Genomic DNA, 288,358 nt, shown 5'->3' on the forward strand with positions numbered 1-288,358 from the left:
TTGGTTTTCCACACCAGCATTAATTTGCTTAGGATAATGGCCTCCAGCTGCATTCATGTTTCTACAAAACACATAATTTTGTTCTTTTTTTATGGTTTGTGTGTGTGCGTGTGTGTGTGTGTGTGTGTATGTATGCATATATAGGGGGATTCACTAAAAGTGGTGGCAAAAATATTAAGAGAAAAATATTAGAGAAAGTTATAGAATGTAGTCTCAAATCCTTTTGGAGTGCCTAAGGGGTTTTCTTATAGTTCTTGCTTAAAGGTAGCTAGAGTCTTTTTGCAGGAGCTAGAGAGATTAAGGTGCAAATACAAAGGAATGTGAGTTGCTTACCTAGCTAGCTACTTTGTTTACTCATGTGGTCTTAAAACTAAACTTTGAGCTGGATGGCCCTCTTTAGGAGAGGTTGACCCACTAATGGTGTTTTCTTTGGGCATCAGAACCCTGTTTTTTAATCTTTAAGCTCTAGTGGTGTTAACTCAAGCCTTTGCCAATTAAACTTTACTAAACGAATGCAAGTCCCACTGGCTTGGGAGGGCTGGCAGCTGCTATCTCCTTATAACACTCTCCAGAGTAACTGGAAGCCACCCAAACACACTCAGTTGAACTGGCAAAGCATAATGTCTGTGTGTCAGTATACTTTATTCATCTGTCATTCAGTCAGGGTCTGCAGGACAGACCCCTGCAGGTAGTGAACCTGACATATACATATGTCACATTTTCTTTATTCAATCCATCATTGATGGGCATTTTAGGTGAATCTGTTTTTGCTATTGTTAACAATGCAATGAACATATGAGCATATGTGTCTTTTTGATAGAACAATTCATTTTTCTTTGGGTATATGCACAGCTGTAACATTGCTGGGTGAAATGGTAGTTTGTTAAGTTATTTGAGACATCTTTAGACTGCTTTCCACAATGGCTAAACTAGCCTAAATTTCCACCATCACTATATGTGTTCCTTTTCCTATGTAACCTTGCCAGCATCTGTTCTTTGTCTTTCATTTAGATCTTTAACACCTCATGAGTTAATTTTTGTATTTGGTGAAAGGAAGGGGTCCAGTTTCATTCCTCAGTATATGGCTAGCCAGTTGTCCCTTCACCATATTTTGAATAGGGAGTCTTTTCCTTATTGTTATTGTTGACTTTGTCAATGAACAGGTTATTGTAGATGTATGGCTTTATTTCTGGTTTCTCTATCCTGTTTCATTGAACTCTGTGTCTGTTTCTGTACCAGTTTTATGCTGTTTTGGTTACTGTAGCCCTGTAGTATAGTTTGAAGTCAGGCAGTGTGATACCTCTGGCTTTCTTCTTTTTGCTTAGGATTGCTTTGGTTTTTCTGGTTCTTTTTAAGTTCTATATGAATTTCAGGATACCTTTTCTCAATTCTGTGAAAAATAATGCTGATAATTTGATAGGAATAGTATTAAATCTGTAAAATTGCTTTCTGTAGTATGACCATTTTAATGATATTAATTCTTTCTATCCATGAGCATGAAATGCTCTTTTATATGTTTTTGTCATCTTTTATTTCTTCCAGTAGTTTTGTAATTCTTATTATAGAATCTTTCACCTCCTTTTTGAGCTGTATTTCAAGGTATTTTATTCTTTTTGTGGCTATTGTAAATAGGATTGCATGCTTGATTTGGCTATCAGCTGGGACCTTTTTGATATATAGAAATGCTACTGATTTTTGTACATTGATTTTGTATCCTGAAACCTTACTGAAGTTGTTTTGCAATTCTAACAGCCTTTTAATAGAGTCTACTGGGGTTTTCTAGGTATAGACTCTACAAAGAGAGAATTTGACTTTCTCTCTTCAGGGATTGTGCCTAATTTCATAACTGAAACTTCATTGCCAAACCCAAGGTCATCAAGATCTTCTCTTCTTTTTTTTGTAGAAATTTTGTAGTGTTACATTTTACATTTAGGTTTATGATCCATTTTCAGTTAAGCTTTGTGAAGAGTGTAAGGTCTGTGTCTAGATTCATTTTTTTCAATGTAAATGTCCAGTTGTTCTCCTACCATTTATTGAAGAGACAATTATTTCTCCATTGTAATTCCTTTGCTCCTTTTTAAAAGATCAGTTGATTATATTTATGTGGGTCTATATCTGAGCTCTCTATTCTATTTGTAGATTTCTTTTTTTGCCAGTACTTCAATGTTTCTCTTCTTATTGTTTTTTATTATTATAATTTAAGATATGGGTTACATGTGCAGAATGTGCAGGTTTGTTACATAGGTATATATGTACCATGATGATTTGTTGCACCCATCAATCCATCATCTACATTGGGTATTTCTCCTAATGCTATCTCTCCCCTATCCCCTATCCCAAGACAGTCCCTGGTGTGTGATATTTTCCTCCCTATATCCATGTGTTCTTATTGTTCAATGCCCATTTATGAGTGAGAACATGCGGTGTTTTGTTTTCTGTTCTTATGTTAGTTTGCTGAGAATGATGGTTTCCAGTTTTATCCATGTCCCTGCAAAGAATATGAACTCATCCTTTTGTATGGCTGCATAGTATTCCATGGTGTATATGCACCACATTTTCTTTATTCAGTCTATCACTGATGGGCATTTGGGTTGGTTCCAAGTCTTTGGTATTATGAACAGCGCCACAGTAAACAAACATGTGCATGTGCCTTTATAGTAGAATAATTTATAATCCTTTGGGTATATGCCCAGTAATGGAATTGCTGGGTCAAATGGTATTTCTGGTTCTAGATCACACTAGAATTGTCACACTGTCTTCCACATGGTTGAACTAATTTACACTCCCACCAATAGTGTAAAAACATTCCTATTTCTTCACATCCTCACCAGCATCTATTGTTTCCTGACTTTTTAATGATCACTATTTTAACTGGAGTGAGATGGTATCTCATTGTGGTTTTCATTTGCATTTCTCTAATGACTAGTGATGATGAGCTTTTCTTCGTATGTTTGTTAGCTGCATAAATGTCTTCTTTTGAGAAATGTCTCTTCATATTCTTTACCCACTGTTTGATAGGGTTGATTTTTTCTTGTAAATTTGTTTAAGCTCTTTGTAGATTCTGGATATTAGTCCTTTGTTAGATGGATAGATTGAAATTTTTTCTTCCATTTTGTAGCTTGCCTGTCCATCTTTAACTTGAATAGGGCAAGTTCTTAAATTTGTTGTTCTTCTTCAATATTGTTTTGGCTATTCTGGATCTTGTGCCTCTTTATATGAACTCTAGAATCAACTTGCTAATACCTTTAAAAAAAACTGTCTGCTGTCGGGCATTTGATTGAGGCTGCATTGAATCTGAAGATCAAACTTGTTAGAAATGGCATCTTGGCCATACTGGAATCATTGCCTTGTTCTCAGAATTAGTAGAAGAGCTGCTATTTTTCTCACAATTTAGAATGATGGTAGCTATAGTTTTTTTAAATAAATGTTTTACATCAAGTTGGTTAGGTTTCCCTGTATTCTAGTTTGTAGAGAGTGTTATCATAAATGGGTATTTAATTTTGTGAAATGCTTTTCCTGCATCTATTGATATAATCATGTGATTTTTCTTCTTCAGCCTGATTATGTCATGAATTATATAAACTGATTTTTAAATGTTGTATTAGCTGTGCATTCCTGAGAAAATTCCCTCATGGTTTTGGTGTACAATTGTTTCATACAATGTTGGATTTCATTTTCTAGTATTTTGTTGAGGATTTTTGCAACTATGCTTGTAAGAGCAATTAAGCTATTTTTAATTATTTAATATATTTGTCTGGTTTTAATATTAGCATGATGCTGCACTCATAGAATGAGTCAAGAGGTATTCTCTTTGCTTCTCTCTTCTTAAAGAGATCTTTTTTTTAATTGATAAAATTGTTTTCTTGAATGTATGGTAGAATTTGCTAGTGAAATTATCTGGGCCTGGCACTTTCTGTTTTGGAAGTTTTAGTCAGTTCAGGCTGATATAACAAAATTATATAACCTGGGTAGCTTATAAACAAACTTATTTTCCATAGGTCTGGAGAATGGAAAGTCTAAGATCCAGTTGCCAAATGTTTTGGTGTCTAATGAAAAACTACTTTTTTATAGACAGCTTCTCACTCTGTTCTCATTTTCTAAGGGAAAAGACAGCTTTCTGGTGTTTCTTTTATAAGGTCACTGATTCCATTAATGAAAGCACTACTCTCATAATCTAATCATCATTCAAAAGCCCCCACCTTTAAATACCATCACATTGATTATTAGATTTTCAACATATAAAATTTAGGGGGACACAAACATTCAGATCACATCATTCTGCGCCATCTCCACAAAATTTATGTTCTTCTTGCTTGTAAAATATATTCATTCTTCTTGCTTGTAAAAAATATTCCAATGGCCTCAGAAGTCTCAACATGTTCCAACATCAACTCAAGTCTGAGTCTGAAGTCCAAAGTTACATGAAAATATCTAAACTTGACATGGGTGACACTCTCTAGTTGTGAACTTATAAACAGGTTGTTCTTCCAAAAGACAGTGTTGGCACAGGCTTAGGATACATTCTGATTCCAAAAGGAGCAATAGGAAAGATTACACAGGTAAGAAGTCCCAAGCAAGTCTGAAACCAAACAGGGCAAACAAAATTAAAACTTAAGGCTCAAATTATTATCCTCTTTTACTCAATGTTCTGCTTTCATGAAATACAGGATAGGGATTGGGCACCAGGCTCCAGGAAGCTTTGTCCTTCAAATTCTAGATGAATTTAGCCACAACTCAACAGTTCATGCAGTCTGTGCTCTGGGGAAGAGAAGATAACATGTAGTGGACACTGCCTATGTCGAGTATTTGTGCCCTCTGGAGAGGTAGCCAACTCAGTCCACACTGCACCTGAACCCACTGGAGCCACATGTAGAGCAGCCAAGGAGCACTGTGCTGAAATTCATGGAGCAGAGCCTTGAAATTGCTTTGACCTATGGTTCCTTACACTCTAAGCCTATGATTGGAGGTGGTAACTCCAGTAATTTACAAAATGTTCTCAGGGGTATCCCTCTATTGCCTAGATGAGTAGCCCCTGGCTTCTCTTGAGATAGCAAATCCATACTTATTTTATGAAAATCGCTTGTCTCCACCTTTATTCTGTCCTGAACATATTTTATCATTCATTGCAACATGAGTAGGCTGAGAGTTTTCCAAACTTTTAAGTCATGCTTCCTTTTTGATTAAAACTTTGATCTTTAATCATTTCTCTTTTCTTATATTTTATTATAAAAACTGAAAATGACTCAGGACACACTTTAAGCACTTTGCTTAGAAATTTCCTCAGCCAAATATCCAATTCATTGCACATAACTTTTGCCTTTTACAAAGCACAATTCAAAAATCCAAGGTTTTTGCCAGTTTATAAAAAGAATTGCCTTTCTCCAGTTTCCAATAACATGTTCTTTATTTCTGTCTGTAGGGATTTGTATCCAATATTTACTGCAAGAACCCAGGTAAACTCCTGGAGGGGAAACTCTCAAAGAATGGGGACTCCCCTATGACTAGGTCCCTCTGGAGTTTTTAACTCTCATACTTGTCCACACCTAGCCTCAGCAATGTCAAATATAGTTTAGGTTTTATTACCTGGACACTTGTTCCCATGGGAGTTTTTGCTCTGTTATGTTGTGATTCCCTATATCCCCCTGTCAGTCTCTCCAGTTTTAGGGGCAGTGGTTTGCTCTGTGATCTGACTTCTCTTACGGATCTAAGACTTTTTTCCAGTTTGTTCAGCTTTTTGCTTACTATTAGGATGGAGTGGTGACTTTCAAGCTCTTTATTTAAGGATCCAAGATTTTTTAGATATAACATTGAAACTGTGACCCACAAAAGAAAAAAAATATAACTTAGAATTCATCAAAATTAATACTTTTTAATTTTCAAAAGTTTCTGCTAAAATAATTAAATGGAAAGACATTGGGTGGAAAAAATTAAGCATTTATAAATAATATATTTGATGAAGTACTTACATGAAGAGTATATACAGATATCTTCAAACCCAATATGGAAGCAAACAACCTGCAAAAAGTCTGCAATATATTGGTGCACTTTACAAAAGAAGATACACAGATATAAGCATGTGAAAAGATGTTTGGTTTAATCAGTCATGAAAATATCAATATATATCTTTTAGAATATGTATCTTATATTTTGTGTCATTTTACACTCTGATTATCAAGCACTCTAATCAGTATAAAATGATACAACCTTTCAGAAAACTATTGTATTTTCTTTTTCTTGAATTTTAAATTTTAGGTTTGGGGGTACATGTGAAGGTTTGTTACATAAACATGCCATGAAGGTTTGTTGTACATATTTTTATATCACCCATGTATTGAACTCAGAACCCAATATATCTTTTGCTGCTCTCCCTCTTTCTACCATATCCCCTAAGTAGATCCCAGTGTCTGTTGTTTCCTTCTTTGTGTAAGTTCTTATCATTTAGCTTCCACTTATATGTGAGAACATGTGATATTTGTTTTTCTGTTCCTCCATTAGTTTGCTAAAGATAATAGCCTCCAGCACCATCCATGTTCCCACAAAAGACACAATCTTTCTTTTTATATGGCTGTATAATATTACATGGTTTATATGTACCACATTTTATTTATCCAGTCTGTCATTGATAGGCATTTAGGTTGATTCTATGGCCTTCCACTGATGGGCATTTAGGTGAATTCCATATTGTGAACAGTGCTACAGTGAACATTCACATGTCTGTTTATGGTAGAATGCTTTATATTCTTCTGGGTATATACCCAGTAATGGGATTGCTGGGGCAAATGATTTAGCACTTTGAGGAATCACCATACTGTCTTCCATAATGGTTGAAATAATTTACACTCCCAGCAACAGTGTATAAGGGTTCCCTTTTCTTCTACAACCTTGCCAGCATCTGTAATTTTTTGACTTATTTACATCATAGCCATTCTGACTGGTATGAGATGGGTATCTCATTGTGGGTTTGGTTAACATTTCTCTAATGATTAGTAATATTGATGTTTTTCTTATGATTGTCAGCCACATGTATTTCTTCTTTTGAGAAGTGTCTGTTAATGTCATTTGCCCAATTTTTTATGAATTGTTTTTCTCTTGTAAATTTAAGTTCTTGATAGTTTAATTAGATCCCATTTGTCAATTTTTGCTTTTGTTGCAATTGTTTTTTGTGCCTTTGTCATAAAATCTTTGCCCATTCTTATGTCCAGGATGGTATTGCCTAGAATGTCTTCCAGAGTTTTTATAGTTTTGGGTTTTATATTTAAGTCTTTAATCCATCTTGCATTGACTTTTATATACAGCATAAGAAAGAGGTCCTGTTTCAATCTTCTGCGTATTGCTATCCAATTTTTCCAGCTCCATTTATTAAATAGGGAGCCTTTTCCCCATTGTTTATTTTGTCAGCTTTTTCAAATATCAGATAGTTGTAGATGTGCAGTCTTATTCCTGGGCTCCCTATTTTATTCCACTGGTCTATGTGTCTGTTTTGTACCAGTACCATGCTATTTTGGTCACTGTAGTCTTATAGTATGCTTTAAAGTTAGGTAGTGTGATGCCTCCGGCTTTGTTCTTTTTGCTTAGAATTGCCTTAGCCATTCAGGCTTGCTTTTGAATCCATATAAATTTTAAAGTAATTTTTTTTTTAGTTCTTTGAAGAATGTTTTGGGTAGTTTCAAAGGAATAGCATTGAATATATAATTGCTTTGGGAATTATGGCCACTTTAATGACATAGATTCTTCCTATCCATGAGCATGGAATGTCTTTCCACTTGTTTGTGTTTTCTGTTTTTCTTTGAGCTGTGTTTTGTAGTTTTCATTGTAGAGCTCTTTTACCTCCTTAGTTAGCTGTATTACTAGTGTGTGTGTGTGTGTGTGTGTGTGTGTGGTGTGAATTATGAATGGGATTGCCTTTCTGATTTAGCTCTCAGTTTGGTTGTTTTTGGTGTATAGAAATGCTAGTAATTTTGGTACATTTATTTTATATCCTATAACTTTACTAAAGTTGTTTATTAGCTAAGAGCTTTTTGGCTGAGACTACGAAGTTTTCTAGGTTTAGAATCATGTCATCTGCATCAGATACAGTTTGACTTCCTCCCATCCTATTTAGATATCCTTTATTTCTTTCTCTTGCCTGATTGCTATGTCTAGGACTTTCAATACTATGTTGAATAGAAGTCATTAGAGATGGCATCCTTGTCTTGTGCTGATTTTCAAGGGGAATACTTCCAGCTCTTACCCATTTAGTATAATGTTGGCTATGGGTTTGTCATAAGTGGCTCTTATTATTTTGACGTATGTTCCCTTAATAGCTAGCTTATCGAGAGTTTTTAACATAAAGGGATATTTAATTTTATCAGAAGCTTTTTCTGCATCTGTTGATACAATCATGTGTTTTTTGTCTTTAGTTCTGTCTATGTGATGTCACATTTATTGATTTTCATATGTTGAACCAGCCTTGCATTACAGGGCATAAAGCTTACTTTATCATGGTGTATTTAGTTTTTATGTACTGCTAAATTTGGTTTGTAAGTATTTGTTGAGGATTTTTGAATTGATGTTTCTCAAGGATACTGGCCTGAAGTTTGTTGTTGTTGTTGTATCTCTGCTGAGTTTTGGTATGAAGACGATGCTGACCTCATAGAATGAATTGAGGAGAAGTCCCTCCTCCTCAATTTTTTGAAATAGTTTTGTTGGAATGGTATGAGCTCTTCTTTGTACATATATTAGAATTTAGCTGTGAATCCATCAGGTCCTGAGCTTTTTATTTTTTGGTAGGCTATTTTTTACTGACTTAATTTCAGAGCTCATTATTGGTCTGATTGGTAAACTAATTTCTTTTTTACCTAATCTTGGGAGGGTGTATGTGTCCAGGAACTTATCTATCTCTTCTAGACTTTCTAGTTTGTGGGTGTAGAAGTGTTTGTAATTGTTTCTGAGGTTTATTTTTATTTCTGTGGGGTCAGTAGTATCATTCCCTTTGTCATTTATAACTGTGTTCATTTAGATCTTTTCTCTTTTCTTCTTAATTAGCCTAGCTAGTGTTCTATTTGATTTTTTTTTCAAAAAATCTACCTGAATTTGTTGATCTTTTGATATTTTTAGTGTGTCTTAATTTCCTGCAGTCCAGCTCTGACTTTTGTTATTTCTCATCTTCTGTCATCTTTTGGGTTGATTTGCTCTTGCTTCTCTATCAGTTGTGAAGTTTGGTTCTTCATTTGAGATCTTTCTAACTTTCTGATGTGGGCATTTAGTGCTATAAATTTTTGTCTTAACTTTGCCTTAGCTGTGTTCCAGAGATTCTGGTATATTATATCTTTGTTCTTATTAGTTTCAAATAATTTCTTGATTTCTGCCTTAATTACATTGTTTACCCAAAATTAATTTAGAAGCATGTTGTTTAATTTCCATGTAAATATATGGTTTTGAGCGATTTTCATTGTGTTGACTTCTATTTTTATTGTGCTTCAGTCCAAGAGTGTATTTGGCACACTTTCAGTTCTTTTACATTTGTTGAAGATTGTTGTAGTCCCAATTATGTAGTTGATTTTAGAGTATGTGCCATGTGGTGATAAGAAGAATGTACATTCTGTTGTTTTGAGGTGAAGACTTTTGTAAAGGTCTATCAAACCCATTTGGTCCAATGCTGAGTTTAGGTCCTGAATATCTTAATTTCCTGCCTCAATGATCTGTCTAATACTGTCAGTGGAATGTTGAAGTCTCCAATTAATTTTCTGTGGGAGTTGATGTCTCTTTGTAGGTCTCTAAGAACTTGATTTATGAATCTGGGTAGGCCTGTGTTGGGTACATATATATTTAGGATAGTCAGGTCTTGTTGAATTAAAATCTTTATGATTATGCACTGCTCTTCATTGTCTTTTTTGATCTGTGTTGGTTTGAAATCCATTTTCTGTGAAGTTAGGATTGAAACCATTGGTTCTTACTTTTTATCCAGCTTTCCACTCTGCTTTTTAAGTGGGGCATCAAATCCATTTGTATTCAAGGTTAGTATCAATATATGTGGATTTGATTCTGTCATTGTGCTGTTAGCTGGTTATTATGTGTGGTTGCTTTACAATGACATTAGTCTGTGTGTCTATGTGTGTTTTTGCATTATCTGGTTGCAGTCTTTCCTTTCTATATTTAGTACTCCTTTCAAGTCCTCTTGTAAGGAAGGTCTGGTGATAATAAAGTCTATCAACTTTTGCTTATATGAAAAGAATCTTATTTCTCCTTCACTGAGAAAGCTCAGTTCAGCTGAATATAAAATCCTTTCTTGAAGATTTTTTTTTTAATGAATGTTCAATATAGGTCCCAAATCTCTTCTGGAATGTAGAATTTCAGCTGAGAGTTCTGCTCTTACACTGATAGGGATATTTTTGTAGGGGACTTGCCCTTTAACTCTAGCTGCCTTTACCGTATTTTCTCTCATTTTGACCTTGTAAAACCTGATGATTATATGTCTTGGGGATAATTCTCTTAGGTAGAATCTTGCAGGAGTTCTATTTCTCAGATTTGACTGTTGGCCTCTTTAGCAATATTGGAGATATTTTCATGGATGACATGCTGAAATATAATTTTCACATTGTTTACTTTCTCCTCCTTCCTTTCAAGGATGCCAGTGATTCATAGATTTGGTCTCTTTACATAATCCTGTAATTCTCAGAGGTTTTGTTTATTCCTTTTATTCCTTTTTCTTTATTTTTGTCTGTCTTATTTCAGAGAACCAGTCTTCAAGTTCTGAGATTCTTTCCTCAGCTTGGTTTATTCTGCTGTTAATGTCTGTCAATGCATTGTGAAATTCTTGTATTGCATTATTTATCCCTGTGAGACCCCATTTGGTTCTGTTTTATACTGGCTATTTTACCCTTCAGCTCCTGTATTACTTTATTGTTATTCTTATTTTCCTTGGACTGGATTTTGCCATCTTCCTGGATCTTGATGATTTTTGTTTCTAATCCTCAAGACAATGTGGGAAATGTCTCCAGGGCATGTCAGAGGATTTCATGGCAGCCCCTCCTATCGCAGGCCCAGAGACCTAGAATAAAAAAGTGGTTTCATGGGCCAGGCCCATAGTCCCCATGCTATGTACAAGCTAGGGACTTGGTGCCCTGTGTACCAGCTGCTCCAGCTGTGACTGAAAGGGGCAAATGTAGAGCTTGGCCATGGCTTCAGAGGGTGCAAGCCTCAAGCCTTGGCAGCTTCCATAAGGTGTTGAGCCTGCAGGTGCACAGAAGTCAAGAATTGGGGTTTGGGAACCTCTATTAGGATTCAGATGATGTATGGAAACGCCTGGATAGATAGGCAGAAGCTTGCTGCAGGGGCAGGGCCTTTGTGGAGAACCTCTACTAGTGCAGTGCAAAGGGAAATGCAGGGTAGGACCTCCCAAACAGAGTCCCTCCTAGGGCACCACCTAGTGCAGTGATAAGAAGAGGGCCACTGTTCTTCAGACCACAGAATAGTAGATTCACTGACAGCTTCCACCATGCATCTGGAAAAGCCACAGACACTCAATGCCCACCTGTGAAAGCAGTTGGAGGGAGGCTATACCCTGCAAAGCCACAGAGGTGGAGTTGCCCAAGACCATGGGAACCTTTCTCTTGCATCAGCATGACCTGGATGTGAGACATGTGGTCAAAGGAGATTATTTTGAAACTTTATGATTTGACTGCCCTGCTGGATTTTGGACTTCCATGGGGCCCTGTGTTTGGCCAGTTTCTTTGATTTGGTATAGCTGTATTTACCCAATGCCTTTACTCCCATTGTGTCTAGGAAGTAACTAACTTGTTTCTGATTTTACTGGTTTATGGGTGGAAGTGACTTGCCTTGTCTCAGATGAGACTTTGGACTATGGACTTTTGAGTTAATGCTGAAATCAGTTAAGACGTTGTGAGACTGTTAGGAAAGCATGGTTGGTTTTGAAACGTGAGGACATGAGATTTGGGAGGGGACACAGGTGGAATGATATGATTTGGCTTTGTCTCCCCACCAAATCTCATCTTGAATTGTAACTCCCACAATTCTTACATGTCATGGGAGGAACCCAGTGGGAGATGGTTGAATTATGGGGGCAAGTCTTTCCTAAGTTGTTCTCATGATAGTGAATGAGTCTCTTGAAATCTGATAGTTTTTAAAAATAGGAGTTTCCTTGCACAAGCTCTCTTTTCTTATCTGCTGCCATGTGAGATGTGCCTTTTACCTTTTGCCATGATTGTGAGGCCTTCCCAGCCACATGGAACTATAAGTCCATTAAATCTCTTTGTTTTGTAAATTGTGTCTTGGGTATGTCTTTATTTTCAGTGTGAAAATGAACTGATACATGCACTTAGGATTATTGGTCAGCTGATAGACTCTTGCATGGATGTGTGACCCCCCTGTTTCCTCACAGTCCCAGTTTTGTTCCTCTCAGTGCTCTGAAAGTGTGGGTTCCTCTCCCCCTTGAGGGTTGGCTGTAGATTACAACTTGGCACTCCTGTGCTGCCCACTGCAGCTCTGGGGCAATCTCAGTGTTTATATTCTTTCCCCAGCTTAGAGGCAGCAGGGGAAGAAATCTTAGTAGTGGTTGTGGGCAAGGGTTATTTATTTGACTCCTTGGGGCTCCAGCCAGAGAGATGTAGGTCAGCAATCATTCAGTGCCGTCAGCCCAAGATGTGCATAATTTCATTATGTAAAATTCCAGGAAATGCAAGATAATTTACAGTGTTAAAAAGCAGACTGTTGGCTGCCCAAGTACTGGGTGAAGGAAGCAGAGATAAGTGGACAGGTGGCATTAGAAAGCTACACAGGGAAATTTTTGGTGGTGATAAATATGCTGGTTACTTTGATTGTCATTATGTTCATTAATGTGTACAGAAGTCAAAGATTATTGAATTGTATACTTAAATTATGTGTAGCTTGCTATATGTCACTTATAATTCAACAAAACTATTAAAAATATAACTTAAAATGATACAGGTAAGAGCCTTATTATCATCCAATTTTGAAATACATTCCAGTAGAATTTCTATAAAGAAAGAACAAAATCACTGAAAATTAAAAATTTACAATAGTAAAGTTTTGGCTTTGTGACTTGATTTAGCCAATAGAATATGGTTGAATCAACATTGTGCTAGTTCTAATCTAGGCTTTCAAAAAGCATTACAACATATGTGCTTATACTCTTGGACCTCTACTTCCATGAGGCAAATAAGTCCAAGATAACATGCTAGAGGATGAGAGACCAAAGCTTGTTTCATCCATATCTGTAATAAAGCACCCAGCCTAAAGACCCTCCAATTGGTTGCAGACATATGAACAAACCTAGCTAACATCAGCCAAGCCTAGCTCCTACGAGAAGGACCAACCTCCTAAACCCAGACCTAAGTGCTGATATACAGAACCAAAAACTGACTAAATTATTATTCCAAGTTCAAAGTAGTTTGACAAGTAGTAAAAGCTAACTGATACATATGTGAAGGAGTTACACAGAATATAACACAGATAGACTTGCACAGAGAGAGAATATAAGATTAACGTTGAGACTTCAAAGGTACCTTGCAAAGATCTAATGCTCACTTTCAAATTCTTGAGGAAAACAATAGAATCAGTAAGAGATATTTGAAGAGATAATAATGCTTGTGGTGGGTTAAATAGTGGCCCTAACCCTGAGGGTAATTTTATCAAGAATCTCAAAATGTGGCATCATTTGGAATAAAGATTTATTCCACTGATAAAATTAAAATAAGAATCTGAAAAAGAAATCATACTGGTTTAGGATGGACCATAAAACCAATCATGGCTTATAAGAGACATAAAATGAGAAGATACAGAGAGGAGGCTTATGTGAAGACAGAGGCAGAGATTGTAGTGATATATTAATAAGCCAAGGAGTATTAAAAATTGCTGGGTTCCACGAGCCTAGGAGAGAGACAATGAATGAATTTTCCCTCAAAGCATCCGGGAGGAGCCAACACTGATGACACCTTGATTTTGGACTTATGGCCTCCAGAACTGTGAGATGGTAAATTTCTGTTGTTTTAAATTACCCACTTTGTGGTAGTTTGTTATGGTATTCCTAGAAAAACAATACTGTGGTTAAGAAGTTTTCAAAACTAATGAAGAATATGAATTCTCAGTTTCAAAATTATAACACATATTAAAAGAGTGAAAGGAAAATACAGACAGCTATACCTACACAACTGGTTAACTCAGTATTAAAGGTAAAGGTGTATGATGAAGAGTCTCCTAGCCACCCAATTCTCTTCCTCCCTGATACAACTACTCTTATCATTTTGTTTGCATGTATGCATCCACCCACCCTAGATTTTATATTTGGTACAAAATTTAATATTTTTAAAGATACATTTCAGTATTAATTGCTCAACTCCGAAGGATGTAAATTTTCTCTAGATTGAAAAGAGTCTTAGTTCTTAGGGGTATTCATCTTCTTTTGTTTCTTAGGGTAAAGTAGGGGTATCTAGGCATTCTATATTGTGGTTAATTTTGTTAAACTTTTTTTTAACCAATGTAAATATCCATAATTGACTATTTTGGTTTAGGGTTGACAAAGTAACAATCCTCAGATAACATTTATTAAAGGTGAATTTGGTTTGGATAGCATTGTGATATTTATGTTTTTATTTTACATTAAAGTAAAATATTAATTTAAAATTCATTAGGCTAGGCTTGGGTTTTCTGATTGTTTTATAGGGCTCTATTGTCTAATTTAGACACTTGGGTTACCTGCTTGGTCTTTTCTAAGCATTCATATTTTCTGTAACTTATTATAACAATAACTTAAGAATTCATTAATAGAATAATACCACACTGTTATAAGTGATATTGGGATAAGCTTTTATAATAAAGAAGCATGGTCTTGATAAATTATTTAGTGGGAATAAAAAGCATATGCTGCTTGATGCTATAAGAATATTAACTAATAATATATAAGAAGAAAAACATCTAGGAGAAACTTTACCAAAATGTCAGCAACAGTTGTTTCTATGACAAAATTGTAAATATTGCACTTATTATTTTTTGCTTATATAAGCATTCCAATTTTTGTATAATAAAAATATATTACCAACATCATAAACTATTCTAAAAGTTAGAGGGAAAGAAGAAAACCACCTTTTTTTGCTCTACTGGACTCTGAACTTCATTCATTATTATTTAATTACAATTCATTTTCTGTTAAGAACCCTGATAATTAAAATGACCAATATTTTTGAAACCTATAAACTAAAATACAATACTACTTGTATTGTGGAATAGCTATACCCAGCCTTTTTGGTACCAGGAACTAGTTTTTTGGAAGACAATTTTTCCACAGACGAACATAGTAGGGGGGATGGCTTCAGAATGACTCAAATGCATTACATTTATTGTGCACTTTACTTTTATTATTATTATATTTTAATATACAATGAAATAATTATACAACTCACCATAATATAGAATCAGTGGGAACCCTGTGCTTGCTTTCCTGCAACTAGATGGTCCCATCTGAGAATGATGGGAGACAGTGATGGATCATCAGTCATTAGGTTCTCATGAGGAGTGCATAACCTAGATTCCTCACATGTGCAGTTCACAATAGGGTTTGCATTCCTATGAGAATCTAATGCTGCCGCTGTTCCAACAGGTGATGAAACTCAGGCAGTAATGCAAGTGAGGGGGACAGCTATAAATACAGATAAAGCTTCACTTCCTGCTGTGTGGCCTGGTTAGGGAACACTGTTGTAGAGGACTAACACATTGACCAATACAAAACTTTCAGAACCTTCTCTTTTTTTTTCCAGCTTAAGGGATTTATTGCAAATGCAAATGATCAAGAAAGATCAGAACTCTACAATGTTTTGAATTCCTACTTAATCACACACTTGAACTGGAATTTTGGTAAAATTTTTAATGTCTTCATCTTAGTTTTCTCATCAGCAAAATCTACAGTTGTTTCCAAAAGGTTAAAGAGATAGTGTCTAGAAAGTGTCAGGTATGTTGCAGATGCTCAATAAAGTATGTATAACTTTCCTATAGATTTGAGTTTTTCCTTTTCAATTGATATCAACTGAAGAAAATCTGAGTATTATAAGATACTAAAACTGTTTTTTTGGTTACTCTGGCTTTTTAAAACTGAGAAACTTCTGTGTAATAGATTAAGTCAGTTTTTCAGTAATTACAATAGCATGGATATATATTGCAATTGTTACTTCTTTTCTATATATTTTTATACTTCAAATGGTTGGAGACCACATTTCTATTTACTGCACTCCTATTGACTTTACACACATTAATATATGGGTAATTTTTGCCCATGCAATATACATTCTATTGATGTAGCATGCAGGTAGCTCTCTAGGGTGAGACTCTCTAGCTTTCTCTTCCCCTCTGTTCTTTGTATACATAGTCACACAAAAATATTCATGTGTAATAAAGCAAGAAGTTTGTAACAATGTAAAATGTTGATTTATCTTTTCCCTAGCTGTATATGCCTGTTTTTCTCCTCTTCAGTTTTAGAATCTCATACTCTTTGCAAAGTATTAATATTTTGAGTCATACTCTTAGAAGTAAGTCAAATCTCATTTTCACTGATATATACAATCTGGTTATTAGAAGTCATATATATCCAGTTTTTAATGCTTAAGTTAAATCACTTCTCACAAAAAAAAAACACCCTAATACATACTTTAAAAAACGTTCATCTATTTTTTATACTAATTTGATTCATGCCAGTTTTGATCTTCTGTGATTAGTGCATAGATTGGACATTTCATTGTTCAAAGGGCTAAACTATTAGTTCCTGTTACATGCTCAACATATTTATCACTTGATAAAGGAAAAGGTGCCTTAAACAAAACCTTTACATTAATTATATCCTATAAAGCCTTCTATTTTATATCTACCCCACTAGGTAAGTACCAGAACCAAGAAGAAAGAAACCAACAATATGCTCTCCTAAATAAAACTACATAATTGTTTTAATGGTTCCTCACAAAGAGTAATTGAGATTTAGTATCACATTATGGTTTGAACTTTTATTGACTTTCTCCCGCCATGAACTGGCAGAGATATTTCTTTATAATGTTCAAATGTGCTTCTTTTTTTTTTCTTTTCTTTTCGGTTTTACTCTGGGCACTGATTTTGTTATTACAGGCAATATGTTGGTAGCATTTATGTTATTCAAACTATTTTAGCTTTAATAAATAAAACTATAACAGAGAGCTGAGAAGCTTTCACCCTGAAAATCAGGTCAAACATTTATATTAAAAGAAGCAATAAATACTTTCTTAAATCTATAAATGAATTTAACTATATTTTCTCTTGGATTTTTATTCTCACTTCTTTATTTTATTGCAATGTATTTTTCATGCTGAAATGCTAAAATGTAAGATCATGGTCAGGACAAAACTTTCAGCACTTTCTCTTTTCTTTTTTGGCTTAAGAGGCTTATTATAAATGAAAATGGTCAAGAAATATCAGAACTCAGTAATATCATTGTGAATCCCTACTTAACCATAAACTTGCATGGTTATTTTGGTAAAACTTTTATTATCTCTGCATCTTAGCTTCCTCATCTTCAAAATAAAGTTTTGAGTCATTTCAAGATGGGCAAAAAAGATAGTGCTGGGAAAACAAGGTATTATGCTCAACAAGGTATTATGATTTTCCTCTAGACTGATTAATTTCAAGTTGATTAGGTTTTTTGAGGACATTGTAAAGATTGATTTTTACCTGAATAATACAGTTCAGTTTCCATTTATTGCAGACATTTGGGTGTCTAATCCCCTGGAACTCACCACTTATTGCTTGACTTACTTGTTTCAATCCTTTTCTTCTACTGGACTCTAAATTTTGCTCTTTAAACTATGAAGGTTGCCAAGTTAGCACTTGTTCACAACTGCTACTCTGAGGTCTATCAATAATGCCTGTAACATAGTTGATGCTCTAAATAGTCTTTATTGAGTGAGTTTACTGGGAAATTTCTTGTTTGTCTCTCTCTCTGTGTCTCTCCCTCTGTGTGTCTCTCTCTGTCTCTCTCTGTCTCTGTCTCTCTCTCTCTGTCTCTTCTCTTCTACTCTACTACTTTTCCCATTCAAGTTATGCATCCATCATAAGTACTTTGATAACAACCTCTAAGACTTCTGCGGCACATGACATATGTCTACTAGATTATAATCTGAAAGCAGCAATTGGTCTTTTGCAGTGTTTGCAGGTTGAGCCCATTTACAGTGTTAAACACGTGATAGACTTTCATAATTCAGCTATTGAGTGAATAGAAAAGTAAACAAAAGTCTTCAATTCATTACTAAAATTTTAGTATTCAAAGAAATTTAGGCACTAAAGAAAAAAATGGAACAAGTTTGACAATGACTAGTGATGGGGTGGGTAATTGTGCTATCCCTTCATCTATCCATCTATTCATCCACTCGATTAATCAACAAGCAGATATTGAGAATGTGTTTATAACATCAGCACCAGGCTTTGAGAGATACAAATAAAATACATAATACATATGGAAAGCGGTTCCTAACCTTAAATTGTTCACATTATAAACAAACACAAATAACACTACTTCAGTTATCTGGAATTTTGAGCATTCCAGACCATTATTAAGTGTGTAACAAAATGTCATAGCAGATTTGTACTTCAGTCCACAGGCTCACTGTAATGAAATACTCCTGATTGTAGTTATTTCAAATTATAACACAACTGTCTAATGTATAAGCTAAGATTAGTTTTAGCACCAATTAAAATTCATGTACTTACTATGCATAAAAAGATAACATATTTAGAAATAAAAAATATAAGAAAGTAAATAAGATTTCAAGTAAATAATGTACTAAATTTACTATATTAATAAATAATTGCTACTCATTGTTTCAGCAATGCTATCTATCCAAAATGTGCCAGGTCAGTTATGACTCCAATGCCAAATGTCATTCTTCTGTCAAAATATGGCAGTCACTGGTGTTAGATGTTTCTTCCAAGAACAAATTATTTCCGGCAATAAAAGCCCATCTGTTTATCTAATTTGTAGATGTGCTCTGCCTACATTATCATTTGTCCAACTAGCCTTGAAATGAAATATCTCATGACAAAATATTATAGGCCCTGACATGACATCATTTCTCTACATAGCTATTGGAGGACAGCAATTTCTCTAGCTTGCTGAATGAAATAGTCTCTGAAGCTAACAAACAATTCACTCTCCAATAATAGGTGCCAACTCTGCTGAAATACTGTGCCAGGTACCGCTGGGGATGTCACAGGTGAATTACACCACCTGAACTATTATGATGATTACAGTTTTCTGGGAGCCAAGATAGTCTATGGCAGTATATTTATTATTTTAATTGATTTTTGAAGAAATTTTTTTGAAATAAAACAACAAAATTAAAGGTCATTCGAATTTTTTAAAATAATACTAAATATAATGAAGATTTACATACATTATACATAACAATAAAAAACTGGAAATACAGCCATGCTTCATATAACCCTTTGGTTAACAACAATTATTATAGTATTTGTTAATGATAATAAATAGCTGTTACTAGTTTATGTATTTACTATACTATACTTTCTATTGTTACTTTAGAGTATAATCATTTTACTTATTTGAAAACAAAGTTAACTGTAACTCAGGCCTGTCCTTCAGGAGGTGTACCAGAAGAAGGCATTGTTAGCATAGGAGATAACAGCTCCACTGTGCCGCTGTCCCCAAAGATCCAGCGGAACAAGATGTTCAGGTGGAAGGCAGTCAAACTGATGATCTTGACCCTGTCAAAGCCTAGGCTAATGTGTGTATTTGTGTCTTAGTTTTTTACAAAAACACTTAAAAAGTAAAAAAAAAAAAATGTTTTAAATAGAAAAAAGCTCATAGAATATAGATATTTTTAAAGAACATATTTTTATACATCTAAACAATATGTTAGTGTTTTAAGCTAAGCATTATCACAAATAGTCAAAAAGGTTTTTTAAATAAAGTTTACAAAGCATAAAGTTATCCTATGCCAAGGTCAACTTATTACTGAAAAAGAATATTTTTTTAAATTCAATATAGCCTAAGTGTACAGTGTTTATAAAATGTGTAGCAGTGAACAATGTCCTACACCTTCACACTCACTAATCACTCACTCACAGGCTCACATAGAGCAAATTCCAGGCGTTCAAGTTTCCCTCATGGTTAGAGTCATTTACAGGTACACCATTGTTTTTACAGTACCTTTTCTATGTTTAGATACACAAATCCTTACCATTGTGTTACAATTGCCTACAGTGCTCAGTACAGTAAAAATGCTGTACACGTTTACAGCCTAGAAGCAACAGGCTATACCATGTAGACTAGGTGTGTAGTAGGCTGTACTATCTAGGTTTGTGAATGTTCTCACAATGTTTAACATGCATTTATCAGCATGTATCTCCCTTGCTTAGCAATGCATGACTGTATACTAATTAATCATAGTGATAAGTCTCACAGAATGGAGCCTTGAAGTCATGTCTATGAAGACAGTAACATAGAATATTTTACTTTTTCCTTACGTATATTCCTTCTCCCCCCCAGAAAAAAAACTCCAATGTAACAAATTGGAAAGGAGACTGAGAAAAAAATATCACATTATCTGAAGTGATAGAACTGAAAATACAGGAATTATTTTTTTATTTATTTTCTGCTGTGTTCTCTAAATTTTTAAAACCATTTCGTATCTTGAAATAATCAAAATACATCCTGAATTTAGGCTTGCCCTTCTGACCTAACTGCATTAACTTGTACTTAACCTTGGGCCAAAAGCCTCCAGATGGGCAGAATTGATTAAAAAAATAGGTTTATAGATGGAAATTTTTGTGCAGGACGCTTTAAAGAAATACAGTATTTGAGTATTTTATATTTCTCCAAATGCTTTCAGAAATAATGTCATTATTTTTTCACAAAATAACCCTGGACAGTAGGCATTATTCTTGTTTTATATCGGAAAATTCTAACTCAAGTTAAATGGCTTGTCCCAAATTGAAGATTTTGTAAACATCAGATCTGAGCCACAAAATCCCATTTCATAATTCTGGGTCTAAGGTGTTTATTCTGCACGTATTGTCTCTCACTACAAGAACAGCCTCTGACTTCACTTATATGTTGGGACAAGTTATTTCAACAAAGGAAACATTTTAAACATTGGTTTCCAAGCTTTTTTTTTTTTTTTGACCATGGTTATACACTATTTGCTTTGCCTTTATAAATAAAATGCCATTTTACATTTCATTTAAAATAATACATCCGATGTTCAACATTAAACTGAAATGTATCTGGGGTGGTTATTTCTAGATCTCAAATGCCTCTTATCATTCCTTCCAGGTCAAAATTCATAAGGCTTTTCTCTATCACCCCACAAAGAAAGAGAATGAAATTCAATGTAGCCTAAGTGTACAGAGTTTATAAAAAGTGTACAGTAGTATACAGTAAAGTAAGAAAATGTTTTTATAAGTGATATTAATGTCCAGACTAAAATAAGTCATATATGATAACTGCATTCTCCCACATCCAGTCCAAAAGAGAAATTACCCTCCAATACATTTATAGAAGGCATTTATTTTGAGACTTCTGCCTGTATCACCTCATGCCTGTTCCACAGAGGACAAAACAGCTAATTTTATATTATCTATGTAAGACAACTTTAATCAAAAGTGCTTCTCAATAACCAGTATCTCGATAATTTTCTAACTTTGATTTTTTAGAGCTGTCTTTAGACTAATGAGAAGCAAATTTTGTTTTGTTTTGTTTTGTTTTGTTTTTTTGAGATAGCATCTCACTCTGTTGCCCAGGCTGAAGTACAGTTGGGCAATCTGGGCTCACTGGAATCTCTGCCTCCCAGGTTCAAGCAATTCTCTGCCTCAGCCTCCAGAGTAGCTGAGATTACAGATTTCCATCACCATGCCCAGCTAATTGTTTGTATTTTTAGTAGAGATGGGGTTTCACCATCTTGGTCAGGCTGGTTGTGAACTCCTAACCTCGTGACCCACTCACCTCAGCCTCCCAAAGTGCTAGGATTACAGGCATGAGCCACCAAGCCGGGCCACAAACTCTTCTTAAAGCAAAAGACCTGAATGTCACGTACAGCTTTGGAAACAAGAAATCACAAGTACTAATAGGACCCTTGTTCAAGTATTAGTATAATATAGTATTAATAATACTGTATAGCAATGGAAGAAGCCATATTTTTTTTAAAAAGCTGTTTGGTGCCACTACATGTTTCTGGTCTCCGTCTAGTGTGTATCTTCTAAGCCATGACCAAGCCCTCTAATTGTTTCAGCCAACGTGTTCTCCAAGGATCTTTTATCACTGTCCTTAACCTCTATGCCCCCAGAACTCATCATGTCATCAAAAAGAAATGCAGTCAGGTATCATCTTTCTCAAATACAAAGCTTCTTTCACACAACTATGCAACCATGTATTTGTTTTGATTTCTGTCTTTGCAATATTTTTCTTCATTCTCAGATGTAGTATCCCTCCTATTCAAAGGCAATCTACTCTTTCTTCCTTGTACTTATCCACTTCCTAGGTCCTAGGTTAGACTTATTTTTCTCTCTCTATCCATCCCTGAGCCTAAATCATCCTCCAATAGTCAAATGTTTTTCTTGTATTTCTCTCTGACTTCAAAACATGGTCTATTCTCATTGTTACCACTTTCTGACCTCATGCTCATTTTTATTCTATTGAATTCCAGCCTCTGTCCCCTGACTCTACTAGCATCATCTCTCACTAGAATCAAAAAGATCCTCTAAATTTTTTAATCTGGTGGACATTCCTAAGCCTTTATTATATAAACTTTCCCATTGAATTTGTCTTAATTACTTCTTTCTGTTTAAGATGTCATACTCCTCTCTTCTTATCAATGTTCAACCAAAACAGCATGGTACTGGTACAAAAAACAGGCACATAGTCCAATGAACAGACTAGAGAACCCAGAAATAAGATCATACACCTATAAGTAGCAGATTTTTCCCAAACATGAGAAAAAGAAGAAATGGGAAAAGGATTCCCTATTCAAAAAATAGTGCTGGGATAACTGGCTAGTCACACAGTAGATTAAAACGGGACCCCTTTCTTACATCATATATGAAAGTGGACTAGAGATGAATTAAAGGTTTAAATGTAAATGTATAACGACCCCAAACTATAAAAATCCTGGAAGACAACCTAGGCAATACCCTTCAGGCACAGGCAAACATTTCATAATGAAGATGACAAAAGCAATTGCAACAAAAACAAACATTGACAAATGGGGATCTAATTAAACTAAAGAGCTTCTGCAGAGCAAAAGAAACTATTAACAGAGTGATCAGACAACCTAGAGAATGGGAGAAATTTTTTGCAAACTATGTATCTGACAGAAGTTTAGTATTTAGCATATATCAAAAATTTAAACAAATTTACAAAAAAAAAGCCATAAAAAAAGTGGGCAAAGGACATGAAAAGTCAGTTTTCAAAAGAAGAAGTTCATGTGGCCAACAATCATATGAAAAGAAGCCCAACATCACTGATCATGAGAGACATGCAAATCAAAACTACAATGAGATACCATTTCATACCAGTCAGAATGTCTATTATTAAAAAGTCAAAAAACAACAGCTGCTGTTATTTTACGCTCCAACCCTTATACACTGTTCATAGGAATGTAGATTTGTTCAACTACTGTGTAAGGCTGTGTGATGATTCCTCAAAGACCTAAAGACAGAACTATCAACAATCCCATATGTATACCAGCATATATAAGCATTCTACCATAAAGACACATGCACATGAATGTTTACTGCAGCACTATTCATAACAGCAAAGACATGGAATCCCCCTAAATGCCCATCTGTGATAGACTGAGTAAAGAAAATGTGGCACATATACACAATGGAAAATTATACAGCCATAAAAGGGAATGAGATCATGTCCTTTGAAGGGAAATGATGGAAACAAAGGTCATTATTTTTAGCAAACTAACAGAAACAGAAAACCGAATACCACATATTCTCACTTATAAGTGGGAGCTAAGTCATTATAACATTTGGATAGATAGAAGGGGGAAAACACACACTGGATCCTCACTGGAGGGTGAATGGTGGGAGGAGGAAGAAGATCAGAAAAAATAACTAATGGATACTAGACTTAATACTTGAATGATGAAATAATCTGTACAACAAACCCCCATGACACAAGTTTACCTGTGTAACAAACCTGCACATGTACCCCTGAACTTAAAATAAAAATTTAAAAAGTCATAGTCTCTTACTTCTAGGGCATCATAACTTCCTTGCTTTCTGCACACTTATCTGAGTATTAATTCCTCCTAGAGCATACTTTTATCATTATTAAAAAATAGTTTACTAGGCAAATTCATCAGTACCACCAAAAACATTCCTATTTCACCATTCTGAGTTTTCTAAAGTTTAAAATAAAATCATACTTAAAAATTTTATGGAAAACTAAACTTTTAAAACAAATTAGAATTTTGAAATTGTATTTTTAACATTAAACAAACAATATGATAGACATTATTTCCATTTTTTTGTTTATCTTTTGGCTAATTTTAAAAATTTATTGACCATATTTTAAAAATCTATCTTAAGAGTCTTGTGACATTACTTTTAAATTCAACACTGCCTCTATTCTCACGGGAATTATTTAACCTTTTCTTTTCTTTTTTTAATCATTTTATAGATTTGTGAGTAAAATAAAATGTTATCCCTGCTCATATAGATAATCAGGAATAAAATAAAGTGTTAATGAAAGTAGTTCTCATATTTATAAAAGCAGAGACTAAAAAATTATGTTAATTTCTAATTCTAATCATCTTAAGGAACCAGAGCTTGCTCTGATTACCCTGGAAACTACTTTCTTCTTTTTATTTCCAAATTGCTTACTGTCTGTGTAACTTACTTGTCATTTACTACCTTGAAATACTAGTAGGTTTTTCATCTATATAGCTCTTATTTTCCTAGATATAATGTAACCTCCTTGAGAGAAGAAATACATTGCATTCTTACTGTATTTCTCAGGTTGCTTTTTGAAAATTAGTTGCTCAAATGGTTTTCTAACTACTTTATTATATAATGGATTTATTAAAATACAGTGTTTTTTCATTCCTACTAGAGCATCGTAAATAGATTTTTTTTTCTCTTTGATATCTACTTTGAAGAATTACTGCCTGTACAGTTTCTAGGATATGGAGGTAGAGAGAAAACAACTATAAGAAGGCGTTTGCATGTAAGATGTGTCTTTACCTACTCACATATTTTTAAATACCCTGGAAAGGGTTTATAACAAATAGAAGTGTTCGGGAAATGAAAGTTCAGTGTGAATGGTTTGTAACAGTTATCTATTGCTGTATAACAAATTATCCCCATATTTAGTGGCTTAACTAAAAGCATAGTAACATTTGTTATAGCACAGTCAAGAATACATTTCAAGTCATCAGGCTCTAGGTCTCTAACAAGGTTGGATCAAGGTGATAGACAATAGGGGCTACACTCACGTTTAGGCTCAGTTGGGGATAGTCATGTCCAAGTTCAGCCAAGTGATTATTGGAGGGGTTTAGATCTTCACAGTTTGTTCAACTGAGTGCCTTAGTTTCTTTTGAGCTGCTGATCAAAATCTTCCCTCAATTCCCTGTTATGTCATACACATAACAGGGAATTGAGGGAAGCAGCTCCCAGTATTGCAGCCAGTTTCCTCAAAGTGAGCAAACCACAAGGGAAGAGAGTATAGGCTAAGAGGAAGTCAACAGTCTTTGGTAACCTGTCCTAGAAAGTGATACCCCATAACTTTTATATGTTCAGCATGTTAGAAGCCAGTCAGTAGGTCTTACCCATATTCGAGAAGACAGGATTACATTGGGCATGAGTACCAGGAGGGAAGGGTCATGGAGAGTCATGGTAGAAAGGTGCCCACGACAGGGTGATTTTACTCTTTCCTTCTAATGTATTATATGAGAGAGATACAATTTAGAGATAGTAAAGCATGGAGGGATGAATTGTAAGAAACTCTCCTGAGCTGAAAATCGAAACCAGGTTACAAAGAAGAAAAACTGTTATGTAGAATATTAATAGGAATAATACCTTTTAAAGTAACAATCATATCTAGGCTTTGCGCTAGACTTTACATACATTTTCTATAACACATTACAATCCTTTGGAAGTGTGAACTCCTAATATTAAAGACAGGGCTCAGTTAATTTAGAAAGTTTATTTTGCGAAGATTGAGGATGCACACCCATGACACTGCCTCAGGAGGTTTTGACAACATGTGTCCAAAGTGGTCAGCACAGTTTTGTTTTATACATTTTAGGGAGACATGAGACCTCAACAACATATGTAAGATTAACATTGGTCTGGTCAGCAAAAGAAAGGCGGGACAAATCTAAGCACAGGTGGGACAACTGGAAGAGGGGAAGAGACTTCCAGGAAATAGATAGATAAAAGACAAATTGTTGCATTCTTTTGTGTTTCTGCTTAGCCTTTCCAAAGGAGGCAATCAGATATGCATTTATTTCAGTGAGCAGAGGGGTGACTTTGAGTAGAACGGGAGGCAGGTTTTCCCTAAGCAGTTCCCAGCTTGACTTTTCCCTACAGACTGGTGATTTTCGGGCCCCAAGATTTATTTTCCTTTCACAAAAGAGAGTATTATTCATGGTTAACAGATGAAGTAATGGTAGTTCATGAAAGGATTATGACTTCTTAAGCCTCAATAATTATTAAGTGACAGGGCACAATCTATATTAGAACACAATTCTTCTAGTCTTCAAAACTCACAATTTAAAATAAGAAAACTAATATAGAGTTGGGGTATTTCACTTTTAACATAAAATCTCCTTTTATCATAGATTTGTATCTTATTTTCTTTCTTTATAAAAAAGTTATAATGCAGACGCTTTAAAAAATGGCTTTCTTCTGGAAAACATTGCACATCAAGTTGCAAGTTGGTATTTGCTACCTTGATGAGTTTTCAATCCTGCCTGAAAAGCCAAGTTTGTTTTGGAGAGAGATAAATGAGATGCTACTTAGAATATATCTGTGTGGGATGTGTACGTTTAAGAGGCGGGTGATGGTGGTTTCCATATCCTGGCTTCTATGATGGGGGAAAGTAATGCAGATATAGGATTTATGGTTTGGAGTCACACACATCACTAATTTTGGCACAATTGACCTCCCTGTTCAGGTAAGACACACATCTTTATTTATATCTATAGGTAGAGCTGTGTCATCTGTCTAACCCGCCTTATCTCACATTCAGCTATTGCCTAATAACCTGTTACTTCATTAATCTTCACTAGAGTTTAATTTGAGGTATGATAACGTAGCCTAATAATAAAAAAAGTAAGCAGTACAATTTTTCAAATTAATTGAATAAAGAAAATAATATAATTATTTTGACAGGTAAATAAAAAATTATTTGTTAAATTTAAAACTCAGTCATGGTAACTACTCATCGAATTGAATTAAAAAGAAAACTTTAATACGATTAATGATACCTGTGAAAAATATTCAACTTTATACTGAAGGTGAAATATTTAAAGCTTTTTCCTAAAGTGGAGAAAAAAACAAGGACACCTGTTATCAACATTTGTATTCACCTTGAATTTGAGAAACTAAAATTGTGCAATAGAAAGAGATTTAAAAAAGGGGTTGTAAAACAATAAAAAGATAATATAAAACTGTAATTATTTATAGATGACATAATGGTACAGGTAGAAAATCCAAGTGAATTAGTATGGAAATATTACAAGGTCACCAAATACCGTCAATACGTAGAATCAATTGTATTGCTATATATTAGCAACAAACAGGAAAGTTCAATTTAAATAATAATATTTACCATATTATAATAAATATGACCCATTCATTGTTTTTATAAAAGATATGAGGCTTATACACTAAAACAAACTAATAATAAAAACAGGAACAAAAGGCCTAAAATACCACTGAGATAAAGAAAACTACATAAATGGAGGCAAATGTGATGTTCACACATTATAAGATTCAATACTATAAAGATGGTAACTCTCCATCAGATTTCTGTATAAAAGCAATGCGGTCTTAGCCAAAATCTCTACATTATGTTCTTGCAAATTTACAAGCTTATTTTGAAATTTATATTGCACTCTAAAGAGCTAAGAACAGCTAAGACAATCTTGAAAACAAAGCCAGGGTATTTATGCTTTCAGAAATCAAAACTTGTCATGAAACTACAGTAATTCAGAAGATATTATGTTGGTACACAAAGAGTCCAATAGGCAGAAGAAATGGGGAAAAAAAAGAGTCCTGATTCAATACAAATTCACATGAATGTAATAATCTGCTTTATAACAAAGTCACTTGCTTTATCTTGCTTTATAACAATGCAGTGCATAAGACAAAGATGACATTTCAATAAATGGTGCTCAGGTAATAGAGCTTCCATATGGAAAAAAAATTGAATCCTCACCTCTACCTCACACCATAGATAAAAACCAGTTCTAGACGGATTACAGATCTAAACATAAATGTCAAAATAATTAGCTATTTGAATAAAACCATATAATATCACTATATTTCTGAAGAAAGCAAAGTTTTTAAAAATAAAACACAAAAAAAACTACCTATATTGGAAAATACCAGTGAAATGAAATTTACCAAAAGTGAAAACTCAGATTAAAACAAAATGAAACTAAAAATTTCAGAGAATAAAAATACAAGCCATAGAGTGATGGTGGATATTTTCAAAACACATATTGCACAATGAATTTACATCCAGAATATTTAAAGAACTTTTATAAATCTATAGGAAAAGTAAAGACTCAAAAGAAAAATTGACCAAAACTTTCACAGACATTTTTCAAAAAAAGCTTTCAAATAACTATTATGTATGTGAAAAGATGCTCACTCTTAGACACCAGAGAAATGTGAATTAAAATCAAACCTATCAGAATTGCTAATAATTACAAAGGAAGACAATATAAAGTGTTGCTGAGACTATGAAGCAACTGTACACTGATGGAAGTGATGTAACAGTACAACACCCTTGAAACTGTTTTAGTAATTGCTACTAAAGCTAATGATAGATACAAGTTATACCCTGGCCTTCCCAATCTAATTATATTCTACAGAAATACATATATATGTTTACAAAGAAACATAAAGCAAAGTTCATCGATGGCACTAACTGTAATAACTACCCAATGTTAGAATTGGCTGATAAATTGTGGCATATTTTTACAGTGCAATGACAGAAAATAAACTATAATTAGAAGTAACAATAAATACATATCACAAACATGGTTTTGAGAAAAACAAGGAAGGTATACCATGATTGCTATTATGTAAGTTTCAATAGCAAGGAAAATTAATTTATTTTAAGGTTTTAAGGTTCAGAATAATGATTATCTTTGAAGGAGAATACTGGTGAGAAGGGTCATAAGAGAGTTTTCTAGAGTATTGACAGTGTTCCATATCTCGATCTAGGTGATGGTTTGCAATCTCGATCACATTGCACTATGTGAGAATTTATCAGGCTGCACATTATTATTTGAGTGTGTTTCTTTATTACGTGAGATTTTAGTAACGGTAAATTTAGAAAAGGGAGAAGGTACACTTCTCTTTTTTTCCTTTCTCCTTTCTTCTACTTGGAATGTGAATGTGATAGTTGGAGCACAAGCAGCTGTTTTAAGCCAGCAATCGTGAGACAACATTCTGAGGATAGCAGAGCAATAAGAAAGGAGACTCCTGGGTCCCAGATAACATGAAGCTGCTATGCCAGCCCTAAACTGGCAACTACTGAGCTTTTCTTACGTGATAAATATGAAGTAAGGAAGCAGTGTTTTTTTTCTGACACACTAAACAGTTTAACAAAATTAGAGTTCATACTGCCAGTTTAGACAGTTTATTTTTTTTTTTCTTGACTAAAAGAAACAATAACGAGGAACTTAAAAGTTAACCGTTCTTTAGGCCCACTTTTGAATTTCTCCACTATTTTCATTAGACATAAAATCTCCCAAACAGGTTAATGAAGAAGATGTAGATTTAATTATTTTCCCATGGGCATTAACATAAGCAGTAACATGCACTTCATTTATTGGGGTTGCTCTACACAGTCACAATTTTTTGGGAGACTTTTCTCATCAACATGCTTTGCTTGAAAAGAATTATGACTTTTCTGCTGAAGTTAAGGTAATTCCATAGCTGAGCTTTAGTTAACACCCCTTAGCACATTAATGAATAATATTTGTACGTTAACAAACATGCTCCAGATACAAAAATCAAATCAAATCAAATGGGCTTGGATGTTCATAAATTCTGACACTTCCAAGCTCTCCTAGAGAAACTGCTTTATAATGAATTGCTCAGGTTACATGCATTTCACCAGGAGACTTAAGGCTCTGCTGTGCTTCAGTAGAGTAAAATTTAGTTAAGGATAAAAGCAACAATAATTAAGAATTTTCACAAATCCATAAGGATTTAATTAAAATTTGACTTTCTAATCATCAGCTGTGTACATGCAGTGTTGATTTAAATCACCTAACCTTTGGCGGTGTTCTTCTATGGACTGTGGTATACATATTGATCACACAGTTTTTCAAAAGTCTCCTCCCCCGTCCCAATTACATTAGTTCCTTTTAGGTGCTGGGATGATGACAGAAGAATTTCTGCAAAGGAGGCTTAGAGATTAAGTGGATTTCAAAATAAGTAGTTTGCAATGGTTATTGCTTAAGAGAGGCAGAAAAAAACATTGTTAAATAATTAAACCACTAATTGAATACAGGTCTTGATAAATCTATAGTTCTAATTTCTTTGTGTAACTCTTCCCTCCCATTAAAATTGATCTCCTTATTTCAAAGTTGTCTGTTAATTTCTGCTTTTGTTCTAAATTCTCTTCCCATCCAAACTTTTCTTTGTGTTGCTTATACTTTCCATGTACATTTTCACCTTTGCCATTCAAATTCAAATCATAATCTGGCTTAATAAGTTTTTTGAATTTCTTCTACTCCTAGTGCCTAGCATAATACCAGATGCACAGTGGTGGCTCAATCAGATTTTTGACTAAACAATAGATAAATGGATCATTTTATTTAATTTTTTGCTAAAATCTTATTATCTGAGCCCCATCTACTGGTCACTTCTTCAAGCTACAGACACATAATCCCTGGAGCTTTTAAGGAAGTGTTAGCTTTTAACGATTGTCTTCAAAGAATCAATTTGTAATGGATTTATCACAACCACGTTACCCCTAGTAGAAACTATAAGTGCAAGAATGAGTGCCACCCAATTAAATAACCCAAATATCTTTAAAAACTGAGCTTCTCCAGCAGGAGTAAGTAATTATTTAAAGCTCTTCAAAATGTGGGCCACAGACCAATTTAGTATGTCAGGATTTTACAACTTAATTGGACTCAATGCAGAGAAAGAAAGACTTAGGCCCTTTTCCAACAGCTGTTAGCTGATGGAGGAGTCATATGGTTATCATTTGCACTGTTGAAATGGTGTCTCTGTTAGCACTGGATGGTATCCAATTTTATAACTTCCAGACACTCTTTTATTGTTTTCCCAATAGGAAACATTATATATATCAAAACAAATACTCTGTCGTCCACGTCTTATGTTAACCAGGAAAACTGTAGATTTACACCAGTTGTCTAAACAATTGTTTCTTAATAAGTTACCTGCTTTCTGTGATTTAGCTTTGAGCTTACTTCTTACTTGAGAAAGAATGTTCTGTGCAGTCTTTTCTTGGTTTTCTACAAAAATTAAAAATAAATGCTGTGTAGATGATGTACTCAGCATGATTCGTTAACATAAACTGTTGATCCTTAAGTGTATAAGACACAGTATTCACTTTGGAGAATTAATCTGAATATGATCCTTTTGTCTAAATGTATCTGGAATCTACTTACTTTCCACTGTTTCTAATGTCACTTACTCTGCTGGGCCAATTTAATTCCCTGCTTGGACAACTGCTGTAGCCTACTACCTGGTTTCCTCATCAATTTCTGTTCTCTAGCAATAGATTATGCCATTATCCCAGTGTCCTTATTACTTCACTATAATAATTCTTAAGAAAAAGGGTACAAGCCTCAACCTGCACTCTCAATCCTTGCAGGATCCAGTGCCAGCTGCCTTCTCTAGCTTCACCTTGCTGCTCCTTCCTCTTCCTTTGGGAAGTTCTGCAGTATTGGCCTTTTTTCAGAGTCACATGATTCCCAAGTCCTTTCTCAGTGCAGTGATCATGCCTTTGCTCTTCTTTATACTTAGAACCTTCTCCTCACTCTACCCCTACCAGCTTGGCCAGCTCCTTATTTTTCAACTTTCAGCGTCTCACATGCTTAGAGGATCCTTTTCTTCTTGTTCTAAAATCTTAAGCCACCCTATTATTTGCTTTAGTGATGGGCCCTGCTGCAATCCAGACAACTAGAAATAAGTTAGTTGAGAAAATAGCATGGATTTACACATTAATATGAGGGTTACCCAATACAAGAAAACTTTTTTTTAATCATCAACTTCTGGAACTTAGTTGAAATAATACATAAGCAACAGCTTTAAACATCTGAAACTGATTTTCATAATTTTGGATAAAAATGTTTCCAAACTAAATTATATTTTCATGTATCTTTAAATAAATCATATTGAACAAAATAATTGCCTCAATGACATGGGGCTGCTATGATGATTTGTGTGAAAGCCGACTGAACCTGCTACTGGAAACTCATGCTTATTCACCCTTTTGAATCAAGTTTTTCTCTAGACTTTCAGTGCTTCCAGTGGAAAGGCCACTGTTTGAGGTAGAAAGAGCTGAGCTCAATCTAGTAAATTATTCTTTTTCAATTTCCTACTAGGTTACTATTGAAAGACAATTCATGTACCTGCATGGTGAGGGCCTTTCTTTGAAGAACAGTCTTACAAAAAATGTATGCCTCCAGAGAGATATGAAGACAAACCTTCCCAGAAATATCCAAGGATAATAATTCTAATCCTATCTTTTTCTCCTTCCTGGAGACATTTACTTCTATACAAGGGTAATATGTTCTCTCTCTCTCTCTCTCTCTCTCTCTCTCTCTCTCTGTGTGTGTGTGTGTGTGTGTGTGTGTGTGTGTGTGTGTGTGTGTTTCTCTGTCTCTCATGTCAAGAAAGGTAGATGTGCCAGAAAATCAGTCTCCTGTTGTCACAGTTCCTGTCCTGTGATGTAACCCTCTGCACACACAGGTAACACTTGGCCTTCATCACATTGCCCTTTGAGAACTGTGGTGCTAGGAACTGATGCAAGATGCTGTTCTGTCTAATGTTTTTGCTTTTAAAAAATAGTCTGTTTCTCTCATCCAGTGATTTTGTGTTCCTCTGTCACAGTTTCTGACTTAATAAATTATTTCAGTTCCCCAGAGGTGAGAAGAGTAAAAAGACAAGAGAAACATATAATGTACTCTGGGACAAGTCCTCTTTCTGGAAATTAAGAAATGGGGAAAATGTTTCCCCTTTTCTAACGATGATGGGGATACAGATAAGAAGAACAGCAACCTAGTGCTTACTTCTTATTAATGCTTACAACAATCTCTTTACAAAGAAACTTACTATTATCTCACTGAACCCCCAGCAATTTCATGAAAGAAATACTTTTATCACCCCCACATTTTATAATAGGAGAAATTAAGGATCAGAAAGGTTAAGAGACTTCCTCCAAGTCATGATAATATGTGTAGAACATGGAACAAAGGCCCAGGTCTGCCTGACAAAGAATCAATCTCTTTTGCTAAGTAATAATTGAAGCACCACAAGGCCTGAGGTTGTGACATATCAGTCTTGCTGACCACTAAATTTTTAGTGCCTATCATAGTCCCAGACCCTCAAAATATATTGTCTCTCCATAGGGCAGCTCTCAGTGTGGCAGCTTGCCTTCCTCAGATCCAGCACATGAGAGGGTGAGAAAGGGTGCTCAACCTGAAATCTTATAGGGATCTAATCTTGGAAGTGACATCTCATTTTCAATAAATTATAATTGTTAGAAGCAAGTCTCTAACAAAGTCTCTAGGTCCAACCCACACTCAGAGGGATGGTAATAATAACACAAGGTGTGAATACAAGGAAGCAGGGATCCTTGGCAGCGGTTTCAGGAGCTACCTGCAGCACATGATAAGATCCCTTCTTTCCATTGCTGGCAGGATACTGGCTCTAACTGCAAAACCATGAGAGCCATAGTTCCTGGTTTATCCTGCAGTGCTCTGCTAGAGAGAGGAAGTGGCTGCACCTATTACCTCTGGTTAGTTCTCTTCTCTTTTAATAGACTTAGAAGGACTTGATTTTACTGTTTTAACTCTTCTGTTTTCTGTAGCTATTCTTGGTACTCTGAAAAACAATTGCTAAGAAGAAAAAAAAAGATAAAAATGAATGTACGAAAATCTTTGTATTCATTTTAGCTGAATTATCCTCCGATATGACTAATATTTCTGAGTCACTTAAAAACTTAAATATATTCAATGATTAACTAATGGCACTTACTGCAAGCGATAATGTTTTTATTATTTGTATTTTGATGGCAATTAATCCAGGAAAGAGCTACATATATTGCTATTGAGTGTGTATACATTTGCATGTGTGCTTATGACAGTGATCTCACATGAAATTACACCACAAATGTTGCCCAGTTGACAATCCCTAAATTGGTCCTTCACCAGAAAATAGAAGTTTTTGCTTGATTTTGTTTTTTAAGTACTTCATTTTTCAGAATAAACATTTCATAATGAATGTTTGTATGTATTTGGGACTGGCGGTACATGGTTTGTTTTGATCTTTATCCTGCTTTCTTTTTAATATCCAGTTATGAAGCTGCTCTTTACCTAAGAAAAATAACCAAAGATAAAATAAAATAAAAAGGTAAAATGCACTCAGTGAGAGAACTGTATTTTAGCTCTGTTGTTCAAGTTTTCTTGTTCCTTTACCTGCTTACTTTTAAATGAGAATGCAGAACACACACCTTATGCAACCTGAAAATGGGCAATTCTGAGAACCCATTTGTTTGGTTTTCTTTTGAAAAGCCCCCCTTTTCAAAAGAAAACAAAACAGAATTTGGAGTTGTTTTTCAAGAAGTTTAATGTTTAAATGGCTGCATACCCAATGATTTTTTCTTTCTTTTCCTCCAATGATTTCTGGGCTATTTTCCAAACATGGAATACTTCTAAAGTATTTAGGATTTGAGTATCCTAAGTACCTATCTGTCCTATGAATCCCAGTGACTTTAAGAGGAAATCAGATTTATAAAAATTTCATTTTGTTTCCAGAGACTAACCTGATAATTAAGATTAAGTGCTAACAATCTCAAAATACAGAAGGATAAAAATTTTTCAATGCAATTATGCTATATTTAACCACTTATTCTATATAAATTATGCTTGGCACACAGATGAGAAAGATGAAATACCCAATTTTAAGAAGTTCATAGCCCTAATGTGACAAGAATGCTTACATACAACTCTACTGCAAGAAACTTCTAACCCTTTGGAAAAATTCACATGGAAAGTTATTACTTCTACCATAGATCTAAATTCCAAATTGAGACATATGAAACACACACTTAGTCTTAAATAATTTTTTTCATTAAACTTATGTGATTCTGAAATTTGAGACTCTTCATGTATTTTTTATAAATGTGCCTTTCCAAATTGTTTTTCTTGGAATTACTAGAGCTCAGAGGAAACTTACAGGGTATCATAAATGGAATGAGAAAGAATATGGAAAGAAGTGGTAGATGATTGACCAGGGCTCTAGCGTTAGGCTATCTAAATTACACGTTGGCCGATCATGTCATGTTGCCAAATCCTACCATGTGTTTTTGTAAATAAAGTTTTGTTGGAACACAGCCATAACTATTTACTTATGTATTGTTTGTGGACACTTTACAATTCAACAGGAGAATTTATTGCTGGAGTTGTAACAGACATGAGTTGTAACAGATTATAAAATGTGAAAAGTCTAAAATATTTACTGCCCCTGTCTAGGAAAAGTTTGTCCATACTTGATTTATATTTAATTTCAGTCAGATTTGGTGATCTTATCTGTTTTGCATATGGGATCAAAATATGTAAGTAGAAGAAAAAAATATGAGATTTTGCTTTTCTCTCATAATCAAGGGGAGTTAGTAGAGGTCAGAGACTTATTCCAGAAAATAACGCTTCCATTCAGTTTCATTTAGGTAAAATTGATAAGTAAAGTTTTACATAAAGTGTACAATGTGATGTTTTGGTATACACATATATTGCAAAAATATTGCCACAATCAAGCAAGTTAATATATCCATCAAGTCACAGCTACCTTGTGTATGGGTACAATAAGACCATTTAAGATCTATTTTCTTAATGAGTTCCAAGTACACAATGCAGCATTATTAACTATCATCCCCATGCTGTGGATTAGAACTCCAAAATTTATTCCTTTTAAACAGCTGAAACTTTTTACCCCTTAATGAACATTTTCCTGTTTCCTGACTCCTCAGCTCCTGACAACCACATTTACTCTCTACTTCAATGAAATCTGCTTTAGATCCCACATATAAGAGAGATGATGCAGTATTTGTCTTCTGTGAATAGTTCATTTTACCTCCAGGTTCATCCATGTTGTTGCAAATAGCAGAATTTCTATCTTTTTAAAGATTGAATAATAGTCTACTATATATATATATATATATACACACACATACATACATATATATACATATACATATGTACACCATATTTTCTCTATTATTTGATCCATTAATTGACACAGCTTGATTTTATATCTTGGCCATAATAAATAATACTGCAATCAACATGGAGTGCAGATATCTTTTCAACATACTGATTTTATTTCCTTTGGATATACACCCAGAAATGAGATTGTGGATCATACGGTAGTTCTGTCTTTAATCTTTGAGGAACTTCTATATGGTTTTTCATAATGACTGTACAAATTGACATCTTTACCAACAATGTAAAAAGGTTTTCTTTTTTCATTCTCACTAACACTTATGTTTCACCTTTTTGATAATAGCTATTCTAATAGATGTGGAGAAATCTTTCTCTGATGTTTTTATTTGCATTTCCTTGATAGTGATGTTGAAGAACATTCTATATTTATTTGTAGAGAATTTTTATTGTTTAAAAAACTGGATTTTTTTGATGGCTTTTTCTGCTTCAGTTGAAATGATCATACAATTTTTATTCTTGATTTTGTTAATGTGGTGTATCACATTTATTCATTTGCATATTTTGAATCATTTTTCCATCCCAGGGATAAATCTCACTTGATCATGGTACATGATTCTTCTAATACACTATTAACTCTGGTTTGCAGAAAATATCTTAATAAGGCTTTGGTGACAAAGAAAATTTCTTTGGGCCTGATCTAGATAGGAGCTTTATATCAAATACGCAAATTACAGTGTATTACAGTATAAGCAACATGCTCAGTTTCCTCCTGCTATACTTTTGAAACAGAATGCTGTCAAAATGGTAGTAGGAGTGACCTTGGTGTGCACAAGAAGCAGAAAAGAGAATTAATGGAAGGGTAGATGTTGGGAGTTTGCTCTGCAACAGGGTACAAATTAAAATCTCAGAAGATGAACAGTAAGAATATTCTTGTGGTGGAAATGGTTGGTGAAGTTTAGAATTCAGGGTATTACATTATGATTTGTTTTATTTTATTTTATTTTTATTTTTTTGCTCAAAGTATCCCAACACCACCTTCATACTCTCTAAAACTTTAGTAATAATGTGATACTAATAGCCATGTTTATGTTAGAAGGAAAGTAAAGAAAGGCTGCTCCAACATGGGTCCTTCTTCAGGAATTGAGACACTGTTTCAGAGATGCTGAAACAATGCTTATGAGCTAGATAACTGTTGAAAAGCAGGCTTCCAATCCTCAGGAGGTACATTCAGACAAGTCTGCTTTCCCCTCCAGGATAGAAAGGAGATGATTGATGAGAAATGAAGTAGGTAATAGAGTCCACTATTATATAAGGTTTAAGCCTTTTTTTTGTGGGAGTGGCAGGAATGTGGATTATAAGTGTGAGAGACTGAATATGCAAAGGGACAATGGCCAGACCACATATAAAAATAAAACTCTGACCCACAACAGGCAGCAACCTGCATAGGATCTCAACCAGAAAGCCAGCCTGCCATAAGTCACATTTGTGGGAAACCAGATTGCCATCTCGAGTAACAGTCTAGAAGCAAAAACTTCTGTAACAATCAGCTCTAATAGTCAGAACTTAATAATTTACAGCTTTTCTAACTTTGGTCCCCATGTCCAACTTGGGACCAACCAGAGAAAGACAAATATGTATCCATTAGCCATCCCACATGATGTCCCACTTCTAGTTAGCCTACAGCATTCCTCATGCCAACAGCCTTCAATCAGGGCATAACTGAAACCTTCTCTTTCTCTGCTATTTAAAACTTTCCCACTCCTGTGCCTACCTTTGAGTCTCTGCCAAAATGCAAGGGACAAGTGCTGATTTCCTTGCTATAGCAAGCTTTGAATAAATTGCTTTTGTTTTCTAGTTTGGTTGGTCTTTATTTCTGCAAAGGTAAGATTTTGCTTAAGATACAGGTTGAGATTTGTGTCCCACTTAAAAATAAAAAGTGGAAGCCATTTTATAATCCAAAATTTTTATTATATAGATGAGAAATTTGATTTTGGAGAATAACATAGACGACATTAAACCAATAATTCACAACCTCCTGCACATTAGAATCAGTTGAGGATTTTGAAAATATCTGATGCCCAGGTCCCTCTACATAGAAAAACTGAGTAAAGACAAGTATAAAGATGTATTTTAAAAGCTTGCTAGAAAATTCTTATAAGCCACAAGAATCTAGATTCTCTGTTTTACAAGATGGTAAAAGTCAGATGCATGTGCAGGAAACTGAACTCTTCACCTCACTGTTTTCCATTATCTTCTGACATCTGAAACCTTTCATCTCAATAGGGAAAAAAGATGGGTAATCCAAAGAAATATAGTAACATCCCTCCTAGGTAGAATTTAAATACCAAGCAGCTTCACCTGTCTAAAAAGTAAGACAAAGGAACACAAAAATGACCTCTAGGTAGTCAAAATCCTGTCACTTATTCACAGAGGACACCCTCAAGCCTTCACTCAGAAAATAGGTATTCTTATTTTACACATACTTCTGATATGAAATCCAGTTTTCAGATTTGCAAGATTTAGGAGAGGTGCAATGCTTCATGCCCTGCCTGTTTTTATGATTGCCCTGAAAATTTATACTCAAGAGCAATGGAGAAACTGGGAAACACAAAAGCCACAAAATTCAGGACCTGTATAACTTCTCATCCTGTACATCTCAGTAGATGCTGGGATCACAGAACAACAAAAGATCATATTTCTAGGAAAGGAATACAAACAATTAAAACATATCTGTTGTTTAGCTAAAAACATTAATTCCCAATTATTCAGACAGGTGGATATTTCAAATGGCACATTTCTCGAAATTTTCACATAGCAGAAATGTTTTGAAATTTATCAATATTGTGTTTTTAAATAAATAAGAACAACTGTATCAGCTTTTGTTTCCAAAAATGCTTATCCAGTGAGGTATATTTTGCAAACACCAAAATATCAGTCAAAGCTATGAACTTTGCTGCACTTTTAATGTATCTGCTTCAGTACTTGCTTTTTCAAAAACTTTCTCTTCAAATTTTATTTAAAATGAATTCCTGGCCAGGTGTGGTGGTTCACACCTGTAATCCCAACACTTTGGGAGGCCAAGGTGGGCAGATCACTTGAGGTCAGGAGTTCCAGACCAGGCCAACCCACATGGTGAAAAACCTGTGTCTACTAAAAATACAAAACTAGCTGGGTGTGGTGGCAGGTGCCTGAAATCCCAGCTACTCAGGAGGCTGAGGCAGGTTAATCGCTTGAATCTAGGAGGTGGAGGTTGCAGTGAGCTAAGATTGTACCACTGCACTCCAGCCTGGGCAACAGAGCAAGACTGTCTCAAAAAATAAAAATAAAATTAAAAATTAATTACTGTAATTACAGCAAGCGAAAGAGTTATTGGCTATGATATTCCTACTCCCATTGTCTGTTTAAATAAAATTCTCCTAGCTAAGCCACAAGTGACGTTAACCCTCAGAATGGAGGAAAAAGTCCTCTATTGAGCCTTGGGTTTCCGTCAGTTCTGATCTTTACTGCTTGTAGTCTAAACTAATAAATGCTTGCCCTTGAATAACTTATTTGAAGGGTAATCATCTGAATGACATGAAGGCAAATACAGACAATATTAAATATTCATTTAATATTTAATGTTACTTTCCTGCATACACTTTAAAGTGAACACTTAGCATATTGCCTATACTGGCACTTGAAATAAAGTGGCAGCTTCAGTAATAACAAATGCAACAAAAATATTCATTTTAGTGGAGATCCCAGTGAATTTGGAACATTGCAAGTAGTATTTCCAAAATGACCCAAATCCAAACACTGAAAACATCTCAATATTACTTTTCATTCAAATATTTGTCATAGCAAGACACTTCTAAATAAATGCTGCCATTTATATCTCCTCAAAGTTAAATGTCAAATGTCACCTTTCGTGATCCACAAACTACTACTAGACTAAGCCAGAAGAATAAAATCAAATGGCATTATTTACATTATATATTTTAAGTCTAAGGTAGTAGAGGTTAGGGGCCTCTGTTGCCTGAGGAGCCTGCCTCCTATTTAAAAACCTTTGTGTGACCTCTCAGGCCTGACCACAAGCAATTACAAAGGCTTTACCTAGCAGGCTTCATGAAAAAGGCTGCCCTCTGCACCTCACGTGGACAGGGTGCACAGCCAGTGCACGGAGGAGGTCTCTCCGGGGGGGTGCAGTCAAGGACTCAGGTTCCGCAGGCAGGTTATGCTCCTTGTGCATTTACCTTCCTAGCCCAGGTGTCTTCTTTCCTAGGTTTCTGAGTCCTTGGTCAGTTTCTCTTCAGGTGTCTCTACTAAGGCTTCCTTATGGTTTGCAGGTGGGGCTTAAAGACACTTTCCCCACCCTGACTCAGCACCTAGCACTTTTCCGCTACTACTGCTCTCCCAGATCCTAGAGTCCATAACATTCCAAACCTTCTGTTGGGAGCTCCCTCAACTGTGAGAGGACTCCACATCTGTATTAATTCACATGACCTCCCATAGGTGTTCTGTTCCATGGTGGAAAATGGAGCAAAGTGAGCCTGTGTTTTCTCTGGTTTTAGCCTCTTGCTTATACCATAGCCATAAGTGATTAAAATCTTAAGGCTTTCTTTTTTGACTTCTTGCTTTATTCGGCTATCCTGACGTGACGGATCAGCAATCTCATTCTCTCCCAGCTTAGCTGAATTCCTAACACTAGTTTCTACCCAGGACAAAGAAGGATCTGGATGAAATGTTTCTTCACCATTAATTAGGTATTAGTAAATTCCCACAATTTTAGGGGGGCACGTTTCGAAACCCACAATACTTGAAGAGTGTGACTACCCAGGTGAAATATCGGTCTTCTCCAACCTCCACTAGATGACCTCATTTTTCTTTTTTATTAATTCCACTACCACATTCTGAGAATCCGTGCTTTCCCTTAGCACACACAAGTCATGAAGTGTCTCACGATACATGATAATTTGCATCTCACAAGCCTAACCTCTTCTTTGTATGTTTCAAATCTAACCAGAACTTTGTTCTTCATTCTGAGTGCTTCTCCCACTACACACCTGTTGCTTTTGCAGATTGATTTTAATGAGCTACGTAGGAGAGTCTGCTGGATAGTCTTATTTCAGGAGGCTTTCTGCAATGCTTACACCGATTGCTGCAGGCAGATACTTATTCTTCATCTTCGTAAAATTGAATCTGTACCTTCCTGGGTAAGATGCCAGCATGACTTATGCATAATAACTATTCCTGATTGGCAAAAAGCTGTTGGATGTATTGCAGCTCAGAAAATGATACTCCAAAGTATGGCACTTTGGAATGTTGGACACTTTACTAAAGAAAAGTAAAAGGCCTGGAAGCAGTCTCGGAACCATAGACTTTCTGATCTGTTTCCACCCACAAGCACAGGGTGAAACTTTCTCTCTGATGTTCTCTTATCTGAAGTTTCTCCAGAAGGAATTCATATGCCTTCCATCTCCTCCCTAAAATATATTAACCAGTGAAAATTCGACTCATATTGTAGGAAGGCTGAGAAATGTCATCAAACATAGACTGACTTTGTCACAAGCCATTGTCTGTTCTTCAGTCCCATTCAATTTCCAAAGAGGAACATTTATAAACTATTATCTGTTCCCTGGGCCCATTTGATGGTCCTAAAAATTATGTGCTACCCCTCAAACTTGCCTACTTTTCCCCTTCTCCCTCTTCACTATGAAGAAGAGTATATAAGCTTCTGTACCTCACTCGGTCATTGAGTAATCACCCTCCTGTGACTTTCTTGTACTTATACTGAACATTCCTTTTTCTTCTGTTAATCTATCAGGTTTTTTGTTTTGTTTAGTTTTGTTTTTAGCGATGTCAAACATTTGAGGGTTAGGGAAAATTCCCTTTAACCTTACATATGTTAAGAAATACATTTCCAGGAGTCTCAATCCATAAATATGAAGACTATTCTACACCAATGGTTATCAGAAATTACATAAAAATCAAAAATAAAATATTGAAATACTAGTGGTGATAGTGGTATTAAAAGCTGATATTTGACTAAGATTACTGAATATCAACAGGAAATTTTCTCTAATATTTATAAAGCACAACAGATTCACAATGGATCTTTCGGTGAAAGCACTCTTCAGACTGTAGAAAAGAACATACTTGCTTAAGCAGAGCTTTCCCAGAAGAAGAGATTGCAGAGAAAGGGCCTTCAAATGTCCTGGCCTCTGGGGCATACCTGTGATTGTTTTCCTTTATCTCTGAGAATACATATGTAAGGGGCATCACCATCCAGGTTTGATCCTTTTTTCCTTGAGGTGAAGGAGCCCAGCAATAGATCTAGTATAGTGTCAGCTGTTTGAGAAAGTAACAAGGTTTCATTTCTTGTTGTTAGTATTATTACACTCCACCCAGGAGCATTTATTGCCTCAAGGAGAAGTATACATTAGCATAGAAGAAACAGGACATAATAATGTATAAAGAAATGTTTTCACATGAATAGCAGAAAAATAAAATTCAGAGCACTTATTATTAAGAGTCTGCCTTTTATCGAGTAAAGGATTTTTTAAATTACTGAAACTTGACTCTGTTTTGAGAAAATTTTAAAGAAGTTACAGTTTTGAGTGAGCAAAATTGGGGATGAATAAAGAGCAGTTTCCTTAATCTCAAGAAAGGTTGTGATAATTGAAGATCTTCTTTAGGATTCTGAATGCAGGGAGAGTTAGGATTGGGAGAGAAGAGCTGGAGAATTTAGAAAATCTTGGAGAGTTATAACACTACCCAATGTGTGTTTTTTGTAGTTGAAAGCCTGGTTGAAAGTTTAATAAAGAAAATTATTAAAAGATGATCTGACAGCAAAATTATCTGTTACCGGGTCCAACTCAGTCATAGAAACCCTACCCAGACTGTGCTGAAGGAATTAAGAAACAGAGATAGAACAGCCTTCCAAGCTGAGAGGCTCAGAGGCCTAAGAGCCTTCTGAGCTGAGGGCCTCAAGCACCTCTGACCCACGTATTTATTCTCCTTGAACAGGTGAGTATTATTAACAAGCAGGTGTTCTGTGTTTTCTCATAGAACCAAGATGAACTAGGCAGGCAGCTGGTGCCTGCTTACCACTGATAAAGTATTCTTCAGGAGGGAGCCATAGGGCAGGGTCACAAATCCTGTGTTTAAAGAATGAGTTTAACTGGTGTATGATATGCATATACTGTTTTCTACTTTAGAACACCCTAAGCAGTTTTCCACTTGAGGGGCCAGCTCGGTTTACCTTGCTGTAGTTCTCAGCAAACAACATACTCCAGCACACACGTTAGGAAACTTGTCCCAGCAATCTGTCATGAGTATAAACTGTGCCACCTCACAAAGTGAAGTCTGACTTCACTTACAGCAACACAGAGCAAGTTCCCAAAAATACACTCATGCTGTGACTGTATATTTATTTCTGTTTGAATAAATTTGTCTATAAAAATATATTTAGATATAAATATACTTATTTATATTGAATACATAATTGTATATTACATTATAATTATATACTATATTATATAAACATATAATCAGTTGTGTTTATCTAGTTATAGACATTTATATATGTTTAAACTCCTGGTTGATATTGTGCTTTCATTTTGGATAGCAGAAACAAGGGGCAACTCAGCAAAACTTGGGTCCAATGCCCAGAGGACATATTCTGTATAAGCTTTCCGAGGACAAATACACGTATTAGTCTCCTATTGCTTATGTAACAAATTACCTCAAACTTAGTGCCTTAAAACAACATAAATTTATTATTTTATATTTCTGGAGTTTAGAAGCTCTAAAGTCCAGGTGTCATCAGGGCAGCCGCATTCCTTCTGAGGGTTCTGAGGGAGAATGTTTTCCTTACTTTTTCCAGATGCTAGAGGCTATTTACATTTCTTGGTTCATGACCCTGTCCTTCATGTTCGAGGCCAGCAGCTCAGCATCTTTAAATCCTTCTTTTACTGCCTGACCTCTGCTTCCATTGTCTCATCTTATCTGAATCTGAACTTTCTGCCTCCCTCTTATAAGAACTTCTGCAACTCTATTGAGCTCACTCACAAAATCCAGGATAATCTTCCAATATTGAGATTTTAAAAATCTGCAAAATATTTTTTCCAATGTAAAGTAAAATATTCACGGGTTCTGGAATTAGATCATGGACATCTTTTGGGGACTGTTATTCTGTACACCACTTTATGATTTCAGGTGTATTGTGTAAACCTCTTTAAATCAGATTCGTGGCTAGAAATCATCATTTGACAACAAAGTTTTACTGTCAGAATGTGAGATTTTTAGAGCCCCAATTAATTTATTATCCAATTCCTATAGCAGTTTCTGGTCTCATCCTCAGCAAGACAGGAAAAGGAAATTAGTTAATTTGCTAAGGTTGGTAATTATTAGGCAACTACTTTCTTTCATTATAGACAAAAGGATTATTGTCAATAGATTTAATAAATGTGGGGAAGCCTTTCATGTACATAGCTATTTTAGGACAACATTATGCCACTGATACACTATAATCATTTGTTATTCATCTCATTTGAAAGCAAAAATGGAAAAGGAAAAGCAATTTCCAAACTTCGTTAAGTTCATAGTTTCTCTAAAATAAAATCGTAATTAATAAGTTACATGCTTTTCACATAAAAATGTTACTTTAAAATATGTGTCACAGATATTTTCATGAAAACTCATTAGATAGAAGAATGTATTTATTTATTTAGAGACAGAGTGTCACTCTGTCCCAGGCAGGAGTGCAGTGGTGCAATCTCAGTTCACTGCAGCCTCTCCCTCCCAGGTTCAAGTGATTCTCCTGCCCCAGCCTCCGGAGTAGCTGGGATTACAGGCATGCACAACCACAAAGAACTAACTTTTGAAATTTTTTCTTTTTTTTAGTAGAGACAGTTTTTCATCATGTTGGCCAGGCTGGTCTTGAACTCCTGACCTTAGGTGATCTGCTCACCTCAGCTTCCCAAAGTGCTGAGATTACTGGTGTGAGCCACTGCACCTGCCAGAAGAGTTTATTTTTATAAACTTGTGAGATCTTTTGATAACCCAACTTTTTTCAAGAAGGATTAAAGTAGACTGTATGTTTGAGTTAGCGTCATTTTTAACTTTCATAAGTGTACAGGTTTAATAAATTATGTGACCACCTTAGGATAATTCTTCCTACATTGAAACAAAAATAGAAGATAGTTTGTTGTCTGCCTTCTCCATAATCAATATATGTTGAAGATACAAGCGGAAAAAATATGCAAATACCTAGAAGTAAAAAGGGATATCTTGGAACAACAGATGTTGTTAAGGATGCTTAGAGGCTGAGGGCAAATGGGATCAGATACAGGATTAGAACAGTAGTCGGGGCCCTTGCTGAAAGCTGGGAGAGGGCCCAGAAAGAGGAGCAGCAGCCAACAGTGTCAAGCAGTTTCTCAACTGGAAACATTATTGAAGGAAACAACTACCAGACCTCCAAGAAACAGCAGAGCCCAAAGAAACTGAAACAAATGACACTATATCCAAGGAAACAGATGACAGAGCAGCCAGAACTAGTGAAACCAAATAAAACTAATAATTTCAGAAAAGTGAGAGAAGGTATTTAATCAAAGGAACATCAGTAGAAAGAGTTAGAAAAAGATGTATAAACGAACACCTAGAGATGGTGAAGGTGAACATAAAAAATACAGTCTTAAACAAAACAGTCCATTTCTGGGCTAAACAGTAAAAAGTCCAAATTTTGATTTAGGAATTTGCTTTTATTACATCAGAAAAGGATAGTGAGATAACAAGCATAATATAAAAACTTGAAAAAAAAGGATAAATAAATGGAATTTGAAGAGAGAAAAGATAGACTGTAATTGTAATTATTGTAACTGATGGAAAAACACTACTGCTTTAAAAATATTGATCTTGTATTCAGATGCCCTATTAAGCTTTTAAGAATTAATTCTTACTTAAATTTATCCATTTATTCTTTTGGTTGCCCTATATAGACAAAATGGTATCTGAAAATAAAATAAAACTTCGTCTTTAATTATTTTACCTATACTTTCACATGAATATAAAGATGTTCACAATTCATAACAGCAAAAATATTGGAAACAGCCTTAATTTCATCAGTGAAGGAAGAATTCAATTACATTATGGTGAAATGCTATATAGCAATTAGAAATAGTGATCTGACTTATAAGTATCAAAATAAATGAATTGTTTAATGTTGAGACAAAAATTGACAAAGAAAACTGTGGAGAGATACATTTCAATGTGACATCTCAGCGTGAACATTAGATATTGTTGTTCATGGTACATTGATTGACTTTACACATATAAGAAACAGCAAAAAAACAGATTAGCAACATGAACCTTAAATATATTAAAATGGATATCAGAAGAGGAAAATAGAACTGGGAATGGGGTATAAAAAGTTTAAAAATAAAAAGTAAAGAGTGGGTATCTCCTGGACCAGTGAAGAAACGATGTCACCATCCTAAAGAGTATTAATCAAAACAATGTTATTCTTTCCATCTAGTCTGGTGGATCAAGATAAAAACAAACCAAATTCAAAGCTACATTTTCTTAAATAAAATTAATACATAAATAAATGAGTGGAATTTCAAAAAAGAAAAAAGTAAAACCCATTTTTAGTCATAATTACTTTCTTTCCTGGCAGACACTGAGAAAGAAGAAAAGATACGTGATTTTTCTAACTTGTTATTCAAAAAGTAGTTGCAATGGACCCTTCTTCACCTAAGCTCTACAAAATGCATTTGCATGTGGGGGGGGTGATATTGTGGGGATAAGAGGACAATTTCTTATTAATACCTCCAAAGCGTGAAGAAATATAATTCAAAATGCTGGTTGTTATAGTGCCCTGTGATAACAATCAAAGTCTTGATTATGAAGGATAGTTAAGGATAGCCAATAAGTGAGCATGAAAAGTACCAACCTTTTTCATTGCACCTTACTGAGGACTAATCTGTATGCACCACTCAAAAAGAATAATAAAGAAATAATATTTACTCCAAGTGGTGCAGGGGAGCATAGGGCTCTGCCCCGTGATGTACAGTCCCTTTCCACAAAGTTGGAGATGAAGCTGGGCCTCGTGTCTGTGCCTGCATATACCTACAGCTTCCCAGAGTCCTGTGGACAATGACTGAGGAGACAAACCATTCAGGAGACATGTCTAGGGTACCAGATTTTAAGCTGAAGTAGGATTTCAGGCGTTTGATCATTATTTCTTTTCCTTTAGGAAAGAAGAGGATCTGCACTTGACCTTGGGCATTGACATTTAATTTTTGGGTCTTTCATATAGAAGGGAGTGTAGGTAAACTGATATTTTTTAAAAGGGAGGGTTTCACAATCTTTGGCAGACTGGGAGGAAAACATTGGGGTCCATTTCATACCTCTTGTAAAAGTTGCCCCTAAACAGAAGTTTGTTTTGTATTAAAGACTTTGAAATTTGACAAAAAAAAAAAAAAGAAATAACATTTACTAATTTAGATGAAAAATGCACCCAAATCTCATGGAATTATTGAAACTAACAGAAGTAAATGGCGTGGTAGGGTGACTTATCTCTAAATAACTAGAGTAAGATTTATTTCCCATAATTGGAAGAAATGGCCTCTAAATGTGAAAACAAACTTTATTTCAGGCCTAACATATATGACATTTACAGTAAGAATTTCTTCACATTTGTACTTTTAACCCTGTTTCTTTCTGGTTATAAGAGTGGGGGAGAAGTATTACTAGGTCTAAAAAAGGCTGGCCATACTGCTTATGTTCAGTATGTGAACTACAAATGTTCTACAGCCTGTAGAGTTGTTTGCTCCCAATTTAACTTCTGTCAGTTCAAACAGGGTTTTCATTTATTGGCTGGTATGATGATTTCTGAGGATTTGGATGCCAGCATTGATTAAATCGCTGCCAAACCTTTACTACCTCACAATCTGGACTGGGACAATTTTTTCCCTAAGGGTTGCTTTTCTGTATCAGTTACTGAATGCAGGGGAAAGAAACAAAACAAAACTGGTGTTGTTGGTCAATAGATAGAATCAAATACAACTGAATGTCAGCCTGTGGGACAAATCTAGGTTTGTTATTTTCTTAAATAGCTCTAATAAGGTTGCATTTTTTTTCTAAAATGCCAATTTGTGAAAATTTCTGATCTTGATAAAAATACTGATGCTCAGAATAGGGCAGGGAAATTGAAAGACTAGTGTTACAGGTAGTGTTTCTAAAGTTCAGTCTGTGGACCATCTGCTTCAGATTCATGGGGGTGTGCTTATTAAATATTCAGACTTCTGGTCTTTACTACCAAATGAACTCTATAAAGCAGGCACCAAAACACAAGCATTTTAAAAGTTTCTTATAATCTAGAAACTCAACCTAGAGGATTTTAATTTTAACTCAGTAGTCTAGTGATTCTTTATTATTTCTCATAAGAAGAGTTCTGCAGAATAACTCAAAGTAATTGATTATCAATTTTAATTATATATGGGTCATTATAGGGATCTTTTCTGAATCGAAATCTACACAGCCATCCTGGGTCCAATTTGCAGTGGTGTGTTTTCATGAATTAAAGAATAATGATGAATGCCATTGGATAGAGACTTTGGATTTCAAATCTCAAGTCTCTGCAAAATGACATTGCAAAATGATGTGAGAATTCAGAAACTTTTAAACAAGTCTCATAAAATAATCTTTTCATTATCCTACTATTAGATCAGAAAGAATTTTGGTTAGAATATACTATTGTGCTACCAATTTTAGTTATTTAGAAGTCGATGCTTCACCTTTGGAGGACCACTATATGGAACTAGGATGATATTCAAGGATAATTAAAGGTGAATGTGGCCCAGCCATGGCAGGCACATAGCAGAGAGCAGGTCTAGGCAGCAAAGGGGGAGAAACCTAGATTTGCTTGAATCAGAGTCTGAACAGATAATGTAAAACCAGAACATTATGTTGAGAAACTTCTAAACTGCATATGTGTTGACTTCCATGATTTTTTTTTTTTGATGTTTCAAAATGTATCCCAATAAACGCCTGCATCATAGAAAAATATCAGTAATAATTGGAGTAAGAAAAATAGCCCAACCTTCTTATTAAAAGTATGTTTTAACGTTTAGAGCTAAACTAAACATGTCTAGGAATTCCATTTGCCTCATTATTTGACAAAAATAAAGAAAGGTCGATGCTAAGCAAAACTAATAAGAAAAATAAAATAGAGAGGATAAAAATAAACTGAATTAAGATAACATTTAAAAAATATATGGTTAATTAGCTAGGATAATTACATAACGTCAAGAGATGGTTGATATAAAAAAATCTTGAAGAATCAAGTAGAAAAATCAGATTTGAAAAGATGAAAACATTTAACACAAATACATTTTAAAAGAATTTTTTAAAAGGACTAGAAATTTGAAGAATAAAATAACAAGACAAATATATAGGAATGCAAGAACCTCTTATAAGCATAGGAGCTAAAAGAAAAATCCAAGCTATATATAGAAAAATCCAAAGTTTAACAGTCTTTGAGATCTTAAAACAGTGTTCTAGGATGAAACACTTGCAAATCTCTGGAAAACCTCGTCTTTACCTCTGTCTTAGTCCATTGAGACTGCTAGAAGAAATATCATAAACTGGATAGATTATAGACAACAGACATTTATTTCTCATTATGCTGGAGTCTGAGCAAAGTCCAAGATCAAAGCACCAGCAGGTTGGTTTCTGGTGAGGGCCCACTTTTAGGCTCATAGTCAGAGGCTTCTTTCCATGTGTCCTCTTATAAATGCACTAATCCCATTTATGAGTGCACCACCTTCATGACCTAAACATCTCCTTGAGCTGTTTTATGTCCTGCAATGGTATATAATTGGTTTATTAAAACATTGCTCAAATACTACAAGTGTTTTCATAATTCTAGCTAATTTTGTCTACTGTTGATATACTTCATTTACATAGGGCAACTATGAAATCATTGCCACCTTTTCACCTTTTAATATCTACTCCACAGGAATTATTTTAGCTTGTTCTTTGGTACTCAATACATGAAGTGGGACAGATACTATTTTGCATCAAAGAAAAGAATATATATTGCATTGCCTCTTTTGCACTTGCACTTCCTGCTGTATATTTTAAAAACACTAGTAGTAACCTGTGTGGTAAGTTATTTAATCAAGCTTTGTGCAGTAAAAAAAAAAAAAAGGTCATATTGCTGGATGTTTACTAGTTGCAAAAATATGCTAATAGTACATAATTGCATATTGCCTCACTGCACACTTCAGCCTCTTAAATGAGGAAATATCTCTAACAGCATTTCATACTCTGGAGGGACCATTTCTTCCTAAAAGGAAATTTAATACACAAGTTTTTCTTCCAAAAGGATTTCACCAGAAAATATAGCATACTGAGATGGGCAAAATAGAGCTTTTTGCTCTCTCTCTATACATCATTAATGTCAGCTGTTTAAAAATGGATGTCTCTGAGCCAGTTTGCGGCATGTTTTACGGCTGCAAAAGTGTTTAGTGTGGATATAAGTCAGAATATGATTTGTTCCTGACACCAGATGCTGCCTGTGACGTTTTCTTGAGAGAGAATAATGAAGAGAAGTTGCCACATAGATTCTATTCATTAGGCTTTTCTTTTTAATCAGGTCACAGTTTGAAACCTTCTGACAGTGTCAGTTCTGCACTGATCCAAGGATTATCATGGTCGATAATGGACAGTGAGTATTCTACCTCAACTTCATTTGGACTTATGAGTGGTTACAGTTTGCTAATGCAGCATGTGTTTTTTATATTAGAATATGAGAGGGTGAAAGAGTTCACTGAATAATTTTCCTTTAAGATTTATTCAATAGGAGAACACTAAAGTTTTCAAGTATCTCATCGACTTATCTCTTAACAAAACTGCAGAATTGATACATTTGAAAGTGAGTACATTCAACTTCCGAGTTTTAAGATTTCTATAAAAACAGCTTCCAAAAGAGGAGTCCAGGAAATTTCTGATTTGAAAGGCAGTATAATATGATGAAAGAGATCAACCACAAAAGCTGGTGAGCATTAAGAATAGCAATAGTTCATAGCTAAAATTTGCAGATAGCTAAGTAGTTCTTTCTTTTTAACATATTACAGTCAAACCTGAACATTCTCCTGAACGACTTAGGGTACTGGTCTCATGAAGGGGGTCTATCATCATTGCCTGGCAGCACTGATCATTTCCCTCAGCTTTACTTTACCTGAATTGGAAAATCCAACTATTCTAATCAGCTTGGAACTAATTTTCTGAACTCAGTATAAAGTTTTTGTGTTGTCACCTTTCATTGGTTTGACCCAAATAGCTTCCCAAAATGTATTTATTATATGCTTGTGTCTGTACCATCTCTATTTTTTTCTGCCATGTTGTCATAAACATATTCTCTAGTCTTTTAGAGCTATCAGCGAAATTGATTTTAAAAGGTTACCTACAATATTGAATCAAAATTGATAATATTCTAGACATAAGACCTAAAAATACAAAACTCTTAGAAGAAAGTATAAAAGTAAATTTTCATTACTATAATGAAAGGGATACTTGCACCAACCTCATGTTTATTACAGCACTATCTAGAATAGCAAAGATACAGAATCAACCTAACAATATCCATCAACAGACGAATGAATAAAGAGAATGTGGCACATATATATACACAAAGGAATATTATTTGACCATGAAAAGAATGAACTCATGTTATTTGCAGCAATATAATGAAACGGGGAGGTCCCTATGTTAATTGAAATAATCCATGCACAGAAAGACAAATATTATGTTCTCACTCATATGTGAGAGCTAAAAAGTAGGTCTCATAAAGGCAAAGAGAAATAACAGATACTGGAGGCTGGGAAGGTGGGGTGAGTGGGAAGAGGGATGAAAAGAGGTATGTTAACAGGTACCAATATACAGCTATATAAAAAGTTTAAGTATAGTTAGTTACAATGTATTGCATATTTCAAAATAAGTAGAAGAGAGAACTTAAATCGTTCCCAACACATAACAATGATAAACACTCAAGAAATGGACACCTCAAATACCCTGACTTGATCATTACATACTCTATCCATGTAACAAAATATCACATGTAACCCATAAATATGTAAAATACTATTATCTATAAAATTTTGTTAAAGAAGAACATCAGTAAAAAGAGTGAAAATACTTATATATGCTATGACACTCTTAAGCCTTAAAATGATATAATAAGTTAAACCAGTTACAAAAGACTATACATTGTGTGATTTCATTTATATGTCATGTCTAGAAGACAAAAAAAAGATACAGAAAAAACTGAATTAGTGGGTTATTCAGGCCAGGCAGGAAAGAAGGGAATGGATGAAGAGTGACTGCTAATGGGTACAAGAATTCTTTAGTGGATAATAAAAATATTATAAAGTTGTATTTCTGTGATGATTGCTCAACTCAGAGGATATATTGAAAACCCTTGAATTAAATGAGTCAGTTTGTGATATGTGAATTCTCTCCCACTAATGCTATTTAAAAATTGGTACTAGAAACAAAAAAGAATATTGACTTTTAACTGTTTCTTAAAAATGACTACAAGTGTACAAATCAATGTATATCACTTGGTTGTAATACATTTTTGAGTCAAACACCAATTTAGTTGTTTAATTCTTTTATCATCTTTATAAAACAGGAAACAGAGTATCAAAATGGACTGTAATGGAAAGAATAGAATAGAATAATTAGTGAAGAAAAGGAAAGTAATGGAAAAAAGGAAACACTAGAACACATTAGCGATTTTATGTATGAGTTATATTTTAAGGCTGGTGAAATGCTTATATATGTATAATCCACTCCTTGTCTACCACTTCCCTTATCTGCCAGGCAAATAGATGAAACTACTGTATCTTCACATAAAATTTCAGACTGTGTTTAAGTGGCTACTTATTCTGTATCTCTGCTATTTGTCTTATGAATGGAATTTCACCTTTCTATAAACAGGACAGCATTTTCTGAGAAAGCTCTATCCATCACTGTTTCCAGAGGAAAAAAACCTGGATTTTAGCCAATGTTTATATGAATGGCAATGCTTTTTTGTTCAGCTTTGGTGTCCCTTAAAGTATTATACCTTTCAACCAAAGTGTCATAGGTTTATATTTGTCCCAGCCATCACTGCCTGCTGTACAGCCCATGTGAAATTGCCAAACAACAGTTGACTATATCTGGGACTGTTTTAACTCTAATGTGGAAGTATCTTCCATTAAAAAAAAAAAAAAAAGCAGGATAAAATGATCTTCTTTGTTCCAGTACCCCGGGGAGCACACAGCTAGCAGAAGACAGAGTCATGAAGAGGGTACTGAAATTAGAGACAGAAATACCCATAATGGCAGCCCACAAAGCTCTTCACATTAATTCATAAAGTAAGCAGGTTTTTAGAGTATATTTGAGGAAGAAGAAAAGTAGTTCCCATTAATCTGTTAATTACAAGGTCTCGTATAAGATTAGACTTTGCCTAAGGGCATGAGTAAAGCCTAAGGCCTGTTGGGGATTGATTGTAAAGCTTTTGAGAACAACCAGGGTGCTTTGTTTGGTACAGATGGTGTCAAGGAGAAGTTAGTCTGAAGATATATGTAGAGGACCTGTGAATCATGAAGATGGAATGAGAAACCAAGATGCTTATAGACTATATCTAGCTCTGTTGCTCCAAACCAATGATATTTCATTAGAAAAAAAAAAAAAGTAGACTAATACTATAATCCAATGCAAATGTATGATTTCTACTGTGTTAATTTCAGCTTGGTAACCTTATTTTTAAAATAATCACGACATTTAGAGTACCAAGTGCTCAGCTGCTCCCAAGAGTATCATTTGTTCTGCATTAGAAAGCTTTAAACTGAAGAACAAATTTCCTCTAGTAATGTTATATAGGAATTCCTATAAAACATTGGATGTAGATTTGTCAGGAATTCCTATATAACATTAGATGTAGGTCGAGATCAGAACAGAGTTTCCCTGACTACCAAAAAAACTTAGTTGTGACACAGTAAAATGAAATCTTTTCACTCAACACCTTGAAGTTTCACATTTGCCTATCTCTATTGTTTGATGCAGCATAAGAAGTGATGGATGAAGGCTTCGGAGTCAGAAAGTACCAAGTTGAAACAGTAACTCTTCTACTTACCACCCATATCACCTCAGGCATTAGTTAACTTCTCTGTTCCTTATATAATTACAACAATACCACCTGGTAGGTTTTATAAAATAATTATAGAGTGCTAAAATGTAATAGGATAAATCTCAATCTTTACAAAATTTCAATTGAGTTTATTATTTGGGGATAACAGAAAGTTTAATAGTCTTTCTATATCTTTGTATGTTACTGATTTTTTTCACTTGTTACATTTTCCCTTTCAGATCTCATTATGGCCTTTACTCATTAGTGGCAAAAATAGTATTCTTACTTCTCTCTTTGAATATGCCAGCTAATACACAGAAATTGAATTGAAACCAAATACGCAATCATCTCTTACAACTAAAATATACAGAAAGAGAAAAAGTGAGCATAATGCTGCTCCCAAACACTGGTTGTTTACGCTTAAGCTAGAATTTCTGTTTCACCACTATTGGCATTTGAGTCTGGATGATTTGTTGTTGTGGGGAACTGTCCTCTACATTATGAATTTTTTAGCAATATTTCTGGCTTCTAGCTACTAAATGAAAGTAGCACCCCTTTCCATATAGCAATCAGCTTATTATTGCTTCAGCTTTCTGCCTAGAGAAAGTCTCTAGGCTGCAGGGGAGGCAGAGCCCACTGGAATTCATGAGTTGAGGGGCTGGAGCTGAGGTTCAATGGAAACCACTGTATTTAGAGTTTGCAGTACAGTTACATGGGAAAAGATACATTACACAGCAGGAGAAGACATAGAAACCTGGGAGTTAGTTGAACCAGTGAACACAATAGATTAGAGTTCTGAGGAAAAGCCAAACAGCAAACCAAGCAGAGAGAAGAAAGTGAGCAGAGTGAGACCTTGATCACTTGAGAGCAAATGAAAGATGTAGGTCAAAAACCCATCAAAGAAAGGTCTAGAAACGTATGAAGATGGAAGGGTAGGGTGAAGCAAGAAAGCCAGCATATAGGGAAACAGCTGGAGCAGGAGACGTGAGACACAAACTGTTAAGATACTGTGATAATAAGATCACTACCTGAAAGTCAGAACAAGTCAATGATCTTTCCACTATTCTAGAAGTGAATTTGAGAGCCTGCAGTGGGAGCAAAGAAAAAAGCTGATAGGACGGTAGACATTTGAAGATTATGATAGATCCTCACACTTAGCCAACCACAGATGAGCCAGAAGTATTTACAGAATTAGCAAATAACTGAGAGATACAAGGCATCTCTATATTGCACATTATAAGTATTAAACACTAAACACATTATAAGTATTAAACACTAAACAAATTGTAAGTATTAAACACTAAGCCAGCTCTTAGATCCTTCTCTCATTCACATGCATGCTACTCAATTATTTTGTGAATCTCTAACATGTTTGCTTTCTTTCTTTGACCTGGCACCTTACTTTGCTGCCCTGTTTGGTTATGGAAGTGTTCTTGTCAATATGTCTTGCTTCCTCAACTAAATTCTGTGTCTCTTAACGTCAAGAACTTCATCTTCTTTGTATTTCCTATGCTGCTTAGAAAAATGCTAAGTATTTAAAAGATACTCTGTTAACCTGTCTAGAATGAATAATGAATATCACTCCTCCCCATGTGTGACCATCTGTTTTGGAAATGGCATGAGAGAACTGAGGGGTTTGAGAACACATTTGATGGCAATGTGGGATTGGGGGCCTCATTGTTATAGTACTAGAAATGATATCAAGTTGGTCACCTGGGTCTAATTTATTATGTAAATCTTAATGAATATAAAATGATATTAAATTAAACAATGAATTTAAATGAGGAGATTTAATGAGAAATTTCCATCTGCATATTTCATCTGGGCCACTGTTACCATTTCCCATACTCTATTTTAGGATACTCAGATGTGCGGAGAAGATCAATGAACTATAACATCTTGGACTTTTCCAGTCAACTTAGCCATTTTAATGACAGAATAGAAAAAGTGAGAGTCAGTCACAAAAAGAAACAGGGAGATGAAAGATTTGTGATGGTGAAGGCAAGGGATATGCGCTTACATATGTGCATAGAGACATGTTAAATTTGTATAATTTCACATATATTTACGACTAAATCTATTTCCCTAGTAATTCATTATGAAGTTTCTAAGAATAATACATATACATTCTCTTAGACAAACACAAAAACATCTGCTGAAGGCTACCTTATATTACTTGTGTTTGGAAAGTACACATGATGAAAATACTTGGGGGAAGAATCTGACTTTAGGCTAAGATTTCTAAGGTTTCATGGGAATAAGGAGTGAAAGTGATATGAAGGTTAAAGTCATTCTCACCAGGGTCAAGTTCCAATGTTAGTCATTGCTTTCTGGCAAACCAGTAAAATTAGTTGTAACTATAAAGCTACTACAACTTCAATTTAAGATGTTTCATTCAGTACAACTAATTCTAAGCAATAGAAAATTACACAACTTTGCTGATAACTTAGCTTTTTTTCTCTCTTTGAAAAATGTTGTCCAGGCATGGTGGCTCACGCCTATATTACCAGCACTTTGGGAGGCTGAGGCGGGTGGGTCACCTGAGGTCAGGAATTTAAGACCAGCCTGGCAAACATGGTGAAACCCCGTCTCTACTAAAAAAGTTAGCTGGGCCTGGGAGGTGGAGGTTGCAGTGAGCTGAGATCGCATCATTTCACTCTAGCCTGGGCGACAGTGCAAAGCTTCCTCTCAAAAAAAAAAAAAGAAAAAAAGAAAAATTTTGCTACTCTTATTATTTGTGTGTTAAAATACAATTTAAAATATATGAAGAATGTGTAGAATTGTATAAATTTTTATAATGTAATAATGTTAAATTGCCAAATGGTACATATGATTATGATAAAATTTTATAGGCAAATGAAAAAATACAGAAGATATAAGAACTTTAATTATGCTAGGTTGGTATAGTTGTAGGTGATTTTAAATGTGCTTAAATATCGTGATAATATTGTTTTTCTTTTTTAAAAAATTGTAACGTAACACTTTAAAAAATAAGACCACCTTTTCTAACCAGGTATCATTACAGATTTTATGGAATTCCCCAGGCTGACACATTAATCAAAGAAAATGTCCATAACACATAGCTGGTGTCATTGTTCTACCTTCTTATTTCCTCAATCAGAGGCAAAAGATCCATCTCGAATTATGCCATGCCCTTTGATAAATACATTTATATGAAAACATATAACTCATAACTCTTGACTTTTTCACCAGAGGAAGTAGCTGAAAATATAAAGTGTTCCATGTCGTAGTACAGGCTCTATCAATTTGAGCCTGTTGATGCATTTAAGTGTGATGACATTAATTACACTGGCACACACTCCAAAAGTGCACTTTCTTTTATAGCAAAATGCCTTTCAAATAAAATGTTTTCAAACCTGGCTAAGAAAGTTTGGAAGAGAGATAAGCCTCATTATTACTTATGATTATTATAAATATTAAACCCTTTTATGTCATAAATTGTAGACCCTTAAAAATAAATTATTAGCTTCAAGCTAAATACTAAAATAATTTTATTTCATAGCAATATATCTCAAAGCAATATGTGCATAATTACAACTTCTGGTATGTTATTAGAGCTAAGTTTTGATATGAGAAATTTTTAACACTTTATATTTTAAGACAGTATAAGATTTTTCCAATTTTTTAAAAAAATTATGCATTTGGTCAAAGTGGTTGTGATTTAAGTTGTAAAAATTCCCCATTTGGTAAACAAAGTCTTATTAAATGTTGAATAGAAAGCCTGCCAAAAACTTTAAAGTTGTGAAAAGGCTAACTCATATATTCAGAAAAGTTTTACTGCAGAAGATTAAAATAGGCTTAAAATGTTTATACTGTCCCACTTTCGCCTGGACCAACTCTATAATGAGGTAGGTAAATTGGGCCTTTAACCTGCTTTCAAAAATAGCACAAAACAGTTCATAAGAATTATGTTGAGTGAGAATTAGAGATTGGAACTTATCTGCAAGGATACATGGTGTCTTCCTTCTCCTGACACCATTAAAAGTGTTTCTCTTCTTTATTCCTCAGACTGGCTGAGGAATTACAATACACTCAGTACCCCAAGCTACCTCTGTGGAGGTAAGGTTTTCATGTCAGTTCTGCAATCAGATAAACTGGGGTTTTCTTGGGGCTTCGGTATCTGAAAGCAACAAGTACCAGGACAAATTACCTAAACTCTTTTAGATTCAGGATATTCTCTCTTGTTTCAGGGGATGAACACACAATTTTCCATGATGTGATTCTTATGTATTGCATGTCTGTAACAAAATATCTCATATACTTCATAAATATATATATACCTACTATGTACCCACAAAATTAAGAATTAAATCATTTTTAAAATGAGGATAATGATAACTACTTCTGAAAGTTGTTAAGTATTAAGTAATAATACTTAATAGGTAATATTTATTTGAATTTCTGCCTCCCCATTGTCTCTAATATCCAAACAGCAAATTAATCACATAAATTCTAACTTTAAAAAATGCTTCTCATATCTGAGACCTTTTCTTACCAACGGACTCTCATTACCTTCCATCTCATCCTCATTCTGTTTATCTTCTGCAACATTGTTAGTGTTCCCTTTCTCAAAATCCATCTAGTTATATCATGTTTCACCATTTACAATGACTTACTGTTAAAACCTTTTTGTTAATATTCTAAAAGTCAACAACTTGGCATGCCATTCAGAACTGGCTCAATCTGGATTCATCTTGCATCCTATGTTTTGGGGTTTACTGTAACCACATTGCAGTTAATGTTCAACAAACACTCATACATCTATGATGATGTCTACACTAATCCCTCTACCTAAAATATTATTCCTCAATGTCTCATTTTCATATCACATGTCAATGTCATCTCTGTGAAGCCTTCCTTATTAGCATTTCTATGGTACTCATTTCTAGTATAAACTTGATTATGATATATTGTGAATTTATACGGCATTTATACAGAATTGAGAGCTCTCTAAAGTCCAACACCTAGTCATTCTATAAATAGAAAATATTAGCATATAGTAGTGTTTGATTAAATAAAATATCTGTGGATAAACTTAATAAAAGTAAAAGAAATCTTTGTGGTGATTTGACTGTACTTAAATATTAACAGGTTTTAATATTTTCAAAGCATTCATTTAAGCAAAATACAACCACAGTATAAATTTCTACAAGGCCATGTATTAGCATTATTTCAGAAAATATATCTTATGAAGAGCTATATAGCCATCTGATGTCCTACATTTATTTACTCTGGAAGCAAGGTTGAATGTCTTGATATTTTCCAATTATGATTCAGGCTCAATTTTGGAAGATCTACTAGGAAGGGTATTTTCACCTTTAACAATTTGAAAATAAAAACAGAAATTACTTAAATTTCAATATTTAGTGAATCCTTAATTGAACAACTGTATAAACACAAATTTTCTTCGTTTACTTCAAAGAAAAATCAATCAAGCCCAATAATTTTTGAAATCATGAACTACAAATACCAAGAAAAATAAAAGTATATGATATGTTAAAATAAGATCAAATATACCATTTATCACAACTGTAAGGTTTATTGCCAAGTTTAAAATGAGAAAACTGAGGCCAGTATAAGAAAATGAAAATCCAATTTATTCAGCTCCTGGGCGAGGTTCCATGGTCCTAGGGAAAGGGGCCAGGAAAGTCATGCCAACTTCCTGGGGTGTGGCGTTTTTATGGCTAGAAGGAACGAGCAACAGCTGGGTGCTCTGATTAACTCCAGGGGAGCGGGATTAAGACGGGGCAGGTCGCTATTGGTTAGTGGGTTGTTGGGTGGGTTTTCCAGTGAAGAGCCGGCCAGGAGCCTTGCATCAGCTGGAGCCTTCCAGGCGAGCCATGCAGCAGAGCTAGGTGACAAGTGCAGAGCCTGGTGCCGGGTGCAGAGGTAGGTGTGTCCAACCTCCCAGCGAGGCAACCAGCCTTACAACAACAATTGTGAAAAGGTTAGTACCTCTTTTAAAAGCCAAAAGGGACAAAAAAAAGACTTTCTGTTACGTTTAAGTAACAGGATGAACAAGGATGTGTCAATGTTTCAAGCAAACATATATAAATCAAAATAGAAATTTAGGCCAAATACATTAAAAGGGCAAAAGTAAGAAATATATAATCATGAAAATGACAAGGATGAAATTTATTTATATGATATTTATTTGTATTTCACACAGGCAGTGAAATTCATAAGACAAAATTATTAGAAATACAATAAACCTTTGAGAAAGCCCCAGTTATAGTGAGGGATTTTAATTTACTTCTCTGGAATTTGAGCAATGAAGAATATAAAATATGATTAGTATAAAAATGTGAATACTATAATTACCAGAGGGTACATTTTTGTCTTATAAACATTTTTTAAGACATTTAAAAAATAATTTTATCTTTGAACATAAGGTGAATGTAAATAAATTCAAAATTGTAAAGGTGCTTTTAGCTGAATTCTCTGGCCAAAAATAATAAACAAACAAAACCGACAATGATAACACTTACAAATAGAAGTTTAACCATATTTGAAATGCCTAAAATATTTTTAAAATTAATATTAGATTTAAAATAACTAAACTGCCAGGTAATCAAGAAAGTAATGAAAGTTATTAAACTAAAAAATATAGAAACTACTATAATTAACAACTGTATATTTTAATGCAACGGCGTGTGGTTTACTTTCTAATAATTTGGTGTAGAAGTTTTCGACTGAGTCCCAGGCATCTCACTTCTGAAAAACATCCAAATTGTTCAAGAACCATACATTAAAAAAGATCAATCACTGAGAATCAATAGAAATCACTGTACTCAATAGAAAAGTAGTAGCAGGCCGGGCGCGGTGGCTCAAGCCTGTAATCCCAGCACTTTGGGAGGCCGAGACGGGTGGATCACGAGGTCGAGAGATCCAGACCATCCTGGTCAACATGGTGAAACCCCGTCTCTACTAAAAATACAAAACATTAGCTGGGCACGGTGGTGCGTGCCTGTGATCCCAGCTACTCAGGAGGCTGAGGGAGGAGAATTGCCTGAACCCAGGAGGCGGAGGTTGTGGTGAGCCGAGATCGCGCCATTGCACTCCAGCCTGGATAACAAGAGCGAAACTCCGTCTCAAAAAAAAAAAAAAAAAAGAAAGAAAAATAGTAGCATTAGAGTCTTTATTCTTTAAGTTAAAAAAAGATAAATTCAGATTACTTCATTTAATAAGACACACATAGGAAATCAAAGAAAATATATAAAATTAAAAAATTAAAATATATAAAATTAAAAAATTAAAATTAAAAATAAAAATATTTAATTTTAAATAAAATTATAAAAAATAAAATAAAAATAGTGACTCACACCTGTAATCCCAGCACACTGGGAGGCCAAGATGGGCTGATCACTTGAGTTTAGGAGATCAAGACCAGGCTGGGTAATATGGCAAAACCCAGTCTCTACAAAAAATTTAAAAAAAAATTATCTGGGCATGGTGGCACATGCCTGTAGTCCCAGATACTTGGGAGGCCGAGGTGGCAGGATCACCTAAGCTCAGGGAGATTGAGGCTGCAGTGAGCCATGATTGTGCTACTGCACTCCAGCCTGGGCAATGGAGTTTGATCCCATCTCAAAAACAATTAATAATTAAAATAAAAGCAAAGTTAAGATAACAGAAAATTATAAACACCAAAATTAATTTAAAAATCATAATGCTTCTGAAAGATTACTAAAACAGACATAGCTGACAAATTTGTCTGAAAAAAAAATCAAGAGTATACAATAACATTAAGTAAAAGATAATAAATGAGGTTAATCAGAAAAAGTATATTCAATAAAATGTAATGATAAATTTGAAAAGTTAGTTAAATTTTAAAATACATTTGATCACAATTCACTCAAGAAGCTAACTGGACAGCCATAAAATACACAGAAAATATCACCAAAGATTAAGCACTGAATTATGAGTCAGTGTTTCATAGACAAGTTCTTCTTTTGTTCCCTTATGGTACCTAATTATTCAGGAACACGAAAGACATTAAATTTTTTTTTCTGATTTATTTAATAAATACTGATGTTAGTTTAAATAATTTACTATAACTTTATTAACTTTATTATGAAATAATACATTTCTTAATATCTATAGAGTGCCTAACATACATTCTTCTATTTAAATTATTTTAATTATCATAAAGTAACTTTTAATATGAATAGCATTTTAATGCTCATATTAGAGATAGAAAGTCTGAAATTTAAGAAGGATACATGTCTTGCTCAGAATATTTGTACAAGGATAGGTAGAAGTAAATATATGCACCCTCATTGCAGAACCTGTATTTCTGATTATCTATGCTATGTGCTCTAAAATGAAAATGTCTGGCAGCACACAAGAAAAAAATTTTTAAAAAAATGGCAGCAATAGAAGATAGAAAGGGAGAAGAGGAAGAAGGAGGACAAAGAAAATGAAGAGAAAAGAGAAAAGAAAGCACAGTTTCACTTACGAGTATGCTCAACATCTCAGAGGACTGTTATTACTTCAAGTTGCCTTCTATACCTTTCTAATACTTCATAAGTTTCTTGCTATAGTTTCTTTGTGTCCATGGGGTTTGGTTCCAAATGCCCCTTCAGAAACAAAAATTTAAGATGCTCAAGTCTCTTACATAAAATGATGTAGTGGCTGGGTGCGGTGGCTCAAGCCTGTAATCCCAGCACTTTGGGAGGCCTAGGCAGGTGGATCACAAGGTCAAGAGATCGAGACCATCCTGGTCATCATGGTGAAACCCCATCTCTACTAAAAATACAAAAAATTAGCTGGGCATGGTGGTGGGTGCCTGTATTCCCAGCTACTCAGGAGGCTGAGGCAGGAGAATTGCCTGAACCCAGGAGGCGGAGGTTGCGGTGAGCCCAGATCGCACCATTGCACTCCAGCCTGGTTAACAAGAGCGAAACTCCGTTTCAAAAAAAAAAAAAAAAAAAAAAAATGTAGTATTTGCATATAATCAATGCACATCCTCCTGTATGCTTTAAATCAGCTATAGATTACTTATAATAACAAATACAATTTTTATTTGTATTTTTCATTGCATTGTTGCTGTTGTTGTTTTTTAAAATTTTTGATTCATGTTTGGTTGAGTCCACATACGTAAAAGCCACATACACAGGAGGCCAACTATATACCTTTTAAACAAGAAATAAGAGGTTAGGTTTAAGTAAAATTATATTATTATACCTATTTTAACTATATATAAGGTTTTTGGAATCTGGAGCAGTTCCAAGACTGTGAAATGAAACAGGAGGGTCAGGTATCTTGGTAATGGTTTCTTCCTAGAAGATAATGAGAAGATTTCAACACTTTAATTCCAGGGTGAAAATTTGTTTGAAGAACAGCAAAATAGTTCCCTTTGCAAAATGGCTGAACTCTGAAAATATTTCCTTCTTCTTGGGGTAAAACTTTATATGGTAAGACTGTGGATTACAGCAGACTGAATATACAAGTCTGATCATGTCTGGCATACCTCAGTGTTCAGGTTTTCAGAGCATATATGAGAAGCAAATTGATCCAAGGGGACAAACAACTGAGTCAACTCATCCTTCATGCTTCACTGGCAACAGGATGTGACTCTCAAGAGATGCTTCAGTCATATGCCCTTTGGCCCAGCATTGGCCCTGGCTGGGTCCTATGTCATGGCTCAACTTCTGAATGTGTAGAATCATGCTTCTACTCTGAGAGTACCTGGCATTCTGACATCAAGACAGGACTTGAAACATATTTTACTGTCTTCACAGTTTCCTCTATTCACAGCTTATTGTTGGAATCTCATCTCCTCATTGCCTTGGCTCACACTTAACAGAATCAGATTTCTAAAGCCAAAAGGATTTTATAAAGAAACCAGAGAATGAGGAGAAGGGGTAGAAGAAAAGGACAGGGAGTTATATCTCCTCCAAAAGAGCACTGAAGTGAATAGAGCTTTTAACAATAACATAATATAAGAGAAATATGGCTTGGAATTTGTCTTTTTTCAATAGTAGAAGCTGTGAAAATTGTCAGCATCAAAATGGAGTCATTTGCGTTAAAGCCCCTCCAAAAAAAAAAAAAAGCTGTGTTTACAGCTGGATAAGGCCATGAAGGGCGCAACCTCTCATGTATAAATGCCTGATAACAAATACTGTCACAAAACACTGCAAAAATTACAACACTGCATACAGGTCATCACAGCCTTAGACAAAAAGCCCTTCTGAAAGGTCATCTGCCCAGCAACTCCCTGTCCAAACTTAGGCAGATGTGACCCTTGTCATTGATACTTGTAGCCAAAGACAATTATCTCAAGGCAGTAATCCTCCTCATTCTTCCTTTAAAAACCTTTGTCTTCCTTTACCTCCCCGAACACACACATATGTTACTGTGACACACATATTTTCATTGCAATGCTCTATTCTTAAATATTTTCTTTTAGAGAATCTCTTCTTATTTGTTATTTAGGTTGACATAAATTGTGTCAAAAAAACAGGATCTTAAGAAAAATCACTAAAAAAACCTGTTGATCCTTAAAAACTTCTGTGAGGTACTCACTTGAAACCTTTGAGCTCCTTGTTTCCACAGCTTACCTTTTCTGCCCAGGTGGGTGAGTCTTCTCTCAGACTGAGCCTCCCTCTTTTGCTAAAAGGTCTTTCGTTTATTTGAGATTTGGTAGGTTATAAGCCTGTCTTAACAAAAATCTTTACATCCCTCTTGGGATAATAAAATACTTTTTTGTATTTCCTGGAAAGTTCTTTTAGGTATGAAGACAAGTGTCTTTCCTGTTGGAGCAAGTTTGGTTTCTACAGAATTTGTTCTGCCTGTGAGGCACGACTCTTCTGGTAAAGTTACTTTCAGTTCTCTCTGCATGCCTAATTTAATATTTTGTTTGATCTGTGCACCTGGCTTAAATTTTTTTGCAAACACTCTTTTTGTGATTTTATTCTGATTTAGTTATATGCATTCATAAATTATTTGGCTCTTTTCCTTTGCTTGTTTCTAAAATTCCTCTGAGAGCAGAAATAAACACTCTAAATGATGTACACATGGTGGCTAATGCAAAGTGACTAGTCAGTCACCACCATCTAAAATACAGGTCCAAATTTCTGACACTCTGACAGGATTCATAAAATTTTCCACTTCTTTCAAAAAATAATAAGAAATGTAATAGGATTCTCAAACATTACGGAATGCCAGAGTTTTCTGTGACTCCAGCCAGCTACACAGTGTAGTTCGTTCTTGTGTACAGTTTTAATTGATGGGCAAATATCATCAAGGAAGGTTCAGACATCAAATGGTCACTATTTAAATTATCTTACAAAACCTGCAACTTTAGATGAACATGTAGAGCTTTCTATTTTCTTTATAACTGTTTGTTGTTGTTATTGTTTGTTTTTCTGCCACTTTGAATCTCCTGACAAGTCTACTGGTGTTGAAATAAAACTCACTGCTTATAGAATCCCAGTCAATATTTTAAAAAAAAAAAATCTTAAAAGGTTTTTAATTAGTGGTTTTACAAATTACAAGAGCTCCATGTTCAGAGACAACCCAAACACATTTTGGAAATGTAAATTTAGGTTTACCTGACTAATAATTGTTAGGGTGATAGAACAGGTAATTGAAGGCTTGATAGTCAATGACAAAAGAACCAGATAAATGTTTATAAAAGTTAGGCTTTCAGATGAAATAGGTCAAAATCTTGAGGTCAGAGTAATAATGTACATTGTTTCAGTCAGGCATACAAATTACTTTTTGTGCCATGAAAGGGCAAAAAAGGAAATAAAAAAGAAAATGAACTGCTAAAATGCCTTCCTGCCCATTTTGACTAGTTAAGCAAACCAAATAACAAACAAAAGATAGATTTGTTCCTGAAAAATTAAGGTTATTTGAGGATTTTGTTTCTCTTCTACAATTCAACTAGTTTTAGCTAAAATGTAAATTTTGAAGATTTAACCTAAACTTACTGAAACTGGATAAAAAACATTTTAAAACTAAACTGCTATGAAAAGTGCTTTATCCAAAATTGTAATCCACAGTCTTCATTACATTACCTACTGGGGCAAAGAAATTTTGTTCATGTGAACTGATTCTATTTTGTCAGAAATATTTGGGTACAACTGTCTTCTGCAAAGAAGTAAATTTGTATTGTTATGTTTATTGCCTTGTGACTAAAATTCTAAATGTAAGCTATAAGATCTCGGTGTGTGTTTGTGTGCATGTGAGTGTGTGTGTAAGTGTTTTTAAACATATGCACATAAATTACGTTATATTGTGTTTAAATGGTAAAATCTGGCACTGTTAGCCAGAAATTCCTCAGGAATCCTATCCAGATTGGCTTAAATAAATGAGCACTCAGGTAAAATATGTAGTAATTAACTCAAACGCCTTATACTTCACACAATTTGAGTAAATTTTTAATAAATAATTTGGTCTTAAACTTGTTAGAAAAGTACAAATAGAAATATATTCAAAATAGCATATATTTTTCCCAGGCTTATGGGTAATAGTTTTCTATTTGTCTTTGCTAGATATTTTTAGGGGTTAGGGTTTGACAAAAAGATTTTAAGACTAGAAACCCAGCCTAAAACAGAAGCTTTGTTGATTGATAAGTAAGACTAATCTCACCTTGTAATTCCTTTATCAAAGTAATTTTGCATGTGATCAAGTTGACTATAATTAGAAGAAAATTATTTATATGCCATTCAAAAGTTTGTGTTTGATATATTGAAAATGCACTAAGACAAAACTAAAAATGTGGTCCCCTACCTTACAACAGGGTTTTCTTGAAGTATTAATCTGCTCTTAGTAAAACTGGAACAGGTATTGATTTCTATTTCTAAAATCTGTTTTTATAGTCATCTTTTCAACTGCAGGCAACTTCTATTTCTGCCATGTATCTCCTAGTTAATTTGAATTACTTTTTCTAGTTTCAGGTAAGAAATGCTATCCTTTTTTTATTCAGCATATTAATCTCATTTCTTGAAGCAGAGATTTCTTCTTGAAGCTTCTCAGATATATACCTCAAAACTTTAAATTTTTCTGTAATGAACAGTATTATTATTTATAGTTCATGCATCATTTCGTTTAGCTCTTTCTCCCAAAGAGGCCTGGGATAATCTCTCCTTTCACTTTTTTGTCAGGTCTTCCACTCTTCTTCTTCTATTCTAATTTCACTATTATGATCTAATGCTGAAATGTTTATCATAAAGGCCTAGGAAGGCAAAGTTTTCCTCCAGTGTAGCTTGGTACCATACACCTGATTTTTCTTGATGTGCCTGAATTGTTTCATTTAACCAGAATACCTCCCATGCTGTTACTAACAGTTAAGGGTTCCCCTGATCAAGGTATTAGTGTTCTTGTTTACATTCCTCTGGAATATGGTATACATGTGTAACCTTGGACACACTCTTCCTGTGTCTGATAAATTCAAGTACTCTTTTTTATCAGGTTGACTTCTAGGTTATCTAAATGAATAGACTCCCAATAAGGAGAAGTAATCACAGTGCAAAAGGTTTTCCTTTACCTTCTTGGTAAGAGGCCTAACAATAATAATAATTTTGTGTTCTATTAAGATAATGCCCTGAGTTATCTTTTCTACACTATGCATTACTTAAGAAAACTGGGCTTTGAGAGGGTTGAGAGTTTATAAATCTATGTAACTTTCTTTATTGCTTATGAAGCTTTCAATTATCAGTCCGCTTAAATTATTGTTATTTCACACTAACCTGTAATCCTGTTATGATCAAGTGTTTTAAACAGTTTTTACATCTTTGGCAGACATCCTCAAGATCAAACTCTAAATTAATAAATTCTATAGACCTACTGTATAACATATTCTCTATAGATAATAATATACACTTAAAAATTGTTGAAAGAGGTTCTCAAGTGAAGTGGACTCACCATAAAACAAAACGAAAAGAAAAACAAAGGAAGACAAGGAAACTTTGGAAAGTGTTGGATATGATATGTCTATCATTGTGAATTTGTTGATGGTATCAAGTGTTTATTTATTTCCAAATTCATCAAATTGCACATGTTAAATAAGTGTTGTTCTTTGTATATTGATTGTACCTCAGTAAAGGTATTTTTTATATCACAAAAAATTCAAAATTAAGTCAATGTGACCTAGAATTAACTTAGGTTTTCAAGTTAGGCCCCTGGAGAGTCTCAAAGAATGTATTCCTTATCTTGTAGATATAATAAATTATCAGTCTTGTTTGGTAGATTGTATGGGAAATATTGTCAAATAATAAATAACTTTAGGTATTTTTTCAGTTACATTTATGGATTAATATTAATATGATTGTTTCAAAAATTGTATAAATTCATAAAATCTAATGTTATTAATTATAACTTTATTATGTTAAATCTTCTCTAAAGTTATATGGGAATATTATTTATGTGTATAATCTAAAGATGATATGAAATTTATAAACATCTGATCTTGTTCTCAAACTATCATGATTCTGATTATTACATAAAAGGTTGTATGTAACAGCAATAACTAAATTTTATTATCAATGGTGAACATTTATTTGATTTTAAACATGGATATTATAAGTGTTTTTCATCTATGGTTATTTTTAAATTTTTCTCTAAAAGCATCTGTAATCAGCTATAACTCAAAATTGCTTTTCCATAAAATAATTGAATAATTGACGATGGTAATGTTTTTATGACTTTTACTTGACACATTGGTTGATTTTTCACCTAAGTGTTATTTTCCACATTTAAGAAAAATTTTTTTTAAACTAAGTATAGTTTACAATAGTTGGTTAAATATATTTTTGTGAAGAAAGATCAGAGCATTTGTATTTTTTTCCCTACTTGGTTTCTCCATAATACAGGAATTACTCATAAGTATTCTTATGGTGATATGATTACTTGCATATATCCAATAAAAATCTTCCCTCTCATTATGACAGGAAGTGAAAAATTGGTTATATTACCAAGGCTTTGACCAAAATATTGTATTTGGGTGCATAGAATACATGGCTTCAAGGATTTCTAGGTTTATAGTGATAACATAAAAATTGTAACTTCCTGGAAGGCCCAGAACCTGTTAAAATCTAAAATCTGCTTTGCTTTGGCTTTCTAGTCTCAACGGGTTTTAAATCTGTGATTCTTATGTGATTAATGTAGAGAGAAGAAATGTTTTTAAAGAAAAGCTGTTATATACCTCGTATTTGACTGTACCCCTATGTTTCAAGTTCTTCTTAACCTATAGAATAGACTAAATCCTAAATTCTTCTAGGTTTTTCCAAATATAATTTTCTTTTACAGAATTAATAAAAATGAAAACTGCTCTGTTCCTGAAGCCCTATAAGCTGAAACTAGATGGATTTTACAAAACAGTTCTCAAGCTTGATGTCTGTGGTTGCACAAATATTCACCAAACCACCCAATGACCTAACCAGAGACATTCAAACTACAAATCTGGAAAATAAATTGAAGTTTTAACCCATTAGACAGCTTTTCCCAAAATGTATCCCAGGACTTCATGTTATAATGGGACTCTTAACCATCTTCGTGTTCACTTTTTGACTTGGCAAAATAAGGGTCATTTAATTTATTTATTTGGCTGCCTTTAAGCCTCACTTTATGTCTCAAAACTATTATACAAACTAGAACTGTCACATTACTATTAATTTTTCTTTGTATCCATAACTTAAAATTTTTGCAGACATGCAACTCTTGAGAATAATGTTGGCTCAGCACTTTATAGAACTATGGAACAAAAATAATGGAACTTAATGATGGACTCCTGGTAGAATGAGCCTGAAAGCCATTCCTTTCAGTCCTCCCTTGTTGTTCAAATGTGGCTAAAAGCATTTTAACACTGACTCCTACCCACCATTCAATCCTTCCAATGTGAGATAAGACCAGCAACTCAGGACAGGTTCATCCTGGCACCAAGGAACATCAAAATGTAACTGTGGGATGATTGATTAGTGATGCTTTTGAAGAAAGATCTTGATCAAAAGGAGGAGATGTGAAAGTTATCAGAATCAAAGGGAAGTTACTTGTATGCCTGTGTTGGGGTGAGGGGGAGAAGTCTCTGTCAAACTGAGCCAAAAGAGATCAAGAAGAGAAGAATTCTCATACATACATAAATGACTGATGGAAAAAAAAATCACAAAAGACTGCAAAACCCACAACCTTGCACACAGGCCATACCAATCTTACACCAGAATACTGTCTCTCGTGCAAGGACATCTTCTCAGCCACCTTGGACTAGTGTGCGCTCCTTAGTGATCTTTGTAGTCAAAGATAATTAGGTAATCCTCCTCATCTGTTTTTTTAAAGACCTTTGTTTTTATTTTCCTTCCGGAATATTTGCATAGTTTACAATGATATGTGTATTTCCTTGCAGTAACCTATTCCCTAATAAACATTATTTTCTTTCAGAGAGCCTCTCTATGTTTATTATTCAAGTTGACAGTACAAAGCTAAATTTCTAGGATATTTTAAGTTAAATTTTTTTCTCTGAAATTTCACACTACACTATTTTTAAAGAGTCATGCTCTGCTAAAATTTATCTCATAACCTATTTCTTTTTATAACTGCTCTATAGACTTTCACTAGTAAAGAGAATTTGTGTGAGTCTGTGTGTGCACACATGCACACGTACATGTGTACTTATAAAATTCTGAGAATAGGCCAGGCGTGGTGGCTCATGCCTGTAATCTCAGTACTTTGGGAGGCCAAGATGGGTGAATCACCTGAGGTCAGGAGTTCCAGACCAACCTGATCAGTATGGTGAAACCGTGTTTTTACTAAAAATACAAAAATCAGTTGAGTGTGTTGGCACATGCCTTCAGGAATCCTAGCTACTCAGAAGGCTGAGGAGGGAGAACTGCTTGAACCTGGGAGGTGGAGGTTGCAGTGAGCCAAGATCCAGCCTGGGTTACAGAGCGAAACTCCTGGCCAGGTGTGGTGGCTCATACCTGTAATCCTAGCACTTTGGGAGGCCGAGGCACACAGATCACCTGAGATTAGGAATTCGAGACCAGCCTGGCGAACATGGTGAAATGTCATCTCTACTAAAAATACAAAAAATAAGTCAGTCATGGTAGTAGGGCCTGGAATCCCAGCTACTTGGGAGGCAGAGGCAGGAGAAACACTTGAACCTGGAAGGCAGAGGTTGCAGTGAGCAGAGATCGTGCCATTGGACTCCAGGCTGGGCAACAAGAGCAAAACATGGTCTAAATAAATAAATAAATTCTGAGATTTTTGCAACTATTTTATTTATATCATAAATGTATATAAATTTCAGTAATCATTTGAAAAGCTTGTTTGTTTCATGGATCTTTTGTTAAAGAAAAAATTTATTTTATGGTTTAATATAGCATCTAGATTTGTAACAGATGTATCCATAACCCATTAGAAATGCAAAAATATAACTAAGCATATTTAATTTTAGCAATTCAAGGATGGATAAGTATGAGAAAACAAACGTCTATCATCAGGTTAGCAAATAATGGAAATAAATTATGAATCTATAATAGACACAAATATTGATAATATACAGCACACATTTTTATAAAATTACAAAGATACAATTAGACTAAATGAAAAATTTCTGAATATTATGAAACATTATTATCTAAAATCAATATCAAGTATCATATTGTTACTCAAGTATAAAGACATTTCCAATAAGGCCAGAACAAGACAGTGGTATCTCTTTCAACGTTATTAAATATTCTACCTATACAGAAAATCATATAAGCAGAACCATACATGTATGATCATTTAATATATGATAATAGTGACTCAACCAACTTGGAAGAGATGAGATTTTCAATAAAGGGATTCATACAATTGCTTATTCATAAGTTTATATCAGTGTGTGTTGTGTGTCTGGATATAGTTAAACCTCTTTCTAATTTCAAATATACAGATAAATTCCAAGTAGAATTTTATATGTGAATTTAAAAGATATGACTGGACTTGGTGGCTCACGCCTGTAATCCCAGGACTTTGGGAGGCTGAGGCAGGTAGATCAGGAGGCCAGGGAACCAAGACCATTCTGGCCAACATGGTGAAACCCCAATTTTGCAAAACATACAAAAATTAGCTGGAGGTGGTACTGCATGCCTATAGTCCCAGCTACTCAGGAGGCTGAGGCAAGAGAATTGCTTGAGCCCGGGAGGCAGAGGTTGCACCACTGAGATTGTGCCACTGCACTCCAGCCTGGCAGCAGAGCAAGACTCCATCTCAAAAAACAAACAAAAAACTGAAAGAAAATAACTCAAAAATATTTGTCAGAAAAAAATGAATGACTTCAAAATATTCTCACAGTGAGGACGACATGCCAGAGCAAAACCCCAAATCAAGGAGACATTTAAACTATGACTAGATATATTTCTAATAACCTACATGACAAAATTTTATATATGCAAAGTTTACAAACTGTAGACAGGGACACAATATTTGAAATACATGTACTAGAAAAACTTCTCTATCTATATTTATAGTGTCCCTATATATCAATGAGGAAATGGCAAGCATCACTTAGAAAATATAGTAAAGGTTATGAAGAGAAATCTTATACAAAAATAATTTTAAATGGCCAATGAAAACATGAAACCCACCAGCAGATAATTAAATGCAAATTAAACATTTTTGAAAAACAATTTTATATCACCTAGTTTTGCAAATTTTAAAAAAAATGACATATTGTAATCACAGATAGGAAATAGTCATTCCTATCTGATTCCTACCTACATGATTTCAAGAAATACAAACTGATGTAAAGTATTTGGAAGTTAGCAGTCTCCTCTAAAATGTGCACACACTTTCAGCCTATAATCCACAATAAAGGAGGAATGAATGTTGAGTTCAAATAGCATTGCAGAAATAAGTAGACTTACCTGACAGAGAAATAGCAGTTTATATCAAAAACAGTACTGTAAGTATAGGCCAATTTAATGCCAGCTAAAAACAATAGTTGCTCACTTTTTATATATTTTGGTTCAAGAACATATACAATGGCTTTCACAACCTTAGTGAATAAAAAAGGATAGCATTAGCATTAAAGGGGAAGGAGTGCACAGGCACCAAGCAAGGGGACCTAAGACACCAAGTCACAGTGGTTACAATATAAAGAGGCTATAAAATATTAGTGTGGAAATGGAAGTGAGCAACAATATGAAACCACCCAAAATATAGATATTGGTTAGAAATCACAATAGAATTAGAAGAAGCAACAATAACAACAAGGTTGATAATGACAACAATAATAAAAGGAGGATTTCGTTTGATACAAAACCTAACCCTAAAGATGTTTGTGCTCAAGAACATCTGGTTTATTCCATACCCATCTGCTTTCTCTCCGCATTTCATCACTGTTCTGTGTAAAGTAATATTTGATAACAGATTCTTATTGCTTTATTTTAACCACAGATATCATTGTTTTGACTTGAGTCCTGGAAGAGGTGGAGTGTACTCTCTTGGCAATGCCTGGCAGATGAATTGAGATAACTTGACTGTCTGATTGAGGTGGGTGAGGGAAGGGGGACAAACATAGCACTAAAAACAGCAATATATTTCAAAAGTTGACAGTAATCTTCAGACTGTGAGGTATCTGGAAATGTGGATTTGTAAAGAAAAATATTTACACTTCATTGTATAAAATTTATTTAAAAGGAATGTTTTTATTAGTTTTTGCTTGCTTAGACTTTCAGATTTTGAAAGGTTAGCCAGGATATTTAGTAGATTGCAGAAAAAAAAATCTGATGTATTTTTACAGTAAAACGTAAGATACTGAATGCATTTCATGTTTTTGACCTGGTTCTTCAATCTATACCACCAGTCTAATTGAAAATGAACTGTACTCCAATGTCTTCCCGTTCCTAGGTGTATTTTTGTGAAGAGGCATTAAAACAACAACTTAGATGAGTGCTAATAATATGAGAAACATTGACATACATTACATATATTGATTATTATCTTCTTAATTACAGAATTCCAAAATGTGCAACAGAGTCTGTTTTACCCTTACAAACTGATTCTTCTTTCTTTAAACATTACATTTGACAACACTTACCATCTCCTCTTGATCAAACAAACATTAGTTAGACTACTGAACTTTGTTTTAGGCCCATCCAAGTGCCTCCTTGAAAATCTCATAATGACTTTTATCCTTTATTTGTATCAATTCTAAAGTCTCTACTCCCTCTACCCTTCGAAAGTTGCCTTTCTACTGCTGTCTTGCACAGTCCATTTGTTATATTCAGTCCCATTTCATCATGCACATTAATTAATTCTTGCTGCTGTAACTTTCTTGCTATGCTGATTTGATGCTAAACTCTTCTCTCTTCTCCCATTGACTCAGAAAGTCTGACCTATTTAATGGCCAAATTAAAGTCACTTACCTTCTTAAGGATATCAAAGTACTCATCTTATAAAATTATATGGTACTTCAAAACAATAGTATCCCCTATGTTAGCCCATTCCTGCATTGCTATGAAGAAATACCTGAAACAGAGTAATTTATGTAGGAAAGAGGTTTTTGGCTCTTAGTTCTACAGGCCTGGTGCCAGTATCTGTTCAGCTTCTGGGAAGGCCTCAGAGAGCTTTTACTCATGGTGGAAGGTGAAGCAGGAGCAGGAATGTCACATAGCTAAAACAGAAGCAAGAGAGAGAGAGAGAAAGGAGGTACCATAAAGTTTTAAACAACCAGATTTCAAGAGAACTCATTCACTCACTCTGGCAAGGATAGCACCAAAAGGATGGCTCTAAACTGAAAATGAGAAACCCGCCCCCATAATCCAATTACCTTCCATCAGGCCCCATCTCCAACACTGGGGATTATAATTTAATGTGATATTCAAAAGGGACAGCATCCAAACTGTCATCCCCTAAGTAGCATACATTTATTTTAAAAATTATTTTTATTTATAATTATTGCTTTCATTGCATTTCCTAAGATAGACACAATGGTTAAAATTTCTTTATAAGAGTTATCAGTCACTTCCTCTCCCTCAAGTACCCTTCAACATTCCTAACGTCACTCTTACTGAAACCTTTATTATTGCATAGTTAAGCTTTGAGCCAAATGTGCACCTTAAAAGCAACAATATTTACAATGGGAATTTCACTTTGTTAGAAATATTTTTATAACATTTCTCTGGATTATCAGTTTTCATAATTCATATTGGTTGATTAAAAAATGCATTGCTTGAAAAGAAAAAAAAACCCATGCAAACATCACACAACAGATGTTAACCATGTACAGGTGGCTGAATAGCTCATGGGATGTCTGATTGGATTTGAGACTTTTCACCTTGTGGTAATCAGTCAGAATTTGGCCCATGGTTGACAGGTCACTCTACAGCTGTTAAAGGGATACCAGGTGTGATAAGCTCTCATTACCAGCATGGTGGGCAGCTGTTTACATCACAGTGAGCACCCCTGTGGCCACTTCCAGGAGCAGCAGAGGCCCTGGTTCCTGGAAGGCATAGCTACCTGTCAAGAGTAATGTGGGCTGCTATGCATAATGGCTGCAATGTTCCCAAATTATACCAGAAATACCATAAAGCAAGCAGTGACACCTCACTGTGACTTAGTAAGATGTGATAAATGGCACATTTAGAAATAATCTGGTAAATTTTAAAATATCAAAATCAGTTCCGGTTTGAGCCCATCATTATCTCTAAATGAAAGAGCTTTTTTTAGAAGACTAATTCTGTATTTACATGAATTATTTTTTACTAATACTTAAAATGTGGCATTTAATTTTTCTAACTGTATCTATGATGCAAATGAGGGATTCTGTTTTATGGAGTATGCTATGATTTGAATATTTGTCCCTCCCAAAACTCATGTTAAAGTTGAATTTATAATGTGGAAGTGTTGAGAGGTGGAGGCCCTCAGAGGTGATCGGGGCATAATGGCTTTGCTTTTCAGAATGGATTAATCCATTCATAGATTAATAGATTAATGAATCAGTGGGTTATCCTGGGATTGGGACTGGTGGCTTTATAAAGAGAAGAGAGACCTGAGAAACCACACCCAGCCCCCTCGTCATGTGGTACCCTGTGCCACCTTAAGATGCTGCAGAGGCCGGGTGCTGCGGCTCACGCCTGTAATCCCAGCACTTTGGGAGGCTGAGGCGGGTGGATCACGAGGTCAAGAGATCAAGACCATCCTGGTCAACATGGTGAAACACCGTCTCTACTGAAAATACAAAAAAAAAAAAAATTAGCTGGGCATGGTGGAACATGTCTGTAATCCCAGCTACTCAGGAGGCTGAGGCAGGAGAATGGCCTAAACCCAGGTGGCCGAGGTTGCGGTGAGCCGAGATCGTGCCATTGCACTCCAGCCTGGGTAACAAGAGCAAAACATGGTATCAAAAAAAAAAAAAAAAGATGCTGCAGAAACCCCACCAGCAAGAAGGCTCTCAGGAGTTGTGCCTTCTTGGCCTTGATTTCCCAAACTTCCAGAATTACATGAAATACATTTTTCTTCTTTATATTTTGCTTAGTTTCAGGTATTCTGTCATAAGTAACAGGAAATTGACAATGACAGAATGTCATTTGGAAACATTTTTCAAACTTGAAACCATGAAGCAGACAGAACCCAGGTGGTAAACTCCTTCATTAACCCCTAAGGTTTCTAAAGAAACCCTATTAAAATTCAGTCCTTTGCTAACAGAAGCCACCTAACAACTGTTCACTAAATCAATGCATGACTATACTTGATTATTTTTTAAATAAAGGGATTGGGCATACTAACATACTTTGGTGATGTTAAGTGTTTTCTATAAATGACAAAAGAAATCATCTTCCTCTAGTATGTTACCAAGATTGTGTACAATCATCTGTGTTTATTCTAAATTGAGTTTCTCAAAGAAGGAAGACGGAAATTATTTTTGTTTTCTGCCTTCAGAACACTTTTTTGCCATAGCCTACTTTATAGTTATCTGAGTTACAAATACTTCAACCTAAGGATTTTAAATGTGGCTGCTTCCATTGTAATCCCTCCTTAACTAATAAAATTTAAATAACAAGCAGGGGCTACCCATAGAGTAAATGATGGGCTGAGTTGTGTATGTTGGTAGCAAAGAGGAGGACAATATGCATGTAACTGAATATTTCTAGTTACCTGTCAAGTAACGTATATCATATATAAGGTCAAAGAGGCATCGAGTAACCAGATTCTCTACAGAAAGCTTGATAGTACCTGCTGATAATTTCCTCAATCCTTGTTAATAAGCTGTCTATGTGCTGGTGGGTAAGAAGAAGAATCAAGAAGAACTTGTTGACTTTGTACATCTCAACCTCAGATTATGTCATCAGATAAGCAGCAAGATGAACAAGACCAGGTCTTGGTGGGGAGAGCCTTCTTGCTGGTGGGGACCTTACAGCGTCTTAAGGTGGCACTAGGCACCAGATGATGAGGGGGCTGGGTCTTTTCACTTTATGGCTGAATATTGGCCCATCTGCAGAAAGCTCCAGATTCTCCGAGGTTCTAATGCCAAAATGGTGCATAGTGAGATAACTGTTGGGTGAACTTGAAGTGGGTCTCCTAGGGTAAGTTTCATTTATACATAGGCTCTTATGTCTACTTCCTTCATAGAGTGTACTGAAGAAGCTTCTTAGAAAAGCCTACATCAATAGAACCATAAGCGACCAAAGTATCTTTGTGTTTGGGAGAAAAAAAATCAGAAATTCTCCACAGCACCCAAGACTCCAGGTGCCCGTAAAGAACAAAGAAACTCAGCAGTTCAATGACTCTACTATCAGAAAATATACTTAACAGAGACATATGAGACCAGGGAGTTCTCCACATTACCAAAATGTAGCCCAGTATAGAAGACCAATTTTCCCACCTTTCTCTCCCATTCCCAGAGGAGCTAGAACTAGAGGTTGGGACGTATAACCAAATTGCTTCTCCTACTGATGGGACTTAGGCTACAGACAAGTAAAGTTGCAGGATCTATCTTGAATCTCATTACGGATCCAGGAAAAAGAGATTCAGAAGAGTTTGTTTGAAAGCAGCAGTCACTGGAAAAATAAATTAAAAACCCACTTTATATTTGTAGCTTGCTGGATACCATTCAGTAAACCAATGCACGTGTACGGGAAGGGGAGAGTGGTGTTAGGTGAACACTGAGAGTGTCAACCTAAGTAATCAAAAGGGTTAGAATCTAATTTAAAGAGAGTTTAAAAGTGAAAACTGTGAGGATGAACCACCAAGAACACCAACTCAAAGGAATGGAGCTAAAGTAGGAAAGTTAAGGCTTCATTTATAGAGGCAAAGAAAAAAGGTTTTAGCAGGATGACAACTTTTTTTTCAAATTATACTTTAATTTCTGGAAGACATGTGCAGAACATGCTAGTTTGTTACATAGGTATACACGTGTCATGGTGGTTTGCTGCACCCATCACCCCATCATCTACATTAGGTGTTTCTCTTAACACTATACCTTCCCTAGCCTCCCAACTGCTGACATGCCCTGGTGTGTGATGTTCCCCTCCTATGTCCATGTGTTCTCATTACTCAAATTCCACTTATGAGTGAGAAATTGTGGTGTTTGGTTTTCTGTTCCTGTGTTAGTTTGCTGAGACTGATGATTTCTAGCTTTATCCATGTCCCTGCAAAGGACATTAACTCATCCTTTTTTATGGCTGCGTAGTCTTCCATGGTATATATGTGCCATATTTTCTTTATCCAGACAACATTTTTTATACAAGACTGACAAGTAGTTACAGCAATTTAATGGGTTTTAGGCAGTGTTTCTTTTTGGAAAGGGTTCACTTAACACCTTTTACAGGGGGTGTAATAGCCGTGGGTTTTCTGTCATCTGGTCTAAGCAAAACAGGACAACAAAGGGGGAAGTTAATCTATGGCAAGGATAATTAATTAAAAAGGCAGGAAGTTTTTGTCACTGATGTTATTTAATTCTATCTAGTCAGTGTACAGAACAAGAAAAATGAGAAAGCTAGTTAATCTATAATCTGAGAAACAACAATTGTAACCATATGTGACTCAGATCATAGTCACATCTCCCTCAAGACAAAGTATTTGGGGGGATTTCCAACAGCTTTTAACTTACCTTTATTTTCATATAGAAAAAAAGGGGGAAAAAGGAAACAAAAGCTCAGAATTATGGACCCATAGCATAGCCATCACTTGGGAACTTCTTAGAAATGCAAAATCTTAGGGACCTCTACACAACTACAATGGAGTTTCTCAAAACTTATCATACATAGAACTATGTAGAGAGTTTGATAAAGCAGAATCCTGGCCAACCCAGAACCTCTGAATCAGTTGTTCTAGGGTGGATCCAGAGATTCTGTATTTCCAGTATACTCCCAAGTAATGTTTCTGTACTCATCTATAGATCAAATTTTAGGTTAGTAAGACAGGAAGAAGCTAAAAATTAGTAATTATCTATTTATTTGATTTTCTAAAGAATTAAATATTATCTAAACAAGAGGAATGTAGAGAGGTATTTTTTTTTTACTTACTTCCATTCATTGTATCTACTTTGCCATACAACAAAAGGCTGATTTTCTTGCTTATTTTCTATAAATAAATGATATTTATTAATACACAATTTAATAATAATTAAGGAGTTGGAGAAAGAATATGTAGCCAAACGTGAAAACAAACAAAAGCCAAACAAACCCAAGAAGACAATAACAATGCATATTGTCTATAATTAGTTTCTTTCATTCTTTTATTCTTCCCTTAGTCTTTGTGTGTGTGTGTGTTATGCATTTACCCCAGCATTTCTTGTTGCAAGCTTCCATTATTTTACTGCCTTAATAAGTCTCTGAGTGTATTCTCTTAACACCTCACCTTTTCATTTCACGAGATCCAAAGGAAAAAAAATGCAATTGAATAACATCTAATAGAACTGAAAACTACATAAAATCAGCTGTATATTTTGCAAAAATCCCAGTCCTATTTATTTTATAAAAATGTAAAACTTGAAAACCTTTTCCATGAGGCTAGGAAATAAAAACACATGAGAAATAATCATACTCTGTATATGTTAAGAAAATCTAGCACCCACAAAGAAAGTAACTGCTGTTTTCTTTTTGTGTGAAGAAATGTTCAAAGAGACACTTTGATCAGAAATTGGGTGAGGTAGCTGAGATAAAAGATAAGACAGAAAATTTTGCTCAGTCTACCCTCACCCCAGCAGTCTTATCTGAGACTCTCTCAAGAGATCAGCTAATGTGTTCTCTTTTCTCAGCATGGAAGTGACAGGAGAAGCTGAAGGCTGGCGAGGAATCATAAAAGTAACTTTCAATAGCTTCTTTTTCCCATAGCAAACATTACCATTAACAATTGCTGAGGGTTTCACCACTCTGTAGTTTGAACTCTTTGAAATAAAGATCACAGATAAACATCCTAATAGACTACATCAACCAATAATTAGATTAGATTCCTATTTCAAACAGCACATGTGTTCTGTCTATTGGATGGAACTCAGGAGAACAAAACTGAGGAGAAAATACTAGTCCCAAACATTTATTTTCCACATGGAGCTAAATGACCACCTAGATATCTGACAAAGGAACATCTCTCATTTTCTTTAAAGGATTAAAAACTAAAACCTATTTCTATTAGAGTGAATATTTGTATTTTCCTGTGACACTGTTGTTGTGCTTAAGATAAATGTTTGCCGATTCTACTTGATATCACTCCTCCTTTGCCTCCTTCACTTACAAAATCATTTATCCCCAGATAGGAAGATGTCAGGTGGGTCTCCAATTATGGCTCTTTGTGCCTGTTTAGATACCAAACTAAACACTAAGCTAAAACCCAAGATTCAAGCCTCTCAGGGTAAAGCATCAACAAAAAGTATTAGGTTAGTGGAAAAGTAATGGCAAAAACTGAAATTACTTTTGTACCAATCTATAGTATTTTTTATACTATTGTTAAAGGTTTCAAATATTTTCTAGTATTTTCTATTGTGGTTTTTGCCATTGAAAATAATGGCAAAAACACAATTAATTTTGCACCAACCTATAGTTAAATATGTGTTCACATGGAAACCTGATAGCTATTTTTAAAGCACGAGGGGATGACTTTTTTTGTCTCACTAAATTAAGGCTGCTAGGAACAACCTTCATATGTACTTCATTATATGTGATTAGCTTTAAAATGAATGCTGTATATCTTTACTAACAGGTTTGCATTTCCTTATCCTAATTTTATTTAAACTGGAGTCCTATTCAAAAGGTCTATTAACAGTAAAGCAATTTTATTTTCTATGAGACACATATTGCTATTTTTCACTCCTGGTGCTAGTAAGAGAGGGCATACATTGACTTGACTTCATTATATTATTAAAAAAATAAAGCAAGCATCCCTTTGAAGCAGGCTAAGGGTTTGGGAAAGTAAACGACTTATTTTCACACTTTGGTTTTGGCTAAAGCTACAGTCATCTCTTGGATAGTCTAGGGTGATAGAGTCCTAAAGAAATAACCTTCTGGGGAGAGGACTCAAGATGGCGCTGTGAGAACAACCCAGGATTGAAGCTCTCGCTGGATGCACCGAGAGGGTGAGTCGGGGAAGCATTTCCAGACGGATCTTAGTTGCCCACAGAACGGGGAAATTCCCAGGTATAAAAGAGACGCGGGACGCCAGGCAGAGGTCTCCGCTGGCGTAGCCGGCAGCCGGTGCAGCTCCGGCCGGCGCCGGAGCACAGAGGCGCTCCACAGCACTCCATACAAAAGCGCACTGTTAAGGGTGCCCTGTTGAACCGGCAAACTAAGACCCGAGAGGGCTGAACTTGAGACTGAACGGGTCTTGAACTGTGACCCAGCCCAGGAAATCCCAGGGACTCAGCGTTTGGGGGAGCGCAGTGCGACAAACAAAACGGCGATTCCAAATGCCTCAGTGAATAGGTTTTTTTTTTAAAGTGCAGCTCCACGGGGAAGGGGCGTCAGCCATTACCGAGGCAATCAGCCCCTACTGAGGTACACGCCCATTGCTGACGCAGCCTGCCGATGCCGAGGGAACCCGGTACAACAGAGAGACTCCGCCGCAGGGTGTAGCCCGAGGCAACAGGGCGGAGACCACAGCAGAAGGGCGGAGCCTCGGCAGGCAAAAAGAGACTAGACTGCCTCCTAGCTGGGCAGGACAGTGAGGCGGACACTCACAAGGAAAGCCCCAACCCCCCCCCAAACAGAGCATCTGAGGAAAAAAAAGGGGTTTTCTTACGAGTTAGGTTGCAGCAGAACTAAACATAGCAGCCTAGCAGCCCTGAATGAACAACAGAGCTCACAGCTCAGCACTTGAGCTCCTACAGACTGTCTCCTCAAGCAACTTCCTGACCCCTCTATATCCATAAGACCGACATTCGGCAGACATCATCCTGGGAAAAAGATAGCAGAAAAAGAAACTGGTAGCATCCCTCACTGTTCCGCAGCTGCTACAGGTGCACCCCAGACAAGCAGGGCCTGGAGTGGACCTCAGCGGTTGTACAGCAAAGGGGCTAGACTGGTAGAAGGAAAACCAAGTAACAGAAATACTCCATCATCAACAATCTGGGTGTCCACTCAGAGATCCAATCAAAAAGTCAGTAACTACACAGACGACAGGTGGATAAATCCACAAAGATGGGAAGAAACCAGCACAAAAAGGAGGAAAACACCCAAAACCAGAACACCTCACCACCTAGAAAGGACCAAAACTCCTCACCAGCAAGGGAACAAAGCTGGACGGAGAATGACTGTGATGAAATGACGGAATTAGACTTCAGAAGGTGGATAATGAGAAACTTTTGTGAGCTAAAAGAACATGTTTTAAATCAACATAAAGAAACTAAGAACCTTGAAAAAAGATTTGAGGAAATGATAACAAGAATGGATACCTTAGAGAGGAATATGAATGAATTAAAGGAGCTGAAAAACACAATACGAGAACTTCGCGAAACATGCACAAGTTTCAATAGCCGAATTGACCAAGCTGAAGAAAGAATATCAGAAGTCGAGGATCAACTCAATGAAATAAAATGAGAAACCAAGATCAGAGAAAAAAGCGCAAAAAGGAATGAACAAAGTCTCCAAGAAATGTGGGACTATGTGAATAGACCTAACCTACGTTTGATAGGCGTACCAGAATGTGATGAAGAGAATGAATCCAAGCTGGAAAATACTCTGCAGGACATTATCCAGGAAAATTTCCCCCACATAGCAAGACAGGCCAACACTCAAATGCAGGAAATACAGAGAACACCACAGAGATATTCCGCAAGAAGAGCAACCCCAAGGCACATAATCGTCAGATTCAACAAGGTTGAAATAAGGAGAAAATACTAAGGGCAGCCAGAGAGAAAGGTCGGGTCACCCACAAAGGGAAGCCCATCAGACTCACAGCAGATCTCTCGGCAGGAACTCTACAAGCCAGAAGAGAGTGGGGGCCAATATTCAACGGCCTTAAAGAAAAGAACTTTCAACCCAGAATTTCATATCCAGCCAAACGGAGCTTCAGAAGTGAAGGAAAAATAAAATCCTTTGCGAATAAGCAAGCACTCAGAGATTTTGTCACCACCAGCCCTGCTTTACAAGAGCTCCTGAAAGAGGCACTACACATAGAAAGGAACAACCAGTACCAGCCATTCCAAAATCACACTAAATGCTAAAGAGCATCAACATAATGAAGAATCTACAACAACTAACGGGCAAAACAGCCAGCTAGCATCAAAATGGCAGTGTCAAACTCACACATAACAATATTAACCCTAAATGTAAATGGACTAAATGCACCAATCAAAAGACACAGACTGGCAAATTGGATAAAAAGCCAAAACCCAGCAGTGTGCTGTATCCAGGAAACCCATCTCACATGCAAGGATACACAAAGGCTCAAAATAAAGGGATGGAGGAAGATTTACCAAGCAAATGGAGAGGAAAAGAAAGCAGGAGTTGCAATCCTCATCTCTGATAAAATAGACTTTAAAGCAACAAAGATCAAAAGAGACAAAGAAGGCCATTACATAATGGTAAAAGGATCGATACAACAAGAAGAGCTAACGATCCTAAACATATATGGACCCAATACAGGAGCACCCAGATACATAAGGCAAGTTCTTAATGACTTACAAAGAGACTTAGACTCCCACACAATAATAGTGGGAGACTTTAACACTCCACTGGCAATATTAGACAGATCAACCAGACAGAAAATCAACAAGGATATCCAGGGCTTGAACTCAGACCTGGAGCAAGCAAACCTGATAGACATTTACAGAACCCTCCACCCCAAATCCACAGAATATACATTCTTCTCAGCACCACATCATACCTACTCTAAAATTGACCACATAATTGGAAGTAAAGCACTGCTCAGCAAATGCAAAACAACTGAAATCATAACAAACAGCCTTTCAGACCATAGTGCAATCAAGTTAGAACTCAGAATTCAGAAACCAACCCAGAACCGCACAGCTTCATGGAAACTGAACAACTGGCTCCTGAATGTTGACTGGATAAACAACGAAATGAAGGCAGAAATAAAGCAGTTCTTCGAAACCAATGAGAACGAAGACACAACATGCCAGAATCTCTGGGACACATTTAAAGCAGTCTCTAGAGGAAAGTATATAGCAATAAGTGCCCATATGAGAAGAATGGAGAGATCCAAAATTGACACCCTATCGTCAAAATTGAAAGAGCTAGAGGAGCAAGATCAAAAAAACTCAAAACCCAGCAGAAGGCAAGAAATAACTAAGATCAGAGCTGAACTGAAGGAGATTGAGACACGAAAAACCCTTAAAAAAATCAATAAATTCAAGAGCTGGTTTTTTGAAAAGATCAACAAAATAGACAGACCACTAGCCAGATTGATTAAAAATAAAAGAGAGAACAACCAAATAAATGCAATAAAAAATGATAAAGGGGAAATCACCACAGATTCCACAGAAATTCAAACCATCATCACAGAATATTACAAACAACTCTATGCACATAAACTAGTAAACCTGGAAGAAATGGATAAATTCCTGGACTCCTGTGTCCTCCCAAGCCTAAACCAGGAGGAAGCTGAAACTATGAATAGACCAATAACAAGGGCAGAAGTCGAGGCAGCAGTTAAGAGCCTACCACACACAAAAAGCCAAGGTCCAGACGGGTTCACAGCCGAATACTACCAGACACACAAAGAGGAGCTGGTACCATTTCTTCTGAAACTATTCCAAATAATCCAAAAAGAAGGAATCCTACCCAAATCATTCTACGAGACCAATATCATCCTGATACCAAAACCCGGCAGAGACCCAACAAGAAAAGAAAACTTCAGGCCAATATCCATGATGAACATAGATGCAAAACTCTTCAATAAAATATTGGCAAGCCGATTGCAACAGCAAATCAAAAAACTTATTCATCATGATCAAGTAGGATTCATCCCGGGGATGCAAGGCTGGTTCAACATACGCAAGTCTATCAACGTAATTCACCACATAAGCAGAACCAAAAACAAAAACCACATGATTATCTCAATTGATGCAGAGAAGGCATTTGACAAAATTCAACAGCCCTTTATGCTAAAAACCCTCAATAAACTCGGTATTGATGGAACGTATCTCAAAGTAATAAAAGCTATTTATGACAAACCAACAGCCAATATCATACTGAATGGGCAAAAACTGGAAGCATTCACTTTGAAATCCGGCACTAGACAAGGATGCCCTCTGTCACCACTCCTATTCAATATAGTACTAGAAGTTCTAGCCACAGCAATCAGACAAGAAAAAGAAATAAAGGGTATTCAAATAGGAAAGGTGGAAGCCAAATTGTCTCTATTTGCAGACAACATGATAATATACCTAGAAGACCCCATCACCTCAGCCCAAAAACTCCTGAAACTGATAAGCAACTTCAGCAAAGTCTCAGGATATAAAATCAATGTGCAAAAATCACAAGCCTTCCTCTACACCAATAACAGACTTAAAGAGAGCCAAATCAAGAATGAACTGTCATTCACAATTGCTACAAAAAGAATAAAATACCTTGGAATACAACTCACAAGGAACGTAAGGGACCTCTTCAGGGAAAACTACAAACCACTGCTCAATGAAATCAGAGAGGACACAAACAGATGGAGAAACATTCCATGTTCATGGTTAGGAAGAATTAATATCGTGAAAATGGCTATACTGCCCAAAGTAATTTACAGAATCAACGCTATCCCCATCAAGCTACCATTGACTTTCTTCACAGAACTGGAAAAAACCACCTTGAACTTCATATGGAACCAAAAGAGAGCCCGCATAGCCAAGTCAATTCTAAGCAAAAAGAACACAGCGGGGGGCATCACACTACCGGATTTCAAACTATACTATAAGGCTACAGTAATCAAAACAGCATGGTACTGGTACCAAAACAGAGATATAGATCAATGGAACAGAACAGAGGCATCAGAGGCAACACAACATAGCTACAACTATACAATCTTTGATAAACCTGACAAAAACAAGCAATGGGGAAAGGACTCCCTATTCAACAAATGTTGTTGGGAAAATTGGCTAGCCATGTGTAGAAAGCAGAAACTGGACCCCTTCCTGACACCTTACACCAAAATTAACTCCAGATGGATTAAACACTTAAACATAAGACCCGGCACCATAAAAACCCTAGAAGGAAATCTAGGCAAAACCATCCAGGACATAGGAGTAGGCAAGGACTTCATGAACAAAGCACCGAAAGCATTGGCAACAAAAGCCAAAATAGACAAATGGGACCTAATGAAACTCCACAGCTTCTGCACAGCAAAAGAAACAGTCTCTAGTGTGAATCGGCAACCAACAGAATGGGAAAAAATTTTTGCAGTTTACCCATCTGACAAAGGGCTGATATCCAGAATTTACAAAGAAGTCAAACAGATTTACAGGAAAAAAACAAGCCCATTCAAAAGTGGTCAAAGGATATGAACAGACACTTTACGAAAGAAGACATATATGAGGCCAAAAATCATATGAAAAAATGCTCATCGTCACTGGTCATCAGAGAGATGCAAATCAAAACCACATTGAGATACCATCTCACGCCAGTTAGAATGGCGATCATTAAAAAATCTGGAGACAACAGATGCTGGAGAGGATGTGGAGAAAAAGGAACACTTTTACACTGTTGGTGGGAGTGTAAATTAGTCCAACCATTGTGGAAGACAGTGTGGCGATTCCTCAAGGCCTTAGAAATAGAAATCCCATTTGACCCAGCAATCCCATTACTGGGTATATATCCAAAGGACTATAAATCGTTCTACTACAAGGACACATGCACACGAATGTTCATTGCAGCACTGTTTACAATAGCAAAGACCTGGAATCAACCCAAATGCCCATCGCTGATAGACTGGATTGGGAAAATGTGGAACATATACACCATGGAATATTATGCAGCAATCAGAAATGATGAGTTCGTGTCGTTTATAGGGACATGGATGAATCTGGAGAACATCATTCTCAGCAAAATGACACAAGAACAGAAAATGAAACACCGCATATTCTCACTCATAGTCGGGTGATGAAAAATGAGAACACATGGACACAGAGAGGGGAGTACTAAACATTGGGGTCTATAGGGGGAAAAGGGGAGGGCCAGTAGGAGGGGGAGGTGGGGAGGGATTGCCAGGGGAGAAATACCAAATGTGGGTGAAGGGGAGAAAGCAAACAAAACACATTGCCCTGTGTGTACCTATGCAACTGTATTGCATGCTCTGCACATGTACCCCAAAACCTAAAATGCAAAAAAAAAAAAAGAATCAAGAAACAGCTATAAAAAAAAAAAAAAAAAAAAGAAATAACCTTCTTATTCCACGTTGCTCATATTCAGGCTAATCAATAATAGTCAGAATAATCTGCTAAAAACACAAATAAGATCCTATCACTCTCATGATTTTAAAACTCTCTGGCTTCTTTTAGTCTTATGATGATCTAAGTTTCTTACCATGGCCAATGTCATCTAGCCTTTCCTACTTCTATGGTCTCTACCACTATCCTCTCCATTAATTCTGCTTTAATCCCACTGGCCTTTATTTTATTTTTTTATTTATTTAGCATGTTGATTACAATGTATCTTCAAGGCCTTTTTTTCATTATTTCTAGTACCTACAATGCTCTTCTCAGCTATACATGGCTCATTCCACATGCCCCCACCCCCTCCACTAGTCAGATCTCTGTTTAAATACTGTCTTGCCAGAAAGATCTCATAGACTACTCCAATTAAAATAGAACCTGTCACTTTAGACCCTCACATTGCTCTACGTTTTCATGGTGAATATCTAATTATAAATATATCAGTTATATAATTAATATATAGGCATAATTTCCTTTTTGTATCTCTCTCTCTCTCACTGTACTATACACTCCAGTGTATATTCTTGGTTTCCTCAGTTAATCCACAGCATCTGGAACAATAAATGGATACATGGTAGGCACACAGTCAGTGTTGAGTAAATAAATGGGAAGAAGCAGGAAAGCATATATATGTTCAATAAAGCCTGAGAAGTATTCTCAGAGCTCAGGAACTGAATAAAGGGAGAGGTGGAACCAAGATGGCTGAACAGGAACAGCTCTGGATTGCAGTTCCCATTGAAAATGCAGAGAGTGAGTGATTATCGCATTTCCAAATGAATTTTTACTGCCCACAGACCAGGAGATTCCTGGGAAAAAAAGCACCACGAGTCTCCAACACAGCTGTTCCAGCCAGAGCAGTAGCTCTCTGTGCAAAAACTCACAGAAATCTGGGCGCCATTTCAACTGGTGACTAGAATGCCTGAGAGACAGAGTTGCCTGTTTAACTGAAAAAAAGGGGGCTGAAACAGGGAGCCAGGTGATTTGGATTGGCAAGTCCCACCCCACAAAACAAGCAATCTGAAATGCTCTGGACTGAGAGTTTCACAGCAAGCACAATTTGACCCAAGACAGTCCAGCTCTGTGGGGTAAAGGGTGTCCGCCATTACCCAGGCAGTCCACCGCTACTGAGGCAGTCCACCATTACCATGATAGTCCACCATTACAGGAAGAGTCCACCATTACTGAGGCAGACTGCCATTACTAAGGCAGTTCTAACTATACACCTATAAACAAAACTGCAAGGAAGTTCACACAGTAACTGGGTAGAACCAACGGCAGCTCAGCAACACCTCTGCTGGCAGACTGTGACTAGGCTAACTCCTCGCTGGGCAGGGCATCTCTGAAAATAGGAAGCAGCATGACAGGAACTTATAAATAAAGCCCCACCTTCCCAGGACAGAGCACCTGGGAAAAAAAGGCAGTTATGAGTTACGCTGTAACAGACTTAAACATACTTGCCCAGCAGCTCTGAATGGAACAACGGAACTCACAGCTCAGCACTTGAGCTCCTATAAGGGTCAGACTGTCTCCTCAAGAAGCTCCTTAACACCCATTATCCAAAGAGACACCTCATAAAGGAGAGCTCAGGGTGACATCTGTTGGGTATTCTTCTGGGACAAAGATAACAGAAGAAGAAACTGGCAGCAACTCTTACTGTTCTGCAGCCACTGCAGGTGATCCTCAGGCAAGCAGCAGTCCTACAGCAGAGGGGCTTGACTGTTAGAAGGTAAACTAGGAAACAGAAAGAGATAACTTCATCATCAACAAAAAGTATGTCCATTCAGAGACCCCATCTGAAAGTCACCAACTACAAAGACCACAGTAGATAAATCCACAAAGATAGGAAGAAACCAGAACAAAAAGGATGAAAACACATAAAACTAGAACACCTCTAGTCCTCCAAGAGATCACAACTCCTTACCAGCAAGGGAACAAGGCTGGATCAAGAATGAGTCTAGTAAATTGACAGAAACAGGCTTCAGAAAGTGGGTAATAAACTTCTCTGAGCTAAAAGAACATGTTCTAACCCAATGCAAAGAAACTATAACCTTGAAAAAAGGTTTGATGAAATGCTATTGAGAATAAGCAGCTTAGAAAGGAATATAAATGAATTGATGGAGCTTAAAAACACAACATGAGAACTTTGGGAAGCATACACAAGTTTCAATAGCCAAATCAACCAAGCAGAAGAAATGATATCAGAGATTGAAGATCAACTCAATGAAATAAAACAAGAAGGCAAGATGAGAGAAAAAAGAGTAAAAAGAAATGAACAAAGCCTTCAAGAAATATGGGATTATGTGAACAGACCTAATCTACATTTGATAGGTATACCTGAATATGATGGAGAGAATGAATCCAAGCTGGAAAACACTCTTCAGGATATTATCCAGGAGAACTTCCTCAGCCTACGAAGGCAGGACAATATTCAAGTCCAGGAAATAAGGAAAATGCCACGAAGATATTCCTCAAGAAGAGCAACACCAAGGCACATAATTGCCAGATTCACCATGGTTGAAATGAAGGAAAAATGCTAAGAGCAGCCAGAGAGGAAGGTCAGGTTACCCACAAAGGGATGCTCATCAGACTCACAGTGGATCTCTCATCAGAAACCCTACAAGCCAGAAGACAATGGGGGCCAATATTCAATATCCATAAAGAAAAAACTTTCAACCTAGAATTTCATATACAGCCAAACTAAGCTTCAGAAGTGAAGGAAAAATAAAATCCTTTACAAACAAGCAATTGCTCAAGTGATTTTGTCACCACCAGGCCTGCTTTACAAGAGCTCCAGAAAGAGGCGCTAAACATAGAAAGGAACAAGCAGTACCAGCCTCTCCAAAAACATACCAAATGGTAAAGAGCATCAACCCAATAAAGAAACTGCATTAACTAATGGGCAAAACAGCCAGCTAGCATCAAAATGGCAGGATCAAATTCACAGATAACAATGTTAACCTTAAATGTCAATGGGCTAACTGCCCCAATCAAAAGACACACACTGGAAAATTGGATAAAAAGTCAAAACCCATTGGTGTGCTGTATCCAGGAAACCCATCTCACATGCAAGGATACATATAGGCTCAAAATAAAGGGATGGAGGAAGACTTACCAACCAAATGGAGAGTTAAAAAAGAGCAGGAGTTGCAATCCTAGTATCTGATAAAATAGACTTTAAACCAACAAAGATCAAAAGAGACAAAGAAGGGAATTACATAATGGTAAAAGCATCAATGCAACAAGAAGAGCTAACAATCCTAAATCTATACATACCTAATACAGGAGCACCCAGGTACATAAAGCAAGTTCTTAATGACCTACAAAGAGACTTAGACTACCACACAATAATACTGAAAAACTTTAACACTCTACTGTCAATATCAGATCAATGGAGAAAATTAACAAGGATATCCAGGACTTGAACTCAGACCTGGAACAAGCAAACCTGATAGACATTTACAGAACTCTCCGCCCCAAATCCATAGAATATACATTCTTCTCAGCACCACATCACACCTACTCTAAAATTGACCACATAATTGGAAGTAAATCACTCCTCAGCAAATGCAAAAGAACAGAAATCATAACAAATAGTCTCTCAGACCACAGTGCAATCAAATTAGAACTCAGAATTCAGAAACTAACTCAGAACCACAGAACTTCATGGAAACTGAACAACTGGCTCTTGAATGTTGATTGGATAAACAATGAAATGAAGGCAAAAATAAAGATGTTCTTCAAAACCAATGAAAGCCAAGACATAACATACCAGAATCTTTGGGAAACATTTAAAGCAGTGTCTAGAAGAATGTTTATAGCAATAAATGCCCACATGAGAAGCAAAGAAAGATCTAAAATCAACACCCTGTTGTTAAAATCGAAAGAGCTAGAGGAGCAAGATCAAAAAAAATTCAAAAGCTAGCCAAAGACAAGAAATAACTAAGATCAGAGAAGCACTGAAGGAGATAGAGACACAAGAAACCCTTCAAAAATCAATAAACCCAGGAGCTAGTTTTTTGAAAAAATCAAGAAAATAGACCACTAGCCAGACTAATAAAACAGAAAAAAGAAAATAATCAAATACATGCAATAAAAAACGATAAAAGGGATATCACCACTGATTCCACAGAAATACAAACCACAATCAGAGATTACTACAAACAACTCTATGCACATAAACCAGTAAACCTGGAAGAAATGGATAAATTTCTGGACATTGTACCCTCCCAAGACTAAACCAGGAAGAAGTCAAAACCCTGAATAGACCAGTAAAAAGGGCTGAAGTTGAGGCAGCAATTAATATCTTACCAACCAAAAAAAGCCCAGGTCCAGATGGGTTCACAGCCAAATTCTACCAGATATATAAAGATGAGCTGGTATCACTCCTTCTGAAACCATTCCAAACCATCTAAAAAGAGGGAATTCTTCCCATATCATTTTATGAGACCAACATCATGCTGATACCAAGATCCAACAGAGACTCAACAAGATAATTTCAGGCCAATATCCATATTGAATATAGATGCAAAAATCTTCAATAAAATACTGGCAAACTGATTGAAATGGCACATCAAAAAGCTTATCCATCACGATCAAGCAGACTTCATCCTGGGGATGCAAGCCTGGTTCAACAGAAACAGAACAAAGACAAAAACCACATGTTTATATAAATAGATGCAGAGAAGGCCTTCAACAAAATTTAACAACCCTTTATGCCAAAAGTTCTCAATAAACTAGATATCTAGTTTATTTGAGACAGAACGTATCTCAAAATAATAAAAGCTATTTATGACAAACCCACAGCTAATATCATACTGAATGGGCAAAAACTGGAAGCATTCCCTTTGAAATCTGGAACTAGGTAAGGATGCCCTCTCTCATCACTCCTATTCAATATAGTATCAGAAGTTCTAGCCAGAGCAATCAGGCAAGAAAAAGAAATAAAGTGTATTCAATTAGGAAAGGAGGAAGTCAAATTGTCTCTATTTGCAGATGACATGATTGTATATTTACAAGACCCATTGTCTCAGCCCAAAACCTCCTGAAACTGATAAGCAACTTCAGCAAAGTCTCAGGATACAAAATCAGTGTGCAAAAATCACAAACCTTCCTATACACCAATAGAAGACTTAAAGAAAGCTAAATCAAGAGTGAACTGCCATTCACAATTGCTACAAAGAGAATAAAATACCTAGGAATACAACTAACAAAGGATGTAAAGGTCCTTGTCAAGGAGAACAACAAACCACTGCTCAACAAAACAAGAGAGGACACAAACAGATGAAGAAACATTCCATGCTCATGGTTAGGAAGAATCAATATTGTGATATTGGGCCATACTGTGCAAAGTAATTTATAGATTCAATTGTATCCCCATCAAGCTACCAATGACCTTCTTCACAGAACTGGAAAAAAAACACCTTAAACTTAATATGGAACCAAAAGAGAGCCCACATAGCCAAGTCAATTCTAAGCAAAAGAACAAAGCTGGAGGCATCATGCTACCTGACTTCAAAAAATACTACAAGGCTACGTTAGTCAAAACAGCATGGTACTTGTACCAAAACAGAGATATAGATGAATGGAACAGAACAGAGGCCTCAGAGGCAACACCACACATCTACAACCATCTAATCTTTGACAAACCTCATAAAAACAAGCAATGGGGAGAGGACTCCCTGTTTAATAAATGGTGTTGGGAAAACCGGCTAGCCATGTGCAGAAAGCAGAAACTGGACCCCTTCCTGAGATGTTACACTAAAATTAACTCCAGATGGATTAAAGACTTAAACATGAGACCTAACACCATGAAAACCCTAGAAGAAAACCTAGGCAAAACCATTCAGAACATAGGCACAGACAAGGACTTCATGACTAAAACACCAAAAGCATTGGCAACAAAAGCCAAAGTAGACAAATGGGATCTAATTAAACTCTAGAGCTCCTGCACAGCAAAAGAAAAAAATCATTAGAGTAACTGGCAACCAACAGAATGGGTACAAAATTTTGCAATTTACTCATCTGACAAAGGAGTTATATCCAGAATCTACAAAGAACTAAAACAAATTTACAAGAAAAAAAAAAAAAACCCATTCAAAAGTGGGTGAAGGATATAAACACATACTTTTCAAAAGAAGACATATATGAAGCCAACAAACGTGAAAAAATGCTCATTGTCACTGGTCATTAGGGAAATGCAAATCAAAACTACACTGAGATACCATCTCAAACCAGTTAGAATGGTGATCATTAAAAATCTGGAAACAACAGTTGCTGGAGAGGATGTGGAGAAATAGGAACACTTTTACACTGTTGGTAAGAGTGTAAATTAGTTCAATCATTGTGGAAGACAGTGTGGCACTTCCTCAAGGATCTATAAATAGAAATTCCATTTGACCTAGCAATCCCATTACTAGGTATATATCCAAAGGATATATATATAATATACCATTACTAGGTATATATCCAAAGGATCACAAATCGTTCTATTATAAAGACACCTGCACACGTTATGTTCATTGCAGCACTGTTTACAATAGCAAAGACTTGACACCAACCCAAATGCCCATCAATGATAGACTGGACAGGGAAAATGTGGCACATTTACACCATGGAATACTATGCAGCCATAAAAAACGATGAGTTTGTGACCTTTGTGGGGATATTGATGAAACTGGAAACCATCATTCTTAGCAAACTGACACAAGAACAGAAAATCAAACACCACTCATAGGTGAGTTTTGAACAATGAGAAGACATGGACACAGGGAGGGGAGTATCACACACTGAGGTCTGTAGCGGGGGACTAGGGGAGGGACAGTAGGGGGTAGGGTACTGGGGAGGGATAACATGGGGAGTAAGGCCAGTTATAGGTGTTGGGGATGGAGGCAGCAAACCACATTGCCATGTAAGTACCTATGCAACAATCCTGCATGTTCTCCATGTACCCCAGAACCTAAAGAACAATAAAATATATTACGTATTTTATTATATATATATTATATATATGAATAATATATATATGAACCTAGTAAAGATAGTGCATTCATTACTGGTATGGTCCACTCGTAGACATCCTTATTTTTACTTGTGACTGGCTCATCACACTCCAATAAACTGACTGCCCAAACTCATCTTGAGAAATGGTACTGAATCACTGCCATTTGTTATTTCCTAAAGAACACTCACAGCCCAGTTGCCTAAATGGTTATTTGAGAGAAGTCCCACATTGTCAGACTCAATATCAGAAATGTGAATGTTTAAGAAAGCAAATAGGGAATAACCTATGTGCACACATCTGATGAACTTTAATATAAAAAAGCCTATTTTTCTTTTAGCCCTTCCTGTAATGGTATATTGTATAAATTATATCATACAAAATTTCCTACTGTTAATAAAAACAATTACAAACTCAGGACAATATATATTAAAGAACAGTTAAAAGGAACTGAGGAACAAAAAAAAAAAGGCAAAATTAGAGCAACTCTGACCATAGAATAAGAATTTCATACTCAGATTGTCTAAGGAAAATTAGAGTCACGGCCATGAATAAGATAGATATCAAGAAGAATGCTGCAGTCCTATTGGACTAGGCAGTCAGATGTTGAAGTTTAAGACCAAGAAAGAAACTGAATTTAAGAAAAGAAATTCTGGACAAAGAAGAGACCCTAAAGTGTGAGTGTAAACTGTCACATGAGCTTGTACGTAAATTTGTAGCTGACATCTGAATTGTTCATACACAGGATGAGACTCCATACAGTCCATGAGAAACAACAGTTTTTAAGCAAGAAAGATCTCAGCAAAGATTTCAACTGGGGCTGGGTGCTGGAGAGAAAGAGTTTGATGTTTATTTTAGGCCAAATTACAGGGCCCTAGTAGCCATCTCAGGCTTTCCACTGAATTCCCGCAAGGGTTATTTCTCATAATTAAAACTTATATCTCAGAACTAAGTATATCTCTCCAGGATTAACAGACGAAAGAGAAATTGACCTATATAAAATGAAAGTTAAAGCCAACCCTTAGTAAAACCAAGATAACATACTAATAACAGGCTGCTCAAAAAAAAAAAAAAAAATCTTTACAACCCAGAGGGAGATAACAAAATTCAGTCTCTTCAACTTTAAAAAGCAAACATAAACAACTACTAGAGACAAAAATACAAAGGAAAATGGAATAACTAATTGTATAGAGAAAAGCATTCAATAAAAGCAGGTAAATGACAGAGATTTAGGAATTAGAAGAAAATAACTTTTACGTAACTCTATTACTTCTGCTTCTGACTATGAAGTAACTAGGAGTTTTCTTGTCCTATTGATGTAACCATCGAAAAAACTAGGCAAATTATTTAGACAACATTTTTTTTTTCAGATTGAGCAACAATCATTGTGGAACTGTGATCACTGAGAAGAAGAGGAAAAGGAGAAGACATCTATCTAAAATTATCCTGGTTTCCTGCCTAACAATAACATTATAGAGCTCAGTGCACAGTAAGATAAGCAAAGCATGAAAATATCATTAAGTTTAGGAGTGAGATGTCACAGTTGAGGGAGGATAAGATAGTTGGACATTCAGAGTAATGAAGATGAGGTAACTAAACAGAGAAAGAGGTTCAGAGAGCTGGTCAAGATTCCATTTTAAATTATATGCCATGCATCTGCAGAATGAAACTCGATGTGGCCAAGAAAATAAATGACTAGGAAGTAGTAAGCGAAACAACTTTCAAAGCTTGTATAAGGCTGTGAGAAATGAGTTTCAGTCCATCAAAATGGACAGTCTTTGTTTAACTCAAAGGACCCTACATAGAATCCTCAGAAAAAGCATGACTTGGTAATAATGCTAATCTAGCTCTGCATTAAAAGCTTTTATAGCCCCACCATAACTAAATGAAAAGAAAACATGGAAAGATCAAGCTGATTGCCAAGTAATTTAACTATCTGTCAGAAGGAGGTCTAGTATTTTCTAAAAGATAATAAAATCAATCATTCAACAGTGCAATATTCACAATATTCAAAGTTAAGTCAAACATTTCTAGTAATATAAAACGGAAAATGTGACCCAAAACAAAAGCAAGTCAGTTCATGGAAATACAGACATGACAGATACAGAATTAACAAACAAAACCTTTTTTTTAAAAGCTACTAAAAATATGTTTAAGCACTAAAGAATGAGGAGAGAAATGAAACTTAAAAAAAAATACAAAAACATACAATATATAATACATTTACTGGGAGCAACAGAAACTTTCAGATAAAATATCAATAAACTTAAAGGTATATTAATAGAAATTTTAAAAACTGAAACATATAGAAAAAAAAGACTAACAAATAGTTACCAGAGCCTCAATACTTGCAGAGTAATATCAAAAATTCCAACACATATGTAATCAGAATCCCAGAAAGAGAGGAGAAAGGATGAAAACAATATTAGAAGAAATAATACAAACAAAAGTTCAGAGTTGATGAAAAGTATAAACCCACTGATACGGTCTGGATATTTGTCCCCTCTAAATTGCATGTTCAAATGCAATCTCCCGTGTTGGGAATTCTCTCATCCCCCTCACAGGGCATGCGATCGGGCAGTGGCTTGCTTCTTCCGTGCCCCACTGCTCAAACCTCTAGGGGGAGCATGCAGGCAGACAGGTTGAGGGCCTCTGATCCTATGGCAGTATCTAGGGATGAATGTTTGAAGCTGAAACCCCAGTGGCCATGTGTTATACGTGCTCTTTCACTTTAGCCATCTGTACCTAGGTGGCTTGTGTTAGTCAGCTCAATTAGACCTCCTGCCTCATCTCAAGGACAGAGGGCTCTCTATATCCCGGGCTTTCTTGCCTTGGCCAAAAGAATCAGATCACACATGGGGTTGGAAAATGAGTGTAAGGTTTTATTGAGTGGAAGTAGCTCTCAGCAGATGGGGGAGCCAGAAGGGAGATGCAGTGGGAAGGTGGCTTTCCCTGGAGTCGGCCACTGAGCAGCCCAGGCTCTCCTCCAACCACCCCAGACAAACTCCGTGTCATTCTGCCAGTCAGTGGCCGGCTGGCCTATCAGAATCTGCGGGTGTGTTCTGTTGGCATGCTCCCATAGATGCCCACTAGACATCCAGCCACTTGTGTGTTCTTCCAAAGATATGTTCCTCTCAATGTCCAGCTGCTTGTGTGTGTGCCTGCTAGGGTTTTTAAAGGCACGGGATTGGGGTGTGACGGGCTGGGGTGGTTTTGAAAATGCAACATTTGGGCAGGAAAACAGAAATGCCTGTCCTCACCTAGGTCCTTGGGCACAGATCCCAGGGTGGAGCTCTAGCCAGGGACCACACCCTTCCCTTCCCAGTACTTCCCTTCCCCTCTCCCATATCAGGATGGCCTTGTAGGGGGCATTTGGATCATGGGGACAGATCTCTCATGAAGGGTTTGGTTCACTCCCTGCAGTAATGAGTTCACACGAGATGCTGTAGTTTAAAAAATCTGGGACCTCTCTCTCCTCTCTCTTGCTCAATCTCTCTCCTTAGCTTCCTCTCCCACCATGTGACACATCTGCTTCTACTCCACCTTCTGTCATGATTGTAAGCTTCCTGAGGCCCTCACCAGAAGCAGACGCCAGTACCATGCTTCTTGTACAGTCTGCAGAACCATGAGCCAAATAAATCTCTGTTCTTTATAAATTACCACAGCCTCAAGTATTCCTTCTTGGTCATGCAAAATGAACTAATACACCCACTAATTCAAAACTCTCAATGGACCACAAGTAGAACACCTGCAAAGAAACCACATAAAAGTGGGTTGTAATTACATTTCTAAATGTATATATGTGTGTGTGTGTGTGTGTATATATATGGAAAATTTTAAAACACCTTGACAAACAAGACATTATATAGAAAACTTTCTACTGATAAATGGAAAAACAACCTTCGAAAATGAAGAGAAAATAAGACGCAGATAAACAACAGCTAAGAGAATTTATGCCAAGCCAACCTACACTACATCAAATGATTAACAACAACAACAAACATTTCTAAGACTTAAGGAAAACTATGCCAGGTGAAATTTTGGGTTTATACAAAGGAAAAAAGAGCACTTGACAAGAAAAATATATGTGAAATATAAAATATTTTTTCATTTAAAAATATGGCTTAAAAGATAATTGAAGTCTCCTGGTTGTCCTTGTAACAAGTAAATGCCTTGCAAGTTGTCACACCTAACCTTACAACACAAAGAAGCTGAACAAATTGAAAACCAAAATATTTTCATGGACTTGTCAGAGGCCTGAAGTCACATGGAAAATATCACTGTTAAATCTAAAGATATTCACAGAAATATGGCAATCAAGATCTGCTTACCTGGAGCAGAAGCTACTGAAGCATCAAGTGGGAAGCAATTTAAATAGTAATTTTGACAAATTGCTGGAAGCTGAGTACAGATTAGTCTGAGTGAGAAACCCCTGTTGGTTGCAGTCATATGAAGGGCCCACATTTTTGCAGGCTTTCTCTCCAGCAACCGTTCCAGGTTCTCAGAGTGAGGATCTGGAAGGACCCCTACATGGCTCTCATAAGGGAGAGAAAACGGTAATCATTATGGAGCCTGGCAGCAGTAACACAAGGAAAAGGAAGGTGGAATTGTGAATATCTCAAGCCTTCAGCACCTCTCTGTCAATAACCAATAAATATAACCAGTATCTATGTCCATCATCAAGGATATAGATAACCTAAACAACACTGTCAATTAACTTGATCTAATTGACATTTATGAAGTATTCCAGCCAGCAATATTGATAAAGAAAAATATACTTACACATAAATTGCCAGAAATGAAAGAGGTATATTTAAGAACATTAAAGATAATACAAACATTAAAGAGAAAAATAAGAAATCATTATTTAAAAACTGAATGCCAATAAATCCAACAATTTAGAAAGAATAGGAAATATCTTTGAACAATACAATTCATGAAATGAATAAAAGAAAAACAAAATGATTAATTCTATATCTACTTTGAAATACTGGATTTACACTTAGAACTTTTAAAAAATAAAATCCTAATGCCAACCCAGATGTTTTATTGGTACATTCCATTCCATGTTTAAGAAAAAAAAAAATAACCAACTTATATAAACTATAAAAACAGAGGAGGAGAGGACTAGTTCCAACATGTTTTATCAAGCCACATAGCATTAATACCAAAATCTTGCAATCAATTTATTTGATTTTTGAAATCACAGAAAGAAAATCATAGATCAATATTCCTCATAAATATAACAAAAATGTCCTCAACAAAATGATAAAGTATTAAATGTAGCAATATATAAGGAGAATATTATACCAAGGACTAGTTACCACAGAATATAAAGTTAATCCAACATTCAGAAACCACATTATGTAATATTATGTAATTAATAGAATAAAAAAGAACATAATTAGTAGAATAATCATAAAATCTTTGCCTAAGCCAATGTCTACAAGGGTTTTTCTGATGTTATCTTCTAAAATGTTTATAATTTTGTGTCTTAGATTTAAGTCCTTGATCCATCTCAAGTTGATTTTTGTATAAGTCAAGAAATGAGGATCCAATTTCTTTATCCTACATGTGGCTAGCCCATTATCCCAGAGCCATTTCTTAAATAGGTGTGCTTTCCCCACTCTGTGTTTTTGTCTGCTTTGTCAAAGATCAATTGGCTGTAAGTATTTTGCTTTATTTCTGGGTAAATTTTTCTGCTCAACAAAATATGTTATTAAGAAAATAAAAATAAGAGTTACAAGTTAGATAAAATAATTGCATACATATATCACTATGAAGTTTCTATCATAAATAGGATCTTCATCAATAATAAAAAGGCAAACAGCATAATAAAAATAATAATTAAATTTGACATTTTACCAAATAAAATTTATGAATTTTTGGACAGTACTAAGAATACAGTCAAAACTAATAGTCATTAGATCAATACAAATTGGATATTAAAACCACAGTGAGATATGAGTATAGACCCATTAGAATGACCAACATTAAACAGACTGATGATTTAAAATTTTCGTGAGATGCAATTTAATTGTAACTATCACACATTAATAGTAGCAGTGTGTATTTTTTTTTTCTTGCTGCTCTAAAATAAAAATACTTCTTAGTGGCTTATAACATTACAAATTTACTCTCATACAATTTTTGAGGTTAGAGGTCTGAAGTCAAAAATCAAGGTATTGGCAGTACTATTTTTCTTCTAGAGGCTTCAGGAGAGAATCCATTTCTTTGACTTCCCTGGGTTATAAAAGCTGCCTGCGTTCTTTGGCTCATGGCTCCTTCTTCCATTTTTAAACCGTATTATTCCAACCTTTTCTCCCATCATATCTCTGATTTTCTTTCTTGGCTCCTAATTATAAGGAATTATTTGTAATTAAATTAGGCCCATGAGGATAACGCAGGATAAACCCCCATCCCAAGATTCTTAGTTTAATCACATCTGCAAAATCCCTTTTGTCATGTAAGTTAACATTTTCAAATTCTTGGGATTAGGATATCTTTAGAAGACCATTATTCCCTTTACCATAGATTGTAAAATGTTACCTTAGACTGTCTCATTAAGTTAAGCAAATACTTCCCTTATAATTCAGGAATTCCACTCTTATTTGCTCAAGAAAAATAAAAGCATATGTGTATAAAAGCTTTGTCAAAAAATGTTCATAAAATCTTTATTCATAAGCCCAAACTACAAATAACATAAATGTCTATCAAGAGACGAGTGTAAAAATAGATGGTAATAAATTCATAACAAAACACACTACAGGTTGAGCATCTCTAATCTGAAAATCTGTTCTAAAATCCAAAACTGTTTGTGTGCTGACATGATGCCACAAGTGGGAAATTTCACACCTGACCTCATGTGATGGGTCTCAATCAAATCTTTGCTTAATACAAAAAATTATTTTAAAATATTGCGTAAAGTTACATTCAAACTATGCATATAAGATTTATATGAAACAAACAAACTTTGTGTTTAGAGTTGGGTCCCATCCCAAAGGTTTCTCATTATATACTTGCAAATATTTTTTTTAAATCCCAAATTTAAAACACTTTGAGTCCCAAGCATTTAGGATAAGGAATACTCAACCTGTCTTCAGAAATAAAATAGAATGAACTACTGATACACAAACAACATGAATGAATCTTCAAAAACGGAAACAAAAATATTAGGCAGAGTAAAAGAAGCTTACCTGAAACATTACATTCTGGATGATTTCATTTACATAAATTTCTAGAAGTAGCAATTTAACACATTACAACAGGAATTAGAGTTGTGGTGGCCTCAGATGTGGGGTAGTGGGAGAAAGGCACGGAGACGAGGTGATTGAAAGGAGGTACAAGAGAAATTCCTCAGGTTAGGAAGATTTCCTGTGTCTTGTCTAGCATCGTGGGTATTTGGGTATTTACGTTTGTCAAAACTCATCAAGCTGTGCACTTGTAACTGCTACATTTTATTACATGTAAATTAAAATGAAGTAAACTGTCCATTTCCTACCCAGATGTTTAGAGTTTTTAAGAGAAATATATTTCAAAAGTGTGTGAAGAAAGAGGATAAAAACATCTATTTTTAAAATTTCCAAAGCTTTCTACGCTTACTGTTTCATTGCCAAAGCAGATCACAAAGGAGTGTGATTATGACACAAAAGGACCAAATAAAGGGACTGGGGATATTGCAGAGGTACTCAAAAATTTTATTTTATATCTACTTTTATGTACCTGACTATTAAATTTAACATTTCTTGAGGTTTTTGGGCATTGTGAAGGAAGGATTCTATACCCCTCAGCCAGCTGCCATTTGAGAGAGAGCAGAGCCTTTCTAGCTCTGAGGCTGCAGACAACCTACTCAGCACAGGGCCTCTGCACTCCCAGCCTGTTCTCAGCACTGTTGAAATGTCCTCCAAAGTCTACATAGGTGCTTACAGATGGTCAAGAAATTGAATTTCCTCTTTGACCATGTACCCTTTTTACCTCTTCCACACAGATTTATTGTTTTTTACACTAAACCAAATTTTGTCTCACTATGGCTTCTTATCTTTATAATCTTGCTCTATTTACTTGGGTTATCTGTTTTTCTACCTTGTCTGAACTTCATATTAAGATAATTTAATGATACAGTCGATGACATCTTAGAAATTAGTTTGTCAATATTCTACGCAAAGACAATAATACTGTGTACATTCAGAGTAGCCCCCATAATATACATTTTTCTGTCCCTAAGCTCATAACCTTAACTGATCTTTTTCTGATTTAGACCTCTGCATATCACTCTTTTCTACCTTTTAGTTACACCCTCCCCGCTAAAAAGGTGAAATATTTTTATTCTTTTTTGTAACTTTCTATTTGTAGATATTCCTTCAAGAATTCATTTACTGTTTTGACCTCAATATCTATACCTTCAAGCACTCACTTATTGCTTTAACCTCTTAATACCAATAGATAAAGCAATAACCCAATATTCTTATTAACTTTACTTTCCAATTCATTTATATCAAGATAATTTGACGTGAGTTTCTTCTTCTCCTTTCTTTTTCCATTCAGAAAAGAAAAAAAAAAAAAAAAAAAGAAAATACATTAGGGAACTCATTTTAAATCACACCTTTTCTTGTTCCTCATTTTAAAAGAAGAACAATGACTCCTCATTGCCAAAATAATATATTAATATAATATGACTCAGTCAAACCTTTCTTAACTGGTCCAAATACAACTTTCTAATTATTTATCCTGCTGTTTTCCATTATGTGACTAATCCACAGTGGGCTAATTGCAGGTCCCCAAAATTACAGAATTTTTCTACTTTGAGGATACCTCTCAGTTGTTACCTGGTAAGTGACTATTGTTATGAATATCTCAGAAAGCAATTTGACAAGTTTCAAGAGACTGCAAATTTTTTTTTCTTTTTACACCAGAATTCTTTTTTGAAATCTAACAAGAAAAAATAATTCTAAATATATTAGGAAGAGAGAAGAATGTTTAAGCAAAACAAACAATTAAAAGATTTGTATATTAATTAATATTTATTTATATTAATTAATATTTTATTGGAAACTTTTACAATACAATAATTCACAAAACTGGGCAAATCAATGTAAAACTTAAATGTCTATTGCTATGTGATTTAAAAATACTTTAATTCTGGGGCTAAGTGTGGTTTATGCCTGTAATCCTAGCACTTTGGGAAGTTGAGGCAGGTAGACTGCTTGAGTTTAAGAGTTTGAGATCAGCCTGGGCAATATAGTGAAACCCTGCATCTCTAGCAAAGACACAAAAAATTAGCTGGGCATGAGAGCGCAAATCTGTTATCCTGGCTACTCAGGAGACCGAGGTGGGAGGATCACTTGAGCCTGGGAAGTAGAGGTTGCAGTGAGCTGAGATCCTGTCATTGCACTCCAGCCTGGGTAACAGTTTAATTTTTTTTTCTTTTTTCTTTTTCTTTTTCTTTTCTTTTTTTTTTTTTTTTTTAACAGAGTCTCTCTTTGCCACACAGGCTGGAGTAGAGTGGTGCAATATTGGCTCACTGCAACCTTCGCCTCCTGGGTTCAAGTGATTCTCCTGTGTCACCCTCCCAAGTAACTGGGATTGTGGGCTTCCACCACCATGTATGGCTACCTTTTAAAAATTTTTACTAGAGACCATGTTTCACAATATTGGCCAGGCTAGTTTTGAACTCCTGACCTCAAGTGATTCGCTTACCCCAGACTCCCAAAGGGTTAGGATTACAGGCGTGAGCCACTATGCCCAGACAGAATTTTTGCAGGCAACAATTGTCCTTCCTTTTACTCCTACTTCATCCACTCTCCAGATGCAATCACATTCAATTCTTTTAGTATTTTTTTAGATATTTACATGCATATCTCTAAATAATAAGAGCATATTGCTATGAGACTGCCAAAACAGAATCATGATATATTTGTTTGAGAAATGCTAACACAGAAGACTGTGAATTTTCTAGCAGGAATTTATAAAGACGGTCTCACAAATTAGGAGATCAAAGCAGACTTTTCCCAGATGGAGGTACGACTTTGCAGTCTCTAAGACATAGCCCATGACACTACCCTTGGTAAGAGAAGACATCATCAAGAGGCACAAGGACACTTTTATCTCTTTCTGGAAGTGGGTTGTCCATTAATATGCAATAAAGAGTCATGAAAAAAGAAAAATATAAGCTGGAATTGAAATCTTGGTGTGACTAGGTAGTTCTTATGAACAGGAAGGTTTCAATGCAGAGCTATTAGATGGTCAGTCACATTTTGCTTTTCAATCAGTAAAGGTCCTTCCTTCCTTTTTCTTTATGTTGATTAACCTGGCAGTTAGTTTTCTGCAGTTGCATAGGGAAAAAGTGCTAAAAGGCCTCAGTATCAGAGGCAGAGTTTTATTTAGGGATTCAATTTCCAATAGGAGCTCTCAATTTGTCCTCCTCTAATGACTGATATCCCATGCCAGAAGTCTCACTGACTCTGTTCTTTAAAGAAAAATAAAATCATGTCTAAAAAGATGGGAAACAAAGACTTGGAGCCTGAGCACTCCCTTCTACAACAATCAAACTATGGCTTAGTTTTCACTCCGTCTCATTCCTACTTTCTGCATTACCAGCAATTCCCAAAACTTTATCAACTGACTTTAAAATGGATTCCAGTGGAGAAATCATGATCTTATTGGTACTTCCCCTGTACACACTTGGGTTGGATTCTCTGCTAAGTCATTTACTTATGTATCATTTGCTATCTACATATGGTGCAAGTTACAGATGACTCCTTGTTTTCATCAGTGGTGAAGCTTCTGTTTCTTGTTTGTGTGTAATATATAGAGGAGTGGTTTTGGGGAAGAGGGGTGTGGCATGTCCTTTACACTACTATCTTGAATCCAGAAGTTGGTATAATCATATTTAGATATGTGGTTGCTGACTCCAAGGTGCTCACATGGACACAGTAGGCATAATGCATCAGTGGTTTGTTTTGGATCTTTGTCCTCTCCATATCTTATACTGAAATGTGATATCAGGCAGATCCAGTGGTTCACACCTGTAATTCCAGCACTCTGGGAGACTGAGGCAGGTAGATCACCTGAGGCCAGGAGTTCAAGACCAGCCTGGCCAACATGGTGAAACCCCATGTCTACAAAAATACAAAAGTTAGCCGGGCATGGTGGTGGGTACCTGTAATCTCAGCTACTCAGGAGGCTGAGGCGGGAGAATCTCTTGAACCCAGGAGGAGGAGATTTCAGTCTGCTGCGATCTCACCACTGCACTCCAGCCTGGGCAACAGAGGGAGGCTCCATCAAAGACAGAAAAAAAGAACGAAAAGAAAAGAAAGAAACAAAGGAAGGAAGGGAGGGAGGGAAGGAGGAGGGAAAGGAAAGCAAGAAGGAAGGAAGGAAAAAAGGAAGGAAGGAAGGAAGGAAGGAAGGAAGGAAGGAAGGAAGGAAGGAAGGAAGGAAGGAAGGAAGGAAGGAGAAAGAGAGAAAGAAAGGATTTCAATTTTGGAGATGAGGCATACATAGTGCGAGGTGATTAGATCATGAGGTTGGACCCCTCATGTATGGTTTGGCACCCTTCTCTTGGTGATGAGTGAGTTCTCAGTTAGTTTATATCTCTAGTTGCTTAAATGCCAGAAGCCTCCCCACTTCTCTCTTGCTTTTATTCCCTCTCTCTACCGTATGACAAATCTGCTACTGCTGCCATGATTTGAAGCTTCCTGAGGTCCTCACCAGAGGTAGATGCTGGCAGATGCTTCTTGTACAGCCTGAAGAACCATGAGGCAATTAAACCTCTTTGCTTTTTAAGTTACCCAGCCTCAGGTATTTCTTTATAATGATGCAAAATGACCTATTGCAGTATGCTGCTTACCTAGTTATCAGAAGCCCTGAAATGTATCCAATATTTTCATAGCCCACAAACTACTATAAAAAAGCCAAATGAGAAACCCAAAGAAAATTTAGAGCTTCTTTTCTTCTGACTCTCCTTTAATTACCCTGTTAAACAATGTGGGGTGTGGATTTTTATAATGGGGTTAAGTCATATTGATAAAGAAAGAAAGAAAGTTGATTGACACTCAAATGAGGTATTATTAGGAAAAAATGTTTTACTCCATTTGATATATTATTAGGAAAATGTTTTACTCCATTTAGCTGGGTTTTGGAAATCACATCCCTGACTGTCTGTTTCTATCATGCCGCTAGGCATTATGAATTCAATAAAGTTTCCTTAGGTTCTATAAGGCTAACTGGTCTCTCTCTTCTCTTTATCACTCTGGATCCCCCAGGGCTCAACCACTAATGGAGGAGAGACTCCAGGGAGTATTCACAATGCGTTTGTAAGAAATCACATTCATTAAGGCTAGGGGAAAATGTGAGAAAATTCTTATAGAATGAGGACAAAAAGAAAAATCAGAAAAAAATGCATTAAATAAATATATATTTTTCTCTCATTTATATGTAAAAAGACTTGAAGAAAATATGCCACCTTGCTAAACAGTAATTACATTTTGGTGATTCCAAATAATTTTTTCTTCTTATTTTTCTGTATATTTGAAATAATATTCAATGAATACTGCGACTTTTAATGAATGCATTATTTGATTGATTCAAACACCCCTTCCTCTCTCCTTTTTTTCCTAATTTCCTCAGTTGAAATGATGTTTTCCTCCTTTAAAATCTTCAAAATTTGTTTTAGTATAGCTTTTATGATGTTTATAACATACATCCTTCTAATTTAATTAACTGTCTTGGTTTTTATATTTTTTATTTGTTTTTTTACTTGAGATGAAACATTTAGTAGCATGCATCTTAGCATTCCATACAGTACCAAGCATAGTATTTGACATATAAGGTTTGCTCCTACGTGTGTAGAAATGAGTAAATGAGCTGACTGTTCTGTCAGCTCCACAGTTATTCTGTAAGTTGCTGGACAGTCCACGGGCAGTTTGCTTAGTACGGATTTTTCTTCCAAAACATCATGCTGTGAAAGTTTCCCATTACAAAGCTCACCATATTTATTATACCCCAGAGGAAGGGATTTTTTCCTGTTTGCTTTTATCAAATGTTCATCCTTTTTTATCCATATCGGTTGCCATAGAAGCAGCTCTAAGACAGAGCTGAACACATCATAAGAATTCGTACACACACAGACTGGTAACTACAGTGGTGGAAGCTTGCTTATGGCACTGAATGAGTGTTTTCACATGTCCTTTCCTGAACTGCCTCCATTTTTCAAGACCAGGTGCCTCACTGCATTAATGAAGGTGCTTGTCTATCAAAGTGGTATTGTAAAGTTAGAAAGATGTGTGTAGCATATACTAAATTTCTGACTGAATTTGTTGTGATATTTTTAAGCAACACAGTAACTATAGTCTTTTAATTTTTCATTAACTGTACCAGTTATTTTCTTTTGTTGAGACTCTGCTGCTTCTAAATTTCCTAAAAGACAATGGACATGTGTAATAACGGGACACTCAGAGTCTTCTGATCTGACCTCTCTTACCTCAAAAAAAAATGATTATAATCTTTATAACCAGATATATAGCCATCACTCCCTTCAATTTTTCTGAAAAGCAGGGCTGCAGTCTTCCTAATATGTTATCTCTGTGATATTTTTGTTTTGTCTTTCCCTTTGTATTTTTCTTCTCTTGTTCAACCTATTGAAAAATGGGAAATTTTAGGAGTTCAGAGTCAAGGATCATAGAATGTTGTGTGATGGGAAGGACTAGAGAGACTATCTATTGCAGCATTTTCATTATATTTGTGTGTAAATTGTGGCTGAGAGAGGGAAAGTTAACTTTCAAAGGCCCTACTGTGAGTTAAATATATATTTTTTATAATTAGCATGTTCTGATTTTTAATCCGAGGTTTCGTCACTACTTATTGCTTGACATCAGCATGAGTTTTAAGCAAAAAAAAAAAAAAAAAAAAGTTCTACTTTAAATCAAAAACCAACACACCAACAATTGTTTCTGTATTAAAAAGAACTGGAAGTTTGTCAAGAGAAATATAGAAGGGTTTATAGAAGGGTTTGAAGCTTGGAATGATATCAAATTTGTCACAGTTATATAAAGTGCTATATACCATATTTTTATGTCTTTTTGCCATTTCTTGTTACACCCTTCTTCTTTTTTATGTCTCGTAGCCATCCCTTGTTATTTAAGTATGAACTCAAAAGTCCAACATCCCTTCTTCAGGAGCTTTTGAAGCAGCTAGGTTCCTCTTTTCTGTAAACTTCTCTACCATAGCACTTGCACCATCACACAATTTTATGCATTAATACTTTCATATATCCATCTTGTTAAATACTAATTAAGAACCTACTGTGTGCTCCCAAGAGTTATAAGTACTACGATACCACGAAGAGTAAAGAAGAAAAAGAAGATTATTGAACTCAAAAAAACATCTGTTTACTTGGAAAGTTCATAGAACGTTTTTATCAGTTGAGACATTAGGCTGTTAGATTGTAAAGGGCAGGGATTGAGCTTCACTCATTATTATGTTCCCAGACTATAGTGTAACTCTGCAAATGTAAGACATACTTATTGAAAGAACCAATGGATGAATAAATCATATATAAAGTATAAATACCATAAAATGCAAAGAAAAAGAAATGTTGATGAAGGCTAAAGTATTTTTAGTTTACTTCATCAGTCATTTGAGGCTGTCCTTTGGAATTGAAAGCAGAGTCTTAGAAAGGAAATAAAGGAGAAGAGGAAGAATTCAGGGCAGGGAAAAAAAGCATGAACAAAGACAGAAAATGGAGATTTAGAACTCAAGTAATATTCATGGATACAGATGACAACAATTACAACCATTAGAGACATAACAATACAAAGATAAGGACAGTTTGTAAAGAAGTTTATTTATTCTATTATTACCTTTACATAACATCTTATTTTCAAAAACGTCTGGCTTATTCTGGGACTACTGGGAAAAATATATTTAAATAAATATACATATGTAGATATATACACATATGTGTATATATATACCTATATATAGATATATGCACACACATATTTTTAAACAGTATTTTAAGATATGCCTGTGAAGAGATAATATAGTAATATATTTGGCCTTTTAAAATAAAAAGACCACATTCTAACTAGGGGAATAGTGAATTCCTGTTAGTCTATAAAGATTGACCTACTGACAGACTATACATTGAATGGGCAGGTATGATATATAAATTGCTTTTCTAGGATTTTGGATATTTTGGGGCTGATCATCAATAGATGTGTGTGACTAATTCATTTATACCAGTAGTTCAAATCTGAAAAGGAGTTAGCAAACATAAAGCATTACCAATAAAAAATAAAATAAAATAAAATGAAGTGGCCACCTATCGATTGAAACTAGATTAGACATTTGCTGGCTGAATATATAAAAAAATACATTAAAAAATGAAGAAAAAAAACTACAGTCTTAGGCAGGGGAATATCTATTTTTATTTTTCTCAACTTTTATCTTCTTCCTTCCTAATTTAAAGAATGTATACAGAAGAGAAATCTTACTAGGACGCAGAATTCCACAGATCTTCATGTAGCCAAGGACCACAACTATAGCCAAGATCTCGTTATAACATTTTCCTCATTATAAATTCACTTATTCTTTTCCTTGGTCAATGCCTAGAACTGTATGTAAGTGATTGGATGTATAAAACAAAACATGATTATGTATTCCATGGCATAGTCAAAGAATTCTTGTAAGTAAATCATTACCAGTATTTGTCTGAAAAGTATACACACATGTATACACACTCATTTACATCAAAATTAGCCATCATTAGCAATCCAAATGCAGAAAGCAAGACTATAATTTTATACTTCATCATGAAACATTTAAAAGCAATTAAATTATAATCATTTTATAAATGGTTCCAGGGAGAAGTATCTTTGAGACAGCACACTGGAGTAAGACATGATGTACAAATAATTGAACTAAACCCAAAACACTCATTTTTGAGAGAAAAAATACTTCAAATGCCATAGATAAAAGAAAAATTTACTGTGAATCTTTATTTAAAATCTTTAAGCTTCAATGTAAATATCTGAGAGCAAAAAAAGTAGAATATTTTTTCCTCTGAAAAAGACAAATTGAAACAAAAATTATTCACATAAGAATAGTAAATTTAGGGAGAAATGCCAAACTTAATGTGGCCTCAACTAAGGGAAAGACTAAAAATAATTTTTCCTTAGGATTTTCTTCTTTAAATTTTCTGATGCTTTATCAATATCTTTCAAGAACAATAAGGATCAAAGGAGATCATTAGCCTTAATCAGGATTATATTCTAATAAAATAATTAATTTAAAATATTTTCTTTATTCAGTAATCCTTTTTTATTATTATTTTAAATGAATGCTACATATACATGGAAACAAATAATTGAAACAGAATTGGAGTCAAGTCTTGTTTCTTCATACTCTTTCAGCTCTATGTTTTATTTGTGGAAAATTTTTAACACCATAATAGTTTTTCCTAGTGCCCCACATTTTTTAAGCTGTTTTCTCTTTATTCTTTTGTTGCTGATGGCATGGAAAATGAAAACTAATTTTAGGCCATCAACAGTGATTCACAGCTGTAATTCCAGAACTTTGGGAGGCTGAGGCAGGAGGAGCACTTAAAGCTAGGAGTTTGAGACAGTCTAGACCAGAATAGGAGGTAAGAGAGAACATCCTTGTCTTGTTCTGGTTTTCAAGGGGAATGCTTCCAGCTTTTGCCTTTGCCTATTCAGTATGATATCGTCTGTAGGTTTATCATAATGGCTCTTATTATTTTGAGGTATGTTCTATCAATACCTCATTTATTAAGAGGTTTTTTTTTAACACGAAGTAATGTTAAATTTTATCAAAGGCCTTTTCTGCATCTATTGAAATAATTATGTAGTTTTTGTTTTTAGTTCTTTTTATGTGATGGATTACATTTATGTTTTGTATATGTTGAATCAGCCCTGTATCCCAGAGTTACAGCCAACTTGATTATGATGGATAAGCTTTTAGATGTGCTGCTGAATTTGATTTGCCAATATTGTACTGAGGACTTTTGCATTGAAGTTCATCAGGGATATTGGTCTGAAGTTTTCATTTTTGTTGTATCTCTGCCAAGTTTTGGTATCAGAATGATTCTAGCCTCATAATGAGTCAGGAAGAAGTCCGTTATTTTCAGTTGTTTGGAATAGTTTCAGAAGAAATGGTACTGGCTCCTCTTTGTACCTCTGGTAGAATTCAGCTGTAAATTTTTCTGGTCTTGGGCTTTTTTTTTTTTTTTTAAATCTGGTATTTATCACTGCCACAGTTTTAGAACTTGCTATTGGTCTATTCAGGGATTCAAATTATTCCTGGTTCAGTCTTAGGTGGGTTCTTGTTTCCAAGAATTTATCCATTACTTCTAGATTTTCTAATTTTTTTGCCTAGAGTTGTTTAAAATATTCTCTGATGGTTGTTTATATTTCTGTGGGGTCAGAGGTGATATCTCCTTTATCATTTTTATTGTGCCTACTTAATTATTCTCTTTCTCCTTAATTGGTATAGTTAGTGATCTATTTTATTAATATAAAAAAATCAATTCCTGAATTCATTTATTTCTAATACCTACCTTCCGAAGTCTATGTCTGTCAATTCATCCATCTCAGCCTCTGCCAAATTCTGTATTCATGCTGGAGAGTTTTTTCAGTCACTTAGAAGAGAATAGGTACTCTGGCTTTTTGAGTTTTCTGTGTTTTTTTTATTGATTTTCTCATCTTTGTTAGTTTATTTAGCTTCAATCTTAGAGATTGCTGGTATTTGGTTGGGGTTTTGCTTCCCTGGGGGGAATCCCGCTTATCTGGACTGCCTGGATTCCTCATAGCCAGTAGGGAGAAAGACTAAGTCTGCTGATCCATGGAGACCATGGCCTCTCCTACCCCCAGGTTCTCAGTCCCAAGGAGATCAGAATTCTGTCCCTAAACCTTTGGCCGCAGTTGTTGAAATTCCTGCAGAAAGGGCCCACCCTGTGAGAAGGGATGGGTCAGGGTTTGGCCTAAAGAGGCAATCTGGCCACTACTGCTGTGATGTGCTGTGCTGTGCTGAGGAGTATTCCTCCGGTGTCCAAACGGTCTATCTCTACTGCACCAGCTGGGGGAAAAATGCAGACTGAAGCTACAATGATGGGTATTGCTCCTCCCTCTAGGAGCTCAGACATCTTGGGCAGCAGGCAGCCACAGTGATGACTGCTGCCTCTCCTCCTGGGAATTCACTGGTCTTAGGCAGTCCCCAGTCAAGTGGCTGCTGAGAATCTGAACAGCTCTGTGCTTAGGACCCAATCTGTTGGCACGGGCTCATGAGAGGGATCTCCTGAACCGTGGGTTGCACAGATCCATGGAAAAAGCATGATTCCCAGGTGAGGTAGCGTGATCACTCACTGCCTCCCTTGGCTGGGAGTGGGAGCTCCCCTTCCCTGTATGACTCCCAGGAGGGCCATTGCACCACCCTCCTTTTCCTTTCTCTCCATGGGTCACATCAACAACATAATGCGTCCCAGTGAGAGAACCTGGATGCCTCAGTTGTTGGTGCAGGATTCGCACTGTTTTCATTCTTGGTGGGAGCCTCCAGCCACAGCTGTTTCTAGTTGGACAGCTTCAATATTCATATTTTCATATTCATAGAAAAATCTTGTACTTGATTTTAGACTGCTTTCCATATTCTGCCAGCAGTATTATGAAAAACACAGTTGATGCGAATATTACCATCTGAAATCCAGGAGATTCTAATAAGAAATACAGACTTTTATGAGATAGTTATAACAATTGTAGAACAAGCATGCAGCCAACTAAGACATCATTGTCTTCCTTTCTGAGTTTCTGTCTCACAGGTCCTATGGATGCAGCCATCTGATTGGAGTAATAAGAACAGGTCAGGACAGAGAGTCTAACTGAACAGTTTTTTTCACTACCAGTTAGTTAGGCCAGAAAACACAGAGCCTACAACAAGGGCAGAGGAAAAGAGGCCCTTGGCATGGGAGGAAAATAGAACAGTACATATTTTATTCAACACTTTGGTAGCTTAATTCATTATTTAAAATATTTAGACATGACGAATGTGGACTCTGTACTCTTGTCCTAGATTCTGAAATTATTAAAGGTGAGTCTGAGCAATTACTTGCTGCCATGTATCAGTCCCATAGTATGTGACTGCTAATAAAAGGAATGGGAGTGTGGAATTGATGCAGTAAGGTTTGCTGGTGTTTGCTTCCCTTCCCTGCCTATCCCTGATGCTTATCAACCTTGAATTAGAAGTTTTTAACCTATTTAGAGAACATACAACAAATACTGTTTTTTGTATAGAAATGATTTTCATGCAGAATATACTAAATAAATATAAACCTTCTTCTTCCTTTGGAAGAGATGCTTGGAGCTGATATAGAAATTTTTACTCTAAATGCATTAGTATGAGAATGGAACTTCACATTCCAAGAATGGCAGAATATGAAAAAAAAAAAAAAGCCTAGATTTTTAATAAAGTCAATGCACCCTCACACTGTCTACCAGTTAGTGTCATTTAAACCAGTGTTACAGTGTTATTCACAACTGAAATTGTCCTAACTGATTCAAAAAGGAATACTACTTTTTGACAACATAAAGAGCAACCCAAAGTAGGAAGTTTTCCCTGTGATAATGTTCGAGGAAGGGCTAGTGGGACATATTTCTAGGATATCTCAGAAAGGGTTCTTAGATTTATAAGGACATTTACAAGAACAACTCTAAAATTCATGGACTCATATATTCAAAGAGAAATAGGTTTTGTTGTTGTTATTATTTTAATTAGTTTGTTTTATTTTTGTTAAGTCTATCAATATACCCTGGGCAACATGATGAGACCAGATATCCACAAAAAATACACAATAGCTGGGCATGGTGATGCATGCTAGTAGTCCCAGCTACTTGGGAGACTGAGGTGGGAGGATCACTTGAACCCAGGAAGTAGAGGTTACAGTGAGCAGGGACTGGGCTACTGCACTCCAGCCTGGATGACAGATCAAGATCCCGTCTCAAAAAATGAAAAAATATTAAAAAAACACTATCAGTATAGATATAATCTACATTTGGGCAAGTAACTTATACTTAATTCTTCAATGTAACACTTTGAAAATTATCACTGATAGAGTAGAAAAATTGTCTCAATTTTTACATGAGATTTGTGCTTTTCAATAAAACTGAAATGACCACTTCTTTAAAGTAATTGGCCAACATAGTCTTCTCTAACCAAGCGAAAAAGGTGAAAGTGCTCTAATTCATCAATTTTAAAACATCAGCACCTATCTCAGGTTCAGGAGCACAGTAGACAGTCAGTAAGTGTTTACTGAAGTGATTTTCATTTTGATTGTAATCCTCCCTCTGCCACTCTGACAAATAATCAATTATTTTTGATTCTTACTTTCTAATTATTATATTATATATAATATTAACATAACACACTATAAATATAATCAAATTTTAATTACTGCTTCTAGCTTTTCTCAAAGGTCGTATGAAGAACTGCCATAGAAATTGATCATTACATTTGTAGTAAAGATTTTGTTAAAGATACTGCTGACTCTGTTTCTTTCATATCCTTTTTATAATAACTCCCATGGTGAATTATTTTAAAAATTCAATGTTAGAAAAAAAGTCTTTCTTCAGCAGAATGCTTTCTGCTTTTCAATAATGCACATAGTAGGTATTATACAAAAATATTTTAAACGAGGGAATAAAAAGACTGTATTATTGATTACAGCACTTTGAAAAGATCTCACTTGGAGTTCAGACAAAAATGAGAACTGTATTCTTCTTTAGTACTATTATATTTTTGTTTCCCTCAATCTTAAAATTTTACTTATATACGTATTTTGGTAAATATTAATATGTGTTATGTTTGAATTTACCTGATATATTTTATACAAAACAAGGAGGGCAGAAACTTGAAATAAATAATCATGAAGCAATTTTTTTCATTCCAAAAGTTGTGATAGTGGAAGTGTAGGTAATCTTAAACACAAAATTATGCAAAAATAGTTAGTTCAGTGTGTGACTTTTCTTTATTAAATATTTGTTATTGCATTGCACCTTCTGGCTAATTAAATTAACTTGTAATTCTCAGAGTCCAGTAAAGATTGTGAGAAAAATGGCCCCAAGACAAGAAAAGGAAATATATTTTCTGTGATTAATACTTAAATAACAATAACTAATAATTTTTGATTGCTTGTTATACCCCGTTCATCACTCTTGATCTTTTTTGTATATTATTTCATTTATGAGATAAAAAGCTGTTGTTCTTTTTTTTTTTTCAGACAAAAAAATTAGGCCCAAACTGGTTAAGTAGATCTATTGAGATTATAAAACTAGAAAGTGTTGAAGTTAGAATTCAAAATCAGGCAGTATAACACCAGAGTCTACAATCATATTTATGCAGCCTGACACTGCCTCACATGGGATATTTTTATTTATTTAAAAATTGTGTATAGATGGTCTGCTATCTGTCAGGTATAAAACAAGCACTGACAATATAACAATAATCCACAAATAAAAAATTAAGACATTATTATACTTTATAAATTCATTATCACACTCAGTCTATTTCTGTCTGCCCAAGTGCAAACTAAAAATGACAAACAAGAAAATAATGTCCATTTGATGTTTAATTAAGATTTTTACATTTTAGCTATGTGTTCGATCACAAAGGAAAACCAGAGCACCTGTTAGTGTCAGTTTGTTTCACAAATAAAAATGTTTATTTTTGGTATATTGAACAAACAGATATAATTTTCTTTCTGTCAGTCTGAATTGTTGGTCTTATATAAATGCATTTGCTTTGCTTGTTTGCTTTTCCCTATATATAAGATATTTTCTGCAATACTGTTTCCAATTTTACATAATAAGCTGCCAGACCGTAGGGACCCTTAGTTTCAAGCAAGCTCAGTTCATGGCCCAAGTGGATGCCTGGTTAATAACTTTGAGCATGACGCTAGTTAACTGGCAAAGTTTGAAAATGAAAACTATTTTCAAACAGATGGAGACTGAGTGGTAAGGCAGATTTAACAGTTAATATGAAAGAACCAATTTTCCTGACAAAGAAACAGTGGGTGAATTGGAGCCACAGGGACAGCTTTAAAACACCACCTACCTAAAAGAAACCCTCAAAGGAAACAGTTGTTTATTTTAAAACAATTCAAACGGAGGCTGTACTTGTTTCTCTTCCTGTCAGACACTCACATTATTTGAAAACTATTAATAAATGACAGGAGAGCTAACGGGAATGTTCAAAATACTTAGTGAAAGTAGCCAAGCATCTGTTTTTGCCATTGAAACATTAGATAAGGATTTTCGTTTCCCATCAAGATATTTGTACAGAAATTTAACTTGAAAATTTTTATATTTTTAGCTGCTGATAATGTATTGGAATCTGATGCCAAGAAGACAGGGATGAGGCTGAGACTAGGTCCTTCCACATCAATTTGAATAAGTTCAATTTGTATGGCTACCTTGCTATATCAATCATCAATTATACTAATGACCTCTACAGGCTAGAGGATTGCATTCCCACCTCATTGGGTGTTGCATTTAGTGACGACATCTTTGACTAAGCTGATTAATATAGAAAAATGCATCATAAATCAAATATGGGTTTTATAATTTTCCTGCATAAAATAAGCTGTTAATTATCCATTTTAGGATTCTAAAGAAATAATACGAGGGTCTAGCCAATCATGAATGCATGATTTCTACTATTTGCTATGACAGTTTCTTCCACAGCGTTAAAGATTCTATCAGAAGTTTTGTCCTCAGAAGCTGCCAACTTCCTCTTAAAAAAATAAAAATAAAAAAACAAAAACAAAAATCCTCTGGAATTCTCATCCATTTTGGAAAAATTCATAATTCGAAGTCTGTTGAAGAAATGTTCAATTTCTTCTTCCTGGTGTTCTTTCATACTAATTGCATTCTCTGTCTGAATAGCAAATAGAGACTTCCTCCTCATGAGAGCAATTACAGAACTTGTTAAAAACACGCAAGTGGCTTGTAAAAGCAATGTACACATTAAAGATAACTTAACTTCCTAAAAGGACATTTGTAAAGGTCTTCTGAAAACATCAAGAGATGAGAAAGTAATGAAAATTCAGGGGATCTTTGATGATAATGTTGCTTGCTAGAGAATGGTATGAAATAGAAGTCAGGACAATGTCAGAGAGAACATTATTTACTGAAGTCTGAAAACAATTTCATTGCGACACTGAGAAAGTTCCACTTCTAGGTCCCACAACGGTGTGATCAGAGGATATTTGGGTATTGAAAAAAACAGAAATGAAGCAGAGTAATTAGAGTCTGCTTACCTGATGTATAATTTTACACCACTGCTACAAAAATGAAGTTCATATCTACATATCCAAAGTATGTTTTACCAAGGGACAGAATCAAATATTTCATTCAATCCTTTATTCAACAAATATTGCCTACCCTGTGATCATTTTATTTTATTGATTGGGACTAATATTAATCACTTAAAATATATGTACTTTGAATTCACATAGACCTGGACTTCTGTTCTAGCTCTACCTCTTACCAATAATAGCTGGATCTTGGGTACATGTGGAGGGTAAAATTATTTGCACCAATATTTTACCTATCTGTATTTACGCTCTGTGCCAAGTTGCCTTTTCTCCCAGTAGAGATGAAATATATTACTCTTTTCCACTGATGTTGGGCTATAGCATGTGTCTATCTTTGGTGGATGGATATTAACATTTGTGATATAAGCAGAAGTTCAACATGTACTTACATAGTTGAGGTGGTTGGGCTTGCCTTTTCATGCTTCTGTCACCACCATGAGAAGAATATTCCTCTTATAGCCACTGTTCAAAGACAGATGCTATGGAATAGAGCTAGAATCAGTCTGCAGCTTAACCACGCCCAGCCTAGACCAGTTGACTCTCAGGTTATCTCCAGCTAACTGAAAATGCAGTTAACTGACAAATACATCTGAGTAAAATAGTTTCTAAAATGAGAACAAAAGAAATATGTAATACAGTGGCTCAAGCCTGTAATCCCAGCACTTTGGGAGGCCAAGGTGGGTGGATCACAAGGTCAAGAGATCGAGACCATCCTGGTCAACATGGTGAAACCCCATCTCTACTAAAAATACAAAAAATTAGCTGGGCATGGTGGTGCGCACCTGTAATCCCAGCTACTCAGGAGGCTGAGGCAGGAGAATTGCCTGAACCCAGGAGGCAGAGGTTGCGGTGAGCCAAAATTGCACCATTGCACTCCAGCCTGGGTAACAAGAGCGAAACATCGTCTCAAAAAAAAAAAAAAGAAGAAATATATACTACATAGGATTACTATAACAATTGATGCTTTGAATACGTGTAAACTAAAAAAATTAGTTGCATTTCTATACACTAACAATGAATACACAGACATTAAAATTAAAAATACAATAATATTTATATACTCAAAAAAGAAAAGTGTTAATTTACCAAAAATGTAGAGGACTTGTTTGCTGAAATCTGCACAATGCTTATGACAGAAATCAACTAATATCCAAAAGAATGGAGACACATGATACTCATGATTTGGAAGACCAAAAATTAATAAAAACATGAATTCTCCCCAAATTGATATACAGTTTTAATGTAACTCCTATCAAACCCCTTTGTATATGGATAAGATTGGTTTAAAATATATATGGAAATATATAAAACAGAAAAGCCAACAAACTTGAAAAAGAAGAATAACATAGGAAAACTCTGTCTACCTAATTTGCAGAGGTATAATAGAGCTACTGCAGTCAAGACTGTAGAATATCCGTGCAGAGACAAACACACAGATAAACCGAACAGCACAAAAGAACCAGAAATAGACCAATACAAACATGCCCAAAACAAATCTGACAAAAGTACAACTCAATTAAGGAAAGAGAGATTTCAACAAATAATGCTAGAGCAAGTGGATATCCATAGACAAAAGAGAAAAAAAAGAAGCTTGATCTAACACATTTCAAACAAAAGTTAACTGAAAATGGACAAAGGACTTATATTCAAGATGTAAAACTGTAAACCAAAACAAAAGAGGAGAAAAATTTCAGAATCTAAGGCTAGAAAAAAGGCACACCAAAAGCGCAATCCATATAAGTGAAACTAAATCAACTGTACTTTTTCAAAATTAAAATATTTTGCTCTGTCTGTAAAAAAATAAATACATAAATACCCCATTAAGAGAATGAAATGATAAGCCATAGAATAGGAAAAAAATATTTTTAACCACATGTATGACAAAAGACTAATATCTAGAATATGTACATACGATCAAAACTAAATAGTTAAAAAAATTCAATAATAAAATAGGAAAAGATATGAAGAGATATTTCACGGAAAGCATATACAAATGGCAAAAAAGTACATAAAAAGATATTCAATATCATTAATCATTATGAAAATGCAAATTAAAAACCACAAAGATATATTTGTACACACATATTAAATAACATATATATATATACTAGTGGCAATTTCAAATTATATATATATACACACACACACACACTAGTGGCAATTTCAAATGTTGGCAAAGATGCAGAAGAACTGGATCACTTGGATCACTCACACATTGCTGTTGGGAATATAAAATGGTACAGTTACTTTGGGAAACAGTTTGGAGCCTTCTTTAAAAAACTAAACACTACAATACACTACTCAGCAACTGTATTGTTGCACAGTTATCCCAGAGAAGTAAATGTTCACACAAAAATCTGTACAAAATTATTTATAGTAGCTTTATTTATAATAGACAAAAACTGAAAATAACACCAGATGGTCTTCAACAGGTAAACAAGTAAACTGTGGTACATTCACACTGCCAAATTCTACTCAGCAATCAAAGGAAAAGAACTGTTGATACCTGTAACAACCTGGACCAATCTCTAGAGAATTATGTTGAGTGAAAAAAAGCCGGTCGCAAAAGGTCACATGCTGTATGATTTCATTTACTTAACATATTTAAAATGACGAAATTATAGGAATGGAGAACAGATAAGGGATTGCCAGGGACTGGGGTTGACAGAGAGTGAAGCATGAGTGACTGCAGAGAACAGCATGAGGGAATATCGTGGCAATGGCAACGTTCTGTATCTTAATAAAACTTAGCAAAATGTACCTATAATCTCTCTGTATCATTTTATAACTGCATGTGAGACAGCAATGATCTAAAAATGAACCACTTAATTAAATATATTTATTTTAAATGTTTAAGACAAAATAGTATCTTTCAAAGTTTTCCAAAAACCATTGTAAATGTAAATGATAAATGTGACACAACTATTTTTCAACCAAAATGCTTTTTTATCTTTCAATTTTAGATCATTTGTTCAAGTACTTAAGAAGTCTGATGGTTTTTTTTCCATTTTTGGCTAGAGAGAGATGCCTCAGCTCATTAGGCAGTTATTAGACTAGTGGACTCACTGTGCAGACATCAATACAGGCAGTCAACTGCAATCCCGTGTCCCAAGGCTCCAAAGTGAGACCAGCATTTCCTGGGCTGGTTCACTGTACATGCAGTGCTTCTTTAGGCTCCCTTCCAACCCAGAGGGTCACAGGTCTACAGCAGTTCCAGAGTTGCATCAAGGACTCCAATCCATTTAGAATTTGCTGAAGAAAAAGCTCTCATTAAAACAAATTAGTGATTTTTTGCCACCTTTGAAGTAATTGAAATGGAAGGTGTGACATTTCACCATTTTGGTGAAGGTATCTTAAAAGGGTGAAAACATTTCCTTAGTCTATATTAAACACTCAACAGTTGCTAGGTTTCTTTCCCATTAATGAATGAAATATCTTCAGAAAGTCCTCAATAAAGAACACATTCTCCTACCTGCCTGTGATGATAAATTATATCAGATTCATTGCCTTAATGAACTGATAATGTTTCACTTAGAAATTTCAGATTAAGGTAAAACAAACTACTTGATTTTAGACTCACACCTTCTCATTGCCCTTCAAAGAATCTTGAGCCAGTAATCAACATAATGGATCACATTGTAACAAATCAGTCCATAGCCTTTTTCCCCTTTCCATTTTTACTATCGTTCTTCTTTGGGATATGGATTCTAGCAGTTTTCTTTTACCACCATCTAATCCGGCTAGTCTTTGACAGACTATTAAAAACCACAAATACAAATATAGACACAAGTCTATTTAAAAAAAAAAAAAACAAGATATATTTGTACACACAAGTGCAGACTATTAAAAAACACAAGTTCTCTAAAGTCCTAACATGAGAGGGAAAAGCCCAAAACTTAGTTTCTGTTAAGCCAGTACAATGGATCAGATTTCTCTATTTTTTCTAAATGTTAGGACTTGAACAACTAATTTTTCTTCTATGGGCCTCCGTTTCCCAAAATGTAAAGATACATTTTGGTGAATATGCCAGACGTGCTTCATTCACCGTTTACTTCACAATTAATTTTTCCACCTGTCTCTTTTTCCAGCTACCTACTTTGTATGAGCTCCACCTAATTTCAGGCAGGAATGCTAGACAGTGCCTCATGCCCATGCTGCATGCTTCTCGCTTGTGTCTTGGTGCTTCCAATAGAGCTGGCCCTGCTCAAAGACTGCACAAGTGCAGATGAAAAAGAGGCAGTTATTAACTTCTGGAAAATTTTTGAGCAATGAAAGATGGAATATGGTGGATAAATTCTTCCTTCTTTCTTTCCATGGGCAGACCTGAGATACAGTTTATATTACTGAAAAACTGTCACAATGGATTGAGGAGTCAACTGTACTTGGAAGTGTCCAGCTTGATAATGCATCTCATGTTTTCTCTTCATATGCTCCTAATTCGTTTTCTGTGATGATTAATTTTGTCTGTCAACCTGACTGGATTGAGGGATCCCAGTAAAACATTATTTCTTGGGGTATGTGACAGGGTGTTTCAGGAAGAAATTAGCAGTCAAGTTAGTAGAACTCTTAGCAAGGTGGGTGACTATTACTGAGTCCATCAAGGGCCTGTAAGGAACAAAAAGGCAGAGGAAAGGTGAATTATTTCTTTCTTCTAGAGCTGGCACATTCATCTTTTCTTGCTTTGACACTTTAGAACATCATATTTCCAGGTTGGATTCCAGGACACAGTAGTCCCTCAGATTCTCAGGCCTTCAGCCTAGGACTGAGAAGGATGCCATTGACTCCCCAGTTCTCAGGCCCCTGGACTCTGTCTTCTCCCACTGGCTCTCCTGATTTTCCAGTTTGCAGATGGCATACGGGGGCTTCTTGTGCTCTGTAATTGCAGAAGCCAATCCTCAAAATAAATCTCATATATCTATGTATGTATATCCTACTGGTTTTGTTTCTCTGGAGAACCCTAATTCTTCTCCCTTTCTCTCACTTCTCGGGATTGTAATTCCTGAGCCCTTGATACAGTCTCCTCTTTCTGGGGCACCCAGGCAAAAACAGTTAGTAAGAGGAACAGCAGTAAAAACCCTCAGGATGAGATTTTGCAGAAAAACTAGTCACCAGTATCATAGCAAAATCTCCCCATTGCTGGTGGCATTATAATGACTAAGGCTTGCACCTGAGACTAATTGCTAATAAAGAACATATCAACATGTAGCATGGGGATGGGACATATGAACTACATGACAGCAATAGGAAATTTAAGAATTGTAAAGTGTATTTCTCAACTTTTGTTTTTAACTACCTTGAAAGCACCAATTTTACAAAAATAGGCTCTGAAAGTCAGCTTCTAACTAAAGGCAAACTACAGAAGACAGAAAGCCTGTGACAGCAACTCACAAAATGCACTTGTTCTTCTCACAGTCCTCACATGCCACTCCTATTGCCTTCAGGGTGGCATTTGACATCACATCTCAGAGAAGCCCAGTGGGTAAGTACAACTCTAGTTAATGAGGGAAGTCACTCACATGCTGAAGGAATTAGACTCTGCCTGTGTGCACTGCTGGTGACTGGAAGCAAATGTAAGAGTAAATCTTGTGGGTTAAAAAATAGGGCTAGACTACATGTGGGCTATAGAATTAAGTCATTTATATGGGCCACTCACCCATGACTTGAGCTTCAATGTTCTGGCCAGGGCATATTATGTTTTTTGGTGATGACTTCTTGAAACATGGCTCTGAAGATGGCCAATAGATAAAATACCTTCTGAAATACACTGAGAAAGTAATCAGCAGGATCAGGAGAAGTGGGAGCATTAAAATGAAATCACTATATTAGACTTGAGAATCCACCACCTAGCTATGTTCCCTAGTATGTCCAGTGATACTCTTGTTATTAAGAAAATAGGTGATCTTTGTAAAGCTTGAAAGTGTCTGTCTTTTGTAGCACAGTAACGGGAGATGCTTCTTTCATACTGTCTCCCAAGTAATAAAGGAAGTAGCAGATTCTGGAATGGTGGTGATCTGGTGGCTGTGTATAACCCTCTGCGGCAAGGCAAATGCAATTTCCATAATGGGCAGCAAAGCAGAGTGGCAAAGAGAGATATTGGATTCATAGGGGTCTGTGGCAATCAATAGTAGACCACGATATTCCCAGTAGTAAGACAAATAGGCAGTCAATCGGGTGTTGCTAGAGTTGTATGATAATATTGATTTTGAAAAACCAAATGCTGATAAGCAGAATTTTGAAAAATCAAATACTGAGAACTGGAGTATTTCATCAGGTTCTAGATCTGTTCAGATTCTAGATCTAAGTTTGTCAGATGCAGATTGAAGCTGAAGCCGAAAGATTTTGAGAAAGGACTTTGTAATGCCACTACAAGGAAATATGGTAAATATTCCTTCAATCCTTCCCTAAAAAAATCTGAAGCCATTTGTTAAAATAATTGTGCATTAGGAAAGGGGGAATATTCAGATTTTTTTGAGGCTTGATAGATGCAAGATTTGCACTCATACTGGTTCCAGAAAGCTGAAAATGCCATCATGCTTCACTAGTTAGAAACTTATGGAAACCAGGTGATGAATGAATTTTTGGTTTGCATGCATCTCGACAGAACCCAAGTGGTTCCCACTGCCTATATGTGTAACCAGGATAGATATACTTATCAGCTATCGTATCTATTTTGTTGATTTTTTTAAGTCTGAGGTAAGACACAGGCCAGAAAAGGTTAAATGGAAGTTCATAGAGGCTTTCCCAGTTAAGAAAGAAAATTAAAAAAAAGAATTCATATTCTTGGAAGGACTGCAAAGGGTAGAACTTCCATCAAAATCATAAAAACGTTTCATCATGTCTCAAAAATAAAAACAAGGAAAAGATGAATTGCAAGAAATAAAGCCTGCTCTACTGGATACAGTAACTTTAAAAAAGCAGATCAAAACAGCTTCTGGCTCTTGGTTTATAGCTGGGGATCTGGCAAATATGTTCTTGATTGCATTAGTAAGTAAGGTAAGAGTGATATACCTTCACATGGCAGTAATGCAGTCCAGGTGCACTCGTTTGCTCCAAGGCGTTATTAACACCTCTTGCTTTCTGTCATTGTAGTGTCTTTATCATCTCGCAATTTCTCAATATGGTGCTGGTTCACTAAGTGATGAACCATACTGTTAGGTCTCAGTGAGTAGTAAGTAGTGATACTCTAGATGTCCCAGCAAGACACACATGTCAGAAAAGGGAAATAAACTCTATGAAGATTCAGAATCATGCATTATTGTGAGTATTTTTTAGAATGGAGCTATCAAAGTTAATCCTCTTGGTTATCCTCTGTAGAAGAAAGGATAAATTGTTGCCCCTCATACCACCTACCACTAAGAACATGGCCTCTTTGGATTTTGATAGCATAGACTCCTCTTGGTAATACAGCTCTGATACAGTTTGGGGGTGATGGGAGGTTTCCATATTTGAGGGACTCAAAGATTGTTAAAATTCTGCTGTAAATTCAGTCTGCGTTGCAAGTGTTTCTGCCACTCAGAACATTGTAGCTAAGCTAATGTTGCTAGATGTAGTTTCCGTCAAGCCATAGTATGAGAGTTAGAGTGAAGGCTCCTAAGCTTCTGAAGCAAAGCTATACATTATGTGGCAGGAGACTTCCCTATGTTTGAAAACTGGTCCTGGTATGCTACTGGGTCCTCGGTTGTGGGGGGAGAGCTGATCACCTGACTTTGGGACATCCAGTGGTACTGGAAGTGGATCTAGCCATCTTTTGCTGAGTATTATAGTTTCCATTGTGTAATAGGTAAGGCAAACATAGCCATGGTCTATAAACATAGAGAAAATGGTATATTTGGAAATGGGTCTATGCAGTTCCAAAACCAGGATTAAAGTACACAAAAAGCCAGTTCAGAATATCCTATATTACATCATTATCTCTCTTCAGTTTATTGATATAAATTTATTGGTTATTAACAATAACCAGATATTGGAGGAGAAAAAACTCAGCCTAGTTCATTGATGTTGAAGCTTGACCCAAATGAACTATTAGGACATCTTAACCACACATGGAAAAGCCAGAAAGGAGTGTGGTGAAGGGAAATCCTCCCAGTGGACAGAGCTGTGAAGAATCCTTTAGTCATCTTCTTTATATACAGAAAAAAGTGGTAGGAATTACATGTATACATGAGCTCTTGGGAAATAACATAGTTTGGTGGTTTACCAGGGACCTGGATGGAATGAGATTCAGAGAACAGAGACAAAGAAAAAGAAAAGATGTATATGAATAGACTTAGGATACAAAAAATAGACACACAAATACAAAGTGTATCTATTTTTATATCTTAAGTTAATATCCTTAAAAAATGTCTACGTGTAGAAGTCTCCTTATAAAGAGATAATAAGATAATTCATTTTGTGAAAGCCAGGAACACTTTATTCTTGCTCATCTCAGTGGTAATGCAATGAGCCCATGAAAAGAGTGAGCGTGGTGATGTGGTTTAAGGTTGTACATATGCCCAATAATGCAGTCTTCCTCTCACCAATACTAATGCAGCTACTACAATTGCTGAGTGTCCAACTTGCCAGCAGCAGAGACCAATAATAAACTTTGTAAACATCACCATGCTTCAAGGAGACCAGTCACTGTAAGCAGTAAGTTCAATGTACTGGACCCCTATAATGTACCCCACTCAACCCCCTAAAAATATGACAGTGACCTTTTATACCAAAACTGATATCTACGATAATTATGGTGTGGGTTTTTTTTCCATCCTATAATTGCCAGAACAGGAACAATCTTCAGAGGACTTACAGGATTTCCTGACTTATTGGCATGGTATCATATACAATATTGCCTTGGCCTAACAGAACCATTCTGTAGCCAGAGTTGTGACAGAAGGTCTCATAGGACCCATTGATCTTGCTATGTGGATCTTACCTCATCATGTACCCCACACACCATCATTCATAAAAGCTGCCTAATTCAAAATGTAGAATGGCATGTTAAAGGGTCAGCTATGGCACTAATTCAAATCCAAAAGCCCTCTGCATTGGGATGCTGCTCAAACAATATACTAAACATAATGCAGCACGACTGGAAAATTTTATCTTGAAAGTGTTGGTAGTCCTAGAACACATTCCAGTATTGTATAAGAGATTCAGAATCACTGACCCATTCAGCTTTTCATGGGTGCTTTTCTGTCCAATTACTGACTCTAATAAAAGAGTAAATTATTCTCTTAAAGATAGTTGAAAATAACTACTTAGGCTTTTATGTGAAAAAAACAAAGCATTTTCGTGGTCATTATTTCCTGTTAAGATTTTTTTGCTTTTCTTTCACAAGACTCTCCTTCAAGGGAATTTTATTTCTTAAATATCGGGATATAAAACAGACCACGTATTTAAAGAAATTTTTATTTCCATTCTGTATTAGTTTTCTATTGCTGCTATAAAAAATAACACAGACTTAGTGGCTTGAAACAGCTACCATTTATTATTGCCCATTTTCTGTAGGTTAGAATTCCAGAAGGCATTGTAGTCTGTGCTTAAGTTTCACAAGGCTGCAATCAAGGAGTCAGCTGGAGCTAGGAGAGAATCTTCGTTCCTTTCTGGAGTTGGGGAGAATCTATCTCTTTGTTCATTCAGGTGGTTGACAGAATTTATTTCCATGTCCACGCAATTTAAGGAATGAAGTCTATTTCTTTGTTGGCTGTCATCTGGGAGTCATTCTCAGCTTCTAGGAGCCACCTATGTTCACTGGCTTGTGGCCCCCTGTATCTTAAAGCCAGTAATGGCAGATGGAGTCCCTCTCACTCTGAAAATATCTCCTACCTGTTCTTCATCCACTGCATTTCTCTGACAGACTCTTCTGCATTTTTCTTTTATTTTTAAGGGCTCTTGTGATTACATTGAGCTCATCCAGATAATCCAGGATAATCTTTATATTTTAAGACCCTTAATCATAATCCCTTTTACAAAGTCCCTTTTGTTATATAATACAACACACATGGGAGTAACAGTAAGGGCAAAGATCATGAGGGCTAAAGCTCTTTTGACTACATACAACTAGGTCATTCTGCCAGCCAAATTCTAGGACCTTGTTTTATACTTAAAATAAATTTATATTCTAGAACAGGAAAATGGAAGTCTCATGAGTTTAAGAGACTCCAGTTCATCATGAAAGGAGAAATTCCCTCTGTTTAGTACCATGGAAATTTTATGCGTGAAATCAATGTACCATAGTAACATTAAGAATCTTTCTTCTGGAAAAAAAAAAAGGTTATAAAACAATCAATTTACCAGAAGAATTAATTTTGAGCTAAATACATCTATTTTTGAGGATTATAACCTCAAATTTCTTAAAACAATGCCTTGGAAATCTTTGCCTATGATCCATTATTTGAGCATTTCCTACTGACATAATCCTCCCTCATTCGAAGAAAACTGGATGATGACATCTTAGGAATCATTCCACCTTAAGTGCTCCAGAATTTTTCAATTCTGTCCCTGAACGAATGAAGCACTGTTATTTTTCAAAGAAATTATTGAAACTAGAGAAGAACTAATCTTTCAAACCAAATATTTTGAAGTGGGTAGATCTAAAGCTCTCATTATATAGGAATATTGTAGCTATAAACAATAACTGGATAGGCTATCAGATAAAAATATTGCTTGAGATCCATGAGTAGATGATGAAAACCATTGGACTGAAAGTTTTAATTTCAGAAACTTGAAAGATGACTTAAAGCTAATTGGAGTTGAATTGGATTAATTTAATCCACTAGTGAGTTCTCCATTTGATGTTTGTATTAGTCTGTTTTCACACTGCTATAAAGAACTACCTGAGACTGAGTAATTTATGAATGAAAAAGGTTTAATCGAGTTATAGTTCCACAGGCTTAACAGGAAGCATGGCTGGGAGGCCTGAGGAAACTTACAATCATGGTGGAAGGCAAAGGAGAAGCAAGGACTTCCTTCACGTGGTTGGGGGAGAGAGAGAGCAAATAGGGAAATGCCACACATTTTTAAACCATCAAATCTCATGAGAATTCACTCACCAACACAAGAACAGCAAGGGGGACATCCATTCCTATGATCTAATCACCTCCCACCAGGTCCTTCCTCTAATACATGGGGATTATGATTCGATGTGAGATTGGATGAGGACATAGAGACAAACTCCACAATGTATTAGACATGGGCAAGAACCATTTAAGCTTTTATCATAGAGAATATTTTTTCAGAGGATCAAGTTAACTGTAAGAATGATCTCTGGAGGCACTGCTTGGCTCTACTTTTCCTAATTTAACCACATCATCAACCACATAAAAATGTATAACATCAAGATGTCTGTTTATAGAGTTCTATTGCAAAATAAAGATGTGACATTAACAGTAGTTTTCCCAGTTTGCAATGCTTAGATGATCTATGCATTCACTATTAGAATAAACACAGCCAGCTCTGGGTATTCTTCTTGGATGCAGCTGAACTCCTTTCTTCAATGCTTGTTCAATGGAGGATGCTATGGGACCTAGATTGCACCGTTCAATGGGGGAGCACCTAGTCACATGTGCTATTTAGTACTGGAATTAGAGTTAGTCTGAACTGAGATGTGCTGCAAGTTTAAAATGCATACTGGATTTCAAAAACTTAGTTCAAATTTTAAAAAATGAAAGTATTTCATTAAAAACATTCTACATTGATTATGTGTTGAATAATAATTTTATCTATATTTGGATAAATAAAATAATACTGTTGAAATTACTTTTATCAGATTATTCACCTATTTTAATGTGGCTGTTAGAACATTACACATTACAAATTGGCCCACACTGTATTTTCATTTGTTGTTAGGGCTAGTACAGACCGTAGCAAGACTCCAAAAGTCATTTTTTCAAACATGCTATGTTTGTGCCTAACAGTCTTGTTTTATAAGTGCTCAATCTTCTTAAAAGTCTTTCTCCTCCTCCTCTACCCCTCATCAGAGGCAGAGTCACACTAGTCCACAAAGCTAGTAGTTCAAAAGAGATTGCTGGTTTCTCATTACCTTACTATTTTCCAACATCCATTCAGCAAATCCAGAGCTTAATTATTTATGTAAAATTTTCCTCGGGAGATTAATAAAATTTAGTGATACTTGAAACCAAAATATTCTTGTGATCTGGTTGTCCTAACCAGTGTGAGGTTTTTAATCTTGACTTTTAATCACAGCATTTACTCTTCATAAACAAGATGATACCTACTCTCATTTCTTCATTTCCCCAAGCAAGATAGCCACAGGAAAAACTTATACATTTTTTTGTTCTGTATGAGGATGAGTTTGATGTGACTGAAGAAAGTAATGAGGACAGAACTGCCTAAACTTTTTGCACTAGGTAGAGATAAATTCCATCTTTGATCAACATCTACAACTTCTGAATAACTGCTTCTTAGCTATGCAGTCAGCCTGGTGCCTTGGCTCTATCCATGAACACTGACAGCAGCTGGTCAGACAATTCTGTATGCAGTTTTGACTGTAGAGCCACAAAGATTTGTCAAGGAGAGAAAGAAAGAATTTCAGCCCAAACCATAGCCAGGCTTGCTTCATTAGCTTTCTTGAGAACCGTCAAAATTGATCTATAACGGAGCAAATGAATGGCAAAGCAATGCCAAATATGAAAGACTTGAATCCAAATCAATAGAACTCTGCATAGAGTAACATATATTAAAGGGCTGTGATTTGTATGTAGCAACAGAAATATTAACAGGACAAAAAATTCAGTAATTTAGGGGAAAAGGCAGAAAAATACATGGTGGAACAAGATCCCTTTAATGACACTGGAGTCTGTTGAATGATATAACTTTGGGCTACACATGCATATCCAAGATCACACAAGGCTGGAAGTCATATCCAGGCAAGCTGGAGGACAGGGACACCCAAAGAAGGGGAGGTGGAATGTTACCTGTTAAAACATAACTGGATAAGTAAGTAGACAAGAAGATACAAGTAGAGCACAAAGCAAGAAGGTGATTCAACGTTCAGAGTAGAAAGTGACAACCAGCCAACCAAACAAACACAATGGAGATATGTAGGAACTGATGTTACTATTAAGGCAAGAACTTTTCATTTAACATTCTAAGGAAGTAATTAGAACTGAGGGTGATGACAAAGCCAGTTACCTAATGGATATGGGGCCCTACTGTAACATAACAATTTTAGTGACAAGGCAAGTTCTTATAGAGACAGAAGTAAAGTGTTGTCAATCTGAGGGAAGGCTTGAGAGAACATGAGGCTGAAGTGGTGCGTGGGGACTAGGATGGGAAGCTCCTGACTGGTAGAATAGCTCAGAGTTGGGAACACACCGTTGGCTGTCACCTGCAATGATTTTTCAGTTTCTCACAACTTGGCAGAGGTGTTATATGTCACTGGATTATGAAAACATTTGGCATCTGGTTGTAGGGTGGGGTAGGGGGTAATAACCTGAATTACACTTTTTTCTTTTTGTTGAAAATACTCTGGTGCTCATGCTTTTACTGACACCATTGCTGGTGGTGGCTCAGCTCAGGAGGTGGACATTTCCAGGACTCTGTGGTCCATGGTTTTGCTCTGTCGCTCGGTACTTAGTGACAGTCATGCAGGACATCAAGTAGCAGATGAATCAGGTGTGCCCCATATACAGGCAGAACTGACAACTTAATAATAGTTTATGGATTAATTATCATTCCATTGTAGATCCTTAGCATGTGCTGTACAAAAGGGAACAAAACAATTTTCTTTTTAAAACCTGGCACCTTATTAAGGAAACAATTATATTGAAGGAAATCATAAAAACTGAGCCATCAAAATAGAATTTTGTACTATAACCAAATGTATCATTACATGATAAAACTGAGTGAGAGTTTAATGGTTATTTCTTACACAGTAAAGAAATGGCTCAGATGATTTTTAAAGAATAGGCTAACAGTATACAATTTAATCAGTACTTCCCAAACATTACCGTGCCTTAGATTGACCTGGGGGTCTTCTCAAAACAGAGATTATTGGGCCCACCCTCAAAATACATGATGCAGTAATTTTGGCGTGAGATCTAAGGATATGCATTTCTAACAAGCCAACAGATGGCTGTGGTGCTGGTCTAGGGACCCTACTTTAAAAATTACTAATCTAGTCAGTTGGCCAGTCAAGGCAATGACGCTGGCTGTGTCTAACTGTCAATTTTTCTATATTCTAACAAGACTTAAGAGAAACAGTGCGAAGGAGAGAGAGAGACAGACAGACAGAAATATTTTCATTTTGTCAGACTTGAGAAACAAAGATTACTTAATAGCTTAGAAAATGTTTTGTCACCAGGGACATTCTGGGTGAGTTTGTTTGATGAGACTCAAGACTCTGGGCTAGACACAGTGACTCATGCCTTTAATCCCAGCACTTTGGGAGGTCGTGGCCCATGGATATCTTGAGTCCAGGAGTTGAAGACCAGCCTGCATAACCTGGCGAAATGCTGTTTCCACAAAAAATACAAAAATTAGCTGGACATGTGGTGCATGTGTCTGCAGTTCCAGCTACTTGAAAGGCTACAGAGGCTGGATCTATTGAGCTCAGAAGGTCGAGGTTTCAGTTAGCTCTCATCGTGCCACTGCACTCCGGCCTGGGCTACAGAGCAAGGTCCTGCCTCAAAACAAAACCCAAAAAGACTCAAGACTGCCCCAGTTGGGAAGGAACACTTAATAATAGTTCTGAGAAGTAACTATTATAATAGTTAATATTGTATTATATATTATTATATATAATATATGTAATAATATTTATAATATATAACATACTATAATATATGTTATATATAACTATAATAGTAATAAAAAGAATGCCTGAATGCCCGCCTGTTGATGTCACTCAGAGTACTTGCTGTCTCTCCTCTAGGTAATGTAACACTTATCACACTCCTCTTCTGCAATTTCAGGACTGCCATTAGGATAATGTGGATTACACTTCGGCAGCCCCTATCTAGATGTTTCATTCGAATGTCACTGACAGTAAATGGAATCTTCTATAAGAAATAATAGAGAATGCTGGCCAGAGTCTGTTGAAAATAGATACCTGCCTTAGCCACACACAAAGAAAGATAACCCTGAATGTAGATTAAGTCTGCAATACACACAAATTCTTGATTCTGTCAGGTTCATCAGAGACAGTAAACCCAGAGAGATTTGAAGCCGAATGGATTATGATCATTTACTTTGTATTGAGTTCCATGGTGCCTGTGAATATTTACCCTTTGCACAGTAAAACTTCAGGCATAGCAATCTGAAAACCACTCTCCTGTATTCTGCTTAAAAGTATGTAGTCAAAGTTTCTGCACACCATATCTAGGTGGCTTATTACTATCATCATTAAAAATGCATGTCCTATTTTCATGTGGCAAGGTGACAGGTGATATGCAAAACAAGATGCATCTATAATCTATGCCCTTGAGGATCTTTCATACAAAGACAAAGACAAGCACTGATTTGCAGACAATAGCCATAAAGCAGCTTAACGTAAGATTGTTTTGTTTTGTTTTTTCTTGCACAGAATTTAAGTGAAAAATGTCTGGTTTTGTGAAGCAGTGGTTTGGAGGGGTCAATTTCTTTAGTGGGCAGATGTGATGGTTAATACTAGGTGTCAACTTAATTGGATTGAAGGATGACTAGGTGGTTGGTAAAGTATTGGCTCTGTGTGTGTCTGTGAGGATGTTGCCAGAGGAGATTAACATTTGAGTCAGTGGACTGGGAGCGGAAAACCCACCATCAACATGGGTGGACACCATTCAATCAGCTGCCAGCACAGCTAGAACAAAGTAGGTGGAAGAAGGTGGATAAGCTGACTTGCTGAGTCTTCTGATTTTCATCTTTCTCCTGTGTTGGATGCTTCCATCTGTTCCTCCTTCCCTTGGGCATCAGATTCCAGGTTCTTCCGCCTTTGGGCTGTTGGTCTTACACCAGTGATTTGCTAGGAGCTCTCAGGCCTTCAGCCACAGACTGAAGTTTCTGTACTTTTGAGGGATTTGGACTTCGACTAAGCCCACTGCTGGTTTCTTTCTTCCTCACATTGTAGACAGCCTATCATGGGAGTTCACCTTATAATCATGTGAGCCAATTCTGCTTGATAAACCCCCTATCATATACATATATATCCTATAAGTTCTGTCCCTCTGGAGAACCCTAATATAGCAGAGTTTGTAGAAATTTGTTCAGTGACATCCCCGGGCACTGTCTATCCTCCCACTGGCTCTTCCGATCAGCATGTCCACGTTTCTTGTTCTGGGAGTAAAGTGGCAAATGAAGCAAAGGAAATGATTGGCAACATTTTTAGTATATGCACATTTTTTTTCCAGTTCTACCAGTATTATTCTGTATGTGATCTTACATGGTTTAGCTATGTCCCCACCCCAATCTCATCTTGAATTGTAGCTCCCATAATCCCCACTTCATTTTTATTTACAAACTTCTTTTTATTTACAAATTACTCAGTCTTGGGTATATCTTTATTAGCAGCATGAGTATGTACTAATACATGACCTAAAACTAACTGGGCCAGACAATTGCTTGGTATCTTCTTAGATTTTACCTAAAGGAAAGCCTGACTAAAAGGGAAAAAATTACACTGGAGCTCCATGGTATTTGAATCTGAGAAGACTGAATATCCATATCTGCTGGACTTCAAATCCAGTCCTGTTGTTTCAATGCCCATCTAGGTATTGAAACAACAGGACTGCTGGCATCCTTGCCTGACACCTGCTCCAGGGGGACTATGCTACCAAATACCCTCACCTCACTAAAATTGGTTTAGAAGTAGACTTTAACTGTAGTGGGCTAGAACCAAGGTATTGAGAGGACCTTCTGAGCATCAGCCATTTAGACATGGGCACCACTGCAAATGGTCATCTCTCTAGTCTAACATGAGGAATAATCTATCCATTTGCCTTACACTGTGATCCAAATAAATTCAATGGAGTCAGCCCTGTTAAGTGGTTCATTTCTCTCACTTTTCCTATAGGGTTGGAACGTGCACTAAAACTGCACTTCCTGTGATGACTTATAGGTGACTTGTCTCTCCCTGTGAAGTGTTCTTACAGCTGTAGCCCAGTGACACCTTCATATATGATTACAACAACATTTAGAATAAGAAAGGCAATAAGGCACCTCTTTTTCCTACTAGAGATACAAGAGCTCTACTATAGCTTGTAACTTCAACACTTTGTAGACATCAAGAGAGACCGTTCACACCAACACCACCACCACCACGGCTACTACTTTTACTATTTCTACTAGTTCTTCCTTCTCCTTTCCTTAAGCTTCTGTACTTACCCTTTATTTTCATGCATATTTTCCACATGTTGATTACACAACTGGAATCTGCCTATGTAGGTTGATGGTAGAGCAAGCCCAAAGCAATATGTGAGGAGGTTAAGCTGCAGAAGATTAATCCTTGTGACCCACTGTTGTCTCAGATCATGATGTTTGTTTCCCAAGTTAAGGCCTCCTTTTACTTTGGCATGCAAAATGGTGGCATCTACCCACTAATTTATACTAACTTCCCTTTGGCAGTCATTTCTTAAGCAGAATACCTACCACAGTTTTCTTATTACATGTAGAGTGTAAAACTGTTATGCAATATTTCTAAACACATTTAGAGAGAAAAAGAGAAACTTTAGAACTAAAGGAGATTTTTGTATCCTCAATTCCTAAGGCCACATTTTGTAAGGCCAAAGAGGAATTCCATGGCCAGGGTCTGAGAAACGTGTTACTGAAAAAGTAGTAATAGGTGTCTCTTTTATTGCTGAGTTATTTTTCCACATAAGAGGCCAGATCAGTCATGACTCATCTATATAAAGGCATACATTGGACAACTTATATTTCCAAGACAAAGACAATTGGGTTATCTTAGACAGAGGTTTCAATTTGGTCTATAATTATAATTAATTTGTAATGGTTTGTCCTCTAAGTTACCACATATATAACTGACATTAGAGATAATCAGCTAAACTACAGGAAAATTTCTCAGGTCCTATTATTAATAGTATTCAACATATTTATTAATGATGTAAATGTTTTGCAAACCAAGGAAGGCATTTCTTACAGCAGTAGAAAATTCTGTTGGTTCTCTTACTGCCTTTTTTCTTAAAGCATTAGAGTTATTAAATGCAACATCTGCACAGAACAGGTTGTTTGCTTTTCAAATAACTTTAGCAGAAAGAAATATTTGATGAATTAGTAATGTGTTTGACCTTGAGAAACTGATCAAAATATCTGGCGCTTTGGTCCTTTACTTTGATGCCTCAGTAACTTTTTAGAGCTGAATTTTACAAGCCCCTTAGCAAATTGGTTTTGCAATGGTGTTTTTTCTTGTATCTGATATATTACTTGGATGCTGACAAACCTGCTGGAAAGGAAAACAAAAATGAAGGTCTAAGTAATCAGTAGCCTCTGCAATCATTATATATGCCCAGTGGGTATTTCAGAGTCCTTTAATTGAAAACAAATTATGTAAATCCACTTATGTGTTGAAAATTTACAATAACTGTAAAGAATGACGAACCAGACACATCAGCACAGTTGAAAGTTAACTTCTGAGACATTAAAAGATGTTCCTAGGTCTGTAACTTCTTGCTCTTTGTCCAGGAAATTTATTTTCTAGACAATTACCTCTATGGGGAACACCCAGGGCTGGAGGGAACAATTTTACAGAATCTTACTGTTATTGAATCAGCAGTGCTAGCTATTAAATAACAGGTGACAGCCTGTGATTTATATGCGCAAGTTGCACTGTGCAGTTGTCCTATGGCAGCTCTGGCCCTCAGGAATGAAAGCCAAAGATGGTACATCAATTACTATAAAACTAAAACATCTTCTTTTGTTACTTCATATGTGCTTACCTATTAAGCTATAAAAGATATAATCCATAAGCCAAGACCAAAATCACCAGTGTACCCTCACTCCACACATACATAACGTTCTTTAGTCTTGTCATCATCCTTTACATGTTCATTACACATATTAAAAAAAGATAACTTATCTTCCTCTTCCTGTAAGATATGCTTGGAACTAAGCAGTATGGCAGTGAGTCGTAAGAAACCTGGATCAGATACTCTAATTGCATAGACAAATCAAATATCATGTCTTGCTCGACTCAACTCAGTAGGCATAGTGACTTAATCTTTTTGCTTAGTATTTCTGAGGAATCTCAAATCTAAAATAGCTGTATGGCTTCATGTTTAGAGACTGTCCTCTCCTCTCAGTCTTTCAAACATTATCCAGGGAGATTTGTTTCTACTTTAAATATGAGAGATATTGCAATACTGAATCTGTGAGAGCTTCCTTGCCTTTTGAATGTTGATTGCCTGCTCAACATTTTGAATGAAAATTGTTCATCCAAAGGAAGTTCACTTCATTCTGAAATTCAATTCATAGGTATCTCAATTTCCCATTCTGAAATTCCAACATCAAGAAAGTGTCACCTTACTCTCTGATATATTTTTGTTTTACAAAAGAGTCAGAGACTCACAATTCTGGGAAAAATTTATTTCCAATTTTCTTATTACAGTTCTCACAGCATATAGTTAAGTTCACTAACTTTTTTAAAAAAAAGTGTTACATAAGAATTCAGCTTTCTGTCTGATGCTATGAGGGATGATAAACTCAGTAACATCTAGATACTTTCTCAGTGTGCCTCGCCATGTGGATGTCATACCCAAACCAATGTAATCTTAGAAAAGTCATGTGGCCAATAGAATGTTACAGTGTTCTTATTTTTTTTTCTCTGAAATGTTTCTAACTTACAGATAACATGTGAAGCATAAACAGTGTATATATTTGAAGGCTACTACAAATTCTGATGCTTTTAACATTAAAAGTGAGCCAAAATATTTGGTGAAACTCTTCTGTTTCCCTAAGAGTTCATACTGGAATGTTTGGGTCTCTCAAGGATGCTATTCTAGAACTGCTCCACACATTCTGGACATGCCTTGCTTTGACGTCATTTTGGTTTTGCTCCAACTTCAAATTCTTACCTCTTCAAAAAATAGATTTTGAGTCTTCCAAACATGAAGACAAATTTTGCAGACAACCTATAAAAATCAAGTTGGAGTATTTCATGCTGCCATATAACCCCAAAATCATTCCATGTCTAAAAATTTACTTCTCACTCTAATTGTGTATTCAATATGGGCCAATGGTTCTCTGCTCATTGTAGACCCAGGTTCACATAGGCATTATCTTAACACAGACTTCCATCACCTGGAAGAACAAAGTACTACATTGCCTCACAGGGCCAATTAAATGCCACTTCTTGGTGGGAGATGCAGGCAATTTCTATCATATCTGCTCACATTTTGTTGGTCAAAATAAGGCCAAAGCTAACTTCAGAGTGGATGGGGAAGTACAAGGCTGCATGAGCCCAGAAAAAGGAGAATGAGAATGTTTGTGAAGAGTGCTAATGGCAAACTTCCCTTGGAAAACCCCGCCTCCCAAATCTGGCTCTCAGTAGACAGATGCTTCAGAATACTCATGGTAGCACTTTCCAGGTTTCTCTTTCTGCCGAGTGCTATTCACAGGGAGAAAAAGAATAACTCTAACATGTGTATATTAAGACTCATTTAGAGACACAGTATGAATTCAAAGCATGTTAATTCAATCAAAGAGTAAATATTTTCTATATCACTCACAGTTTAATTTTTCAGTAGTTATCCTTTATAGGTCTAGGGGAAAAATAAAGTATATTTCGGCTAGGCACGGTGGTTCACATCTGTAATCCCAGCACTTTGAGAGGCCAAGGTATGAGGACGACTTGAGCCCAGAAGTTCAAGACCAGCCTGAGAAATGTAGTGAGATCCTGTGTCTACAAGAAATTTAAAAACACAAAATTATCCAGGTTTGGGGGCATGAGACTGTAGTCCCAGCTACTCAAGAGGCTGAGGTAGGAGGATCACTTGAGTCCAGGAGTTCAATGCTGCAGTGAGCTGTGATCACACCACTGCACTCCAGCCTGGGCTAGAGGGCAAGACCCCATCTCAAAACAAAAATTATATTTTATAATTCTATTCAAGACATTTTGGTAAGTGGAAAAACAATCTTTTCTTGTTCGCTTTTCACTGTTCCTGGTATCTATTCCAGACACTTCATGATTATTTCTTGCAATCATGTGGTTAGTAATTTCCTGATTCCTCCCACTCCCACTTTTAAACTCAACTGATGCTGGTTACACTTAAAATTTTTTACATTATCTACTTTGCTTGCATCTCCCGAACCTAATGCCTTTCTCTGTGTTATCTAAGTTGTCTCCTCTCAGCTATTTCAACATAGTGCCACTTTTTTTCTATGCTAAATACAGCTTGTCGAAGGAAAAAGAAACTAATTGTAACTCCCATATGGAAGCTGCAAAGATTGTTAGAAACTGCTCTCTACTGCTGCAGGCTACAAGTACGTCACTAGGTCTTACATGTTTGTTTGACAGTCTCACAGCAGGAATCGCTGTGGGGAGAGTAGGAAAGTGAAATAACAAGGAGATTGGATGTCAAACTGTTTTTTATATGAGATCTCCTAATAAGGATATTTATTACCTAATGTAGAAGATTAAAAATTCGACCCGCACCTTGGACAGCCTTGCAAAATGGCCCTCTCTTCCTGTTACTGTAGCTCATCAACTTATTTTTTCAGAGAGTGGCGTTCTCATCATCCTAGTTGGGAGTTTCAGCAGGCACCTGTGGACACTGCACAGCCTTTAAACTCTCTTTCTTCTTTCCCACTAGTCCCTCATCCAGGGCATCCTGCTGACGAGAATTAACTTGCTTAAACACCTGTGACTGGGTAATTATTGAGATGTTAATTTTAGACTACTTTGCTTGATACTGAAGATGGGAATTAATTGGAGGTAGATTTTATGCTCAGCCCAAAAAATCTTTTGTTCCGACCCTGGGTTGTCAGGTTAGCAATGATTTCTGTGAAGCAAGGCCCTAGGCAGAAATGTAGAGAAATCCAGGGCATATTGCTCCATATCCAAGCTTTTGTAAGATATAAGCTAATGGGGTAAGGACAATACTTATGGTGAAAAAAGCAGAACTGGCTCTAGAGCGGAGACATCACTTAGCAAGGCAACGGAGGGATCAGGGTCGACAGTTTTCTAGAGTGAAGTGAACTGTTCTCCCCTCCCACACAGTGCCCCAAATGGCAAAAGGATCTGTAACAGAATACAGATCTACACCAAGGCAACAGAACACAAAAAGGCCATGGTGGTGTCCAAACCATGGAGAAAGAGCAGGTCATTATATTGGAAGATCAGGAAAGTAGGTAGCAGCTACTTTAAAAGGACCACACAGGCTTGATAAGAGTGAATAGGGGACCACTATCATGGACTAAAAACTAGAACCTTCCTCTCTACTCGCAAACTTTTACATAAATCACTGTGACTGAGATAGGACTTATTGCTACTTTTTGTAGGTAGAGGTCAAGCCTGATGTATCTGATTTCAAACATAAACAGGAGTGACGTTTTCCTCATTTCAACAATGTTCTCTATATTCAAAGCCACGACACACCAATCTTAACATTATACTTTCTGGCTCAGAAGTCTTCACAGGCTCAGATTATGTGCTGTATTAAATCTAAGACACAGGAGAGCATTCAGGGAATTCTATAATTGGTCCCTATCTTTGCCATGAAGATATACTTAATTCTTCTTCCAGATCTTCATTTTCTGCACTCATCTGTTCACATCATTACTTTAGCCCCATGAACTATTATTTGTTTGTTCCTTGAACTATGAAAGTAATTTATCCCCATGTAACTCTAGTACATGAACCACCTTTTTAAAATGCAGCCTGGATTATCTGTAGTTGCTTCATTAGGTTTAGAGTTCTTAATGAAAATAAAAACTTTTTGGGGACAAGATTCATGTGTTAAATATAAATTTATTTTATATACCCTCCGAGTGTCCAGCAAGGGACTAAGCACAACATAAATAGATACTTCTTAAGCAATTGCATTATATGTCACTGCTTCTCATATGGAGTAGTGTCTGGCTCCAGAATGTCATCAGGCCACAGCATGCTGTACAACATAATTAACTGACATAACAAACGTCTTCATGGTAGAAAAGTACAAAAGATGATGGATTGGTTGTTTCATCTGCAGAACGCAGTTTAACTGACTTGGCAGATACAAGAACTATATTGACTAAACATAGCCTTATCTTAGCTCTGTCAAGTTGGTGCTTCCTGGGTCATGAACACTGGTATTCTTCTGCTGAGAGAAGAATGGAAGCCCAGCAAAAAAGCCAGTGTTCAAATTCCTGAAGAGTGAGACCAAAAACCTCATGTCTGGAGTTCGTACTTGCCTTAGTGCTAGCTATAGTAATATAATCAGGAGTACCATAGCAAGAAAAAGACCAGAGGACTCTGTGATAAATTATTTGGCCATTTTCTTCATTGGGCAAAGAGAATAAGTATAGAAGTTGTCTTTATATTGCAAATCCTAAGCCAGAGAATTATTATTGCTCACTGATCTCATTTTTGTGTAGGATAATACTAAGGATATCTGCAGACTAGAAGATGAGTAGACTACTAATGTCTAGTGACACCTGCAGCTTTAATAATCACCTTGCAAGTATACTCTGGAAAACAGAGCCAGAAATCTCAGTCTTTCAAAGACAGAAACATTTAAAGATGAAATCAAGTAATTTATCATCGTCAGGATACTGTAATTCAATCTTTGTTGAAATATAGAAATCAACAATTAGTATTGCTTTTGTATCTGCTTTTATTATAGCCACTGAATCACAGGAATTCTTTGAAAATGACTAACTCTCACAGGTCTCCCGTTTTCTGCTAACCTTTCTTGCTATGAAAGGCGTAAGACAAGAGCAGTCATTGATTGGGGAATTGAAGTTCTCCCATAAAAGATGAGTATGTCGACAGAAATACCATCAGTTCTGCGGCATGCAGGTCAAATATTCCTTAATCTCACTTCTGTCAAGGGATTGCATGACCACCCTCAGACAAGGACAGCCAATATCACCTGCACTGGGAATTGGACCTGTTGAAAATGTGTGGGAAAGGGACAGAGTGAACTAAAGAACAGCAGTGCCTCCCTCAGACACACAGAATTATGTCTGGCTATATTTTAAACACCAAATGAACTGTACTTTCAATTTTACTTTCTGACATTTACCAGAGGGATAAAGATACATAAGTAATGAGGCAAAAGGGCATTATAAGCTGAGTGTGTATTTTCCCATTACTTTAAGAAATGAGCCTAGCCAATATTGCACTCTGAATTCTAAGTTAAAAGTGAATTAAATGAGTATCCTTCACATTTGTCACAGCACCCTCAACAAATTCAACAATTCTCAATGTATATATGTGGTTGGTCTTTGTCTATGCTATTTCCTAACCATATTACTTACCTGTTTTCACTGTATTAAGCTGCAAATTATTTTGGGTTGGTATGTAAACACCAACATCTGTGTCTATCTCCTCTATGTTATTTTCCTTAATATCCTGTTATTATCAACTGCCTGGTATTTGGCAGGCATGGTAATAGTGCTGTACATGTATTTCTGCCATTTAATTTTTCACAAAAACCCTATACACTTGCCACCATTATTTATCAAGGTAGATGAAAGCTTTCTTTTTTTTCTGTCTTTCTCTTCAGAGCCTAGCACAGTGTTCCGTCTCCTCTGCAATCTCGGTGCGTACATTGACTGATTGCATTTGCTGGCACACATTAACAAAACAAAAGGTTGAAGCATAATCAATATGGCTATATGTGGATAAGTAGAAAAAACATCCAGTGCCCCACTTTGCTCAAAAGTGACTTACACACTCACACACACTCACCCCCCCACACACGTATACACATGCGCATATTTGGAAGGCATATTTTTGCTCTAAGTGTGCAGAGTCTGATTCTGATTCCTAATCACCTGATCATGCAGAATGAATTAAACTGCTTTTTTTTTTTTTGCAGTTGGGTGGTCAGTGTTCATGATACCCAGAGGGTATGGACTACTCAAACTGTATCACATTCTAATCCAACACCAATGAACATTACTTGGTAATAAAAAGATGTTTAATTTCTTGGCTTGCTCCTCTGGGGATTTCCTTGTCCTAAGGTGGTTGATGTGACAATGAAAGCTGCTGTTTACAGTTGAAAGGCACCCCTATAATCTGGCATGGCTCCAAGAACTTAGATTTAGAAAACAAAACTCTCCAGCACCTGCATAAAGTGCTCAAAATGTCATTGCTACCTGTAATTAATTACATGGAGAATTCAATTACCACAGCTAAGGAATCAGACTGGTACATGCAATTTGTACATGTTGACCATGTTGGCCATAAAAATTATAACAGAAATACACATAGTGAGTAATTATGCACACCTTGTATAAAGCTTGAGAGAGCAATTAAGATATAAAAAATAATGAAGAATAATAAGAATAAATGAGTTTCACTGAAGTAATAACATTTCCCAAGTTGTAGTTTGAAGGCTCTTCAGCTTAAATAAAGAGAAAATTATCTTCAAATGAAAAAAAAATTTATACAGCTTTCTGAGGTAAACCAAAAAGTGATAATAATAGAGATATATTATAGTTTTTCGTGCACATTGGGCAGACCTGGCTGGTGTTCAGTGTATGTAGACTTGGCATGTCTTTATAAAATATGAAGATCCTATACATATACTGAAAAGTTTCTAGGAATAGAGAGGTGGTTCAGACCAGTATGAAAGTTGGAATCAGTAAAACGGAGTCAAGCAAACCCCTGTGACATTCATCGTAGCAGTTATATGAGTTACTCTAAACTATGATCCTTTTTCTTATAGATGGAGGAGTGATAAATGCAGAGCTGTCTGCCAGCCTATTATACGGTCAGTAGCAGTGAAAGAAATGGAAAATGACAGAAATAAATAACATAATCTGATCAGTTAGTGGCACACAAAGACTTCTGGGGCGATGCTTTGTGTGACAATTGGTAGTCTCCTGGGAGCCACCTTAGAAAGATTGACGGTTGCCACAGGTAAGTTCAATTGTGTGAAGGACAGAAAGCATCCATTTTTAGATGCTAGTTAGATGCTTGCTGTATGAAGCAAATGGACTCTATATCAAAGCTTCTTGAAACAAACTAAATTACCATGCCCCATGGAAAAAATGGGTAAGTTTTTTTTACTGAATCATAACTTCTTTTGAATAGAGTTTGTGACTATTAGTGAATAGTTTGTGAATAGTTTTTTTCTAAAATATCTCCAAATATCTTCAAGTTTATAGGAAATAGATACATGGTAAATGTTCTTTGTCAAATTTTTATGTATACATTGCAGAAGAATGTGCATATTCTTCTACATCTTGTCTCATGAAAGTGACACCATAATATATTTCAGAATGATTAATACATGAGTTATCCTTATAGTATCTTTTGGAGGAGGTCAAAATTAATTATAAACTATCATATTAGTTCAGAATTAAAGTGTTTTAGTATGAAAATAAAGAAATTTAAATTCATCCAACATAGACATAGAAAATTGTTTTTTGTTTGTTTTTGTTTTTGAGACAGGGTCTCACTCTGTTGCCCAGGCTGGAGTACAGTGGTGCAATCTTGGCTCACTGCAACCTCTGCCTCCCAGGTTCAAGTGATTCTCCTGCCTCAGCCTCCTGAGTAGAGGGGATTACAGGTGCATGCCACCACACTCAGCTAATTGTTGTAATTTTAGTAGAGACAAGGTTTCACCATGTTGGCCAGGCTGATCTTAAACTCCTGACCTCAGGTGTGATCTGCCCACCTTGGCCTCCCAAAGTGCTGGGATTACAGGCATGACCTACCACATCAGCCTGAAAATTGGTTTTAAAATTAGTTATTTGCATGAAATTTAAGGAATGTAAATAAGTAATGTTCTATCCTTGTACCTATCACAGACTAAGAATTAAATATACGCTAGCTCTTAGAAGTTTATTTAAACCACAAGGAGCAATTTCTATCGTGCACCTGCAGTTCTACAATCTTCTTTTTAGCCAATTACTAAAGTGCAGCACACTCAAAATGAACAAGTCCTTGTGACAGGATGGTGGCTAACATAAAATGTTCTGCAAATAAACAGCCTTTCAACAGTACTGTTTCATTAAGCTCAACCATTTTTCTTTTAATCAATTTCTCTAAATGTCTCTGCTTGGATTTATATTTAATAAAACAACTTGCTGGATATTATCAATAGGTTAAAATTGTAGCATGGGATTAGGGAGCTCTGCCATGCTTAGTTCTGTGACCTTGGACAAGTCTGTTATCTCATTGTCTGACATATATATGATTTCCAACCAATTTTAGCACTATCATCTTTCCTCTCTCTAAGCGTTTTACTGCAGACTGTATAAAAAGTTTAGCACTTGATAAGCATATATTAATATAATGTCAGAAAAATATAAATTTAATCTGTAGGCCTTTCTTTGGTGTAACTGCTTCATTGTCTCCAATTAAAAATGACTAAAACCTCAAGAGTAAATTATAAAACTTTATATTTTTTCTCAAAATATTCTTAAGTTAATAGAAAGTTGGTCACATATTCAACAAAAGCCACAGCATTTTTAAATTTTGCTTCCTGGAGTCTCTTGGCGGTACAAAAATTAATGTTGCATTTCTTAAGAGTAGGAACTTTAAAGCCCACAAAAGAAATAAAAGAGCAAATACCTGTAAAGTGCTTAGAATAGTGACCGGCATGTAGCAAGCACTATAGAAGGATTTGCTATTATCATCATCATTATTAATATGGAACAATTTATATTCCTTCATAAGCCTTAGAGAAAGCATCTGTTATATGTTATTTACACATAGGTTAAAATCTTCCAGAAACAGGTTCTGGGTCAGGTGCCAGATTGTAAAAGCTACTATTAAGAGACATGGTAAATTAGTCATATTCAAGTTAAACTATCCTTGATATAAGCTCTGGGCTTCAAAGGGAAGGTTTTCTGCAGTGAAATAAAAGTAAATGTAGGGCAACAGCCTCATCGATGTCGCTGTAAAGAATAGAGAAGGAAAGCCAATCCAGAAAGAAAAAATTACATTTACATTAGTCATTCTCTCAGCCTCTCTTTACCATTGATATTTACTTTTAGTTTGTTTCTGTTCAGTGAAAAGAAACTCTTAAATTCCTGGATTTAGACATTTCAGAGATACTGATTGTTTTAGGCTAAATTTGTTCCCCTAAAATTCATATATTGAAGTCCTAACACCCAATACCTCAGAATGTGACTGTAGTTTCAGACAGGGTCCTAAAAGAGGTAACTAAGTTTAAATGCAGTAATTAGGACAGATCTTATTCCAATATGGCTTGTCTTTATATAACAAGAGGAGATTAAGACACAGACACACACAGAAGAAAGACCACATGAAGACACCCCAAAAGGCAATCTTTACACGCTAAGGAGGGAGGTATCAGAAGAAATCAATCCTACTGACACCCTACTCTTGGACTTCCAGTCTCCAGAACTGCAAGGAAATAAAGTTATGTTGTTTAATCCACCTAGTCTATGGTACTTTTTTTAATGGCAGCCGAAGCAGACTGATAAACTGATCTAATGATGTTTCTGATGAAGGTATAAATTATTTTTATTCAGATAAAGTCTAAGAAGCAGAATTATAAATGTGAGATGTTTAACAGTCTTCCGACTGCTGAGCTAGAGTAAAAACAACAACCATAATAGCTTTTTGGTGCATGCTATAAAATAGGCTCAGATAAACTTAGGAGGTTAAGTAATTTGCCCAATGTCACAAATAGAAAGTGGGGAAACCACCCATCAAAATGAGGTGGTTTAATTATAGAATCCATGATATTAATCAAGATAGATTAAAGTATTCTAGTCAACTTTGGATGTAGAGTGAATTAGAGATTGCTGCACAGGACAAAATGAACACTTCAAAAGAATATTTTCAAGCTATAAAAGTAAAATAATAAACAAGTCCTCCTCTCAAGTTACAAGGATGTAGAATAATTCAGGTAAGTCAATTATAAACCTCAAAGATACAGTGTGGATACATCTTTTTGTTATTTGAATTAAATGAACATGATATTGTTTATACACACATGGAAGAAAATCAGCTGGCACTCAAGAGGGACTGCAGGGGCACCAAACACAGAACATAAGAGAATCAAACCGGCCGGGCGCGGTGGCTCAAGCCTGTAATCCCAGCACTTTGGGAGGCCGAGGCGGGTGGATCACGAGGTCAAGAGATCGAGACCATCCTGGTCAATATGGTGAAACCCCGTCTCTACTAAAAATCCAAAAATTAGCTGGGCGTGGTGGCGTGTGCCTGTAATCCCAGCTACTTGGGAGGCTGAGGCAGGAGAATTGCCTGAACCCAGGAGGCGGAGGTTGCGGTGAGCCAAGATTGCGCCATTGCACTCCAGCCTGGGTAACAAGCGAAAACTCTGTCTCAAAAAAAAAAAAAAAAAAAAAAAAAGAGAATCAAACCATGCCTTATATCGTAATGGCAGAGAAAAGGATGAGATATAGGTAATGTTGGGGGAAGATTCTGACTGTGGTTGTGAAGATTCTGATTATGACCAACCAGAGCAAGATACTAGGTGGAAAGCTGGAGAGTCAAAAAGAGAAGCAAAGAGAGTGGGGTTCCAGTTTTTCACAGGAATGTGTAAACTTAGCATTTGTGTTGGAGAACTTTGGAACAAGGCAAATCTGTTGCTTCTCTCTTAGATTTTGATTAGGTCTATTCTGTTTTCTGAAGGCTGAACAAGTACAGTCCTCCAAAGCCCTGACAATACTAAAGTAAGCATTTTAAATAGCAACATCCTAGATGTCTTCAATCCTGAGCCTTCTTCACAGCATCCAGAGTGTGAGCCCTGATTTTTGCCAGGCTTGGTTCTCTCAGTGCAGCAATATGAAATAGGGTTAAAACAGGTGACACTACATGGAATTATACAGTTATAATTCCACTCAGATTCTGTAAGAATGATTCGTTGACACTGATTAGCCAAGAACTGTACAAAAATGATTTAGAAAAATGGGGAATAAAGAAAAAAGGTAAAGTTACCTAATTGCCATACTTCTTATAGAAATAAATTTGTGTATGTATAATATATATAATTTACTTATAACTCAAATGAAAGTGTTATGTATATTTTAACTAAAATACTTTTTTAAACATCACACAGAAAACTTTTTATTGCTCAATGAATATATTTCTTTCTTTATTTTATTTTATTTTTTGAAATAGTGTCTCACTGTGTAGTCCAGGCTGGACTGCAGTGGCTCACACAGCTCACTGCAGCCCAGGTTCAATCAATTATCTTACTTCAGCCTCCGCAGCAGTTGGGACTACAGGCATGCCCAGGCATGCCTGGCTAATTTATATACACTTTTGTAGAAACAAGAGTTTCACCATATTGCCTGGGCTGGTCCTGAACCCCTGGGCTCAAGTGATCCTTCCACCCCCAAATTGCTGGGATTACAGGTGTGAGCCCCTGCACCTGACCTTTATTCAGATGTTTCTTTTTCTTGAAGATTTTAAACTAACTTCTAAAACACTGTAATCCTATTACATGCGAAAACATTGTTTTTCTTTACAAATCCTGTCTATGATGAACAGAGAAATGTATATCTAAAATTAAGTGTGTTCCTGCCTGGCATTAAATGCTATTGAGCCCTAAAGAGAATTGCCTGTTCCTCTCCTCTTAGCTTTGAGCATCATTAATAACCTTGCAACACACCACTTCTGATTGCACACCACCTTTTACCTCCTAATCTTAAACACACAGTAAACATTCATCTTCAGCAATGGCTTCGTGAAAGCAAGCATTATTATCCACAGCATTATAAATGAGGAAGTTGAGCTGGAATGACTACTCAAGGGAACTCACAAAGAGGGGCAGAGCACAGAACCAATCTCTAAACAGGAACTGGGCAGGGTAAGAACTACTAACTACATGTTGTATTGAATCATGCTTCATTTCCATTTGTTACCTTAAAATTCAGGGACGCACCTTCAATTCATTTTGTAGAAGCTTCCTTCTTTCCAACTCCTTTTTCCAGGTAAAGTCATAAGAACTAGGTTTATGTCAGTAAAATATATATATACATATATATATATATATATGTAAACTGATGTGACCCATAACTACCACTTGTGCTTTGTACCCATTCATGCTTCTTTTGTTTCAGCATACCTAATTCCACATCCAATATTCTTCTGGTAATAGTTCCATCTCCTAATCAAGGAGCACAACAGTTTACCCAGGTCTCACTAAGCAGTGTGAACAGTATATAAAGTTGACATTTGGATTGATATTCTTTAGGGTTTATAAATTATGTGAGAAATTTTGGACTTGACACCAAAAGCAGGAGAAAACCCACGGAAGAATCTCACATAGGGCATCTGCAATGTGAAATTTAACTTTCAAAATGATCACTGTATCTATGTGGAGAGTTGGTGATATGGATGTGTAAAGACCATATATATATATATATATATATTTGTAACATATATAATGTGTGTGTGTGTGTGTGTGTATAAAATCTTTTTGTCCCCCCCCCCAAGAAGGCCTCTTGCTATGTAGCCTATGCTGGAGTGCAGTGGCATGATCACAGCTCACTGCAACTACCAACTTCTGATTTCAAGCAATTCTCCTACCAAGTAGCTGGGATTGTAGGTGCACACCATCTCACCCAGCTACTTTTTGTATTTTTAGTACAGACAGCATTTCATCGTGTTGACCAGGCTGGTCTTAAACTCCTGACCTCCTGATCTGCTTGCCTCAGCCTCCCAAAGTGCCATGATTATAGGCATGAGCCACTGTGCCTGGTGAGACAACCCTTTTGATAAATTAAAGATTTACATAACATGGGTCATCAGAGAGGGAAATATAAAAGAGACCCTAGGCTTCTGGAAAATCAAAACAAAACAGCTGTGTATGTTTTGACACTGTGATTTTAAACCAAGAAACCAACTCTCCATGAGCTAAGTATATGGTATGCTAACTATATAGAAAAGATATGGGCCTTTGTATACCTCCCTCAATCAATTCCCTTTGATTTCTATTTCAAGCCTTTATTCAGGAGATTTTTATACAGTGGACAGAATATCATCTTGCCATATTTTTTTTCTCTTCCGAGAAATCAAAGCACAAAAGGAAATTTGACCAATTAGAACTAATTATATAGAAAGAGAGGGTAATGTTCGTGTTGATGCCTCTAATACAAATGTGGGACACTAAGTTAAATGATGGCAACTTCAGATTATTTGTGATACTACATGGACTCTGAATATACTCAATTGCTATTTTTGGTAAAAATTAAAATGTCATAGTAGAATTACATTTAATGTATTCAACGTACTAGCCTATAAATTCCCTGTCTCATTGTGACTTCTTATTATAGCTGTGATATTTTTAGTGACTCAGTCATGATTTTCAGCCAGAAACTGAAAAGCTTCTTCCCATGGTTTTCCAAACACAAAGCAGATAAACCTTTGAAAAAACTAATCCATTGGATGTATATGAAACTATGTCATCCTAGTAAATTATGTAAGCATACTTTAATTTTTTGCTTCTTATTCGTCTTTTCAGCAGCCTACTGACAGCTTAACATTAGTTTCAGCTTTCAGTATGTTCGTGTTGCTGTAAAATTCCCCGGTGCTTGCTATAAAGTTCTATCAGGTGACAGCCCCTGGAGGCCTCATATTACAGACTTAAGGAATCATATAATTTTCCTTAATCAAAATTAGCCCTTGCATTGTTTCATTTGCTCATAACTCCTTTCTCTCATTGTATGATCATTAGAAAAAACCTAAATCTCAAGATTAGAAAAAAATGTAATGCATTTCAAAACTCCATTCTCAGTGATTTCTTTACAAGTACATTTACTGCTAGGAATTTAAAATATAAGAGAAAGAAGATAGTAAAGATACTCTGGGGAAGATAGTTTTTTGGTTTAAAATTAATAATTGGACACATTTTGTGTGTGTATGTGCTTTGTTTTTGCTGTTATTGTTAAAGGAATTTGCATGGTTCATCTACTGCTATACTGTTAATTTAAAACATCAAGCCACATTCTGGAAAGAGAGAATAGTGGAATTTTGATTCATGAGTTCTCTAAAAACTCATCAATAAAGCCCCACCAATCATTTGGTAAGCAAATATAATCTTGGAACAGAAATCAACCATATTTTTGATCAAGAAATGAAGTCTTGTGCAGTACATGTGGGTTTGCAACCCAGATATTAAGAAAGAAGAAATTGCTGTGAGATGCCTGAAAACTATAACTAGCCCATTACAGCTATCTCCTTTCCTGAGCATTCATAGATTACTAATAGGCTTGCAAACCCTACTTATAACCCATTTGTTGTGCCTTATCAGGAAGGTTGTTATTAGCTTCTTAAATTCACTTCATTTCCTTCTTAATATTTTGCAAGGATTTATATTTTTGCCCTCCTTCTCCTCAATATTCCAAATGAACAAGTATTTTTTTCATTAGTGGAGAGTATTATAAGCACAGTGGTATTCATAAGGGGCAGGTGTGATGTGACAGCAGTGTTCCAACCAGGAAAGCCCTCAAGTGAAAATAAAATGCAGGCCTTCAGCCGTAAGTGCTGTGGGTGTGCATGCGCTGCTTCTGAGGATATTCTGCTCCCAGAGCAAAGATTGGAATTTCTGGGTTTGTTTTCTAAGAGTAAGTTGGAGGGGTTTTTGTGTTCCACCTGGATTTGGAGGCTGTCATAAGTCTCCCTGAAGGTCCCTCCTTTGATTGGCTGAGAAGGGCCCCTCGGCTGAGTTTGAATTACCTAGTCAATTATTTTCTGGGAGTTGTGATCTAGGAAATCAGTCGAGTTTGCTTTCAATTTGCTCAATTTCAGAGAAACCACAATACTTACTGATTTCACTGTCACCTCCTACATTGTTCTTTTCTGAAAGAGCTGGAGACTAAGCTCTAAAACAATAAAACACGGTGAATTTTTATACTTCCAGTTGGTATAGGAAACCACCTGTGAAGCTTTCTGTTGCAGTTTGTTGATATTGTTTATTATGTAAAGAGTAAAGTATAATTTCTGGAGCACTGGCCAAGAAGCAAAAAAGAATTCATTTCAGAGCTATCAGGATCTGCTGTGCTGAACTCCTCTCACTGCTCTACCTTAAACATGCCATTATCCCTTCTCACTTCCAGGGCTTGGCAATGCTGTTCCCTCCACTTTCTGTCTGCTCTCTTTCCTAGATACTTTCTGTTCATTATTAATGCTTATAACCACTCCTTTATTGCTTTGAATTCCATTTGTATTAGTTTCCTAGGGCTCCCATAACAAAGAACCACAAACCTTGTAGCTTTAAGCAGCAGAAATTTATCCGCTTACAGTTCTGGATGCCAGAGAGTCAAAATCAAGGTGTCAGCAGGGCCACACTCCCTTCAGAAACTCAGGAGGAAAATCTGTTCCTTGCCTCTTCCATATCTGCCCCTGGCCCCTCCCAAATCGAATGCCCTCACATTTCAAAACCAATCATGCCTTCCCAACAATTCCCTAAGGTTTTAACTCATTACAGTATTAGTTCAAAAGTCCACAGTTCCAAAGTCTCATACGAGGCAAGGCAAGTCCCCTCTGCCTATGAGCCTGTAAAACCAAAAGCTAGGGGTTCAGGCATTGGGTAAATGCAGCTGCTAAAAATAGGAGAAATTGGCCAAAATAAAGGGGCTACAGGCCCCATGCAAGGCTGAAAGCCAGTGGGGCAATCAAATAGTAAAGCTCTAAAATGACCTCCTTTGACTCCATGTCTCACATCTAGGTCACGCTGATACAAGAGGTGGGCTCCCATGGTCGTGGGCAGCTCTGCCTTTGTGACTGTGCAGGGCACAGCCTCCCTCCTGGCTGGTTTCTGGGCTGACATTGAGTGTCTACCGCTTTTCCAGGCATACAGTGCAATCTGTCAGTGGATCTACCATTCTGGGTTCTGGACAACACTGTCTTTCTTCTCACAACTCCACTAGGTGGTGCCCCAGTAGGTACACTGTGTGGGGACTCCGACCCCACATTTTCCTTTCACACTGCCCTAGAAGAGGTGTTCTATAAGGGACCCATCCCTGCGTCAAACTTCTGCCAGGGGTTCCATATGTCCTGTGAAATCTAAGTGGAGGTTCCCAAAACCTCAATTCTTGACTTCTGTACACCTGCAGGCTCAACACCATGTGGCAGCTGCCAAGGCTTGGAGCTTGGACCCTCTGAAGCCACGGCCTGAGCTATAGCTTGCTCACTTTCAGCCACAATGGGAGTGACTGAGACTCAGGGCACTGAGTCCCTAGGCTGCATACAGCACAGGCATCCTGACCCTGGACCTGAGCTACAAAACCACTTTTTCCCTTTAGGACTCCAGGCCTGTGACAGGAGTAGCTTCTGTGAAGACCTCTGACATACCTAGAGACATTTTTCCCATTGTCTTGGGGATTTACTTTTGACATCTCATTACTTATGCAAACTTCTGCAGCCAGCGTGAATTTCTCCTCAGAAAATGGGATTTTTTTTTCCTATCACATCGTCAGGCTGCAAATTTTCTAAACCCTTATGCTCCCCTTCCTTTATAAAACTGAATGCCTCTAACAGCAAACAAGTCACATCTTAAATGCTTTGCTGCTTTGAAATTTCTTCTGTTAGATTCCCTAAATCATCTCTCTCAATTTCAAAGTTCCACAAATCTCTAAGGTAGGGGCAAAATATCACCAGTTTCTTTGATAAAACATAACAAGAGTCACCTTTATTCCAGTTCCCAAGAAGTTCCTCATTTCCATCTGATACCACCTCAGTCTGGATTTCATTGTCTGTATCATAATCAGTATTTTGATCAAAGCCATTCAACGAGTCTCTCGGGAGCTCCAAATTTTGCACATGTTTCCATCTTCTTCTGAGCCCTCCAAACTGTTCCAACCTCTGCCTTTGTCCAGTTCCAACATTGCTTTCACATTCTCAGGTATCTTTTTAGCAACACCCCTCTCTACTGGTACCAATTTTTTATATTAATTCATTTTCACACTGCTGATTAATACATACCCAAGACCGGGCGATATACAAAAGGAAGAGAGGTTTAATGGACTTACTGTTCCACATAGCAGGGGAGGCCTCACAACCATGGCAGAAGGCAAGGAGAAACTAGTCACATCTTACATGGATGGCAGCAGGCAAAGAGACAGCTTGTGCAAGGAAACTCCCATTTTTAAAACCATCAGATCTCATGAAGCTTATTCACTGTCAAGAGAACAGCACCTGACCTCATGATTCAATTACCTCCCACCAGGTACCTCCCACAACACATGGGAATTCAAGATGAGATCTGAGTGAGGACACAGCTAAAGTGTATCAGTTACTGAGTAGGTAATCTTCTCTCAGTCTTATAATATATATTTTATATTCTCTTAAATTCAATTTTCATTGACTGTACACTTTCAGACTAATAGATTCACTATATCATAATCAACCTGGCGCTTTCAAATAGAAAAGTAATGCATATTAAAAATAATAGATTTTTAAAGCTTCTCATTATTTTAGTATCATCAAGTGCCTGTTTGTTAACCAGATTTTATTATTATGTATATTTATTCTCTAAGATTAAAAAGACAATATTCAATAGAATAAAATACAGATGAATATCAGTAGTGAGTGACATCTGTTTGAAACAAATAAATGGACATTTAATTTAAGTCATTTTCTTCCATGATCTGAAAAGGACATCCATATTTCCTGGACACATCAAAACATGATAAGATTAATGAAAACATTAGGCAGCAGGCAGTCTTAGAACATATCCAAATTCTGTGCCCCCACTTCTTGAAGACATATTTGAGTAATTTTAAAAATTCAGGAGAATATAAACCCAATTTCCCCAATGAAAACAATAGCTGTTTGGAAAGGGGGCTGTAATAGCATGCATGTATAATATGATTTGTAACAAATAGTGGAAAGAAGTTTCAGACTATAGAGAAAATGGACATTAAGAAAAATCCAAATAGAAATACAAGACTATGCTACTAGATATGGGATTTACACCAACAAAGCACATTTTTCTTTAAAAATCCTCATGTTTTAAGAGACATTTCCCACAATGTGATTATCTAAAACCTGCGCAGATAAAATGCATCTTTAATAGTTCTGCCTAGATGATGACACATTCACAAAGTAAAACGTTAATTATTTATCAAGGCATTTCGTCCACTTGACACAAACTAAGCAAATTGCCAAAAGTACTTCCAATATTTTCAAAAATCAAATGTAAGATTCAATTTTAGTATATATGTTTATGGTCTGTTGGTAGGGAAAGGACCATTTGAATGACTGAAAGTTTGGAGACTGCATAGGCACTTAAACTGAAAGCTGCTACATTCCCATCTTTAAGGAAAGACAGTTATGTGAATGTGAGCAAGTTCTTTAATACCATCATGCCTCATGATAGAACATTAAAGTTGAAAAAGGAATCTAAACTTATCTTGCCAACTGCCAACTTAATGGCCAGCCATCAACAGAAATTTGAAATTCCAATGTCTCAAAATTTAGCAAGTGACAGCAATGTATAAGTGTGTATAATGGCTGTGTGTAATAAAATAACAAATGGTATACTATCGGCTAATTCAAATTTGTATGTTTTGCCTAATATTATTCAATATGACATTTTTATGAACATTGTTGGCCAAATCCTTGAACTGCTCTGTAACATTTTGTTTTGTGGTTGTACAGCCTCTGGGCTGCATACAAAAAAACCAAAATACTAGAATTCTGTTTGCTGTGGAATACTTTACAATTTTTTTTTTAATGAATACATAACACAGAGAAAGAAAGCTATCTACCATTAAAGTGACTGAAATCCTTTAATAAAACAAATGTGTCAGACAAAGTGTCATCTTAAAGTACTTCTAGATCTACATTTCCTGTTTCTAGATCATTGCTACTCCAAGTGTGGTCCCTGGACCACCAGCAGCATCATGACTGGGAATTTGTTAAAAATGAAAAACTGGAAAAACTTGCCACCATAGACCACATGAATCAGAAACTGCATTTTAACAAGATATCCAGGTAAATTTTATGAAATTTCAAAACTTGAGAAGCCTTATATTAAGAGATGTGATATAAAAAATTAGACTTGGACAGGCACAATGGCTCATGCCTGTAATCCTAGCACTTTGAGAGGCCAAGGTGGGCAGATCACCTGAGGTCGGAAGTTCAAGACCAGCCTGGCCAACATAGCAAAACTTCGTCTCTACTAAAAACACACAAATTAGCTGGAAATGGTGACAGGAGCCTGTAATATCCCAGCTACTTCAGAGGTTGAGGCACAAGAATCGCCTAAACCTGGAAAACAAAGTTGCAGTGAGCCGAAATCACACCACTGCACTCCAGCCTGGACAACAACCACAGACTCTATCTCAAAAATAAAAATAAAAAACAAAAAAAGGGAGTTCACTTGCTGAGAAATAAATTATCTTTAAACATTTGTATAAATAACTGAGAAGAATGTATATTCTATTGATTTACAGTGGAGAGTGCTGTGGATGTCTATTAGGTTTGCTTGGTCCAGAGCTGAGTTCAAGTCCTGAATATCCTTGTTAATTTTGTCTCACTGATCTGTCTAATATTGACAGTGAGGTGTTAAAGTGTTCCACTCTTATTGTGTGGGAGTCTAAGTCTCTTTGTAGTTCTCTAAGAACTTGCTTTATGAATCTGGGTGCTCCTGTATATGGTGCATATGTATTTAGGATATTTAGCTCTTCTTCTTGCAGTAATCCCTCTAACATTATATAATACCCTTCTTCGTGCTTTTTCATCTTTGTTGGTTTAAAATCTGTTTTATCAGAGACGAGGATTGCAAACCTTGTTTTATTTTATCTATTTGCTTTCCATTTGCTTGGTAAATATCCATCCCTTTGCTTTAAACCTATGTGTGTCCTTGCACAGGAGATGTGTCTCCTGAATACAGCACACTGAAGGGTATTCACTCTTTACCCAATTTGCCAGTCTGTGCCTTTTAATTGGGACATTTAGCCTGTTTACATTTAAGATTATTATTGTTGTGTGTAAATTTGATCCTCTCATTATGATGCTAGCCAGTTTTTTTGCCCATTAGTTGATGCAGTTTCTTCTTAGTGTCAGTGACACCACATAGCACTTGTTCTAAAATCAACCACATAATTGGAAGTAAAACACTGCTTGGCAAATGCAAAAGAACAAAAATCATAATCAACAGTCTCTCAGAACACAGTGCAGACAAATTAGATCTCAGGATTAAGAATCTCACTCAAAACCGCACAACTACATGGAACTACATGAACAACCTACTCCTGAATGACTACTGGGTAAATAATGAAATTAAGGCAGAAATAAATAAGTTATTTGAAACCAATGAGAACAAAGATACAATGTACCAGAATCTCTGGGACACACAGCTAAAGCTGTGTTTAGAGATAAATTGATAGCACTAAATGCCCATGGGATAAATGGGAAAGATCTAAAATTGACACCCTAACATCACAATTAAAAGAACTACAGAAGCAAGAGCAAACAAGTTCGACAGCTAGCAGATGACAAGAAATAACTAAGATCAGAGCAGAACTGAAGGAGGTAGAGCCACAAAAACTCAATGAATAAGGAGCTGGTTGTCTGAAAAGATTAAGAAGATAGATAGACCACTAGCCATATGAATAAAGAAGAAAAGAGAGAAGAAGCAAATAGACACAATAAAAAAAATGATAAAGTAGATATGACCACTGATCCCACAGAAATGCAAACTACCATTAGAGAATACTATTAAACACCTCTACACAAATGAACTATAAAGTCTAGAAGAAATGGATAAATACCTGGACACACACACCCTCCCAAGACTAAACCATGGAGAAGTCAAATCCCTAAATAGATCAATAACAAGTTCTGAAATTGAGGCAGTAATTAATAGCCTACCAACCAAAAAAAAACCCAGGACCAGATAGATTCACAACCAAATTCTACCAGAGGTACAAAGAGGACCTTGTACCATTCCTTCTGAAACTATTCCAAACGGTCAAATAAGAGAGACTCCTCCCTAATCCATTTTTTGAGGTCAGCATTATCCTGATACCAAAACCTGGTGGAGACACAATTTTTTTAAAAAATTTCAGGCCAATATCCCTGATGAACATCTATGCAAAAATCCTCAATAAGATACTGGCAAACTGAATCCAGCAGCACATCAAAAAGCTTATCCACCACGATCAAGTTGCCTTTATCCCTAGGATGCAAGACTGGTTCAACATATGCAAATCAATAAACATAATCCAGCACATAAACAGAACCAATGACAAAAAATACATGATTATCTCAATAGATGCACAAAAGACCTTCATCCATATTCGACAGCCCTTCATTATAAAAACACTCAATAAACTCAACATTGATGGAACATATCTAGACATAATAAGAGCTATTTATCACAAACCCACAGTGAATATCATACTGAATGGGCAAAAGCTGGAAGCATTCTCTTTGAAAACCTGCACAAAACAAGGATACCCTCTCTTACCACTTGTATTCAACATAGTATTGGAATTTCTAAGTGGTCACATTGTCTCTGTTTGCAAATGACATGATTGCATATCTAGAAAACCCCATGGTCTTAGCCCCAAAACTCCTTAAGCTGAAAGCAACTTCAGCAAAATCTCAGGATACAAAATCCATGTGCAAAAATTATAAACATTCCTATACACCAATAATAGAAAAATAGAGAGCCAAATTATGAGTGAACTCCCATACACTACTGCTACAAAGAGGATAAAATAACTAGGAATACAGCTTATGAGGGATGTAAAAGACCTCTTCAAGGAGAACTGTAGACCACTGCTCTAGGAAATCAGAGGGGACACAAACAAATGGAAAAACATTCCATGCTCATGGAAAGGAAGAATCAATATTTTGAAAATAGCCATAATGCCCCAAGGAATATATAGATTCAATGCTATCCCCATCAAGCTACTATTGATTTTCTTCATAGAATTAGAAAAAAACTACTTTAAATGTCATATGGTACCAAAAAAGAGCCTGCCTGCCAAGACAATCCTAAGCAAAAAGAAAAAAGCTGGAGGCATTACACAGCCTGACTCAAACTATACTACAAGGCTACAGTAACCAAAACAGTATTGTACCAAAGTGGACATGCAGACCAAGGGAACAGAACAGAGGCCTCAGAAATAACACTACATATCTACATCCATCTGATCTTTGACAAACCTGACCAAAAAAAAAGCAATGGGGAAAAGATTTCCTGTTTAACAAATGGTGTTAGGAAAACTAGCTAGCCATATGCAGAAAGCTGAAACTGTATCCCTTCTTTACAACTTATACAAAAATTAACTCAGGATGAATTAAAGACTTAAATGTGAAACCTAAAACCATGAAAAACCTAGAAGAAAACCTAGGCAATACCATTCAAGACATAGGCATGGACAAAGACTTCATGACTAAGATACCAAAAGTAATGGCAACAAAAGCCAAAATTGACAAATGGGACCTAATTAAACTAAGGAGCTTCTGCACATCATAAGAAACTATCATCAGAGTGAATAGGCAACCTACAAAATGGGAGAACATTTTTGCAGTCTATTCATCTAACAAAAGGCTAATATTCAGAATCTACAAGGAACTTAAATGAATTTACAGGAAAAAGCCCAACAACCCCATCAAAAAATGGGTGAAGGACATGAATAGACACTTTCCAAAAGAAGACATTTATGAGGCCAACGAACATATAAAAAAAGCTCATCATCACTGGTCATTAGAGAAATGCAAATCAAAACCACAATGAGATACCATCTCATGTCAGTTAGAACGGTGATCATTAAAAGGTCAGGAAACAACAGATGCTGGAGATGATGTGGAGAAATAGGAACACTTTTACACTGTTGGTGGGAGTGTACAACCAACAGTGTAACCATTAGTTCAACCATTGTGGAAGACAGTGTGGGAATTCCTCAAGGATCTAGAACTAGAAATACCATTTGACCCAGCAATCCCATTACTGGGTATATACCCAAAGGATTATAAATCATTCTATTATAAAGACACATGCAAAGGTATGTTTATTGCAGCACTATTCTCAATGGCAAAAATTGGAATCAACCCAAATGCCCATCAATGTTAGAGTAGATAAAGAAAATGTGGGACATATACACCATGGAATACTATGCAGCCATAAAAAAGAATGAGTTCATGTCCTTTGCAGGACATAGCTGAAGCTGGAAACCATCCTTCTCAGCAAACTAACACAAGAACTGAAAACCAAACACTGCATGTTGTCATTCATAAGTGGGAGCTGAACAAAGAGAACATAATGGCAAAAGGAGGGGAACATCACACATTGGGGCCTGTCAGGGGGTTAGGGGAGGGAGAGCATTAGGGGAAATAACAACTGTAGATGACAGGTTGATGGGTGCAGCAAACCACCATGGCACATGTTTACCTATGTAATAAAACAGCACATTTTGCACATGTATCCCAGAACTTGAAGTATAATTTTAAAAAAAGAATTGAGAAATGAGACATTGTAGAACTTATGAAATCTTCATTGCTTCAAGATTTGGGAATTGTTTCTTTATCTTTCTGGTGTGGATTAAGCACAGTCTTTCCAAAAGCAAAAAGAATTGACTGCATGACATCTGAGTTGTGGTCTAGCCCTGCATTCTTAGGATTACCTGTGTTAGCTTGAAACTCCATGTCCTTTTAAATGGCTGCATTCACATAATGGATTTCAATTTCTTCCTTTCCTTGGCGGAGTGGGAAAGGAAAGGTTGCAAGTTTGGCTTTCATTTACACAAAACAATTTAAGCTGAAAACTCCACAAGACTACTGGCTTTAAGAAAAAGTATTTTCCAAGCACTGTAGATAAAATTAAATATTCTTGATAAATTTGAATTCAGACCATTGAGGAAATAAATGCTTTTTATTCATTAGTCAGTTATAAGCCTAAAATGGAACTCTAAGCATAATTTCTCAGTTCTGAATCTTTTCGGGTAATTTTGTGTATATAATTTTTAAATCCTCTGCAGAGAAATATTTTCAGATACTTCTGAAACACATTTCTTTAATATTAAATACAAGCAAAGGCTTGAATATTTTCTTTAAAAGCTGAATACTCTGTCTTACTTTAAACGTTCACTAGAGAAGTATTCAATTCTAGTAAACAATCACTTCATCAATCAAGTGTTACTATTTAGGATTAAATTTGCAAATGTACCATTTTATGTCATTAAACATTTTAAGCACGCTGTTTTTCTCTATGAACCCCCATTTCCCCTCATAGAGCTTAAGGTTACATGCATAAGAAATGTCTCAAAGTGAATGAAGACGGCCCACAAACTCACCTCTTTACTCTTGTGAAGAAATCTCTCTTGTTATCGGCGTGTTGTATATACTGTATTAGAAAATGATCCTCAACTTTCTTGTCAAACTGAGAGAAGACTAATAAAAGGTAAATTCATTTGAGACAGTCAATCCATATTTATGTAATTATAACTTTTAGAAAATTCTCTAAGTAGGCTAGGCATGGTAGCTCATACCTGTAATTCCAGCACTTTGGGAGACTAAGACAGGTGGATCACTTGAGACCAGGAGTTTGAGACCAGCCTGGCCAACAATGCAAAACCCGGAACCAGGTATGGTGGCAGGCACCTGCAATCCCAGCAAGACTGAGGCACAAGAACTGCTTTAACCCAGGAGCAGAGGTTGAAGTGAGCTGAGATCATACCACTGCACTTCAGCCTGGGTGACAGAGTAAGAATCTGTCTCAAAAAAGAAAGAAAGAAAGAAAAAGAGAAAGAAAAGAAAAAGAAAGGAAAGAAAGAAAGAAAGAAAGAAAGAAAGAAAGAAAGAAAGAAAGAAAGAAAGAAAGAAAGAAAGAAAGAAAGAAAGAAAATCCTCTAAGTAGCCAAACATGGCATTTGCATATGGCTGCCACCTCATCAGGAATTGCCCAGAAGCCAGCTGGAAAGCTGACATTTTGACCTTGCAGGCACAGTAAACCTTCTCTTGACTGTTAGCAACTGCTTGTACCAGCAGACAAAATACTCCTTATCACTTCCCATTTTCTCAGCTTGAAACTTTCTTAACCCACAGTTTATTGGGCATCAAAGAAGAGCTATGAAAAAAGGTATTATTTCTGTGGTTGATAATAAAATTGTAGGTCAATATTATCTTTTATGGAAAGACTGCTGATGCTCAGCAAACTAATTTTGAAACTGGACCTTAACTTTTATCACTAGAAAGAGAAAAACTATTTTTGTTAAGAAAAAGAAAGATAATTGGACACTGTGAGTCTCCTGAAGAATGCAAGTATTTATTCATCATAATTCAAATATGAAGACAAGATAAAGTCTTCATGTAAACAAGAGGTGGCTAGCAAATGCAATCCCATGTGTGTGTGCACCACACACAGGTCACTTAATATTGAGAATTATGAAAATCCCAGCCACCTACTTTACTTTCTCTGTGTTTCTATCACTCAGATGATTCAGTAAAGTGAGGAAGAGAAGGGAGTGTGCACCATAGATGATAATCCACTGCAGTAATGTTATCTGCAATAATTATTTAGTTACATTTGTTTTATGCTGTCACTGTTTTTTGGCATGCACATACAGAACTATTTGGTTAACACTTCGACTAGTATCACCAATTAATATAGTGGTGTCTTTCATCCCACCAGAAAAGATACTTTGAAGTTCTAACTCCCAGTACTTCTGTATGTGATCTTATTTAAAAATAGAGTCTTTACATAAATAAATAAATAAATAAATGAAAATGAGCTCATTAGGATGAACCCTGATCCAATATAACTGATATCCTTAAAAAGGGGGTAATTTGGACTAGAGATGGACATGCATGGAGGCACGATAATGTACAGACACACAGGGAGAACATCATATGAAAGAAAAGGCAGATTGGAATGACAAATCTACAAAGAAGGGAGCACCAAAGATTGGCACCAAACCACCAGAAGCTAGGAGAGAAACACAGGCCAGATCATCTCTGAAAGCTGTCAGAAGGAACCATCTCTGCTGACACCTTCCTTTCAAATGTATAATCTCCAGGAGTGGGAGATAATAAATTTCTGCCATTTAAGCCATGCAGTTGGTGATGCTTTGTTATGGCATCCCTGGGAAACACAGATGGGTTGTGATGTAGGATCATGTTATAGCGTTAAACTAGATATTTGGCAGACTGGACGTTTTTCAAATACAGACTTGTGAATGAATAAATGATACCTTTTGAAAAACCAAAAATATATACAAAACTTTTTAAAACTGGCTAGTTGTCAGTTTAAATTTGACTCAGAAAGCTTTCCTAGAGAACTCCATAAAATCTAAGGTTGCATAAAAATGAGCTCTTGACTCTACTGAGACCTGTTAAAATTTATCATGACCTTTTTTAACATTGCATGATGTTGACAATATTAAAGATTCAATAAGCTCACCAGACCTAAACCAAGGCAGAGAGGATGCTGTAACCATTTTCTCTTTGTTGTATTAAAAAAAAAAAAAAAAAAAAATCCATGGCCAGGTAGGGTGGCTCATGCCTGTAATCCCAGCACTTTGGAAGGCTGAAGAGGGCAGATGACAAGTCCAGGACATCAAGACCATCCTGGCTACGCTGGTGAAACCCCTTCTCTACTACAAATACAAAAAATGTATCTGGGTATGGTGGCACATGCCTGTAATCCCAGCTATTCGGGAGGCTGAGGATGGAGAATGGCTTAAACCTGGAAGGTGGAGATTACAGTGAGCTGAGATCATGCCACTGCACTCCAGCCTGGCCACAGAGTGAGACTCTGACTCAAAAAAAAAAAATCCATAAAAAGTATGGTTTTTAGACATACTGCTTCAATATTATATTTACTAGGCTCCTGCTAGGGAGGAGACACAGTGCTAATGACTATTTCATAACTAGTAGGCTAGATTATGCTTCAGGAAGAAGCAGTCCTCAAAACTAAATGGCATATCATACCAGGAGGTTGATTTCTTCTCCAGCAGCGTATCTATCATAGGCCAAGTGGAGGTTCTGCTGCAGACTTCTTCACTTCTGGAGGATGGGCAACAAAGAAGCTACCATTTACATTTATCTTGACGGGAAAAAAAATGAGTGTTCTATGAAGTCTTTGCAGACAAATATTCTGGTCTAAAATTGACACAAGTTACTTCTGTTCATAAGCAATTGACCAGAACTAATAATGTGCCCCCATCCAAACATGAGGTGGCAAGGCAACGCAATCCTACTCTGTGCCTCGAAAGCAGATACTGTAACTATTCCGTAAACAGCACTAATAACTGTCAAAATGATTTCACTTGTATGCATTTTGTAGTTACAGAATTGTGACTCAAAGCCAAAATTATGTAGTTGGAAAGTGGTGCTTCTGAGATTTGGACCCTGATCTACCTAACTTAAGAGCTTCTAATATAGATACTATAATGTTTCTATTTTTTTCACATCTGAATTTTTTATGAAAATTGAAGTCGTAGTAAAAATGGAAAGATAATTAATAAAAGGTAAACAGTGGAAAATGAAATGAGTAAATGTAAACAAAAATGAAATTCCACATTTCATCTGTGGACTTACCCTCTTTTTTGATATTTCATTTGGTTTAATTTTCAAGAGGTACATTTTTAAATACCTTTGCTTTTTTATATGTATAACGTATTTATTTTTTTATTTGTACTCAAGAAAAATGCTTTTTCCCCCTAAAATCACATCCTGAACCCACAGAATTCTATAATGATATTACTTATTTCTATGAAACAAATGGCTCCCTGCAGTATTACTTTCAGATGAGATCATATCAGCTCTCATAAGCTGAGACAAGTAGGGGTTGTGTACAAATGAGATCTCTGAGGAAAAAAGATACTGTAAGAAAATACTTTCAGGGACTCAATAAATAACATTTGGAGGTGATTAAATAACAATAAAAATAATTCTTCAGACTTAGCAAGCTATTAAAATTCGACATCACAGTGCTTATTTTAGATGAAATTAAACCAAAATTCTGAATTATAACAATCTTTGTGTTCATTCTCATTTGTGTAAGTTATAAAAACTTCAGAAACTAGCTAGATTCAAAAATTACAACAGAACACTAATATTTTGGTTTGCACTAATTTACTTACAACATGACAGAGGCTTTTTTTCCTGTCAAAATTACCTTAAATTTGTGTTACTATTAAAGTATTTCCATTCCTCTCTCAATATTCAAGTCGATTAAAACAAGGCTATATACAGATACCTAACCCATACTGTGAATTGCTTGTTCTATTAAACTACACAAATGCATTAGTTAAAAAAAATGTTAGGTGAGGACAGTTTTCAAGTCATGTCTTACAAAGGCATTTAGATTTGTTAGAATTGCCTGAATATGGGAATGGGAAAATATAGTTCATAAGATTTCTGCTTAATATGAGAAAGATCTTCATAAAATTACAAATGTCCAACAATGTTAAAGGCTTTGGTAGACAGTACTGAGCTCTAGAATCTTAGAAAAGCTTTAAGCAAAAATTTAAACATTTCCATCGAATCACTGGAGAAGGAAACTGACCAAAAGACAGGAAGTTGTGTTTCCATTCTAAGAGTCTATCATCCAGCTAGATGCAATGCATATACTCGGCAAACACTGTTCAGCACTTAGCATTTCTCATGACTGAGCAGCCTGGCCATCCCAGAAAAAACCTAATCAATTTAAGTAAATTCTATGAGCAAAAGATGTAGACATGGTCACCTCAAGATGTAATGTCAATTTACCTTAGCTCTAAAAAGTAAAAAAACAATGATGTTGGAAAAAGGGTTTTGAACAATCTGAGTTCCTACAGTAGAAGACAAAAAAAAAAAAAAAAGACCAAATAAAGTATGCAGAGAAAGAGGAGGTCACATTAAATGAGAAAAAGGCAGAAGGTAGAGAAAAAACAGAGTATTGAAGTTGGGAAAAAGGACATCCTACTGTCAGGTTGTACCCTGTTATCAGGCAAGTGCTTTGTAAAGAATATGAATAAAAGATTAAAAATCCCTTTTCAAAGATTGAGCTCCTACCAGCTCCCTAGGGAGGTGAGAAAGGGACTTAGCTGTTATGATGGTAACTTTGAACGTCTCAGACACTTAGCTAGCCCCCTACTGGGTCTAAAAAAACCAAATCAAGTCCATTAAATACTTAAGTATAAAAAGCTCTCTAAGTTTTATCCACTGAATGTGTGGATTTTAATGGTAGCTTGATAAAGTTTAATAAACAATTCTGGGGGGTACTCAGATATACAAAGTACATAAATGTATCATTATTATTCACAATTTAAAGTACCAAAGTACCTCTCAAATACTCTGGCATTTTAAAAACAACTTGTTTAGAAAAAGAATGTTATATTATTATCCGTCAAGATAGAGATTCATGAGGACTATAAATCTGAGAAAAAAACAATCTGCAAAGACCCAAAGAAAATCCCAATGTAACATTAATACATTACATAGTGCCTTTCAATTCAAATATAAAGGCCTCAGCACAAAGGAAAAAATATATATAAGAAGAAATCGATTTATGCATCATTTGAACAAGGCATTTCTATGTGACAAATTTGTTAGTGCCAGCAACAATGTACCAAGTTAACAGAGGAAGTAGAAGACAACTTACCTCATAAATATACCAGACTCTATATAGGTAAATTGATACATTTAATTTAAACTTGATTAAAATGCCTCTGAAAATCACCTTTCTCTCTCTTTCCCCCTCTCTCCTCTGTCTCTCTTTCCTCTCTCATATCTCTTTCTCTCTCTCTCCCCTTCTCTCTTCTCTCACTCCTCTCTCTCTCTCTCTCCCCGTCCCCATCTCTCTCTCCTGCCACCCCTAAAATAACTGGGCTTTGACGGGCTTTTATAACAACATGCTGGAGGAAATGTAGAACTGGGAGGACTCTGATTTAAAGGAACCATTTTTTCATGGATACTGGGAATCTGAGTATTGTGATGCATTTCCCTGGATGGTTTGCCAGGACTTCAGGGGACTAAGAACTACAGAAAAAGACTATAAAGCCTCACGTTTTAGTCAACATAATTCTGAAACCCCCGGCACCCCTTATACTTACGAGGCACATCTGCTTCTAGGTGGTCCATTGTCAAACTTCCTTCTGGAGACATCTATCAATCAGTACAGCACAGCACTTGACCTAAGTGAGAAATTGAGCCAAAGAAGTCATCACCAAGAAGCTGGCTCCAAATGTGCAGCTTATTATTTATAACATTATCGAAGAGGTTAAGCAAAGCCATAATTGAGTTATTTTCAGCTTCTGTCTCTACAGGTCATTGTAAATATGCTTCCCATTGCAACTACTCCTTAATCTTTTATTCATTATATCCCCTCATATTTGTGAACATTCAACCTCCATTACAGTGTTTGAAAATCACAATGACCTTAATAAGATCAAAAAGATTATCAAATTGAATATTATATATATTGGCATATAGGCATGAACTATTTAGTATTTTTGCAATTTGAAGTGTCATTTACCCAATCCTTACGTTAAGTGGAGGGTGTTCAGTAGTTCAGTCACAGTAAAGCATGAACGGTAAAATAGCATTTAGAACAATAGAAAGGTGATTGAAGTGGTCATTGTTGGATTTCTTTTATGCATAGTGAGAAGTGTCTTCTTTCTTTTGTGTCATCATCCTGAGCTCACACACATAATAACTAGATAGGACCTGGGTGACTTCAAAGGCTCTTGCTATCCAATTGCACATTGATTCTTCTTTTTCTAAGTCAGTAGGGTGGCTAAAGCAAGTATCATGTGAGTTTAAATATGGTGACTACATCATACAGAAACAGAAATGTACATTTTCTTTCATTGCTTCTAAGAAGAGACAGTGAATAAAAACAATTCATCCACAGTCATTTATCTGGCAGGCATTTAACAATTGTTTAGTTCAGAATTTCCATACCCTAGTTCAGTGAAGCTTGAAATCACAGTATTATTTCTCATTTTGCTCATATGTTATCTGTATGCTTGAATGTACTGCTAAATGGATTTGAATGTGAACTATCAGTACTAAGTAGAAAGTTTCTTTTGCATGATTAGAGCATCTTTCATGTAAATAGTCTGGGTTGCACTAGAGATTTTTATAGTGTATGTTAGATTATTGTTTCATGCTTCTTTCTTCGGGGTTTCTTAGAAGAGGACCCTACACTAAGTCTAGGTAACACACAGAAATATGCATTTTTGTTTATAATATGTTATGTTAATTAATAAAATCCTATGTATTTTCAACAATTTTGAAGTATTACTCTACAGGCAGACCTCATTCCAAGGAGGTCACATTATGTCTAAACTTCATCTTAAAATTACCAGTATGGGCTCACTTGCTCCTGCCTGCTCACTGACAATACCACCAGTCATGCAGTTACTCAAAAGCTGCAGCAGCTCAAAGGTACAAGATTCTAATGTTGGCAATTAGCCTGCCTTCCTTCTCCTGAGACAGGTAACATGTTACTGAGTACAAATCTATGAAACAGACTCAAAGACAAGGCAGCCAATCAGGTAAATTAGAAGAGCAGAATGGAAATAAGAGTTAAATAATGAGTGTTTTAAATACTTATAAAATTGCATAGCTAGAAGGCATCTTGAATGTGATTTAATTTAATTATCTAATTCTGTAAATAAGAAATTTAGTTCTCACAGATTGAGTAAGCCAATGATATACGAAAATAAGCTTTAGTTGAACAAGAGAAGTTGTTAAAAAATGCCAACACCCTGCAATTGCCCTCAGAGAGGAGTAGCCAGGAGTTTCATATACATTGTCCAAAGACATGTAGCAAATTAGAGCTTAACATAGTATGAGATTCATTCAGAAAGGATCATTGTGACACCATGCCATGGCTGACATGACAACAAAAGCAAAAAACTTTTGAAGATGAGTAGTTGTGGTTCCTAATGGCCCAGTGGCAATGACCCAAGCCAATGAATAAAAATATGTATGTGAAGACTTGATAATTTTTCTAGAAAAATAGGTGATATGTTAAAACTTACAAACTAGGCTATATTTTAGGGCAGATCTTCTGTTTGAAGACAAATTTAGAATGCTGACTGGTTTTAAGTTGGTAGGCCAGCAATATCAGCACAGAAAAAGCTGCATGAGAATAGACATTAACATATTCAGGAATTATTTCAGTCTTACTGGTCACTTCTATTTTAATGTGGGTTTAATTTGCCTGCTCTGTGTTTGTGCTTTTGTTTTTGTGCCCCATGTACTTTCATTTAAATTCCAACATTTTAAAAATCTGGAAAATTCACATTAAAACCTGGATATTTAGATTTTTTTTTTAATTGTGAAGTCTCTGTCATCACCCAAGTTAAAGTGCAGAGGTGCAATCTCCACTTACTGCAACCGCCACATGCCAGGTTCAAGCGATTCTCCTGCCTCATCCTCCCAAGTAGCTGAGATTACAGGAGCCCTCTATCAAGCCTGGGTAATTCTTGTATTTTTAGTTGATACGGGGTTTCACCATGTTGGTCAGGCTGGTCTCAAACACCTGACTTCAGGTGATTCGCTTGTTTTGGCCTCCCAAAGCACTGGGATTATAGGTGTAAGCTACCATGACATGCCGATATTTCGCTTCTCTTTTCTCCCTATTGTTTTTCATCTTAAAATCAAGGATCAGGTATAACTTAGTCATCTCACTTGAGCAATTGATTTTGTTGTATCTAGCATATCTGTTACTTGTAGGCTTTTGAGTCTCTGTATCTCAATTTGTACTACACAGGGATAATCAGTAACATCATAACACATCTAATTATCATTTTATTGCATCCATGTTTTGAAAGATCATTGTTTCTATAACTGTATATTATTAATTGTTTAGGCCATTTCTAGAGTAGCAGCTGTGACATATTGCAAAAACCTGTTGAAATTACCCTCCCTGTATCCAAGCCTTTTGTGTTGTAACACAGTAGTACTATCTGTCTGTGACTCTAGTCTCAGCCATACAACTTGCTCTGGCAAGTCATATTTGCAACAGAGGTAAGGATACTTGCTACATGCAGAGGTAGGAATAAGCACTTGGACGTTTCTGTTTTGCTGTTCTTGAATCTCTGCCAAGGCTGGACATGCCCATGGTGGTCTGCTGGAGTATAAAATGTGTGAACTACAGCTGAGCTGTACTAGTTTTTCCTACTGAGGCCATCCACATTTAGCCAACAGCCAAATGAAGAGTGTGCATGTGTGTAAGTCCAGCTCACTCCAGAGCAGCGGAAATGCTCAGCTGTGCCCACCTAAAAAGTTAACCTATGAGTTTGTGAGCTAAATACAAGTTTATTGTTTTAGTTCACTGAAGTTGATGTTACTTGTTGAGCAGCTCTATTGGAACAATAAATGACAATTATAGAAAGAAATTTTTACCTAGAAGTGAAATACTATTGTAACCAAACATAGCACACTTTGGACTTGCTTTGAGATTAAGCAGCATGGGACAAAGAAACTGCTAGCGGAAGTAAGAAAGATGGCAAGAAAGCTATTATTGCAATGATGGAAAAAATGGCAATTCATATTTTATAGTGGCAAAAACTTTGGCAGAATTGTTGCCCATGGTGCCTTGAAAGAAAAATTAATTCCTTAATGAAATTTTACACTTGGGAGAACTTATCTTTAGATAAAATGTTGGTAGCATTTCTTAAGTTGTTTTCTTTTCCTATGAATAAATATATACTACAAGGAAAGAGAAAGAAAGAAAGAGAGAGAGAGAGGAAGGGAGGATGGAGGGAGGGAAGGAGGGAAGGAAGGAAAGAAGGAAGGAAGGAAGGAAGGAAGGAAGGAAGGAAGGAAGGAAGGAAGGAAGGAAGGAAGGGAGGGAGGGAGGGAGGGAGGGAGGGAGGGAGGGAGGGAGGGAGGGAGGGAGGGAGGGAAAGAGAGAAACCAACAAAGAAAGGAAAGAAAGAAAGAAAGAAAGGAGGGAGGGAGGGAGGGAGGGAGAAAAAAGGAAAGAAAAGAAAAGAGCCAGTTTGTAAGCCAAACTAGAGGGGAGTAGAGGGACCACATCTTGTTAGCTTGACATCTTGTTAGCTTGTAAAATAAAACTGTCAGCCAGTCTATCAAGCCCATGGATGTATTAAAAGTAATACATGTTCTCAGGATAAAGAGCAAAGCAAGACTATGACTATGAAACTCTCCAAAAGATTATGACCATGCCTAATAGACATGCTGAGTTTCAAAATTAAGCTGGAATCATACCAACTCTTGTGTATACTTCTGGTAGAGCTGGGCTGTAAATACATCACGCTCTGGCCTTTTTCTAGTTGGTAGACTTTTTGTTATTGATTCAGATCTGGAGCTCGTTATTGATCTGTTCAGGGATTCAATTTCTCCTTGGCTCAATCTCGGGAGGCTATATGTTTCCAGGAATGTAGCAATTTCTTCTATTTGTCTTTGTTTGTGTAATCAGAGGTATTCATAGTAGTCTCTGAGGGTTTCTTATATTTCTGTGGGGTCAATAGTAATGTCTCCTTTTATTTGGATCCTCTTTTTTTCCCTTTATCTAGCTAATGGTCTATCATTATTTTTATCAAAATACCAAAATCTTGGATTTGTTCATCTTTTGTACATTTTTTTCTATATATATATTTTTAAATTCTGCTCTGATTGTGGTTATTTCTTTTTTCCTGTTAATTTTGGAATTTGTTTTCTCTCTCTCTCTCTTTTTTTTTTTCTTGTTGTTGTTGTTGTTGCTTTATGTGTGATGTTAGGCTGGTAATCTGAGATATTTCTAACTTTTTGATATGGGCATTTACTGCTATCAACATTCCTCTTAACCCTGCTTTAGCTGTGTCCTGTAGATTCTGGTATGCTGTATCTTTTTTCTCATCAGTTTCAAGGAACTTCTTGATTTCTGCCGTAATTTCATTATTTGCCCCAAAGTCATTCAGGAGCAGGTTATTCATTTCCATGTAATTGCATCATCTTGAGCAATTCTCTTAGTATATATTTCTATTTTAATTGTGCTGTGTATTAAGAGTATGTTGGTATGACTTATGGTCTTTTTAATTTTCTGAGTATTATTTCATATCTCATGTGTGGTCAGTTTTGAGGTGGAGAGTTCTATAGATGTTTATTATGTCTATTTGGTCACCTGCTGAGTTCGGGTCCTGAATATATTTGTTAGTTTTTTGCCTCCATGATCTGTCTAATAATTTCATTTGGGTATTGAAGATTCCTGACATTATTGTGTGGTTATCTAAGTCTCTTCATAGATTTCTAAGAACTTGCTTTATGAATTTGGGTGTTCATGTTTTGGGTGCATACACATGTAGAATGGTTAGATCTTGTTGAATTAACTTCTTTACCGTTATGTAATGCTCTTGTTTGTCTTTTTTAATCTTTGTTGGCTTAAAGTCTGTTTTGTCTTAAATTAGAACAGCAACACATGCCTTTTTTCTGTTTTCTGCTTGCTTGGTAGATTTTTCGTTATTACCTTACTTTGAACTTATGGTTTTTATAGCATATGAGATCAGTTTCTTGAAGACTTCAAGGCTTGAGTCTTACTTCTTTAACGAATGTTTTACTTTTTTATTTAGGGCATTGAGCCTGTTTACATCCAAAATTAGTAATAATATGTGTGGATTTAATTCTGTCATCATGTTGTCAGCTGGTTATGATTCGGATTTGTTTGTCATTGCTTTATAGTATCACAGGGCTAGGTATTTAAGTGTGTTTTTTTTTTAGTGACTGGCAATGTCTTTCTTTTCCGTATTTAGTATATTTAGTACTCCCTTCAAGACCTCTTATAAGACTGGTCTGTTAGTAATGAATTTCCTTAGGATTTGCTTGTCTGAAAAAGATCTTATTTCTTCTTTGCTTATGAAGCTTAGTTTGGCTGGATATAAAATTCTTGATTGGAAATAAATAACAACAATGATACAAGGAAAGGAAGGAAGAAATTAAAAATATTCTATTATTATAAGTTACCTGAACTACTTGTGGAGATTTAGAATTATTTTAAAGTTAATTAGTTGTAAATGTGTATTATCTACTCTATAGGAACAGTAAGAATAAGAATAAAACATGTAAAAAGCAGTATAACTGATATGCTAAGATAGAAGAAACAATGACATAACATAAAATGCTCAATTAATATCACAAAATCAGAATAAGTATGGAAGACATGAACAAGAATAAAAATCAAAAACAACAAATAGAAAAGAGTGGCACATATGGTAATATTAATTCAACTATATCAATAATCACCTTAAATGTCAATGGTCTAAATATACTAATTAAAAGAAAGAAATTGTTAGAGTGGGTTAAAAAATATGATTGAACTACAGTTAACCCTTGAACAACATGGGTTTGAACTGCACAGATCTTTTTATATGTGAATTTTCTTCTGCCTCTGCAATCCCCACCACAGCAAGACCAACCTGTCCTCTTGATCCTCCTTCCAAGCCTACTCAACATGAAGACAACAAGGATACAAATTGTTATGATTATTGATTATCCATGTCAATTTAATGAAGTGATATGCTTTTTATTTCTTATAATTTTCTTCATAACATTTGCTTTTCTGTAGCTTGCTGTATTGTAAATATATAATATGTACCACATATAGCACGGAAAATGTATTAATTGACTCTTATCAGTAAAGTTTCCATTCAACAGTACTCTATAAGTAGTTAAGTTTTGAGGCGCCAAAAGTTATCCACAGATTTTCAATTGTGCAGTGTTCCAGTGACTCTAACATCATGTTATTCAAAGGTAAATGGTATATTTTGTCCACAAGAAAAAACACTTTAAATATAAAGACAAATGTAAATTAGAAGTAAAGGGGTGGAGAAAGATATAACATGCTAACATTAAGCAAAGAAAAGGATGAAATGGTTACATTAATTTCAGGCATAGAAGACTTGAGAGAAAGAAAATTTTTCAGGGATAATGAAAGGTATTACATAAAAATAAAAGGCACAATATTGCAAGAAGACATAATAATCTTTCATGTCTAGCACTTAACAGCAAAGTATGAAAGTACTTGGGTAAAAACCAATAGAACTGCAAGAAGAAACAGGTAAATTCACAATTATGGTTTAAGCTGTAACAATACCATATCAGAAATGGGTAGATCCCGCATACAGAAAATCAGTAAGAATGCAGCTGAGCTCAATACCGTCAGTCAATGAGACATAATTGATATTTATTGAACACTTCATTCCACAGTGGAATACAAGCTCATATTGAATATTCACCAAGATAGACCACATTCTGAGCTATACAACACAGCTTACGCAGAATATAAATTATACAGTGTATATTCCCAGGTCACAATTAAATTAAACTAGAAATGAATAAGAGAAAATAACTGAATAAATTCAAAATACTTGGAGATTAAACAACATGCTTCTAAGTAACACATGAATCAATGAAAAACTTTCCAGAGAAATTAAAAGATATTTTGAACTACATGAAAATGGAACTGTAATCTTTGCAAAATTTGTGGGGTGCAGTGAAACCAATGATTCAAGAAAAAATTGTATCCATGAATGCAAATATTCATTTCTCTCATACCTAAGCATATACATGTATATACACACACCCACATATATACACATATATATTTATACATATATATAGACAAGAATGTTATCATTATTTTAAATAAATATTTATCTGTTAGATCAATTAAAACTAAAAAAAGTAAAAATTTTTACTTTACCTTCACTTATTCATTTTTCTGATGCTCTTCCTTTTTTACATATATTTTCAAGCAGATCTAAGTTTCAGACCTATATCATTTACCTTCTCATTAAAGAACTTACTTTAATATTTCCTACAAGGCCCCTGGCAGTGGTCAATTTTAATGAAGAATTTAAATCTCGCTGTTGTTTTGTTAGTATCCCAGCAAGCTTCTTGGTCTTGTTTTTCTTATTATAAGAAAATTGTTGTGCCTAACTGGCTGGATGGATTAATTGGCATACATACTATAAGTTTTCAAACCCATATATAGAGTCTCTGGACCAAGGAATTAAACTGTTTTTGCATGTCCTTTTATTTCCTTCATAAATCTACTAAAAATCTTCTCAACTCAAAGTATCAACTATTTGCTACAAGCCAATAATTCTGCTAAATGATGAATATAACATGATTTAATAGGGAATATCTTATAGTTTGAAGTTCTTCTGATGATCTTCTTCAAAACAAGTGACATGAAGTGTATTAGAATCAATATTTACATTTCATATTCTTTCAAAACTTGTTTTGCTCCCTGTAGTAATAACCTATGATAAAAAAATTACAGAATTAATAAAATTTTTCAAATACTCAACTCTCATTTTCAAGAAATATGTTGTTTATTGTTAGGCCAAATATCTCAAATTCACTTATTCACCTTACAATGAAAACTTTTGCCACAATGACTACCAGGGATAAGAATATTATCAAAACTTCTTATACATGGGATTTAATGCTCTGTCTTCCTGTCACTTATCTTGTCTTTGGGATACCATGTATCTACAGATAATTAATATACACATCAACAGAGTATCACTTATATTTAAACATTTGTCAGCAGCAATAATTAATATAGATTCTCTAGATTGTCCCCAAACTATCTTTAAGAGGGTTTCTTACAAGTGAAATACTAATTTGGCTTCTAGCAGTCATCTCTTTTATTTGCATAAATTCTGTAAAATACTCAGATTTCTGTCTTTTTCAGTTCCTTTCAAATATAAATAACGTGTGCCCACATTTGCACTAAAAAGTATATTAAATACATATACACTGAATATTGATCAGGTAATTTCAACATACAGTTAAATATTCTGATATCTGACAATTAATGATCTGGCAAAGTGCCTTTGAAGCAATGCATAAGAGTAGTAATTCTTCACACATTTCCATATAGAAAGATGTAATATAAAAACACGTTTGAAAACCATTATATAGTCAAGAGAGTGATTGTCCTGTAATTATTAATACGTATGTGACCTACAGCATTGAAAGTTTCTATAATGCTAAAGGAGCAATATATTTTGTTTTAAATGTATTTGGTTTCCTTCAAGGAAATAAAAACCAGTCCTGTCTACCCTGCCAGAGAAGATACTTTGTTTCTGAAAAATCTCAGGAGCCCTGGAGGACAAGTTTGTGTGCTAAATTTTGAAAACGAGGATGCCTATGAAGAATATCTCCAGAGATACTGAGATAAATGAAGATAAACCATGGAGAATTATCCAGCTCCCAAGAGTAATATCATATTCGCAAGTATTCATATGTCTAGAGGTGAAGACTCCACAATCTCATTATCCTTAGAAAACAAAGAACAAAGACTATAAAATAAACTGTACAAGCTCCCTGAAAAATCTTTTCATAGAGATAATATATTTTTTATTTTTATTTTTTTATCATTTTCATAGGAAGCCTTCTAAAAATATAGCCTGGGAAGGAAAGACACTTTCTTGATCCTACCAAGTTAGATTGGCATCAGCAGAAAATAGAGAATTCCAAGAGGAAGAATTTTCTCTCTTTTACTTTGGGGAGAGATACATGTAGATTCCTACCTGAGTAAAGATGCAGTGAATTTATAGATTAAGGAGAATTAAAAAAACTTTCCCAGGGAAATCAGTTTGCAAAATTATCCAAATTGCTTGCCTTTATAAAAATGGTCATAGACCTTATCTAATTGTGATAAATCTGGATTTCTGTTTATTTGGTAGTTTTAGGGTCTGGTCATGGTCAACAGAAAATATTTAGGAGAGGGGGAGACATAATTCCCATATATATATATGTGTGTGTGTGTGTGTGTGTGTGTGTGTGTGTGTATGTGTATATATATGTATATATGTGTGTATATATGTATATATATATATATGTGTGTATATATATATGTGTGTGTGTGTGTGTATATATATATATATATATATACACATAAATTTTGAGGCAGAGTATTACTCTGTTGTCCAGGCTGGAATGCAGTGGCACTATGCGTTCAAGGAACAATTCTGTCTCATCCTCCTGAGTAGCTGGGATTACAGGCACGTGCCACCACACCTAGCTAAGCTTTTTTTTTGTATTTTTAGTAAAGATGGGGTTTACTGTGTTAGCCAGAATGGTCTCTATCTTCTGACCTCATGATCCGTCCACCTTGGCCTCCCAAAGTGCTGGGATTACAGGCATGAGCCACCATACCAGCCCATCTATATTTTTAAAATACAGAAATGGGTCTTATTTCTTTTTCAATTTACTTAAAGAATATTAATTAGACACTCCCTTGGAGCCAGATACAACATTAGGTCTCAGAGATACAGTGGTATACAAGATAGACAAGTTTTTGCTCTCATAAATGATAAATTTTATGATTATTTATTGAAATATATTCAGATAAAGATAGATACTATAAAGAATACCAAATAGGATTATATGACAAAAAGGGTCTCTGTGGCTGGGGGAGGTGGCTCTATATAGGATGGTTAGAGAAAGATGTTTAAGGCAATAGACACAAGAGCACCCTAGGTAGCAAGATGGGCAGTGCAGTGGCCTAAGGTGAAAAGACACTCTGAATGTTTGGGAAAGTGTCAAGAGCCAAAGTCAAAGAGGCAGACAAAGGCCAGATTACATAAGACTTTAGAGTTCATAGGACAGGGCTAGAGTTTTATGCGATGTACCGTGACTCCTAGAATGAGTGCAGGCACCTGGTAGGCAACTAAACAATTTTTAACATTAAAAAAATATTGTGAATCTGCTTCCAATTGTACTTGCATTCTTAAGCCTAATCGTTTTTTTTTAATTAAAGTAGGTCTTTATGTGTCTGAGTTCTCCTATTTTTTAAAGTAATGTACTTAACATTCAATCAAACTACCTCTATGGTGGAGACCACTTAATTAACCAAAAGGTATAAACATCTTTTTCTTAAGTAAAGATTATTTGTCACTAAAGAAGAGGAAAATTCATGTATTTTTTCATCCATCTTACTTGCTGTGCATTTTTGCTACAATTTAGTCATTAATCATTGCTTATGTGTACTGCCAGATAAAAAGACCATATCCAAACTTAAATATATATAATGTCTACTGGTGTATGCATCAACTGTGAAACATGAACTTTGTAAGTTTTTTTTTATTTTTTTCCCAGAGGGTAGCTTTTGATTCTTTTGCCTTTCTTACAGACTAGGCAATCTATACCTATACCTGGACTTTTTTAAAGGCTGTGTCATCTTTCTAAACAGAGTATCTGTAAGGAACTAAAAAGATAGTCTTAACATGATGCTCTTATATATGAATGTTTGTAGACATCTTCCTCCTCCCTTTTAGACTTTCATATTTGAGACTGTATTTTTTACTAACTTAACAAACATGCATGTAGCTCTTTTCCGGTGCCAGCTATTTTTCTATATATTTTTACAAATATGGATTCATTAAATAAAACACGGAAATAGTATTGAAGTGAAACTCAAAGTACATAGCAAACTCATGACACACGAGTATGGTTTTCATCAAACATTCTAGGTGTTTGTATTTATTGCTGGCTGACATCATTAGCTTTCTTGGAGAAATTTTATTTTTGAAAACAAGTGTAGCTTGTCAACAAGACTGAAAATTTTTTATCATATAATAATGGCTTAGTGTTTATTTGTTTGAGAAGTACAAATTTACTAAAGAAACACTGGTTGAAGGAATCATTGGTTCTAGAGGAAATAATGGTGTTTTTTAAAAAAAAGTTCTTAAATTTAAGATGACATCAGGACATTCAGGTAAAGAGGAGGTCCGGTCCCTTAATGAGCTTTAATAATCACCAAGATCTCAAACAACATCATCATCAGGGTATGTTAGTATTGTTAACTTTTTGATCAGCCAGCATTTGGATGGGAAAATGCTATGGATGGATTGGCTGATAGACCAGCACATGACTACAAGTGCCAACACAGTGGTTAGTGTCAATAGAAGGAGAGAAAATTTTCAAGTAAAAAATTACTAAAATGTTAAAATATTCACATGTTAAACTGACATTTCTGCTTTGACTAGCTCTATCAAGATAATTAATGCATATTCAGATTTCACAGTGTTGCTGAAGTTACATTTTACATGGCGAGCAAAACTCAGAAAATATATTTTTACATACAGCCAGGAAAGAAGGTTTGACTGAAAGCAAATAGTTATAACAACAGAAGGTTAACTGGGAACACAGATTTTTAATTTACTCATGATTGAATTATGATCCATTGTTTGCCATGTGTTTACTTCATCAGATAGAGCTCTGTCTCACTGTAGGCATTTTTTACTAATTTTTTCCCGATCTTTAGGATATTTCAGGATTCCATGAAAAGGTTTGGTCTTAAAGCCTTGTCATTCATGGTATAATATCCAAGGATGAGACCTGTCGTAATTTAATTGAACATATTAGTGCCAATTGGACCTATTAGCACTGCAAGTTAAACTTGCTTTCTGCATCCTATCAGTATTATATAAAGGAGTTATAATATATTATTGAATTTTTATCTCATATATGCTAGAGATGCTGATAGGAAATCCTCTTCCATGAGAATTTCTAAAAGCCATTAACAAACATGTTTGAGACAAGTGCATATTAAAAAATGAGCATGAAGCTATCCAAAAAAATGAGACATAACTTCAGATCAAGATAACCCAAGAGATTGAGAAGAGCAAAGCAGATGAAATGAGTGACTTTTACCTTTGACTTTTCTCTGACTTGTGCTATTGTTTTTTAATACACAGTTTTTATGCTTTCAGGCCTTAAGTCCTCAAGGCACTTCTGAATCTATTTATTAGCTTTTCCCCAACTCCTGCCTGCCATTTCTGTTTGAAATCAAGTGAACCTTATTGAAACACATGTTCCTGTGTTGCGTTATTATCCATCGATAGTAAGCCAAGAGTGAGTATAGGTATGTAGAGATGGAAGAAGAGAGGAATGTGGAATGTGAGATTGAACTAAAAATATGGGAAAATTATTTTAAAATCTAAGATTGGTATCCTGTTCAAAGAGATAATTCTAATTCCAAAGAGTTATCACTTATTGTGTCACACTGCAAAATGTCCTACCTATGCATTACATAAGGTAAAGTTGAAACTAAGCCAATTATCTGCTTTGACAGAGACCCGATGTTTCACTATTGGTGCTGGACCATCCATATTGTCTTACTTCATCCAGGCTGCAATATAATAAAAAAACATCAACTGGATGGCCATAAATATCAGAAATTTATTATTCACATTTCTAGAGGCTTGGCAGTTCAATATCAAATCACCGGAAGATTTGATATCTGGTGAGGGCCTCATTTCAGGTTCATATATGGTGACTTCTTATCTGTCCTCTAATGATGGAAGTTGGCTACTTCATGTGGGCATTAATCTCATTCCTGAGGCAAATGTCCACGTGCTAATACCATCATCTCGGGGGATTGGACTTCAGCATATACATTTAAGAGAACATAAATATTCAGATTATAGTCATATAGAACACATGAAAAGACTGTAAAGCTGGGTCAGACACCTTTAACATATCACCCACCACCAGACCATTAAAGAAAAGGCTAAGGATTCACAGGACAGGATGGCAAGAGTTTCTTTGGAGAGATATCAATGGATATTCGGCAACTCATCTACTTCAGACCAAATTTGTGGAGAAGGACTATATCAGTAGTTCTGGGGTTTGGACAATGCCGAAGCTAGTGTTTGACTATGACCTGGCAAGCTTTATTGGCAAAAGTTGGGATAGAATTGCCTGATGTGGCAAAGCAAGGAACGAGGAGTGCAATTCACTTCTACTCATGGCACAAGCATGTCAATTTCTGGTAGGCAATGAGAACCTCTCAAAAAGTCAAACCTAAAACATTTGGGAACAATCCTGGCTACAGGTTTACCTCCCAGAGCTGGGTGACCACAACAGAAAGAGCCTGTGCAGGATGTTCTGCAAGCAATTGGAGCTAAAGCAAAGGTAGTTAGCAGCTGTGTGAGAGGCAGATCAACCATAGAATCAGTAAAGTGGAAAGCCCTCCAGGAGGTTGCTAGGTAGTAGTCACTGATGACCCCACAAAAGCACCCCAAGAGGTAAGAAAGAGCATTTCGCTATCTGACACACCAAGAGAGCATTTTAGCATATGACACATCAGCCAAGTCAGAAAATGATATTTCTTTACTTTTTTTACTTCTATACCAGTTGAGTTGGAGACAATAGGTAAATAGAGGAGAGGAAACAGAAGAGGCCAATTAATAGTAAGAAATCTGATCGTGCTGCCATTCCCCACTTTAGGTTTCTTAGCTCAAGTTAAGCCTAAAATAATCTGACTTTAAATTGCGTGTGAAAACAATGTTTTGATTTGTATCAGACTTGTCTGACTCATCCCTAACCATGAGACTGTTGTTGTATAAAAGTGAGTAAGAAGCTATTCTGGTTCTGCCAGATTCAAGAAAGAGAAACTCAGAAGAGCCTGTTTGAAAACTAATGATGTGAGAAAAGTAAAGTTATTCTAGAAGTTCTCCTTAAAAAGTTCAGATTGTTTAAGACATTAATTACAGAATTCTCAGGAACTGTTTTCTAATACAGATGTTCAGGAACACGGCCTTCTAGAAAATATAGATATTGATTCATCCAGCGTTCCATGAAATCTCTGTGTACATTTTTAAGGTTTTCTATAATAAAAATCAGATGGACATTTCGTCCTTGTAATCCTTGTCCATAAACTATGCTTATCTTCTGCTGTGCGTTTCTCATTTAGCCTTTGGTTATTGCTTCCCTTCACTAGAATCTTTCAGTCATCTAGACTGAATGAACATCAAACTATCTTATGATTTCTTATCTCCTAAACAGTTTATTTTAGAAATAGAAGATTGACATTGGCAAGGGGACAACTAATTGCAAACTTTACACTAACATCTGATGGCTTTCAAAGGTGGCTATTTTTATTTACCTCATAACCAAGGGGACTGTCCTCTGACTTATGCCCTGCATCCTGGCACCATTCCTAAGGAAAACATGTTGATGAAGGAGAATCTGTCAATCCTCTTGATAATGAGAGACTGCAATAGAATGGGGTGCAAAGTTGAGAAAACTTCAAATAAAGTTGACTCAAATATATTGATACAAAGCAGGCATAGTTTTTCTTCTCAGGGCTTCATTTTTCCATCATCTGTGAGTAGAGAAATGAGTGATGCCTCAGATAGCCTCTTCATACTCCCCTGTCTCATCAATCCATAGGTTTATCCATTTGTACAGCAGACTAGCAGATATCTAGGTCCACCGTTTTTATTTCTCAGACTCATTCATTTTCAAAATAATTTCCTTTTAGAATTTGGTTAGTCAGGATTGAACAGGATCACATCTGTCAGATTAAACCCATTTACATTCGTTTTTATTCATTGTCACTACTAATGTTTATTACTATTTACATGCAAAATCTAAAACCTTAAGGCTTCTGAAGAAAGGCCATTAAAGAAAGAAAATGGGGTGAATATATCCATTTTTTTCCTCTTCAGAGAATATTTTATTTGCAAATATGCAACCTTTGTAAAAAATAAAAGTAATGAGGTTATCCAGTCTCACGTATGAAGTTCTTTGTTCCTAATTTTTAATATAAAGCTGTTTATCTCTCAAGGTATCAACATTTGCACTCTATCTCATCAAACTCCGTGTTTGAAGAATGTGTAAAGTTTCAATAAAAATGATAATAGTAAGCATTCTTTTCAATTACAATTCTTTGGAATGGCGTTTTTCTTTACCTCCAAATTTAAATTTCAAATCCTGCATAAGTATATTTATTAGAAAGCAAAACTTGCTATATTTTGATTTGTTTTCCCATTAATGGAATCAGAATAGAATATATTTTTGATTTTAAGACAATTGCAAGTCACATTTTGAAATGCTTACTGCATTATAAATCATGTGACTTCATTTCCCAAGATGATAAATGGTCTTTGGCCAACTTGTGAAATGTATTTATATCTTTTCATGATTCCCTCATTTGATGTTTTGTTTTATGTCCCTGATGGCAAATTGAGTTTGTGCCTGAAAATGCACTTGTAAGTAACTTTACCCTTTTTACTAGGTAGACTAGCCCATTTAGTTATACAAACATGCACAGAAAAATAAGAAATAAAAACAAGGGTTGAAATCTTCATCAAAGTTTTTGTTTTTTATCATTTTTGTTAGACAAAATGTCAATTGAAACTAATTCTAGTATCTTGTCAAAATTTAGCAGTAATTATCTATCTCAACTTTACCTCAATTAAACCAGCAATCTCAAACAGAAATTTCTCTAGAAGTCTAGGGGTGACATGTAATAGGCTATTAGAGAATTAAACTAAACATTTGGATTGAAATAAGAAAACAGTTCTAGTGTCCTGTGAAAATAGAAGTCAGATGGCATGTCCATCATACTGAAATCAAGCACCTGCTAGTAGAACAAAATCAAATTGAATCTATTTTCTTAGGAATGTCACTTCCAGATAAAAGATTAAGAAAAGTACCTGATTTAAGTATCAAAAAGCATGAATATTTTTAACTTTCAAATGTTAATAACACATTTTTGTCAGACAAAAGACTTGATGATTGTTATTAACAAATCCTTTCTTGCCAGGCGCCCAGCACTTTGGGAGGCTGAGGTGGGTAGATCACGAGGTAAAGAGATCGAGACCAACCTAGCCAACATGGTGAAACCCCATCTCTACTAAAAATACAAAAATTAGCTGGGCATGGTGGCGCACGCCTGTAGTCGCAGCTACTCAGGAGGCTGAGGCAGGAGAATTGCTAGAACCCTGGAGGTGGAGGTTGCAGTGAGCCAAGATCGTGCCTCTGTGCTCCAGCCTGGCACCTGGCAACGGAGCAAAACTCCGTCTCAAAAAAAAACAAAAAAACAAAAAAACAAATTGTTTCCATTGTGATCAATATTATACATTTGTTTATTGACAGAAAGTCACTGAGAAGTGAATAGAGATGCTGTTTTTGTAGTTGTTGTTATTGATGCTGCTGCTGCTGCTGCTGTTGTTTTGTTGACCCCTGAGTCAAGAGTATATGAAGACAGCACTCAGGAAGAGTAGACAACACTCACTGGGAGAATTTGACATATACTATGGTTTCTGTATTGTTTAGATAGTAATGATGGTTTCTTAAAAACCCACCCTAACATTCTGAGGCTTTGTACGTCCACACATCCCATCCTACTTCACTCTGTAAATCAAAATAAGAGAAAAATTTGAAGTTTAAAGTCATAGTAGCTCATTAGCAAATTCTATGATGTATAGCAGTTGTCTCAACCTGTTCTTCTCCTGTCCCTGTACTATATACTAGTTACCTTTCACTATACCAGTGAAAGAAGATGTAACTTAAAGACTATACTCTCTTGTTAATCAAGTAAAAACTACTGAATGCCCTGTACATTTCCAAGGTTATGCTGATGTAGCAGGTAATACGCCAGGAATTGAATAAGTCTATACATTTCTTTTTGTGTCTTGTGCTTCCATCTTTTGTAAGTAATATGTACTTACAAAATAAGTACGTACTGTAAATAACTTAAGAGGCCTCCTAAGGTATTACGTAATTCCTGTTCACTAGTGATTAACCACTTCTGTGATTTCCTGGGCAAATTAATTAATTATTAATATATTAAATCAGCACTTTTTTATACTATTAGATTCTTATTTCATACGTGTTTACTACAAAAATGTATGCAGAAAGTAAAATACATTCATAAAAAGTGATCAACTGTTCAGCTTGAGCCCTGCACAATCTGCATGTTGTGTGCAAAACAAATTAGCATTTCTCAAAGCCACAAATCTTGGGGTAGGGTATTAAAAATTTGGAACACCAACTTTCATGTAGATAATTATTTCTAAGTATATTTGCAAGTTAAAAAGGAATAACTGGTAAAACATTAAAAATAAACATGAGGAATATAATCTTTGACCACAAATTTCTTTTTATCTGATCTTTATTCAGATATGAACGTAATATTTTTTTCAATTTCCCTTTTATTATTTGTTTTATTTTAAATTATTATTTATATGATATAAATACTGTAACATTACAATTAATGTATTATTTAATAATATAATTCTATAATATGGTTATTTTATTATTTATGTATTATCTATATTCATTTTACTGTAATACTCATATAGTAATATGAAAAGATAAATCAAAGCCAATGAGGTTAGCACCATGGACAGTAGGAAAAGTTGATTAAGACTCTTTATTATGGCTCTGAGATAAGCTATGTGAAAGAGAGTAAGTCCGGTATCTTTTGTGGTCCCAATTTGTAAAGAAAGGTACTGGATGAGGTGATAACTAAAGTTTTTTCATCTCAAATAGTCTACCATGTTTTAAAAATAGAAAACAATATAATCCATTTTTTAATTAACGTAATGAATTATAATAATTATCCAGAATTTTTGATTGGAACAAACTTCTTATAATTTTATGCTGACCTAGAATGTTGGGATATAAAGGCCCCAAGGGCAAGCTTCCGTTTGAGCCAAGGCTAATATCAATGAAAAAAACAATGTAACTTCCCAGATAACTACTTTTTGGAATAGTGCAGTTCTAACATAAATTAATTTCTTTCATCAAAAGCCTTTTATTCTCAGCCAAATCCTCTTTAAAATGTCATTGCCTGAGGAGTGTGGGTAATTCTGAAAGGATCATGAAGATAAACTGTTCTTGATACTTACAAAGTGTGACAATGATATTTTAATATGGAATGAATACCTCCAAGCATTTTCCTTAATTTGTGTAATGTGTGTATTTTTCCTTTTAAATGGGCTTTAATAAGGCCTTAAAGATGTCTGCAAGGCATTTGACTGAATGAAAAGATAATTATTTCCTAACGAGTTATGAAGATATTCATCCAATGGTCAAATGTTTAGGCATATACTTTCCTGCTTTCGTAGTATGAACACATTTCCAAAGAGATTTCAGTGTCAGTATATTTTCATATTTTTTTTAGAAGTAATGAACAAGACTACACACAAACACACGCAGGACACACACACACACATACACACACACAAATCCAGATAGATAGATAGATAGATGATAGATAGATAGATAGATAGATAGATAGATAGATAGATAGATAGATAGAAAGATTTTGGTGATTCTTTTCAGTGGGCTAGATTTTTCTGCTTGACTAACATCTCTCTCTATGGATCTCTTTGCTCAACTTAAAACTGTTTCCCTTTCTAGTGTTAGTGTTAGTTCACTGCATTGCTAGAGCTTGTGTTCACTGACTCTTTATTGTTGTTCTACTGGCATTGCTGAACCTTAGACACTCAATTACAATGTATTTGAAAAAAAATTCTTGGATAAATAAATATTTCTGAAAAGTATCTATCCCAGATCTTTATTCTTCTCCCATATATTTGAAATTCCCACTCAGAGACACTGCTAGGATGACAAAGTTTTCTTGAAATGGGAAATATTATTGATTCATTAAGACCTTGGTACCAATTAAAGCATATCTTTGAGAAAATGCACCCTTCTTGGATTGCATAAGTTATAGGAGAAGAAAAATGACAAATTAGGGCATTAGGTACTAGGAGAGGTGAATAGCACATTGAAGTGGGAGACTTGTGCACCTTGGGAACAGGGAAAGGATCAGGATTGTTGGTGAAAAGTAAAGAGAGAGAAAGGGTTGTCATAGGAGAAGAGAATTAAAAGTGATCTATATCAGTTACGTCAGGACCACGCCCTGACTAATGTTCACTTTAATCTAGAAAGCAAATAGCTGTGGTATTAATTTTAAGGAATCCCATCACAATCACTTTCACTTTTAATGGTACTGAGCAGAGTGCCAGGGTACTTCAGAGTAGAGAATTTGTGAAAAAAAAATTATCTTTGTTCATATTTTCCTTTTCAGTCCATTCTTTTAAGAAAACAGAAAAGGGTCTTTGATTGCCAAGACAGTTTATGTAAGGACCCAAAACTTACCTTATAGGCCATCTATCTAATCATATAATTAAAGATTGCTTTTTAAATTGAGAAAAAACTGAATCCATAGAACAAAGAGATGGGTGGGGGAGTAGAAAGTGGGTCTTATCTTCACTCTTAAGCAAAATAAACTTGTTTAAATAGTTTTAGATAATTTTTGTTGTTTGTATTGTAAAATAAAACAGAAAGAAAATACAATAAAATATGATGAACATTTTATGTTAATGTTATGATTTTTCCAAGTTCCTGCCCTATTCATTTTTAGCAATACTGGGACAAAAAAAGACACAAGGCAACAAAACCATCTGATATGATGCACATAATAATTATAATAAACCACATTATCAGCATAGTCATAAATAGGAGGAATTAAAATAATTTCCTTTTAATGGATACAAATAAAGTGTTATGCACTTAAAAATGATTTTATTTATTCCTTATAGCAACTATGTGGCCACAGAAATTGAGGCTAAAAACAGATGAAACCACTTACCCAAGTTTCCATTTTTAATAGGTGGAGGTGCTGGAGTTCAGCGTGAGGCTTATTATATTCCAATAACCTTGTACCTAACTCCTTCAGTACACTGTTCTCTTCACAAAAAATTATGGCTACATGAAAGTTTTTGAGGTAGTCTTTGATTTTTTCAACATAGACAGAGTCAAGTTAAACTAGTTGAAAAGCATCCACTTTTAGGATGTTATCTTCTTGAGATCACACAGGATTACTGAATACAATTAACATCTTAACAAATACAATAGATTTTCACAAGTAATGTGTAGTAGAATTAAGTGTGTGAGTCTTAAGCAAACCATTAGATATAACCACCTGTTTAAAACACTGTCTATACCTGTTAAATCACTGGATACCCCATTCCTTCGGTAAGCCTCTAAGCAATGAAGATTTAAAGGCATTGTATTCCTTCCAGATTTTCTCTGCCCCTGGACAATCTTAGTGAAGGGGAGGTGAATAGGTTTCTCAAGCTTGATTGTTGGACTTTCTTCCATGGATGTGCAACTTGGAAAGTTTTATTCGTTTTCACTATAAGAAAGTGCAAAAACACATTTTAAAATGAATCATGCAATGGAAGTGCATTTTAAAGAACTGGCATGCAAATAATAAAGCCATCGGTGACTTTCTCAACATAAACTTTTTTGAAAATTATAATGTAAGTATGCATGAAGCAATAATGAAATAAATTATGACAGCACTGAAAAATATTATGATGTAGAGCACATGCAAAGAAGCCTTTTTTCAGGGGTAGAAACCAGCTCATTCTGGTTACACGTGTACTTAAAGATTGTTGTTACTGGCAGAGAGCTAACATCATTTCCCTGATGCCTTATAAACAATGCTACAGAAAAAAAAGTAAAAGTACTTTGAGTTCATTGGAGCTCAGTGAAGGGGCTGGGCAAAGCAGACACTGTGAGGTTTTAACTGGAATATTTTCCCTATCATTAGAACCAAGTTTTCTTTCTTCTTCTCACCTCCATAACAATGAAAGTGGCCCCAGACCTCTACTATTTACCATTGTCCCCACCAAACACCAAAGAAAAGGAAAGTCAACACCACGGCAGAAGTAAAAAGCTCTGGAAAGGAGGGAACCTGTGTAAAAATTTATCAGAAAAAAAAATCCAATTAAGAAAAAATGCCCACCCAGGGGAGAAAGTTAAGGTTACTGAAAAATAAGAAATTAAAAAAAAAAATCCTCAAAGAACTAAACGTTGGTGCTTAAAAAGAGATAGAGAAAAACCAAGATATAAATGAAGATACATTTCAGGAGACAAGTGCCCAGAAATCATCCAGGGACCAGCCAATTCACAGTCAGAAATTACACAAAGCTTGAGAATCTGAGTCAATGGTGAAATTGACTCAGTGGTTTTAGGTCATAATCAATTAATAGTGAACAAATGCCTTCTTTTCCATTGAATATCAAGTTTTTGTTCAGAAGCTGAAATCTAATAAAAACTGCATTTAGTTATTATATTTCAAAGTAAATACATTCTTTTTTGTCTACCTTCTGTTTCCACTGTGTTTGAGATGCAGCATAGATGATGCCAAGAACTGAATGAGCTGCAACAGAGCATAAGAACCCAGAACACATTAAGTGCAGGCCAATCAGACTACAGGCTTCTTGTCTCTTACCTGAGCCCTATTCTTCATCCCCTTGCTAACCTGTTTGCTCAAAAAGCTGGGGCTAGAGAAGAACCTTCCAGGGTGGAAGAGATTAGAATAGATGAAAACAAGGTAACAGCTTGAGATGAAAGGACAAACAAAAAAGACTGTTTTATGGCCACTTTTTTATTAGTAGGTAATTGTGACTAAAGTGAACTATTTAAAAGCATATTTGAACATATTATCATATATTAAGGTAATTTATGGAATTCAATTCAAGGAAAGTGTTAAAATTATAAAGTATCAAAGCTGCCTACACTGCATATCAGTCACTCCTGCGTTGTTACCTTACAAATCCTGTTTTGCCCACTAGATTTTGGCAAATCATGTAATTTTTCAGTGTGGGTTCTATATACATATTTTTTTGAGACATAGTCTCACTCTGTTGCCCAGGCTGGAGTTCAGTAGTGCAATCATAGTTCACTAGAACCTCAAACTCCTGAGCGCAAGTGATCCTCCTGCCTCATGCTTCCAAGAGTATCTGGGAACACAGGTGCATGCCATTACAGGCGACTAACTTAAAGATTTTTTTCATAAAGGAGAGCATCATGTTATGGCTCAGGCTGTTCTTGAGCTCCTGGCCTCAAGCAATGTTTCATCTTGGCCTGGCAAAGTGCTCAGATTATAGGCATGAGCCACTGGGCCTGGTCTATACAGTTTTATAGTGATATAAAGCATGACTCTAGGAAAACTCAGATTTTTTTTTTTTTTGAGATGGAATTTCACTCTGTCACCCAGGCTGGAGTGCAGTGGCACAATCTTGGCTCACCATAACCTCTTTCTCCCAGGTTGAAGTTATTCTTCTTCCTCAACCTCCTGAGTAGCTGGGATTACAGGTGTGTGCCACCATGCCTGGTTAATTTTTGCATTTTTAGTAGAGATGGGGTTTTATCATGTTGACCAGGCTGGTATCAACCTTCTGTCCTCAAGTGATCTACCTGCCTTGGCCTCCCAAAGTGCTGGGATTACAGATGTGAGCCACCATGCCCGGCCAAACTCAGATATTTCTGAAATGTTACTACTTAGAGGTTGTTGTGTAATTCTTATCTCCTGGAGGGTGGTTACTCCACTATCCAGTTAACAGTAACCAAATTTATGACCAAATAGTTTAAGAAGACAATAGGTAAATATGTGATTGAGTACAGGTTAGGCTGGATTTAGAGGGATGTGGCATCAGCAGAACCCTGCTTCTCCAATTATTTGACCTGGCCCTTGTTTGTCCACATTGATGTATACAGTTCTCATGTATCCTTCTGCTCCCTCCTGTCTTCCCTAGGCTTCTATGCTGATACTTCTCTATTTATTTCCCTTCAGGCACTGTCTCATGTTCTGAAACTATGTGGGCTTCTGGAATCTACTGACATCAACTCCTATTAAACTCTTTACTCAAACTTCCTTAACTCATAAGAGGAATTTTTGCTGTTGTGACTGTGTTATTCAAGTTGAAGAAGTGGTAAAGACCTTGCTCTTAGACATGAGGTTTTCTCCAGATTTTTTATTTAAAACTTGTGTGGGCCCTAAGCTTTTGAGACTCAAAAGCAAGGGAGAGTCTTCCTTTAGTGTTCATTCCTTTGTTACACACACATGCAGAGGCAGTAAAAACACAAATTGCTCTGCATCCAAATGTGAACAAAGTGTATAGGAAAAATATTGGTTAACCTTTCACAAATATTATTCTGTCATTTGGTATATTTAGCTAATGCCAGGGCATGTTTTAATTTCTCTAAATTTAATTTCATATCCCCAAGTGCTCTGCAGCTCCCCTGGTAACCCTCACTCAGCTTAACACCATCCTTAAGGACTGCACACCATATTTGCCCTTGTAGTAATAGAAGATAAGCACAGAAAAGAAACAGAAATTAGTTTTTGCACATTAACATCTTACCTCTTCTGGATCCTGACATTTCTTTCCCTTCAAGTCTGGAACTCTCTTGTCGGGTAAAACAAAAGAAAACAGAACAAAGCAAAACCCACACACACAAATAAACAGGCAATTTGATTAACATAACAGGTTTATGGGTACAGATGAGTTAAAATGGGGTGGTCCTTGTCTTCTGGGAAAATATAAGTGCATTGTCTGGCGTCATGTTCATCCCTAACATGGTAACAATTGAAAGCCATTTCTGTAGGTTTTGAGGCATTCCAGGAGCCCATTAGTACAGAAATCCTGTCAGCCACCTGTACTCTCTGTGTAACACTGGATTGGGGCCTGAGCCAGATTGCTGTTCTCCTGAGAGTCCACTCTAAAGCTCACACTTTTTCTACTTCAGGAGGCTAATAAGTATTATGTCTAGAAAACATACAATGTGAAATTGGCCATGAATCTTAAATTAAAATAATTAAACACACCACACAGAACAACCTGTTTATGGTTCTATTGCTTGAATGCAATTCCCATTTTCTGTAATAATTCATTACTGTCTTAAAAGCTAGGGCTTCAGCTATTCCCTAGTAAATGCATATTATCCACCATAGCAGTAATGATGAATTAATCAAATAAATCTCTCTAAGAACATAGAAACTATACATATACTAGAGGAAAGAAAGGAGAAACTATTGATTGCTATTAGAACACTCTTATAGAATCTGTTAATAGCTCGTTAATCTGCTTTTGAATTCAGAGTTTGCATTTGAAATTTTGAGGGAGGTGAGCAGTGCAGTGATACTTTCAGAATGTCCTATCTCTACATCTATTGTCTCTTCTTGAGTCTTGAATGAGCTACATTTGTCCAATGATAGCATAGGGCTAATATGGTATGATGCAGATTCCTAATACTGAAGGGTTTTTTCTGTTAATGAACTAGTTTTCACTTCCACTTCCATGGTAGAATTGGTGGAACTAGTTAGGAAAAGAACAGTAATACTTAAAGCATTTGTTCTAATTTAAATGAAAAGTAGATACTTAAAAGGAACTAAAGCATCCCATAAACTGAGCAAGAGAGAAGAACTTTCACTGATAAGCACCCTGAATCCCATGGAAGAATCTATTGGAGAAAATATTTTAGTTCATTATTAACGATTTCATTAAAATATTTAAATGAAATGTACTGAATGTGCTTACAAAGACACTGCACTTCAAATGCAGTATGTTTGTCTAAAAGTAAGCACTTTTAACAAATGACATTTATGTGTCACATTTTTTTCCTGTTAAATTTTTATTGAAACCTGGAAAGATTGAATTATGCTCCTGAACAATTTTAAGTTTACTTCTTTGGGAAGGGGTTTTAAAAAAGGAAGAAAAACTAGAAAATTCACCTTTTAAACTTAAAGAGGAATTTGTCAAGAACATTAATGCCATCTATCAGTTCTCTGTGGAAGATTCACAAGACTATTTGCTATGAATGACTGATTTCATAGCATTACACATTCCATCCAATTGCTTTTATGTTAAAACGTGTCATATAATAATAAAGAAGCACATATCTTATGATGTTTTGTGTATTTCTTACTGTTATTGTTTATTATTCAAAGGAGAGAAATTTGGCATTGACTTCACACAGGCTAAGCTGAATTCTGTGTTAGAACTGACCTTTATGTTTGTGGACTATAGGCTCTGCTCGTCATTGTGCGGGTATTGTGAAAGATGACTTCAGCCATGGATATACAATGTAAACCACTGATCTTATTTGAGGAGATAGCTTTAAAATGTATCGATAACAACAACAACGAAATCTTACAGAAGTTACTTTATCTATCTGGTACTCAATTTTCACTTTTGCAAAATGTGACGGTATCTAAAGATCCCTCTGTTCCTAATGTTATTTGATTCGGTATGTTTATGAAATATAAATATGTCTCTACTCAATTTTGCAAAATAACAAACTATTATACTTTCGGTAGAAGAAACACCATTCTTATATTGTTATTTGCTATAGTAAGACTAGATTGCAGTCTTTGCCATAATCTTAAATGTTGCAGTGGAAGGGAAGGAAGGGAATGAAAATATTTCAAATGCTTCTATCCTGACTCTTATATCGGGCAAACTAAGTAGGATATATCTAGATAACATATATAAAAATTATTGTTAACTCATAACTTGGTAACTGCTCAAATATAAACTGTCTCATTTTGTAAAGATAATTTGGTGGCCTGTTCTTCCACTACCATCTTTCCAAAAATAAGAACTTGAAACAAAGCCTAAGTAACAGGGCAACTTCAGGAAAGAAACAAATTGAAATGGTCTCTGGTGAGTATTTAGAGAACCAAAGAACATGTAACAAATCACTCAGATAATTACTATACAATCCAGGATGAAATTCCTCTGCCTTGTAAATTATCAAGACACAAGGGAAAGGGAGATAAATCCAAACCAGCTACTTTCACTTTCTTAGCCCTCTGGTTGTCCATTTAAAGACTCTAGATGCCCATGTGAAATTGAAGGTGTTTACATCTTTTGGTTAGGAAAAAATATGGTAAAAGAGTATACATACTAACTCTTTACCTCTCTCTCTCTCTCTCTTTTTCTTTATAATACAGGGCATTATTCAGACCTTTACTACTATAGGAGTAGATTTTAAAAATATGCATTATTTAGAGTTTTGTATTTTGCATATTTTTTCTTGACATTTCTTGTGTGTGTGTGTGTAAGAGAAAGACAAAGAAGACAGAGAGATGGTAACACAGAGACAGAGAAAGAGAGAGGAAAAAAAGAAGAAAGAGGGAGAGAGAAAAACAATTCTTTTTTTAAAAGACATTAAAACAAGTTAATATTTTTAATCCCTGGGTTTTCCATTAACTTAATGATTATTTATGAATAAAATTCAGCAATTATATTTGTACATAGAATTTAGATAGCAGGGGTAGGGAAGTAGATATCTTTTTCACCTTGAGATTAAAACTTCACATGGTGGGCTTCCTTAGAGCTAATGAAAGAGTAATTCTATTTGTCCTTTAAGATCTCAACGAAGAGATTGTAAGGTCTGGTGCCAATTACAATGTGGATATCTGACTACAGAAACTGGTATGACACCACCAACTCATCTCATTGCACTAGCAAGGAAATGTCAGACAAAAAGAGTTCTCTGCTTCTTCCACCTCAGGCTATATCTAAACCAGTTGCTTAGGGGTGAACGACTCAGTATATCCCATTATAATAATTTCGACCATCTCATGTCTCTGAACTGAACACATGCTCGAGCGCAGAGTGGAAATAACCTCAATGCCATCTCAAAAGAAAATAACAATGATCAAATTTACAAAGAATAATCCAAACCTCCTAGGAAACTTTATAATGTCTTCGAGTTTTACAGGATTTTATCTTAAAATGTTAATGTCAATGGCAAAGAAAATCTTCTACATGCTGCTGTATATAGCAAGACAATGATTTTACTACAAAATACAAAAATTTAAAATAGAAATTAAAATTAGGCATAGCCTAGTAATATCCTTCATATTGATAAAATGCAATAACAGGCAAAGTTAAATATTTAGGGTAGATTTACTCGGAAATGGGGAAACAAGTAGGAACCCCTTGTGCTATATACCTAGGGTGTTAAGTGTAAAAATTCTAGAATCAGAGAAGTGGACTTGAGTCCCTCCTTTACCACTAACTACTCAGCAAATCGAGGATAAATGGCTTAAATCATCTGTGCCATAGTTTTCTTACCTGTATAAATAAGTGTAGTGGTATCAAACTAATAAAGTTTGATACTTTATTAAAAATTCTAAATAAAATACTTGAAACAGTGTTTGGCACATTGTGAATGCATACACACACAAATGGATAGTATTACTGGTAAAACAGAAACAATAACCTTTAAAGAGGAAAAAATGTATTCATACATTTACATATTTTCTAACTTTGTCAAAATAGAGTTTTATCAGAGTCTAGTCATGTTATTCTCTTCTTTTTCTGCTCTCACTACCAAATGATTAGCTCTAGGATAAACTAAGATTCTCCTGACAAAGTGAGAAAATTCCAGGAGGCTTTACCTGTTGGTAAATATAAGTCTCATGCAGTCTGGGGCTTTGAAGTAATGGTGAATGATGATTGTCTTCTACTTTGTGTTGAATATTTGCCTTTGAATTCCAGTGTATATCAATTGAACTATCCAGTGAACTATCATTTTTTTTCACTTACAATTAATTCTCATTAGGTAATTGCATGTGATAGGGTCCCGTGTACCCAAGCCAAAATAGAGTTTTAACAAAGGAGGGAGGCTCCTTCCCACTAGCTAGCTGTAGTCTGATAGCTAAACCAAGAAGACTTCAGTTCTAGTTTATTACACAATATTTGCTTTCTGTGATCTAATAGGATATAAATTATTTTCAGGATTTGTATTAGAAGTGTTTATGCTTTCTCTGAGCATTTTTAAACTGTGCAACAAAAATGTTGCTGGGAATCAATATTTATTAATTACTTGTTTAAATTATAATTCTGAACTACCAAAGAGCTATTTTCAGATAAAAGGTATTATTATAATCTTTGTAATAATGTGTTAAAACAGCTGTTAAAATCCCACTTAGTTAAACACAAAAAAAGACAGAATAAGATATTTTCATTTAATTTTAATTTTAATAAATGCTTACCTGTCTATGTTTTTTTTTCTTTCTTTCTTTCTTTTTTTGTTTTTTTTTTTTTTTTAAGACAGAGTCTTGCTCTGTTGCCAGGCTGGAGTGCAGTGGCACAATCTTGGCTCACTGCAACCTCCACCTTCTGGGTTCAAGCAATTCTTCTGCCTCAGCCTCTTGAGTAGCTGGGAATACAGATGCACACCACCATGTCAAGCTAATTTTTGTATTTTTAGTAGAGACAGGATTTCACCATGTTGGCCAGGATGTGCTCCATCTCTTGACTTCGTGATTTGCCCGCCTCAGCCTCCCAAAGTGCTGGGATTACAGGCGTGAGCCACCACTCCCAGCCAGCATCTTTATACATATATTCTAAATTGTGGATATTTCTCTCATTTTATTCTATAACTTAAGGAGGTGACAAATAAGAATACTGTTGAAGGACATAGGAATGCATTACAATGTTTTAATAATCGTAGAGAAGTTTTGTGCACACTGAGCAAGGAGATGACTAAAATATTCATGATGCTACTTTAGGGCAGGTTCAGTTATATACCAGTGAAATGTCACCCTCGGCTCTGTGCTTATGTCTCAATCCTCTAGAAAGCCAACCGTAACTGACTGCAATTCATTGTAAATAGATTCCAAATACTTGGAACTTGAGAAGAATAAGCATGAACTCCTTGGAGAGTCCATTGCAAGTAGCACTAACCTATTGGGTTATTTGTGTATTCCATGAGAACATTCTTCATCTCTCCTCTAAGAAGATTCTCTGTCCCCTTCACATAATCACAGGGTGAATTAGCATCCTGTGATTCAACCTGTCATATAACTTCCTCTCTTTTCCCTGTTGTTGTTTCTATTACATTTATCTATCTCCCATGTTTTTCTTCATTTTTTACCCTGAGTGCTTCTCCTCTTTACTCTCTATCATATCACATTGTTTATTTCTTTTATAGCCTAGATTGCAACCTAAGATCTCTTCTTTATTTACTTCATATATACCTATTGTCTCCTTATGACCCTCTATTGCTGAGAGTTTATGAACAGAATCCATTACACATAGGCTGTCCATAATATCAATTTTTAATGAATGAATCAGTAAAATGAAAGTACTGATTAGTTTTCAAGATGGACATATAAAGCAAGGGCCTCTTTTTCTTTCAGTAGACGTAATTATTTATGAATGAAGATGAAGACTTCAATAAAACACAGTAAAAAGGTAGAAGAAAAGTTCTTTGTTTATGAGCAATACAACATTTATAAATTCCTGTACAATTATATATTGAGTTTAAAAACCACCAGTTACTTAAGGAGCTAAGATATATGCACCATGAAATTACACAACAGCAACATGGTACCAAGTGACTGTTTCAGTCTAAGAAACTAGGATAAAAATTACAATCAAAGTTCTAGTCTCAGGAATAGCTCGTGTTCTTATACTCGTTCACTTATACTTTTCAAGTATAAGTGAATGAAGATTAGATACAAATTATATGAAGGACAAGAAAGGACCATTTATACTTAGATGTTTCTAGTTATATAATATTATAGCCATTTATTCCAATCATTGCTCTATCATTCTAAATTTTTGACATAGTAATTTAAAGCCATATTTAAGATCATGAATCACCTTTTCTCATGCAAAATTTTAAATGTTTGACCTGCATCTGACAGATGGTAGACACCAGCCTAGACTTTGAAGTCAGGTTACGCTTATTCCTAGACTCAGTAAATGTGCACTACGTGAATGCTTAACTCACTATGGAGTCCCTTGCCCCCTGCTTGACTTCCTGGTTCTCAAGACTCCTTTTCTGCTGCTAACAGTAGTATGAAACTCCCAAGACATTAAGTCTTTATCTCTTGTTTTTCAGAGCATTCATTGAGGTTTGCGTTCTTCCTTCAGGCCATACCTGTATGTTTTGTTTTGATACAGATCCTGAATTTTGCCCATGAAATTTTTGCCACCTGCACCCTAACTGGACTGAGCTCCTGTGATTTCCATCTAAGTTTTTCAGCATAAAGGAGGCACACAGGGCATAGAGCCAGTCTAAAGAAATAGCCTAATTGAAACTAGATGAAGAATTTAGCAAAGATCTCTTGAGTCAAGCTTCTATTTTTTTATTTCAAATATAGTAGTGTCATTAGCAAGCAGGCAATAAAAAGGGATGCTCTCAGGATTTAAAGTATTTCAAATTCTGTACTCCAGTATTTAAAGGGTTCTAGAACCCAAACAATCAGTCCTTTTCAAAATGAGTTTGATAATGAGGCATCAATGGTGTGATGAATCCTTCTTTGATTGTCACAAAATGCCTTCTTGTCAGCTATTAATTGAGGTTTGCTCATGTGACAAGCTGAAGGGTGACACATAGACACATTTCAGTGCTGAATCTAGGGATCCTATGAGTGAAAGTTGGAGGAAGTTGCTAATACAAACTGTGTCTCTTAGATATGATAGACTGATTGTTTCAACCCCTTTATAATTTGATTGAGTACAAATCTGGGTGGCTTCATTTGCTTATTCACTTACTTTATTTACTTTTCTTTTCATTTCATTGCAGCATAATGGGCAAAAAAATTATACAATTAATTGTAAAGTTTCAGAAAAGCCCCTTGCGTACTCTGAACATGATTATCTGTATCTTGTCATTTCATTACCAATATATTTGTTGTTTTGCAACTATATTAAACAGAATACTGCTTGGAAAATGCACTTAAATCGGTGGCAAGATCAAGGTTATGAAATAAGTAAGATGATTTGATTGGAAGTGTTTAAGGAAAAGTGACACGGTGCTAAATTAGAAAGGAAATGCCACTCTCTTTCTTTTCCATCTTGAGGGGATGTACCTGAGTTTCATCTTTATGTAAGTAAATTATGTTTTTCCTCCATGTATTCTAGCATGATTGCTATAACTGATTCTAACACAATCATTCCTAAGATTTCACAAGAGATTTGTTTTTAGGAAGTAAAAGTATCAATACTACTCTCTACTCCCTGTACTTTTGTTTGACAGAAACTTATGCTGGTGTTTTGCACCAAAATATTCTAGGACTGCCTCTTTTAGGTCCCTGCTTCCCGTAAACTTCTAGTCAGCTTTACTATGGGGAAGAAAATGTATTTCCTGCACCAGAATTTTCTGACCCCATAGTCAATGGTTACCTTTTGTAAGCATCATTTATTCAGTCAATTGAAACGACAATTTAATTAGAACTAAAGTGGCTAAAAACATATTAAGGCCAATTCTTGATAATAAAAATAAGTATTAATGTGAATTTTAATAATTTAATACTGATTCAGTCTTGAAAAATACAAGCCATATGTTTGGCTTGTATGTCATTCTTTGGGATCCCTAAACACATACTGTTTGAATGACTGCCTCGGTGCTAATTATAGACCTATAATTATATATTACTGCATGTAATAACCTGTATTACATGCAGTTATACAGGCTTTCACTGCACGAGGGCATAAGCTGAGAGAGCAGGTAGGGATTGGAATCTAGACTGCATTCTACTTGCCAAGCGCACTCCCTAGGATAGGACTTCGTCACTCTACAATATGGGGGTCCTTTCCTTAAGGATACAAATAAGAACTAGCTATTTCCCAATCAGTGTATTTCTGGATGCAAGTGCACTTAGAGAAAATACTGATTGTTCTGTTTGTTTTAGTTTGCATAAAGGTGCCAGCATTTGCCCTGATAGGACCAGCTTTGCTTCCTTTGTATAACTATTATTTCTTCTACTAGATACTTTTACATTTGCCAGCATTAAGTCCAGTTTTCTTAATTGTCTCTTGCTATATACTGAACTTTGGAGCAGGGGGTCTTTGCAAAGATGTTCTTTTAGTAGTTTATTTGAAGTATTTATCATTTTTAATATTTAGTTCATAATTATGTATATTTTATGTTATTTTATCACAAAAGCTTTCAACTGTTCATGGAGTCATTTTTAAGGTATACTTAAACTACATGTGCAAATTGAGAATACTGATTAGATTCCATGTGAGAAAGAGTCCCACGTAAAAAGCCATTGCCAGTTAATTAAATTACAAGGTATAAGATATAAAAATTCTATGATTAACCAAAGAAATGAGCTTATACTATAGGTCCCATAATGACATAAATATTATCCAGAAAATGATGTGGAAATTTTGGTGTTTTTCAAATCTTTTAACTAATCTTGCCTGACATGATTGATATTAAATATGTAGTCTATTAAATTATTAAATCACTTATTTCATTTAGCCAAGAAAATTCAGGTGCAATATATTTTTTTTTTTTTTTTGAGACAGAGTTTTGCTCCTGTTACCCAGGCTGGAGTGCAATGGCACGATCTCGGCTCACTGCAACCTCCACCTCCTGGGTTCAGGCAATTCTCCTGCCTCAGCCTCCTGAGTAGCTGGGATTACAGGCATGCGCCACCATGCCCAGCTAATTTTTTTTGTATTTTTAGCAGAGACGAGGTTTCTCCATGTTAACCAGGATGGTCTTGATCTCTTGACCTCGTGATCCACCCACCTCGGCCTCCCAAAGTGCTGGGATTACAGGCTTGAGCCACCACTCCCAGCCTCAGGTGCAATAAAGTCACTGACCTCATGTTTCTTTCACCACCTGTGTAAGAAGTACTTGTAGCAGAAGCAGTGGATTGACACCTCCAGTAGCCAGGAGGGTTAGTTGCCAATTACACAGAGCTGAGTCCCTTGCCAGGAATTGCTCTCTCTCCCTCCCAGAGGGCAGCCCACACACGATGACTGACTTACGAGGGAAGGACAAATGCCTTAGCAATTCTGGACAAGTCTGAAAAACCATCCAAATTCCAGAACTTCCCTTTGAATCAACTGAGGCTTCTGTTATAGCTGCATTACAGGTTAACTCTGCCCTCTGCTCAATCTTGTATTCCTCACTCATCACAAGTTTTATTCCTGAAATTTCTCAGCAATAAACTTCTTGCACACTTATCCCAAAAACAGTTCCCTGAAGAACCCTACTTACTAGAGTTGGTACGAGAAGTGATTCCAACACAGGAGAAGGTCACCGACCAACTGGCCATGGAGCCCCTATCTCTGGTGGGATGAGTGGGATGGATAGCACATGGCATAATCTGAGGGCAATTGTAAACCTTTCACCCGTGGTGAAACTGATACTGGAATCCTGGAGAAGGAACTGCACTCAGGACATGAAACATTGCAGGCATTTGGGAGATCCAAGAGCAACTCAAGGATTATGGAATCAGATAGATGGGAGCCGTCAATGTACTAGTTCATCACCAATATAAGGTAAACTTTCTAAGTCAGAAGGTCTTCTTAGCAGCATACAAATAGTCTCATCCAGAAGAGTCAGGGGAAAAAATAGCCCGATGTTCTTGTTCCAGGACTTAATCATAATATTAGCAAAATTCTAGAGAGATATGCATTAGCAACCCTAGCAGATAGGCTGTGCTGGGTCAGGTCCTTGATTATGAAGGAATAAGACTCAGACACCTGAAACGGTTACATCTTGGTCAAGGAAACAGGAATTCTTGAATACCCAGACAATTCTGAACACTTTAGGCATGTGATAGCCTAAACTGCCTCTCCAATAGATCAAAGTGTAAGCTTTTTGCCCTTGCTTAAATATGATGAAAAGAGTCTTCTTTGTTAGATGACATGTACTCCCCTCATAATCTGCCTCACCTATCTTCCTATTGGACCAATAAACGAGTAAATTTACAGCATAACCCTGTAAACTTACCAAGAAGTACTGGGCTGGCTAAGGAATAAAATAAGGCAGTGCACAGAGGAGCAGCAGGACTCAACCAATATGCTGGGGCGAGAACATGGAGAGCATGTGTGGGGCTGGATGTAGAGAATGCTGGATCAAGGAGGGAGAGAGACAGCATTTAAACTTAAACAAAAGACAGTAACAATATGGGAGCATTCACATGTAATATAAGATTTCAAATCCTAGAACCTATTAGAAAGGATTCTGGCATGCCATGCTTATACACACTGGGTGGGTCTTAGAAGCTTAGATAAAGAGATGGTCCATGCTAAGAGAAGTAGAGACTCCAATCTACCTTGAAAAAGAGAAAGAAGTCATCAAAAACCTCAAATAAATAAGCATTCTAAAGTGGATATATTATCTAAAGCGGATATACTATCTAAAGCCAAAAAACTAACTAATTAACTATGACGTGGGAGCCAGAGTAAGTATGTTAACTGAATAAACCACTTTGATTGTACGATGTGTTTCTTGCTGGGACATTAACTGATAAAACTTGTAAATTTTTTTCTTTATTTGTACTTGTTTTAAAAATCAAAATTTGTGTCTACAGTGAAAAGCAATGACAGTTGGAGTTACCAAATTGCTAAGGGATGTGCTACTGGGATGAGCACCGACACTGTCAGCAGTCAGTGGAACTGTCCTCTAGGCTGGTCTTGCCCTCCATAGACAACACATAATGCGGAAGGACTCATTTCCCTGACAATAATGTGGTGGTATGCTCCAAAAACCAAAGAGACTGTCTCGTAGCACCTGATCATCAGAAACAAGCAAAATGAAATGATCATTATGAGTGTCACGGATGGAGATAAAAGGCAATCCTGTGCTTTCCACCTTTATGAACTATAAACTTAATTTTTTCATCATTCCAGTCAATGGCTGTGACTATCTGGAACTGCACTAGATACTACATATGAACATTTTTGCTTAGTCACTTTTGAGAAGGAAAAACAAAATAATTCAGGGTAGATGGATTTTAGACCCATGTCTTTTTCCTTGATTTATAAAATGTAATTCAACAAAACCTAATCAACATGTAGAAAGCAGTAATCTAGGGAGAACTCTTCTGAAAGACAACTTTCTACTTAGAAGAAAGGAACAAGAAGGTTCTTCTGATTCTTCTAAAATAAGTCAATTTCCTTTGAAAGACTGCCATGGACACACACACTTACAATTTGATAAATGTCTCAAAAAAGGGAAAATAAAGTGGTCACAATAATCATAGGAAGTAAGTTTGGAAAAGCTTAGGAAGATTTATTCCAGCACCTGAACAATGTGTATTTCTAAATGGTTGACCCATAGCTTAACCTGTGATTCTCTGTTTCTCTAGATTCATTCTCCTGACCTCTCTGCCATGAATGGCCCTAGGGAGGTGGACAGCTATGGACTCCATGATTAGGCTCTCTGGCCTTCTCTTGATCACTGGGTTCAGACAATGAGTTCTGAACTATCCCAGAGATGAGCAGAGAGGAGAGGAAGGATGGGATATTTTTTCTTTTGTCCTTTCCCAATCTGGCTGTAGTTTTTGGCTCACATATAAATTCATGTCTTTTTGGGTGGCCACTCCTCCATGGTTAAAATTCTAGTTAAGTTTCAGTAACACTCTTTTTTCCTTGTGCCCCTCTAATCCGAGGGATGGTAATGATTTCTCACTGACTCTTGGCTTCAAGTTCTTCTTGGTTCTCTTTGCTGTCCCCACACTCCTTCAGTAGTCCCATTGTTAAGTTCTCTTCTATTGAATAAACACTGTGAATGTACCATCTGCTTCTTGTGAAGACACTGGCTGATAAAATTGGTAAGATTTTCTTCTTTGTTTGTACTTGTTTTAAAACTCAAAATGTGTGTCTACAACGAAAAAGCAATGGCTGTTTGAGTTTTATATATTACGTTAGTTTTGCTAATTATTTCCTAAGTTGGGGAAATAATAATAAATTTGTAACTACATACAATTTTCCTTGAAAATATTAATAAAGTGACACAAGTTGACCCTATGGCTTTTTTTGTTTTTGGTTGGGCTATGATGGTTTATCCCAAGTGAACCATTTTGGGGGAGTGGGTGAAGACAGGTGATGGAGTCACATCCTTTGGGTTTTGCTTTGTTTTGCCATGATCACAGCAAAGTTCAAAATTATTCCTCTCTTTCCACATTTCAGTTCATAGATAAAGCCTATACTGATGAGTTAAGAGTCTGTGTTACTGAAAGTCATAGTTGAGCTGAACTAAGATTAGCAAAGCAGATATCCAAGACTAACCCATCAAGTTGTTTAATCCTAAAAATTAAAAAATAATAATAATTAAAGGCAGCATCTGCAGGATATTCCCATAGCATACCACCATATATATACATCTATTTCATGCAATTGCTCATTTGAGGTGGTGCATAAAAATACCCCATTGTCACATAATAATATATGCAAACACAATCTCTTCATTTTGATTTCAAGCATTTTATAGAAAAATAAAGTTGTAGCTATAAAGTTGGCTAAATTAGGAGATGCTTGTTGAATTTGAAACCGTGTCTTGAATTTAATACCTACAGACATTCTTCCTCCCCCATGTATTATGAAAAGAGAAATAATTAAGTTCCTATATACAGAAAGAATTGGTTTGCTGTTTGGACATATCATTTACTTTAGCTCAACTGCTCCATGGGAAGGCAGACAGATATAGCTTTGATATGTGCCTGTGCATCTGTACAGTTTGTTCAGAGCAAGCACCTAAACTCTTGAGATCACTCAGTTAGAGAGTGAAATAATGAAAACATTTTATCAAGAGAGAAATATTAGCTTCTGACAGGCTCATCTCCGTGGTACCCCTTGAACTGAAGCATTCTGGAAGAAAATATTTGGGCATATATCTTGTATAGGATTCTTAATCCCATATTGCTGCCATCCAAAAGGTTGTATGTAATGAGGTCCAGCCACGTATAGGTTAAGACAGCACTATTGAGTGTTAGAAGAGATGACAGGGATCATGTTGTCTAACTCTCTGATATTTTGGATGAAGAAAGTGAGACTCAGATTAAGAACCTTCTCTAAGACTATGAGCTACTCAGTGCCAGACCTCATGTCTCTCTGACCATTTCATCCAGTACATAAAACTTCCGTTATTATTACCCTTTCATTTGGCTTAGCATCTTCTTATATCCTGTTATGTGTTCTTCTCAGTTTCATTAAACACATTTATTGAGAACATACTATGTGTCCAGTGCTGTGTGTGGTGACAGAGACTGTCTGCCAGGCATTGGAAACCATGGGTTGAAATGCAGGCAATATTACTGGCAAGACAAATGTCAAAAGGGAGCCAGCTCTTCTTAAATCTGATAGTAAGAGGGTGCATTCAGAACTGTGAAGGCATAATAAGACCTTTGAAATGAGTGAATTGAATGTCGAGTGTCACTCACAAGCTACTTATCTCTGAAACATCTACATTGTATGAATTGGCTATAAGCAACTATTGATGGCTTGGAAAAATGTTCACATTTGTGGAAATTGAAACCATGGTAATTAGTAAATTAACCATGTAGTTTATTGAATGAGAAAAAGGAAGGAATAAACCTGAAACTCTGGGAAACATCAACACTCAAGATGCTGTGTTGGGAAGAAATATGTCAAACCAGAGCAAGAAGCCATAGGCAGGAGAAAGTAGCTAGAAACTCAGCTGGGAGTAAAACATCCTAAGCCAAGGGTGGAAAAAGGGTTCTATATTTTGTTTTGTTCTTATTTTAACCAAGTGGGTAAACTACATTGCGAAATAATGCAAGAGATCGAATAGCAAAGGACTTACAAATGTGCATTAGATTTAGCCCTACAAGGACGTTACTTGTAATTGTCAAGATTAGGTTAAAAGATTCAGTGACATTGTAAAGTGGAAGTGGATCACAGTGGAATCAAGTGTTAAGAGGAGGTGAGACAGTGGTGGCAGCTGTAAGCCCTCTTTTTAAAGAAATGTGGCTAAAAAGGAAAGAAGTAGTCAGAGTAAAATGTGCTGGAGGGGAAAAATCTTTCTGAGAAGAAAGCAGCTTTGGTGCAAGTCCTGGATTTAGAAGCAGAACTACACACACACACACACACACACACACACACACATACATATATATACATATGTACACACACATATGTATATATTCTGTCTACCTCTCCTCAGTATCCTTAGTGAAATAGAGACTTAGGAAATACAGATTTCTTCTAAATAATATACAGATTAATGGTTGTGTATGTGGGAGTGTGTGAGGAAAGAGTGGAGAAGGGAAAAGCAGTTCTTAAATCAATCAGTCATGTCATGGCATCGCAAGTGCGTGGTGCATTAGGCTTGACTATTTTGTGAGTCAACTGAATCTCTACGTTCCAGCTACCACAGATGTATTGCCAAATATAACCGTGGTGATTAGCACTGACAACTCAGTTCTGACAGACTTGTTTAGATTTGCTTTTGCAAGAGGACTCAGAGCTGAAGAAAGATATTTACCAACAGAGAACTGCCAAAATGACATTGAGTGATTGAGGTTAAAAAATAAATTACAGCTCCATCACCTGAATCGCTCATCTTAGACCGATTCCTGCCAAATTAAATGGTCATTCTGAATTGCCTCAAGACAATATGTGAGTCAGATAGGTTCCCTGATATTCTTCCAGTTAATCTATGGCATCCTCCTTCCAGGAAAAAAATTTTACTATTTTCATAACAGAAAAAAAATGCCAGATCTCTTCTAGTCAAACATAAAGTTTAAATTAAGTCATAATCATTTTTTACCAAAATTAGTTGCATGCTCAGGAGTAGTAAATTTTTCAACGAACAGTGGAACTATTTTCAGCTAGACATGTTTCATGCAAAGGCAGACTGCTAGACTGTTTTAAATTAGCTCTCATTAATTATTCAATGACGTGTCAAATGAAATGATCTCAAATAGACTGATGCTGCTACCTGGTCACTATGCTGTGTGCTTCACCACAGCTGAATCAAGTGGCGACATTAAAATAGCAACAGTCTGGCTTCCCCAGTCATCATGTGATGTCAGTGGCAGTGCAATATCTTTAGAGATTATGCACACTACTAGGCTCCTCTGCCCAGTGACAATATATCCACAAACCCCCAAAGCTGGGAATCTTTGGAGTTGCCTAGTGTTTCAGCTGAGATCATCAAGGTGTTATTCTGAATCCATTTGCAAAAAAGAGAAAGAATGTTTCAGAATTTCCTTCTTTCCCCTTCTTCAGTGTGGATGAATACTAGTTTAGACCATAATTCCTAGAAAAGATAACAAGAACAAGTCTTATCTTTCGTGAGATCTTTGAGACTTTCTTCCTGCCTTCCACCATCCCAGGGACTCTCCAGACTTCTGACCATCTCAAGCCATAATCACCAGGAAGATACAGACTGAAATAGCCATGGGCCAAGGTTACTCACAAGTGCCAAGGACCAATCTGTTTGTCCATAAAATCATATGGATATATGAAATCTTAAAAGAGCCTGCCCTATTCAGTAGAGAGATATTGATAGAGCTGCTCATTCCTGAGCCTTAACCTTATACCTGGGCGTTTATAAGGCAGACTCTAATTGAATTCTAGCATTGGATAGCCAGGCAGTTTCAAGGGTTGCCAAGTTACCTAGCATCAGATATGCCTAGAGAACAACAAAGTTAAATTTAGGGTTAAAGAGAGCACTAATGTGCTCTTTATTTCCTTACTAAATACGTCATTCTGGGTTGACAATAGTACTATAGTATGTATGCTTTTGTGCTCTGCACTGCACTGGACCACACATCCAGACCCTGTCTTCTATGAGTGCAAGTTAGTAAGAATTCACTACTTCTTCCCTTGATTACTACTAGATTCCCTTACGACAACTAACATGCCATGATAGTTCCTGAGCAACACTAATTACAGAATATTTACCATCTATAAATTTAACGCTGATATTGCATTAGGAAGATCGAACAATTAGATTTTACAAATCAGGAAACAAACATATCAGTCTCACTTTATTCACTGTTAAAATGTGGCCACTATCACCATACACCAACGAGCAGTAACTATAAGTCCTATCATAAAAGTAATTGTATGTTGGATGCAGATTTGTTATAGTGAAATCAATTAGATATAATTTTCTACTAATCCTATTTCAAAAGAGATTAGGCTTCAGGCTATAGAAAACAGAGTGCTAAATTTTAAAAGCTATATTTGAAAATGACCCTAAGTTAAAATCTGACTTCAGATTTAGGACTCACAATAATTATAATTCTAGGTCTTGAAAACTCTGATCAGAGGTCAAGTCTTACAAAGATTAACTTTCTTCCACTGCTTTAGTACAGCAGACACTAGCTGCTTTTTAAAAAAATAAGTCAATGAATAAATAAGAATAAATTAACACAGAATTTCAATTTGAAACCTTTTAATCTTAGCGGAAGTCCCAGGCATTTTTCTGTATTTAATTATGTAGATATACCATATTATATTTAATGTAACTTCCAATGATAAGCATTTGGTTTCTCCCCCTAATTTTTACAAAAAAAAAAATTGTACTAAACAATTTTTTAAAGGTATTTATAAATCTTGTATTTTATACAGGATGGATTCCTAATAAATACATTTCTAGGTAAAATAATATTCTATTGATTTATATAGATTTGAACGTAATTTTAAGCTCCTTTTTAGCATTGTATTTCATTGTTCATTTCCACAAAACCCTGATGAGACCTTTTTCCTTCTTTCATTTTACTCTTGTAACTCTGAATTTCAATTGCAGTAGTCCTCAAGAATCCTGTTACGATTCCTGTTGTCCTTCTCTATGTATCTACCTCTCCCGTTAAAAGAGGAGTCTCTTCCCCTCCTTTTGAATCTTTTTTGATTTTGACTTGCTCTGACTAATAGAATACAGCAGATGTGACCCTATACCAGCTGGAGGCCAAGCCCCTAAGAGGACTGACAGCTTCCACTTTTGTTTGGGAATGCCAGCCACCAGGAGGTAAATAAGGTCAAGATTGCCAAATAAATGCCGAGATGACATGAAGAGAAAGAGAAAGGCCACATGAAAAAGTACAATGAATCAGATATGTGAGTGGAGCCTTCTAGACCTTCAATTCAGCCCAGTTACCCAGTTGAACTGAGCAGTGTGAATGGCCCCAGCCAGGACTACCAGTGCCACATGGAGTGAAAAATTGATTGCACAAATCTCTGAAGTACAGACATGAGAAAAAAAATAAGTAGTTGCTGTTTTAAGCCACCACGTTTTGGGATGTTTTGAGGGCAGAATATATCTGATAATTTTGTATTTTCATATTGATCCATATGGGAATCATAACAAACTCTTCATATTAATTTCATTTCAATAGAAATGAGTGAGGTTGACTATTTTCTCATACCTTTTTCAGCTGTTTCTATTTCTGTTCATAGCTCTGCTAGTTTTAGTGTTTTGCCAATTGTTTTGCCAAATTCATCATATTCATCTTGTGTTTATGAATCAAAGTACCTCCCTATAACATTGTATATTGAGAATTAAATTTTGTTACTGGTTTTGAAAGAAAACACTTTTAGTTCATTTTTTCCTCCAATGCCATGTGTAGTGTGTCTGTGTGTGTGTGTGTGTGTGTGTGTGTGTGTGTGTGTGTGTCCCTAGATTCCAGGTATGTTTTTCAAAATCCTGCATGGGTCAATAACCTCAAGAGAGAAAGCCTAAAGAAATGAAGTGGGAATGAAAGAAAGTAGAATAGAAACCTGTATACAGCTTATGGAAGCCCAGGTAGTAGTTGAATGCAAGACCTGATGGCTGAGTGCGAGATTATAAATGTGACCTTCTTTGCCAGCCTAACCCACCTGGGGGCTTTCATAGAGGTAATGTAAGAGGGTTGGGTTATTAAAGAGGTCCTGAATATGAGCAAACAGAGTGGAATTTTTTGTCTGCCAAATTTATTTAAATTATTTTTTGAAGAAAGAAATAGACTAAAATATTAATATTCCTCAAAAAGTCTGCAGCTGATGAAATGCTTGAGAAGACCATTATAAGGAATCAAATGAGCCAATACTAAGGGGACCTGCACCAAGGTCATGGACAGGAGAAGGCCTCATATTCCATCCATTTGGGATAATGCTTCAGCGTGACTCCCAAACACATCCAAGAAGAGAAATTTGCAAATTCCTCTAGGTGTCATCAACCCCTCTAAACAGAAAATTGATTTCAGTTATTTACCTGCATTTAGAGATCACAAGACCAAAGCTAGCAATAAGTCGGGAAAAATGACAATATGTTGCTAAGTAGAGCCCCTAAATCAGGTGGTGAATGTGAAGTCTCAGAATGAGATGAACACAGAAAGTAATCAGGAAGTGCCAAAACAAATTAACCTTTTGGGGCTCTTGTTACTAATGGAAAGTTGAAGCCTACAGCACTGTGTACACTTGTCAGGTTGGACAGGTGCCCTTTCATAAGTCATAATCAACAACAGCCTGGGAGGAATTTTTTGACTCTGAGACTCTGAGCTGAGCAATATTCTTGAGAAATAGGCAGCTGTGTGCCCTCATTTTCATTTTCTCTCCCTCTCTATGAAAAATAATTTAAAATACCCACTTTCTACTTTTCATGAGAACCCTGGCTCAAAGCAAATAAAACAAGTGGGGCCAATTCCCCTAAAGCGAATCTACCAATTCAAACTTCCAAATGTAGGTGAGCACTGATACTCCCTTTCTCTCTAATGAGCTTGTTTTCCCAATCCATGGTCCCCAGGATTGCCCAGCCATGGCCCAAACAACTCCAATTTCACTTCCTCAGAAGCATGAAAAATTTGCAGCATCTAGCAACTGTAATCAATAAAAAAATAAATCCTTAATATATATTTTACTGGTGTATCCGAATAAAAATGTCCTTTAGTATTCAGTCCATTATCTATCAATCTAGCACAGTAGTATTTTCTACAGTTTGCATATTTCAACATCTCTACCCTCATAGAAAAAGCGTGTAATTGAAAGTTTCTTTTCAGTCCCAAAAATTAGAATCTAAGTATTAGGATTTAGAAGAATAAATTGTCACATATTGATAAATTCATTAAATCATTCATGTCATGAAAGATGCATTGTGTCAAGAAATATGGCCTCCTTGATACAATTAGAGTAATTTTTTTAAGGACAAATTATATCCATCTATGGATTCTCCATAAGATGAAGAACTAACACTTTATTTGTTTTATAGCTTGCTGCTAAAAATGAGTATATGAGAACCTGTTAGAGTCGTAGAAACCGAGGCTCCACACCGTGTCCTGTAAATCAAGTTCTGCACTTCTACTGAGCTCCCACGTCATGCTGAAAGTGACAGTCTGCTGCCTATGCTTTGAAAAGCTCTAGTTTACAGAGCCCTGTGTGACAGAACCTGCTTCCACTGCCACCCTTATCTGTGCCATTCTGCGCCCTCCCAGGTAAGCTTTAAGCCCCAGCCACACCAATTTACTCAGAGTGCATCCAAAGCGGGGACTTCTGGACTTTGTATTTCTTTCTGTGGAGGGATAATCCTACTTCTTCCTAGTACACCTGTCCTGTATGAACTACCCTTCAAATGCATCCCCTCTCCTTTGTGACTAACTCTCTTTTTTTTCAGATCTCAGGTTAGAAGCCACTTCCTTCAAGCCTTCCTTGATATTCTCATATCAAATTATGTTTCTCTCCCTCGCATTCCCATGACACCCCTTTCTTACCACTACTGGAAAAGTAGCATGATCTCACTCTGTATCTGCTCATTTACTTTTTTATATTCACAAGTAACTAGCCTTTAGGTGCTTGCTGAGCTCTTAATCTTACTGATATCTCCATCACCAGGACTTAGTAGAGTAACTGGCAGACAGCAAATAGAGTACGTGCTTGATATGTGATTGTTGAATGAATGCTTAAAAGATAGATCATACATCTTACCAAGGGCTATTTACATATTAAAGACTTTTAAGTCTTAAAATTAAATGATTGTATTTCTATAAAGGAATTTAAAACATTAAGAAGCAGGGGAGGAAACTGCATGGTGAAGGCTGGGTTTAGGGAGACCCAGTCTCAGGAAATTTTGAGGCATGCCTGGATTATAGTGATATTTGTTTTGAAGAATTTCTACCCCAAGTCTCTGGAGCTGAGAGGCGCTTCATGGGGGAAAATCACAACTCCTTTAGAATATTCTGTCTTTTATTTTCTGTACAAAACAGCAGGTTTTAAAATATACAGACTATTTTTTCTTTGCTTTTTCATGGCTGCTTGACTGAGGGCTACTTTAAACTGGCACTTTGCTTTGGATAGAAAAGTCCCAGCAAGGGGAATATTTCCACAGAAACATATTTTTCAGTCAATGATATAAATGCATTGAGCTCACAATTCCAGAGGTATTTAGATAGATGTGTACGTTTTTCTTATTTCTTATGGAGAGGGTTAATGTGGTGTGTCTTATCTTTTGCTGACCATATGAACCTCTATTATATGCTTGTGTATCTTTATTGAATCATTTATCTAGATTTCAGTGGCATCCTGGGTGCCCTTGCACAGCTCCACAGAAATATCTATCAAGGTAATAAGAAAGTAGTTTCCTTTATTGTTTAGAAACTTGGAAAAAAAAAAAACTGTGCCTAGGGTCGAGGGAGAGTCATCTCCTTTGAAATCAGAGTTGGATTGGGAGTCTGTTGTGCTGGTATCATTTTCTTTTAGAGAGACTGGTACTTTAGCAACATGGAACAAAAAGGCTTGGGGAAGTAGGAGCGAGCAGGACAAAAAAACCTCATAAAATTCCAAATAAAATAATGTTTCCACGTGAATTATGGCCAATGAACATCATCTAATTTAATCTCTTTCTTTTCCTTTAAACTATTACCCAATCAAATTTAGAAAGGTGCTATTCCCATTTATTAAGTCTATGTGAAAGTATTGACCTGTCATGGTAATGGCTTCTGATTTGCTATTTTCATCTAATCTATTTTCCTTTTAATTCTAATTTTCTTTTCTTCTTAAACCTTCATGTCTTGTAAGACTCATTAATGAGAGACTAAAAGTAATTTAGTGTATTTTCTTACAATACTGTAGTATTGCTCATCTCCACCCAAACTAACTATTTAAAATGTCCTGGAGGCTGGGCATGGTGGCTCATGTTTGTAATCTCAGCACTTTGGGAGGCTGAGGCAAGTGGATCACTTGAGGTCAGGAGTTCAAGATCAGCCTGATTTACATGGCAAAACCCCATCTCTACTGAAAATGATAATTAGCTGGGAGTGGTAGTGCACATCTGTAATCCCAGCTACTTGGTAGGCTGAGACAGGAGAATCACTTGAAAGTGAGAGGCAGAAACTGCAGTGAGCCAAGATAGAGTCACTGCACTCCAGCCTGGGCAATGTGAGCAAAACTCCATCTCAATAAATAAATAAACAAATAGAATACAATAAAGTGTCTATAAAGAATATATAGTGAAGGACATGGTTTTCAATGTCAATGACAACTTCAACACCACTACTATTTAATGAGGTTTTGTAATGTTTTAGGCAATTTGTCTCGTTCATTGCAGGTGTACTTTGATTTATAAGTCACATAAATACTGACATTTTTTTACCTGAGAAAATTGAGGCTGAGACTGTAGGTGATTTTTTTTCTATTTAAAAACCAAATGTAACAGAGCTGTGATTTGAACTCAAATTTCCTGATATCAAACTTAGTTCCTACCATTGAATTATTTTGATTTTTAGTGTACAGAGAGACCCTTGATGTGAACTCTGTGTTTTATTTTCCATATCAAATTTAATTCCCACAAAGAAAGAATGTGAGCTTATATTTTACATTTGGAGAAAATATTGTTTAATAGCAAAACTTTGTTTAATTGTAGAAAGAGAAGAATTATCAATAATTTTTTCCAAGACCCGTAAAACAGCAGGTGATGCAGAGTTTCCATTTAGTGTAAATCTCATTAGCCCTGTAATTTGTTCAATAGCATAATATAAAGAAAATTCCAAGTCATTAAAGCCTTCTCAATCTTCACTGCTACAAGTGCCTGATGAAATAAGTAAACAATCCATCCTGCTTGGAAAGCAATTTTTTAATTCAAAACTGCAACTAATTTAACACCATCTAACATCAGTGCTAATAATTATATGCCCTTACTTTGGAGAAAAATAAGTTAATTAATCAAATATAATCAGTAATAGCTGAAGCACCAAGCATAAAGATGCACCCACGTGAAAGGACAAAAGCTTATTGCCAAGGTGTGTAGCCAGTTATCACTATATAAGGTACAATAGATCCTGGTGGAGTTGTACACGACATAGTCCAATGACTAATTTTATTTTATTATGCCAGGTCCATAGGGAGGAATTCTAACGTAATAGAAGGAACACAGTCTATCTATGTTGTAATATGACATAGGGCAAGTGACCATCTTCCCAGAGACAGTTTCACACCTACCAAATCATCTGTGTAACACCCTTAGCAGCATGTCATTATGAATCAATGATAGCATAATCTCAACCTTGTAGTTACTATTGAGATGGGTTGGGGATGGTAAGATATACTTGGTGAGAATGAAAGAAGACAAAAGAAGACTTTAAGTCATTTGAATATAGTTTGATGGTATTATCTATTACATATCCCATTACACTGTGACAAGATTGTTTTCCAGATAACTATTTTTTAGTAGGAATGAATGTTGACATAACCACAATGCACAAAATTGGAATACTGGGATAAGTTATTATGCTTTATTTTTTGCATATGCAGTGCATTCTGAAGTTATTGGTGCAATAACTTTCCAGGATTCTCATACCGATGTCTCAATACTCCTCATGCTCAGAACTCACTCAGGGGTCACAAATGCTGAAATTCTAATAGGTGATTGAGTTCTAAGGACTGAATTGGAGTGAATAAGATATTAACTTATGAAAATGAGTATAGAACCAGCAAAGATGTGAGCCACGAATGGTGTCAAAGAAGGGGGCCTGAGGTTATTACCAACGCAAAAGAATCAAATGCCAGGCCTGTGTGGTAAGGGTAAGTACTTCTTTCTTTAAACTATGCTCCAAGTGCTTTGTTCAATATGAAATATACACTGGTGAAAATAGATGTGGCTCCTGCCCCCATGGAGCTTAAAGTCTAGTAGATATAGTCAAGAAAGTAAAATATATATTAATCCCCAAAGCATAATCCGTTGAATAAAATCCATAAAAAGAAAAACAGTTCAGTCTTAAAAAGTCAGAGAGGTCAGCAGGCGCTTAGAAATCCTATAATAGCACAGGATGGGAGTTGTTGAAACCAACTGTTGACCCAGGAATGGGAATTAATGAGAAGAGAGATGTCTGTTGTAATCAATACTAATCACATTAGAGTAGAGGCAGCTGGCCCAGTTAAAAACATCAGTCCAGGCTCCATATTCTGCTACAGCTTCACTCCATTTCTGCCACTGGGAAGAATAATAAGAATCAGAGTGACTTAGACACAATGGTTAGATCTTATGTACGAAGTGCTAGACACAATTCTAAGAATCTTGTATCTGTTATCATTACATTTGATTCTAAAATCACTTCTTTGAATTAGGTGCTATTATTGTACTTGTTTTACACATGGGGAAACTAGGACAAAAATAGATATAAAACTAATAACATGTCTAAGATCACATAGACAATAAGTCACACAGCCTAGAATTTACATCAGACTCTGGCACCAGAATTTGGCTCTAAATTTCTATACTATTTTACTTCTTATTTATTTTTTTCAGTAGATTTTTGGGGGAACAGATGATGTTTTGTTCATGAATAAACTCTCTAGCATTGACTTCTGAGGTTTTAATGCATCCATCACCCAAGCAGTTTACACTGTATGCAGTGTGTAGCTTTTTTATCCCTCATCATCTGCCCACTCCTTCTCCAGAGTCCCCAGAGTCCATTGTTTCATTCTTATTCCTTTGTATCCTCATAGCTTAGCTCCCACTTATGAGGGAGAATATGCAGTGTTTGGTTTTCCATTCCTGAGTTACTTCACTTAGAATAATGGTCCCCAATTCCATCTAGGTTTCTGTGAATGCTATTATTTCATTTCTTTTTAGGGCCCAGTAGTATTCCAGTGAGTGTGTGTGTGTGTGTGTGTGTGTGTGTGTCACAATTTGTTTATCCACTTGTCGATTGATGGGCATTTGGTCTGCTTCCATATTATTGTAATTCCAAATTGTGCTGCTATAAACATGCCTGTGCAAATGTTTTTTTGTGTAATGACTTCCTTACCTCTGAATAGATACACAGGAATGGAATTGCTGGATCAAATGATAGTTCTATTTTTAGTTCTTTAAGGAATTCCCAAACTGTTTTCCATAGATGTGACCTTAAATTGTCTATTTGTGCTCTTTTAGCACAATAGACATTTTTCCATGTAGGCGTTTAATGCTATGAACTTTCCTCTTAGCACTGCCTTTGCCGTATTCCAGATGTTTTGATAGGTCATGTCACTATTATTGTTCAGTTCAAAGAATTATTTAATTTCCATCTTGACTTCATTGTTGACCCAATAATAATTCAGGAGGGAGTTATTTAATTTCCATATATTTGCATGGTTTTGAATGTTCCTTCTGGAGTTAAATTCCAATTTTATTCCACTGTACTCTAAGAAAGAACTTGATATAATTTTAATTTTCTTAAATTTACTGAGATTTATTTTGTGTCTGATCACGTGGTCTATCTTAGAGAATGTTCCAGCTGGTAAAGAATATAATGTATATTCAACAGTTGTTGCGTAGAGTGCTCTAGAGATGTCTGCTAAGATCACATTTTTTTCTGAGGTATATTTTAAATCCATCATTTCTTTGTTGACTTTGTCTTGATGATCCGTCTAGTGCTGTCAGGGGAGTATTGAAGTCCCCCACTATTATTGTGTTGCTATCTTTCTTATTTTTTAGGTCTAGTGGTAATCGTTTTATAAATTTGTGAGCACCAGTGGTAGGTGCACATATATTTAATATTGTGATTTTTCCTATTGGATAAATCCTTTCATCATCATATAATGTCCCTCCTTGTCTTTTTAAATGGCTGTTGCTTAAGATTTGTTTTGTCTTATATAATAATAGGTATTCTTGCTTGCTTTTGGTGTCCATTTGCATAGAACATGTTTTTCTACCCCTTTACCTTAAGTATATGTTAGTCCTTATGTGTTAGGCACGTCTCTTGAAGATAGAAGATACTTTGTGAATTCTTCCCCATTCTATCATTCCGTATCTTTTAAGTGAAACATAGAGGCCATTATAATTCAATGTTAGTATTGGGATGTGAGGTACTATTCCATTCATCATTCTATTTGAGGCCTGAATACCTTGTTTGTTTATTTATTTATTTATTTATTTATTTATTTTGTTTGTTTGTTTGTTTGTTTGGTGTGTTTTTGCTTAATAGATCCTGTGAGATCTGTGCTTTAAGGAGGTTCTATTTTGATGTATTTCAAGAATTTGTTTCAACATTTAGAGCACCTTTTAGCAATTCTCAAAGTGCTAGTGGTGAATTATCTCAACATGTGTTTGCCTAAAAAAAGACAAATATTTCTTTCATTTGTGAAGCTTAGTTTCTCGGGATACAAAATTCTTGGCTAATAATAGTTTTGTTTAAGGAAGTTGAATATAGGGCCCCAATACCTTCTAACTTGTAGGGTTTCTGCTGATAAATCTGCTGTTAATCTGATAGCTTTTTCTTTATAGTTTACCGCGTGCTTTAGCCTCAGAGCCCTTAAAAGTGTTTCCTTGATCTTGACTTTAGATAACAGGACGGCTGTGTGCCTAGGCAATTATCTTTTTGTGATTCATTTCTCAGGTGTTCTTCGAGCTTCTTGTATTTGGGTATCTAGATCTCCAGCAATCCCATGGAAGCTTACCTTAATCATTTCTTCAAATATGCTTTTCAAACTTAGATTTCTTTTCTTCCTCAGGAACACCACTTTTTCTTAGGTTTGGTCATTTAACATAATCCCAAACTTCTTGAAAGCTTTGTTTACTTTTTTAATTCATTTTTCTTTGTTTTTGTTGGATTGGGTTGATTCAAAAACCTTGTCTTCGAGCTCTGAAGTTCTTTCTTTTGCTTGTTCAGTTCTATTTCCGATACTTTCCAGTGTGTTTTAAATTTCTTTAAGTGTGTCCTTCATTTCTAGAAGTTGTGATTATTTTTTATATATACTGTATATTTCACTGAAGGTCTTTCTCTTCATATCTTTTATCTTTTATAAAAAAAATTTCATTAAATTCAACTTCACCTTTCTCTGGTGCCTCATTGATTTGCTTAATAAATAATCAACCTTCGGGGCCGGGCGCGGTGGCTCAAGCCTGTAATCCCAGCACTTTGGGAGGCCGAGGCGGGTGGATCACAAGATCAAGAGATCGAGACCATCCTGGTCAACATGGTGAAACCCCGTCTCTACTAAAAATACAAAAAATTAGCTGGGCATGGTGGCACGTGCCTGTAGTCCCAGCTACTCAGGAGGCTGAGGGATGAGAATTGCCTGAACCCAGGAGGCAGAGGTTGCGGTGAGCCGAGATCATGCTATTGCATTCCAGCCTGGGTAACAAGAGCGAAACTCCTTCTCAAAAAAAAAAAAAAAATGAAAAAAGAAAAAGAAAAAAGAAAAATAATCAACCTTCAGAATTCTTTTTCTTACAATTCAGGGATATTTTTCTTGGTTTGGATCCACTGCTGGTAAGCTGGTGTGATCTTTTGGGTGTGTTAAAGAGTCTTGTTTTTTCATATTACCAGCACTATTTTTCTGGTTCCTTTGGATAGACTGTTATTAGGAAAGATCTGTGGTTTGAGGGCTGCTGTTGAGATCTTTTTGTCCCATAGAGTGCTCCCTTGATGTAGCGTTCTTCCCCTTCCTCAAAGGATGTGGCTTCCTGAGGGCCAAACCACCGTAATTGTTATTTTTATTCTGGATCTAGCCACCCAGTGGAACTACCAGGCTCCGGGCTCGTACTGAATGGGTTTCTGCAAAGGGTTCTGTGATGCATACCATCTTCAGGTCTCCTAGCTGTGCATACCAGCAGCTGCTTCGGTGGAGGTGGCAGGAGAGTGAAATGGACTCTGTGAGGGTCCTTAGTTGTAGTTTTGTTCATTACTCTAGTTTTGTGTTGGTTGGCCTCCTACCAGGATGTGGCATTTCAAGACAGCATCAGCTGTGGGAGTACAGGGAGGATCAGGTGGTGGACACGACCCTAGAACTCCCAATAAATGTGTCCTATGTCTTTGGCTACCAGGGTGGGTAGAGGAAGACCATCAAGTGGGTCAGGGTTAGGCATGTCTGAGTTGAGACCGCCCTTGGGTGGGACTTGCTGTAGCTGCTGTAGGGTACTGGATATGGTTCCCAGGCCAATGGAGTTATATTTCTAGGGGGATTATGGCTGCCTCTGCTGTGTTATACAGGTTACTAAGGAAGTTGAAAAAAGCCGGCAGCAAAAGGCCTCATCCAGCTTGCACGCAGCCCAAAAGGCTGGTTTCACTCCTACCATGCTTTCCAATAGCACTGAGTTAATCTCCAGGCAGCAGATGAGCAGAGAAAGCAGGGTGTTTAGGTTTCACAAGTCCCTGCCTGCTGTCGCTTCGGTAGTGTGTCCCCACTCCAGATTTACCCCTTCCCCCGAGTTCTGTCAAGGAAACTTTACATTCAGTTGAAATTATTACAAAGTTCAGCTGGAGTGTCCTTCTCTTTATGGTCTTTTCTCATTTTCTCTGGCAGCCCTCCTCAAGGGCAACTGCAAGACAAAGTCAGAAATGGCTTCCTTGGGGACCAACAGAACCCACAGGGCTCTTCCTGCTGCTTCTTCTACCCCTGTGTTTTGCTCCGCTCTATAAATTTGTCTCAGCTCCAGGTGAGGTCAAATCCTTCTCCCATGATCTGGACCTTCAGGTTCCCCAGTGAGGATTTGTGTTCAGGGGCAGATGATCCCCTTTTACACTTTCACACTTTGGACACTCACAGTATTTGGGCCACCTCCTGGAGCCTGCAGGAGCAATCTGCTTTCTTTGAAGGGTCTGTGGATTCTCTCAGCCTTCCTGCAGGTATGTATCTGCAGTAGTTCTTAGAGCAACAGTTCACAATGTGAGTCCCACACACTGTTCTGCCCATCCAAGTGGGAGCTGCAATTTAGTTCTGCCTCCTAGCAGCCATTTTCCCTCCAGCACATGTCCTCATTTCTGTTTTGATTCTTAATACCATTTTAATTAGGCTGGATTTTAAAAAGCAAATCTTAAAGGATAAGCAACCAACCATCACATTATACTCTTTAAGTTTATGTTTACTTTTCCTCTGCTTACCTTGTGTTCCATCTTTTGTAATTTCTTCACATGGAACTCTTGGCTGGGATCCAATACTCACTTGAAACCACAGTTTTGGTATGATGAGTTCTGCCTCTTCTACATTGGAGCCACTCCCTTGAACCTACCTGCCTCATATCAAATATTACAAAGCCAAGGTCTAGCCCCATCTCACAAACCTTCTTCAATCATGTGTCCTGCCTCTGTACATGGCATGGTTGATGGAACTTGATAAAATCATTTCTTTATACTCATTAATTATTTTGTAATTTTTTACCATTTAGACATCATCTGCTTACCTTATTCTTCAAACACTAATAATCTTGCATTCCCCCTTATTGAGCTCCACTTTACTAACAGATGTGTTGTATTAGTTTTCTCAGGTTGGTATAACATTTACCACAGAGTGGGTGACTTAAACAACAGAATGGCATTTCCTCAGAGTTCTGGAGGCTAGAAGTCCAAGATCAAATCTGGGCAGGGTTGGTTTCTTCCAAAGCCTTTGTCTGTAGCTTGTAGCCATGTTCTTTTTGTCTGCGCAGGGTCTTCTGTGCATTTCTGTATCTTACTTCTTATAAGGGCACCAGTTATAGTCAATTAGGGCCCACCTTAGTGACCTCATTTTAACTTAATTACCTCTTCAAATTCCCTATCTCTAAATGCAGTCATATTTTGAGGTACTGAGAGTTAAGATTTCAACATGTAAATTTTGAAGGGGACACAGTAAAGCCCATAGCACTGGGATAGTTTGGACCTCTTTGATATCAACTATATTCAGGAGTAGATGTCACCATAATCTCAATTTAAGAAGCATGTCTGCTAGACTGAGCCTCTGACCATCGTCCACAATTGGATCTGTCCCCTAGTGCAGACTACATGGCTCTGGGACTGTGGTCCCAGAGGATTAAAACTTTATCTCTTTCTTCAGATTATTGGCTCATCAAGCACTGGATATACCAGGATAGTACCCTTTTTGAATTCCCATGAAAAGGCTGAGCAAGAATAGTTTAACTAGCAGCTAATGTAAGTTGTCCTGTTCTTATTTCCAACAATGCTTGGAAGCATAGGACTAACTGCCCTTGGCCACAATAGGAAAATGAATGCTATTCCTAACTTATAGTTACTAATATGATACTATACGGTGATGATTTAAAGACCAAAACTCTTTGGAAGGCAACCTGTACCAGCTTGTTTACATTGTTTATTGAAAATGTGTCAGACTTACATGGTTGCTTAGCCAAGTTTGAGCTACATTTACCAGTGCTTTGGCTCCTTTGAGACTAAGGCAACTTGCCTGTTTCTTTTGGGTTCATGATGTGAAAATAAAGTATTTCCTGTGTTACTGAGCAAAGTGCCTGGGAGCTGGGCCTGGACTTCTTGAACTTCTCTGATATATGTCTGTGCTTTTTTTCTCCTGATGTACTATATCCTTCACCTTTATTAATGCCTTGTATGGACTTTCATGGGTCCTGTTAATTATTTGACCTCATGAAATTGCCTTAAGTTACCATACATGCAAGCCATAGAGCTGAACAACTCTTCTGGTAATAATACATTGTTATTCTAGTTCTGTTTCTTGATATGCATTAATAGTAATAATTACTTTCATTTTTTAACCAAATGTTACTTGGTAGATATTAAACTATTTGCTCTAGGAATGTCTTTTAATTATTCAGACATATATTGAACATATTTTATGTGCATGGTAGCTATCTGGGAAATAATACTCAACAATAAAGTTTCCCTGGCATCTGCATTGCTTCCAGTTTACCAATCAACACAGAAAATATTACTTTTAGATTCATTTTGACTATACAAAATCACCCACATATATCTTACTTTTACGAAAACTAGGTTGTGGTTAATTTCACAGATTGCCTTGCAACAAATGCTTTTTCTTCCACTACATACATTGAATGTCAGTAGATTTACTTCAGTAATATTTTAGTGATATTACTGTACTCCTCATATGGGTGTACTTCTAATTATTTATTTGAAATACATATTATTGGACATTTATTGACTGCTTATGTTTTTGTACTAGCTTTTGATATAAATGAGTATATTACCACAATTTTAGGGCAGGAAGCACTGTTTCTAATAGTGGTGTGGAAATATCTGCTATATTTAGGTATTCAATCACTGATAATGCCACAACATCCCTAGGCATAGAACATTATATATGTCTTAATAAAACCAGCAGAAATATTACAGAGCCCTATTATAGAAGTCACACAATAATGGCAATTGTTGCTTTTCTATTGTCATCATTATTTTTGGAAATTTTTCCATAGTTTTTCTCTGAAAATTATCATATTTTAGTCATTGAATTGCTTGATGGGTTTGGGGAGAGAAGGAGATGCCTAGATTACACCATTTGTTAGATGATAAAAATTCTTAGAGGATTTTTACTGATCTGTTCCTTTTTTTCCTAATTTAAGTTGTGAACAATCCATGGAAATAGAAGCAACAGAGACAAAGTGCAAAATATCAAGAATTAAAGAGAAGAGTACGGAGAATCATCCCCATCTTGAAGACAAGATAAAAATTCTGAAAATGTTCTTCCATTTGTAATATCCTTTTCTCTTTCTGTGTTCTTCATCCATTTGCCTACAAATATGAATGTGCACACACATACACACAGACACAAGCACGCGCGCGCACACACACACACACACATATACACACAAGATGACCTTTCCAGTAACAAAATTGCATAATTAAATATTTTGGTTGAGTTTTGAAATCCAGATATAACACCTAAAGTTGCCAAGATAGGCAGGGCGGCAGGATTTGTTTAGATGGCTAACATTAGGAGAAATATTTAATATAGGTGACAGGCAGATGGAGGCAGCAAATCACCATGGCATGTGCATACCTATGCAACAGTCCTGCAAGACCTGCACATGTACCCCAGAACTTAAAGTTAAAAAAAATAAATAAATAATTCTTTTTTGTGACAAATCTAGGTTTGCACCTAAGCAATGAGCCTAGGATTTGCTAAATTGCTAAATACTCCCAATTTTAATGATATAGTTAGCTAATGATGTAGTTCAACAATAAAACCCAAGCCATAAAACCACCAAGGAAAAGTCTTTAGGCTATGTGCCATGAATAATACTCAGATTCAGTCAGAAGATCAGGTTTATGTTACATATCTCTAAGTAAGGTAGTGATTTTTTCCCTTCATCAATCATGAATACCTCCTGACTTTTATAAGGCAATAATAAACCTATTTCCAAACAATTCTGCAGGCAAAACAGCCTTTAGTATTTACAGTTACATGACTGCATTATTTTCCATTTTTATCGTCTGCCTTATAAACTTGATTGATTTCAACTAATATACAATAAAATTCCCATTACCTAAACTTATTGCCAGAATAAACTATTCAGATTATGTAACATTTGTAAAGCTAAAAAAATTGCATATGATTGACATCTTTTAACATGTAGCATTTTAAAGGAAAGAAGCTAAAAACAATTTGATGTTTTCTTTTAAACTCACGCTTACCAGAAAAAAAAATATTTTTCCCAAATGCAAATGATGTGGGCCATAAGGCAGAATGACAACCTGCTATCATACCAGAGACAAAACCCTGAAATGCACTGACATGCACCAGTTGGTCAAACTTCAATGAGGCACATTGATACTTTTGGAAACTGCTAAGGCACCAGCATTTGGTTAATGACAAGTAACGAGTGAGAAAGAATGTAAATGACTAAAACCTAATATCTTTAAGGTTTTTAACTATTTTTAACAAAAAAACAGTCCAATTGGTCATGAAATGAACCTTCCTAAATTCAATCATGGCCATTCAACTTACTAGTTTGATAGCTACCCTCATTATTCAATTCACTTAATTATAATAAGGGTTAAACATCTATTCAGCCTGCTGGAGTTATTTTTAATTTCACAAATAGGACACATTAATATTTTCTTTCTGAAAAATATGCAAGTACATCTTTAAAGAAAAACATGAACATTGCTCCTTATCTGTTTTCTTATTGCTTTTCCCCACCTGCCCCAGAAATTCCTAAAATTAAGAGTTTGACATCAAGATATCCTGTAATTTTTCTAGTATTTACCTGCAATATAAGTAATTCTTTGTGAATATACCATAATTTTATTTGAATGGTTTTCTAATTGATAAATGTTTAGAATCATTACAATTTTTCCGTAGCATTCTTAAACACACAAATATTTCATTAGGATAAAGTTGTAGCATTAAAATTGCTGAATCAAAGATTAGAAGTTCTTTTAATTTTGGTTCATGCTAGAAAGTTGCTCCTAGGCTAAACCAATCATAATCTCACTTTAGACGGGATCACTCCTTTCTGTATCCACGCCAACACTGGATATTATCACACTCTTTCAAGTTTGATAGCGTTAAAAAATGATTTACATATGAATTTCCCTATTAATTCTTTTGCATATCTATTTAAATTTTTACTATTTAACTTTTATTTTTTATGAACTGTTTCTATACTTTCTACATTGAGCTGTGTTTTAGAAATTTTCACTCTATGAAAGAAATTTTATATCATATCAGACTTTATTCCTATTAGTCAACCTTCAGTATAGTTTCTTGATCTTAAAATTGCTGAGAAAAATTTGCTGAAATCTTCCACCACGATTGTGATTTGTCAAATATTTTTATGTTTCACGAGGTGTTTTAAATTCAAAGCTATTACTATATTTTAATACTATTTTTTATTAAGTACATAAATATTTATGACTAATGTGCTTTGAGTAAATAATAACACTTATTATTATGAAATGCCTCTTTTTATCTTTCTTTAAAATCCATTTGAATGTATACATAATGAGAAATGTTCAATCTGATGTTAATATTACTACATTTCTGTAATTTTAACATCTGCCTTCTGATGGTTTAACATTGTATTAGATTCAAATTTTGTGTTATTTTCCACCTTTGTCTCTTTTATGCAGTGTTTATTTTTAAATCAAAATTCAAATGAGAATTTACTTCTTAATAAAAGAGATAATTCATTCCATTTCAGTGTGATTATTGATGCATTTTGCTTTATTCTGATATTTATCTTAAATTTTTTGTTCCATTTCTTATTCCTTTTCTTATCTTTCTGCCTTTTTCTTTGATGGTGTTTTCTTAATTCTAACTTTGTTTTTCCTTCTAATGATTTGATATGTAGATATAGTATTGTAATCTAGTGGCTACTTTCACATTTCTAACATATTTATTAAATAAGCCCTAATAAGTATTTATGCAGTCTATTTCCTAACCAGAAAATAAAAATATAAGCATTTATTCACTGCAGCTTCTTCTTATTTTGATTGTTTTTAGTAGAAAAGAGATAATGATTTTTTTATGTAAAGCAAAATGAATGTTCAGAGTTAAATATAAGATTTACTGAATAATTCACTCATATTTTTCCCCCCATGGATTTATTTTTATCTCTTTCTGTGGTATATACCTGTTTGGAAAAATCTTATTTATCCCTTTTGTTAGAATGCTAGCACAGCCAGTTATAGAATTCTTGGCTCAAATCATTTTCTTTCACTATTTCATGCCAATGTCAGGTAACCTCTGATTATAGGGCACAATTGCAATCTAAGGATTAGTTTAACTGTACACAAGCAGGCATTGAATCCCTGCCATTGTTTACCTTCTGGAGTGATAGGCCTGATCCCAGCCAATGGGACAGGATAATTGCAAAGAGCCAAACTCTTGATTGTTGTAAATATTTATGTTACTTTCATAACCACTCATGGAGAGGAATCCAATCTTATCTGTCATCAAGAATTGTCTCCATCAAGAACTCTCTAAGTCTCTTTGTAAGTCATTAAGAACTTGCCTTATGTATCTGGGTGCTCCTGCATTGGGTCCATATATGTTTAGGATCGTTAGCTCTTCTTGTTTTATCGATCCTTTTACCATTATGTAATGGCCTTCTTTGTCTCTTTTGATCTTTGTTGCTTTGAAGTCTATTTTATCAGAGATGAGAATTGCAACTTCTGCTTTTTTTTTGCTCGCCATTTGCTTGGTAAATCTTCCTCCATCCCTTTATTTTGAGCCTTTGTGTATCCTTGCATGTGAGATGGGTTTCCTGGATATGGATGAATCTGGAGAATGTCATCCTCCTCACTCATAGGCGGGTGATGAAAAATGAGAACACATGGACACAGAAAGGGGAGTACTAAACACTGGGCTCTATTGGGGGGAAAAGGGGAGGGCTAGTGGGAGGGGGAGGTGGGGAGGGATAGCCTGGGGAGAAATGCCAAATGTGGATGAAGGGGAGAAGGAAAGAAAAGCACACTGCCATGTGCGTTCCTACGCAACTGTCTTGCATGCTCTGCTCATGTACCCCAAAACCTAAAATCCAATAAAAAAATTAAAAAAAAAAAAAAAAGGACTCTCTAAGGTACATCCTCAAATTTCCAAAGTTAGATTGACCCCACTAGGTCGTCAAAAAATTTCAATTTTTCTTCACCTTGTAAAAACGTTACTCAATTCATGTTATTAAGATTAAGCCCTTACCGAGGGTACCAGACACTGGCCTGCTCTCTGTTATGATTTAAATTGTGTATTTAAATTTTATGCCTATTTTCATATTTAAGTGAAACATGGTCTGGTTTAAGAAATAAAGACTTGACTTAGATCAGTATTTCTTTAAATCAATCATTTCATCAACTTTGTATTTTGAACCAGAGATATTAGCTATAGGTTAAAGTTGTATAGTTAGATTGGAAGGTCCCTCTCCCTTCTTAATTTTCCTAATCAATCTCCTCTTTCTTTGAATTGCAACTCAAGTATTACTTTCTGTAGGAAATGTTACCTGCTACTCAAGTTTGTACGGAGAAGGCATACGTACATATATACACAATATATTCTATTCAGAGTAAACTAAAATCACAATTCTAATGATACTGTTAAAGCAAGATAAAAAACCAACATCTGTTCTTCTATTCCCTATCTCTTCTTCTTTATTTTTCTATTCCCATGAAGCAGTCATCCTTTATGGATTTTATGTTTTTTGTTCTGATTATCTTCTCCATATTTCAAAACAATCAATAATCCCATTAATTTATTATTTGCTTTTTTCAACTCTAAAACACCTTCTATGAAACTCCTCCCCTTTCTTTTCCTAATGTTTGTTATAGCATAATATTTAATTTTTCTTTTGTTTCCCTTCTAACTCAAAATGATATACACATTTCATTTGTTCATTTGACTCTAGCAGCATTTCCATCATGCTCTGTAAAAAATACGCATCGCTATTTCTTCCACTACCTTTTGTTTTCATATTTTTGTATTCCTCACTTTGAAACCATTAAAATTCATTAAAGTCGTAAACCCTAAATTTTGGTCTCCTACAAGAGTCAAGTCTTTACTTACCCATAGTTTGTTAGTGAAAGTTAAGATTAAAAATAATGTTTACATCATCTGATTCTTACAAATGCTGCTTGATTTAAGACCATATATGTTATAGAATTGCAAATCCTTCTCAAAGCATTCAGTGTGATAGACTGCTGAGAACTCTAGAATGAACGGCAAATGAGTTATCTTTCCTAACATTCTAGCAATTGTTAAATTCATGCTGCTTTTTAGGTTATTTTACATTTGGACCATGATTTTATTGTACAACTTTTGCTTTCTACTTATCTGCCTTTCTTTCTATCATTCAACTTTGTATGCCTAGTGCATAATACATTTTCTGAAGTAGAAAAATGAATGAATGGAAACTGAAGAAAGCATTTATATGAGAATATTGTTCATCAACATTTCACAGTGGACACAGTATGCCAATGCTTTTATTCCTCAGGAATTACCTAATATAATGTCATTGTTTTTCGTTTAGGAAATCAAGGAATAGAGAAATCAAGCCACTGGAGTCAGATCACGCAGTTTGGTTACTGGAAGTCTGGGACTGGAACCCAATTTCCTTACTCTCAGACAACACCTTTTCTATCCTATATCATTATCTCAATTTGCTGATGTATAACCCTGACTTATTCCACAGGTCTAGGTGCAGTTCTCACTCAGAGCAAGAGGTCTCTTGATGACAAAGGAATGCTAGTTTTAAGGAATTAAGTGTTATTCTTCTAAAACTTCAGAAAAAATTACTAGTCAGTATATGCCTTGAAAGAAACCAATGTTAATTGAATATGATGTCACATTTGTTTTGTTTATGGAGAGTTAATAATTATGTTCTATCTCAAATATCCGTATACAGAGTTTTCTGTAGATAGCTTGTCTTACTAGTCAATTAAGTCCAATTAAGACTTTTTTCAAAATCTATTTAAATCATACATCTGTTTAATAAAATTTTGGGTAGTGTATTCCTCACTTTGAAAAAAATAAAATTTGTTAATGTTGTGAACCCTAAATTTTGTTCTGCTATGGTAATCAAGTCTTTATTTACCCGTTTGTCAATGAAAGTCAAGATTAAAAGTAATGTTTGTGTCATCTGACTTTTATAAATACTGCTTAATTCAAGACTATATATGTTACAGAATTGCAAATTCTTCTCAAAGCATTCAGTGTGATAAGCACTGAATGGTGAGCAATCAATTAATTTATGTTCCTTCTCATTTCTAAACCCATCAATAAATATTTGGTGATGTTTTAATAGATAGTAGATGAACCAAAATCAGGTTCTACTGTCTAATTGTAGACAAGACGTTTTCCACACTTATATTTAAAAATTCTGCTGTGAATGTAAAGCTTGTAGTTTGTGAATTATAAATTCCACACACTGTTTAAAGTTATTATAAGATTTATTAAATTCTTGTTATAAGTTCTATTTGTACAATATTGCTAGTATCCCACAAAGACCAAGTCACACTCATATACCTGGAGAAATTTTTAAACAAGTTCTTATTTGTAAGACTGTGAAGAAATTACCTTAGGTGGTATTCCTTTAGCTCATAACTATTGTAGCTTCAGGGCAGAAAAGACTTTTAGAGCCACTCTGACCATGGAATAGCATGTCCTTCTCCACCCAAACTCTAGGGAGCATGTGTTAAAGAGTGAGTTTGAGGCAGAAGCAGAATTGGATGGTTTGAGATCTAGATAGAGCTGCAGTGGAGATTCTGAACAAAGGTATGTTCAAATCAGGAAGATTTTTGAAATAAGTATTCTCATACTACTTCATACTAAAGACACTAAGGCATGGTGACACATAAAATATCAGTACCAGTGTGACTGAAAGCCTTGCTCTGTCTACATCTGCTCAAAACAAATATTGCAAATTTTCTGGGAAAGAGAAGTTCGGAATTCAGTATGAACACAAGGAATCATTAATTATGTATATATAAAAATGTACACACACACACATAAACACAAATATATATATACGCACATACACACACACATACACACACACCACACACACACACACACACACACACACATATTTAGTACTTCATATGGTAGGTGGTAAACAAGGTAGGAGTGAATACCTTTTGTTCCTCCAGATCAACTTTACTCTCTTTACAATACTCTGTACCCAGAAATGGTTAGCTCATAGGGATTTTGACAAAAGAGGAGAATTCCCATGCCACTGTGGCTTCCAACCAGTGGAAAAATTCATTAAATTAAAGGGAAAGAAAGAAAGGAGAATGAAGTCAGAATACTTACTCTGCTGGCTGCTTCCCTTCAGAGTCGTCACATGTGCACTACATTCCCAAAATCTGCACAGAAATGAATTGAGGTCTAATCAATTCTCCTTGTGCTATGGATGAATGTTTGTGTCCCCTAAATTGATACTTTAAAACCCTAACCCACAAAGTGATGGTATTTGAAGGTGGGGAATTTGGAGGTAGTTAGGGCTTGATGAAGTCATAATGAGGAGATTTGTGCTATTACAACAAGAGGAAGAGACCAGACACTTTTCTCTCTCCTTATTAAGACAGAGTAAAAAGGTGGCCGTCTTCAATCCAGGAAGAGAAGCCTCACCAGAAATGAAACCCTGCTGAACCTTGATTTTGGACATTTCAACCTCTAGAATTGTGAGAAAATAAGAATGTTGGTTGTTTAAGCCACCCAGTCTATGACATTTTGTATGTCAGCATTGGCTGACTAAGACACTTTGGCTCTACCCATGAGTTGCACTGGTCCAGACAAAAGCTAGTACTCATCAGCATTCATTTGGATGATATGTGGGAAGCCATGGCAGCCTTCCTAGCTGCAGGGTTCCATGCTAGTGTTCCCATAGTAAAAGCTGTGGAAGATGTGTCTACTTACAAGTTAGCTTCCTGGTACCATCACCGGACCAGATCTATGGTAGGGTTTAAGTCTTTATACAAACACCTGAGCCTGTATTTCTGGCATTTTCAGATATTCCTTTGCATAACCCCAATATTTTCTAAAATCAGCCGTAGTCAATGTCTATTGCTTTCAGCTAAAAGTCCTGACGTATGTCAGCTGCTAATTTTAAAATATTATTAGTTGCAGTGATTATACAACTATTATAAATAGAGTTTTTAATATAGGTTATTTTTGTGGTACCCACAGAAAAAAATAGTTGAATGCTTTGGTTGACTCTTACCCTAGTTTATATAACACAGTGGCAGACCACCTCTGCTGTTCTGGGGAAAAGGCTGATATTTACATCTAAATTATAATTAAACCTGGCTGTGTATCCCTAGCTCTGAGGTGACTGATCAATTTGGCCAAACTGGTCAATTCAGTCCAACCATTCAGATGCACTGTAACATACAAATTCTCTACCTGTAGAGAACAAGGTTAATAAATAGCATCTCCTGTGTTTTCTCCGCTAAAACAAGTTAACACGTTAAGTTACTTGTTTCTCAAATAGGTTCACCTAAGGCCATACTGTGATTTGGCTCATCATTTACCTGAGGTGGCTAGAAAATCACTCAATTTAAATTACAATACACTGCAGCACAGTGAAAGCTATTTTCTAAGCTTTATTATGTTAGGGAACCAAGATGGCCTAATCAATTTCAAGCAGTTTTTAAAATCTTCTAGAATTGAATAAAGGAAGATACTGTGTAAAAGCCATTTAGTTGGGCGTATGTGATACTTAAGACATGTCTTATTATTCTCCAACAAGACATAGTGCATATCATTTTTTATTTCATATGCAAAAGAGCTTTCAGTCCTATATATTTATAGATCAAAATATCATAATTTCACTTTCATTCTGGTTAGTGCTTGAATTAAACTAAACTAATCCCTGTTAAATCTTTTCTTTTTGTCCTCGGGGTAAAACAGAGAAATTTTCCTCAAAACTCATTTTTCACTTCTTCTTTCTAGACATTTAAATCACCCAATGTTTGTATGTTTCCTTCTGTTGCTACCCCACTGCTTCTATGCACCAACTACCCCAGTCCTTATTCATAAAGTTTTTACATATGTCTTCATTCATTCTAAGATTTCTCTCACCTTTTTTCCCTGGTGGTCTAGTGATTAGGATTTGGTACAATCTTTCTCTTTTGCCTTCCAAATATGTGCACTTTATTCACTCAGAGCTTCATTGGGAGACAGCTGGCCAATCTGATAAATTTACCTTGTGATGATGTTGAGACATTCTAGGTTTTCTAGTTACAGATTAATGAAAAATTTCTGAAGAAAATGCATAATCCAAATGGAGGAGAGGGAACCCTTTTAGAAATCTAAATTTAGAAGCCTGAATTTTGCCAAAAAATAACTATTATTTTTTTCTTTCTTCTCATTATTAAAACAAGGGAATTATCCTAAGACAAATTTCAGTTCTCACATTAAGTACTAGACTTTAGGGACCCTGGAAAGCTGTTGGGTAAATTAATTTGAATGCAGTAAAATAGCAGTATAATTGGTCACCTACCTTAACTTCATCTATGGGCAGAAGCATTTAACATTCTGAGATACCAAGGTGGGCAATATAAACATGACAGATTAAGGGAGGTCAAAAATACTTCATACCTCTCCCAAACAGTGGTAGCATCAATGTTTCTACCTCTTGAGTCTAGGTGGGTGTGGAACGGCTTGATCAATAAGAATATGGCAAAAGCTTGCCTGTACCAATTTCTAGGTTCATAAGAGACTGCCAGCTTCTACTTTCTGTCCCTTGAGCACTTACTTTTCAATCCACGTGTTGAGAAAATAAAAGCAGTTCCACCTAGAAACTCACATGGACAAGATATGGGCCCCAGCAATAGCCCCGACTGACTGCCCAACTGACAGCCACTGACAACCAGGCTTATTGTGTAGGCCATCCAAAGAATGGGTTCTCCAGCTGCAGCTGAGAACTCCCAGCTGAGGCCTCACAGAGCTGAGATAAACATCTCCTCAGAAACTTGTCCAAATTGCAGATTTGCAACAAAATTAATAATTGATGTTACTCTTATAGCGACTGAGCAGTTGAGTGGTTTGTAATCCAGCAGTAGACAATTGGGATAATACAGAAGCACCCTCCAAAGCTCTCACTTCTTTCAATTCTCTAGTTTGTCTCATGTATGTCTTTATATGTATTTGAGCAGAGGGAATTAGCTTTGAATATGGTCTATCCAGAGAAGTACCTGAAAGTGTGGGGCAAACAAACAAAAATGGCAAAGAAATACAGTGGTATTTGCCAAAATAGTGAAAGTATAAACTCAGGAAAAATGATAGGAGAAGCATTGCTAGTTTAACATTATTGTTCATTCTCTATATCAGCAGTTTCCAAACTTTTTGGCACCAGGGACTGGTTTTGTGAAGACAATGTTTCCATGAATCTTGTGGCGGGGTTGGGGGATGGTTTCAGGATGAAACTGTTCCACCTAAGATCATGAAGCATTGGATTCTCATAAGGAGCTTGCCACCTAGATCCCTCACATACACAGTTCACAATAGAGTTTGTGCTCCTATTCCCATAGATCTAATATCGCTTCTGATCTGACAGGTGGCAGAGCTAAGGCAGTCAGGTTTGCTTGCCAGTTGCTCATCTCCTGTTATGTTATGCAGCCAGGTTCCTAAGATGCCATGGTCCAGGCACACAGCAGGAGGACTGGTACTGGTCTGTGGCCTGGGGGCTGGGGACCCCTGCTCTGTATCATGTCTCTTACTTCTCTAAGGGTGATAATGATAGTTATATTGACAGACTGTTGTGTAAAACAAATTTGCTGAACTCAGACCAACAGTTTTCAGTCCATAGGGTCAAATTAAGCAAGAACACCCCCAAACATGTTGTTTGTTTACCAGAAATCCCAGTTCAGAGAAAAAACCACAGGCCAATGGCACCTATCTGGCGAGGAACCAAACAGTGAACTCTTCATCACTCTCTTGCTCTTCTCTTGAGGCTCCTCTCTCAGAGAGTCTAGAATTCCTAAGCTAGGGCTTCCAGGAAAACACAGCCCTGTGTCCATCATCACAAAAAGTTCAGCAGTCCCAAAGTGTGTGATCTTTGCTCCATAACTATTTCACTGGCCATTTTGAAGAACGTTTTGGAAGTTCCTCCAAAAACTAAAAATTGAGCTATGATATGATCCTGCAAATCTACTACTGAGTGTATACCCCCAACAAAGAACATCAGTATATCAAAGAGATATCTGCACTCCCATGTTTGTTGCAGCACTGTTTACAATAGCTAAGATTTGGAAGCAACCTGAGTGTCCATCAACAGATGAATGGAATAAGAAAATGTGATCCTTATAGACAATGGAGTACTATTTAGCCATAAGAGAGAATGTGATCCAGTCATTTTAAACAACATGGATGGAACTAGAGATCATAATTTTAAGTGAAATAAGGCAGACATAAAAGAAAAATCTAATTTCTTTAGTGGCTGTGAGGACAGATTTACATCCATATGCAACTATGCACATTTGATCTCAAATGCAAACTAATAGAATAATAGTGTTTAGTTCAATTTATTTAGTTTAATTTCTTTTTTAATGAGAAGGTCAGAATTCAGGATTTGGGGATTTTGTTTTAAAATATGTTTTTAACCTCATTCTTTTACTTTTCAGCATGTAATACTGTATTGCTCAGGATGTTAGAGTAACCCAAAAAGAGCTATTGATAGACAATTGTAAGATGATAATAATCATTCTTGATTTAGTGTCTGCTCACAGAACTGTTTCCTCCTAAAAGAACTCATTTGGCGTGCTGTTACTGTTTTATTCACATGTATTGTTATTATTTGACAGTAGCCTTCATTTGTTAGTGACTAAGATTCAAACTGTTCAATCTGGTTAAAAATATCAGTTATTTATCACGCCAAGGTGAAGTTGGACTTACTGTCTCCTCTAGTCAGCACAAACCCAAAGATAGTTATAGAAAAAGACCTCCAAATGATAGAAGCATATATCTTCTCTTTTCAGAGATTCAGAATTTGAGTGTCTAAAAAAGTTTCAAATTTTGTAAAAATCATCACTTTTCCTGTTTCATAGTTAGGAATTGTGACTTTATCTTTTAAACAATTACTTACAATGAGACTTAAAATATAGTATTTAGAAACCAAAGAAAACCAGAGGCATTATCTACAGTCATTTTTAACTCTCTTAATTTTTTTCAGAAAAGTCCTCTCTTTTAAACAACTGCAAATGTTATTTGCAAAATAATCGAATCTGTCTCATTCTCTGTAATTATTTTTATTTTCTCCTTGAGAAAATTAAGTTACAGTTATGTTATTCTGCACACAAAGATTACCTTATGTATTTCTGGAAAAAAAAGTAACATTTGTAATGATATTTAAGTCTCTTACCTGAAATTAGTATAATTCTTTGATTGTAAAATAATATGATCGAAACATTATTTCCTTTAACATGTATAAAAATTCACTGATATGTTTACATGTCAATTCTAATGGCTTTGATGAATTCCAATACAACTTTTCTGGAAAAGGAGATAGATTTTCACAGAGGGCAACCTGGAGATGAATTAAAGCTTTCTTTTCTCATCCCCTTTTATTATAATGTCAAAGGATGCTATTCTTACATACACGGGTTCTCATACACTAAGATCACCAACTAATAGATTTTGCTTTTTGATTTATTTTTTATAAAAGAGAACCCACAAAGAATGAAGAAATTAGGAGACTATTTTATAACACAATTTTGACAACTATTAAAGAATTTGATTTTTTCAGAGTACTAAGATCCACTGATCAAATACAAAGCAATGTGTGTGAACTACATGATTCATCTTCTGTGGCGTTATCAGCCTAGGGCATACTACCTTTACCATAATTATTGAGGGGTTTAAATTGTGATGGTATTCAGTATCTCCCATATACATTAATTTAGAATTCAAGGAGAAAATAATATTTTTCTAAAAAATTGGTGTGCTTTCTCACTTCTGATGATAATCATATAATCAACATTTTCTTTTCCCCTGATTGCCAGGAAACTCAAGGTCCAACTATCTTGATCATTGGGATAGAGTAAATTGTATCTTTATTTCTTAGATAACAATTTTTACCTTTTCATATTATTTTATGATTATCTGACAAACAAAATGTCTTCGTACTATGCTGTTTCTGACTATTGTTAAATTATTGTAAACTAAAGATTACATTCTAAATCAACCCTTATTATAATTATTATACAAATTAAATTAGTATGATCCAAATTAAAGAATAGAGGAAAGCTTTGGAAAACAAAGTATGTTTTTGGACTGTATGTTGTAAAATAATCTGCCTTTATATCTCAAGGTATTTATTTTAGATTGACTTTTGATCTGAGATTCTCAAGGCTGGCAGTTGTGAATAGCATATTCCTCTTTATTCTGTGATATCAAATCTCCTATTCTTTCTTATGAAGCAATTTGGCGTGAGGATGCAGCACACATACAAACCCAATAAGAGACAGTAGTGTTCTTCTCTAAATCCTTATGCTGGATCATATTGCAAGATGAGTGTCAGGGTGAGAAATCATTTGGACAAAATCAAATAAGAAGATGAATATACGTTCATGATAAGGCAATTCATTTAGCATTTGTTTCTGTGGATACAAATCAGCTGTATTTCCTTTTCCATATAATTCATTATATAAAGTTATTCTCATTATAACAAAGAGGCAAATTGGTTCTTGAAATATTATCATTATCCTAACATATCAGTTTTTTATACAGTTGTAACAGGCATTTCTTTGAGAAAAAGAAAAACTGGTTGTCTTCCCAAATGTTCATGAACCCCTATAATACTCTCAAGATGTCATGAGTCATTGATCCTTCATTTTTCTGCTTGGAATAAAAGCAATCACTTCTTCATCCTAAGGGGACTGCGAAGCAGAGAAAGTAATAATCTTTCTCGTTCTATAAGTGACTCTCAGATGAAAGAGTAAAAGCTCATACACATTCAAAGGCTCTGCCCCTATGAGTGCAAGGCTAATAAATTAATTGAAGATCTCTAACAGAGAATGTTATGTTAGTGTTATTTCAGGAAGCTATGCAGCTATTTTTTGATACTGTATTTGAAAAAGGAACCTCAAATGTTAAACCACAAGGAAAACCTTTCATCGGAAAGTGGCTTCCAAGTCACGGTCATAGGATTTGCAGAAGTATCTATAGTGTATGTCAGAAAGTTCACACCATGACACTGATACAGTTTAGGAAGTCATCACTCTAGTTAGGATAATGTGAGTTTCCCTTTTATATGGATTTTATCTCTGTATTTCAGTGGTTTTAGTCATCCACACAGTTCTGCTCTCTTAACAGATCCTTTGTTCCTAAGACTGCAAAAATATACCATGCAATTAGTTCCTGGTTTCCTGATATTTGTCCTGAATTGGCATTCAGCCTTACCTGTAACTTGTCTTATCTCTGCATGCCTTTGTCTGCCCAAGAGACTTTAGCTCTCTACATCCTGTGGCTTTGGCATCTTGACTGCGCTACTTCTTGATTTTTTTTTTCCTGTTAGGTTTCTGGTTAATGGCTCATCTACTCCTCTCTAAAATGCCTCTTTTCCAGTTGCCCACACAAAACCATTAACCTGAATTCTGACATCAGCCATCCTCCTGAAGTTTCCCCATCCTTACAGCCTTCTCAACAGGCTCAGAGAACCATGCCGCAAATAAAGTCCTGTTGAAAACACAGCTCGCTTCTTGTGTCTTTTAATTTTAATTTTTTTTAACCATAGTTCCTCCCTAGATGTCCTCGACCCAGGATCACATTCTGGACTTACCTTATTGACCTTACACCATATATTCAGAGCCTATCTTCCTTTCTTTGGAGAAATAATTGCTCATAGTCTCATTAGAATCCAGAATTCAAATCTCATTGGCTCACAAGGGATGATTGTTAGATATTCCAATATTTTATGAGCTGATTGTTAATCCATTAGTGGCTTAACATCAGCCACGATAAAAATGTTTACACCACAGGAATTGGCAAACACTTTGAATCAAAGGTTTCTCCATTATCCCACTCAGTTCCCCAATGCCCACCTTTCCTTCCATCCAGTTTATCACACACCACTGGTCTTTTTCCTGGGCATCATCCTATGAGGCAGAATTAAATCAGAAAATGTATTTAAATCTAGCATGTGATAATGTGCTATAAGATGCTATATAAAAACATTTGTGTTTAACAGGCATTCCCTGAAAAATTACATAAACTCAATATTTCTCAAATTTAATGTCCATCAGAATCGTATAAAAAGTATATAAAATTGCAGAAGTCAAGACTCTATCTCAGACTTTTCTGCATTTGAGCCCTGGGTGTCCTTGTTAACAAACCTGCTTAAGCAAATTAGAGTCCAGCAAAGTTTGAGAACCACTCAAACAATAAATCTCAGGTGGTAACCTGTATAGTATCAAAATAATAAAATAGTCATTCAGCAGAGCCTTTCCCATGAAACTTTGGAGATGATTATCCATTATATTCCAAAATATGCTCAGATGCATATAAAGCAAGAAGTTATACAGTGCCTCCACTAATTATACAGTGCCTCTACTAAGCAATTGTATAATACCTGTACTACACAATACTAATGTTCTTTTATAGTTTATTCCATAGCACATCCCTAAACAGTGACAAAAGATATAAACACTCGATTTTCAAACTCCAGAAAGCCCTCTCCAGACTTCAGTAGTCTTATTGAGTCTTCCTATATAAGTAAAAGTAATTCAATTGTTTTTCCAGCTTTATCTATCTGAAGACAATTTTATTATTTTGCAAAGATATGAATCTTCAAAAAATACTTCTATGTACCTAGACGTTTCTACATTGCTTTGTTTATGTATGAACAAATTGTTTTGATAGCTTTCCCTCAAATATTGGGTTTAAATGCTATGTTTTAAAAGACAATTACCCATTCTCTCTGTCTGCTGATTGGTTCTCATTTGAGAAAGAATGAACAGAGAGAAAAGTAGGGGGAAAAAATGGTTAACAGAGAGAAAGCAAAATGGATGCAGCAATCCCTGAAGTTTAAGTAACAAGGCTCTTTTTGTCAGTGCAAATTTTTGCCCTCTTTTGACACTTTAAATAAGATGTATATGCAGGTGGATGTCTCTGTATTAAATGATGAACCAAGGAGTGTAATATATCAGAAGAGCTTTCCTCTGTAGACATTTTTCTGAATGAGAAATGTGCCACCTAGAATGTGCTACAAAATGTTAATGGCTTTGAGGCTATACAAATTTGAACTTTATTGAAATATGCTAATAATGAGATAGATTTAAAAATTATATACTGGGTTATAGAACAGCAGGACTGTGGCAAGGAAAGCACAGAGAACAATGTATCATCCTGCCATGTAAAAGGACCCCAGGCATTCAGCAATCAAGAGATGGTTTCCACTAACCTTTCCCTTGCCGTGTTTTCTCACAAACCTTAGCAGGTAGGGTAATTTAGCTTGACTTTGATAATGAGATCAATGGTTAAACCAAGAGGCAGGAATGGTTAAAGGGAGCAGGCAGTTTAAAAACTCATATTTTGTTGCGCTTTAAAGTCAATAGGTTGATCACGTTTAATAGGAAGCCACCCTGCTTCCCCTTCAATACAAGTCTGGAGAATCACCACTAAAAAGCAGCAGAAAGAGCACATGCCTTCCATCAAAGTTTTGAGAGTCATTTGTTGGCATTTACAAAATGGCCATTTTTCTGCAAGGAAACTAGAAAGATCTGTATTTTCTCTTGATGGCACATGCATCTGACTTAGTTACTGTGATGCTCATCACTGGCTTCTTTCAAAGAAACTGTGCTTGTTCTTTCTGTGTTGAAGCCTAATCATATCATCACATCACATTTTTGTGGACTTCAGTTTGATCTGGAAAGCATTCCTTTTAAGCTTCCATTCATAACTATATTCTTAAAAGATTTATTTTTAAATTTCACTCTCAAACTAGATGTTACCTTCTGACAAAATATATTAAGGATGTGTGTGACATGGTCTACACTCCTCAGAAGAAATACTTAATGATTCCTTCATTGATTCTAACACATTTTGGTTTTGCCAAAACATAAACATACAGAATTTGGTACCACTGAGAGGTCAATAGCAGGCAAAAATAGGAAATATTATTTTAGACAGATAAAGCAGGCTAAATCCAAGTACCCATTCTTTCTTATGTTAAGGTATCACCAGTGCTTTTAGCTATCCATTATTCACCTTCACAAAAGTGTCAAGTTGGAAAATAAACCCTGCCATTTATCTCCAATGCTCACTTAACAGAAATAAATGCAGCCACCACCTTCCAATTCTAAATGATATGAGATGGAGTGCTTGAATTACTGACTGTAACCTTGACAAGGTGTCTCATCACTTGTTTGAGAAACTCAATCGGTCAGCATCTAATTATTCACTGGGATGAAAAATAAGGTTAGAATCTCTTAGTCCAGTGTGGAGAATGGAATTTATATTTGAGAAGCAATTTTATCAGTTAGCAACAGATTGCAGATTAGCAAGACAGAACTCTTAAGGATTGGAGGAAATTGCAGATTTAGACCCTTGATTACATATTTCTACAATACTCCGTTATTGCCGAAATAAGATTTGTGGGGTGTGTGTTTGTGTGTGTGCCTAACAATCACAGTCCTCAGGGTAACTGTACTTTTATTCAGGCTTTCTCCTTCCTGTATGAAGTCAAATTCTTATGTGGATGATATATAATGTCAGACATCTTTAGGAATATATAACAAATTCAAAATTTTACTTGTATTATTTCAGTTTAAATACACAACGGTCACCACATTTTGAAAATAATAAATCAATCGAGACCTGTCAGCATAGTGAAGGTGAATTATTCAGCTATGTAAAATAAAATTTGTGAAATATCTGAAAACTTGCACTTCTGCTTATCTCTACAAAGTATGATATTATTTTCTGTTTGAGCCAAAAACCAGAAATGTATGTGACTAAATAAACCATATAAGTTCATTATTAGAGTTTAAATGAGTAAGACATTGTGAAGATATTTACTTAACAAGCACCTATGCAGTAGTAATTGTGTATAAATCACTGCTCTGTGAAGCCTATAAATACTAACTTACTTCATCTTCATAACAACCATTGAGGGTACTATTACTACACACATTATATAAGTGAGCAAACAGAAATACAGAGACATTAAGTAGCTTGCTCAGAATCACCTGCTAGTAAGTGGCAAATACAGGATTTAAATTCAGGCAATCTCACCAAAGAGGGTGTACTTTTCTGCAACTCATGAAAGCTGTGATAAGAGCCTCTCGTGCTCAGGAGATATTTTGTTGACTGACCTCAGTGATTTAGCAACAAACATTTTTCTAGACACCATTATAATGTTCTTGCTCAAATAGGGATAGTAGCTAATATTAGTTGAGTAGCTACCACCATTGTTCAGGATGGATTTGTATTGTATCCCATTTATCTTCACAGAGACCTATATAGACACAAAAACAAAACAAAACAAAGTAAACAAACAAAAAAACAAGGGTCTCACTTTGTCTCACCAGGCTGGTGTGTAGTGGTGCCATCACGGCCCATGGCAGCTTCAATCTCCTGAGCTCAAGCAATTCTCCCACCTCAGCCTCCTGAGTAGCTGGGACAACAGGTGCATGCCACCATACCTGGATAATTTTTTGTAGAGACAGAGTCTCCCTATGCTGCCCAGGCTGGTTTTGAACTCCTAGACTCAAGTAATCCACTTTACTCAGCCTCCTAGAGTGCTGGAATTATGGGTGTGAACCACCTCATCTGACTCACATTTTTAATTGTATTCTACAATTAGGAAATTGAGGGTTAGAGAAGTTAAGTAACTTGTCCAAGGTCACACTCCAAGTAATCACATATTCTAGTCTACTGACTCAAAATTTCACTCTCTACCACGTACCACATTTTCTGAAATTATTTGTGATTGGAAGAGTTGATGTGTGGGTTTCTTTAGGAAAGTAAATTAAACTTACATTTTTGGTTTTGCCTAAAGACCCAACTAATGTCTGGCACTTCATATTTTCATGTGAGGCTTTGGTAATTATCATAAACTCAGGTACAGATTAACCATAACTAGTCTCTAAAAAGAGAGAAAATCTCTAGACAAGGCCATAAAGAAATGTTCAGCAAATTGTACCTAAATAACATATCTGCATATGTAAAGACTTCAATCAATTAAATAAATTAATATTTTCATTAGTACAAATAAGTAAACATAAATTTATTTAAAATCTCTAATAATTTGGGTCAAAATTGCAACTATTACCTTTGACTATTCTTAAATTTAAGTGCAACTGTGAAGCCGTAGTGCCTCTGAACTCATGTTTAATTTAAGGTCCAAGGGAACTGGAATATCTGAGATGTGGAGGGAAGAAAGTAAGTTCATAAGCTTATAGCAGTCTACCGGGTTGTAAATCCTGGCTGCTCCACTAACTTGGACAAGCTATGAAACCTCTTAATGCCTCAGTTTCCTTATCTATAAATGAAGATAATACTACTGTATAACTCATTAAAGATTAAATGAGTTATCTATTGAATAAAACTTGACAGACGGTAATTGTTTGATACTATTATACAGGACATTAAAGTATTTTTGCCCTGTTTACTATTAGTTTTGCTTTTTCTTAGATACAGTAGGAAATCTTGACTTTCCTATAGGGATTGAGATGTTTCCCTAACTTGTATATCTAAAAGAATTATAAATAAGTAATCTGACTACTTTCATATGACTACTATTGGGTATTTATCTTTAACTATTGCCGTATGCACATGTTTTGACCAAGCTAAATGAAAATCTTATTCACGTAATATACAACTATTTGGTTTTAGTTTTAATAAATACTATCTTAAATACTAGTTGTCTTATGGTTACCAGAAAGAGCACCTAAAAAGAAAACTTAGATATAAATGAAGTCTCTATATGCTTTTGATCTACATTTGTTTTATATTTCATAGCCTTTGGTCAAGAAACGACTGAGTTTACTTAACATTATTATTAATAACAGAGTCATATGTCTCCCACATTTTAGGATTTTTGACTACTTGGATCAGTGCTAAGTAGCATTTCAATGTCCATACTGCAGAATGTTCTACAAGACGAGCATTTACTGGGTTGTGAAGACATCATGGAAAATCGCTCCAAGATCGTTAATAATGGGTTAAAATGGATGTGATCTCTTCTCAGCTTTATCCAGTAATATGCTACTACAGCATGCAAAATAATCCGTAACTCAGTATTCTTGAGTGTCATCATCACGATGAGCTAGAACTCTCACCTATATGGCAGTCATTAACTATCTGTCTATCCATCTGCCAATGCATATATTATCTATCTATTATCTGTCTATCTATCTATCTATCTTATCTGTCTGTCTGTCTGTCTTTTGATGTATCTGCCGATCTCTCTCTCTCTCTATCTCTGTTTCTTCTGTGAGTTCTCCTTTTGCTTCTCTACTCACCCATTTCCTCCATATTAAAGCATTTAGGTTTTTCTTTTCTCTTTGCTCCAGGAGAAAGATTCTACAGATTAGGAGACAGGAAAAAAGAGTTGTATTCTGAGATTTTTATCTCCACAAGCCTAAGTCTTAAATGTAACCTAAGAAGACACCAGGCATATACACTAGTCCATTTCCAGCTATTGTTGGCTAGAATTGTATAACCTTTGACACTATAGTTGACCCCAAAATATGCAATTTAATCTATTTCCATTTGTTTAAGTGGTCTAGTGTACTAATGGGTCTTCGGCAGAGACGACCAGCAGTGGGGATTCTGGGAAGAGCACTGGGGATGAGGAAGTGCTCTAGGAATAATTCAAGACTCACAACCATCCAAGGGGCATGTCTAGACTAACAAAGTTTCAGGCAGCCTCATTGAGGTTTCTGCCCTCCCAGGAAAGCAGAGCATGGCAAAATAATTCCTGTGAGCCCAAGTATATTACTAATGTGTCACTGAGAGCTCTGGGGCACAAAAGGACTGGTTAAAGAACAATAAAGTTCTTGGCATTTCACAAGAGTGAAGAAATAACTAGAAAGAACTTTGGCAGTTCATTAGGCTCCTGCAACTTAAACACAGATGCATGGATCAAGAAGGACCCTGATAAATTATTATTTCAATTTCTCCCATTCCAGCTGAATGAGGATGTAAAACAAATTAAATTGAGTAACGAAAAAAAAGTTATCATTCTCAATATACCTGAATTACCTGGCTTGAGATTTATGCCACTTATACATATAATCAGATACCATTTTTTTTTTTTTTGAGACAGAGTCTTGCTCTGTCACCCAGGCTGGAGTGCAATGGCATGATCTTGACTGACCGCAACCTCTACCTCCTGGGTTGACCAATTCTCTGCCTCAGCCTCCCATGTAGCTGGGATTATAGGTGCCCACCTATAATTAGATTAGCCCACATCTCGCTAATTTTTGTATTTTTAGTAGAGATATGTTTACAGTCATCTTTGCTATTACTGCTACCTCTGTCATGGTAGACTTTTTTAAGCACTGATGTTCTTCTATTGTTATTGTTTTCTTCTTTACTTTTAAAACCAGCTCTTTCTAAAGAATGTTGCACTACACAGATCACTGAGTCACAGTGATGTAGTTCTTTGCCATGTGTCATGGTCTTCTCTTTCTCAAATCTACATACTCAGGATTGGGATTGGGAATGGGAGGGGTGTGTGTGTGTGTGTGTGCGCGTGCGTGTGTGTGTGTCCTCTAATGGCCACACACAGCCTCACATTTTGCCATAAACCCTGCTCTTTCTGCCTGTAGGGTCCAATATACCAATTGGTCCAGTCTCCCAGACTTTCACTTTACTTGTGGCTATATCCTTTCAGGGGAGTCACAGTTTTTCTTCCAGTTCTACTTCTTGAGTGAAATCTTGTCCATTTTCCTAATTTTTATATTTCTCATTCATAATGTTAGTTTCTAGCTCTGTATGACATGCATCTTTGGTCACACACCTGAGACAGGGCACCCATTTCAGAGTGGCTGGTCAGTTTGGTACTGGTCAGTTAAACAAACTTCAGAACATTCTAAAGAAGCAGTTTGTGTGCCTGTGGAACAAAGAGGGTCTCTTGGGGTTTACAGGACCTAACTCCAAAAGCCAGCTTAACTGACTCATGGTCAAACACCAAATCCTGTGTTTCCTGACTCATTTGATCCCATCATCAAAGTGCTTGTGCTTTTGAAACCTATAAACAATAAGTAGATGAGGGAGTAACTTGACATTTTTCCCTCACAGGTATTTTTCATCTTTAGTTATGAAAAGCTACTTCTTTTCTCAAATGATTCATTCAAAAACAAACTCACTGTAAATGGCTATTTTTGTAAGAGAGGGAAAGAAATGTCCTGTGTCAAGGTCATGGTCAAGGTCTGGAGATAAAATGCCCTCAAAACACCTCATGTCCATGACTTCCTTGGTAGTACTTTGATCGATGAGCTGACCTTGCTTGTGTGGTTATCCAGGGTTATTTTTTACATGCAGGACAAAAGATTCTCATTTATTAACCTAGAGAAAGCTCCCCAATGAAACAAAGTCTTTCTGAATGTACAGTTTAAGTGGATTGTAATCCATTAACTTTCATTATTAAGTTTTTTTATTCTCTTGTGTTTAAGCCCTTCAAGATATGAATTTATTATCATAATCAAGAATTAGTTAAGAAGGCTTTACAATGTGAAAAATTTGAGTCTTTATCACTAGAGAAGGGATGGATATTAATTCTCTAGTTGGCTGCTAAACATAGGCACACATGGATTAAGTTAATGCACAGTCATACAGATTTCAATATTACATTTTCCTCAAAATGGTAGTATAAATGCTTACTTTGGAAGAATTTCACTTTACAAAGATCAGCTTAAAATGAAGCTAAGATACTTGTATTTTCCTATATTTGTCAAGTCTCTACAGGGTTAGTCTGTAAAAAAAAAAAATACTTTATAAATCCAAATTACTTTACTCTGAATATGTAACAGCTTTGTACTCAAAAAGTTGTTCTATTTCTCTACCTCATAACAGACCAAATCAACTTAATAAATGACAAGAATATATAAGATCTAAATTTCATCCTCCTGTAGGTTTATAACATGCTATTGATTATTCCTATAACCTGTCCAAAAAAGCTGTATGGTTAAGAATTCAGAGAAAGTTGACGCATATTTTTCTTCCCATAAAAGTACATAAGAACTTTGTAATAGTTTGAAATTACAAAAACCATAATAATCATCATTATAAAATCTTTTCCCATGGTTGAGGAAGCACAGAATTCTTTAGGCTTTACGGGATTTTCTTTTTTAAGTTTAAAAGTAGTATTTATCATAGTGTTTATGTATTTCTTCACCACTAAAGATGTGTAAAACTGCTATTATTTTAATTAGATTTCTATCTTTATTATGTGTTACTAAGTTTTGGAGTGTTGTGTCTCAACCCCATTTATCTCTTAAGTCCTGTGTTGTGTTCTTTTTAATTAAGCTTTTAATTAATTTAATTTAATTAAGATAATTGTAAATTCCCTAGCAATAATTAAGAAATAATACAGACAGATTTCTTGTACCTTAATCCAGTTTCCCTAATGGTAACACATTGAAAGATACAATATCACAAACAGAATAATGACATGAATACAGTTAAAATACAAAATATTAGAAGACATACATGAGGCCAACAAACATATGAAAAAATGCTCATCATCACTGGTCATTAAAGAAATGCAAATCAAAACTACATTGAGATATCACCTCACACCAGTGAGAATGGCAATCATTAAAAAATCTGGAGACAACAGATGCTGGAGAGGATGTGGAGAAATAGGAACGCTTTTACACTGTCGGTGGGAGTGTAAATTAGTTCAACCATTGTGGAAGACAGTGTGGCGATTCCTCAAGGACCTAGAAATAGAAATTCCATTTGACCCAGCAATCCTATTACTGGGTATATATCCAAAGGATTATAAATCGTTCTACTACAAGGACACATGCACACGAATGTTCATTGCAGCACTGTTTACAATAGCAAAGACCTTGAACCAACCCAAATGCCCATTGATGATAGACTAGACTGGGAAAATGTGGCACATATACACCATGGAATACTATGCAGCCATCAAAAACAATGAGTTCATGTCCTTTGTAGAGACATGGATGAATCTGGAAACCATAATTCTCAGCAAACTGACACAAGAACAGAAAATCAAACACCACATGTTCTCACTCATAGGCAGGTGTTGAACAATGAGAACACATGGACACAGGGAGGGGAGCACTACACACTGGGGTCTGTTTGGGGGAAATAGGGGAGGGACAGCTGGGGGTGGGGAGTTGGGGAGAGATGGCATGCGGAGAAATGCCAGATATAGGTGATAGGGAGGAAGCAGCACATCACACTGCCATGTGTGTATGATGCAACAATCTTGCATGTTCTTCACATGTACACCAAAACCTAAAATGCAATTTAAAAAAAAATACAAAATATTTTCATCAACACAAGCTTTTTGTAGCTGTACTTACTTTACTTTCACCTTGACCACTTCCTTACCCCTTGTTAACCACTAATCTGTTCTCCATTTTTATAATTTTGCCAATTAAAAAATGCTGTATAAATGGAATCACGCTATGCAACCTTTTGATAAGGACTATCCTTCGCTTAAGATAAGTATCTGGATATTCATTCATGTTATTCTGTGTCCTGGCAGTTCACTCACCTATATTGCTGAGTATCTCAGAGTGTGGAAATACCATACTTATCTAACCCTTTACTTGTTGAAGAACAACTGGATATTTTCCAGTTTGGAGCTCTTATAAATAAAGCTGCTATAAACATTCAAGTCCAGATTTTTTTGTGAACATTAGTCTTCATTTATCAGGGATAAAGCAGAGTAAAGAAGCTTCTGGTTGCATGTTTAGTTTTCTTTTAAGAACTGCTGAACTGTTTTCCAGAGTGACAGCAATATGTGAGTAATTGAGCTTTTTGGTATACTTGCCATGATTTATCACTATTTTATTTTAGTCATTTTGACATGTGTATACACATATTTCATTGTGGTTTTAGTTTGCACTTCTCTGATGGCTTATAAGGTTGAACATTTTTTCACATGCTTAATTATATCTGTGTATTTTCATCAGTGAAATGTCTCTTCATATCTTTGGCCCATTTTCTAATCAGAATGCTATTTCACCATTGACTTCTGAGAGCTAATAATATATTCTACACACTAGCTTTTTCTCAGATATGCACTTTGCAAGAATTTTTACCCACTCTGTGTTTTCATCCTGTTAAAGAAGGGGGGATTTAACAGAGCAAAAGTTTTTAATTTTCATCGAGTTCAATTTTTCAACTTTTTCTCATGAATTGTGCTTTTAGTACCAAGGCTAAGAATTCTGTCTACCCCTGGATGCTGAGTATTTTCTTCTAGGTTTTTTTTTAGCAAAATTATTCTAATTTTACATTTTACATTGAAGGCTGTGAATTCATTTTAAGGTGTTTTGTTGCTGTTGTTTGTTTTTTGTTTTAATAAAGCATAAGACTTCACTCAAAGTCTTCTTGTTTGATTGTTTTGCCTATGGATGTCCAATTACTCCAGGATCATTTGCTGAAAAGGCTATCTTTTCTCCACTTAATGTCCATTGCTACCACATTATATATTGGAGTGTGTGTGTACATATAAATATATATATATATATAACCAAAAACTGAGAGATCCAAGATGGCTGATCCCTAACAGCTCAGGATTGTAGCTCCCAGTGAAAGTGTAGAGAATGAGAGGATGCCACACTTTCAGACAAATTTTTGTAGCTCACGTACCAGAAGATTCCCAGCGGAGGAGCCCCATGGGTCACCAGTGCAACTCTTGTGGCCGGTGTGGTGGTTTCGCCAGTGCCTTGGCACAGTGGCTCTTGGTGCAGAGTAAACGGGACTGGTTCCCCTTCTGACCAATGTTTGGAGCTCCGGAAGGGCAGAGGCACCTATAACGGACCCAAGAAGGAAGCTAGACTGGAGATTCCTGGGTAGAAGAGCACCATCAATCTTAACACTGCTGTTTTGGCCGGCACAGTGGGTTGCTCAGATTCTGGCACTGGGAATCAATAAATTGGATGTCCACTCAGAAACCTAATTAGAAAGGCGGTAATTGCAAAGATGACAGATGGATAAATTTATAATGAAGAGAAGAACCCAGCCTAAAAAGGCTGAGAATACCCAAAATCAGAACCCCTCTCCCTCTACAAGGGATTACAGTTCCTCATCAGCAATGGAACAAGGCCTGATGGAGAAGGACTGTGTTCCATTAACAGAAGTAGGCTTCAGAATGTGGATAACAAGAAACTTCTGGGAGTTAAAAGAACTTGTTCTAACCCAATGTAAAGAAACTAAGAACTTTGCAAAAAGGTTTGACAAAATGCTAACAAGAATAGACAATATAGAGAGGAATATAAATGAACTAATGGAGCTGAAAACACAAGAACTTAGTAAAATATGCACAGGTTTTAATAACCGAATTGATCAAGCAGAAGAAAGAATATCAGAGGTCGAAGCCCAATTTAACAAAATAAAATGAGAAGACAAGAATAGAGAAAAAAAGATAAAAAGGAATGAGCAAAGTCTTCAAGAAATATGAGACTATGTGAAAAGACCTAATTTATGTTTGATAGGTGTACCTGAATACGACAAAGAGAATGAATCCAAGCTGGAAAATCTTCTTCAGGATATCATCCAGGAAAACTTCCACAACCTAGCAAGGCAGGACAATATTCAACTCTAGGTAATACAGAGAACACCACAAAGATATTCCTCAAGAAGAGCAACCCAAGGCACATAATTGTTAGATTCACCAGGGTTGAAATGAAAGAGAAAATACTAAGCGCAGCCAGAGAGAAAGGTCAGGTTACCCACAAAGGGAAGCCTATTAGACTTACAGAAGATCTCTCAGCAGAAACCCTACAAGCCAGAAGAGAATGGGGGCCAATATTCAACATCCTTAAACAAAAGAACTTTCAGCCCAGAATTTCATATCCAGCCAAACTAAGCTTCACAACTGAAGGAAAAATAAAATATTTTGTGAACAAGCAAGTACTCAGAGATTTTATTACCACCAGGCCTGCTTAACAAGAGCTTCTGAAAGAAGCATTACACACCAGTATTAGCCTTTCCAAAAATATACCAAACAGTAAAGAGCATCAACATAATGAAGACTTTACATCAACAAATGGACAAAACAGCCAGCTAACATCAAATGGCAGTAATCCTAAATTTAAATTGACTAAATCCCCCAATCAAAAGATACAGCCAAAACCCAAGGGTATGCTGCATCCAGACCCATTTCACATGCAAGGATACACAAAGACTCAAAACAAAGGGATGGAGAAAGACTCAAAACAAAGGGATTTACCAACCAAATGGAGAGCGAAAATAAATAAATAAATAAAAAGCAGGAATTGCGATTCTCACCTCTGATAAAATAGATTTCAAAGCAACAAAGATATAATGGTAAAAGGATTATACCTTTTATAAGGTATAATCAACAAGAAAGCTAATGATCCTAAATATATATGCACCCAATACAGGAACACCCAGATACATAAGACCTATAAAGAGACTTAGACTCCCTAGACTCCCACACAATAATAGTGGGAGACTTCAACATCAATATTAGATAGATCAACGAGACAGAAAATTAATAAGGATATCCAGGACTTGAACTCAGGTCTGGAACAAGTAACCTTAATAAACATTTATAGAACTCTACACTTTAAATACACAAAATATACATTCTTATCAGTACCACATCACAACTACTCATAGGTTTAAATGAAACATTGACTGGCTATTATTAAGCACAATTATTGCCATAAAAGAGGTTTTCAATACCCATTTTTAGAATAAAGCAACATTCCCATCCTCTTTCTTCCTCTCCTTCATTCCTTTTTTTCTTTCTTTCTCTCTCCTTCTTTTTTCTTTCTTTCTTTAAAAAAAAAAAACAACTAATATATTTTGGTATATATATATATACATATCCAAAAATACAGATACACTTTATTTCTGCATTCTCTATTCTTCTCCATTTGTCTACAGGTATTTCCTTCCATCAATACTGCATAGTCTTGATTAGTGAGATGGACGTCTCCCATCAATTCTTTTCTTTCATTTTTTTTTTCAAAATTGTTTTAGCAATTAAGGTTCCTTTGTCATTTAATATAAATTTTAGAATTATCTATTCTATATCAACAAAACTCTTGATAAGAATTATCTAAAACCTGTATAAATATTTGAGGAAATTACAGTCTTTACTATGTCGAGTCTTTCTGTTTGTTTGTTTTTTGAGACAGGGTTTTACTTTGTCATTCAGGCTGGAGTACAGAGGTGTGGTCATGGCTCACTGCAGCCTCAACCTCCCCAGCCTCAGTGATCCTCCCATGTTAGCATCCTGAGGAGCTGAGACTACAGACAGGTGAATGCCACCATGACCAACTAATTTTTGTATTTTTTGTAGAGACATGGTTTCACAATGTTGGACAGGCTGGATGTTAAGTCTTATAATCTATGAATATCCCTCTATGTTTACTTATATTTTCTTTCATCAATATTCTGTAGTTTGCAGCATACACTCCTGCACGTTTTGTTAGATTCGCTCCTAAGCATTTTCTTTTCTTGAGTGGTTAGAAATGACATTTTAATTTCACTGTCAACATGTACATTACTGGTATATAGAAGTTCAATTCAATTTTATATTGGAGTGTTTTATATTAAAGTGTTTTTCACAATTTCTTGAGATCTTCTATGTAGGCAAATATGTCATCTGCAAACGGACACTGTTTATTTTGTGTTTTCCAATGCACATATCTTGTATTCCTTTCTGTTTTCTATTGTACTGGCTAGAATTTTCTGTCCTATATTGAATAAGAGTAATTGAATAAAAGCAGACTTGCTGTTTATCCTAGGAGAGAACATTCAGCCTTTAACCATTGGCAGGTGTTAGCCATAGGTTTTCTTAATAGAAGTTCTCTATAAAGTTTAGGCAGTTCTCCTCTATTCCTACCTATCTGAGGGTTTATAGCATGATTAATGTTGAATTTGACAAAAACATACAGACACATACATACATACATACATGTATATATTTGGAATCAACTGATATGAACATAAGAGTTTTCTGCTTTAACTTGTTAATATGGTGGACTACATTATTTTATTTTCAAAATTAAGCCAGCTTTGTATCTCTAGATTAAAATCCACTTAATCATGGTTTTAAAAATATATATTACTGATTTCTATTTGCTCTTATTTTACTAAGGATTTTTGTGTGTATATTCAAGAGAGATACTGCTCTGTAGTTTCTGTTTTCTATTGTCCTTGGTTTGTATTTTTTATGTATTTGCATGATTTTGGCTTCAGGATAATTCTAGTTTAATAAAATAAATTCAGAAATATTCTTTACTCTTTTATTTTCAGGAAGAGATTGTATGTAATTTATGTTAGTCTTTTAAACATTTGAAATAATTATTCATTGAAACCATCTGAACCTAGATTTTTGGTGTATTATTTTAATTAAAATTTTAATTTCCTTAACAGTTACAGGGCTATTTCACTTATTGATTTCATGTTGGGTGAGTTGCGGTAGTTTGTGTTTTTCTAAGAACTACTCATTTCACCAATATTGCTAAATTCACATGTATAGAGTTCTTTCTTGTATTTCTTTGTTAGCCTTTTGGTGTCTGTAAAGTCTGTAGTGATGTCCCTGTTTTATTTACGATGCTAGTAATTTTTCTTCTCTCTTTTTGTTTTTTATCTGTCTTCCTAATGGTTTGTCAGTTTTATCAATCTTTTTAAGAACCAGCTAGCTGTTTCATTGTTTCTCTCTATTATTTATTTTCTGTTTCAGTTTCACTAATTTCTGCTATTTCCTCTCTTATTATTAATTTTTTCCTTTGATTGGTCCAGGTTTATTTTACTTATTTGTTTATTTTTTTTAGGTTCTTGAGGTGGGAGCTTAGACTATTGATTTAAGGCATTTTCTCTTTACTAATGTATGCATTCAGTGGTGTAAATTTCATCCCACTACTGCTTAACTATGCCTTATAAATTAAATATTTTTTATTTCTATTTTCATTCAGGCAATGTATGTTTTTATTTCCATTGAGACTTCCTTGTTTACCCATGGATTAATTAGATGTATATTGTGTACTTTCTAGCGTTTGAAAATTTTTCTTTTTTCTTTGGATTAATTTCTAGTTTGATTTCACGGTTTTTAAAGAAGACACTCTGTATGCTCTCAATTCTTTTAAATTTGTTAAGGTTTGTTTTACAGCCCAAGATGTGATTTATCTTGGCATGTTTTTCCCTGACACTTGAAAGAAATATATATTCTTATGGTGTTGGGTGGAGTGTTCTAAAAATGTTCATTAAATACTTTTTATTTGATATTGTTATTGAGTTTTTCTATATCCTGTCCTATTTTTGGTCTACCAGTTGTTAACTTATCAAATTACAGTTTTGAATTCATTTGTTCTTTCAGTCTTCTCAGTTTTTCTTCATCCATTTTGTAGTTCTGTTGTTTTGAGCCATACACATTGAGCATTGCTTCCTGAATGGTCTCCACTACCACTGGATTCTGCATTCTGTGTTCTGTTCCATTTGTCTACAGGCATTTCATTCCACCAATGCTATATAGTCTTGATCAGTGAGATGGATTCCTCCAATCAATTCTTTTTTTTTTTCATAAATTTTTTCAAAATTGTTTTAGTGATGAAGGCTCCTTTGTCATTTAATAAGAATTTTAGAATTATTTATTCTATATCAACAAAACTCTTGGGGAGAGTTTAAGAATTATCTAAAACCTGTATATATATATTTGAGAAAATCATAATCTTTACTATGTTGAGTCTTTTTGTTTAGTTTTTGAGACAGGGTTTTTTAAGACATTCCTACTAGGTAGTGGTGAAAGTCCTAGCATTCCATGTGCAGCTGTTTTGGCTGTGTCCCAGTGTGCCAGTTCTTCGTACAAAATACACTGGTCTTGTTGCCTTTTAAGATGGCAATTGGAGCTCCGGGAAAGCAGAGTTGTCACCCATTCATCTGATTAAACAGGGGCCTGAAACAGGGAGCCAGGCCAGGAGATTCCCAGGCAAAAAAGCACTGACACACTGGGTCGCCGCATAGAAAATCACACAGATCCCAGCGCCTTTTCAGCAGGCGACTGGAACACCTGGGAGAGAGTCAACTGTTCAACTTAAAGAAAAAAAAAGGCTCTGAGGCAAGGAGCCAGGTGATCAGGCTCAGTGGGTCCCACACCCCCCCACACACACAAAAAAAGCAGCTGGAAATGCTCTGGGTTGAGAGTTTCAGACAAGCACAACTGAAGCTGGGATGGTCCAGCTCTGTGGCAAAGGGTGTCCGCCATTACCGAGGCACTCTACCCCTACAGAGGTAGTCTTCCATTGCTAGGGCAGCCTGCTGTTGCCGAGGCAACCCGCCATTACAGAGAGAGTCTGCCATTACAGAGGTGGGCCACCGTTGCTGAAGCAGTTCTAACCACACCCATATAAACAGAACTGCAGGGACGTTTACATGGCAGCAGGGCAGAGCCCACGGCAGCTCAGCAAAGCCTCTGCAGTCAGACAGTGACTAGGCTGCCTCCTTGCTGGGCAGGGCAGCCCTGAAAAAAAGAGGCAGCAGCAAAATGGAAACTTATATATAAAGCACTAACTCCCCGGGACAGAGCACCTGAGAAAAAATTGGGGGGTTTATGAATTCTGCTGCAGCAGACTTAAACGTACCTGCCTAGCAATTCTGAACAACGGAGCTCACAGCTAAGTACTTGAGCACCTATAAAGGACATACTGTCTCCGCAAGCAGCTCCCTGACCCCTGTATATCCAAAGAGTCAATTCACAAAGGACTGATCAGACTGACATTTGGTGGGCATCATTCTGGGACAAAGATAGCAGAAGAAGAAACTGGTAGCAACCCTTACTGTTTTGCAGCTGCTGCAGGTGATCCCCAGGCAAGCAGGGCCTGGAGTGGACCTCAGCAGTCATAGAGCAGAGGGGCCAGACTGTTAGAAGGAAAACTAAGAAACAGAATAACTTCGTCATCAACAAACTGGACATCGACTCAGAGACACAATCTGAAAATCAGCAACTACAAAGACAATAGATAGATAAATCCACAAAGATGGGAAGAAACCAGCGTAAAAAGGAGGGAAACACCCGAAACCAGAACACCTCTCCTCCTACAAGGAAGCACAACTCGTCACTGGCAAGGGAACAAGGCTGGATGGAGAAAGAGTATGATGAAATGACAGAATTAGACTTCAGAAGGTGGGTAATGAGACACTTCTGTGAGCTAAAAGAACATGTTCTAACCAAATGCAAAGAAACTAAGAACCTTGAAAAAAGATTTGACAAAATGCTAACGAGAATGGACAACTTAGAGAGGAATATAAGGGAATTGATGGAGCTGAAAAACACAACATGAGAATTTCATGAGGCATGCACAAGTTTCAACAGCTGAATTGACCAAGCAGAAGAAAGCATATCAGAGGTCGAAGATCAACTCAATGAAATAAAACAAGAAGACAAGATTAGAGAAAAAAGTGTAAAAAGGAATGAAAAAATTCTCCAAGAAATATGGGTCTATGTGAAAAGACCTAATCTATGTTTGATAGGTGTACCTGAATGTGATGAAGAGAATGAATCCAAGCTGGAAAATACTCTTCAGGATATTATCCAGGAAAACTTCCACAACCTAGCAAGCCAGGCCAATATTTAAGTTCAGGAAATACAGAGAACACCACAAAGATATTCCTCAAGATGAGCAATCCCAAGGCACATAATCGTCAGAATCACCAGGGTTGAAATGAAGGAGAAAATGCTAAGGGCAGCCAGAGAGAAAGGTTGGGTCACCCATAAAGGGAAGCCCATCAGACTCACAGCAGATCTCTTGGCAGAAACCCTATAAGCCAGAAGAGAGTGGGAGCCAATATTCAACATCCTTAAAGGAAAGAACTTTCAACACAGAATTTCACATTCAGCCAAACTATGCTTCATAAGTGAAAAAAAAGAAAATAAAATCCTTTGCAAACAAGCAAGTACTAGACATTTTGTCACTACCAGGCCTGCTTTACAAGAGCTCCTAAAAGAGGCACTACACGTAGAAAGGAACAACCAGTACCAGCCACTCCAAAAACATGCCAAATAGTAAAGAGTATAAACAAAATGAAGAATCTGCATCAACTAATGGGCAAAACAGCAAGCTAGCATCAAAATGTCAGTATCAAATTAACAAATAACAATATTAACCCTAAATGTAAATGGACTAAATGCCCCAATCAAAAGACACAGACTGGCAAATTGGATAAAAAGCCAAAACCCATCGGTGTGCTGTATCCAGGAAACCCACCTCACATGCAAGGATACACAAAGGCTCAAAATAAAGGGATGGAGGAAGATTTACCAAGCAAATGGAGAGCAAAAAAAAAAAAAAGCAGGAGTTGCAATTCTTGTCTCTGATAAAATAGACTTTAAAGCAACAAAGATAAAAAGGGACAAAGAAGTATATTACATAATGGTAAAAGGATTGATGCAACAAGAAGAGCTAATGATCATAAATATATATGCACCCAATACAGGAGCACCCAGATACATAAGGCAAGTTCTTAACGACTTACAAAGAGACTTAGACTCCCACACAATAACAGTGGGAGACTTTAACACCCAGTGTCAATATTAGACACATCAACCAGGCAGAAAATTTATTTTATTTTATTTTTTTAAAGAAAGGAGAGAAGGAAAGAAAGAAAAAAAAGGAGTGAAGCAGAGGAAGAAAGAGGAAGAAAAAGAGGGAGAGAGAATGGGAATGTTGCTTTATTCTAAATATGTGTATTGAAAACCTCTTTTATGCCAATAATTGTGCTTAATAATGGCCGATCAATATTTCATTTAAACCTATGAGTAGGTATGATGTGGTACTGACAAGAATGTATATTTTGTGTATTTAAATTGGAGAGCTCTATAAATGTTTATTAAGTTTACTTGTTCCGGATCTGAATTCAAGTCCTGGATATTCTTATTAATTTTCTATCTTGTTGATCTATCTAATATTGATGTTGAAGTCTCCCACTATTATTGTGTGGGAGTCTAGGGAGTCTAAGTCTCTTTATAGGTCTTATGTATCTGGGTGTTAGGATTGTTAGCTCTTATTATTGCATTGATCCTTTTACCACTATATCTTTGTTGCTTTAAAGTCTGTTTTATCAGATGCAAGAACTGCGACTCCTCCTTTTTATTTATTTATTTATTTATTTTTGCTCTCCATCTGGTTGGCAAATCTTTCTCCATCCCTTTGTTTTGAGTCTTTGTGTATCCTTGCATGTGAAATGGGTCTGGATGTAGCATACCGTTGGGTTTTGGCTGTATCTTTTGATTGGGGGATTTAGTCAATTTAAATTTAGGATTACAGACAGAAAATTAACAAGGATATCCAGGACTTGAACTCAGACTTGGAACAAGCAAACCTAATAGACATTTACAGAACTCTCCACCCCAAAACCACAGAATATACATTCTTCTCAGCACCACATCACACCTATTCTAAAATTGACCACATAATTGGAAGTAAATCACTCCTCAGCAAATGCAAAAGAACGGAAATCATAACAATCTCTCAGACCACAGTGCAATCAAGTTAGAACTCAGAATTCAAAAACTAACTCAGAACCGCACAGCTTCATGGAAACTGAGCAACTTGCTCATGAATGTTGACTGGATAAACAATGAAATGAAGGCAGAAATAAAGATGTTCTTCAAAACCAACGAGAATGAAGACACAACATACCAGAATCTCTGGGACACATTTAAAGCAGTCTCTGGAGGAAAATATATAGCAATAAGTGCCCACATGAGAAGCAAGGAGAGATCCAAAATTGACACCCTATCATCAAAATTGAAAGAGCTAGAGGAGCAAGATCAAAAAAACTCAAAATCTATCAGAAGACAAGAAACAACTAAACATATTTAAAGGTAAAAGTATTGGGTTCAAGAGCTATTGGCAATAATCAGTTTGTCTGCACACTACAATGAAAATATTGAATAGTATTTGATTATTTATTATATGGGAAAACTTTATACATGTACACACAAATATATACATTTCTGTGCATATCAACACACACAATTATATCTAGCTATATATATGCACGAATCATTTTCTGTGTGTATTTGTGTGTATACCCAAATATAAATAGTCAAGAAGAAGTGGAAGAGGGATTTCTACTCCCAAGTATTCTGACTTCAGAGGCTGGGCTCTTTACTTCTGTACTAAACTTTCTGAAAGAAATACTAAGTAAAATTACAAACTTTGAGAACATAATTTAGAGATCATTAATGTCATATATAATTGTATAATAATGGTAATATAACCAATAACAATCAAGAAGTAGAGAAAGAAGTGGTGGAATAATTGGAAGAGGATCACTTTCCCCAAACATCATAGCAGTGATCAATGGATATTATTTTAAATTAAAACATAACTTATAGGATATGGAGGTGAGTGGGTTACTCAAGGCCAGGAATTTGAGACCAGCCTGGGCAACATGGCAAAAGCCTGTCTCTACTAAAAATACAAAAAATTAGCTGGATCTAGTGGAACATGCCTATAGTCCCAGCTACTTGGGAAGCTGAGGTGTAGAGATGGCTTGAGCCTGGGAGGCAGAGTTTGCAGTGAGCCAAGATTGTGCCGCTGCACTCCAGCCTAAGTGACCGAGCAAGACCCTGCCACAATTAAAAAGAAAATAAAGGTTGCCAACTTTTCATATTTTCAGTAACAAATAATATAGCTTAGAAAACTTCACTCTATCCTACACCAAGATACGCTGAGACCCTCCAATGATGGTTTGCAGACAGATGGTCTTTTCTAAAGAAGTGAAACAATGATGAGATACCCTCTTTGGTAACCCAGATGATTGACAGCCTATTGCTTTAACTCCTTTTTAAAGGAAACTAAAAAAAAAAAGAGCTTATCTGGGACATTTTTTTAAGTGGCAAAGTTGCATAGTATATTTTACTTTAAAAGTTGAGTTAAAATGTGCATGTACTATTTCCTAAAAAGGAGACAGATTATATCATCAATTTTCCCACCAATCAATCCCACTTCCAATATTGTTGCCCTTACCCAGTATCCTGGGCTTGGCCATGTGACTTGCTTGACCAGTGAGACATGTGCAAACATGACACAAGCAGAGGCTTGGTAAGTGTTTGCACATTGAGGACTGCACTCTTGTACTACAGATGCCACCAGCTAAGAAATTCCAGTCTTGTCCAGTGACCTTAAGGAAGAATGACCACATGAAGAGAAAGGTTCAGTGATTACTTCAGCTGAAGAATGTCATATGTGTGAGTCCAAGGGAAACTAGTCGAAGAATGCCCATCCCACTGAGGGAATTATGAGAAATAATAAACTGGTTTTTTAAAAACTTATTTGTATTTTAAGTTTCTCGGGTACAGTATGTGGATGCTTGTTACACAGGTAAACGTGTGTCATGGAGGTTTGCTGCACCTATCAACTCATCACCTAGGTACTAAGCCCAGCATGGATTAGCTATTTTTTCCTAATGCTCTCCCTCCCCCCACCCCACTTCCTGGCAGGCTCCAGTGTGTGTTGTTCCCTTCTTTGTGTCCATGGGATCTCATTGTTCATCTCCCACAAATAAGTGAGAACAAGTGGTGTTTGTTTTTCTGTTTCTGCTTGGTTTGCTGAGGATAATTGCTTTTGGCTCCATCCTCATCCCTGCAAAGGACATGATTTCATTCCTTTTTATGGCTGCATAGTAATTTATGGTGTATATGTACCACATTTTCTTTATCCAGTCTGTCAATGATGGGCATTTGTGTTCCTTCCATGTCTTTGCCATTGTGAATAGCACTCCTGTGAACATACACCTACATGTATCTTTGTAACAGAATAATTTACATTTTTTGGGTATATAACAAGTAATGGGATTTCTGAGTCAAATGGTATTTGTGGAACTACAGGCATGTTCCACCACCCTTGGCTAATTTTCGTATTTTTAGTAGAGATGGGGTTTCACCATGTTACCCAGGCTGGTCTCGAACTCCTGTCCTCAAGTGATCTACCCACCTCAGCCTCCTATAAGCTATGTTTTATGTGGACATTTAGCAATCCATAGCAAATTCTTCAGTGTATTGTTCCCTACCCAAGTGCTCTTGAATAAAGACATAAAATTAAACATCTGTGGAATATAATGTTATACAGACAGCATACCCATAAAAGGCTGCAGGAAATAAACATATAAACTCTACTCTGATATGTAACATTAATTGAATGTGCATAATGTACACCCCAGTTTAAACATTACACATAAAGTATTTCCTCAATCCCCCCAACAACTCAATAAAGTAGTGCTGTTATGCTTTACTTTACATATGAAGAAATGGAGGTTTAGAGATATGAAGTGACTTTCCCAAAGCAAGGTAATAAGTAATTTGTGAATCTGAAATGTGAAGGCAACTGGATCTGGCTCCAAAGACACTGATAATTTTTAATTTTCATTTTTAAAGGGTAGCCGAGTAGGAAGTTAAATTGTCTTTGTTCACAGATGACATTTTTCTACATCTAGAAAACCCTATCATCTCAGCCCAAAAGCTTCTTAAGTTGCGAGGCAAATTCAGCAGTCTCAGGATACAAAATCAGTGTGCAAAAGTCACAAGCACACCAACAACAGGCAAGCAGGGAGTCAAATCATAAATTAACTCCCATTCACAATTGTTACAAAGAATAAAACACCTAGGGATACAACTAACAACGGAAATGAAGAACGCTTTTGAGGAGAACTACAAACCACTGTTCCAAAAAATAAGAGAGGACACAAACAAATGGAGAAACATTCCATGCTCACGGATGGGAAGAATCAATAGCATAAAAATGGCCATACTGCCCAATTAATCTATAGATTCAATGCTATTTCCATTAAACTACCATTGACATTCTTCACAGAATTAGAAGAAACTATTAAAAATTTCATATGGAACCAAAAAGAAGTTCTCATAGCCAAGACAAATCCAAGCAGAAAAAACAAAACTGGAGGCATCACGCCACTGGACTTCAAACTGTACTAGAAGGCTGGAGAAACCAAAATCACATGGTACTTACAAAAACGGACAGACAGACTAATGGAACAGAATAAAGAACTCAGAAATAAGACTGCACATCTACAACCATCTGATTTTTGACAAACTTGACAAAAAGAAACAATAGGGAAAAGATTCCCTATTTAATAAATGGTACTGGGAAAACTAGTTAGTCATATTCAGAAAACTGAAATTGGACCCCTTCCTTACAGCTTATACAAAAATTAACTGAAAATGGATTAAAGACTTAAATGTAAAATCCAAAACTATCAAAACTACAGAAGAAAATCTAGGCAATACCATTCAGAACATAGGCATGGGCAAAGATTTCATGAGGAAATCACCAAAAGCAATTGAAACAAAACCAAAAAATGACAAATGGAATCTAATGAAATGAAAGAGCTTCTGCACAGCAAAAGAAACTATCATCAGAGAGAAAAGGCAACTTACAGAGTGGGAGAAACTTTTGGAATCTATGCATCTGACAAAAGTCTAATATCCAGAATCTGCAAGGAACAAATTTACAAGAAAAAAATGAAATACCCCATTAAAATGTGGGCAAAGGACATGAACAGACACTTCTCAAAAGAAGATATTCATGCTGTGAACAAACATTTGAACAAAAGCTCAACATCACTAACCTTTAGAGAAATGCAAATCAAAACCACAATGATATATTGTCTCACGCCAGTCAGAATGGCCATTATTAAAAAGTCAAAAAAGAACAGGTGCTGGTGAGATTTGTGGAGAAAAAGGAACACTTTTTTTTTTTTTTTTTTTTTTTTTTTTTTTTTTGAGACGGAGTTTTGCTCTTGTTACCCAGGCTGGAGTGCAGTGGCGTGATCTCGGCTCACCGCAACCTCCGCCTCCTGGGTTCAGGCAATTCTCCTGCCTCAGCCTCCTGAAAAAAGGAACACTTTTACACTATTAGTGGAATTTTAATTAGTTCAACCATTGTGAAAAACTGTTGGGTTTTGCTTTAAGGTGTTTTTCACTGAGGCTGTGGTGGCTCAAGTGATTCTCCTTCCTCAGCCTCCAGAGTAGCTGGGACATGTGTGCGTCACTATGCCCCGCTATTGTTGTATATGTAGTAGAGATGGAATTTCACCATTTTGGCCAGGCTGGTCTTGAAGTCCTAGTCACAGGTGATCCTCCCACTTGAGCCTTTCAAAGGGCTGGGATGACAGGCACGAGCCACCATGCCTGACAAGGTGTTTTTATTAATGCCTAAATAGATAGGTGATGTGACAAAGCAATTAAGAACTTGAAGTGCCATGCCCAAAGAACACAATGAATTATCAAGCACATCTGTTTCTATAATGAATAAATAGTTGCCAAACGTTAAAGTTCCCAGAAACTTGTAGCCTGAATTTCCCAGAGATCTGACAGGGTTGCTTTTGTTTTGTTTCATTTCTTGGATGAAGACTTAATTAGTAAAAGCTCAGCATCGTTTTTAGTTTCACTTCAATTTCTCTTTTTCTTGGTAACTTTGGAAGACTTAAAATTGATACAGTTTATTTAGTATGATATAATTTGATATTGTCTGTAACTCTCTTTTTTTCTCACTGTCTTTTATTCTCTCTCCATCAATATAAATATAGCTGAAGCAAATCATACTGAGATAAATTTTTAAAATACTATCCTTGAACTTTGGTTTATTGTTTAAATTATAATTAGTAGATATACTTTTTTAATAATCATAATAAAATTTTTAAAATATACTAAACTTCATTTTTCTACAAATTTATTCATTTAGTATTTTAACTGTCCAAGATAAAAATATATTTTTCCCACAAATAACTTGTTATTTAGGGTTTTTTTTTTTTTTTTTGACAGAGTCTCATTCTTGTCACCCAGGCTGGAGTGCAGTGGCCTCAATCTGGGATCCCTGCAATCTCCGCCTCACGGCTTCAGGCGATTCTCCTGCCTCAGCCTCCCAAATAGCTGGGATTACAAGTGCCCGCCGCCACGCCTGGCTAATTTTTGTATTTTTAGTAGAGACAAGGTTTCACCATGTTGGGGCACGCTGGTCTCAAACTCCTGACCACAAGCAATCTGCCCACGTCGGCTTCCCAAAGTGCTGGGATTCTAGGCGTGAGCCACAATATTTAGGGTCTGAACTGTCCAATATAAAAATGTATATAACAAAATTTTCCAACATAGGTTGCCCTAAGGAACAGAAACAGCTCTAAAGTCATTCACAGCCATCTTTCCTAAAAGAGTCCATCTAGAGATTGGAGAAACTATGCAAGATATATAATTTTTGAACTTTCCTTGTGATTATCATTTATTATAAGACTTCTGAGTAGGTATTCATATTACGTTTCTTATTTCATAATAAACATTTCTGTGCATAATATAGCATAATTTCCTAATAAATACTAGAAACTCAGAGCATGAATTCTGCTTATTTATGATTATACTATTTAATTAAGAATATGTACCCCTAGAATCCAATTAACTGAGATTTAGTGAGTATATTACCAAAGCTCTCTCAGTATAAGTCTCTCCAGCTTAAGTATCAATATGGTATGAAACATACCACCATTGCTCTCTGGTGCTATTTTAGTAACTTCCCAACTCGTCTGCAGCTCTTATTTGCATTTTCCCTTCAAGATGGAAACGTCATAATGTCATTTACATCACTTCACCTTACAGATTTTTTTGCAGCCTACTTCACTACACCTGACACTGAATTTGATGCCTTTTCCACTGGATTTGTACATGTTCTTCTAGTAAGATTCCACACATGTATTCTTTGTAAGCACCGTGGTAGAATGGTTTCATAATTTTCATAAATGTTTTCTCTCAAAGACTGCAAGCTCATGAAGGGCTGAATGCATGTGTTATTTACCCTTTCTTCCGCAGCACCTAAAAACAGTAACTAAAGCAAATGTTTCAATAATGAGTTCACAAATATAGGTATATCTAAAATAAAGCAATGAACTAATTATGAGGAAAAAGATTGTTTTAAAAATATTGTTACAAGTTTAAGATAATTAAAAGACTTTCCTAAATTTTTAAAATGGAAAGTTAAACCATTTATATATTTTCTTAGGCTAGACAGAATAGACTAAGAAAATCAATTATTCTCTTCATTCTTGATGATTTTAGAAATGATTAGGCAATATAAGGAAAAGACAGTGAGTAAAAACAATATGTGATGATGTTTGTGGATTTTAACCAGACAGACAAAAAGTTAAATTAAAAAATATATATCTGTAATATCAAAAATTACCAGCCAAACTATGTAATCGCATAAGGATGCTCAGTTTAGCATAAAATAAAATTTGGTATTTTGTACATATTAAAAATATGTATATTGATTTTATTTTTACTTTTAAGTGACTGACAAAACTTCAGGCTTTAAACCATTTCTTTTTAAGAATCTCGTTTCCTTTTCTCACATTTACTGTGTCACAGTGATCTTCAGAAAGCAGTCAAGTTGATCCTGATGTTTAAACAATTGAGACATGATTCTATTCATTATTGAAAACATATTCCAGTACTGATGCTTACAATAACCCCATATAGGAACAGCATCTTCCTGCCAGTCAGCTCCTAGCTGTCCCAGATAGCACACTGCCCTAAGTTTAATAGTCTGAGTATTTTGAAAATTCTAGTTAGAAAATAAATTAACTCTTAAAAGCTGTAACTGCTTATCTGTGGCAACACTCTCCAGGGTTCAAGTAGAGTGAAAATGTGCCAGGTCAGCTATGAAATCGGGTCTTCATTAGGGTGGCCTTCATATCAGTGTGAACTAGGAAAAGAGGCAACTCAGTGGCTTCAACTTCATTTCTCTGTGTTCTTTCTCCTTCTGCCATACACTTCACCCTTTTGACCATATGTTTCCTCTTTATTCTTTGTTTGAAAATAAACATTCAAAAAAGTATCTAAGACTACCCATTCATTTTCACACAAATTAAAGTGAATACATACTCTCCTCCAAAGTATTTATATTTCAAACCTTATCTATGACACAGAAATAAATGACTCCATGTCATTAATGGAATTTCAGGAATTGGTGCATGAATGGGATCTGCAGCTGTGAGGTCATCTGAATAATCACATTTCTCCTGTACTTCAGTATTACCTTAATTTATGTCAGATGTTCACAGTGTACAGAAGTAATATAAAGGTAAGAAAAATGATGTATCACCTTGAAAAACTAGCCCAAGTTTGCTTTTTACTTTTACACTTTTCTTATTGTAGAATATTCAAATAAGTTTTAAAAGATCAGTTAAAAATATTATTGGTACCAAATTGGGGGGAAAAACATATTCTAGGTTTATACATAGTTATTTAGAACATCATTTAATTTGTAATTTTTCACTTCTCTGCTATCCTTAGGAAGGGTGGAACAGGGGAGGGAATTATTTTCCTGTCAATCAATTCAATTCTGGAATTCATTTTTCATTTTTATGTACTCACTGCATTGATTCAAACTAAACTCAAAATTATACTAACCCACTATTCAAAGCACCCTAGTAATATAATCAAAATCAAAGATTTTGCTGTCCATTCTAACATATTCTTAGAAAAGAGAATTGAAAAAAAAAAGAAGTTCCTATTCTAAAAGTTCTTAAAATCTCTGGTGGAGAAAATCAACACCAGAAATGCCAACACTAAGTAAATCAACATGAAAAACACTGATTTTGTCAAAAACACATTATGTTGTATTTTTCTCTTATTTTTGTTAAGCTGTTATTGAACAAATATCACCGACTTAATATGTGGACACCAATGATGTACATAACATTCCTATTAAAATACATTTTTAAAAAATGGATAGCAAGGCTGGGTGCAGTGGCTTACTCCTGTAATCCCATCACTTTGGGAGGCCTAGGCAGGTGAATCATCTGAGATCAGGAGTTTGAGACCAGCCTAGCTAACATGGTGAAATCCCATCCCTACTAAACACACAACAATCAGCCAGGCATGATGTCAGGTGCCTGTTGTCTCAGCTGCTTGGGAGACTGAGGCAAAGAATCGCTGAACTCAAAAGATGGAAGTTGTAGTGAGCTGAGATCAAGCCACAACACTCTGAACTGGATAACAGAGCGGGTCTCCATTTCAACAAACAAGCAAACAACAAAGATGGCAGAAACAACCAGCACCTCAATCTCAGAGACCAACAGCTTATAAATCCATTATTGAACATGATACAGAAGAACTAAATAATAAGAGAGATTGTATGTTTGTGTATCTGTGTGTGTATGTAAAACTTTTCCATTGTGGGTAATTCAATCTTAAGTAAGCTTCCTGGCAAGACTCAACTTGAGTGGCTTCAAATATTTGAGTGGCTTCAAAATCTATTTAATCTCCCAAAAATATATTGCTAAAGCTTGGTTTTAGGGTTATCTTGTATTTATCTGAACTAGTCTTCGAAAAAGACATGCCATCCATACTCCTGTTCACATCAACATCATGCAGATTAGATCCAGTGCACTGAGCTGTGTACCAATGGAGTAAGAAACTTTTTTTTTAACTCTGGCATTGAATTTACCATACTCTGTACCAAAGCTTGATATTAATGTTTCAAAAGGAAGTACTGGCTTAGCCATGCTGTCGCAAAGCACAAGATCAACTGCTGGTTTGGATATCAGTTTTATTTCTTTTTTGTACACCTTTCTTGCTAATGGGCAAATAAGAAAAATGAAGTAGGTGGAACAAACTATAAATATATATTTGCCTTTTTATTTCTACTTGCCCTTTTGATTTTCTTTATGGGTTTTCTTCAGAGGAAAACAGATGGGATGTTTTAAGCAAGCTACAAAATGGTAGAAAATTTACAAAATAAGATCTGTGTGGGAAAGTTAAGAGAACTATATGTCCTCAGTCTGGGAGATACAGGAAGACAAAGTGGAAACATCAAAGCTGTCAACACGTATATAAAAGGATATCAGAGCGATGTGTTGTTGCCATTGACCACAATCAGGAGAAATTGAATTAAATGACAGCAGAAAAAATTCTGATGAAAGGCAAGCCTCACCCCCACCCCATCCTCAACCCATCTTAAAGCGATGCTGCCACATTCTCATATAAAGAAATAAGGGAAATCTAGCCATTATTCACATTCGGTAAGTTTTGAAATAGTTCAAGTCCTCCCATGACAACCAAATGAAGATAGATTAGCCAACCCAAACACATATTCCAAATGCCTGGCATCTATCTCTACATATGGGTAACTACTCAGTTGAAAGTCATGTTTGAAGGACAATCTGGATGTATGGGATTTAGGGGCCAGGAATATCTCTAGTCTATCATCACACTGCCATCACATGACAGTACATGGGCACTAGGAATACAGCTCCCTGCAGAGAGACTTCTGAGAAAGACAGAGTTCAGGTTCTGGTGTGTGATTAAACAGTCACATGAAGAAGGTGCTGGAGAGTCTCTATTATTCTTTCCAGCTGCATTGTTGGAAGTTGTTTAGAGACGATTCTCTGCCTTATTTTATTCTTTCATTAGAAAAGTTACAAGCTGTTGCTTAAATATAAAAACTATATTTTGCAGTATGCTTTCTTCCTGTGTTAGGAAATCCTCACAACTTTCTAAGGAAGATATTAGCCAATTATAGACTCTGAGAGTTTCATATCACATTATCCCTAAGAGAAGATTCCAGAAGAATCTTAGAGTAGAAGTCAGGAATAGCCACACTTAGGATATGGGCATAGAACTCCAGGTGAAATGAAAAAAAAAAAGAGAAGCAATAGATTTATGAGAAAAGAGACAATGGCCATGTTGTTGAAGAAATATATGGTATTTGATTACAATATCATATCAGCTAATTAATCAAGATGTCAGCAGCATCATCCTTTTCCTTGTGATATCAGGAGAATCATCTCAAGCTCCATCCTATTTACATGGAAAGCATAGTGCCTTTTCCAACATTTCTGCCAATTCTACCACTTTCATGTTTCTTATTTCATGTTCCTCATGAATTCTCAATTTTATGTTATGTATTTTATTTGGTTAATTTATTTCATTCCTCCTGGGATCCAGTTTTTACTTCTTGATTTTGTTTCCACAACCTTCCGAAACCCGCCGTTCATGTGATAACTACAGTTTGCAATAGGCTTTTACAGAAAGGAGATTCACTGGAGACAAGCACTTCATTGCAGGACTATACAGCATATTGTTTTAAATAAAAGATTATGTTTTCTGTTACACAAATAAAATCTTTTCACAATTTTCATTAACTTACCAAAGTAGATGGGCTGTCAGTTTCCTCCCTCGTCTTCTGCAATATAATGGTTTTAAAGCTTCACTGTCTCTACCCCAGTCGGCGTATAAATAAGACATTTCTTCTTTAAGACAAATACTGGTGTTCAGCAGGGAAACAATGTGAACTAATCTTATTTCACAGATGAAGAATTTCGTAATGGTGTGTTTAATTAATGCATCTGAGGTGTTAACTTACAAAGTAGAGATTCAACACATGAACGCTAGTCATTCCAAGAGTGAATGCTTCCAAGGACAACACGTTTTACCTTATGTGTAACTTAGCCTAAACACGACTGACTCATTAGATAAACATATTGTAGCAGATTCTCTGTTACAGTTCTCCTTTATGGACTATACTAGACATACGGAAATCTTCCAAAATGTCTCCAACTATCAAGATTGAACCCTAACGATTCACTAATTATACAAGGCTGATATAATGATGTAATGATCTCCCTTCAGGGCACATGTATTTTCAATTCCTTCCTATATGTTCTGAAAACTCCAGAGATATTTCTTCTTGGACTAACTCTGGCCTCACTGAAACTAGCAGATTTACAGGTAGGATAGTAGTCTGACTTCCTGAAAATACCCTGGCATTCATGACTAGATAATAGCACTTAAGCTCAAGCCTATTATTCTTCCAAAAGCTTATCTAAATCTTCAAGAGACCTTTCCCATTACTGATTTTAGCATTGGTGAGCAATCTGTGTGTTCAGATTGGCACAAAGGATGTTGGACCACCCCAGCTAGTGTCCCAGAGTTCTTAGAGTGTCCTGTAGCAACCCATTCTTGCTTATGCCCAAAGGGCCTTTCTCTTTGAATTATTTTGGTGGTCTTTTTTTCTAACTTGTGAGAGATATTCATTTAATGTGAAGGGAAAAGAAGAAACTAAGTCAAGTCTACTTTGGTAATCACTAGCATGCCCTCATATGTTTTAGTGCCTCTTTAACTCTAATCTTCTTGATCAGCAGGTAAATGGTCTTTAAGAATCTTGACCTCATTTTCTTTTCTCATGACTTAAGTAACAACTCCAATTACGTTACCCAATCAGAAGGAGCATACACTAAATATCCTTTTAAAAAGCAAGGGCAGAGACAGGGCTCAGTGGAGAAGGACTTATTATCAGAAATGAGAATGAATTAAGTAGGCTTTAAATTATTTCTCTTTTCTAATTTCTCTTTAAAATATAATAAAAATTATTCATTAGCTTTCTGATGAAAAAAATGCCTATTTTAAGACATTTACTAGGTACCATCTACATCATTATACAGTGGAGAGAATCCTGAAATATTCTGTGTGCACAGGTGCTAAAATCTTTCTTGGAATATTTTAATAGCATTTCTCTAGAGTCTTTCAGAATGATGACATTCTATAGAATGATTATGAACTTGGATAACAGTCCTGAAAAACAGCTCTGATAATAAAATATCTTTGAGTCCAAATTTCTATTGCATACTAACATCTACTTGGTTAAGGTCAAATAGAATTTTGTAAATGATATGAATAGAATGAAGCTGTTGTTTCTCTTGTGCCGTACTTTACCTTTTACAGAAATATCAGCCTCTACCTCCCTCCTTTCCTGTGGCATCCTATATCCCATCACTTAATGAGGACCCAAAGGAGCTATAGATATCCAAGAAAACATTGCATTAAGATTAAGAATTATCCAAAATTTCCAGACTCCTGGGAAGGACACCAGTACGGGAGATACTCTGCAGTAGGCACACACCTCTTCCCTATTCTTGCATATACGATATTATTCAATGAATCTTATGAGAGATAAAAAGGATACATTTTCACTGATGCATAATTTGTGTTCTACTTCCATACTTTAAAATAGAATCTTAAAGTATGCCATGTGCATCACTATGGATTCTTTTTGAACATTTTAATAATTTTTCTAAAGTCTTTCTATATGATAGTCTTCTGTAGAATGATTAGAATCTGAAATACCAGTTTGTAAAGCCAGTCTGATTGTAAGATATTTTTGAGTCTCTTTTCTACTGTAACACTGACTTCTGCTGAGTTAAGGTGAGTTAGAACCCTTAGAGTAAATTCACATTGGCTGATGGGTTAACGTAACTGGGGTTGAAAGAGCAAAGTCATGTTGGAAGGGGAGATAATGTATATCAAGCTGGAAAAGGTCAGTTAAGGTCTTTTACCTCAGGAAGTTATGATCCCTCTGTCATAGTTGAAAGTATAAGCAAAATGGGTTCATCTCTGTATTAGTCAAGGTTCTGTCAGAGGCACAGAACTAATAGGCTATATATATGTATATGCATGTGTATATATGTATATATATACATGCATATATGTATATATATGTGTGCATATATATATATATATGTTATATGTATGTGTGTAAAGGGGAGTTTATTAAGGAGTACTAACTCACATGATCACAAGGTCCCACAATAGGCTGTCTGCAAGCTGAGGAACAAAAACACCAGTCTGAATCCCAAAACTGAAGAACTTGGAGTCTGATGTTTGAGGGCAGGAAGCATCCAGCACTGGAGAAAGATGTAGACTGGGAGGCTAAGTCAGTCAGCCTCTTCATGTTTTTCTGCCTGCTTTATAATGTGGCTATTCTGGCAGCTTGATTAGATGGTGCCCACCCCGATTAAGAGGGGATCTGCCTTTCCCAGCCCACTGACTCAAATGTTAATCTCCTTTGGCAACACCTTCACAGATACACCCAGGATCAATATTTTGTAATCTTTAATCCAATCAAGTTGACACTATTAACCCTCACAGTGACGAAAAATTTTACCTGTGCAACTGAAACATTAATATTTTCCAAATTATTTTTCAAACACTCTCTCCTCAGTTTTCCTACCCCTCACATTTTTGTATCCATTTTTGAATATTCTGAAATTGTAAGGAAATCTGGCTAGTTTTGTGATCATACATGTCTCATTAAGCTCTCATTAGCAAGTTAAAACTTTTCTAGCAATTTACTTAGCAGATGTACACCCCTTCCCAAACTATTCATAATATAAAAGTGTCCAATATCAAAACAACAGTGTTAGGAATTCTAGTAGAGTTTACCACTGATAATCAAAGACTACATAGAGTTGTCCAGGGGTTAAATAACAGTTAACTGAAGATGGGAATTCCTTCACTTTTCCTAATACAAATGCTAGAAATAGAAATACTGCCAAGTAACCTGCTGGAAATTGTCAATTATAAAAATACACTGCCGAGCTGACAGCCCTGAAGAAGAGGGATTAATGACTCTTTCGTGAACCTTGTATGATCTTTCAGGATGGGAGAAAAGCTGCATGCTACTCCCTCAAGTGTAATTACACCTCAACGGCCTTACTCTAATGGCAAGAAAATTGGGTTGCTTACAATGATTTAGCTGTATACTGCTTGCATTTTTTAGATGGATATACGATGCTACAGAGCAAAAGTTTACATTGAAAAAAAATCAAAAATAAATATAGCCCTACCAGCAATAATTATTCAGGATCTCGTTTTAATCAATTAATGAGTATTATCAACTTCTATAACAAGGGTAAAACTCAAGATGAATATTGTAACTGCAGCAGTAGTAACAGAAATGAGAGTAAGACAGGAGATCAGAAAAATGAGAAGATCTCTAGGATCAGGTAGGCCGTTGGAAGGACATTGAGTTTTACCTGAGTGGGAATGGACTGGACTGCTACTGGACACTCTAAGCAGAAGTGTCACATGATTTAGGTTATATTTTTAACACTATCACCTAGCTGCTCTATTAAACATGGAGTTGGAGTGATACAAGAGAAGAGACAAAAATTCAGCTAAGGCATTCCATAATATTGTTTTCTTGTTCCACATATTTCTCCTTATTTTTCTCTGAGATGCCTGAACAAAGGGTGGAAATATATTCACATCTATGGAAAAATATTATATTTGGAAAAAACACAAACATTGGAATCAGATAGTCTTGGTTTTGAATATCAGATATGCTTCTTACCGTGATATCACTTTGAATATTTTCTTCAACTTTCTCATTTGTTGAAAAAAATTAATAATTCAGTGTTATATAGTGTTATTTTAGAACTATTGAAAAAGCATGTAAATATTTGACAGAGACTAAATGCTCGGTAGGTTGTAGTTATTGATAAAAAAAGTCTTCTGTACCTAGTGAGGCATGTGATAAAAAGAAACTGGTCAATAAATATTTGTTAAATCTGATGTTTATGTTATGCAGAAATTTTTTTAAAAAGTCAGATTTTCAAGTCTACAGAATAAATAAAATGACTGAAAAGAAAGCAGAGAAACTACGTGAGTGCACAGCTTTTATGTGGTGATTTTTACTGATCCCTGCATATATTTAATTTTGCTCCCCAAATCCTACTGATGGATTAATGAAATTATTACACATTAACTTTGACAGTACCCAACAATGTCTGTATCTATATATTTCCATTGTATTTTCAGGCTTTCTCTCTCTCTCTCTCTCTCTCTCTCTCTCTCTCTCTCTCTCTCCAAACACACAGGCAGAAAATTTCAAATATAAAGCCCAAAATTCCAATAAATGCTATAACAAAGGGTAGTTTTAAAATCAATATGCTTACATCTGGAAGTCAGCTGATTGCCAATGCTGTCCCTTTTTGATTATTGAAATATTTTGTAAACTATTTGTATTCTAAGACGCACACTATCTAGATAGGGGTTTGGATATTCAATTCCAGGGTTTTTTGGACAAAGATATTTTGCCATTCTGACCAGGGTCTCTGCATACAAATTAGGCCTGGGCCACTGCATCTTCTAGCTCTTGTTTGGTGGATCTCTTCCAGAAGATGAAGCTCTGTGTCAAGTGAGGAGGGTTAGAGGAACATAATTTATTATAATCACGAGAAAAACTTTCCAATTAGGTATCTTCTGATTCATTCTTTTGTTTATAAAATTGTGGTAAAATTTGAATTGATGCTTCTGCCTGAGTGATACTGTACAGAAATGCCCATCAACATGCTGCTCCATTTCGTCACGGGCATGGTAGGCAGTGTCCTCCCTTTGTGGAGTTGCAACGTCAAAAGGATTCTATTCAGTGGCAATTGTCTACCCATTTGTCCTGCTTAAACCATTTCCTCAGTCCCCTGAGGTTACTTCTGATTGATCAACATGCTATTTTTAATTCAACACAAAGCAGATCCCCCCACCCAAGCCAGCTGACACAGAGTGGGACCACCTTTATTATTGGAGAGCAATCTGGCAAGATATAACAAACCAAAATATAACCAACATCTCTATTTTCAGTTGCAAAATTCTTACACGAGAGATAGGAAGCCATTTGTGAATAACTCTTTCCTATATTTGTTGTAAAAATATAAAATAAAAAGAATGAAATGTTCCTTAGTACAAAACACTGTGTGATACACACTATACAATTGATAACCAAAGTTAGAGAGCAGAAATTATGTCTACAAATATGAACAGGAATAAAATTTCAAAACATCATATTAAGTGAGAAAAGCTAATTGCAAAATAGTACCTACAACATGCTGTTATTAGAGGAGAATTTTAAACCACTTTTGTAAACTACTAATACTGTAGTATAAAAATGCAAATGCAGAAATAAAAACCACTTTGAACATGGTGCTTTCCTCTAAAAAGGGAATAAGGGAAATAGGGTACAAAGAAAGCTTCAAATCATTCTGTTATAGTTGATTCCTTCCAACAGTTGTTCATGGTATTATTACCTGTACTTTCCTTTATATCTGAAATAGTCGTAATAAGTCAATCCATGAAGGAAACCTAAAACTGATTTTAAAAACTCATAATTGCATACCAACATGAATAAAGAGAAATTCTGTGAGATTGGTCTTAAAAGACTAGTCCATTAACTCAGGGGAACCCATGTAATTGACTTCTGAGGACTTCTGATTGAACTCTGTGTTTGCTGATTAGTATTTTTGAATTGGTTAATCATAACTTCAAGGCTGTCAAGAGAGAGAAATATTCCCTGAATTCAGTTGATATATGCAGATATATTTTTTATATTTGACTTCCCAGATCAGCTGGTAGATTCATAGCCAGAATGATCACATGTCTGGTGCTTCTCAGAACATCTGGGAATGGCCACAGGGATACATACAACTACCCCTCCACACACACACAGACACACACACACACCACTCCCAGAAAGTGTGATTCTTTAGTGGATTAGGACTCCAGTTAGACTTGCAGGTCACTTTCATGGGATTTGCAAACTGGTAATTTGGCTGATCCAAATGGTAAGGGTGACCAAGTGTCATACTCTTAGGAGCCATCTGCATGTATTTATGTTTTTACATCTTTTATTCATATTTTCCTTATTTCGTCTGTTACTGTTCCTCTTGTAATAGCTGCAGAATGTAAAAACTCATAATTAAAATATTCATAAATTAAATCTAACATTATTAGATATAAAATGCATTTTTAAATAAAATATGGCCAAATAGGTTCAACATCATGAAGTCTTTTGATTTTCCTCACTACATGGAAGTTTAAGTATGAAGAAAACCATATTCATCTCAGATGTATCATAATAGCATTTAATAAATTTTATTACCCATTCCTGTCAAAAATCTTGATAACGTAAAAATGGAAAAAAGTCTATAAAATACACTAAACATATTTCTTATTGTCCACTCTTGGCTGAGCAAGAAATTGGGGGCCAGATAAATTGTTAATTTTGGCCCATTAGTTGGACTAATAGTAATTTATTCAAAATACAGCAAACATCAGTGTTTCTATTCACATCAAACAAGGAAATGCAAATACCTCAGATGTGTGAGTATAGCTACATCTATGTAAAAATAAGCACATAAGTATATGGTAGGTATGATATAGGAAAGAATATCACTTAAAAGTCTGGAGACTAAGTCAGAACTCTTTAGGATGCCTGATTTGCTACTTAATATTGCACATCTTTGTGTGAGATACACTTGAGCCTTACCTTTCTTTTTCTTTCTTTTTTTCTCTCTTTCTCTCTCTCTCTGTCTTTCCCTCTCTCTCCCCCTTTTTCTTTCTTTCTTTCTTTTTCTTTCTTTCTTTTTCTTTCTTTCTTTTTCTTTCTTTCTTTCTTTTTCTTTCTTTTGATGGAGTCTCACTCTGTCTCCCAGGCTGGAGTTCAGTGGCAACATCTCGGCTCACTGCAACCTCCGCCTCCTGGGTTCAAGCAATTCTCCTACCTCAGCCTCCCGAGTAGCTGGGTTGAGCCTTACTTTTCTAACATATAAAGTGAGGGATATGAGTAGCACTTTTATGGATTAAATATAAAGGTTAAGTGAGAAACAAAATGTAAGTCACTTAGCCTCATGTGACATGTAGCAGGTGTCCAATAAATGGAATTTCAATTCTGTAAATTCCACATATATGCAGATAAATGTACATAATGGAGCAAATGGACTCAGTTCATTCAAAATCCATTTTGTCTCTTCTCTAGAATTTATAATTAATGAAGTTTTACAATATCCTTTTACTGCTCACCAAATTCATGTACAATTTGCATACATCTACCCAAATAGCTCATGTAAAAGGAAATGTCCTAGAAAAGTGGCTCTAAATGTGATGGTTTAATTAACCCTTTTCTTTCTGTGTGAGTAAAATATCCTCAGCTTAATTTTTCCTGAGGGATTCTTTTTATTTTAGCTACAATTTCTATTCAGCAAAAATGCAAATGAACTTTTAAAGTAAGGAGTGACAGTCCCTAGGCAATACAGAACTAGTGTATAATAATATACGTCATTTCACTCTTCAACATTAATGTCCTTCTGATTACTTGGAGAATGAGCACAGGAGAATGGATATAACTACTTCAGAGTACTGTAAGCATGAAAATATTAACCTTAAAAAGTTGTTATGCCTATGATGGGCATGCATTTCTTATCTAGATTTGTAGGACTGAAAACACATATGAGTTTTCTTTACTTGAAAAGACGTTACAATCCATAATGCATCTTTGAGAAAGCAACATAGCTCAATAAACTAAAGGAATAGAGGAATGAAATTTTTTAATTTATAATTCTACCATTAATCCCCGTGCAATCTGAGGCCAGTTGCTTAATCAGGGTGAGTGTCAAGAAAGATTACAAAACACATCCGAAGTGTATTAGAGAAATATGAACCAGAAATCAAGCTAAACTGACCAAGGGGAGTCAGTGCAGCATGATTAGAAACTTGAGTGTTTTAAAAGATCTGTACTGGCACTTGCCCTTGCCCTTAAAAAAGAACAAAGACAGAAAGAAGTTGAAGCTAATGATGGAATTCTGAGAAATGTCAAGATGATTCTTCAAAGATAATCACACATAACCTTGGGCTGGTTATGTAACTTCTTTGAAACTTAGTTGCTTTATTTATAAAATGTTGACAATAATGCTTCCTTCTGTACAATTCCTGCAACGATTAAGAAAATAAATTCATATAGATAGAATAGCACAGGGAATGTATCTGGGCAGATATTTTCATTTTAATCATTCATAACAATTAACCATACAGTTGTAATTCAGCAAACAGTTTGCCAGGGCCTATGACTGCCATTCTGCCCTCTAGGAGGAAATAGCCAGAATCCCCAAATCATATATCCTTGGTTGATCACCTACCTGTGTTTTGTTACATACACACAAACACACAAACATATATGTGTGGCCATGTAGTATATATTATACATATATACATTTCTAGATGTAGACATAGATTCATAAATATATCCTATATTTTCCTATAAGGGATTTCAGCACCTGCCCTGGGAAGCATGACAAGGTCACAAGTGACATATGTAGACTCCTTTTGTCACTTTTATTTACAGTCTAGGCTGGAGGCAGGCTGCAAATTGTGCTTCCTCACTTCTTTATATCTCAACCTTGTTACAGGTCCCTCACAGTTTACATTTTATTTGCCTGAGTGAAATAAGCCAGTCACAGAAGGACAAATACTGTACAGCTCCACTTAATATAAGGTATCCAAGATAACGAACTTCATAGGCTTCTACAATGGAATGGTGGTTGCCAGGGGCTGGGGGAGCGGGAATGAGGAGTTGCTAATCAATAGCTATAAAGTTTCAGTTAAACGAGGTGAATAGCCTCTGGAGAGCTGATGTACAACAGGGCACCTATAGTTGACAATAAGGCATTTTACACTTAAAAATTGTTAAGACAGTAGATCTCAAATTAAGTGTTTTACCAAAGTAAAATAAAGTTTAAAAAATAAAATAAAAGAAGAATTATTTTTCTCAAAGCCTACACAGAAGTGTCCAAATGATCTTATCTGGTATAGATTCCTACCAGGTTGTCCAGAGGCAGAACCAATAAAGTGTGTGTGTGTATACATAGATACAACTGTACTATACTGTATCATATCTATACAGCATATCAAATATAGATATGATATACATATTTATATCATATCTATACTCTATCATATCTATCATATCGGATATAGAGATGATAAAATATATCATATAGATATCTATCTTTATAGATATAATATAGATATATAGTATAAATATAGATATCTATAGATATAGATTTGTCTATGAACATGATATATAGTATTGACATATCTATCTATGCATCCACATACACTGTTTGATCTGTCATTAAAGAATACTGACTCATTCACAAATTATTCATATATAGTCAAAGATTATAAAATTACTGCATTTGTGTGCACATACTCCTTTCCTAGAACTGCTTCCTGTGTATATACATCTATAGAATAGATACACTAATCTATATAGATATAATATAGATAACTACATCTACCACAATATAGATAGTATATAGATACTATATAGGGTGTATCTATATTATAGATATGGTATGTATAGATATAGATAACTAAATCTATCATGATATAGAGATCTAGATAGCTATATACTATATATGATATATACTATATTATATATGGATAATATAGATATAGAGATATATACACTCATATGGATATAGTATAGATACATCCATATATTTACAGATATATAAAAAGACAAAGAGAGAGAGAGATTTTAAGAAATTTGTCCACAAGATTTTCAAGGCTGGCAAGTCCAAAATCTGCATGACAGGCCTACAGGCTGAAGATCCACAGAAGAATTACAGTTCAAGTCCAAAAGCACTCTCCTGGAAGATATCTCTCTCACTTGGAGGAGGTCGGTCTTTTTCCTATGGCCTTCAACTGATTGGATGAGGCTTTCTGTGTTATAGACAGCAATCTTCTTTACTCAAGGTCTACTGATTATTTTGCTAAGATCATCCAAATATATCTACACAGAAACATCTAGAATGGTGCTTGACTAAATATTTGAGTACCATCAGTTATCAAGGCTATATGACTTCTGTGCAGTTTAAAAATTAAGGAAGGTGGCAGCAGCGATCGCACATTTTTGACCCTCTACTAATCCCACATAAAAACAGAGCAATGATATTGCAAGAAAAAAAGTGGGGAAAAAGAATAAAACCTACAGACAGTATTTACCAGAAAAAAAGGCCATAAGGTTTCTCTACAAACCATTATATCTGAGCAGGTGAGGTGAATTCACAAACAGCCAGGAGACTTTCAGGGTACTAGCATCTGTGTGGAAGCAACAGAGCAAGGGATGCTCCTGAGAACAAAAGAATCTTAAAATAAATAAAATAAGCAGGGGCTTATTGGAAATCACATTGGGCCAATTTGACAACAGCTGTTAAAACCGGAAGAGGTTTTGTGCAATCTGGGAACCAATCAGTGCTAAGGGCTTGAGGTAAGGCTGCAAAGAGAAGTCTAAGGCTGGGCTCGGTGGCTCACACCTATAATCCCAGCACTTAGGGAGGCCGAGGCAGGTGGATCACGAGGTCAAGAGATCGAGACCATCCTGGTCAACAAGGTGAAACCCTGTCTCTACTAAAAATACAAAAATTAGCTGGGCATGGTGGTGTGCCCCTGTAGTCCCAGCTACTAGGGAGGCTGAGGCAGGAGAATTGCTTGAACCCAGGAGGCGGAGGTTGCAGTGAGCTGAGATCGCCCCATTGTACTCCAGCCTGGGTAACAAGAGCGAAACTCCATCTCAAAAAAAAAAAAAGAGAGAGAGAGAGAGAGAAGTCTAGATCCTACAACTCCTTGAAACTGGCCAGCTTGTCTCTCTTCCAGAACAACGACCTACACTGGGAAGAAACTGATGGTGTAAAATTAAAGTGGAGCAGGAAAGGGACTGATTAGAGAAGAGGAAAAGAATGTGTTGATAGGTCAGGTACAGTGGTTCAAGTTTGTAAACTCAGGACTTTAGGAGGCCAAGTCATGAGGATCACCTGAGATCAGGAGTTGGAGACCAACCTGGCCAACAGGGCAAAACACTGTCTCTACCAAAAATACAAAAATTAGCCAGGCACAGTGGTGCATGCCTGTAGTTCCAGCTACAGAAGCTCAGGCATGAGATTCTCTTGAATCTGGGAGGTGGAGATTGCAGTGATCCAAGATTGAGCCATTCCACTCCAGTCTGGGTAACAGGGTGAGACTCTAAAAAATAAATGAATAAATAAATAAACAAATAAAGTGCTGATAAAAGTGACTGGGCAGGTAGGGATGGAATGAGGAAAAGAACCAGAAATGTAAGCAAGCCATAATTTTTAACACTACTCAAAAACAACAGAAGAAGTCTATGAAGTGACTGAAGCTACCTTAAACCATGATTTCTCCTAATTTAGAAAACCGATTTTACATAAAAATGATATCAAAATCAAGTCTCAACAGTGTTACCACAGAAAAGAGGGAGAATGAAGACTAAAATAAAATCTCTACAGACAATTGCAACATACCAGAAAGGCACGTCCATCGATCGGATCTCTACAACATTCTATTTCAAAATGAGTTGAAAGACATTAATGAAATGATTCAACACATTAAAGAATAACAAAACTCAAAATTAGAAAAACCCAGAAACAAGATGATAGAACTATAAGAAAAAAAGCGGACCAAAAAGAAAAAAATAGTTTTTGAAATAAAGACTAAATTGGAGGGAACACAGGAAGGAATGCACAGAATATGGTGTCTTAAGAGAAATGCAAGATGAGAGATTTTTTTAAATCAAAAGATATGAAAGATTTGTAAGAAAGTGACAAATGTTAACAATAGACAAAGATCTAACATGGAAATAGGAGTCTTTAAAGAAAACTTAAGCAAGATAACAAATAAAAACTAAAATCATAAAAGCATTTTTGAAATATAAAAAAAGAAACTCCATATTGAAAAAGCAAATTACATACCTGGAATCAATAAAAACATATTTTACTAAAATTACTAAATGGTTTTTAGAAAGAAATAAAGATTTTCCTCTGGCAAAAACATTGAGTGATTTACAAGTACGAAAAAATTTGATTATCATTAGGCACTTTAATAGTGACATTTTATGTTATAATAAAACAGTTACAAACTAAAGAATCCCCCCAAATTGAAATATGCATAAATGATTTTGTATACAGCAAAATTGACTTTCAAAATAGGGAGCCAAATATATATCAACATGAAAGAACTCACAGAATATTTTTTCTGTGAATCTTTCTTATGAATCTTACAGTTTGAATTCCATACAAGCTTGACATAAGGGTAGGTAGTGATAAGGCTACTTGAAGAAGGAAGATGAGCTGAGGGCTAGGAGGCAAAGAATATAACATACAATGGCTATAACTTCAGGTAATGTGGGTATGGTAAAATATTAAAATGGGGAAGAATAGAGAATGCATATTTAAAGAAATGTTACATTGACAGGGATAATGGTAGTACAGTTATTCTCAGATGAGTATGTGTGTGTAATGCAGGATAAAGTAAATAAATAATCATGGGATAGTCTGATTCAATTATTCTCTGTGTCTTTGAAAAGAAGGTTTCTTAGTGTGGATAAAAGGAGATATAGAAGTAATATAGAGGAGACTAAGAACAAGAAAATCCTCTGAGTTCTAAATTTGATTTAGAACTATCAGTATAAACTTGAATTTATCACATGAGCATATGTATGTATGATAAATGTATATGTATATGTTTTAATATGTATGAGTTAACAGATATATTTTTTAGCCTGGCCACTCAAAAGGCCTAGAAGCAACACTCAACATAGGACCAATCAGAATCTCTAGCATCCAGATATCTTGTGGTCTTAAAATGCTTTTTATTTTATTTATTTATTTATTTATTTATTTATTTATTTATTTATTTTTTATTGCATTTTAGGTTTTGGGGTACATGTGCAGAACATGCAAGACAGTTGCATAGGTACACACATGGCAGTGTGTTTTGCTTCCTTTCTCCCCTTCACCCACATTTGGCATTTCTCCCCAGACTATCCCTCCCCACCTCCCCCTCCCACTGGCCCTCCCCTTTTCCCCCCAATAGACCCCAGCGTTTAGTACTCCCCTCTCTCTGTCCATGTGTTCTCATTTTTCATCACCCGCCTATGAGTGAGAATATGCGGTGTTTCATTTTTAAAGGTATTTCACAATACTATTTCCTTCTTGAGGAAATGGCTAAATCCATTTACAAAGCAGAAAATATGCAAGATGAGCCTGAACCTTCTTACAGCTGCTAAAGAGGAAAGTGTTAAAGACAGTAGAATACAAGAGACTCTAAGTGAAGCAATACGAGCTTCAAAAGAGGGAACTGCTAAAACCCACCAAATGTGGTTAAATCAATTGTAAATAATAATTTGAAAATTGGTCCCCTTTAGAAAAGTCAGCAAACTAAAAATTCAAGAATCAAGAATTTATCTTATTTTTCCTATGTGAATTTTACCACTGGGTTACTGAGTTGTAGATGAGGGAAGCATCTTTTAATAAAAATCCATATAATACATCCAATTAGCTCAATTAATTCATGAAAAAGGAATTACAGAGCTAGAATATCATCATTTTGCAACTCTCAGTGAATAAATGAATCATAGAGCATTAGAAGCTGCTAACTATACAGTAAGTGGGATGACCAGGCATTATGCACCCCATGGGAAAACACATTGCCCCATAGTCTTGAGAGTAGTATTAAAACTGAGTCTGATGAGGACTTTTAATCCAGCAGCCAAATCTCAGCATATACAGGTTACTGAGAAACATGTCAAATATTCTCATGTCATCAACAATATTTAAACTAAACATCTAAATGGGCAAGGCTAAACAAGATTGTCTAGAAATGCATATTTGGATGATAAAACAGAAGGACGAAATGCAGGAAAGTGATTGCTGTAAATCAGGATAATGGGTACTTACTGGGGGAAGACAAGGATTTTGATTGGAAAAGGGTACAAGAAGCTTCTGAAGTGACTAACAGAGTTGGTGGTTGCAAGCGTGTTTGCCTTGTAAGAACTATTTAAGATGCATATTTCTTCTGATTTTTCTTCATCCATGTTTTATTTTACAATAAAGAATTATAGTTTTCACAATAAAATATGAGCTCTATTTTACCATAATATGGTTTTTAAAAATCAGCCAAGCCTCATTGTTCTACTAGTTTCAGATCATGGCCATAAAGTGTCTTACACAATACACTTGTAATAAGATTTTAAAACAGTGCTTGTTAAGTATGTATAGAAAAATTAGAAAACACAAACAAGCAAAATAAAATTAAAATCATTCTTAGCATATCTCCTGACAGACTTTTTCCTGTGTGTATACAGTTTATATATTTTTTCATAAATATTAATAGAATCAGTGTTTGCTATTTTGCAATCTGTTCCTATTACTGAAAATATCATAAATGCACTTCAATTTTGCCACCTATAGTTTTGCAATATCGTTTCAAGGCTGAATTTCTATTGATTATCTTAAAATAAAAACTTATTTTCAGTAGATCCTCCATACTTGAACATTGATGTTGGTCTTTCCAATGTTTACTATTGTACATAAGTCTGAAATAATCATGCTCATGGCTAAATATCGGTACATACCCTTAATTTTTTACTGAGGCTAAATTTATGAAAGTGGAATTACATGTCAAGGTATTTTTCTGGTATGAATTGTAAAATTATCCCTCAGTAAGATTGGGCTAATTTATGGGAGTGTTACATTATTCAGTGAGGTTGATTTTAACATCAGGGCATTAGGTAAAAATCATGTGCAGCCAAAACCACTCTGGGAAATTATTTTAACATCTCGTAAAGTACAGTATACATGGTTTTATGTACACAAATTGAAAATAGCATATACACCAACATAATTTTACTAGAGAACACATTCAAGATGTTCTCTTCATGATACTTCAGAAGCAATTAAGAACAACATTGAGATTCTAGTCTCAAATAATATGTTCTTTCCAAAGCTCCTAGAAAATAAAGTATTTCCAGACTCTGCTCACTTACTTTAGTTTTTCATCATATTTGCCCCATTTTGATTATGAGGATTTTTTTAAATTATGAGCTTTCCCACTAAATTAACAGATGTTTGAAGTCAGAAAAGAAAATGTCTACTTCGTTTTATTAATTACCTCAGGATCCAGCCAGAAGCCACCTGGAAAAATTTACATGTTAAATAAACATTAAGTAAAGAAGAGTTATTTCTATACAAATTTTAATGCAAACATTTTGAACACTTACTTTGTACCAGGAACTGTGCTAAGTTTCCTCCTTGCATTATTTCATTTAATACCTTTGAAATTTGTATCACTATTATGCCGATTTTACAGAAGTAAATCTGTCTTAGTAAGTAACAGAACCACCTGGCCTGTTTGACCCGGGTTATAACCAATACTTCTGTTATGGAGAACCTAAATGTCCATTTAGTTTTTTAAAAAAGAATAATAATGGTTCTCCTTATAGTTTATTTTCATATGTCGGTGAGATTTTGCCCTGTCTTTTTAAGATTTACTAAATGTAAAGCCACCTAAAACCAAAATGTAATAACTGGTTAAATTCAGGAAAGCTATTTCTTTTCAGGATATTTCATATTAGTTTGGATCAGTTTTTCATTTTGCATAGTTATATACTTGGATTAAATTTAATTGGGGTTGAACTAACATTAAATATTTGCCCCTTGTACTGTCGTCTAAGATGTAGACAGAATAAATATCAACAGAAGAGGTAAAAAACTAAGGAGAAGAGATGAATAAGTAAGGACACATCACAAGTGAAGTAATTATTATCTAGTACCTTCTTCAGAAGGTAATAATTCTGATTACAAGTTGATTTTGAGAAAAAAATTTAATCTACTCATAGACCACAAGAGTTAATGTTTCTTACTGGAAGAGAAATTTAACAGAAGATAAAACAAGTTTTTTGTGAAATATTTCTGGTCCCTTTACTTTTCTGTCTGTAGAGTCATATTCTAAATAAGAATTCAAGTCTAAAATAAGTATAGATGGTTAAAAACAAAAATCTACCAGTCAAAATTAACTCTAAGACCCTGTCGTGGGTGGAATTTTGTCCCTCCACCCCAAAATATGTTGAAATCCTAATTCCCAGAACCTGTGAATGAAAATTTATTTGGTAATTAAGGTTTTAGTAGATGTAATTAGGGTGGGTTCTAATCCAGTATGACCAACCTCCTTATAAGTAGAAAAAGAGACAGCTTGACAGAGGGAGTAGACCTCATGACAGTGGAGGCAGAGACTGGAGTGGTGCATGTACACTTCAAGAAATGCCCAAGATCGCCAGCAATACCAGAAGCTAAGAGAAAGGCATGGGGACAAATTACCTACAGAGGGCATGGCCCTGCTGACACCTTAATTTCAGACTTCTGCTCTCCAGAACCATAAATTAGTACATTTCTGTTGTTTGAAGACACCCAGTTTGTGGTACTTTATTTTGGCAGCCCCCAAAAAATCTAATATAGATCCTTTATAGAAGCACTGCTTTAGAGAATAAAGTACTAGCTCCAAATTACAAACATCCAACATATGCATTTGTTTTCCAATTAGATTTGGAGTGAGTCACTGTTTTCTCATTGAGCATCATATCTAGTGGTTAGCTTGTGTTTAGGAGCCAAGTTGGATGATAAATAGCTATTTTCAAGTATTAAATTACCTTTAATACAGTGAGCTATATACACTCTCAGAGGAATCAGGAAACATGTCTCTTCCCATGTTCATCCCTGGTGACTGGTGAAAAGATAGGCTGAGTCACCCATACTAAAAACATTCTTTCTATCTATCTGTCTTCTTTTTTCCCTTCCTCATCTGGGCAGTGCAGTGGAATTTGCATAGGTGAGATTCACTATTGTGAAATTTGCACAGTATTTTGTACTTTATACTTCTTTTGTTTTAGTTGTCTCATAAGAATATGATTTATTATAAATGTTTCAGTTTCCTGAGAGTTTCAAATATATGCTTTTTATTGCCCTTTAAATTGCCTAAAATTAAATTTCAAATTTAGGAGGATATTATATATAAAGCATAACTTTTGTGCTCATAAAACTACCATTCTTGGTTTATTGAGTATAGACATATGGTTCATTCAGGCAAATAATACATACTAATTTAATTTACTTTTAAATCTGTATAGATTTAGTTATAAATGGAGCTGTGAACTGCTTAACTTTAAGGAATTGCATCACATTTTTATCTAATTTCAGAAAAGACAAAACTTGGAACAAAAATTACCCTCAAAATAAAAAGAAATTTAAAAAGTGTCTGTCAGAGTAAATGCCTTCATTACATCAAGCATTTATACAAATTGTTCGATTTATAAAAGGAAGTAAGGGTCAAGAACGTATTTTTAAAATAAACCATCCTTTGCTACAGAAATAAATGAACACTACTTGTAGACTGCATTTCCCCATCAGTCTTTTGAGATCTAGTTTGGAGGACAGAAATGCTTTCATCAAAGTGTACAACAAAAGTTAACATATGGAAGTCTACAAGGAATCACGTAATTCTTCACTTCCTGCTGAAGAAGACAGGGCCCCACAGGAGCAAAAAATGTGTCCTTTTTAATTTATGAGCTAGAGTGTGTGACTTGTCTTCATCACACATGACCTTAGGGTTCCAACAAAGCTTTTACATCAAAACTTTATATCCATGCCTTTGTAAGTATTTCTATTTAAAATGGAAGCAATAAAGGAACACCTTGTTGGATATTTTATTCATTTTTCCAAATACAAGCTTAAATATAAATACTCCTAGTTTTGAAGCAAAAAAAAAAAGGAAAATTGTTAATTTGTTTCATTTCCTTAGTTTTAAGCACTAGGACAGATTGAAAGTTTGCTGTGAATGCTCAAACCAGGGGCACCACAAGGATTATTTTTCAGTCCTTTTCTGCATGGCTTTCTTCTTCCTTTTCCTAAGAAGGTGTATAAAAAACTAAATGAAAATATGTGATTTTATGATTCGTTTTCTATATCCACATTTTTTGCTTGCAAATTAAGTCAACAGAATTCAACTTTCCAACAGATAGAATTTAATTTACCATTTTATTTTGTTCTAAAGATTTTTCTTTTAGAATCTGATGCAGCTAATGATTAAAAGATTAATTTCAGTTATCGTCACTTTTCAAGTATCTGAGTTATACCTAATTTAATTGTTTAATAATCTGCCCACCTATGCCTGGGAAGTTAATATTCAACTACATTAGGATAATTTGTTTGTATTCTCTATAATATAGCTCATTTACAGAGGAGACATGTTCAGAGTTTATAAACATTGAACACCTACAGTTTACCATATGATCAGATTTTTAACCATATAGATATTATGGTTAAAATATTTTCTTCATTTTACCAGGTGACTCCTAGATGCATGTAGCCAAAGAGATTTATCAGAGAATGATTACATAAGGTACATATATGACCACTTAATCCCTTAAAGCTTTTATGAAATTTTGCAGAAATTAATTTTTAATGGACTCTTGCTGGGTGGAGTATTCTCCCCTTTTGTTAGCACTCCAGGATATCCATAAAATATAAAACAAACTCTCCTTCTGCACTGTTATGCTAAGAAGCTTAATTAACAGAAAAATGCTACTAACATATACATCCAATATTAAGGGTCCAAGTCCTTATTACTTCTCTTCTGGAAAAATATAAAAAGCTCCTCATGTTCCCTCTTTTATTGGTGACTCTTTTCTCCATGCCCTGACACAGCAATCACATTGATCTCTTTAAAGTAAAACTCCCCATTGTTTAAGTGATGAAATAAATAAGTGTTTAGATGCTGAGCTATCCTATGAAAATTTGCTCTACAAAACCCATTCCTATCAGTACCATGAAAGTTATTTTTTCTTTAAATTTTTTTAAAAATTTTCACCCTGCTATTATAGAACTCCACTAAAAGAGCCAAGTTCGTTTCCCTCCAATGTCCAAATCGGATACATTTTCACCTAAACAAGTTATTTCACTCTTGACTTTATACACCAAGGTCACCGAGCCCTGGAGAGAGGCAGAAAACCCAGCCCACATCCTGCCACCTGCCTTAAGAATGCAAGTTGTAGCCTGTTACAGTGAGTGCTGTCTCCAAGCATATTGAATCAGGCCACAACGCAGACTCTCAATTATACATTTTCTATGTTTCACTGGAAACCATGAACACATATCAGTTCTGCAAGGATTCCGGGATAGAAGTTTTCCTGCAGGTTACTCCATTACTCTATTTTTTCAATTATGTTCTTATGTTAATCAAGAATGGGTTTCCAGGCCCCACTTCTTACTTTCTTACTTGAAAAGAAGTTCTCCAGCCTCTAGTTCTCCATCTAGTTCTCTAGCCTCTCTCTTCTATCTATCTATCTATCTATCTACCTATCATCTATCTATCAGTCTCTGCATAATTGTGTGTGTGTAGAAAAAGATACAGACATAGAAAGTACAAAGATGAATAGAAACATACAGTAGAAGGCAGCAAATCTTGTTTTAACGTCAGACTTTAATTCATTAGCAGATTTACCCCAAAAATGTAAAGTGAGCAGAGATTTCTAGCTTACATGGCAGCAGGCAAGAGAGCATGTGCAGGGGAACATCCCTTTCTAAAACCATCATACCTCATGAAATTTATTCACTATCATGAGAGCAGCACAGAAAAAACCCAACCCCATGATTCAATTACCTGCCCCCAGGTCCCTCCCAAGACACGTGGGGATTATGGGAGCTACAATTCAAGATGAAATTTGGGTGGAGACACATCCAAACCATATCATTCTGCTCCTGGCCTCCCCAAGTCTCATGTCCTCACATTTCAAAGCCAATCATG

At 35.7% G+C, this 288,358-nt stretch overlaps 1 non-coding gene across 1 annotated transcript; it reads left to right on the forward strand.

Moving 5' to 3' along the window:
* Positions 1–47,608: 47,608 nt before the first annotated feature.
* On the forward strand, positions 47,609–47,820 carry LOC118154968 (small nucleolar RNA SNORA73 family). Its single transcript, XR_004745210.1, has one exon. It is a non-coding gene; the product is annotated as a small nucleolar RNA SNORA73 family (small nucleolar RNA).
* The last annotated feature ends 240,538 nt before the right edge of the window (positions 47,821–288,358 follow it).

This window comes from Callithrix jacchus, chromosome 6 (assembly GCF_049354715.1).
Source record: "Callithrix jacchus isolate 240 chromosome 6, calJac240_pri, whole genome shotgun sequence".
Classification (NCBI taxonomy): Eukaryota; Metazoa; Chordata; class Mammalia; order Primates; family Cebidae; genus Callithrix; species Callithrix jacchus.